Consider the following 283,605-nt stretch of genomic DNA (forward strand, 5'->3'; position numbering starts at 1 on the left):
AAGGTCAGAGGTGACGCCAGGCTCAGAACAGGAGACATAGAGCCCAGTAGGTGGGGTGGTGAGAGCTGGCAACAAAGTCTCCCCACAACGGCGACCACAACCCCCCCAGTCCCTTCTCTGCACTGTGGTCAGAAATGAGAGCTTTGGGGGCGCCTGGGTGGCTCAGCCAGTTGGGCATCTGACCTTGGCTCAGGTCATGATCTCACAGCTCACAAGTTTAAGTCCCGCGTCAGGCTCTGGGCTGACGGCTCAGAACCTGGAGCCTGCTTCAGATTCTTTGTCTCCCTCTCTCTCTGCCCTCCCCCACTCAATCTCTCTCTCTCTCTCAGAAAAAATAAACAAGAAAAGAGAAAAGAAACAAGAGCAGGCGATGTTTCCAGCCCCCACTGCTCCTCGGGCAGTCAGGTAAAGCCTTGCAACCGAGGCAGAAGGGCTCCGTGAGCAGGTTCCCCGTCCAGGTTGTTACAACGACAGCAGGGTCCCCGCAGAAGGCCGCTCGCTCGCCTGCTCTCGGCACCCACGATGGAGGCCTTCAGTGACTGTTGAGCCCAGGTACAGAGTGTCGAGCTCCCCGCACCCTCGGCCCTGCCGTCTGTCTCCTAGTTGAGGACCCCCAGACTCACTCTCTGCACCCCCAGGAAGAGCCTCCATTCTGCTGTCAGATCGGCTGCAGCAGGGCTGGTGTCTGGGACCTAGAGTTTCCACGATCCACCTTCCCGCCCTGGGCCAGTGGAAACGTTTGGAGCCTCTGACTTCGTCTCCGCAGGCTCAAGACAGAGAGGGGAGCAGAGATCACCCGAGCTGGCGTAGGCCAGCGACGGTGCCAGAAGCTTCTCATCAAATGAGACCATGAGGGTTTGGCCCGGGCACTGGGAGCTGGCCCTAACAGCCCAAGAAAGAGGTCGTCGACCGAGAAAGTCAAGTTCTCTGGGCGGTGGCTGTCTGGGCACAGTTAGCGAGGGGACTGTGCAAAACACAGCTCTGCAAAGGCGTCTCTGGGAAGTGACCTCCTGCCCCACGGCCACGCCTCCCACTGCTCGTCCGACGTGCCCTCTGGCCCCCGCCCGAGCCCCGCAGCCCAGACCCTGGGCACCTGGCAGCAGGGGAATGAGACCCCGCCCGGCACTGCCTGTGCCTCGCCTGCCGGTGGGGGCACACACCTTCCTGTGCTGGCCGTGTTGCCTGTGCTCACACGCCTGTGTTGATGGAGAGCTTTCCCTGCGTTCGGCCCGGTATCAGAAGGCAGAGCAGTGAAAACGACCGTGACTGTCCCCTCGGAGCTAATGTGGGAGAGCCTGTGACCGAGAGTGAGTCCCCATGGGACCAAGGGGCCGTGCGAATTGGGATCTACGTGCCCCCTCGTAGGCTGGTCTGGGCCAGCCTTTGACATCGCTCTCTCGGTAATGCATTTCAGGGCGAATTTCATTGCCACTCGGCTCCCTTAAGGGTGGTAGATAATGTTGCAACTTAGATGTGATCAATACACATTTCCTGAGCATCTATTCTGCCCACACGGTGGTGGGCATGTGACGGACACAAAGGGAGGTCACGTGGGAAGAACTTTCCATGGGAAGGTCTCCGGTCTGCGCTGTGGTGTTCACCTTGGCCTGCAGGTGAACCAATTTTGGTGACAACAGAGGCAGGAAAGTGAGAAAATAAAGTATCCTCAGTTTCCCACACAGGACAGTACCCTCCCCTCCTCATCCTCTCCCTCCTCCTTCTCCTTCTTTAGATGAAAATATTTCCAGAAAGAGAACATCCTTAACCCCTTAAAATAGAAATGACACGTGGCACCTGGGTGGCTCAGTCAGTTAAGCATCCGACTCTTGATTTCAGCTCCGGTCGTGATCTCACAGTCTGTGGGTTCGAGCCCCATGTCGGGCTCTGTGCTGACGGTGCAGAGCCTGCTTGAGATTCAATCTCTCCCTCGCTCTCTGCCCTTCCCCCGCTCATATATGCCCACATGCTCTCTCCCTCTTTCAAAATAAATGAACTTAAAAAAAAAAATAGAAACGACACATAATTGGACATCATGCCAGTCTGGACTCATGGACAGCAGCTGCCTGAGGCTCTGTGTTGAGAAGGCCTCTGCGGTTCAATCTGGCCTCCGATGCAAAGCCTGTCACTTACTTAATGATGTCTGTCATGGCTGCTGGAGGGAAAGAGAGTATTTACTATCCCTGCCTTAGAGCAGAGGAGCTTAAGAGAGCTTTTCCCCTGCTGTAACAAGAGGGGCTGGGCCAACATTTCAGATCTCGTGGAGGGGCCACTGCAGGAGGGACGTATGAAGCCGGGGCTGTCTCACCTCACCGTGGGGGCTCCTGGTCTGCCCTGGTCCGTGCACTGAGCAGCCGGCAGCAGGAAACATGCGTCTCGGATGGCACCTCGCGGGGCCTTCCCGCCCTGTCTCTGACCCTCTCCCGGAGCGTTTCAGTTCCAGCCCCCCTGAACTGTTCTTTTCCAGCTGTGTCGGGGTGTGATGACAAAATCTGTATACGTTAGGTTGTCCGATCTGATTTTCGTAAGCCGTGCAATGCGTTGATTTAACGTACACATTGTGAAAGGGTTGCACAATCAGCTGAACACAGCTGTCAGCCCACACGGTTTCCATTTTTTGTGTGTGGTGAGAACACGTAAGATCCACTCTCTTAGCACAGCTCAAATGCGCGACACGGCACTATTAGCTACGGTCGCCATGCTCCACGTTAGGTTCCAGAATTTCTTCACCTTATAGCTGAACATCCGTCCCCTTTGATCAATTCTGTCTGTTCCTCCCACCCCCCCCCCCTCCCCAGCCCGTGGTAACCACCGATCTTCAGGTTCACGGGTCCGGCTTTTGCAGATGCCACATAGCTGTGATAGCACATGGTGTTTGTCTTTCTGTGGCTTGTTTCGCTCAGCATGCTGCCTTCCAGGTTCACCCCTGGAGTTAGAAGTGGCAGGCGTTCCTTCTTCTTTTTTTTAAGTTTATTTATTTATTTTGAGAGAGAGAGAGGGAGAGAGAAACAGAGAGAGAGAGAGAGAGAGAGAGAGAACCCCAAGCAGGCTCCGTACTGTCAGTGCAGAGGCCGACGTGGGGCTCAATCCCACGCACCATGAGATCATGACCTGAGACGAAATCAAGAGTCTGACGCTTAACCGACTGAGCCACTCGGGTGCCCCAGGATTTCCTTCTTTTTAAGGCTGAATAATAATCCACTATGCGTGTGTGCATGTGTGTGTGTGTGTGTGTGTGTGTGTTGTATTTTTTCCATCCATTTATGTCGATGGACCCTTAGGTTCTCTCCACGTCTCGGCTGTTGTGAACAACGCTGCCGTGAAGAAGGGAGAGCAGAGATCTCTTCCAGATACTGATTTCATCTCCTTTGGATACATACCCAGAAGTGGGATGGCTGGATCTCGCGATAGTTCTATTTTTAATTTTTTGCAGAAGCTCTATACCATTTTTCCTAATGACTATCCCAATTTACATTTGCATGAGCAGAGGACAAGGCTCCCTTTTCTCCACACCCTCCCCATACTTGTTATCTCTTGCCTCTTTTATAATAGCCAACCTAACAGGTGTGAGGTGGTATCTCATTGTGGTTTTGATTTGCATTTGCCTGATGATTAGTGATACCGAGCACCATTTCATACACCTGTTGGCCATTTGGATGTCTTTGGAAAAATATCTACTCAGGTACTTTGCCCATTTAAAAAAATTGGCTATTAGTTTTTTTTGTCTTTTTTTTTTCTGCCCCACTGAACTCTTTGCAAAGCCTGGATATCTGTGCTCTTCCTAGACCACCTAGAATACTATGACCATCGTCTCTACAGGGAAACTCTTACATTAACTCCATCAAGACCTGACTCAAATGTCACTTCCTCTGAGGAGCCCTCCCTGATTCCTCTGCTAGAGTTGTCACTCCCTCCTCCTTTTACCCACTGCAGATGCAGCCTGTGCATGGCAGTCTCAACTCTCTCACATGTCACCCTTGCCCTTTGATGTGGCTCATTTGCTCATAAGACAGAGTTTCATGAGTGCTCTGGGCCCAACTCACAGTTGGTGTGCATAGATCATTGGTGGATATATGGATGGATGGATGGATGGATGGATGGAAGGAAGGATGGATGGATGGAAGGAAGAAAGGATGGAAGGATGGATGGATGGATGGATGGATGGATGGATGGATGGATGGATGGATAGATGGAAGGATGGGTGGATGGGAGGAAGGAAGGATGGAAGGATGGAAGGATGGATGGATGGATGGATAGATGGAAGGATGGGTGAATTCGGCCGCCCTCCGGACGGCAGGCCGGCCGGCGGCGGCCGGACGGCCGGGCGGCTGTGGCTGCATGGCTGATTGCTGCTGGCTTGGATGGCCTGGCCGGCGGCGGCCCGCCGGCCGGCTCATGGCCGCCTGGCTGGCTGGCTGGCTCCTGACTGGCTCGCCTCGCTGGCTGGCCTGGCTGCTGGCCGGCGGCGCCCGCCGGCCGCTGGCCGGCTGGCGTGTGCTCCTGGCTGCCGCTGGCTGGCTGGCTCGCCGCCGGCCGGACGCTTGGATGATGGATGGATGGCCGATGGGTGGATGGATGCAGGAGGAGGACGGCTGGATGGATGGGGGATGCTGCTGGATGGCAAGGGGGCAAGTGTGTGGGTGGGTGGCAGGGTGGAAGGATGGCGATGGGTGGATGGAAGGGTGGATGTGTGGGTGGGTGGGTGGATGGATGGAAGGATGGTGGATGGGTGTATAGATGAGTGGATGGGTGTATGGGTGGATGCCATATTGGTGCTGAGAGTCAGCTCAACATCCATGTGCCCGTGCTTTTCCTTGTACTACCTTAGTGAATCAACCCAATCTCTATGGCTTCATATAACAAAGGTTAATTTCCCTTCCACAAAGCCCACAGTGAGTTCCACCCCGCTCCTGAGTGGTTGTCTTTGTATCAACTATGTCTTTTATTTTCTGTGTCCTGTTGCTTTTCCCTGGAGGGACTGCCCCTCCCATGGTTAGCCAGTTCCTGGGGATCCTAAACCACTCACCCAAGAGCACACTTCTCAGATGCAGACCAGCCAACCCAGAGCCCACACCCCGACCCCCTCCTCCATGGGGCCCTCACACTCTGGGCCACTGTTCTCCAGTCCTAACCCCCAGGGACCAGACAGCTGGGACAGCCCCCATGCCCTGGAGCCCACTGGAATTACCCAGACTGGTGGGTCCTCAACCTACTTGCCCCGCCTCGCCCGCTCCTTCCCGCAGAAACCACAGTAAGGCTCTCGCCCAAGCACCGCCTCCCTCTGCCTCCTGACTGGCCCTGGGGCGTCCCCTGTGGCCCTCAGGGCATCCCGTGCCCCCTCCTCTGGGAACTGCCAGCAAAGACTATCTTTCCAACGGCGGTCGTCTCCTGGTGTCCTGGCCCTGCTGTGCCTCACAGTTTCTATCAAAATACTGTATTTGAAAACAGTCTTCTACTCAGTGCCTCGGTCGCCCAGGCTGCTTTCCTGGGTGGCTTTACCACCCGACACGTGGCCCCCACAGTTCCGTGGCAGGGAAGGGAGAGTGAAGGCATCCCGCACCAGCTCGTCAGTGCTCCTGCCCGGAATGGCACTTGTCACCTAAGCTCTGACCATTGGCCAGAGCTGGTCGCAAGGCACCACTTAGGCATGAGAGGGGTGTCTGGGAAATCTGGGGGCGGGGGTTCACTGCCTCCTTCTCTGGTTTTGACCTTTCCATCTGAATTAAGAAAGAATCACCAGTCTAGGGTCAACATATGTTTCATTTCATAACCATGACACAGTATGATTTCAGAGTACCCTTTGCCATAGATATGACCTAGTTTGTCACCAGAAAATATGGACGCTGAATGTTAACAAAGCAGAGACGCCAAGGAGACACGGCACAAGGACTGACTGGGCCATAAATGTGCTCCGGCATTAGGGCCGTGCGTGAGATTAATGGCCCGAGGCCCCAGAAGCTCCCCAGCTCTCACCTCCTGGGCCATTTGGGGACAACAGGTTTCAGCTGCCATGGGATGTGGCTGCAGAGGAAATCCGGTCTGTAACCGCCCACTCTGGTAAATACCCTCCTTGGCCGTGGTGCCTCAAGGGACCCGCTTTTGCGTTTCACGGGGCCTCGCGTTCGTGTTTAGCGACTGCAGGAGGCAGTTTGACCGCGATCAGCTCCCGACTGTTCCCGGTCAGGGAGGGGTCAGCGGAAGAGAGAAGCAGCAGGACAGACCTGAGGGAGCTGGTAATTCCAGCTCTTTCTCCCCAGATGTCGCCTATGGCTGCTCAAAGGTTGTGCTATTAACGAGGCATTCACCTGCAGCTCTGTGAGGTCAACACAAAGGCCGCTCACTGCCCGCCAGGCCCACCTCGGCGATGGTCATCACCCGACGACGCGCCCAACCCCTCAGGATGCCCCTCTTTGCGAGGCTGGGGGACCCTGCACGCTCTCTCTGCAGAGCAAGGCACGTGCCGACGTGCACACGCACGCACCGCGGTCCCACCTGCAGCCTCGGGGCACGTGTGGGTGCAGCTGGTGGGGCGCGGGTGGGGCTTTCTCCCCAGCCTGGCATGCGGCACCGGATTTCAGGACATTGACACATCTGTGGTCCGAGAGCTGACAGACACATGTGAGAGGTCGGAGTGTGACAGCAGGACGCGTGACCCCCGGCAAGGAATCAGAGTGACACCTCTGTGATGTGACAGCTGTCCCCACCTCCTGGCTGGCCGCCTCCTCAGCCCCTATGGCTATCTGTGGGGGGCGGTCCCGAGTGTCACCCCAGCCTCCGAGCGGACCTGTCCTCCTGTATAGCAGCACCCCTTGTTTCCTCCTCCCGCAGACCGTCCCTTGGGACCTTCCCGTCTGAAGGCTTGGTCAACGCCGTCCTCACACCAAGAAACTGGTGCTCTGGCCTGACTCAAAGAAGATGAGCTCCAGCCAGGCGGGGCCGGGACACCAAAGACCCGACTCAGGTTTTGGCAAAAGGGCTCTGCTTTCCACAGACGGGGGGGGGGGGGGGGGGGGGGCTGGAGCTTGGGGAGAAAGCAGCAGCATTGCCTGGTGGCTACTTAGCCTCCCCTGCCTCAGTCTTCCCACCTGTAAAGTGGGAGCAATGGTTCTTCATAGGGCCATCACGCCCGCAAAGCCTGGAGAACGGCACCTGGAGCGTGGGACTCACAACACACACGTGAGCTCCCGGTATTCATTCCAGCCTCCGAGTCCCCAGAGAAGGCTCTGGGGTCGCAGAGGGAATTTCCGCGAAATAACACCCCCCCCCAACTTGTTCCCCTGAGTTCTAAACAAATTGGGTGAGACCAATGAGAGATCAAAGATTCATTCCCCATGCACCTGTCGGGAATGCTTCTCCACCTCCCAGGGGTGTGTGGAGGGAGGCTGGGAGCCCCAGGATGGGGGGGGATGCTCATGCTTGAGGTCACTGTAAAGGCATTTTCAGTGCCCATCACGCCAGCCCGGGCCTGCGTGACTCCTGGAAACACCTGTGGTCTGAGATGTTTCTGCCCATTAGTGACCGTCACTCTGGGAGTCAGCTTTGTCCTCGGGTGAACCCCATCGGCAGCACCTGCCAGGTGGATCCTATGTGGAAACAATCTCAGATGCACGTGGGCGTCAGAGGGGCCAGTTCCTTTCCTGGGCAGCCCCTCCTCGTGGGGCTGCGATGGCCTCGTGTCTCTGCTACTCTCTTCTGTCAGCAGGTGACAGGGAGCACCACACTATCTGCAGCCTCCCAGACGACGACTCAGCAGCTGTGGCTCTAGTTGGATACGTCCTGTGCCTTCAAAGCCCGCAAACCAGTAGGATGACTTCACTCACCTTTAGCTGCCTCCAGTTTTGTTTTTCAGCAAGACAAAAGCGTCTGTATTATTAATGAAGTCAAGAAAAGAGAGGGAGAAGAAGCATACTTCCAGCTGAGTTCTAGCCTTACATAAATATAATCCACTCACAGAAAAGCAACAGACCAGGAGACAGGTTAACAGCTCTCAGGGAAAAGAGATGACTTTCCATAATATATAAAGAGCTCCCACAAATCAAAAAGAAAAGACAAATAACCCATTGGAAAAATGGGCAGCACACATCTTCTCGAGGTGTGTTGATTGCTGTGGGGGCCGCTCCTCCCTCCCCCTTTCTAGGGGATCCGGGGTTGCTCAGGGCCACCTCCACGTGCCCAGTGCCCTAGAGTCTGGATTCCTTGAGGCCCATCACGGTGGGTCATCCTCCTTGCCTGGGTTCCCCAGATAGGACGGGTGGTGACAGGTGGTGCTGTGGGTCCCATCTGCTGGGAGGGGTGGGGGGGGGGCTTCCAGGAAAGGGGATTCTCAGCCTTAGAAACAGACACTGAGGGGCACCTGGGTGGCTCAGTCGGTTAAGCATCCGACTCTTGGTTTTGGCTCAGGTCATGATCTCAAGATCTGTGGGTTCGAGTCCCACGTTTGGGCTTCGTGCTGATAGGGCAGAGCCTGCTTGGGATTCTCTCTCTCTCTTCCACTCTCTGCCCCTCCCCTGCTCAGGCACTCGTGTGCTCTCTCTCCCTCTCTCAAAAGAATAATAATAATAATAATAATAATAACAATAATAATAAGATAAAGGGGCGCCTGGGTGACTCAGTCGGTTAAGCGTCCGACTTCAGCTCAGATCATGATCTTACCGTTTGTGAGTTCGAGCCCTGCGTCAGGCTCTGTGCCGACAGCTCAGAGCCTGGAGCCTGCTTTTCGGATTCTGTGTCTCCCTCTCTCTCTGCCCCTTTCCTGCTCGTGCTCTCTCTGTCTCAAAAATAAGTAAACGTTAAAAAAAAATGTTTTTAGGTTAAAAATAAAAGAAGATCGGGGCGCCTGGGTGGCGCAGTCGGTTAAGCGTCCGACTTCAGCCAGGTCACGATCTCGCGGTCCGTGAGTTCGAGCCCCGCGTCGGGCTCTGGGCTGATGGCTCGGAGCCTGGAGCCTGCTTCTGAGTCTGTGTCTCCCTCTCTCTCTGCCCCTCCCCCGTTCATGCTCTGTCTCTGTCTGTCCCAAAAATAAATAAAAAACGTTTGAAAAAAAAATTTTTTTAAAAAAATAAAAGAAGATAAATTCCTTATTGTTGAAGCCAGTTGAGTCACATTTTTCTGTTCTTTGCTCCCCAACGCATCCTAAGAAACACAGATACGAATAGGCAGTTTTATAGATGAGATATGATCGGCCAATAAACATATGCAAGTATGTTCCGCCCAAGTAGTTAAATAGGAAAATGCAAGTTGCAGCAGCAGTGATATAATTTGTGCGTATTAGATTGGCAAGGAGTAGAAAGATTGATAACGGGTTAGTCCTGAAGAGGCTGTGACGTACGGACTCTGGCACACCACGGGAGGAAGCGTTCGTACAGCCTTTGGGGAGGGCAGGTTGATGGTGTCTCTAACAAGGTAGGCGCACCCTGCAACGTAACAATGCCAATCCCACCTGTTTTGTAGAAACGCTCGCACAAATATAGCGAGGAAGAAGTCACTGGAAAGATGTGGATTTGCAGCAACGGTAATAGCCCAAACGGGAAATAGTCTCGATTGCCTCCAAGAAGGACTTGCGTAAATAAACTGTGACACGGCGACGCTACAGAAAGCCACGTGGCTGCAAGAAGAAAGGGTGTCATAGCTAAGTGTGCAGACATGGAAAAAAACAAAACAAAACACAGGACAATGAGTAAAAGTTCAGTGAATAACAAGCCCCAGAATAATGCAAACGGCACAATCGCACTCACGTAAAACCCTGTGTCTGAATGCACACGCACTCGTGCGTGGAGACAGAGGCAAATCCGTAGACAAGAGACTATACAGGGACAGGGTATAGAGTATCAACAGTGTTTCCTCTGTAGAGAGAAAGTGGGGAGGTGGGAATAAAGAGGGAACTTGAACTTTTTATTCCATGTTCCGTTTGAAAAAAATTTGTTACAGTGTATTACTGTATTGTGGGATTTCTTAAACATGCAAGCCACTGGTGACGTTCAAAGTCAATATATAAAAGGCATGTTTTATGGGAAAAAGGGCTCATTGTACGAGGGGTGGTTCTGGCTCCTCGAGGCTGGTCCCGCTCCACAGCCGCGTGCTGTTCCAGCCAGTGAGGAAACTGAACCAGCTCCCAGGCCGCCAGGCGAGGTCAGTGCCCCCAATTTCTCAGCCCGGAACCCAGCGGAGCCTGCGCACGGAGACCTGGCTCGCAGGACCCCGCAGCCGGCCGCCCCCCGGGCCTCCACCGGCGCAAACGTCAGTCACACACACCTCCCCACCTCCCCGCTTGCTTCCTACCCGGGCCACCCACAGGGCTCCGCTTGGAGCCAGCTGTCCCCAGCGAGCCACGTGTCCGATCTCCTGCTCCTCGGCTGGAAACCTGTCTTCTTGCTGTTTTGTTTGTGCCCGGTGGTCCCTGACACCCTGGGGGCGGGGAGGGGCGCTGAGCTCAGGACTCACGGTGGGCTTCATTCACCCGCCAGGGGTCCCTAGCGAGGAGCTCCCCCTGTGCAAGTCGGGAGGTCCAGGAAGCTGGCCCCAGGAGAAATACTCACGCATTTTATTTTATGCATGTCTGCGTTTTTCCCATCACAGCCCCTTCCGCCGTGGGCCTGCGCAAGATCCACTAATCGTATACGCTTCGACGTCCTTGCGTGTAAAATGGGGATGAGAATACTCGGCTCAGCGTTGAGGTGGGGATCCAGTGAGCTGATGCGCAACGCGAGGGCCGAGGTCAAGCAGCCTGGGGCGAGGGATGGCGGCACAGAAGACGGGTGGTTCGGCCCGGCCCGGGCTTCCGCGAGAGCTTCTTGAGGGAGGTTCGAAGGCTGCTCTGGAGGGAAAGAAGCAGCTCGTGTTCCTAGACTCTGAGCCAGGAATTTGGACAAAGCGCGACAGGACTGGCCCACGTCTGCTTCGCCGGGCCTGGCCCCTCGGGAGACTCGAAGCCTGGGCACGGCTGGGGTGGGGGTCTTCTGGAGGCACTCTCGCTCACGTGTCTGGCGGTTCGTGCCGGCTGGTGGCCGGGACCTCAGCTGGGCTGTGAGCTGGAACGCAGGCCCGCGGCCTCTCCCTCTGGTCCCTCCGCCTGGGCCGGAGGGCTTCCTCGCGGCCTGGCGGCTCAGTTCCAAGAGTGAACATCCCAAGACGACCAAGTGGAAACTTTATCACCTTTTCGAGCCCAGCCTTGACGGTCACATAGCATCGCTTCTGCCATAGTCATAGCCGCCCAGATTCAAGGGGATGGACCCCCCACTGTAGATGAAACAACCGACACTGTAAGAAGATCATGTGAAACGAGAGATACTCTTCCTGCCTTTTGGTTTTGTTTTGGTTTCGGTTTTTGGTTTTTTGAGAATATAATCTGCCACAAGGGCCAGTAGCAAGTTGGAAGTATCTATTCCGGACAAAACGGCTGGGGCCACGTTCCCTCGGCCGCCTGGGACTGTGGTGCAGGTCGTGCACTGTACAAAGGCACCCAGCCAAGAGCGTAAGTGGGAGTTGAAATCCATCCTGCCCTCCATTCACTGAGCTCTAACGCTCGTCACAAATCTACATCTGCTCAGAGGAAGGGGAGACTTTTCCTTTGCACAGATCATTGGTCCACTTACCAAGGGGAGTGCCCACAGAGCTGTGCACACTCAGAAGAGCTCACTTTCCCCATATCCATACAATAACCACATGGACCGGCTGTGGTCCTGGTTGATCTGGTCATGGGGATGGTGAGCAGAACTAGAGGCTGGAACAGGAGGTGGGGCAAGGGGAGAAGAGGAGAGAGGACCGGATGGGAGGGAGGGAAAGGGAGAAAGTGGGGAGGAGAGGGCAGGGCAGAGCAGGGGAAGGGGGGCGGAGGGCAGAGGAGGCCCAAGGCTGGAGACTCAGGCTGAGCCCCAGGGGCCCTGCCCCTCTGTTGTCTCCACCGCCCCAAACATACTCACCCAGAAAGTTAATTTCCATCTCATTTCCGCCTCCTCTGGCCAGGATTCTAGCTTGTTCTGGTCTCAAATCTGATGCTCCCGATGTTGCCTCGGGGTCAGTATAAAACGCCCGGAGCGGAGCAAACGCCCAGCTCAGCAGAGAAGCACAGGTAGGACTGGGGCCAACAAGTCCAAGCTCCAGGTTTCAGCGGGGACACAGCTATCCTGGACAAGAGAAGGAAAGGGCCGGTTGGGACCAGGGTCCTTCAGAGGCCCTCAGTGCCCCCTTCTGAAACGAGAGGAGAGAAGTTCGCGTCCCTGTGCTTAGCATTTAATCATTTTCTCCCAATTTCCCTTTATGGAGATGGGGCAATTTTGAAGACTGCTCAGCGCTATAAAAATAAAGCCTTCTTTGCCTGTCTGGGCTTCCACAGAGCCCGCCGTAGGAAATGTGGAACACAAAAGCTATTTATACAGTGAAGGGAGCATTTCAGTGAGAAACTTACAACCGGTGTTTAGAATTAATTTAGTGCCTTGTCTGCTCCAAGGACATATGCTATGTGTCTGGAATGACGACACCCTCCAACACCATATGTGCGTGTTTGATGTGTCCGGGAAGGAGCTCGGAGCCTCCTGGCTCACAGACACCAGCGCGCCCCGCGTGTCGGCGACGATCACACCTCCCCGAGCGTGTGAATGCCGCCGATGCGTCTAGAACCCCAGAGCCTTTGGAAATAAGCGGGCATGCGGCACGAGTCTCGCATTTTGGCACCGGGCACGGAAGATAAGCGGTGTGTGCAACCCGGAGTCAGGCGGAGCGTGAGCCACCCCGTCTTTGCTGCCTCGACTTCGCACGATGTGGCGATTCCCAGCCCAGAGGGGACAGGTGGACGTCTCCCCCGGGCCTGATCCGAACATACCGCAGCCTGCAGAGGGGCCGCTGGAAGCAGACACGGGGAAGCGGGGATGGGGACACACCTGTTCCATATCTGGCAGTCCTCACCAGCTTCAACCTCTGAGGCGCCAAAGACTGGTGCATCTGGCGGCACATCTCAGAGCAGGGTCGGAGCGGAAAGAGAATCATCACAGCAGGTGCGGGAGCACGGGCCAGGCCCTCACACACTGTTCTGGAAGGAACTGGGGAAAGTGGCAGTTCTCACCAACCGAGTATGGACTCACTGTCCCCATGACATCCTGAGAAGCCCCACGACCCTTCTCTACATTCCCTGCTGGGGGGCCACATCCAAATTCTCTCGGCGAATACTTTCGGGGCATCCTTGTAGCAGTGAGTCGTGCAGAAGAGAACAGGAGAACCAAACACCTGCTTCACGGAGCTGGCATTCCAGTCGGGGTGAGGGGGGACCTGTCCGTCTGCTGTGGACGCCACAAGAGACCACGGCCGGGCGCTTCCATGACAGACGTCGATCTGTCACGGTCCCAGAGGCTGGAAGTCCAAGATCGAGGCGCCATCACCTTGTTGGCTTCTGGTGAGAACTCTTCCTGGCTTGTGGACGGCTGCCTTCCCTCTGTGCACCCACAGAGAGAGAAAGAGGGCTCCCTGGTGTCTCTTCCTCTTCTTGGAAGGCCAGCTGTCCTGTCGGACTGGGGCCCCACTCTCATGGTCTCATGGAACCCAACTGCCTCCTCAAAGGCCCCATTTAACACATGAATGGGGTGCGCGTCACAATTTAGTCCATAACAGGAAGATAGACACACAAAATGTTAATTAAGTCCATTACGTGAAATATTAGAAGGAAAGCGCTGTGCGGAAGAACAAAGCAGGGCTCAGAATGGGGAGTACAGGGGGGTGAGGGGGCTTGCCGATTTCATGAAGGTGCCTGGGAGAGCCCCGCTAAGAGGGGACACTTAAAAGGAACAAGCCGCTCAGCCTTTCGGAGACAGAGGAGCGGGAGGGCGCTCCGGGGTGGGGGACGCAGGTGCACAGGTAGAGGAGCGGGGAGGAGAGGCCAGCTGGCTGGAGGGGAGGGTGTGGAGGGTGAGCCGGGTTCCCAGGGGGCAGATGAGCTCGGACCAGCCGTGGGGGGACGGGGGTAGATGAGCCCTACAGGGGACGGCAAAGTTTGGCTTTGCGTTTTGGTGACGAGGAAAGCTGGGGGTACTCAGAGCAGACCGGCAATGCACCTTCACCCCCACTCTGCTGCTGGGGGGAGAATATTCTGGATCAGTGTCAAGGTTAAAATGAATATTTTTAAAAATTTTGAACTCGATGAGTTCTTGCTTTAGTGTCTGATTTTCAGTTCCACTGTGGACCCCGTAGACAAAGCACAAAGTCATAGTCAGGGGACCTGGCCGGAAGCCCCTCCCCGCCCCAGCTCTGGGATTGCAGACAAGCCCCCTGACTGTCCTGCCATCTGGGCGGGCGTAGCGTCACAGCCTCTAAAGTAACCGCTGCAAGGTCGCATGTCAAGTGCAGGCTGAGCTACAGGGCAGTTGTCAAACTCAGCAGGGAACAGTCGCACGGGGTGGATGAGTCGTGTGGTGTCCTCACCATGGACTGTCCCCCGCAGCACCCCAAACTGCCCACTCCCTGCAGCCAGCAGCTTGAAACTGTTGTTTCGTTTTCCTTCAACAGTCACCAAATTCACCTTCAAATGGCGGAAACTAAAAATCGGCTCGCGAACCAAGAATAACATTGCCAGCTACAGAGCACGAGAACTCTAGAAAAAGTTTTTTCAAACATCAGGTACTACCTGCAGGAAGTAAGGATTTCACGGGCACACAGGGGTGTAGGGAGGGGAGGACTCGCTCCTGGTCCTGACGCCGGTTTCCCCCACCCCTGCCCGGAGGTGAATGTTGCCAATGTTTGTGCCTCCTTCCGGAAGACACAGCCGTACCTGTATCTCCGCTGTTACGTGCTTTTCACACACGCGCGCGCGCACACACACACACACACACACACGCATATCTAATACCTTCAGCTTCAAAATGGTTAGTGAATCATGCTTGCTTTGGCGCACTGACTTTTTCTTTTCAGCAGTATGCACTGGGTACTGCTCTGTACGGGCACGTGAAGAATTCCTTACTCTTCTCCATAGAGGAAAAGGACCCCGACTTAGTCACGGAGACTCCTCCTGATGTGGGCTGTTCTCCACTGGGGGCTGATTCCTGCCATGTTGCAAAACACGCACCATACACCTGCTTCTGGGGGCCCGTGGGAACACATCTGTAGCACAGGTTTCTGGCAGAGGAAAAGCTGGGTTAGGAGGTAGGGGCGTTCGGCATTTGGATAAGTGTCAGCAAATGACCTTCCCAAGAGCCTGTGTGTGCGTGTATCGTGTCACAGGGCCGCCGTAGCCAACGACCAGAAGCTGGGGCTTAAAATAACAGAGATGTAACCTCTTCCAGCTCTGGAGGACAGAGGTCAGGGTCAAGGCGTTAGCAGGATGGGCTCCTTCCAGAGGCTGCAGGGGACAAGCTGTCCAGTGTCTCTCTCCCAGCATCTGCCGTTCCCGGGCTCCTGGCTTGCGGACACATCACTCCAATCTCTGGCTGTGTCTGCAGACGGCCTCGTCTCCCGTTGTCCACTGTCGCGTGTCCACTCTTGCCGTGTCTTTTGAGGACACCAGCCACTGGATGGGGGACCATGCTAACCCAACATGACCTCCTCATCGCCTGATTACATTTGCAAAGACCCTATTTCTAAAGAAGGTCATATTCGCAGGTACCGCGAGTTAAGACTTCGACTTTCCTTTTGGGGGAGTGCGATTCAACCCACAGCAGAGGTGTCCCCAAACGCTTTGGTCTTTGCCTCTCTGAGGGACCCCGGGTACCTCTTCCAGGACAGTCGAGCCTGGCCAATGGTGGAAATCCCACCAAACGCCCCCAGCTGCCTCGTCGGCCTGGTCCGATGGCATCACATTCGCCGGGGATGTGAGATCCATGGTCCCACGAGCTAAAAATCACGTCCAGCCAAAGTGAGGCTCAGAAGGCCCCTTCTTGTGTTCATCCTAGTGTTTTGGTCACGGTGTCCACAGAGGCCACGGTCTGGCATGGGCTCTCTTGGCATCACCCCCGTGTGTGTGATGGGGCCCGGGGACATATTTCCACTGCGCTCCGGGACAGCGTCACAGGAGGGAGTGCAGAATCCCACTCGCCTGTTCCACTCAGCAAACCTGTCGTTCCAGGCCTGGGGCACATCTCAGCCCACGAGGATGGGCAACCCTAGCCGTGGTCTGCCAGCGAGAGGAACCATCTGGAGGCACACCTATGACCTTCCCCTCCCCCGGGACGCAGCGGATGCTTCATTTTGTGTCAATGGCCCAAAGAGCGTCTCTGGTGACGAGGCCGTGTCACTTAGGCGCGTCCCCTTCACAGAGCAGCTGGGAACCCCCAGTGGCCCCTCCTGTCTGCCCATCCAGGACGATGATGGCTCTGACGTGGAAAGCAGACACGTGGGGCAAATGAGAGCCCCCGCGGGGTCCCCACGCAGCTGTGGGGAACCCCAAAGAAGAGGCTCCTTCTTCCAGGAAGTTTGCTTTGGGACACTTCCCATCTGCCCTCTCCGCCTCATCCCTTCCCCCCTTCCCCCCACCCCCCAACCTCCAACCGACCAACAGGGATCCTCAGTGTCCTGCCCCATGTAAGTGAAATTTAAACACTGCTTTCGTAGGGGCGCCCGGGTGGCTCAGCCAGTTAAGCATCCGACTTCGGCTCAGGGCATGATCTTGCGGTTTGTGAGTTCGAGCCCCACGTCGGGCTCTGTGCTGATAGCCTAGAGCCTGTTTTAGATTCTGTGTCTCCCTCTCTCTCTGTTCCTCCCCCGCTCATGCTCTGTCCCTCTCTCTCAAAAATAAATACACATTAAAAAAATTTTAATAAAAGGCCTGCCTTTGTATAAGCAGAGGGGGTGGGCACACACTGGTTTAAGTGTCGCGGACCGAAATGTCGTGCACCATTCCTGACTTATTGACTTACTTCTCCCAGTCTGTTTCCTACCGTAGGGCTGGAAGCCGCGTGAAAGTCTTTCAAATGTTTCTCAGGAAACAGGGGGTCATCCCCTGAATACATTGCCTACTTCCTGAGGCGGTCGGAGAAAAATCCCTCCGCAGAATTTACCGCTGGGTGTTCACGGCTAATCCCCAGCATCAGACACACTCAGGGCTCACAGTCCGTGCCTGATAAATGCACCAAGGTGAGGAATTGGATTTGCTACAAGTTTCCCATTAGGATACTTGTTTTTTGATTTTTTAAGTTTTTTTTTTTAAAACAAGGATGTTACCGGTGACAATGTTATCTCCTTTAATGTTCTAAGAGAAAAAAAGATCCGATATTGGAATTATTTTTTATTATTTTAGAGAGAGGGAGTGAGAGCAGGGGAGGGGGGCTGGGGGAGAGAGAGAATCTTAAGCGGGCTCCACACTGGGGGCAGAACCTGATGTGGGGCTCGATCCCACGACCCTGGGATCATGATCTGAGCTGAAATCAAGAGTCAGACGCTCAACCGACTGAGCCTCCCAGGCACACACCCCCCTCCATATTGGAATCATTTTTAATTAGTGTTATCTGATGGCTTCTTTCCATCAACACAACACTACTGGACACGGCCATATAGGGTGTGGGGACCTATCTGGGTTGCATTTGGAGGGACACACCGGGATTTAGGTAAGATTGTGTCCTACCCAGCAAGGGTCTGGGCAAAGAGTTTTCACTGTGACCTCCTGGCTTCTGGACTCGTGGATCGCCCGAGTCATTCTGGTGTTGGGAAAACACCTGAGGGTCAGAGGGACGATGCAGAAAGAACACAGAGAAAGAGACCGTGCTTTCCGGGAAGATGCCCACTGGGGGGAGGCTACTTGAGGTGGAGACTCTCGGAGTGCTATGTGAGTTCACTAACCCCGAGGAAGCTTTGCAAACGTCTTCTGGAAAAGTCTGAAGGTTCGGATGTGAAGTTAGATTCAATTGCCCCGCCTCCTAATTTCCACAGACACCAAGCCTCCCACTTTGTCCCCGCCTCTCTCCCGTTCGGCCACCACTGGCCCAGGCCCTCCCCTCCCTGCATATCCAGTCCATTTGCCTCGTGACCTGACAGCTGTTCCCATTAAAGAGGAGGAGAGTATTTCCCACATCCTGGCTGCGGGGTCACCCGTGGGACTTGCTTTGCGCAACAGTAGAAGGAAAGCGTGAGGCGTGCCAGTTCTCAGCCCGGGCTTCGAGCGTGCCTGCGTGTCTGCGTTTGTGACCTCCAGCCACGGTCATAAACAGAACATGCCTGGCTCGCCCACGGTCTCAGGGAGAAGAAGAGAGATGTGTGGATCGAGCCCCTGTGGCCAAGTCTAGACTAGGTCATCCGACCCTCAGCTGACCCCGAGGCCTGTGAGCATACGTAATTGCTGTTTTCAGGGCGCCGGGGGGCTCAATGGGTTGAGCGTCCAACCTCTGCTCGGCTGATGATCTCATGGCTCGTGGGCTCGAGCCCCACGTCGGGCTCTGTGCTGACAGCTCGGAGCCTGGAGCCTGCTTCCAATTCTGTGTCTCCCTCTCTCTCTCAATAATAAATAAACATTAAAAGAAAAATTTTTTTAACCATTAAAAAAATAATTGCTGTTTTAAGCCTCTGAGTTTTGGGGAGGTTTGTTATACAGCAACTTTACACTGATAGCTGACTGATACACTCCCTTCCCGTGACTTGCTCAGTCCTCCACACTGCACACGTTTTGGCTCATCCACACCGTGCACAACGGCCACACCAGCCTCTTCTCTGCCGGTGGTGCTCCAGCACTGAGCCCCTGAGACCCGTTCGCACCGCCGCTGGTTTTGAGCCCACCTATCTGCTTTGTGTTGACAGCTCCACTTCCCCCGAATCTTTCTCGGGTCCACAATACTTCTCGCACATGCGTGTGGCTTGTCCTGCCCTCTCCCCCTCTCCCCCTCTCCCTCCACTCCCCACCTCTCCTTGCCACGGAGCAGGTGCTCACCTTCCCCCTTGGAATCTCTGCTGCCTTCTTTGCAAGCAGGAATTCAGAAACAGTCTGCGAAGGCATTATTCATGCATGAGGCGTTGTCGCTGTTGACGGGGCGGGTAGGGCCCGCAGCGGGCCTCGGTGACCTCCCATGCCAAGATCTCCTGGCAGAGGAAGCCGGGCTTTTGTGGAATAGACACAACCTTGTCTGGCAGCGTGCAGGCCCTGCCAACAGCAAATTCCGTCGACGGCGACTGTTATTTGACAGCATTTGTTAACATATTAACGACAGGAAAAGACTTTTTGGCAGAAATACTGCATCCCTGGGCCTCCTCTCTGAAAGGAAGGGATGGGGCTGTGTGTGTGTGGGGGGGGGGCGGGGGTAAAAAGCAGACACAACAGAACCAATCCCTCCTGGAGAGGACCCCCAATGTCACCAACGTTGTTTCGGAGTGTGGGCTCTCAGAGGCAGATGCCCTCCTTGTCTGTCTGTCGAACCCCCAAGTCACACAGTGGATTGCAAGGAACAGGGAGACACCAACGTCCCTGTCAGGACCTTCCCAGCAGAGATGCTGCACTCAACTTAAGACTGCTCAAGAAGGGCTTAAGAAAGGCTGTCTACAAAGCGACGAGGAGTCTGCTGGGGGGCCACAGGGGCAGGAAGCGTCTCAGGGCCAGTGACAGTGCAGCTGCCCCCACATCCAGGCCCAAAGGGGCAGGAAGGAAGACAAGAACCAGGGCGGAGAGAGGCCCATGGAGAGCGCCATTTTGAGGTGACCTATGACTTCAGTCGAGGGACACAAGTGCCCCAGGCCACCACGGGAGGAGAGAGCCAGGGAAATCAACAACAGACCAGGCCCTGACCCCTTCTGTCTCTCTAAACTCCTTCTGGGGCTCCCCACTGGTTGAGCCCAATTCTGAAGCCAAAGACAGGTTGGTTCAGGGACGTGGCCCGTACAGACCAGCCTCGTGGGAAGAAGGGCGGAACGTGGGTCTGGATATTTGCGGCTCTGAGGCAACCCCAAGACAGCCATTCAGGGCTGAGCTTACGAAGTCTGACGCTAAGAAGGGATCTGGATTCAAGGGTAGCCGGGAGTTGTTTTGATCAGGTGTGGGTGGAAACACAGACATGAAAAGGGCCCGCATGAATGAAGTTTTTATACCCGCATGCACAGAACAGGAGGCTGTGTGTCACTCAGAGCCACGCCAGGGAGAACCAGGGTCAGTCAAGAGGCAGAGAGAGGGAGCGGTGAGGGGGTGGGGGGAGAAACGTGGGCCAGAGCCTTTATTGCGCTTCTGTGGGAGGAACGGATGAGGTCAGGTGGGCAGGCTTAGGACAGGCTACTTGGAATAACTTCAGTGAAGTTCAGACATAGGGGCTGTCCCTGGCTGTCTAGCCTCTGGCCCCGGCAGCTTAGGGCAGGGGGACAGTGGCCTGGAGCGTGAGAGCCCCATGGAGGTTGGGGGGGGGGGTGCCGTGTAGGCTCCAGGTGGGTTGGTCTGCATTTGAAGGACATGCTCACAGGCCAGTTTTGGTCATCTCTAGGAATTAGCGAGCCCTGGAGGGACAGTCCCTGTAAGGGTGGGCAAAACCCCAAGATCTCGAAGCATCAGAACACAGAAAATAAAAAACACGATTAATACCAATGGTGAGGTCAGGGAGGGAAAAGAGAAGTTAGAAAGGGGTGGACGTGCACAGCCGTGGCACTCGGCAGGTGACCCTCCTGTGTATGAAGACGCTTGCCAAACCGTGCTGGTCGGTCCCCTGCGCTCGGCACACGTGTGATACAGACACAGGGTCTTGGGCTCGGGGCAGGTGGACAGGAGCCCTGTGCACGCAGGCATCGTCCGCTCAAGGGAGGACAGGACACCCCTGTGGTTCCATCTCTAGTCGGTGCCGGCAGTGGGCACAGGCCACTCCGTTTCCAGAGACAGTTCTGGAAGCAGCTGGGAGCGCCCGTCGCCATTTCGTCCGCCAGAGCCGGCCAGGGAGCCGCCGTCTGCTGGCTTTTCGGGACACGATGCTTCCCGCTCAGTGAACACGACAAGGCCATTCAGGGACCCCGTGGAGCGGCCATGGGAGGTGGGGCAGGGAGCGTGAAGCCTGTCGCTGTGGGGGCCGCGTGGGCAGGGCAGCACCTCCCGGAGAAAGGTCCTCCCGAGATGGGAGCTCTCACCGCCGGCTTCTTGGCACAAAGAAAAACATTGCACTTTCAAAGAGGGGAGCCTCCGGAGAGGAAACACCACAAATCTTCAAACGAGGCGATTGATCTTCCCGCTCAAACCCCGTGGCCCCCTCAACGCAACGAGGGTTTCCTTTGGCAAACTCCGCACACGAACGTGGCTGGAAGTAGATCGGTTCCCCGCGCTGGAAATCAGAGAGCTGTACCCCGAAAGGAGAGTGGAAAAATGTCACGAAAGCGTGTGAAAAGCGGGCCGTGTTCTAGAGTGGGCTTTGGAGCACAACATCAGGTGCTTCCACTTGGTTTCAAGTTCATGGGCCCGCTGAGGCCTATCGGCAGTCCTTTCTGGGGAGCCCCCTCCCCACGGCACCTGGGGGCAGCCCTTTCACGCAGATGAGAGCCCCCCTGCTCCCGGCCACCCTGGGGGCCATGCGGGGACCCCGCTTGAGGGCAGTAAGACAGTGAACATCTCAGGCCCGTCCTGCCGTTCCCACAGCATCACAAGAAACGCTCAAAGCCCCGGACAGTTGCAAACATCTTTCTTCATTATGATTTTTTTTCCTTGAGCTTGCTAATTAAATCATTAAAATTTTATCTTCACTTAACCACGGATAAGAACCATTTGAAACATTTAATTACTCTGCTGCTAGAGGTATACAGGAACCAGGGATCTCTGCAAGGTGGGGGCTCTTGGGAAGGGGGGAGGGAAGACAGACGCAGGAAAAGAGAAACAGAGAGGGGATGGTTTACAGAGGAAGGAATGGTCAGCCCTCTCCCGCCTCTGATAAGAACCAGGAGGGCAGTCACAGCCACCTGTCGCGTGCCTCTCGGCCTTCCTCAGGAGCTTGGGCCGCAGCCACAGCCGGCTTCTTACCCCGCGGTGCAATCCCTGTGTGTGTGTGTGTGTGTGTGCGCGCAAGAGAGAGAGAGAGGACGAGCTGGAACATTCCAGGGCTCTTGGCTCCACAGTCTAAAGAGCATTTCAAATTTTACATACATTTCCATTTAGGGTTTCTGAGTTCCCTGCCCTTCGACTCCCAGCCAGCAAAATAAAATATCATGAAATAAAATTGGAGTGGTGCCACGCTAAGGTCAACCTAATATTCATCTGGTTTAGGAAAAGGGCCCTCCAGCCCCAGGGGACAGAAAATGCCAGCTCCAGGCCTGTCCCCCGGGCCCAGCAGGTTACCAAGCATTTTTAACGATCCGAGAAGATCCCAGGACAACTTCGGGGTTGGTATTATCCTCTCCTCAGCCATCATGACTCTACGACTGTCCTCGGTTCCTGAGGTCACCCTAACCGAGCACCACAGACTCAGTGACTTAGGACAGCATGTACCACCTCCCAGACTGGAGATCAAAAGCCGGAAACCTGGGTGGGGGCCCTGCCTCCGAAACCTCTGGGGGAGGCCTTCCTGGCCTCTTCCCGTCTCTGGCAGCCCCCGATGCTCTTTGGTTTGTGGCCACATCGATCCGACCTTCACACAGCGACCCCCCTGCCTCTTCACATCGCCTCCTCGCTGTGTGAGTCCAGATTGCCCTTCCAGGTCATGCTGGATTAGGGCGCAGCTAATGACCTCATCTTTGCCTGGTCCCCTCTGCAAACACCCTAGGTCCAGATGAAGTGACAGTCACAGGTACTGGGGGTAGGACTTCAACGCATCACAGCTGCCAAGCGTGGGAGCTGGATTTACAATCCGGATCTGACCTCAGCACCAGACTCCTAGTGCTGAGCTGCCCAAGGGGGTTTCTGGGACTCACATTCAGGGGCTTCTGCCCCCGTCCCCCCCGGAGAGTCCCCCACCGGCTGGGGCGGGCAGGCGGGACGTCAGGTGGCCCGAGCCACCCAGGCAGGAGCCTGGGGCCAGCCTCAGGCCCTTCTCTCTCACAGGCTGCTGCCTCGTCTGTCACTGTTGTTTTTGTGGGATTTCAGGGCTCACTGATGTGTGAATAAGTCTCTTTGTGCAAGCTTGCTGGGGGAGTTCTTTCTAGCAGGGCCCCCGCTCTCTCCACGTCCCCCGGCTGCCTGGCTCATCCCCGGCCCCGTGGACAGTAGAATCCTGACAGGGACAAAGTGTGGGGCCAGGTGACGGTCCCGTGACTGTGGCCTGGGGACGTTGGGATCAGAGGGGCCTCAGACCCTCCTTTGCGTCCTGAGCCGGGGAGCACCAGGCAAGTGCCCTGCTTTACTGAGGTTTTGTCCAGAGGGGTGGGGCCTGACACGCCTTCTTGGTTCCCCTATGGTCAGTCCCCACCTCCCGGGGCTTTCTCTGTCACCCCGACCTCTGTCCTGCTCGGGCTGGAGCTCTGGATGCCAGCCGGAGAGAAGAGGCCGGAGGAAGTCAGAGAGAGGAGGGGGCCTCTGAGAGCCAGGCACCGCCCTTGTGTCCTGCCCACTCGGGTCAAGCCGACGCTGTCTTCGGACGATTCCGCGTGCATTCCAGTCATGGATAACCCGGCCTTGCTGGGGTGCGCACGACCCCCAGGCAAGCTGGAGCATCGGCCTTGTCCTGCGGGAGGCGGTTAGAACAGGGAGGGATTTCCCACAAACACAGTAGTTATTAAACTCCTCTGAGGCAACACGCAGGAAAGACTCTGGAAAACATTTAGGGAAAGTTCTGGTACCAAACCTCCATTGTACCGACAAGTTACAGATTCCGTGGAAGAGAAAATGCACCGATGTCAGCATTCACGAGACGTAATGACACATGACTGCATACAAAGTGTCAGCGACAGCCCTGATCCTGCCCCTGTCTGTGATGAATCACGAGAGGGTACAACTCTTTGGTTTCCGCTAACTGCCTTGCAAGTTAACCCTTGGTTCTGCAGCAGGCCCTGGGCCGCAGGGGTGTGTGTGACTGCTTCCTGGGAAGCTCCCTGCACGTTAGAGAAGGAGGTTGCCTACTCTGGGGACAGATGGAGCCGTGGCCCGATGCTCAGGAGAATTCCAGAGAATTCTTCAGAAAGCCCGGCTGTGAGTGTGCAGGGAGGGGCGGGAAACGTCAGCCAGCAGGACAGCGTAGGGGAACAACCATCTCTCCGGCCTCAGGCTCCCATGCCTCCCCCCTTAACCCACAGCAAATAACTCACCCCAATCTCCTGGGAGCAAGGTGTGTGTGTGTGTGTGTGTGTGTGTGTGCACGCATGCGCCAGTGTGGGCAAGAGAGAGAGCGGTTCGGGCACTCAGGAAAGTTCTAGTTAGAGGCTTAGGCCGGGTGGAGGGAGGGCAAGTCACTTTTTACCTTGTTAGGAGGGAACATTCCACAGATGAGTAAACAGACAGGTCTTTGTGAGGTGCGTCTGGAACTTTCTATCGCTCCGGGCACTCCCTGGGGCTTTATTGATGCCCTAGGCAGTTCAGGTTGAGTGGGATCTGAGGAGAGCTCCTAATTGGTCCTGCCTCTTCCTGAGCCCGACCTCAGCATGTCCCATGGGTGGAGCCAGCGAGGTTTCTCCGCTGACCAGTAGCGGTGACAGGGCCGGAGAGGTCCGTCCCAGGCCCTGTGGGGCGAGATGCCCACTGCGTCTCTTCCCCCCCCCCCTCCCCTGCCCGGGACTCCCCCCAGCCATCGCACGCGGCATTCTGAGTCTCCGACTTGCCGCTTGAGGTGTGGTCCAAGCACCGGCATCAGCCGGAACTTGCTAGAAACCCACACCTGCTGAGTCAGTCACCGTCTCCAGGTCTTCAGGCGCTCTGGGTGCACATCACGGCTGGAGCACCCCTTCCCTGAGGGGCTCCCGTCGGGACTCCACTAATGAGCAGCCCTGAAGGAGGGGAGGGAGGGAGGGAGGAAGTCTCCAGATCTGCCTCGTCTGAAGAACAGCCCGGGGAGGGAAGACCCCATCGTGCCGGCCAACGCTCCTCGTGAATGTCTGTGTCGTCCCCAGACTCACACGCTGCGACCCTGAGGCCCAAGGTGACGGGGCCGGGAGGTGGTTGTGTGTGGGGTGGAGCCCTCCCGAGTGGGGTTAGTGCCCTTATGAAGATGAGACCCCACGCCCTCCCTCGTCCCCTCCACCATGCGAGGCGGGGCACGGCCCGAAGTGCCCGCTGGGAACCGGGCCGCAGGCCTCACCGGCCCCCAAATCTGCCGGCGCCTTGATCCTGGACCTCCAGCCGCCGGAATCGCGACAACTAAATGCCTCTGTTCACAGGGCGTCTTATTTCCGCGGCCCGGCCCGCCCCGCCCGCAGAAAGAGGTGCTTTCTGGGCTGGGCTTCTGCCAGGATGACGCAAACGGTGCGGCCCACGGCTGTGGGAGGAGACGCTGACCCCCCCACCGAGGAGCAACCAGAGCGCTGAGAACACGGAGGCAAGAAGGGCTCCCTGGAGCCCTCGCCCCCGTCCGGGACGGGCTTCAGCTGTCGCCCTCTGCTGGACCCCGCGAGGAGTGCAGCCGGGGGCGCGGCGTCCAGGTGCCTGGAGTCCGTCAGGCCCGGGGCGATTTCAATAGCGTCGCCTTCGGTTGTAACGGCCCGCGATTGCCCAGCATCGCTCTGTCCTGGGCACATTCTGGGGTCTTTACATACTAGCCCGCTTCACTCTCACAGCGCCCCGGAGACTTCTGTTACTCTTACCGCTGCAGTATCTACGTGTGTGACTTCGCCCTGCTCCCTTGCGGTAAAACGCAGCCCGTGTGGCGTGGCTTCACCACCTTCGTCACCTGTAAGTGCACAGTTCTGTGGCATTATGTCCATCCGCATGGCTGTGCCACCGTCACACCATCGATCCTCAGGACGTTGTCATCCTCCCAAACCAAAACTCTGCGTCCGTTGAGCACTGACTCCCCACCTGCCTCCCCAGTCCCTTTACTACTTTGGGTCTCTAGGAATTTGACTCCTCTAGGAGCTTCGTGCAGGGGGTGAAGGGTTGTGTTGGTTTATTAGCTACCGCAAGGGATGAGGCCGGCGAAGTCGTAACAGACACAGGTATTGCAATCTTTAATAATAATTTCGTAAAATCAAGGTGTGTAATGAGAAATGTGTCCCACAAACAATCTCGCATTTCTAGAAATGGACCTCAAACAAATTAAAAATAAAAAAAAGTTGGGGGGGGGGTGAGGTTGGCAATAGCAGCAGCCCCCGGCTGCTTCAGGAAAGTTCTAGAAGTCACTCCCTCTGGCGCCTGACCTGGGAGCCCCGTGTCCGTCCACTGTTTCCCCGGGTGTGTGGCCTGTTCACGGTGTCTGTCTAAGCCGACCTGCTCTCCCGTCTGCGGTGAGGTGTTGGCACAGCCCGCTAGGCACAGCGGGTCCGCGAGTCAAAGGCAGGGACTCGACTTCCGAGGCAGGACGCCAGGCTCGTCCATGGGGACGCCCACCAGAGCCCCGGATCTGGCAGTTCCCAAGACACAGTCAGGCTGGACCCGTCCCCGTCCCCATCGCCTGGGCGATCCCGGCTTCCTCTTGGCAAGGGAAGGAAGAATCCAGAAAGGCCCTCTCCTGGAGGAGGCCTCCCAACCCTCCATCATTATTTCCCAGCTTTTTCAACCAGGAATCTGACAGACTTCCCCAGGGTGAGTGTGATCACCTCTCCTCGGCCAGTTAGACATCAAATCATCTCCAGGAGCCAGTGTAGACCTGAACTGGGTTCTCAGGATCCAGCCACGTCTCTCGGTTGGCACCTTTTTTCCCCTTAACGTTTAATTATTTTTGAGAAAGAGAGAAAGGAGGAGGAGCAGAGAGAGAGGGAGACACAGAATCTGAAACAGACTCCGGGCTCCGAGCTGTCAGCACAGAGTCCGACGCGGGGCTCGAACCCACGAACCGCGAGATCATGACCTGAGCCGGAGTCGGACGCCCAACCCACTGAGCCACCGGGGCGCCCCTTCTATTCTTTCCCCCTTAATGGCATCGAGTGGGGCACCGCAGAACGGTGAGATGCAGAACACCCTTCCTTTCAAAACACGGAAGATTTCCGGCATGGAACTTGACTGAGTATCAATGGCACAGGTTTGTCGCATTTCCATTTAACACGTCCCCTTCCCCCGCCGAAATCAGTCTTAAGAATACTCCTCAAGCCTGAAGGCTGACTCTCAGGGCCTGGCTGAGCCTTTGTCCTGTTTAACTGTGCAGGGATGTTTCTGCTGTTCACCTGTTTATCTCCTCTGTCTGCTCCCTTCTTTCCAAAGGGGAGTCAGTTTAGAACAGGAGGCACGGCCTCTCTGCTTCAACGCCCGTTGCCCCACCCCCTTCTCTGGACAAAGAATGAGGCAGGGGTGGGGGGGCTGGCTTCCCCTTGAAGAACTGAGGGGGCACCCCCCCCCAATGAGTCCCACCCTTCGGGGCTCGGCTGCAGGTAGGTGCAGCGGATGGGGGTGGGCAGGGGAGGGGCGAGGAGCAGCACCATGTGCAGGGCTGAGGTGGGGGAAGGCTAGAGGGCGAAGGGCTCAGACAGCTCCCAGGCAGGGCTCCTGGGAGACTGGCTTTGAGGCCGACCCAGAAATTAGTTCAGAGTCGAAGCAGAGGAATGAATTTGTTAGCTGGACCGCAGCCCTGAACTCTCCCCAGGAAATTCACTGAGAAGGAGATTTAACCTGGGAGGGTTTCAAGGAAGCCATGAATCTCCCAGTTCTCCCCAGCCCCCACTGGTCTTTCACACCCGACATGTCGGTCTCCTACCGTGGCTTGGATAAATGAATGCGCAACATCCTTAGACTCGTGGGGGCTTTGCCGTTTTCACAGGGCCTCTGACCGCGTCTCCTGCGATCTTGTGGGCAACCCCAGGGTGAAAGGGTGAGGCGTAGTGGCAGGAGCTTTGGGGTGAGGGCCCCCGTGTATCAGCAGAGGAACAGGAGACAAATAAGGTCCAGCGACTTTCCCAAAGTCCTGCAGCCTGGGAGATGTGGCTGGGCCCAGAGCCTGGGTCTCTCACCTCATTATAGGTGGTCCTTGGATTCAGCCTGCTTAACGCCACCGGGTTGAGAAAGGCATGGATTTTTAAAATCTAAACTGAGTCAGTGACAGGCCCATCTAGTAACGACTGGTGGTTAGCGGCCGCCATATTGCTCAGTAACCACTGGTGGCTAGTGGCGGCCATATTGGGCCACACAGAAAGAACACCCCACCATCCCAAGAAGTTGAGTGGGTTCCAACTCGAGGCCAGTTCTATTTCATGCCCTCTTCTCCCCATTCCCTATGGGCCCTGGATTCTTTTGAGACAAATGCCAGGCATTCTATCATTTAACCTGTAAATACTTCAGTATGCATCTTTAAAAACATAAGCATTGGGGTGCCCGGGTGGCTCAGTCGGTTGAGTGTCCGACTTCGGCTCAGGTCGTGATCTCACGGCTCATGAGTTCGAGCTCCATGTCGGGCTCTGTGCTGCTGGCTCAGAGCCTGGAGCCTGCTTTGGATTCTGTGTCTCCCTCTCTCTCTGCCCCTAACCCACTCGCATTCTGTCTCTCTCAAAAATAACTAACATTAAAAAAAACATATAAGCATTATTACAGCTAAAAGTCACAGTAATTCTTTTTTTCTTTTTAATGTTTATTTTTGAGAGAGAGAGAGAGAGCGAGCAGGGGAGGGGCAGAGATAGGGAGACACAGAATCTGAAGCTTGGACCACAAACCATGAGATGGTGACCTGAGCCGAAGTCAGACACTTAACTGACTGAGCCACCCAGGCACCCAGTAATTCCTTAATATCATCAACTACCCAGCCAAGTATCAAAGTTCTCTGTCTCGTGGATATTTTTCTTTTAATGTGTTTAGATGTGAGTCTAAGGTCTGTGATGTGTTTGGTAGACCTCTCTTACGTATCCTGTAATCTACGCTCCTCCCTTCCCTTGCTATTATCTGGTTGAATAATTACTTCATCTCATTGATGAAGAAAGTGGGTCATCTGCATTACGGACTTTGCCTCTGTTTACATTTTGATGGCTGCATTTCCATGGTGTCATTTAACACGTTCCTTTGTCCTCTGCATTTTCTGTGAATTGCTGTTTGGGTCTAGAGTCTCGATGAGATTCAGGTTTTGGTGTTTGGGGAGAACGTCTCATTATGTACTGCTGTGTCCTTCCACTGGGAGCACAGAACGCTTGGCTCGTGTCGTGTGGGGATGGATGTTTATGGCCATTGCTTAGACCCAGTCATTCATTATAGGCTGCGAGATGGGCTCTGGGTGAAGTCTGCCTTCTTCTTCGTTAATTAGCTTGAATACTTTGCTATTCAGACCCTCCCTTCATCCACCATTTGGTCAAGTGGCCCGAGGTACAGTTGCCAGAGGAAAGGCAGGATAAATGTTTGATTTTTTTTCCCTCCCTTTATTGATCAGTTTTCAAAAGAATGATTTTGCACTATAGCATCCCCTAAAGGTGGTCAACGAGGGATGTTTCCTTTTTTTTTAAGTACTTTGAATTTGTGGATTTAAACATATTTGATGTGCTTTGCTCCGCTGTGCTATTATCCTCAAGGATGCTGAATTGTCAGAGGGGATCTGCCCAGCTTCCCCTATACCCTTGAACAGGCAGTTTCTGGCACAAGGCCTATCAGGCTGGCTGGGGAAAGACAGGGTCACCTCATCTTGTCACAGACTGCAGTCTCCCACCTGGACAATTCAAGATCTGCCCGTGTACAGATGCCTGATTCACAGACAGAGCAGCCACAAGCAGAGAATGTTCTAGAACCCAGCCAGGTGTTGGGAGAAGCAAGGCACCATTCCTGGTCAAGAGTGAGAAACCTAAGGGTGCTTGGGGGGCTCAGTCGATGAAGTATCTGACTCTTGATTTCTGCTCAGGTCATGATCTCTGGATCTCAGGGCTTAAGATTCCCTCTCTCTCTCTCTCCCTCTACTGCTCATTCTCTCTCTTTCTCTCTCAATCTCTCTCCCTAAAAAAAAAAAAAAAGGTGAGAAACCTGGACCCAATTTCCCATGATAAGGGCTGTGCCATGTTGGGCTATGGTTGATGCAGACACTGATTCAAAGCCTTAAAATACATACACCACGCACACACACACACACACACACACACACACATGTCACACCCAGACATGCACGCGAGCACAGTTCACGAGGGAAAGGCTTTCCAGGCTCCTATTCCCACCTGCTGAAAACACAGAGAGCCTCAGATGTGCTAGCTGGCTGACTAGTCTGCTTTGATAAAGGAATAGATTCCACTTTTTAAGTTACAGATACCTCGGTCTATACGGATGTTCCATCTTCGACCCCTCCCCGCTCTGAACTCAGGTAGTTGCTGGGCAGTAAAATTCCGGACTAACTAGTGACTATCCACTTTAAGTGGGATTTCTAATGCCATTTCCAAAGCCTGCAGATATCCACGGGCATTCTGTTTATTTCATTTGCTCCATACCTGCTTTGGACGGGATATTGAAGGTGAATTATTTATACCCCAAGAAACCAAAAGAAAGAGGGAGGAAAAAAGAAAGAGCAAGAAAGCCGTAATTTCCATGTGGCTGGCTTGCACGTTTCTGCCTTGCTCACTAAAAAATCTTTTACTCTTCCTTCATTTTTGAAAATGTCATTTGTGTGCTGCCACTGGAGGACAACGTTATTGACTTATTTAAAATATTTATGCTGAATTACGACATCAAGATAGACATATGCATTAGCAGAAGCCGTTCAAAACAATATGCCCACAAAGTTTATTTTTGAATAGAAAGTTGGGAAGCCTGTGTCTACAAACATCAAATGGCTCATTCTTTGCTAATTACTGACACCTGCAGCCAATCACTCCCTACAAAACTCAGCATTTCGGTTCATTTCTTCTCTCGTTAGTGTGGTAACAAACGCATCTCCCGCTTGATCTAGAAATCCAGAGGCTGCACAGTGACTTGGGGAGCTTCTGGTTTTCTTCCTAAAATTCGAGCAAAGAAACCAAGAGAAGGCAACCAGTTTGGGCTTCTGGGTGTGACCCAGGTCATCAGGGGTCCCTCTGCCTAAGGGGGGGGGGCGTCACTTGGAAACCAGTGAGTTCCGTCTCTTAAGATGGGACAGAGGAGACTTCGGGGGCTAGAGGTCGGACGATCTTGGGTTCGTGTTTCTGCCCTGCCATCCACAGGCTGTGTGACCTTGGGCAAATCCCTTAACCCCTCTGAGTCTCAGGACGGGGGTAATCAGGTGGCCCCATCTCACTCGGATGCCGTGGAGGCAAAGTACTTGGAACACGGCAGCTGCATCGTGTACATTATTCCCAAGGCTACTGCCCAGGACCAGCCCCGTTTTTCTTGACACCCCCCAAGTCCCCCACCGATGCCGCTCCCCATTTCCGTTCTCCATGCTTAGCTCCTGAAATTTCCACTGCCTGTTCCAGGCCTCACTGCTACAGCCTTCTGCCTTCAACCGGCCCACGACGTGGCTGTGCTCTCGTCTTCACCGGGCCTCTTCCCTTCCCAGGCCCGACCCGCCGTGTGGAGACCGAAGAGCCCCTGGGGTCTCGCACCCCCTGTGCCCCGGTAACGGTGGTGCCCTCCCTGTTGCGAGGCGCCTTGCCGAGCCCTTCACGTGCCTTGTAAACTCAGGAAGCCTTCACAACCCCCGAGAGACATACCAGTGTTTCCCCAGCTTATGGGTCAGGGAACCAAGACTTGAGAGAAAAGTAGTCCAGAAACCTACAAACAGACGGTGCATGGAAAAGGAAGTCAAAATTGCCTGTTGCGCTAGAGGAAGATTGCTCGAACTTACAACCCATTGAGGAAAAGCAAGTTGAACTGATCATGAGAACACATTTTTCATTGATTAACCAACGATTAAGGGGTACCGGCTTCCAGTGCGTGCAAGTATATTGGGAACCAGTGCTCCCAGACCTTATAAAAGAGTGTTCATCGCTGCAAGCTTTGAACGGGAATTAGCCCTACGCTCTCCGTTAAAGTTCAAAATGCATGCCCTTTGGGGCGCCTGGGGGGCTCAGTCGGATGAGCATCTGACTTCGGCCCAGGTCACGATCTCATGGCTCGTGGGTTCCAGCCCCGCGTCCGGCTCTGTGCTCACAGCTCGGCAGGACTGTAAAAGGAGGAAATAAACCTCCCCTGCCTCATTGCTGAGTGAAACACCAACCCAAGCTGCCCCCTCAAATGTGTCCCGGAGCAGCATTTGGGATCACGGGAGACTGTATTCCATTATTTTAAGCAGGAAAATATCACAACGCATTCCAGGCCGTTCAAAAACCCCAAGAAACTCCTGAAAATTACTAAAACTCTCGCCAACACCCATATAACAATCTGCCGAGTATCTTTGCATAACATCAGGCATTCGAAACGCTGACAACCCGATCACTTAACACAGCACACTCGCGCGCTCGACAGTTACGTTTTCCTTCTCTACGGCAATTAACGCAGCCGGAGATATCAGCAAATGGAGAAATAACATGAATTCAAATAAGACTTAGCAAAACGAAATAAACAAGGGAACGTTTTACTAACGGCGATTTACTGATTGAAGGGTGGTCTCAGTGAGAAGGGGGTTGGGGGCTGCGATGCCCTGCCACGAGCCCTGCCATGTGCCCAGCCCTGTGCCCCGCCCTGTGCTCCACACACCGCCCCCCCCCCCCGCCACCGCAGTGCCCCCGCTGTGAGCCCCACCAAGTTCAGCGGGCAGCCCATCACTCCAGCTGCTGGCAATGCTGAGGCCAGACAGCTTTCAGCTGCGAGCCCTCTGGGACCTGCTCCTTCTGTAGACACGTGTGCCCCAGGCCACGGCCCTTCCTGGGCCAGCTGATTCATGTGAGTCATCGTTTTCCTGGTCTAATGGGCACAGCCAGCCAGTCTGCTCACCCCCCAAGGATGAACAGCACAAGTCGGCTCAGGCCCGGCGAGTTTGAATCATTCCAGCGGCCCCAGGGCACAGGGGCCGCCCCCGGCGGGCCGGTACCCAGCTCTGGTGATGAGGGCAGGGGGGACGGCGGCCCAGAGCGTGACAGCCCCGTAGAGAAGGGAGTTGGAGCAGGGGCTCTGGGCTGCTTGGGGTGCCTCCGAATGGCTCACACGTGGTGAATGGTGTTACCGCTAGGAATCAGCGAGCCCTGGGAGGGGCAGGCCCTCGGGTCAGCAAGGACACAGACAATAAAGGGCACGGTCAACGCAGCTGGGAGGCACATGAGTAAGGGGACAGGACAGAGAACCGAGGTCACAGGAGCTGCGTAATTGCCGGCACAGGGGGGACAAGAGCGAGCGCTCTCGTTTCCCCATCCTGCCCCTCCACCCGCAGCCCCAGAGGGTGGCTCCCCCTCTCCCGGCTGCGGAGAAGACCGAGCGTGGGGCCTCGGGTCGGACGTGGACCCTGCGCTCCGTTCCTCCTCCCATCAGCCTTCACCAGCTCACACCTGCTGCCCTCCCCCCCTCCCAAATGCCAAGGTGGCCTCAGGTGCTGTCCAGGCCAGGTTTCCGAGATAGGCGGGCTCAGCTCCGGCTGCAGGACGTCCACGGAGGAGTGCCGTGGGGCTAACACCGTGGAGGCGAGGCAGAGGAAGCGGGAGCGAGCAGAGGGAGAAACCGAGCCGGGATGAGCATCACCCAGGCCGCCCGGTAGGGAACCCTGCAGCTAGCATGGCCCCTCAGAGGAGCCGGGCCCGGGAGCCTCGCGGCCCAGCTCCTCGCTGCAGGTGCCGGAGACGCGGGGGGCCTTGCAGGGGGGGTTGCTGGGGGTGTCTCGAGGGGTGGACAGACGTCTGACAGATGCACGGGGAGAACACGACTTAGGGAGGCACCGAGGCTGTGGGACCAGGCATGGTCGGGTCTGGAAGTTAGAGGACAAGCGGAGCCTTGGCCGCAGACCTGCTAAAGCAGCCTCCTAGGAAAGCCAAGGGGGCCGCCAGGGAGAGGGAAGCAGGGCGGGGGCTGTTTTCAGATGAATCTGCTTTGTGTCCAAGGGCGGACTGCGGGAGAATCGATGCTTGGCTCAGTTTTTGTAAACCGAATCGATGCACAGGTGTAGCTGGGAGCCTCTGCGGGGGGGGGGGTAAAGCGAGGCGGGCGGCTTGGAGGTGGCTGGGGCGCCCCACAAGGACGTGGTCGCTGAGACGCGTGTGTGTGTTGAGTAGACGGTGGGCAGAGGGAAAGCCAGCAAGGACGCGCCCCGGCGGGGGAGGCGGGTGTCGGGGTATTTAAGTGGAATGGAAACTCCAGGTTTGGGCTTGGGGACTAAATGCTTTCCTGTAAGAAAAAGGCATCGTGAATGGGGTCAAGGAGAACTTCGCTTGCAGGTGCCGTCCTGGGTGCTCACGATGTAGGCCAACCCACCCCGCTCCCCCTCCGGCGCTCTCCCTCTGCCTTCTTTCTTTTCTCCCCTCCCTCCTCCCTAAAATACACTTTTAGCATCATGGTTATTGGGCAGCCTACACACGGCATTGAGGAAAACCTGGCAATGATTCTCTGTGACATAAAACTCGTTCGAGAAAATATCTAGTTTTGCCTTAATTGTTCAGAATAATCCCCACCGGGACGAGATGGCGAATCCAGGAGAGGGCTGCCCGTGGGAGCTGCGGGAGCTGGGGAGGACCCTCTGGGTCCGTTTCGTCTACTGGCTCGAACCAGCTCTTACTTCTACCCTTAGCGGTATGAGAAGTTCAGCGCTTGCAGGGTGTGCGTGGGTGGGGGGGGTCTCCTTTCACCCTCCGTCCCTGTTCCCTGACTCCGCTCCGCAGCAGGTGTGAACTGGGACTCCCGTCTGGGAGCCCGAACCCCGGTGCCAGAACCCCCTGACCTCACACTGAGTTAGCCCGGATCCTTCCTCCTCCGTTAGCCACGACTTTCTTAGGAGATGATTACCAAGCGGAATGCGACCCCTTCCCTGAGAGATAATCCTCGGAATAAATTGTCCTGGCGTTTTCGCTCCTCATTTTTCTCCCGCGGGTGCGTGGCTCGTCATCTTAAAGATCTCAGTTTGACAGTTAAGTGCGTGACTATGAGCCGGTGTAATTTTCCCTATTGTAATTATAATTATTATAATATGTATGTTATTATATGTATATTATATATAATTATAATAATTCCCTGTTGTAAGTATAATTTCCTCTTCTGATTTCCGAGTGGTAGGATTGCCTCGCGCGTTGCTCCTAATGGACGTAAGGACTTCCACCGCACCCGATAGAAATGCTTCCTGTGCCAAGAGTGACGTGGGTGAAATGCACAGACTTGTAGAACCATCTTCTAGGAAGGAGGCAGATAGGGCCCATTAGCTGAGCGGAACGAGCGGTGCTTTGTAAGAGAAACACCCATGTGCTCACGTAGCGGCGGTTCCAAACAGAGGCCGTGTGGTCATGAAGGTTTGGGGCAGCTCATACCAGCTTGGTTATAACATAGTTCTTTAGGGCGGTGACATTATTATTACATTCCAAATGCTTGTTTCTCAGAAGGTCTGAGGGGGCACCAGAGAATTCTTTTGGCACGCACTTCCCTCTGCACCACCAATGCGTCTCCAAAGCTCCCAAGCGCGGAGGGAAATAAAAAGACGTGACAAGAACAGAGCTTGACCTCCCTGTGCCCAAACTGTCATTGTCTTCATCACGAGCCATCGGTATGTACTTTGCTCTGAGGCCATAAGGTGGTGTTAGTCACCTGTCTGCTTCACAGAGGTGGGCGGGGAGCCGGGGAGTCTCTCCGGGGACAGAGGCAACAGATGATGGCAGAAACCCTGGCCTCTCGGAGTCTGGTCCTTAACATTCCGGAAGCTTCCATCAAGTATGGTTTTGTCGCTCCGTGATTTTGAACCGGTGGGGTTTCAAGACTTGTTTTGTCAGGGGATATGTGTGGACTCGGAAGGAGGGCTGAGGTGGCTTTCTCAAACCTTGTTGCTTAGATTCCAGAATCACGTAGCTCCTACTCAGACAAGTTGGAGTTGGTGTTCAAGGAGGGACAAGAGGAGGCAGAGGAGAGGAAGGAAGGTGGGGGGAGAGAAGGGCATCAGGTAGGCAGGTGGAAAGAAAAAAGACCAAGTGAAAACAACTTTTTAGTTTGGAGACCCATTCCAACCCCAGGCCCTGGTCAGAAAGAACTGTTTGTTTCCAAGAATTTTTATTCCTATTATTTTAAATTTTTTATTTTTTTAAGTTTATTTATTTCTTTGAGAGAGAGAGAGAGTGAGCAGGGGCGAGGCAGAGAAAGAGAATCCCAAGTAGGCTCAGCACCGTCAGCACAGAGCCTGATGCGGGGCTCGATCCCATGAACCGTGAGATCATGACCTGAGGTGAAACCAGGACTCAGGTCCTTACTGACGGAGCCACCCAGGCACCCCAGGAATTTTTATTTTCCTTAACTTAGCGAACGGGTGGCAGGTAGCCCCAGTTCTGGACTGTGTAAATACGCTTTCCCGAGCGAGAAGAACAATGTTGGCTTGCTCCGCGGGTGACCGCTCGCCTGTGCCCACACCACAGCCCAGGACAGGAAGCCCCCTTGGGAGACAAAGGTCCATAAGGAGCAGGGTCACATCCAAACGGGTTGGGGTCCTGCGGCCACCAGAACAGAGGACCACAACCTGGCGGGGGGGGGGGGGGGGCGTAGAACAACAGGAATTTATTCCCTCATCGCTCTGGAGGCCAGATGGCTGAACCCGGGGAGTCGGCAGGGCCCCTCTTCCTCTGCGGCCTCCAGGGGAGGGTCCTTGCTGCCTCTCCCAGCTCCTGGCGGGCGCTGCCTGGCTTGTGGACGCACGACTCCCATCTCTGTCTCCCCACCCCTGGCACGTGACCTGCCTCCTCTGTTCACGTGGCCTTTTTATAAGGACACCCGTGGTTGGGTTTAGGGCCCACCCTAATCCAGTGTGACCTCATCTTAAATAAATACATCCGCCAACACCCTATTTCCAAATAAGGTCACCTCCTGGGGCCCCAAGTGGACATGAATTTGGGGGGCACTCGTCAACATGCTCGGCCGGGGGGTGGGGTGCAGGTGACGGAGTGGAGTGCTGGGTCCCCCAAGTCCTGCTCCGGGCTCGGCCCCGTCCCTGGGCTGCAGTTCCCGCGGCTGTTACCAAACAGCACCATACGGGCCCTTGTTGAATTTTTCTTCTTCAATTCCAAGGTGGCAGAGAACCCATTGAAGATGGACAAAAGGGGGGGCGCCGAGGAGAAGCCGCTGGGGCTCCCCTCTCACTGAGTGCTCACATTTGGGGGTGAGGTCCTAACGTGCAGTCTCCAAACCGGTCCCTTAGGCTCCTTGGGTAGGTGGGTCTCCCGCTTCTGTGTCTCCACCCCCATGCATTTAAAACTAAGCTAATAACTTGGAACTCCGTCCCAGGAATGTTGTAAAGAGCTGGTATTTTAAAAGAAAATGATTCTCAAGCATGTTGCAAATCGGAGGTACCACAGGAATACTAACTAGGAGGTGACCTATCAAGGTTTCTCCGATTCTAAATCTGGCAAGAGAGAGAAAGAGGGGGGTGGGGGCGGGGGTGGGGGAGAGAGCTATTTTTAATTCCTGGCCAAGAAGTGATTTTTCTAAATCCACGCTCATATTATGAGCTCAGCCTGTTCGAACAATGAATTCTGTTTCCGTAATTGTCCTGTCCACGATCATGCTGGTAGAGACAGAGTCCTGGTGACTTCTAATCTAAATCTGTCCGAGGGCTTGGGTGACAGAGTGGGGGTGGGGAAGCTGTGGGAGCCCCCAGAGCACCTTGGGGGAGGCGGTGGCGGCCCCTCCTGGGACCGAGCCATCTGCCGAATAATTAATATTTAACACTGGTTTTATGAATAAGTGACAAGGCCCTCAATCAGCACACATTATCTAAGGTCAGGAGCAGAAGAAATGCATTTATTCATTGATTTGCTTTTTACCCTCCCGTTCCGATTTGGGTCTCTGCGTATGTATGAATCAATATCGCCTACGACGTCCAGATTTTTTTTTTTTTCAACGTCTCTTGGATGCAACTGTAGAGACAGCCAGCTCGCTGCTTTCTGTGCTCACGGTTCCAGGAGAGAGCATTTCAGTAGGAAATTTACCTGTTTTGGGCAGAGTACGTCAGTCTCTTCCACCAGACCTGCCACGAAACGTTGCCCTGTTGGGGGAAGAAAAGGGGGCCCTAGGAATTCAGTACGCCCTTTCACGCTGGAACTCCTGGCCCGTGATTCCGTGCACCGTCCACTTTACTGGGGACTCCCAAGGTGCTTCCAGAAAGGCTGGATCCACTCAGTCGGATGGGTGGGGGAGGAGAACGGTAACTCATGAACGTTTTCTCTTCATTATTCTTTGGCTCTCTCAGTTGGGGGCATTACTGTGCAGAAAAGGGAACAGGAACCAGATTGAAGAAAACTGAAAATAGAGCTCTAGGGGGATCTCGCCCCTGGGACCGACCCCCCACCATGCCATCCGCCGAGTGACACAAGGGGCTAAGGAGTGGGGAAGATGGCAGCCCTCCCATTGGCCGTGGGGCTTCCCTTAACAACTGACTTCACTCTCCGAGCCTCCGTTGTTTCCTCACCTGTCAAAGGTGGACAACAATCTTTGTCCCTGTGCATCCTGCCAAGACAAAAGGAAGCAGTAGTTACGGAAGGCTTAGCACATCTCTTGGCATGCAATGTTCGGAAAAGGCTAGCTATGGTTATTAGTAATCAATAGTCCATTGAAAGGGTTGAGTCTGGACTCTGGCCATCTGGGTCTCTCTCCTGGATGGGCTGCGTGCTTGCTGGGTTCCTCAGTTTTCTCACCTGTGAAATAGGGATGCCCTTAATACCAATTGCGAAGAGTGAGGAGTGAGATCGCTCCTGTAATGGGCTTAGTGCATGGCACGTAGTACGTGCTCAGTAAATAATCACTCGTATTCCCGACAGAGCAAACTATCGACAGCACAGCGACCCTGTGATTTGGGCAGAATGTGTCCAAGAACCTTGGCTTGGAAGGTCGCTAACCTGTGAACCCGTCAGTGTGATGCAACTCATTTGAGGTCTTCCAGACCATGGGATCTCTGTTCTCCTGGTCGTTGACTTTATGGCATAGAGGCTGGTCTCTAGTTTCAAACAACTATAAAACCGACTAAAAGTCTATCTGCTTTTTGGGGCGCCTGAGTGGTTCAGTCGGTGAAGGGTCTGACTCTTGATCTCGGCTCAGCTCATGATCTCATGGTTCATGAGTTCGAGCCTCATGTCAGGCTCCACATGCCCCCCAAAAGCTGGGGCAAGTTTCATGCAAAGGGGAGTGAGGAAGCGGGAGACAGTGGAGGGGAGACAGCATGTGAGAGCTGCCTCCCCATGCGTGCAAGGGCCCAGGAGGAGAGCACCCTGGACTGTCGTCGTCGTAGAAATGCCAGCAGGAAGCGACATCAATTCTGAGACTTCCCCAGCCAGCATTCTGAGTGATAATAAATCACTCATGTCTGACACGGCTTATTTTTCAAGGCATTTTTGTAAGAAGCATCCAGCCATCTCATTTCAAACATAATTTAATGGGAAGGGGGGGGGGAGAAACGTGCAACGTGTATTATTAATTAAACAGGATTACAGGATCAACCTGATAGAAATAGAGGGAAACAGACATCATCCCAAATATGTCACCCCCAGCCCCCAGCCCTACGTGGGAGGGGCTTCCAGATGAGATTCCCTTTGTCATAAATCCAAATATCTATTCATGCCTGTCTGCATTTTGATGCTGGAATTAGATGCTCCGTGTGTACGGATGTTGGAATATTTATGGATAGTTAAAATTTCATGTTCCCCGGATTGATGTTTGTGCATAAGGACAAATGACTAGTGTCTCTTGCAGGTAGTTTGAACAGGTGTAGAGTAAAGATTATTTAACACCGACCGCTGCTCTCTGTCTTTGGATTCTGTAGGAAACGAGAAATCAAATCTCCGGGGACTATCCAGGCGGGAAATGAAAATAAATGATAAACATATAAATAAGTCAGTTCTCTCTCCTGTTGGTCGGGGGCGAGCTTTTTCTTTTACGATCTTGTTACTGTTACAAATTTATGAATTCTAAAAAAATTTGGAGGCAATTTGAAATATTTAAATGTGTTTTAAGGACTCCGCGTAGGAAATGGAGCTGTAACCTGACGACAACCAAAGCGTCTTCCGCAAGCCTGCACTCTGCTCTGGGGGGTGGGGGGGAGTGGGGCGCGTGCCGGGCAGTGAGACAGGGGTGGCCCACACCCACGACCTGGCTGTCCCCACCCAGAGCACTGTCCTTGACAGAGCAAAGATCCTCGACGAGTGTGTCTGTACAAATGTCCCCAAATCCCTAGACCGCTAACGCCGCCCCCATGTGTGTGAAAAAAACATTCCCAGCGTGGTGTCGTGCTCATAGCTCGTAACTGGACGCCTCCTTCCTCGGTCCTTCCAGAAGGTCAGCCTAGGGTGGGAGCTGTCCATCCCAGGAGGCTGCATGCAGCGAGAGTGTACTGTCTGTAGAGGATTTTCAAAGAGCTACAAAACCACCTAAAAGTCTATCTGCTTTTTGGGGCGCCTGAGTGGCTCAGTGGGTGAAGGGTCTGACTCTCGATCTCGGCTCAGCTCATGATCTCATGGTTCGTGAGTTCGAGCCCCACGTTGACAGCACGGAGCCTGCTTGGGATTTTCTCTCTCTCCTCTCTCTCTGCCCCTCCCCCGCCGTACACACCCGTGCTCTCTCAAAAATAATAAACATCAAAAAAAAAATGTTTTTAAGTCTGTCTTTTATTATCGCCCTGTGGTAGTTCTGCACTGTGCTGGCGGTAACACACACGCCCTCCCCAAATCTTTCATCGGCCTAAGTTGTAGACATTTCCTGCGGTGATGGCTGAGTGGCCTGGCTTCAGGTCGGCATGTCTGTGACTCGTCCTGGAGTAGACCTCATATCGTACGTGGAGGGTGATGCGGAGAAGTCCCACGTCCATGGTTGGCCCCGACACTCAGGAACACAGCACCAGGCGCTCGTTTATTTTATTTATTTTATTTTATTTTATTTTATTTTATTTTATTTTATTTTATTTTATTTTATTTTATTTATTTATTTTTTATTTATTTTGAGAGAGAGAGCAGGAAGGGGGCAGAGAGACAGAGAATCTCAAGCAGGCTCTGCACTGTCAGCACAGAGCCTGATGTGGGGCTTGAACCCGGAAACCCTGAGATGATGATCTGAGCCGAAATCAAGGGACACTTAGCCGACTGAGCTCCCCCGGGCGCCCCCGTGTGCGCTCATTTAAAGAGGAAGTTAGTGGGGCGCCTGGGTGGCGCAGTCGGTTAAGCATCCGACTTCAGCCAGGTCACGATCTCGCGGTCCGTGAGTTCGAGCCCCGCGTCGGGCTCTGGGCTGATGGCTCAGAGCCTGGAGCCTGTTTCCGATTCTGTGTCTCCCTCTCTCTCTGCCCCTCGCCCGTTCATGCTCTGTCTCTCTCTGTCCCAAAAATAAATAAACGTTGAAAAAAAAAAAAAATTTTAAAGAGGAAGTTAGCCAGGTTTTGCTGGCTCCAGGAACGAGTCAGATCTCCCACCCCCGTGGCCCTGCACGTTCCTGTGTTTCAATAACGCATTCATTTCATGGAGTTCAAATAATATCTTTAAAATAAAAGTTTATGCTTTTTTAAAATTTATTTTATTTTTTACTTAGCAGGAGCACGGGAGAGGGGCGGAGGGAGAGGGGGAGAGAGACCACCAAGCAGGCTGTATATCTTCGTGTGGAACCTGACTCAGGACCCTATCCCAGGACCCCGGGATCATGACCTGAGCCAAAATCAAGAGTGGGATGCTCAGCCCACTGAACCACCCAGGAGCCCCTAAAAGTTTGTCTTTAGTTGTTGCTGTTCACCTTAAAACTAAAGAATGATCCAAGAAAGTATTAATTATTGTGTGATTATCACAGGAAATAATTTTGTCTTGTAAAGGAAAGGGCATTGAAAATGATGGGCTTCTGGTGTCTGTTTTGTTTGGCCTGATCCTGCCTCCCAGCAGACTTGGACTACCACCAGCTGGGTGTGTGTGGTGACCCCCGTAAGCACTTACCCGGGTCAGATCCCCAAGGCCATGGTGGGGACCACAGTGGACATATCTCCACAGTGAGTTCCCCAGCTACTTACTTAACTGTAAATGTCAGAGGAGCCATGAAAGGGAATAAGGTAGGATGGGGCGCCTGGGTGGCTCGGTCGGTTAAGCGTCTGACTTCGGCTCAGGTCACGATCTCGTGGTCTGTGAGTTCGAGCCCCGCGTCGGGCTCTGGGCTGATGGCTCGGAGCCTGGAGCCTGTTTCACATTCTGTGTCTCCCTCTCTCTCTGACCCTCCCCCATTCATGCTCTGTCTCTCTCTGTCTCAAAAATAAATAAACATTTAAAAAAAATTTTTTTTAAAAGAAAGGGATTAAGGTAGGAAATGACCATATCAATCATCTGTTGCTGTGTAACAGATTACCACAGAGCTGTGTGCCTCAAAACAATAAGCCTTTAATTCTCTCTCTCTTTCTGTGGGTCAGGGGCTCATGCATGGCATGGCGGGGTGTCCCTGGCTGAGTCACGAGCTTGCAGACAAGCAGCTGGCTGGGGGCTCATCTGAGGGCCCGAGTGGGGCGGCGGGATCCACTTCCAAACTCACTCACTGGCTGTTGGCCGGAGGCCTCTGTAGACTCAAGCAGCAGCTTCCTGAGGGTGCCCTCACAACATGGCAGCCTGCTTCTCCCAGAGCAGGCAATCCAGGAGAGAGGAGAAGGAGGAAGCCCCAGTGCCTTTCACACCCTGGTCTCTTCTGCCGTGTTCATTAAAACAGGGGACAATTGCGCTCCATTTGGGAAGGAGGAACGTCAAAGAATTCGTGAACTTAATTTAAAACCCACACACCACCTCTGAGGTGTGCGTGGGAACTAAGTCGGGAATGAAACAGAACGGAACGTCTGGGTAGAGGACACAGTATGTGCCAAGGCCATGGGGTGGGAAGGACCGTGGGCTGGAGGAAAGAGGAAAGCGGCTCCAGGTGAGGGAGGGGAGACAGGTGGGGTAGGATCACGCTCTTGTAAAGATTTGGGGTGTTATCCCAGTAGTGCTTGAAGGGTACAGAGCGGGGGACTGACAGTCCAATCTGTGTTTTTTAGGGATCTCTAGGGTGACCATAATGCAGAATGAATCAGAGGGAGCAAGAACCGTTGGGGATGAATCCATTAGAAGGCAGTTACTGTAACCCCACTGGAGGGAGGGCAGCTCTGACTAGGAAGTGGGGCGAGGAGGTGAGGTGGGGGGGAGGCTAGAGTACTTACTGATTGACCTTGAGGGGATGAGGGAGGCAGAGGTCAGAGAGGTTTCCGGCGTGTGTGGCTGGCGGCTGGTGCCACCTACTCTGACGGGGAAACACTGGAGGACGAAGCACAGGCCGTAGGAGCAAATCAGGAGCCGAGTTTCAGGCTACTTAGTGTTCGAGCCCCGCCAGGTATGCCAATGGCGACATCAGGCAGAGAGCTGGATGTATGAGACGGGAGGTCATGTTTGGGGGACATCCGTCTGGCCGTGGGTCCAGCTGTGTCGGGAGAGAATGAAGGCAATTAATTTGAGAGAAGAGGAAACAAGATAAAAGATATCGTTCGAATCCCCTCTGTTTGGATAAATTCTTGCCTGCTTTTCTGGTTCGGTTAGACAAGAAAGTTACCTGTTTTGCTCAGGCTACTTAAGGTTGGATTGGGGTTCTGTCCTTTGTGTCTGGAATGTTCTGACACATACACAAGGCTACTTAAGAGTTTCCTATCCAACTTCTACTTGCAAGGAAGATGAGAAAGTATCTAATTGTACACGAACAGAGGTGAATAGGAACCTTCTGCTTCTCAGAAAAGAGGGATTTATTTTCACTTTACACAAATGCTAAGGTGCAGGGCCCCAGCCTGAGGCAGATAGTTCCTTCTCCTTCGTCTCCTTCTTCTTCCTCTTTTTTTTTTTTTTTTTTTTTGTTTTTAGTGCCAATTGTTAAGCAAGACTTCACTTGCTGTGTAAATGCTTTTATAACCTTTGACACAGTGCTTCAGATCTTTCCTCCTGGGTGAAACCTCCAGCAGAAGGGGCTGGGCAGAGAATCTCATTAGAAAACAGCCCATCCACCCACAGGTGATCAAAATGCAGAGTGTGCGTGTCCCTGCTGTCTGGCGTTCTAGAAAGAACACCGGGTGGGGGCCGAATATGGGCAGCCTCATGTGTCAGCGTCAGGTTACCTGCTCAGCACGTCAGTCTTGGGAGGCCATGACCCTGGGTTCCTTTCTTAGAAGAACAAACTTTGTCAAAGACCTGACGTGTTGGGATGGACAGGATGCTAGATGTCATTGAGTGGAAATTCGGAAACCAGAGATACTCCCGGAATAATGCGTCCTTATGGGACCTAACCTCTACACCTGCCCCTGGTCCAGAAATCTCTGTTTCTTCAGCCCCACCTCCATCATTGTACACCTTCTGCCATACTCGATTCATCTGAAGTGAGTCACTAAGTCCAGTCCACACCCAGGGAGGGAAATCAGGCCTCCCCTTTGACACTGGGAGCATCCCACAGTTTTTGGATATATTTTAAAACCAAATCTGTGGAAGCCAAAAAGCTGGGGTAAGAGGCACCAAGTTGGTGCACTGATCCATCGATGCAGGAAGAGGGAACCCCATGATTTACGTTTCATCGTGCAGTGAGCATTTGCCATCAGTCAGGGCCCTAGCAGGAAACAGATGGCACCCCCAGATGGTGAATCCTCTCAGTAGACACAGAGAAAGCAATTGACAAACCCAACACCTATTCACGAAGAAAAAACATCAACAAAATAGGAATGTAAGGGAATTCTCTCAACCTGTTGAAGCACAAGAAATCACCATTAATGTCACACTTCATGGGAAAAAATCAGAATGCTTTCTGCCAAGATCGGAGATGAGGTAGGGATGTCCATTGTCACCCTTTCTGTTCGGCACGGCACTGAAGAGTCTAGCTGGTGAAATAAGGCGAAAGAAGAAAACCATTAAAAGCACTCAGATTCGAAAGAAAGAGGTAAAACTTTTCATTCACAGATGGCATCATTCTGTATGTAGAAAATCCTAGAGAATCAACACACACACACACACACACACACACACATCCTTCTAAGAGCAAGTAAATTTAGCAAGGGTACAGGATAAAAGATCGATGTACGAAAATAAATTGTATTTTTCTAAGTCAGTAATGAACAATTTGGTAATGAAATTTTTTAAGGCTCATTTGCAATAGCATCAAAAAGAATACAATATTTTGAACAAATTTAACCAAAAAAAATGTGTGAAGTTTATACACTTAAAACTGTAAAACATTACTGAGAAAAATGAACAAGAATGTTAAAAAGTGGAGACTCGCTCCCCAGTCATGGAATAGAAGATTTACCATAGATGTAACATGTCAATCTCCTCAAATTGATCTGTAGATTCAACACAATACCAGTTAAAACCCCAGCAGAACTGACAAGCTGGTCCTAAAATGTATTGGGCACTTATGCGGCCCAATTTCAAAACTTACTATAAAGCTACATCACGGAGAGAGTGTGGTATTGGAAGAAGGATTGGCTTATTGACCAATGGAACAGAAGTGAGACTCCAGAAATAAACCCTTACAACTACGGTCAATTGATTTTCGACAAAGATGCCAGGACAATTCAATAGGGAAAAGGACAATGGGTTCAAGCCCTGCGTTGAGCTCTGTGCTGACAGCTCGGAGCCTGGAGCCTGCTTCCGATTCTGTGTCCCCCTCTCTTTGCCCCTCCCCCACTCATCTCTGTCTCTCTCTCTCTCAAAAATAAATGTTAAAAATAATAAAAATAAATAAATAAATAAATATGAATTCAAAATGGACCATAGACCTAAATGTAGGAATTACAATGATAAAACTTCTAGAGCTCATAGGAGAAAATCTTCAAGACTTCGTGTCAAAGAGTTCTTAGACCTGACACCAAAAGCATGAGCCAACTGATCAACGGGACATCATTAAAATTAAAAACTTTTGCACTTCAAAGGACACCAGTGGGAAAATGAAAGACACGCCCCTGTCTGGGAGAAAATATTTGCCAATCACATATCTGATGAAGAACTGTATCCAAAAAAATACAAAGAACTCTTGCAACTCAATAAGAAAGAGAGAATTTAGCCAAATTAAAAATGAGCCAAGACTTGAATGACATTTCACTAAAGACGACATACTAATCAGCCGATGAGAAGGCACTCAACATTATTAGTCACCAGGGAAACCCAAATTGAAACCATAATCAGATACCACTACCCTACACCTAATAAATGGCTATAATTTTTTTTTGAATCAGACAATCCCAAGTATAGACGAGGATGTAGAAAAATTGGAACTCTCATTCGCGAGACTGCGAAATGATACAGAAGCTTTGGAAAATAGTTTGACAGTTTCTTTAAAAGTTGAACATAAATTTAGCGTGTGATACAGCCATTCCAGTCCTCAGAACCCGCTCAAGAGAATTACATGGAGACTTAGACACGAATGTGCGTTACAGCTTTATTCATAAACAGCCCCAAATTGCACGCGGCCCAGATGTCCGTCAACTGGTGCAGAGATAAACCAAATGTGGCGTGTCTACCCAACAGACTGCCCTGCAGAATAAAAAGAAACAAAATACGGACATTGGCTGCAATAGGGCTGAACCTCAGAAACATCACATGAAGCCAAAGAAGCCAAACCTGGAAGACTGTGTGTTGTATGATTCCATTTCAGGACGTGTCCAGAAGAGGCAAATTCTGGATTTCGTCTGGAGCTACAGCAAACAGGCTGCAATAAACTTGGGAGCGCGGGGGAAGGAGGGATAGTGGAAATGTTTGGAAACAGGATTGTGATGGATTCATGATGCTATTAAATTACTAAGAATCACTGAGTTGTACACGTTTAGGGCATGCAAATTATACCTTAATAAAGCTGTAAAAAAAAAAAAAGGCAGAGAAGGGAGATCTGGTGATACAGTCCATAGAAATCAGTCTCCCAGCAGAGAGGAGGGCGGAAGGTCGGTCTGGGGGGGCAGAATGGGAGATCCGGTGGAGCCAGTCATTGCCTGTGCCTGCCTCTCTCTCCACCTCCTGTAACAGTACCCTGATCTCCTTGGGAGAACCACCCTCCGGCTTTCTAGGGCCCCGTGGTGTCCCACTACTGCCTGCAGGGAGGAGATGACCAGGGCCCGGCCAACCCCTGTCAACCCGAAGGGTCTGGGTGATTTCTGGGAAGTTCCAGCTGCAGACTGCAAAGCAGACGATGTAGGACGGACACGGTCAGACAACGCTTTCTCCACCATGAGGCAGAGCCTGCCTGGGAGCGACGTGGTCCCAGAGGAAAGCGGGTCTGAGAGGTGGAGAGAAAGAGAGAAAGACGTTATGTCTTGAGGCCCAGCTGCTCCTAGACATTTCAGCTGAGTCCACAGATTCCTCTCCGCAATTCCATCCGCGCGTGTTGGGGTTCTATCCGTCGGAACCCGGAGCCCCAACCACATTTTTTTCTACTTCTTCCGGGCCCCCTGCTCTGCACAGTCCCGCCCCCTCCAGCCTCCCTCACTTCCTCGGCCGCTTCCCTTCCCCTGTTCATCCCTACCTCCTACCGGTAGGCTTCTAAACGCAGTGGGGGCGACGGGGAACCACAGCCCCTGGCCGCCCCTGCGATGCCAGCTGCATGAACTTGTTGGGCAAGTGCCTTCCTTCTCTGAGCCTCTGTTAGCTCACCTACAAATCGGGGACAATGATGCTGACTTCCCTGTTAAGGAAGGACTACACGCCAAGTGCCCGCCACGTAGTAGGTTATCAATAAATGTGACTATTATTACTAATGACTACCATCTTGGCATCAGCCGGCCGGAGAGGCGGCGCTACGTGCTGGAATGGACCCAGCTCTGTACACATTCAACCCTTCCGTGTCACGTCACGGTGAAGGAGTCACCCTTGACGCCCGGGCACCCCACTCCACCCTGGGACGGCCGGTATCACTGGCCCCCGACCCGCCCAGACGTGGGAGAAGTTGGGGAGCAGACACCTAGAGTTGAGGGCGGTGAGGCTTGAGGTCGCCAGCAACAGTCAAGATCCCTCCTGACGGCGGTCCTCCTCAGGCTTCCCGAAGTCTCGTGCACGTGGGTCCGGTGAGAACTTGGCTCACATGTCGATTCTGAGTCGGGTGATCCCGGGGGCCCAGGAGCGGGGCCCGAGGTCGTTCCCCTGCCTGGCTCCCAGGTGCTGCTGCTGGCCCACGGACCGCACACACGGGAGCAAGCCTCCCGGAGCATGGGTTTTCAGTGGGGCTGGAATCACCCCGGAAAGCTACTGAGGCCGGGGCTCCACCCGAGAGCTTCTCATTTCATTGGTTTGGGGGGGTAGCATCTGCGTTTGTCAAAGGTCCCCAAGATACCCGGAGGGGCTGCCGGGACGGAGAACCACTGGCCCAAATGAACCTCGTTCTCTTTCCCCACACGTCCTCGGGCTCCAGAGATCTGCTTTAAGCATCCGAAGGCAAGATGGACACTTTTCACCCTTCTGTGAGGGCCCCTCCAGAAGGGAGGCAGTGACTCGTAACTTGAACCCTCGCACAGTGAAATACCCAGAGAGATGACCGAGGAATGTGGGGAAGGAAAGCTGTATAAACGCTTTAACCTAATTAAGATGCCTCAGTGATCCTGGGGTAGAGCAGCTGGGAGCTGGGAGCCTCGCTCAGGAGGCAGAGCAGTGACATTTTCACTTAGGGAAAGGGACAGCCTCTCCCCAAATCGGGACCTCCGTGACACTTTGAATATTCTCGGGGAGTCTTGAATGTTAATGTATGCGCTCTGGGAATGTTTCGTTCCCGGAGAAACGGTATCCCCGGTCCTCTCGGTTCGGCGCTGCTGAGGGTCCGACTCAGGCCCCCCGGCCCCACTTCCCGAGACACTAGAAATTCAGCCTCTGTCTTGAGAGCTGTGACAGGGTCTTGCCTGTCTCTAGTCCTTGCTGTAGGCAGAGCGGTGGCGGCCCCAGCAGCAGAAGCCGCTTCAGCGACACTCAGCCATCATCCTGGATGCTGTCGAGAACCCAGAGGACCTGGGGGTCGGGGGGGCGGGGGCCATGGAAACGGGGAGCTCAGAATCTCTTGAAGAAAAAAGCACAAGGGGGCGCCTGGGTGGCTCAGTCGGTTAAGCGGCCGACTTCGGCTCAGGTCACGATCTCGCGGTCCGTGAGTTCGAGCCCCGCGTCGGGCTCTGTGCTGACAGCTCAGAGCCTGGAGCCTGTTTCAGATTCTGTGTCTCCCTCTCTCTGACCCTCCCCCATTCATGCTCTGTCTCTCTCTGTCTCAAAAATAAATAAACGTTAAAAAAATTTAAAAAAAAAAAAAAAAAGAAAGAAAAAAGCACAAAATGCTCCTAGTTTGTACAAGGCAGGTGTGAGAGGGAGCATCGTTTTTATTGTTTATTTTTTTTTAAGTCTGTTTATTTATCTTCCCAGAGAGTGTGCAAGCAGGGGAGGGGCAGAGAGAGAATCCCAAGCAGGCTCCATGCTGTCAGCCCGATGCGGGGCTCCAACTCACAAACTGTGAGATCAGGCCCTGAGCCGAGATCTAGAGTCAGATGCTCGACCGACTGAGCCACCCAGGCGCCCGTTTTGTTTTGTCTGAGTAGGATTTTCCCCGCACTGAATTTCTTCCTACTGGGGTAAAATACACACGGCATAAATTCTACCATTTTTTGCCATTTTTAAGTGCGCGGTTCAGTGGCACTGGGTGCGTTCACACTGCTGGGCAGCCACCGTCCCCATCCGGGAGTTTTTCGTGTCCCCAAACTGAGACTCTGTCCCCACTGAACACCCGCTCCCCACTCCCCCCTCCCCCCCCCCCCCCCGCCACCCGCTTTCTGTCTCTGGGAACATGACGACGCCAGGGACCCCGCAGACGTGGGATCGTGCAGCCTCCGTCCTCCGGGGACTGGCTTCTTCCACCGAGCAAAGCGTGCGCGAGGTTCATCCATGTCGTCGCATGTGCCAGAACCTCCCTTCTTTGTAGGGTGGGAGCACTGGCTTTGGAGCCTGTCTGAATTCCACCCGGGCCTCAGGTTAAGGGTTCGCCTCCCCAGGTCTCCTCATCCTAACGCCTAGCGTTAGGAGAAGCTGTGCTCGCTTGTAGCGGAAGCCCGACGCCGGCGGCTCCGGCAGAGACGGCGCCTTTCCCCGCACCTCTGCGCGGTCCCAGGTGTCTCGCGGGAGGGGGTGGCCGGGGACTGGCCGGGGCCTCCCTGCCGCTGCGTCATTCTTAGGGGGCGCCTTCCACCGTCACGGCCAGGACCGGCTTCCGCCCCGCAGTTTCTGTCCGGGGCGGCGGCGGCGGGAGGAAGGAGGAGGCAGCCGGGGGAACAGGTGGCACCTGCGCCCAGAAGCCAGCTTCCCGCGGGGGTCCCCTCGCGCCTCATTGGCCAGCGCGTGTCACGTGATCCCCCTGGCGGCGGCAGCTGGAATCGCCTTCTGGACCCTGACTGGTGGAGTGTGGTCCCAGCATTCAGATCCGTCCCTGAACCCTGGGGGCAGGTTCGATGAGGGCTCCACGAAAGAACTTTGCTCTCTCTTCTGCGAGGGTATCTGGAAGGGACGCTGGCCTCTCGTGAGGACGTTTCTAGTCCCAGGACCGCCTGGCTGCCATGCTGTAACTCGTGAGGGTGAAGCCCAGAGGGCGTTGCAGACCAAACGAGACCCGGCCTCAGTTTGCGTCGCACTTTGCATTTTCCCTTCACACGCATCCTAACTGGCCCCAGTTTTATCAGCCCATTTTACAGATGGGATCCCTGAGGCTCAGCGAGGTCAGGGCGACATAACTATTACGTGGCTGAGCTGAGGTCTGCACCCCGGCGTCTAGGCATCAGCCCTTGTGCAACGTAATCTCTCCGTTGTCCCGAAATTGCGGGCTTGTTGGTGGGATTGTTCCGAGTCCCCCCCCCCCCGCCCCCAAATCACCCTGTTCTTCTCCCGGAGAGTGTCTCTTGTAGGGTCACTGACACCGGGCACCCCAGGTTCAGCTCCGCCCCCACATTCGTGCGGGCAGGGAGGGAGTCTTCAGTTTTGCTGCTGTATTTCCGCGGAAGTGACGTGCACGTGAAAGGGACGTGCACACGGGAGTGACGGCAGCACGCAGCTGGAAGACACCAGAGCGCCTTGGCCTTGGCCTTGGCCCGGAATCCTCTCGGCTCAGTGGGAAACGCTGGTCGGTAGGAGTGCTGACGGCCCGCTGTATGTCTTTGGTTAATAATAATAATTAGTCTCTAGCACATTCATTATTCCTTAACAAATGCAACTTCGTAAACACAGTCTTTCAAAGCGCACGATGTTTGCAGAACACAACGAAGGGCCTTGGTCTTTCCTGTTCCTAAGTGTGGACGTCATCACCCCCCAGTGTCCCTCAGTCCTTTTTGGCCCCGGGCTTGTGTGACTATTCGACACAATCTGGAAACGTCTCTCCATGCCAGGTCACTGAGACCCGGAGGTAAAGGAAGAGGGCTCCTATTCTGTACAAGAAAAACGTCCGTGGGCCTTTCCTCCCCCGAAAAGGGAAAAGGGAGAAGTTCATATGTAACGGAACAAAATGAGCTTCCAAAAGCTTGTTTAAATGTTGTTTAAAAGGTGTTCGGAGGCAATGTGCCAGCTGCTTCTAGAACGGTGTTCTGCCCGGGTTTCTGTCTGAGGCTGTTTGGTGAGAGGCCCCGTTGCTAGGGAGACAGCGAAGAGGTTCATTATATGTAAATCCAGGCAAATAGGAGCCGGTGAGAGGGAGTTCTCTCAGAAAGGGAAAAAATTCGGGAGAGATGGGAGAGCAAATTGGCTGAGAAACTTTATGATCGGAGAAAGGCAGTCCACGCCGGGCTTTGTGCTCGGGGGGGAGAGAGAGCGATGATCTCTCCCTCTCTGCCTCCGTGTCTCTCTCTCTCTCTGTCTCCCTCTCTGTCTCTCTCTCTCTCCCAGGGGGGGGTGTAGTAAATCCTAACCTAAGCTTTTCTTCTCATAAATCAGAGGTCCAGGCACAGTTGCCAGCTAGAACAAGTAAGAATATTTATACTAACAAAAAAAAAATGTGTTGTTTATCCAAAATCTGCCAACCCTCGGGGCGCTCTGGCCTGCCCCGTGCTCACGGCAACACCAGGATCCTACCTCCGATTCCAGGGTTAGCTCCCCAAATGTCTATGGTAGTGTGTGTGTGTGTGTGTGTGTGTGCGCGCGCGTGTGTGTGTGCGCGTGTGTGCTTGGAACGTGATAGAATGTGTAAATGAACAGTACATGCAATCAGCCTTGTAAATTGTGCACATGTCATGATTCTATTTCTTCTCTCCCTCGGTATAAATCACGTCTAAAAAAATCAAGATAGGCTTTAAGGAATAAAGATAAGCCTCAAGCACCAGCACCTAAAGAGATTTACCGGGGCTGCATCTCACTGCGGTGATTGTAAGACCACCAGCCTCCCTCACCCCTCCATCCACCCCGTCCTCCCTCCCCACCCCGCCCACGCACACACGGCCTTTTTCCCACCTGAAGCCCCTGGCTTGAAGCAGCAGCCTTTCCCTGCGCCTCACCTGACTTCCTGCTGACCACCCTCCTCCCCTGTGCCCACCCACCGGAGGCCACACTTGGGACACCGCCCAGGAGGAAGATAGAGACTGTCCCCGGCCCTGCAAGCCAGTGTCCCAGCCGAGGCTGCCACGGGGCACAGTGGAGTTGGGTTTACACAGAAGATAAGTCTTCACCCCGCTTTTCCATTCAACGTCCTCTCTCTGAGTCACTAAATAGTCTTCGCAAACACGACCGTTTAGTAGGACTTGGGCGTATCTTTACCCATCCCGTGTTGTTGAGCATTTAGATTATATCCAATTTTATAAGGGATTCGATCTTAACGTCTTAAGGGAAAAGAAAAATGGAGTCCCAGTAGCTCCAAATTGATGAGCTATGTGCCTAAGTTTCATGTATTATCTTGAGTCGGCGTGTTTGGTGATGAGCCATACAGTTTTCATCAATAGATACATTTTAATAGGCTTTTAATGGAAAGCGCATAGTTCTGGTCTGGAACTTTGTAAAAAACGTGGAAGGAGGGCGGGTCACAAACCATCCGAACAGGAACGATTGCCGATACACAAAGCGGGTGTGGGGGAGATGGTTTCCTAAATGCTAACGTTAGCAAACGTGAAGTTGTCAAGGGCCGACAGTAGAGAGAGGAGGTCCTGGATAAAGAGACAGTGGTGGCAGTTTATTCGGACTCTCCCACCCTGGGGTTTCTCCATCTAAGTCCCATTCACGCTACTAAGAAAGGTAAGAGAATCCCACGGCGGGAGCGGAGGGAGGGAGTTCTGTGGCTCAACTGAACCAGGGAGGGAGGTGGATCTGACTCAATAACAGCTCGAGACAAAAAAGTGCGGTCCTATCACAGTGTCAAGTCCGAAGGGCAAGGTGAGGCCAGAAACAGAAAAATAAGCCATAGGTGATCAATGAGCTCCGACGCCGGGGAGAATTCAAAACAAGATGGCGGGCAGGGTGAGGATTCGAGTGATGTCTGTGGTTCAGAACCCGTGGTCAGTGAACAGGGAGAGAGAATTCTGGAGTTCCTTCTAAACGGAGAGGGTGGAGTGCAGGATGCAGGGGTGAACGTGAAGGCTGAAAGGGTCTCGCAAGGCTGGCCACCTGTCACGTTGCACTTAGACCCTGGACTTCCCCTCCATCGACCTCCTTCCCTTGCCCAGTCCCTGTTTCATGTCACGCTCAGATTCTCCAGCTGTCGGCCACCGCCCTGCCCACATTCCTACCACCACCACCCCTAGCTCTCTCTGACGCAGAACCAGAGAATCATTTCCTTACATTTAGAAAGAAATACCCTCCGGAGAAAAATCTCCCCTCCCCTCCCCCTCCACCCGTTCTGAATAACAAATCTGGAACGTAAAAATTAAAGCCATCCAAATCAAGTCACCTGCGGACAAGCTATGACTTGGGAAAACTAAATGTTTGTGGATAGAAATCCATCTGGGGCAATTATTTCTAAATTTTGGCTGGCTACTTATGGCCTTACGGTTTCTATTCTCTCAAATTACGGGGAAAGATCAAACGTGGCAAGATAAAAATTTCTTTCGGAAGAGTCGTGAAAAATGCCTTTGCTCCGACACGAAGCTACACGGTTTTGTCTAATTTTCCTGGTGGGCACTTTGAAGAAAGATGGGGCAGAGATAAAGGGTGATGGCGATGATGGTTTATGTTGCCGACACGTAGTCTTAAAGATGATAATCAGCTCGCCTGGGAGAGCTCAGGGCAGCAGGTACGAGGGGGGAACGAACGTACGTGATCTATAAATAGGACACGTGTTTGAGAAGCAGCTCTCTTCTCTGGAGAGCCTCACCTCTGTTATTGCATTGATCCTCCCCATGCTGATGGTGTGGCTTTGAGCTTACTATTAATCTAATGACTGTGCTTTGGAATAATAATGCTTCTCTCCCGCCCTGTCTCTCCTCCTTGACGGACAACTTGGATTCATCAGAGAAAGGCCCAAGAGCCGCATCAGTCACTATTAAATAGAAATCAATAGATAACGTTGCATGGAGGAAGCCGCGGGTCTGTGATACAAGGGGACGAGTTACCTCCAGACTCCCAAGTCCGTCCCAGCTCCCAAGCACCAGAGTTCTGTGAAGCCATGCGGCTACACCCTGGGCCCTAGAAGCATATACATGTACTTGGAAATTTAGCGCTGCCGGTGGGGGAACCGGGGATCCAGTGTCGGCGGTGCCCCCCAGAGGTGAGCAAGTGAACAGCCCTGGTTCCAGTCTCCCCAGTCGGGCAGATGTCGGCAAGAATCACATCTCCGGGGTATTTAGCGCTGCGTCACAGGCAGTCCTGAACACCGCGGCTGAATCAGCTGGAGCGTGACCGTTGGATCGGTGGTCTTGTCTGAGGGCCTGAGGCCAGAAGGCCTTAGAAGCAGGCTTCCAAGGCCCCTGGGCAGTAATGAAATTCTAGCTGGGGGGACACTGCCCCATTTCCCCACTCCTCATTTGCTGGCCCGGCCCCGCCTTGTCCCCGTGAGAGCTGGGTAGGGGTCTTTCAGCGTGACCGATGAACGGGACAGACAAAACCCCATCTTGGCCCGTCTCTTTGGCAAACCCTCCCAGAACTAGATTAAGGTGTTGTTTTCTGGGGGAACAGGTGTCCCCAGCTCTGCCCCAGCTTGCTGACTGGTGCCTCATGGTAGCTTCTCCATTGCCATTCATAGTACTGGTAATAATACCAAATAGTCACTGACCGTGGGCTAACAGCAGGCCGGCGGGAATCCCACTGAACCTTCACGCAACCCTGTGAACTGGACCACCGTTGCCCCACTTGACGGATGAGGTGTTCGAGGCTCCGAAAGAGCGACACGCCCGGGGTTCAAACCCAGCCGTCCGGAGCCACACCGTGCCTTTAACCATGGGCTCGGTGCCGCCTCCTTCAGGTCTGAGATCCGGGGCTGCACCGCGCCCACTCTCCCCACCCCCACCCCACACACCTGCTAGATTTGCCCCGTGGCCGATGCCATCAGGGCTCCGCTCAGGTTCCCTCAAATCCCTTTGCCCTGATGCGCACACGAGCCCCTCTTGCCGCGCGTTTCAACCCCCACAGCTGCCCCCTGGGTGTCGTTGTGGGAGGCTGTCTTCTGCCTGCTGTACCCACTCCCCTGTCTGCGTGGGAGGCCAGCAGTGCCTGGAGGGGGGGGTTGTCCCCAGCCCACCCCCGGCAGCTCTGAACCAGTGACCGACGGGTCTGGGGACTTGGGCGCTCCAGCTCCCACCGATCGGGACACTCTAAGACATGACTTGTGGTGTCTCCAGAGCTCCCCCCCGTGACTGAGGCAGAATGACTTTATCGGTTCTTTACGGCCATGTGAACAAATTCACCTTAAGTTCTGCGATTTAAAATAATAACAAACATTTATTATCTCAGTCTCCGTGAGTCAGTAGCTGGCATGTGGCTGAGCTGGGTGCTCTCGTGAGGTTGCAATCGAGACGGTCCCCCGGGAGGCTCCCCCGGGGAGGAAGGCTCTGCTTCCAAGATGGTGCCCTCGTATGGCTGGCAAGGTGGCAATGGCCTTCACCCGAAGGCCTCAGGTCCTCCCGCGGGAGCCTCTGCACGGACGGCTCGGGTGCCCTCACACATGGCAGCTGGCCTCCCCCAGAGCCGGCGTGGCCAGAGTGCGAGGGAGAAACACAACGTCTCCTGTGACCGAGCCTCAGGAGCGTACCCTCGAGGGTCTCCTCCTCGAGACCCTGTTGTTGAACAGGTGCGCCCTATTCCAAGAGCTAGGCCATCACGGAAGGGGAGGTGCTCCAGGAGGGGCGGACCCTTGGGCTCCCTCTCGGTGGCCGCAGCGCCTCCCAGCGGGATCGTGTTGGCCTTTGCGCCCTCATCTGGCCTCCTTGCCTTGCCGCTCCCGCCTCCTTTGGAAACTTTCCCAGCGGTTTCTCCGGGGAATACTTTCTATCAGAGGGTCTTTACTTTCCCGTGACTCCTCCCCCGCGGATCAGCTTCTGGAGAGCCCAGCCCAGGACGCGCGGCGTCCGCAGCCCGCGGTGCTCCATTCTCGGAGGAGCCCGCTGGCTTTCTGCCGGCGTGGAAGCCTGGCTGTAGGCTCTGTGGGTCGTGTCCTCCTTGGCCGTGGCCTCGACCAGCTCGTAGGAGGCTCGATTCCGGTCCTGCTGAAGAGAGCCGCTCGCCAAGACCAACTCTACCCTTCGCCACGCACTGGGCGTACCTTACCTGTGTGACTTAACTCCGGAAGAATCCAGTAAGCGGCTAATGTTATCTCCTCCATCAGGAGAGAAAGTGAGGACTTGAAGAAATTGGGTAACTTTCACAAATTTGCGCTGGTAGCGACAGAGCAAGCCAGTGGTCGGTGCGCGTGGCCGCGGGTCGGAAGTCACATCCTCCTCCGTCACGTGGCCGCTCCGCCATGCCCCCCACCTGTTGCCGCCGTGTCCGCAGGTCTGGCCGTCCCAAAGACGGGGACGGGGCTGAGGTTGGCCACATCTCCTTGTGCTGCCGGCCACTCCCGCACCCTGGGGTCTGGGTCCGCTCCCCCGGCTGTCCCCCCACCCCCACACGTGCAGCCGAGAGCCCCAGCCTGTGGCTGGCCCCCCTGCCTGAACCAGCCCAGGGCTGCGGTCACCTGGCGAGGACACGTGGCTCTGAGTGACTGACCCCTACCATCTGCCGCATGCCACCCCCGCCCCATCACCTTTGAGGAGTCTGTGTCCCTCGGGTCACCAGGGGCCAGGCATGCCTGCGGTGCTGGCATTTTCTTTGACGACAAGGTCTGACGGGAGGCTGGCGCATTCATCGCAGGGGGCTGTTCCCAGGGAAAGTCGTCTCGGCGAGTAGCGGGGCCAAGATCTTAGCTCTTTCAAACAGAGCCAGTCCCCCAGCTGGGAGAGATTAGGGCTTAGGGACACCAGTCCCGGGACCGTGGCACCTTCCTGATTGTAAAACACAATGTCTCCCAAGGTAGCACCTGACCTATTAGCCACTTGTTCTCCATAAGTTTGCCTTTTAAAACCGGAACATCTGGGGCACCTGGGTGGCTCGGTCAGTTAAATGTCGGACTTGGGCTCAGGTCAGGATCTCACGGTTCGTGAGTTCGAGCCCCGCGTCGGGCTCTGTGCTGACAGCTCAGAGCCTGGAGCCTGCTTCGGATTCTGTGTCTCCCTCTCTCTGCCCCTCCCCTGCACGCACGCTCTCTCTCTCTCTCTCTCAAAATAAATGAACTCTAAAAACACAAGAACAAGAGTGTGTATTAAAGAAATGTATTTTCTGCCTTCAAACATGAAGTTCAGTGAATGGTCACAAACTAAGCACCCCAAGAAAAAGAACGTGTCAGCCCCCCAGAAATCTCATTTCCCTCCCGCCACCGGCTTTCCACCTGCCTGGTTTCTAATGCCATAAATTAGTCGAGTAGGGGTCATGTGGTGTCATTTTTTGACTGGACTGTGATTCACACTCAATTCAATGCAAAGACCTTGGGTGCTTAGTTCAACAAGTTTGGACAGTTGCACACACTTGGGTAACCACCACCCGAAAAAAGAAACAGGACGGCTGTGTCCAGTAGCGACATGATCAGAGCCACACCTGTAACTCCAAATTTTCTAGCAGCCACATGTGCTCCTTGTTTTTAAACTCAATTTAAAATCAAATAAAACAAAAAAATTCGGTCCCTCGGTTGCACTAAGTCACAACTCAAGACAGTATCGTTGGCTCGCAGCCAACGCGTTGACAATGAAGATTAGGATATTTCCGTCGGCCCAGAAAGTTCCCTCTTCCCCCTTTCCTGTCAATTTCCTACCTCCACACCCAGGCAACCCCTGTCTGGCTTCTGTCATCATAGATTATCCTTTGTCCTTGCGTTCCCGCAAATGGGATTATATAGGATATTCTCTTTTGCGTCCTGCTTATGTTGGTCAGTGTAATTGTTTTCAAGAATCATCCAGGAGCACTGCACATGGCTGAAATCCAGAACACTGACAACATCAAATGCTGACAAGGATGTGGAGCTTCAAACTATCCAGGGACCGTCCGTCATTCATCGCTGGGGGGAATGTGAAATAGTGCGTGCAGCCACGTTGAAAGACAATTTGGTGGTTATTTACAAAACTAGACATACACTTAACATACAAATCCTTGGTATTTACCCAAAGGAGCTGAAAACGTATGTCTTTACAAAACTTGCACACGGATGTGTATGGCAGCTTTATTCATCATCGTCAAAACTTGGAAACAACCAAGATGCCCTTCAATGGATGAATGGATAAACAAACAGTGGTCCTTCCAGACCATGGGATATTATTCAGCGCTATGAAGAAATGAGCTACCAAGCCATGAAAAAACACAGAGGAACCTTAAATGCAAATTATGGAGCGAAAGAAGCCAATCTGAGAAGGCTCTGTGCTGTAGGATTCTACCTCCACGACATTCTGGAAAAGACAAAGGCCACGAAGACAATAAAAAGATCAGGGATTGCTGAGGGTTGGGGAAGGAAGGAATGAATAGGGGGAGAACAGAGGATTTTTAGGATGTTTTTTTAAACGTTTATTTATTATTGAGACAGAGAGAGACAGAACGTGAGCAGGGAAGGGCAGAAAGAGAAGGAGACACAGAATCGGAAGCAAGCTCCAGGCTCCGAGCTGTCAGCACAGAGCCCGACGCGGGGCTCGAACTCACAAACTGCGAGATCACGACCTGAGCCAAATTCGGACACTTAACCGACTGAGTATTTTATACTTGATCCCAGTGTCATGAGTTGCAGCCCTGTGTCGGGCTCTGTTCTCACTGCTCAGAGCCTGGAGCCTGCTTCCGATTCTGTGTCTCCCTCTCTCTCTGCCCCTCCCCTGCTTGCACGCCTTCTGTGTCTCAAACCATAAGTAAACATTAAAAAAAATTTTTTTGAACATTAAGTCTTTAATAAAAATAATCATCCACGATGTTGCTTGTTTCAGGGATTTGTTCTTTTTTGTTGTTGAGTAGCATTCTTGTCGCATAAGTACCCCACTTGTCTTTTCATTCTGCTGATGCACATTTTGGCTGTTTTCTGCTCAGGACCCCTTCTTGTGCAAGTCGCTTTACAGACATGCGTTTTCATCTCTCTTGGGTAAACGCCAAAGTGCCGAGTCCTAGGGTAGGTACGCTGTTAAGTTTATAATATACAGTTCTGCAAAAGGATCGTACCGTTTCGCATTCCCGTCGCCCACACCGGGGAGTCTCATTTCCTCGGCTTTGCCAACATTCGGTGCTGTTAGGCTCTTGTGTTTGAGCCGTTCTGTGTACTGCGGCTGGGACCTGCATTTCCTTGATGGCAGGAGGCGTTGAGAACCTCTGATATATTTATTGACCATTCTTAGGTCTTGTTTGGCCAGGGGCCTGATCGAGTCTTTTGTTCATCTTTAAGATTCAGCTGTTGTCTCTTAGTGTTCATTCATAAGAGTTCTCTCCATGTTCTGGGTACAAATCTTTTTGCCAGATACACGTACTGGCAATATTTTTCCAGTCTGTGCCCTATCTTAATGATGTCTTTAGGGGCGCCTGGGTGGCTCTGTCGGTTGAGTGCCCAACTTCAGCTCAGGTCATGATCTCACGGTTCGTGGGTTCGAGCCCCACGTCGGGCTCTGTGCTGACAGCTCGGAGCCCGGAGCCTGCTTCGGATTCTGTGTCTCCCTCTCTCTGCCCCACCCCCACTCGTGCTCTGTCTCTGTCTCTCAAAAATGAATAAACGTTAAAAAAAAATTTCTTAAATGGTGTCTTTTGATGAGAACGTTCTTAACACCATCTTAGAAAGAGCAGAAACTTTTAATTTTGGTGACATCCAATTTTTCCGATTTTGAATTTCATGGTTAGTGCTTTTCGTGTCCTGACAAGAAAATCTTGGGCAAGGTGATAAGATTTTCACCGATGTTAACTATTAGAACAGAGGCTGGTACTGTAACTCTCAGGACAGAGCCAGCCAGCCATCTGTGTTTGTTTGGCTTATGAGCTAAGAATGCGTTTACATTTTTAAATGGCTGGGGGGAAAAATCAGAAGCAGGGTAATATGTTACATGTGAAAAATATACGAAATTCAGATTCCAGTGTCCATGCGTAAAGGTTTCTTGGAACACAGCCACATCTGTGATGTGGCTGCTCTCACATCACAACTCAAGTTGCTTCAGAGACTGGATGGTTGGCAATGCCTAAAATCTTTACTATCTGGCTCTTTCCAGAGAAAGTTTGCCAGGCTCTGTTCTAGAAGCTTCTGTAGCTCTGGGGTTTCTGTTTGGAGTGCGGTAGAGGCTAAGTGTCATTCAAACTGATTTCTTTAAATGATTATTTGAGGAGCGCCTGGGTGGCTTAGTGGGTTGGGCAGCCGTCTACAGCTCAGGTCATGATCTCGCGGTCTGTGGGTCTGAGCCCCGCATCGGGCTCTGCGCTGACAGCTCAGAGCCTGGAGCCTGCTTCCGATTCCGTGTCTCTCTGCCCCTTCCCTGATCTCTCTCAAATAATAAACCAACAAAGAAATAAGTGATTATTTGAATTGTGTGCCCGACTGGGAGACACAGGACCCTGCCCGTGTTTCTGGACTGTGGCAGAAAGCCTCCCTCCTCTCCGCTGGAAAGAGACAGTATATCTGGCTGAGAACTGGGGGAGAGGGTCTCACCCTGGCCTCCTCTGGGCCGAAGGAGCTGACTTAGAACTGGCATGTTTTTGGATTCTTGGGGATTTCCCCGGATTACACAGACCACGTCAAGTCTGGGTTTTATATTAACATCGCAGACCTCCACGCACAATTGCCCAGGGTTCCGCCCCCAGGCCAACATTCCTCCCCCAGGGAGGGGTCACGGCCGGGGCTCCTGTTACCGTCAGGGAGAACGGGTCCCAGGGCAGCGGGACACCGAGGCCGTGACTCCCACCTGGTGGCCCTCTATCGCCGGAGCCCCTCGCCGCCCCGTCACCACGCGGAGCGAAGCGAAGGCCTTGCAAAAACACCGGCTTCGTGCGCTTCTGTTCGCGGCTGGTCGGAGGTGCTCCGCTCAGGGAGTGGAGTTCAGGGTCATCCCTCCCCAAAACCAAGCAGAGGTAGCTGCCCATCTCTTCCAAGTCGCGTAGCTCTCAACTATTGAATCATCTCTTTCCTTTGACGAGCGGGGAGACGGAGGCCGGGAGACGCCTGTGACATTTCCGACACGCACTACCTCCCAGGCCCGCTGCAGACACACCCCTCCGTGCAGCTGACGTGTGCCCGCCTCCGCCGCCTGTGTTCAGGGGGCGTGTGGTTCGGGCTCTGCTGGCAGTCGCTGTCGTGTCCTAGCAAAGCCAATCCCCCAAACAGTCTATGTCCCCGCGCTTCCGGTGCGGAAAGTGAGGCACAGAAAGGCTCAGAAAACTGTGTAGGGTCACAAAGCGAGTGAGGCACCGAGCTGGAATCCCAACCCAGGCGAGTGAGGAGCAAAGACCACCCCGGGGTCTGTCCCATCCCACACAATAGTTGGTCCCTAGTCATGATCTGTCCTCCTGGAAACCTGGGAAACGGGTAACAGGTGCGCAGCGTGCATCAGAGTCCAGGCGCGGAGAAGGCCCGTGAGCGAGGGGCACACAGTGCCCATCAGCTTGACCTCGCATTCGAAGGAAAACTAAAGAGCAGATTTTTACTGGACGTTTTGAAATCAAAGCTACATTAAAGGTCACTGAGCCTAAAAGTGTGGCCAACGGCGTAGGCGACCGTTTGTGAGCAAAGCGCATCAGAGAGGGGTGCAGTGGGGCGAGACAGATACGCAAACCAGCAGCCATTTATCTAGATAAATCTAAATCTATCTAGATAAATCTAAATTTATCTCAATTTAGAACAAGTACGAGCATTCACGTGCAAGACGTGTGATCCGTGCACGAAGCGGAATAGACCCTACGAGCAAAAAAAAAAAAAAAAAAAAAGAAAGAAAAGAAAAAAAAATTACCTGGACTTCCCCCTGACTTAGAACACATCCTCCAAGGATTTTTCTGTAAGGCCAAGTAGAATTACAAGGTTGGTGTTTTCAGTGAAGTCACAAAATTATAGCAGTATAAAGGGCACTCGAAAGGCCAACGATCATTGCGGCAAATTAACATTTGTTAATACCAGAGGGAAGAAATGCAGGGGAGGAAGCTTCCCACACAGCTCTGTGGTGAGAAACGTTTCCTCCGCCTGACCCAAGTCCGACTACAAGGAGAAGTGAGGCTTCCCGCGACCCTGGGGACAGGGGGTGCCGGAGTGGGCGTCAGAGACCTTGCCCATGACACTGACAGGCTGGAAACGTCTCTGAGGCTCTGGAAATCGTCAGACCTTCGTTGACTGGACGTCATTCAGCGAACATTTAAGCGCCTCCAATATGCCACACTCGGGGCTTGATAGACATGATGGAGAAGGGACAGACGTGGCCCCCACCCACACAGAGCTTACCTCTGGTGGGGAGATGAGCTCGAGGGATAGAAGTGTCAGCGCAGATGAGGAGCGTGGAAGTAGTCAGGAACACATCCACTGCAGAGAGCAAAATCCTGGCTGCAGAGCCTCAGACCCAAACGGAGTCCTTTCTCCCACCTAACAGGAAGGTCCAGGGAGGTGGCTGTCGGTGTCGGTTCAGTCACTCCATGATGTCAAACCCACATGTTGGCAAATCTCTTGGAACTTTCCCTCAGGATCACAAGAGGACTGCTGTAGCTCCAGCCATCACGCTCTCCTTCCAGGCAGAAAAGGGAAGGCATGGGAGCACAAGTCGTGCTGCTTCCTCTTAACAGGAAGGGAAACGCTTTCTCAGAACCCTCGACTGTGTCACACGGCCACCCCCGCTGCAAGGCAGGCGAGAAGAGCCAGTGCTTAGGTGGGCACACAGCCACTCCGAACAAGACCAGAATTCTTTCAGCAAGGAAGAGGAAATGTGGGACGGGTGTTTGGTAGCCACTTGTTTATCGCTGTGTTAACAAACCTAAGGACACGGCACGACCGTGATTTTGCGCGCTCGGGGATTCGGTGGGGCAGAACTTTGCACAGGGCACGGCAGGGATGGCCCCTCTCCGCTCCCTCAACTGGGAAGGTGACTGGGGTGAATCGGATGGCCGAGGGTCTGAGTCATCTGGAGGCTTCTGTCATCACGTCTGGCTCCCGGACTAGAACGTCTTGCAGGCCGGGCTCTCCGTGCGGCTCGGGCTTCCTGACAGCATGGCACCTGGGCTCCCAGAGGAGCATCTGAGATGAGCGTCCGAAGAGTGGGCCACCTGCACGGCCCCAGGCGACAGAGCCCCGGCGTCACGCAGCCTCCTTTCCACCGCGTTCTGTTGGCCGTGAGCCAACAGTCGCTAAGGCCTGCCCGCATCCGGGGGGCGGGAAGGAGCTAGGCCCCCTGGTCTCGATGGGGGTGGCAGACGGGGGGCAAGATCACAGAGCCACCGGGGGAGGAGGGCTGTTGATGAGGTCGGCTGTGGAAAATAGAACACGGCAGTGTCGGCCACAGGCACCTGTCCAGGACGCGAGGCTCCAGAAAGCCTTGAGGGAGGAAGCTTCGTCTCCCCCGAAAAGCGCGGGAGAAAGAGAGGTCAGGTGGTGAAGGGGGGCGGTGTGGAGGGCAGCTGGGGGCAGAGCGTTCGAGGCGGGGGGGGGGGCACGTGTGCAGGGCAGCGGAGGGCAGAGGAGGAACGAAGGTGTCCACAGCCGGATGGGAGGGCCCAGCGGCAGGGGAGGAAAGCACCGGTGGCGGGGTGGACAGAAGCCAGACCACGCGGTACCCCGCGGGCCAGGGGAGGGGCTTGGGCTTTGTCCTCAGAGCAGTGGGAGGTCGCGTGGGGTTGTCCACAGGAAGCGAAGGGACACATGGGCACGTTAGGAAGTTCACGGGCTGCAGGGGGGGAAGCGGATGGGGCCACCCGAGGCCAGGTAGACGAGGAGGGGGCTGCGGCAGGACCCGTAATTCACTGGCGGTTGCAGGGGTGAGGGACGGGGAGGAGGGAATTCGGAGCCCCATGTTGAGCGCTCTGGGCCCCGCGAGGTGCTGGCCCGGGGCTGCTTCTTAATAAATGACACCTGTTGTGGAACTTTGTACCGTGTCTCAAATGCAAACTCAAGCAAGGCCTTCCAGTGCTTGACACGTTGCCCTCTGGCTGGAGAGGACTCAGTCCTGAGACTGGCCGCGGTTCCCCCGATGCCCTCCCTCCCACGCCCCCAGCTCCGCGCAGAACAGAACGAGACCTCTCACCCTCTCAAATCTGTGCCGCTGCCCACCTGCTCGCCTTCCCCTCCCGCGTGCCCCCCGGTCGCCTCCTCTCCAATTTTTCCGGGCTCAGGCGTGAAGTCACCTCCCCCAGACCTGGGGCACCCGCCTTGTCTCGTCACGCACACACTGGGATCTGTGGTCCCTCCCTTCTGCCCTGTGAGCTCTCGGTGGCTGGCTTCTGGCCTCTCGCTCACTGCCGCATGGCTGAGCTCTGGACGGTGGAGACTCCCATCGACACAGTCAGTCCTGGGAGCCGGGAAGGCACAGGAGACCAGAGGAGACATGCAGGGAGGAGGCCAGGGGGTGCAAGGCTCCCGACGCGTCTAAGCCACGCGGCCGCTTCTGCAGGAGGCCACCAGCCACACGTGGCTCCTCGTCAGCTTTCGCTTCCGAGAAGTCCAGAGCAGCCAGTCCCTCGGATACCACGAGACAGCGATCGGTTTCTGGCCGAAACTCTGACCGTGGCTTGATGTCACGGCAAGAACGCATAGACTTCCCGTGTCTGGTCACAGCTCAGGAGGTATCCAGAAAGGCGGAAGGTAAAAATCGGGATTGGGTGGGAAGGCAAGCTGGTGCAGCCACTCTGGAGAACAGCATGGAGGTTCCTCAAAAAAACTAAAAATAGAACTACCCTACGACCCAGCAATGGCACTACTAGGCATTTATCCAAGGGATACAGGCGTGCTGTTTCGAAGGGACACATGCACCCCGATGTTTATGGCAGCACTATCGACAATAGCCAAACTATGGAAAAAGCCCAAATGTCCATCGATGGATGAACAGATAAAGAAGATGTGGTCTATATATACAATGGAGTATTACTCGGCCATCAAAAAGAATGAAATCTTGCCATCTGCGACTACGTGGATGGAACTGGAGGGTATTCTGCTAAGTGAAATCAGTCAGAGAAAGACAGATATCCTATGACTTCACTCATATGAGGACTTTAAGAGACGAAACAGATAAGGGAAGGGAAACAAAAATAATATAAAAACAGGGAGGGGGACAAAACAGAAGAGACTCATAAATATGGAGAACAAACAGAGGGTTGCTGGAGGGGTTGTGGGAGGGGGGATGGGCAAATGGGGAAGGGGCACGAAGGAATCTACTCCTGAAATCATTGTTGGTCTATATGCTAATTTGGATGTAAATTTAAAAAAATAAAATTTTTTAAAAATCGGGATTGGGAAGTGAGCATGCATGGTTGGTGGCAACAGAACTGAACCTCTCTGTTTGATCGTCTACTACAGGGGCGCCTGGGTGGCGCAGTCGGTTAAGCGTCCGACTTCAGCCAGGTCACGATCTCGCAGTCTGTGAGTTCGAGCCCCGCGTCGGGCTCTGGGCTGATGGCTCAGAGCCTGGAGCCTGTTTCCGATTCTGTGTCTCCCTCTCTCTCTGCCCCTCCCCCGTTCATGCTCTGTCTCTCTCTGTCCCAAAAATAAATAAACATTGAAAAAAAAAATTAAAAAAAAACTACAAACACAAAGCCCTAAGAGAGGAAAAAGAGAGGCATGGCTTTCTCCAGCTGACTCTTCCAACAACAAGACGAGGACATCATATGGGAACTTGGTCTTTGCAGCCATGCTGGGCAGCCACGATTTTCCATTTTAAGCCTCAATTTCCTCTTTGGAAATGGGAGTAGCGTTGTTTTAGGATTCAATGAAGTATATGCCCAGTGCCTGGCATTACAGGGGTACCCAAATGTCACATCCCCTCTTAGGTGCACTTAGTCAGAACTTGGAACACATATGCACCGAATGTTGGAGCCCCTAAATATATAAAATAAATACTAATGAACCTGAAGGAACACATAGTCGACAATACAGTTAGGGAACATCAGTATTCCACGTTCAACGACGAATAGTTCATCCAGACAGAGGAAAATCAATAAGGAAACATCAGACTTCAATGACATGTGTGCCCGGATAAACCTAACAGACATGGATAGAACATTCCATCCCACCCAACAGAAAAACATCCTTCTCCAGGGCCCGTGGTGCATCCCCCTGGAGAGATCACATGTCAGGCCATAAAACAAGTCTTAATGCACCAAAAAAGACCACTGACATCACATCAAGCACCTTTTCCAACCACCATGGTACGAAACTAGCAATCAATTACAAGAAGAAAACCGGAAACGTCACCAATATGTGGAAATCAAAGGGCACGCTCCTGAACAGCCAATGAGTCAAAGACAAGCCAAAAGAGAAACGTAAAAACATCTTGCCACAAATGAAAATGGAAATACAACGTATCAAAATGGATGGGCTGTGGGGCCCCCGGGTGGCTCAGTCGGTTGAGCGTCTGACTTCGGCTCAGATCGTGATCTCATGGGTTCGTGAGTTCGGGCCCCGCGTCGGGCTCTGTCCTGACAGCTCGGAGCCTGGAGCCTGCTTCGGATTCTGTGTCTCCCTCTCTCTCTGCCCCTTCCCCACTCACACTCAGTCTCTCTCTCTCTCAAAAAAGAAATGAACATTAAAAAAAAAATGTATGGGATGCAGTAAAAGCAGTTCTAAGAGGGAAGTTCATAGTGATAAACACCTACATTCATAAAAATAATTTTTTGAACAGAGTCTGCTGCCCTTCCTGTGTTGTTCTCTGCTCCCAAATGGCTTAAGGCGGCTACAGGGAAAACTTCGTTTTTCCGTCGAAACCCCTGCTGTGGGACACTGGTGCGTCAATAAATGTGGCCCAAGGGCCATACCCCCTGCCCGCCCACCCCAGCACCACCCCGGGTCGGGGGTGGGGGGCAGAGGGGCTCAGGAGCAACTGCTAGGCGCGTGCTGACGTTCCGTGAACACCCACGACTATTTGGGTTCCCCTCGTATCGGGAGGGACAGAGAAAATCCGAGAGGCAGGATGATGTGCTCGGGGCGGAAGACGGGGCTTCGTGTCCTGAGTTTTCATGCGAGGCTGGCAACGCAGTTTCCCCTCATTAAACGGTGTTCCTTGTGGTGCACCATGCAAGCCGCATTAAACGTTAAGACCTAGTTAAATTTGTATTTCTTCAGGCTCAGTGGAAGCTCGGTAGATTATTTTTCCCCAATTAAACTAATAATAAACGTGATTTGGAAAAAAATAAAACAAGCTTGCAAAGGCCTGAGCATATCTGTTTGTCAGTTTCCCGTTACAAATAGAATTAGTCCAGACGTTTAAGTGGCTTCTGTGAGCCTTCCTCCTGTGGGCTCCCTCTGTGCATAGTCTCTGTGCAGAATGTTATTAGGTAAAATTTATCCTCTCTTAATTTATTAGATTATGTCTCTATACGGCTGTGCTTATTTTAACAAAGAGGTTTTTAAACAAATAGAAGTAAATGCAGATTTAATTTATTTCACCAGGCGAAGAATTCTCAAGAAAATCAATTTTCATTTGTACAGGTATTCTGGTGGCCCGGCACCCTCCTCGCTCCCCATTATTACAGTCCTGCTCCTTCTAGGCGGGCGTTTACGTGACAGATAGCTTCATTTCTCTGCCATGATTCTATTACTAACAGAAAATATATTTAAGGAGTATTAAAGGTCTAACTTAAGCTGACAAGAGGCAGCAAAGCTCGTGTTCAGGCTTTCGCCGACTCGGACGAGCGGGACCCTTTGGGAAAGGCGCCGCGTCGCCCGCTTCTCTGCGGCCCCTCGTGTTTTGTTAATTTACGGAAGACCTTTAACATCATCTAAATGCAAGCATGGGTCTCAGCCCAGCGTGAGAGGGTCTGACGATGGATTTTCTGTAAATTCTCTCCGCGGGTGTACTTCTCAGAGTCGGGGCGTGTGTGGGGGGCGCCCACGGCAAGGTTCTAAGCGCCCAGGTCGTAACGCTGCAGTTCGGGCCATTTTTCCTAGCCTCACGGCTCATTGACACACATAAATTAGATCATCCTTTCTGTGCTCTGCCTAAAACCCTTCTGACGGTCTTCCATCATCCTCTCCAACCTCATCCCTTTCCTCCCCGCTATGGGTGCTCGATCCGGCTTCATCCGGCACGCGAGAGCCAAACACACACACGTCCTCCCATCGCTGCAGTCAGGGTTCACCCTGGTCGCGCAAAATCAGCCATGATGCGAACATTTGCGCCGTGCGAGTTGGCAAACACTACAGATCGGGGCTTTGGGCTGTTTTGTTTGTTTGTTTGGGGTTTTGTCGCGTTTTCTTTAGAGCCACCTGAAAATTGTGATCCCTGCCCTACCTCCTCCCGGCCTCCCCAGGCTCACAGGGTTCCGGCCACACTAACCTTGAACACGTGGAGCTCTTTCCTTCAGGGCCTCTGCTTTGCCGGGTCCCCTCGCAGGGAGCAAGCTTGCCCATCGTGGCTGATGCTCTCACTTCCCTGCTTAGATCCCCTTGCGGCCCCCCATCCGTACACAGGCTTCCAAACTCTGACTGCCAGGATCGATTTACCCCAAGGATCTGCTCTGGCTGCCGTTCATTGCCAGCACAGAAGGCCTGAGCGCCAGGAACTAAGACCAGCCCCCACCATCCCCTTAACGAGGATGAGTGGGGGGTCGCGGATGAACTGCCCAAGTCCCCGACTCTGGATGGAGGGAAGGTCCGCATGCAACCCTCGTCTTATCGGCTCGCTTTTCCTGTCTCACTGCCCGGGACCACCTCCCAAATTAACTTGTGCTTGAATATCTGTCCCGTGCTCTGCTTCTAGGGGGATCCAAACTCAGATAGCCCCACTGTTCCCTTGGTTGTGGCTCCTTCTCCTCCTTCAGGCCTCGGCTTACCCGTCTCTTCCGAGAGGCCCACCTGGCCACCAGCCCGTGCAGTGTCTTCCCGCCCAACCCCAGTCCCTGAGAAATGCCAAGCCTGGTTTTGAACCCAGAGCTCTCTGGCTCTGAGACCGAGGGCTCCTACGGCACCACCAGCCGGGACGCTGTCACCAGGCGGGTTCTGGTCCTGTAGCTCTCCAGCGAGGGCTGGGAATCCGGAAGCGAGATCTTATTTTTCACGAGTTGCCACGAGAGATTTTCATGCACACTAAATAGTCCCAGAAGAGAGTTCTCGGAGGTGGCTTAATCGTGGAATGTGCTGTCTTTGCGGTAGGACTTGATCATGCAATTTACAACATACTCGTTCACTCAACAAATACTTGTCGAACTCGAGAGGACGCCTGAAAACAGGCACGGTCCCTACTCTCATAGACTTTCCATGTACGCTTGTCAGTTTTGTGATTGGACAATGAATTGATTCTGTTTTTTTTGTTGTTTTTTTTTTTACTGTTTATTTATTTTTGAGAGAGAGAAAGAGAGACAGAGTACAAGTTGGAGAGGGGCAGAGAGAGAGACACAGAATCCAAAGCAGGCTCCAGGCTCTGAGCTGTCAGCACAGAGCCCGACGCGGGGCTCAAACCCACGAACCTCGAGATCGTGACCTGAGCCAAAGTCGATGCTTAACCGACTGAGCCACCCAGGCGCCCCCTGATTCTGTTTTAAAACCAGAGATGTCTGTTGATTGAGTGGAGGACTGATAGCTTTCTGGGGCGGCCCGTGGAGGTGGCCGGGATCCGGTGCCCTCCTCAGCAGCGTGCCCCCCCCCCCCGGAGCTGATTGGGTGTGGCCTGCAATTCGGCGTCACGTGGACAGAGGGCTCCAGGCACCCCAACCAGCTCTGCCATTACCCTCTCACGGAAATTGGGACGGGGCACTCAGCCGGACGGTGCTTGAGGCTTTCCGAACGGGATCCTGGAGACTTCATCGACGCGCATCTCTGGCCACCGAAAGGACGCATATGTACGCGATTCATTTGGGGCAGGATTTGTGAGCCTTTACTGAGCGGGGGGTGCTGGGAGCGGTCCTGACGTGATCTGCGAAGACCGGCGACTCGTACTTGCCGTCCCGGGCAGTAAGGGATGTCTCGGTCCATGTGGGGCGGGCCCTGGAGCTAAGTACGCCTGGGTCTCCAGAGCACCCCGGCCACCCCCTCGTGCTGTGCCCGCGGTGCCCTACCCACTCGGCAGGCGCTCATTGTCGAAGCAGGAAACATTCATCGGGACGGTAACACTTCAGTCGTCAGCAAAAGCCAGGGAGAGAGGGAAAAAATGCCTAAGTGCTAAATGAATTGATCTTCGTAAAATGATCATTATGCTGTCTAATAACATTTCCCGATATAAAGTCCTCCTATTCATATCTATTAACACTGTAAAGATTAAATCATACCTTTGTGATTATTTTCATCTTTTTTTAACCTTATTCTGTTCCAAAGAGTTGGTTGTGGACTGGATTATTTTGGGGGTGGGTTTTTTTTTTCTCTTTTGCTTTGTGGGTTTTGTTTGTTTGTTTGTTTGTTTGTGTTTTTGGCCTTTATCTTCAGAATGCTCTAGTGGCATTCCGAATTCTTCCAACAGGGAGATACTGTACCTTTAATAACAGTTACGCGCATGGGGCGCCTGGGTGGCTCCGTCGGTTAACCGACCGACCTCGGCTCAGGTCATGATCTCACGGTTTGTGGGTTTGAGCCCCGCGTCGGGCTCTGCACTGGAGCCTGCTTCGGATTCTGTGCCTCCCTCTCTTTGTGCCTCCCCGCTGGCACTGTGTGTGTCTCTCTCTCTCAAAAATAAACATTAAAAAAAAATGTTGTTAAATAATGGTCACACACACACACAAGGATCTGTCCTGGGCGGTTGGGACTGAAAAGTCTACACAGGCACCCAGCTTGGAAAAGCATCCATTCTGCCGCTTTTCATTTGCAACACTGTTGCCTCTCTTACACACCACGTGGAGGTCACCGGAATGGGAGATCACCAGGTTTCATGTCCCGCCCGCCCCCTCGGGCCCTCTTCTGGCCGATTCTGAGCAGCAGGGTGGCTCCCGCTGGGCTCTGGGTTGACACAGGAGTCGGGGAGCAGCTAGGCGTGGGCTGCGGGCAGCGGGCAGCGCTCCCCAGGCGGCTTCCTGCAGGCGGCCTGACGCCCCGGGGCGAGCAAACCCACCAGCAGTGCAGGAAGTGAGGCTCGCGGCCACGTCGGGACTCACTTCTCAGCCTGGCGCAGGTGGCGAGCCCTGCCCTTTTGCCTTTCACAGCAACAGAGTTTTTTGAAGAAAGTATTACTTTATATACATACTTACCAATATTTTAAGTTCAGGCTTTTTGCTGAGCATCTGAGTGCGTCATCGGAGCTGAGTGATGATGAAGTACACACAGCTCACCCAGGCTGTCACCGGGCGTCCCAGGAAGCAGGCTCGGAGAGGGAGATGAGCCCTGCAGGGCCTCGGGCTGGGTGTGGTGTTAGACATGTCACCTGGGCAAGGGAGGGGTGGCCGGGTTAGGGAGGGCGTGTTATCCAGCTCACCTCCAGCCTTGAGGAAGGCCTCGGATGGCCCCGCCGGGGACCCCGGAGTTGGGACGACCCTCTGAGCCGTCCTGTGGTTGACCAGGCACCAGCCGCTGGCCCTCCTGGGATGGGGCGTGACTGGGGCCGGTGCCCTCTGGGCAGACACCCATCCAGGAAGGGGGCACATGCTGAGGGCATTCTGCCAGCAGCCTCCGGGCCTGTGGGGAGCAGGCCTTTATTTCTGCAGGACGAACTGGACAGCACATTGCACAGCCCATCACGCGTAGCCAGAGTGGTCGTTCTAAAAGGCAAATCTGACCACATTATCCCTTTGCGTCCTTTCGTGGTTCCCAGTGCTCTTGGGGTACACACAGATCCCCAGCTTGGGCCTTCCCCGCCTGCGCAGCCTCATCTGGCACTGTCCCCATCTCTGTCCTCTGACCACGTGCTTGTTCTATGTCCTCCTGCCACAGGGCCTTTGCAAATGCTGTCCCCCTCTGCCCCAATCACTCTTCCCCCTTTACAACCGCCTAACTGACCCCATCTCATCTTTCAGGGGTCGGTTCCTCAAAAAGCCACCCCCGTTCCCTGACCAAGTCAAATCCTCCTACTCCAGGCTGTGAGAAGGTTTGTGACTTCCCTCGAACACAATTTGCAATCCCACCTTCATCGCTGATCACCATTTGACTGTTGTCTAGCTTCCCAGTGGACTGTAAGTGCCATGATGTGGGGCCAAGCCAGGTTGTCCTTCGCCACTGTTTTCCCAGAGCCCCACACAGGCCTGGCACGTAGTAGGTACTCAATAAACACAGACTGAGAGAATAAAGCAAGTTATTTGTAACATCGATAATACATATTGTTGATATGTGATAGCGTTCATATCATAATAACATTAATGAACTGATGACTATACGTGCCCACTCATCAATCACTAACTCCCAGGCGACTGTGATGCCTTCCCACCGGCCATCTAAAACCGGCTGTGTCCCGTCCCTGAGAGCTCTGACGATTGGCCCTCCCACATGTTGATAAACAGCAGTGGGCCCCGAAAGATGCAAGGGAGCCATTTTTCCCAGCGAGGGCACAATTCACCGGTCGTGGGGATTTAGTAAATGGCCCCCTGGTGGACTGAAAAGGAAAGGGCTTTCCCGGGTTGGGCCTGACCGGCTTCCTCTGGTGGCCATTGTGACACAGGCGAGGAAGCCGGACCCCTGCCGTGTGCCTGCCAGCGTCCCGGAACGCCTCCTGCACATGCTCGTACCTAGGTTCGTATATCAGGAGCTAGAAGGGGGGAGGGCTGGCACTGGGGGGTGACACACAGGCCCCAGAATGTTGGCCTGAGCGACCCACCTGGAGCCCTCTCACGACGGCCACGGCAGCTGGCCCTGAGCCTCCGTTTCTCCTCCCTACCTTGGAATTCTTCCCATTTCGTCACCTCACATCAGTCCTGCTTCCTCCGGATCCCAAGCGTTCCCCAGCACTGCTGGCCCTGCGAGGGCTCCCGGGCGCCAGCGCTGAGCTCCCAGCGGCTCACCTTGTGCTAGCCTGCGGGCTCCCGAGTCTCCCCCGGGGACTGGCCTGCCTGGACAGAAACCGCCGGAGCAGGTGGAGATCAGAAGGCTGGGGAGGGGTCTCAGAGCGGCAGAGGCAGGTGGCTCTTTCGGGCTTACCGATTGCCGTCAGCTGGCTCGGCACCTCCCCAGGCCTCGGACTGGGGCGCAGTAGCACCCCTCTGTGCAGAGCCAGAGGGCCAGAGGCCCGGGAGGCACGACGCCGAGACCCTAGGATCAGGCCCCGAGGCTCGCTGCCTCTGCCAGAGGCTGCTGTCGGTGCAATTGTACTGACGCCTCCCACGGCACCCCCTTCGGGTTTCGTTCTTCGCACCGGGACGGGGACCTCGGCCTCCGAGGGAGTTGGTGCCGCTCCAGGGCCCGGGTGACGCCGAAGCCGCCCCGGACTGACCGCCTCGTTGCTGGTCCTGCCCCCGCCCATAGCTGCAGAAACGGAGAAATGCCTCCGGACCCCCTGCGTGTTCTCTTGGCGCCCAGGCCCTAGATGGCAGGTGAAGCCAGGAGCCACCTGACCAGGGGAAGAAACGCCCCTCGCCCCCGTGGCCTTCTGTTCCCAGCCCCGCGCTGGAAAGTAAATGTTATGCAGTAAATTCTTTCCCCACACCTCAGCAGTGCGTGACCAGAGCATTTTCCCCCAACCGATAGGATCATCCATCAATGCCAGGAGGTGGGATGCGGGTGTCCCGAGCTCCTGGCAAAGCTCCGCGGTTGGAAGCCACACCTGAGTCGGCACGACTCTGCCGGGGCCGGAGGACGGCGGCACCAGCCGGGACGGTTCCTCGGAGGACGGAAGGTGTGGGTCCCAGCAGCTCTTCCTCCAGATGAAAAGAGAAGCGTCTTTACTCCCTCGGGGGTGACGCGGAGTGGGGAGAGCAGACGTGGCCTGCCTGTCCTCTGGGCCTTCGAGGACTTGTACGCCATCACGTCAGCAGGAAGTGGGTCAGGTCGTGTTTCCAGAGAAGGAAAAGCAGCCGGCTCGGGCGCTCAGGCCACCAGATGGAACCTGCGTCTCCTGCTGCCCGGTTAGATGTCACCCCCACCCCCGCCTCCCCCAGGAGACAGAGCCCCACCGCCGTGCGGACGCCTCCTCTCCTCGGGGAGAGTTGGGGGGCGGGGGGACAGCCACGGCTAATGAGGAAGAGGGGACGCGAGCTTTGGAGACACCAAACGAAAAAATGACACTCTTGGGCTCAGCAGAATATGAGAGAGAGACCGCTTCTGAGTCTTCCCGGATGGTCGCTTTGTAGGCCTCCAGGCAGAGCTGTTGTTTTGGGCTCAACTCAGCAGAGAGGCCACCGAGGCTGACGGTTGTCCCCAGGGCCCAGCTCTCCCGACTGGCGCCTTGTTAACGCATCCAGAGCGACTCTCTGCCCACTGACCCGCGGCTGGCTTCCTGCCGGGGCCTTTGGTGGCTGTGACCCCGCGTTCTTCGGGAGAAGGTTCCAGGGTCAGAGCTAAATAAATAAATAAAACGAAATCTCCCGCTCTTCCTGGCCCGACGACACCCCATCTCCAGATATCAAGTCTCCCCTCTTCAAATATACGGTCGGCACCGCTGTCTGTGTTTTGTAAGGACAAAATAGTAAATATTATCTCTCTTCTCTGGCCATCAGCTGAGGACATGAGGGAAGGAGCATCGTAATTCTTCTCCTTATGAAGGTGAAAAGCATTACCCCGAGGATATTATTTAGTCCGGCCTTGACTCTCCAAGGGTTTTGGCTCAGCCGGGCTCTCAGCCATTTCAAAGCAGAGAGAGCCTTCGACGTGTCCGGGGGGGGGGGGACCCTGCACCGTCCCCCTGCCGATCTGCGGGTCAGAGAACGGCGCCCCCTAGGCTTGCGTCGGTGATTCTCTGAGGCTTTTCACATTTTCCACGATGAAAACTGGTTCCAATTACCATAGTCGGAACTGCTGGGGCCTGACCACAGAGTCTAAACAAAGCCAAAACCAAACCAAACCAAACCAAACCAAAACAAAACACAAAACAGAAGGTGCTTAAGGAAAATATCAGTAGGTTCATTGGGTTTCTGTTTTGGTTTCTTTTTCTTTTCAATTTTTTTTAATGTTTATTTATTTTTGAGAGAGAGAGTGGGGAGGGGCAGAGAGAGGGAGACACAGAATCCTAAGCAGGCTCCAGGCTCCAAGCTGTCAGCACAGAGCCTGACTCAAGGCTCAAACTCATGAACCGTGAGATCGTGACCTGAGCCGAAGTCCGACACTCAACCGACTGAGCCACCCAGATGCCCCTCCTTTTTTAAAAAATTTTGATTAGATGCCAACAGCTGATCTGACTAACTTCCTCTATTATTTCCAGAATGCTCTGGACACATTGGGGTTTTACACCTTACCTCCTACTTCTGTTTTCAGTGAGTTCATTCTAGGTGCATGTGTCAGGCTTACACTCAAACCTGCTTTCATCTGGAGAACCCTGGATTTAGGAGCAGGAACCTGGCTTCCCCAGGTGGGTCTGTAATGGTCTTTCCAACTCCCCCGTCTCGGCCCCCATTTGCCGGCCTCCCCCGGGGTCGCAAGGTCCTTCATGAATAGTGAAGCTCCATTTGCTGTCCTCACCCGGCACTTGGTGACATCAGGAACCCACCCATGTCACCCCTTGATGTGTCCTCCCAATACCGTCAGCCGAAAGTCAGCATCTCAGCCTTCCTCCTACTCGGATCTCTGAAGCGTGAAGAGACAGACTGTGGGTTTGACTTTCCGGCCCCTCCTCCAGAGCCCATCCCCAACCCCGACTGTCTGTCACCTCCAGGTGGCCTCCGCTCCATCCCTTGGGCCTGCCGTGGTCATCGTTCCCTGTAAGGTCCCCACTGCTGGCCTGCCCACCGCAAGACACCACACCCATCGACCTCTTGACACACGCGAGTTCCCCCGGACCGTCTCCTTGTCTACCTCGGAATTTTGAGCGAAACCCCTCCCCCCCAGCGCCTGAATCGCCCAAGCACCCCACACGCGCCCAAACAGGCCTGGCAACCCTTCCTCTCCTGCAATCAGTCCGCTATGCCCATCAGACCAGAGGCCTGATTCCTGGTCCCCTGCAGGACACCTTGGCCTGCCTGTGGCCAGCCTCCCAGTAATACCCAGACCCCTCCGGCCACGAGGCCCTCCTGCCTGGGGGCCTTTCACCCCCTAGTTCGCGGCGGTTGCCATCAACCTCTCCTTGGCCCGGGTGCAGCTCTCCACGGCCTGTTGTCCTACGGTGTCTTCTGATTCCCTCGGCTTGATGAGTGGTACCCCACGCGCTCTGTTCGTGTTTGCATAGAAAGTCGGTAATTAGCTGTAGAGCAAACTTGCCTGGGAAGACGCCCGAGAGAAATAAATTGCGTCGCGCCCCCTGGGCCGGCCCCCGTGTCCCGCCGCATCGCCGCCCTGAAATCTGCTGTTCCCGTCTTGATTACTGGGTCTTTTCCGCCTCAGAATTAGTTTTCAGGGTACCGAGCAGCCTCTACCAACAGCAGCCTTTTTCAGAAGGGTGTTATTTACCAGCGTTAATTTTGCTCCTATCGCTACGTTCTTGAAAATAAGTATGAATCTTGTTTATTTTCATTTGCGGCTTGCACCAGCAAGGAGCAATTGGAACTAAATTATACGTGTTCAAGGAATGTACTCACATATTTCTGGGCTGTTGAGAAACATCTTGCCGGACAAAGCAGGGTTCAAACAAAGCTACAAACCAAACCGTTGTTAGCTTTAGGACCCCCCCCCCCCTCCCAGAGCCCGGCCCTTGGGGCCACGACAGGCCTGGGAGGGGAGGGGGGTTTGTTTTAGTTGCAAAACCTGCTGGCACTTTTGCCGTCTGTCTCTCTCCCAACCCTGGCAGGCAGGCCGAGGATCGCATCAACTTAATGGTTCCCAGCCCATTAGAAATGCAAACCTTTTTATTCCCTTGTAAATAAATCTCCGTTTATTTCCGGGGCTGCCGGAAAGGAATGAGGCGGACAAGGAAGGACTTTCTCAACCCGTTATTCTCTGCTTCCTCCCAGGAGAAGCCCCTGGGGGGGGGGGGGGGGGCCCTTGGGGAGTTGAGAAGTCAACAACCCTGCCCTCACGTGATGTGCCATCTAGCAAACGAGGAGGTCCCCGGAGCCACACGTGGTGACCGGCGTGGGAAGCGCTCGGGGGGGGGGGGGGGGGGACACCAGAAGAGTCTGAGAAACAGTGGCAGGGACACCCCCTCTAGGCTGGGGACCGAGACAAGGGCTTTCTGAGCACCCGGCCTGCACTCCTGACTCTGGCAGAGATCGGAGTTTTTCTGTTGGACTCCGATCAGGGATTGCCACCGGCTTTGTCGTTTACCGCGTGTAGAAGGTGCAGCACAAGCCTTAAACACCGTGTCACTGCAAATTTGTAAATGTTTCTGTTCCTCTTTTTATTTTTTTTTTATTTGTCATATTTTTGAGGGGCAAGGGCAGAGGGAGAGGGAGAGGGGAGAGAGAGCCCACGACTGCGAGATCGTGACCCGGGCAGAAGAATGAAGAGTCACATACTCGCATGACTCAGCCACCCCAGAGCCCCTCTGTCCCTCTTGACCACCTGCCAATTTCCTCAGATTTGAAGTTCGGATTTTTACACTCAAAATAAAACATTTAGGAATCCCCGGGGTGGTTGCAGAAGAGACCCCGTTTCCCACCCCTCCCGAAATGCGTGCCCTTGACCTGCAACGTCCCCAATGGAGAGGCTTGTCTGTCTCCCAACCCCCGGAGCGAGAGTGCCCATGTGATTGCCTCTGGCCAATAGGCGATGCAGCAAAAAGAGGAGCTGAGAGTGCCCACGTGATTGCCTCCGGCCAATAGGATGCAGCAAAATGACCCCGGTGAGTGCGCAGGGCGGGAGCCTGGGTCCTGGGGAAACCTGGTCTCTCTCCATCTCCCTCTGCCAACTGCACCTCCCCTTCTCTCTCCCCCCTCTCTCTCCCTCCCCCTTCCCTCTCCCCCCTCCTTTCCCCCCTCCTCCCTCCTTTCCCCCTCTCCTCCTCTCTCCCCCTCCCCTCTCTCTCCGTCCTTCCTCCCTCCCCCACTTCTCTCTCCCCCCCTCCTCTCCCCCGTTCCCCAGCCCTCCGTCACCCTGACAACAAGCCCAGGCTCCCGAGAGCCATGAGAAACCACGTGGAGCACAGCGACATTGCTGTCGTCCCCAGCTGAGGACCCCCTGACGTCCAGTCCCTGCCACAGGTGAGCTCCACTACGACCGGCAGAGCACCCACCCACCTGAAGACCCCTGAACGGTAACAAATGGGCAGGTGCAGATGAGTTTGCTGAGCTACCGTAGCAAGACGCCCCCCCCAGACTTGGTGGCTTAGACATCAGACCTGTATTTTTCTCAGAGTTCTCCAGGCTGGAAATCCGAGATCGAAGTGTCAGCAGGGGTGGTTTCTTCGAGGTCTCTCTCCTTGGATTGTAAATGGCCATCTTGTCCCCGTATCCTTACTTTGTCTTTCCTCTGTGTGCGTCCTAATCCTTTTTCCTTAGGGCCCACCCGTGTGGCTCATTTTCACTTGGTTACTTTACAGACTGCTCTGCACATACAGGCCCAGGCTGAGGTCCTGGGGGGAGTTAGGACTTCACACATGGATTGGAGACGGGGGAAACAGTTCCGGCCACGGCAGGACACCCGTTTCAGACACACTGTGCAGCAATTAGAAACAGGTGTCCTTAGCGGGCGCAGGGCGCTGCATTGGCACTGGGTTACAAGCAAGCTGGAGACGGGCTTCGGGCCCGCCCGGGAGCCCACAGTCTGTGGGTTTCCTTCACATGCAACCCCGTTCCAGGGCCAGCCACACGCATGTGCATAACACACATCTCAGGCTGGAACCAGCCATCCCCGTCTGGCAGACTCCCGCTCTGACTTTGCCAACAGACTCCCAGAAACACAGGGGGAGAGAGAGAAAATTATACTCCCCCGTATCTCAACATTCACCTCACATAATAAGCAGTTACATTTTGCTGCCCCAGGCAACAGCTTGTTCTGTTTTAATTAACTTGCCTTTTATTGAATTCCATATCCGTCACCAAACATCAGCGCACCTTTCCGGGAGCGGTTAAAGTCGGCGATCACCCGAGCGGTACGGGGAACGGTGTGGCTCACATCGGGAGTTCATCTGTGCTTTGTTGCTTCTGCGGTGTGGCTGGGGGTGGGGGCCGCAGGGAGAAGGCGTGACGGGAGAGGAGAGCCGTGAGCATGCATGGGAGGCCACGACTCCGCCCTGTGGGGCACGGGGTTTGCATCTCGGTTCTGCTACGTAAAGGATGAGGCCCTCACGGAGAAGGGTCACCTTCTCCAGCATCTAGCAAGGCCTTGTGGGGAAAAGGCAGGACCGATGCTGGCAAAGTCGGGGCGGACACGTAAATTCTGTCCCTTGCCTGGAAAGCCTCCCGGTTCTCCTCCGCTGGAAGATGTCAGCCCCACCCCCACCCCAGTAAACATTTGCTTCCACAAATGCACAGGGACCCATATCCCTTGGCCCCCGCTGTTCCAGGGCCCTCTTGTGTCAGGCCGGGTTTCCCAGAAGCAGACCTAAGATGGGCGTCAGAGGGCCCACGGGCGGCTGGGGAGGGGGGGAGGAGGGACGGGAGGTGGGGAGGAGGGATGGGCAGGGAACAGGCAGAGCCCAGCACGACTGAGCTGATGGGAGGAGCAAATGCAGGGGGGCTTCTGTCCGACCCGGTGGGGCGTGCCAGAGAGTGAAGCAGGGCTCTGGGTTGTCTCAACCCGAGGAGAGGGGCGGGGCTTCCCGCGCCTGGCCTGGTCGGTCATAGGGTGGGAGCCGCTCTGGGGGCCAAGCACCCCTAGGCGCTCCAGCTCTCTGTGCCCCGGGCAGGCAGCTCTGGAAATGGAAGGGGACCCAAGAGGATGTGGGCAGAGCATGGAAGCGAAATTTGAGGCCCAGTGGCCAAAGCCCACCGTCGTGAGGTTCATTGCCTGCCACGAGGGTTACCTTTAGGTGTCAACCTGGCTGGACCACAGTATCCAGAGATGAGGTCAAGCACCAATCCAGATGTTGCCATGAAGGTGTTTTTTTTAGATGAGACTCCCGGTGAAATGAGTGGCCCTTGAGTAAATCAGGCGACCCTCCGTGAGGTGGGTGGGCCTCACCCAATCAGGTGAAGGCCCTGCAAGAAAATGAGACTAGGGTGCCCTGAGGAACAGGGAGTTGAGCCAGTCACCTGTCAGAGGACGTGAGCTGTAACATCTTCCCTGGGACTCAAGTCTGCTGGCCTGCCCTACAGAGGATGGACTTGCCAGCCTCCATCATTGTGTCAGCCACTTTGTGAATCTGGAGATGGATAGGAATAGACGGAATTTTATCTCTAGAGAGATGCAGAGATACGTATAGAGATAGATACGCAGAGAGGGATATGTTCCTTTTTGCGCCTGCCTCCGTGGTGATCGCTGTCTCCCTGCGTAAACCAAACCTCCATCCAGGTGGGGCTGGCGGGGGCGCCTCGCCCAAGGGCACAGCCGGGCTGGAACATCGAGATAGCTCACTGGCACGACTAGTGTCACACAGCTGGTGCCCGGTGCCTCTGAGCTCCATCCTGGCCCCTCGGGCCGCCTGCGCTTTCTCAGCGGCCGTGGCTAGGTTCTGAGGGGAGGCGTTCCTTACACGGAAACTGCAGGTGGCCCCCTACCCAGCCGTGAAAGCTACGTAGCGTCACTTCTGATGCACCTGTTCCAGCCGATCACAGGGCCAGCCCAGATAGTCTCTGTTGGGGGTCCATCGCCCTGATTTTCCCAGAAAGTCCCCAAGATCTGGGGGTGGGGGGGAGGGGTGCGGGGGGTGGACAGTGACAGCAGGAACGTCTCTTTCTTTAATGGAGGTAAAATTCACGTAATGTAAAGTTACGTATTTTATTTTGCTTTATTTTTAAGATTTTAGTTTTGAGTAATTTCCACACCCCACCTGGGGCTCTAGCTCACAACCCTGAGATCCTGAGTCACATGCTGTACTGACTGAGCCAGGCTAAAGTTAACCATTTTAAAGTGCACAATTCATGGGGCACCTGGGGCTCAGTCGGTTAAGCGTCCGACTTCAGCTCAGGTCATGGTCTCATGGTTCTTGGGTTCGAGCCCCACGTCGGGCTCTGTGCTGAAAGCTCGGAGCCTGGAGCCTGTTTCAGATTCTGTGTCTCCCTCTCTGTCTGCTCCTATCCCGCTCATGCTCTCTCTCAAAAATAAATAAAAAGAAGTTTTTTTAAGTGCACGATTCACAATGTTGTGCAATCACCACCTCTACCTGGTTCCAAGACACTCTCACCCCAAAAGGGAATCCCCTACCGTGAAGCTGGCACTGCCCACTCCCCCCTTGTCACAGCACCGGGCACCCACCGATCTGCGTTCTGACTCTGGGGATCTACCTATGCTGAATATTTCACGTAAAAGGAATTCTACAGCACGTGACCTTTTTGTGTCTGGCTTCTGTCATTTAGCATCTGTGTTCAGGATTTAGTTCCTTTTTATGGCTGAGTAGTGTTCTGCCGCGTGGACGTACCACAGTTTATTTTATCCCCTCATCCGCTGATGGACATCTCCGTTCTCCAATCCTGGCTGTTGTGGGCGGGGCTACTGTGCACAGATTCATGCATCAGTGTTTGAGTGCAGGAATTTATTTTCGAGACCATGCAGGCAGTTAGCAGCAGATCTTTGCAAGAATGTAGCTTCTCTGGCTCCCAATCTCACACATATTCCTAGACTGTGTTAGAATTACACGCAGCCAAGGGATACAAGGATGGGGGGGGGCGCGGCCTGCCAGGTCCTGGCTCTTTCCGAGGTGATTTTTAACAATGAATCAGAACCGGAAAATTGCTGCCGCGCCGCGCGTCAGTTCCTCCCCAGATGTTCAGACAAGTCTGATACCATACAAATCAAGCCACCTGGCGATGAGGATTCAAAGAACCAAAGAGGGTTTGATCTTATTCTTTCTTTTACAAGATGAGCGTGTGACGCGCGCGCGCGCACACACACACACACACACACACACACACACACACCCTCCATCCTGGTATAAGCTGAGCCCTGAAACAGCACCAAACGTTTTGCATACTTGGAATCGGTTCTCTAAAGATTTTTCCCAGCAAAGCGCGTCCAAGATAGTCTTTGGGGCCGGAGGATTTCTTTTATCTTCCCAAACCCAGGAGAGATCCACGGTAAATGACAGCTTCTGAGAAAATACGAGCATTGTGGCTCCAACGGAAAGAGCCCCGACATTTCCAGCTTTAAAACCTCTGCATTTCACGGGTCTCTGGAACTGTCTTTGTTACTGTGTTTTGAAAGAAACATTATCACCCCCAGGGGCCCCGGCAGGTTGCTGGCTTTGAGTTACGGCTTTGGATCTTGCTATATGTTGGTTGTTATGCAAAATTAATTATCTTGGTCATTTGAATGTTTTCCCCCAAACATGATATAATCTCATTACAGACTATCCATAGTAGAGTGAATCACGAGCAATCCATTTAGGAATTGAAGGTAATTTAGAGTTATATGATTTGCGAAAAAAAAAAAAAGAAGCCCCTTTCTCTGCTAAACGCTAATTTGGTCTGCCTCTGTAATGTGGGAGTGACATTCGTTTGGTTGGAGAATCGCTCTAAATGTGTAGGAGACTTGGGGCAGCCGAAGGGGCAGTTCAGAATTTTGGAGTGAGTTATCTGGCAAACAGGCGGTGCATAAGAACTCTAGGCCCCATCCCGCCATGATCCTAGAAGGCACCCCAGAGGGTGACATTTGTGTGGCGTGGGCGGGCCAGCCCACGCGCACACCTGCGAGAGAGCTGTGAGCAGAGAGAAGGCAAGGCCCATGGAGAAAGCAGGAGGGGAAAAGAGCCTGGACCCGACCGACAGGGACAGCAGGTTTCAGCCTAATGGTCTGTGACAGTGTGTTACCTTACAGTGTGTGACAAAGTAACAAATACTGGCAGCTTAGACAACAGGAAGCTGTTTTCTCACAGTCCCAGAGGCTGAAGTCTGAGATGCAGGTGTGGGCGGGGCGGCTGTCTTCCTAATGCCTCCCCTGGTGCCCGGATGGCCTTCTTCTCCTGTGTCCTCACCTGCTCGTCCCCCGTGCCTGTCTGTGTCCTGACCTCCTCCTCTTAGAAGCACCCCAGTCAGAGCGGACTGGGAGCCGCCCTTGTGACCTCGCTTTACCTTAGTCACCTGTCTACAGACCCCATCTCTGAACACAGTCACACGCAGGAGTGCTGGGGGCTAGGACTCCAGCACTTGAGTTTGCCGGGGACACGGTTCAGCCCAGAGAGGAGCGTGGAGCCAGGGTGCCCCCCAGTCAAGGTCCGTCTCGTCCCACCCACGCGTCTGAAGCCGCCTAACCTGGCCTCCTGCTCCCACCCTCCCCCTTTCCTGGTGCTTTCCGCACACGGTAGCTGGAGTGAGCCATGTCCTGAAAACACCTCTCAGGTCCTGACGTTGCCCCCAGGCCTTCGGGGGGCCTTCCGGTATGTCCTGAGGAGACGCACACACAGCAGCAGGGGGCCACGACGGGCCCCTGCCCCTCGCCGCCTCTGATCTGTGGTCATTCTACCTGAGACGCCCCTATCCTGGGTCTTTTCTTCCCTGATACGTCTCCTTCTGCCAGGACACGTTGTCTCGGCCTTGTCTCTGCCTCATCTCTAAGTCGGCTCACTCCTTTTCATCCTCGGGGTCTCCACTTAAACGTCACTTCCAAGAACATCTCCAGAAACGGTACGGTGACTTTCAGCCCCGCCAGCGAAAGTTGAAGCGTCGGCCGCAGAGTCATGATCTCAGCGTTGGTGTCGAGGAAGCAGCCGTGGGGAACTGGGGGGTTTTCAGCCTCGCCCGCCCTGATGAAGGCCCAGCGGGACGAGCTCACCATTCATTCCCACTTTCCACACCCCGCTACAAGTGACGGATTACGGCTGAGGGTTCGGCTCCCTCCGGCCTGGGGACCTCCCACCCAAACTCCTCTCCCGCGAGATAGATCAAATTATAAGCCACAGAGACTGAAGTTGAGAAGTGTTTTCAGTGGCAGTGAGAGTCCCCATCAGACTTCTCCCTGGTTTCCTTTTTTTTGGGGGGGGGGGATTATTGTTATCCAAAAGCCTGTTCAAGCCAATTGTTCCCTCCACCTTGGGATTATGGTTCTGGGTTAATAACCCTCAAAGAATTTAACAACCCTGTTCCGACTCCTGTAAATATGATTGCTAGAGAAATGTCGGCACATCACGTGTGTAAATCATTCCTTAAAGAGTGATTCTCATTCCCTATGACATAATAGTCTCGGATCCTGAGACTAGGAGGGGAGTGTGAGTAGTTTATCGGGGAGTTGATTCCAGGAAGGGAAGTGTAGTCAGCTGAATGACGCCGCGCCCCCCCCCCCCACCCCCGCAAAGATATCCGAGTCCTAATCCCTGTGACCGTTACCTTGTGTGGCAAAAAGGGTCTTTGCAGATGCGGTTAACTTATAGATCTCGAGGCAGGGAGATTGTTCTGGTCTGGGAGAGGCCTTCAGACACTCACAGGTGTCCTTATATGAGGGAGGCAGAGAGGGATTTGACCGCAGAAGAGGAGACCATGCGGAGACACAGACAGAAACTGGAGTGATGTGCCCACAATCCAAGGATGCCAGGGGTCACTGGCAACCGCCAGAAACCGGAAAAGGCAAAGAAAGATTCTCCCCTCGAGCCTCCGGAGGGAGCGCGGTCCCACTGACGCCTGATGTCAGCCCAGGATGCTGATTTCAGACTTCTGGCCTCCAGGACTGTGAGGGCATAGTGTCTTCTGTGTCCAGCCACGTGGCTTGCGGTCATTTGTTCCAGAAGCCACGGGGGACCGATCCAGGAAGAAAGCCAATACTGTGTGTGTCACCAAGCAGCTCGCCGACGTGGCCAACCGAGCAGGGCTCACTCCTGCTGGGGGCGGTAGGACGGTAGGAAGCTGGGGCTCACCCCTGGGGACACCCCAGGTGGAGGGTGGGGACCTGGCGACTTATTCACTGACTCTCGCCGATCATTGGTCGAAGGGGAGCCGGGGGGGGGGGGGGCTCCACTCTCTGTCCCACCTGCAAACCAAGCCGGGGCTAAAAGCCGAGGGGGTTCTCAGGAAGGGTTCTGGCTGCTGCGGTCGTGAGCCAGGGGTGGGCCAGCGTGCCCAGACGTGGATGCCAACGAGCGCCACACGAGCAGGAAACCGGCAGTGTCTGCCGCACATACGAAAATAAAGGAGAAGCCGAAGCCTATGTGCCCACGCCCGGGCACGGAGACGGAGCCCCCGCGAAGACGTTTTTCAGTGGGTAAATGCGGGAGCTGCGGGACGGAGCCGAACGCCTCCCATAGCTGCAGTGTCATCCACCAAAGCAGCCAAGAACGGAAAGAACAGAACGAGAAAGAACTGGCCGAGCATTCACACCGACCAAACACTGGAGTCCTCTTCGCCCTGACCGAGCCACAGTCCCCTGCGAGTGCTGTAACTAATCACCGCATGCTGGGGGGGGGTGGGGGGCTAAAACAACAGAACAGATTCTCTCACGGGTCCGGAGGGCCACGAGTCCGCGATCGAGGTGCTGGGGCATCTGTTCCTTCTGGAGGCGCTCTCTGCTCCCTCCTCCCCGTGCCTTCGCTCCTGACGGTTGCAGGAATTCTTGGCATCCTTGGCCTGTGGACGCATCGCTGCGATCTCTGCTTCCGACTTCACGGGACTTTCCCTGGGTGTGTCCGTCTGTGTGCTCTCCTCTTACAAGGACACCCATCATTTAGGGTCCACCCTCAGGCCAGGATGCTCTCCTCTCGAGCCCTCAGCTGACTCTATCTGCAAAGACCCTGCTTCCAAAGAACCACATTCTAAGGTGCCAGTGGACATGAATTGGGGAGTGGGGGAAAGACTATTTGACCCGCCCTACGTAGTAATTAGTATCTGCATTTTCGCGAATGAGGGAGCTGAGGTTGCCCAAGATGTCAGGGTTGGTGGGTGGGGGACCGGGGACCCCACCGTGGGATCATAGGACATCAAAGTGCCCACCCTGTCCCCAGACCCGCTGCAGAGGCTCTGGAACTATTTGAAGCCTCTGAGAGAAGGCTCCCAGCAAAAGTGGCTCACGCTGGGCCACGCTCCCCTCACGCTCCGTAAATATTTGGGTTGCATGACAGAAATGAGTATTCCCAGAGGACCTCGAATCCCAAGCTGCAGACGCGAATAGAGCATTTCTCTTTCGTGACTACCTGATGGGGACTTTTGCCCTGGAAACCCGGGGCGGGGGTCACAAGCTGGCCAAGATCAACGGTACACAGTCTGTGCTTGGGTCCTAGCGCTGTCCTCCTCGGCTTCGAAAAACCCTTCGCCACGATCCATTTCATATTTGTCGCCTTTTTGCCTGGTTCTCCAACCGTTTCAAGTACACCGGAGCATCTTTTATTAATGGCCTGTCCTCCTGAAATTTATTTTTGGAAACAAATGAGTAAACAAAAGAAACCGAACCCCAGCTTGATCCCGATAACTCTGAAGACGCCAAGCAAACCGGGTCTCCTTTGGAGATTCTTTGCCACTTACGAGGCTTTCGAGGGTCTCAGGAGTCGTTAATTTGTTGGCTGTTATGGAAGAATTTGGGCAGAGTCATGATGCACCCGATCTGTAGAAGGGAGGCTGGGATTCTTTGTGAATGTGGCCTCTGACCCTGACTGGACCATCTCCTCTTAAAAGGGAAGCCCGGGGGCGCCTGGGGGGGCTCAGTCCTTTAAGCGTCCGACTCTTGGTTTCCACTCAGGTCATGATCTCACGGTTTGTGAGTTTGAGCCCCATGTCAGGCTCTGCGCTGACAGCTCAGAGCCTGCTTGGGATTCTTCTCTCTCTCCTCTCTCTGCCCCTCCTCCACTTGTGTTCTCTCTTTCAAATAAATAAGCAGACATTTATATGTATATATAACACATATATATAATATATACATAAATATACATAATATTATACATGATTATATGTGTGTGTGTGTGTATATATATATATATACACACACATATATATGTATGTATTTTTTCTTTAAGGGAGACACAGGACTGTAGGCTCCAAGGCTCGCAGTTCACCGTGGCCCGGTTTTCAAGGCCCAGCCGACAATTTTTCACTCTTATGCTCATCTTTAGTCAAAAAACGAAACAAAAACAAGGACAGAATTCTGAGGGGAAAATCTAGGTCCCAGCGCAATGAATTAGTCAAACCTGAAAAGCGACTTCCTCCAAACAGAATGACACATTTTCATCTCCGTTCTATCATCTACAAGGAGGACACTCGTCACAGTCCAGTTCTGACACCGACTACGAGTTCGGTCAAATGTCGCAGCTAAGACCGTCCTCACTTTAGAGGCTCGCTGCGAGCCCAGAGGTCCCAGGCCACCCACACTTCTGACCATCTGGCTACAGATTTGCAGCCCCCGGCGGTTCCCTCAGGTTCAATAATTCACAGGAACAACTGTTAGACCAAGAAAACACTGTGCTGACTTCTACTGTTTTGTGGTAAAGGCTGCGAATTAGGACCAGCCGAAAGAAGAGACCCATAGTCAGGGACTGGGAAGATGTTTCTCGTTCCCCATGCACACGTCTGATTACCACCCCAAAGCAGGGGGAGTCTTGGGGTCCAGTTTTATTGGGGTTTCATGACCTGGGCGTGATCGATCGAATCCCTGGTCACGTGGTTGAACTCTGTCTCCAGCCCTTCCTCTCCCGAGACATTGGGCTGACGTCACCCGACTTGGAGCCCCAACCCTGTAAGCACACAGTGGGTCCCTTCTGGTGTGCCCCACCCCCCATCTTCGTCGTCTTGTTAGCATAAACCCAGGTGAGGGCTGAGCCCTGCGTGACAGATGCTCCTCTGTCATTTGGGAAATTGCAAGGATTCAGAAGCTCCCTCCCAGGACCCAGGGACACAGGTCAGCCGGACTCCATCAACATCGACACATATCTGTCCAATCGAAGGGGCCCAGATGCAGAAAGTGTTCTCTCTCCTCTCCCACTGAAAAGATTCTTTTGGCAATGTGTCTGGTTTCCACTTCCTAAAGACGAGGGACTCTTGCTGGACTCTGATCGACAGGACGGGCTGGGAAGGGGGGGGAGGGAGCCCACGAGCCAGGGCTTGGGGAGGAGTTTGAGGCAGGGGGTGAGTTTGGCCATTAGGGTCTCGGGAACAGCTGGGCACTAGGGACAGGAGGCGGGGGGCCTTGAGAAGCCACTTGGGCAGGCATTAAGTTATGTGTAATATAACATATATAAGTTATATATAAGTTTATGTAATAACTCCCTGTAATATGTGGAGAAACGTGACGCAACTTAGGACTGAAATTCATTTTAATTTTTGGCAGAGGATCTGTGCTTTGAAAACCTTCTCCCTCAGAGACCGAAGCTCGAGGCCCCTTCCCCTGGGAGGTCTCATGACTTCGTCCATATCTGGATCTTGCTTCTGAGAGTGAGTTTTCCCCACCTCACTCCCACCTCACGCTGCAAGCAGGAGCCAGTTCAAACGTGTGTGCTTCAGGCTCAAGGACAGGCAGCAAAGGCACGTGCTGGGCCTCACAGGATTCCAAGGGTGGATGTGCAAGGGCCCTGGGGCCTGAGGGCTGGTGGTTTGGTCATGAACGTAATCTGTGCTCTTTTCCGTACAACGGATTCCTCTCGGCGCTGGGCAGGGGGCGAGGAATAGGAGGTGAGATCCCAACAGAATAGTAGGAGTTCCTGGTTCCACCATGAGTCAGCGGCCAGCACCGGTAACCTCATCTGCAAAATGGGGACTGGCTTCCTCTGCGTGTTGGCAGAACTCCAAGGTTCCTCCCTTGGAATCGATTTTAGTGACACCCACTGGTTCCCTCTAGCTGTATGTGCATTTTTGTGCCCCCGGGGCCTTTTCCAGACACTCCAGGAGCTGGTGGATAAAGAACAGCTTCGCACTCCCCAGGGAGGTCACCCCATGCCATTCTGAGCTGTCCCCAGGGCCCCCCAGGGGCAGCGCTCCTCTGTCCCCAGTGCTCACCTGTTCTCCAAGCGCGCTGTGTTCTCGGCCTCCCCAGCCTTGTTTCCCCCTGCTCCTACCTTGTTTCCTGGGATCCCCTCCCAAGTACACCATGTGCGCAGAGTTCCCCGTCTCAGCCTTGGTTTCCGGGGAAGCCCAAACCAAGACCTGCAGTCATGGTGAGATTGAGCTACTCTGTGAAAGGGCTCAGCGCAGTGCGGGCACAGAGGCAGGTGCACGAAGCATCGGGTGCAGTCCTGACCCCCGGATGGGTGGGATTTGCACGGGAGGCTGGCGGTGGAGAGGGTTGGCACGGTCCAGGCGCAAGGGAGCTGGTGGAAGCCTGGTTCCAAGGCGGAGGAAAGAGCGCCCCCTGGGGGTGAGAGGAAGGGGACGCAGAGGCGGAAGGAGGGACGGCCCGTTACCCAGCCAAGAACAGAGATGGTTACCCTCATCGCCTCCTCGCTCCTAAGGAGGAGACGCTTAATTTCTCAGAGTCTGTGCCCACGGTCCCCCAGCCGTGTGCAGTTCCGTTTTCCTGGTCCCTGAGCCCACAGATCAGTCGCACACGTGGATTCCTGCACCGAGGCTGTGATACTTTTTTCCTCTTTATTGTTACTCCCCTTATTTATATCACTTTGGGCATAAGGCTTTATTGTAATCAGAGCGGCATTTTGTATCTATAAACCGCCTTTCATCTGATGCTTGTCTGACGCTTACCAGAGATACTGGAAACTTTAGAGAAGCCACACAAAACTGTCCTTGGTTCCAGCCTCCACTTGAAGGCAAGTGTGTGGCGAGGGCAGGAGAGGAAACAGATCAGATCACGTGTTTACTCACCATCCTCACTGGCTTCTGACGACAAACAAGCAGGGCAGGAATTCTTAGCCCATTTCGCAGATACAGGAGAGAGCTTCCTGGAAACAAATGTGCTGGTCTCTCAGTTCAAGGTCATGTGACCCAGACCACACATTCCCAAAAGGCTTCCCACGCGCACCGGTGATAGCTCCAAATGAGACACCTGACACGTTAGAAGGACGACAGATTTCCTCCTACGGCTGTAAACCCACCCATGCCACCTTCCTGGGTAATGAATCAACATCTTTTTAAAGCAAGCCCTCTACTCGACGTGGGAAAAGCATGCTTGCATCGCCCTGTGTGTCAAAAGAGTCCATTCCTTTCAGGAAAATGTTTTAAAACGCACAGTTTGGTGGCCATTTCTGGCACGTTGTCACACGTTAAGAATGGTGGGAACCTTGGGGCGCCTGGGTGGCGCAGTCGGTTAAGCGTCCGACTTCAGCCAGGTCACGATCTCGCGGTCCGTGAGTTCGAGCCCCGCGTCGGGCTCTGGGCTGATGGCTCAGAGCCTGGAGCCTGTTTCCGATTCTGTGTCTCCCTCTCTCTCTGCCCCTCCCCCATTCATGCTCTGTTTCTCTCTGTCCCAAAAATAAATAAACGTTGAAAAAAAAATTTTTTTAAAAAAAAGAATGGTGGGAACCTTAAAAGTGACGATCTGAAAATACTGTAGTATGTATTTGACCGCTGCTAAGAGAGTAAACCGTTAAAGTCGTCATCATGAGAAAAAAAAATTTAACTGTGTAATGGTGGAAGTTAACCAAACTTACCGTGGTGAGCATTTCACAATATGTCCAGGCCCCAAATCATTGTGTTGTGTACCTGAAGCAAATACACTGTTATGTATCAATCATATCTCAACAACACTGGAGTGGGGGCGGGGGAACAGTAAACGTCCCCATCATGAGATCCTAACCAAATGAAACAAAAAAGTAGCAACAATTCTTCACTCCAGATTCTACCAGAATGTAAGACTGTGCTTTGGATTTGGCCATGGGCTGTGGCTTGCTGACCCTTCCCATGGTAGATGATGTGCTATCGAAAAAAAAAAATGGAGGTGTCTGTGGCCACCCCAGATTCCCAAGAGACCCTCTCTCAGCCCTTGTCCTCATGCCGTTGATTCTATCTTGGGTTGGGGACCCCAGAAGCAGACCCTGAAACCAGATTGGAAGGCAAGTGGCTTACACGGGAGGAGGTCCCAGAACATCCCGGTGGGACAGTGACGGGGTAGGACGGGGAATGGACACAGTAAGCAAAAGGGTTCTGTTGACCCAGCTACCGCCGTGGGCAGTGGCAGCCGGTCCTGCTGGGGATCCCGCACAGGTGCACGGCAGAGTCACCTGCTACACAGGTAAGTGACAGTGACTTGGGGTAATCAGCCTCCAGCCGCACCTGCCGTACACTGGGGTAGCTGAGGGCTGCGCGTGAGCCATGGAGACTCCCGGGTGACCATGGCTGGTGATGATGGGGCCTTGGGGCCCAGAAGTGGCACATACCGGGGGACTCGAGTGGGGTGCTGGCAGCCCCCTCCTTCCGTGACAGCCTCTTTGGGAGCACGCACTTCCTTATTCAAAACAGCGCTCCTTTTTCTAGAAATAGCTAATCTCAGTTAGTGAGCTCACGTAAGGAAACCACTCTCTCTCCATTCCCCCTGCTCCGTGTAAAAGAATTAGTAAATGAAAGTTTAAATATATATTTTTGACAAACCCAAGAACGCAAGCCCCTAGACGGTAGGGATGAGATCAGCGGGTTGTTTTTCCCCCCTTTTATTCATAGCACCTCGTTCCTTCCGAAGGCTCAGTACCAATGCCACGTTAACAAAACCTTCCGCTCTGGGGCGGGTAGTGAAAGAAGGAGGCACCGAGGTGGTGCAGGGGGTCGAGGCTGTCCCAGGGCTCCTTTTAACGGGAGAGAAACATAACTGCAGCCACGAGCCCAGGGTCACAGGGTGAGCGACAGTACAGCCACGTCATTGTCACAGGCCCCGCTCCACCCAGGGGTGTGCGGACTCAACACTGCAGCCCCCATGGCACTGTCATCCTGCACCCTCGGACCACGGGCCCCCAACCCCAGTGTTGAGACAGAGTGGACGGTGCCACTCAGTGGGTCCCCAGACCATCCCAGTCAACTCCGCAGCAGGTGTGAAGGGTCTTCTGGGCACAGGTGGGGCGGGAGGCAGCAGTGGGCTGTGGCCCATCTCGTGGGTGGCCCGGCGTGTGTGCCCAAGACGGATTGGTTCACACCCAAAGGACGGTTCAGAGACTGCTGGAAAAACGGGGCACGCATCCTTGCACCGAGGGTGTGGGCCTTGGGTACCATCTGCTTTGGATGTGAGCAATAGAAAGCGCATCGTGGGGAATTTTACAATAAGACCAGCTAATTGCACCAGCAACGCTACATAATGCCAGTGATAAATTCCTCCTTAAAAAATACCTTTGATTTGTCTAAGTGCTAAACAATTGCAGTGGTTACTGTAGGGTTTTAATCACGTATAGTGAGCCCCAGATTAGCACATGTTTATTACTTGAACTTGGATAAGTACTGTATTCTACATAGGAATTCATGCAGTTCAACAGCCCACCCCCAACACACACCAGCTCAGCTACACAGCATGTTCCGTTCCCAAGGGCGTTGCCATGGAAACAAGACAAGGTTGCGCGTCTCAGCACTTCTGCTGGAGGGCCTGGCCAAGGCTATTAGGCAAGAAAAGAAAGAAAAGGTATATGGATTAGAAAAAAAAAAGTACGACTACCTCTCTGTGCAGATGACATGATCCTGTATATGGAAGATCCCAAGAAATCCACTGAAACACTATTAAAGCTAATCAACAGTTTCAGGAAGATTGAGAGATACAAGATAAATATACAAAAATCAATTGCATTTCTGTACACTAGCAATAAACAATCTGAAAACAAAACCAAGAAAACTGTTTACAATATTTAGAAAAAGTTAAGGAGTGCCTGGGTGGCTCAGTCGGTTAAGCATTCAACTTTGGCTCAGGTCACGATTCCACGGTTGGTGGGTTCGAGCCCCGCGTCAGGCTCTGTGCTGACAACTTAGAGCCTGGAGCCTGTTTCAGATTCTATGTCTGTCTGTCTGTCTGTCTCTCTCTCTCTCTCTCTCTCTCAAAAATAAGTAAACATTAAAAAAAAAAAGAAAGGAAAAGTTAAAACTATTTATTTACAATAGCATCAAAAGCATAAAATAACGAAGATAAATTTAACAGAAGTGAAGACTTATACACTGAAAACCATAAACATATCATTGAAAGAAGTTAAAGATGTAAATAAATGAGAAGACATCCCATGTTTGTCCTCCTCAAATTGATATACAGATTCACACAATTCCTATCAAAACCTTCTCTGCCTGTTTAGCAGAAATTGATGAGCTGGCCGTAAAAGTCATGCAGAAATTTAAAGACCCCAGAACAGCCAAGACAATCTTGCAAATGAATAACAAAGTTGAAGAACTCATACCTTCTGATTTCAAAGCTCACTACCAAGCTAATGTAATCAGTGTATTGTAGTACTACCTTAAGGATGGACATATACATGGAATAAAATTGAGACTCTGAAAATAAACCTTTATTTATAGACAATTGATTTTCAACAAAGAGGCCAAAACAATTCGTTGAGAGAACTGTCTTTTCAATTAGGGTGCTGGGACAAAGAGAGGTCTACCCACAAAAGAATGAATTTGGATCCCTACCTCACTCTATACACAAATATTACATCCAAGTGGATCCCACACCTAAATGTAAGGACTAAACTTATGACCCTCTTGGAAGAAAACGTGAGTATATATTTGTGACCTCGGATTAGTCACTGATTCCTTAGATATTTCACCAGTGCACAACGTGACAAAAGACAAAATCAAGTGGACTACATCAAAATTAAAACTTTTCCTACAAACGATACCATCAGGAAAGTGAAAAGAACCCACAGAACAAGGGAGAATATCTACAGACCACGAATCTGATAAGGGACTCGTATCCAGCATACATAAAGAACTCTTACAACTCAATAATAAAAAGTCAACCCCGTTTTTTTTAATGGTCAAAGAATGTGAATGGACAGCTCTATAAAGGAGATATGCAAATAGCAAATAAACACAAAGAAAGATGCTCAGTGTCATTCGTCATCAGGGAAACGCAGATCAAACCCACAATGAGATACCACTTCACACCCATTAGAATGGTTATGATAGAAGACACCGACAGTAGCGAGTGTTGGCAAAAAAGGAAAAATTGGCTCATACATTGTTGGTGGGAATGTAAATGTTGGACCTGCTTTGGAAAACAGTTTGGCAGGTCCCCAAGATGTTAGAGTTCAATGTGGCCCCGCAGTGCTACTCTTAGTTACCTACTCAAGTGAGAGGAAACAGATGTCAACACAAAAGCTTGTACGTAAATGTTTATAGCATTATTTGTAGTTGCTCCAAAGTGGAAACAACCTGTATGTCCATCAACTGATGAAAAGACCAACCAAATGTGTATTTAGAGAAAAGAGTATTATTTGGCAACACAAGGAATAAAATGCTGATTTATGCCATGACCCAGATGAACCCTGGAAGCCTTTGGCTAAATGAAAGAAGCCGGATACAAGGGTCCTCCTCCTGCCTGCTTCCTTTTGTATGAAATGTCCAGAAAAGGCAAATCCATAGAAATAGAGAGTAGATTCGTGGCCAGCCACAGGGTCGGGGGAGGGAGGGTAGGAAGGGGTGGTGGAGGAGGAGCTTGGAGGGAGGGGCAAGAATGACTGCCTGTGGGTACCGGGTTGGTTTGGGGGGGTGGTGATTAAATGTTCTCTAATTAGGTTAGGGTGTGATTACACAACTCTGTAGAGATAGATACCAAAACCCATTGAATTACACACTTTATTTTTTTTAATTGTCACTTTTACCATGAAGCCTTTTATTTTTTATTTTGTTAAAATATTTATTGTCAAGTTAGCTAACATACAGTGTATACAGTGTATTCTTGGCTTTGGGAGTAGATTCCTATGATTCATCGCTTACATACAACACCCAGTGCTCATCCCAACAGGTGCCCTCCTCAGTGCCCATCACCCATTTGCCCCTCTTCCCCATCCCCATCCACCATCAGTTTGTTCTCTGTATTTAAGAGTCTCTTATGGTTTGCCTCCCACCCTCTCCATTTGAAACTATTTTTCCCCTTCCCCTCCCCCATGGTCTTCTGTTAAGTTTCTCAAGATCCACAGATGCGTGAAAACATGTGATATCTGTCTTTCTCTGCCTGACTTATTTCCTTTAGCATAATACCCTCCAGTTCCATCTATGTTGCTACAAATGGCAAGATTTCATTCTCTTTCATTGCCAACTAGTATTCCGTTGTATATATAAACCACATCTTTATCCATTCATCAGTTGACTTGGGGCTCTTTCCATACTTTGGCTATTGTTGAAAGCACTGCCATAAACATTGGGGTGCATGTGCCCCCATGAATCAGCACTCCTGTATCCTTTGGATAAATTCCTAGTGGTGCTATTATTGGGTCATAGGGTAGATCTATTTTTAATTTTTTGAGGAACCTCTATACTGTCTTCCAGAGTGGCTGCACCAGTTTGCATTCCCACCAACAGTGTAGGAGGGTTCCCATTTCTCCACATCCTTGCCAGCATCTGTTGTTTCCTGAATTGTTTATTTTAGCGACTCTGACCGGAATGAGGTCATATCTCAGTGTGGTTTTGATTTGTATTTCCCTGATGATGAGTGACGCTGAGCATCGTTTCATGTGTCTGTTCCATCTGGATGTCTTCTTGGGAGAAGTGTCTATTCATGCCTTCTTCCCATTTCTTCACTGGATTATTTGTTTTTCGGGTGTTGAGTTTGGTAAGTTCTTTATAGATTTTGGATACTAACTCTTTATCTGATACGTCGTTTGCAAATATCTTCTCCCATTCTGTCGGTTGCCTTTTGGTTTTGCTGATTGTGTCCTTTGCTGTGCAGGAGCTTTTTATCTTGATGAGGTCCCAGTAGTTGATTTTTGCTTTTATTTCCCTTGCCTTTGGAGACGGGTTGAGTAAGAAGTTGCTGCGGCTGAGGTCAAAGAGGTTGTTGCCTGTGTTCTCCTCTAGGGTTTTGATGGTTTCCTGTCTCACATTCAGGTCCTTCATCCATCTAGAGTTTATTTTTGTGTATGGTGTAAGAAAGTGGTCTAGTTTCATTCTTCTGCATGTTGCTGTCCAGTTCTCCCAGCACCATTTGTTAAAGAGACTGTCTTTTTTCCGTTGGATATTCTTTCCTGCTTTGTCAAAGATTAGTTGGCCATACATTTGTGGGTCCAATTTTGGGTTCTCCATTCTCTTCCATTGGTCTGTGTGTCTGTTTTGTGCCAATACCATACTGTGTAGATGCTTACGGCTTTGTAGTAGAGGCTAAAGTCCGGGATTGTGATGCCTCCCGCTTTGGTTTTCTTTTTCAACATTACTTTGGCTATTTGGGGTCTTTTGTGGTTCCATACAAATTTTAGGATTGTTTCTTCTAGCTTTGAGAAGAATGCCGGTGCAATTTTGATTGAATTGCACACTTTAAATAGGTGAGCTTTATGGTACACAGATTATATCTCAATAAAGCTCTTTAAAATTTAAAAGTTCCGGGGCGCCTGGGTGGCGCAGTCGGTTAAGCGTCCGACTTCAGCCAGGTCACGATCTCGCGGTCCGTGAGTTCGAGCCCCGCGTCGGGCTCTGGGCTGATGGCTCAGAGCCTGGAGCCTGTTTCCAGTTCTGTGTCTCCCTCTCTCTCTCTGCCCCTCCCCCGTTCATGCTCTGTCTCTCTCTGTCCCAAAAATAAATAAACGTTGAAAAAAAAATTAAAAAAAAAAATAAATAAATAAAATTTAAAAGTTCCTACAGGTTCAGAACTGCTTAAGCTCTGTTGAGACCAGTTCTCGTCTCGTGGTTCTCCCGTGGCATTGTACACTTGTCTTTCGACACCGATTCCTAATGGATAACACTAGCACAGCGATTATAAAGAACAAAACAAAACTTGAGTTATTTCATTTCTACCATTACTGTGGCCACTAGGAGTTGTTTTTACGTTTAAAATTTAAAACAGGGAAACAAGGTGAATCACAAGCTGTAGTCTTTATTTCATTAAGTATGCATTTTAGTTCACATATGAGATATTTTCTTGAATTTGAATACTTTAAAAAAATTTTTTTCAATGTTTATTTTGGAGAGAAAGAGACAGAGCGTGAGTGGGGGAGGGGCAGAGAGAGAGGGAGACACAGAATCGGAAGCAGGCTCCAGGCTCTGAGCTGTCAGCACAGAGCGCCACGTGGGGCTCGAACCCACGAACCACGAGATGGTCACCTGAGCTGAAGTTGTATGCTTTGCTCACTGAGCCACGCAGGTGCCCCTGAACACTATCTTTAACATTGAAATTCCTTCTTTTTTACAACTGGTCATTATTTTAAAACCAAAACCAAACAAATAATGACCGCTGCCGATCATGACAGAATTGTTACCGAAACTAATTTTGAAGTGCAGAGGGTAGTGTTAAAACTGATCTACTCTGGGGCTGCCTCCATGGTTCGGTCAGTTGAGGGTCCGACTTCGGCTCAGGTCACGATCTCACGGGTTGTGAGTTCGAGCTCAGAGCCTGGAGCCTGCTTTGGATTCTGGGTCTCCCTCTCTCTCTACCCCTCCCCTGCTCATGCTGTGTCCTGCTCTGCCTCTTCAAAAAATAAAACGTTAAAAAAAAAAATTTTTTTTAATGATCTGCTCTGGTCGTCCCACAGGCCAGTGCTCATCCTGGAGGTGGGGTGTGTCTGGAAGGGTTGGAACGGCATGTACTAAACAAGCTGTACCCACAGTAATATATGCTGGCCTGATGCAACTTAACAGTTATTAATAGAATATTGATACATTTCACGTGTCGGCTGAGTACTTTTAACATTGCGTGGGCCATTTCCACACCATAATTTAATCTTCGCAACCCCTGACGCTGAAGTCAGTGCTGAAGAAAATAGCGTGTATACGGATATGTAGCTGGTGTAGTGTTTGGTTGTTTGGCGGTTTTTCTTTGGTTTGGCTTCATCCCTCCGGGCAGCTCCCACGTGGGTGTCTCAGACACCATGCCAAAGGAAACCCTCTACCTCCACGGCGTCTAATGTACTCATTCGGTGCGTTTATCTCTCGGGTGAGCATTTTGTTGTTCGTTCCCAGCGTTTGCTTCTGTGGGATCCCTCCTAGGATACTTTGTTCTAACTTACACCTGCTATCCTCCCTCCCTCCCTCCCTCCTTCCTTCCTTCCTTCCTTCCTCCCTCCCTCCCTCCCTCCTTCCTTCCCTCCCTCCCTCCCTCCCTCCCTCCCTCCCTCCTTCCCTCCCTCCCCCTCCTCCCTCCCTCCCTCCTTCCCTCCCTCCCTCCCTCCCTCCCTCCTTTCCTTCCCTCCCTCCCTCCCTCCTTCCCTCCCTCCCTCCTTCCTTCCCTCCCTCCCTCTCCCTCCTTCCTTCCTTCCTTCCCTCCCTCCTCCCTCCCTCTTTCCTTCTTTCCTTCCTTCCTTCCTTCTTTCCTTCCTCCCTCCCTCCATCCCTCCCTCCTTCCCTCCCTCGCTCCTTGCCGAGCTCCCTTCCTCCTATCTGCTATCCTCTGCTGCTTCCTATCCTCCTATCTGCTCTTCCTCGATCCGCCCTTGCAAAGTTTCTCTGTGTCCCCACACCCTGAACTCAGCCGTTTCGGTGCGAACATTTCAAACGGACACCAGCCTTTCGATTAAGAAAATCAAAGGTCAGAAGAAACACCAGTGTTCCACCCCGCATACGGCTAAGTTCAAAGTAGAGAGCGATGTGCTTAATTTTATAGAATGTAAAATATTCCCAGGCGTAAGCTTTAAAGGATTAAGTAAGCACACACGCCCAGAAAGGCATCTAACTCTTCTAACTAGTCGTCCGTAACGGTCACGCGCTGGCGTCGACACGGATAAAGCGACAGGTTCTCTTCGCATCCGTCATGGAGGGCTGTTACTTTTCACTGGCCGGAGTGAGCTCGCCAGTGCCGTGCTCAGCTGGACCTTGGGGAAATATACTGAAGTGTGTTTGCACCACACAGATACTGAGAGATGCCTCATAAAAACCCAGACTACTATAAACAGTTCGGGAACCACTGATGTGTAGATGACTACGTTTAAAGTGGCAGTTCTAGAAGCCACCACATTCGTAGTTTTAATGAGCCCTGACTTTGGTGCTCAAACATTGCGTGCTAAAAACAGACATAACTCAGCCATTGGCATTGCTTGGGCGTTTCCAGTCGCTTTTTCTAAAAGCAGAGGGAGGGGGAGAAAGCATTTGGCAGGCACGGTGATGGATGAGCAGGGCGGCATATTTTCCATTTTTAAACAGGGGGACCGCAAGCAAATATCGGGCCACTCTTACGGTCTGGGCGCAGAGCAGCGGACTCCGCTTGATGAAGCACCTTTCAAGCCTCAGGTAACCCCGAGCGTTTTAGAGCCTCATCAGTTACACGCTGGTAATACAGTCCCCGAAGACAAACAAAGCATCCATTATGCGCTCGCCGCAGTAGCTCACGCGCGTTTCTGGTCATTACTGCGATCATTCATTATTTATTCGGAGCCGCAAGCGCACACGCCACACTGTAAAATGGATGTAATGTGCCAATTACCCTAATGTTGATTAACCGAGAAAGAAGACGGTCAAGTTTCCGAGACCGTCATCTATCCCCTTGGAAAGGGGGAAATGGACAGCAGACGGCCGTGGGTGGCGGGTGGGGCGATTCTACGTTTTCCCGACATCTGCCTGCCGCACGAGACGGCCCCTCCATGGCCCATCACGAGGCCGCCCTCCTGGGCTTCGGCTGAAATCATGAGCCGCGCGTCTTTCTGCACATTTCCTGCAGAAATGCGTCCCCATCAATACCGTGGCAGAGTGAGTTTCAAGGTATCTTTCCCCCCATGAGATATATAGACGGCTATCATCATATTTCATAGCTCAAGCAATTGAAAACTGTTGAATGTATATTACTAGCCTACAGATGGGAACATTTTCCTCCTGGATTTAAGCCATGCTTTCTGCAGGAATTAAAGGGGAAACACACACACACACGCACACACACACAAGTCAAGGGTCATTTAAGGTGTTCAGCGTACAGGAACCTCTCAGCGGGTTGTTGTGTTGTTGTTTTTTTATCAGCGTGCGGTAATACAGATCCACTGACACCCTTCTGAGTCATCTCGGCATAGGGAGATGGGATGGAAACATTCTGAAACGGAGAGGAATGAGCGCGAAGGGGCCGAGACAGCAATAACAGCATAAAAGCACGAAGTACGTAAAACGTAATTAAAGGCTGGAAGGCTGTTTTGCTCCTGATGCTATTTTCGGGGGTACTAATATATACAATGGCAGCGAGGTGCGGCATCTGGGAGAAAAGCAATATATTAATTCTCAGATCAATAGTTTGTGAAATGCCTTTTTGCTGTCCCAAGCGTACGACCGTTTCAGTGATAAGGAGTGATTTTCCTGGAGTCGAAGCTGGCTGCCACCGGATGGGATTGCTCTCTGGAGGGGAGGCGGGTGGGGGGGGCAGCAGCCGAGGAGCGGTCATCAAAGAGCAAGAACCTCATCGTCCCCCGGGTCCCCGCCCGCGTGCTGTTCTGCTCTCGCGCAGCACGGAAATGTCTCAGAACCCGGCGCGGCGACTGGCTCGGTGCTACGGCTCTGGGTAACACCAGCCTCTATTCCTCCTCCTGCTGCCCTCCTGTCGGGGCTCCGGCAGCTCTTAACCTGCTGCCGATGGCTAGAATCGTTCCGGGGGCAGGAGAATTGAAGGTCGGAGTGTTGGTGAACTCTTTGAGACCTTTTGGGGAACAATAATGAAAACGGGGGGGGGTGTCGCAGGCAAAGCTGGTAAATTAGGGCAGTGGAATGAATTTAATGAAAAGCAGCCGCCGTGCAGCTACGGCCCGGCTCCCGCTGGTCAGTTTGGGGTGACCCCGTGGTGGGAAACTCCGCTGTGCACACCTTCCCCGGGCAGCCTGCCTCCTCCAGAGGAGCTCACTCTACGGGCTCCTGTGGTTCCAGCTGGGGTCCCTCCCTCCCCTTCAGCATTTACACACACACACACGCACACACACACACCACACACACACACACACACACACACACCTACCTACCTGCTCTTGGGCTCTCCTCGCTTTCCCTCTAAAAGCATCTCTTCCTGAAATAACCCCCGGATCCCACCTCTGCTCCAACGGGGAGAAAGCTGGGCCTGGGCACAGTGAGCACCAGTGCCTCCTTCCTTTCTCAGCTGCCCCACATCCGGGAAGACGGGGTCTCCTGGAGTTCTCTCAGTGGCTGGTCAGGGGGACAGACGGGGATCCTGATATGGACCAGACCTGGGTCTCAGGCTGCAGACGTGGGCCCCGAATTCCAGCAGAGGGAGCGGCGTCCAGGCGAGAAAGACACCTGCAGACCCTGGGAACCAGAGGGCAGAGTCTGGGGACCCCAAGTCTTCCTGGTGGCACTCCAGATCCCACAAGCAAGCCACTCTTCTCCCACACGGTCCAACGCCATCCAGGGGAGCACAGAGGGAGGGGCAGCCATAGGAGAGACGAAACGTTTTATTCCAGAACGTTCTACCTGAAGGCACTGTGAAATTAGTGCACCCACCTGCATTTTAAGGCAGGGAGAGCAAAAACTTTGACTTGTCCTACTTACACGGAGAAGGGGCCCAGAAGGAAGACAAGATCGCTTCCAAATAAAACGGGTTTTTCTCCAGACTCACACCCGGTAGCGTGAGTGACCCTGTGGCCCCAGTGCACGTGCACATGGTGACAGCTTGAATGCAGGGAGCTTCGGGGACTAAACTAACCAGCTCCCTCGTGGGGCTTTGTTATTCAGGGGTTCCCTCCCCGGCTTCTCATAGACATGATACGTTTTCTCATAAAAGAATTACGTGTATATGGAAACACGTTTTCCGGTGGAAAAGGACATCGAGGGAAGGGCAAAAATCACCCACACTGGCCCCGTCTGCTCTTTGCCTAGCTCAACCCCTCGGGAATGACATCTGGGGACAAATAAGGTTTTCAGGTGGATCTGGCATCAGACCTGGTCCTCCCGTAATCACACAGTTGCTAATTGTTCTGGTACGAGGCGTCTTTCCTGAGAGGTCAGGTGCGCGCTTTCTTCCCAGGCTTGCCGCCCCTTTACTGTTTTTTTTTTTTTTTTTTTTTTGCTCTTCTCATGGACTTCTTTCGCTCGTTCTCGGAACTCGTGTCCTCCTCTTAGATGGCCTTTTCATGTTGTAGTACATTCTCGAGTAATTTTTTTTTTCTCGCTGAGAAGTGCTTGGGAAGTAAATTTCCAAATCCCTGCATGTCTAAGAATGTTTTATTTTGTTCTCACACTTGATTGATTATTTGGTTGAATACAGAACTCCACGTTTAGAGTAAATCTCCCAGAGAACGCTGGAGCATTACTTCATTATCTCTTTGCTGGAAGATAATCCAGTGCTGCTGATGAGAAGCCAGAGTGCCACCTGATCCTTGGCCTTGGCTTGCATTTTTCTCTCTTTCTAGAAGATTGTAGAAGCTTCTCATCGCCCACCTTTTTTTTTTTTTTTTTTCTCTCTGCTATTTCATGAGGATGTAGGAAGGTCCGGAACTTTATTCATTCTCCATGGGGGTTCTCAGCGGGCCCTCTCACTGTGGACAGCTGTCACTCCTCAGCTCTGACAAGTATTACTGTCACCGTTTCGTGACTCGCTTCCTCGATAGTCTCCCTCCCTGCCTCAGTGCTTCTCAAGTGGCTGTTGGCCTCTTCGGAGTCGATCCCATGACATCTCAACTTGTAGCCCTCACTTTTCGTTTCTGTGTGGGTTTTATTTTATTTATTTGCCAGCCTAGGAGACCTCCCCGATGGACATCTCCCGGTCCCTCTATTGTGTTGTACCTACTAACTTCTTGTATTTTAGCAACTGTGATTCGTATTTCCATAAACTGTCCCTCTGTTCAGGCGGCCTGTTTTGTTGCAATCTGTTCTTACTTTGCAGGTGTAATTTCTGCTGGAATTTCTCTTGGGATACTCATTACAGGGGCTTTTTTTTGTTTTGTTTTGTTTTGTTTGTTTTTTAGGTAGAGGGTTGGAGAATGTCTTCTACTATAAATAGTTCAGGAGGCACCGCTTTATGGGGCCAGGTTGGGGGACATCGGCTGTCTCACTGCTGTGTGTCACATGAAGAGGGGTCTCCTTGCCACAGTCCCCACTTGAGAGCCCTTGCTCAGAGCAGAAATATTAGAAATATTTCTTTGGCCTTAAAATTATAAATTTTCTAGTAGCAACATCAAAAAACAGATGAGATTCATTTTAATAATATATTTTATTTAACTGAACATATTGAGAATACTGTTATTTCAACATGCAATCATTATCAAAATTAGGAATGAGGAATTTTTGTATTCTTTCTAAAAAATGTTTATTTTTTAAAGAGAGAGAGCACGTGCACATGAGCAGGAGAGGGGCAGAGACAGAGGGAGAGAGAGAATCCCAAGCAGGCTCCACACGTTCAGCGGGGAGCCTGACGCAGGGCTCGGTCTCAGGAACCGTGAGATCATGATGTGAGCCAAAATCGGGAGTCAGATGCCCAACCGACTGAGTCACCCAGGTGCCCCTTTTAAGTCTTCAAAATCTGGTGTGTCTTTTACACTTTCAGCGCCTGAATTCAGACACTACATTTTCCTTGAAAATACTTGACCTCTATGTAGATTTTCTAAAGTTCACAGTTGAAAAAGGAGATTAATATGCTCAAATTGCATATTAACGTAACACAGTTAAAAGTTTTCCGGTAGCAGATTCAAGTATCGGTTTTTAGATTTTAATTAAAGTTAACGAAAGTCGAGTGGAATTTTAAATTCCACTTCTTATCCACACCAGCCACACGTCAAGCGCTCAGTAGCCAAGTGTGACTAGTGGCTGCCATATTGGACCACACGGTTCTGTATCTTCATAGGGGTTTGGGTTCCACGGTGTATACATTTCTCAAAACGTATTTCGTGACATAGTTAAATCCATAAATTTTACCTGAAACCGCCTCCTGTTGATGATATGCACATATGTAAATTTTACCCAAAAAACACCTCTAGTTAATGATACGCATGACGAAGTATTTACAGGTGAAGTATGCTGATGTTTTCAACTTACTTCGCAACGCATAATAAGAAACAAGGATTGGGGCGCCTGGTGGCTCAGTCGGTAAGCATCCGACTTCGGCTCAGGTCATGATCTCGCGGTTCGTGAGTTCGAGCCCCGTGTCGGGCTCTGTGCCGACAGCTCAGAGCCTGGAGCCTGCTTCGGATTCTGTGTCTGTTTCTCTCTCTGCCCCTTCCCCACTCATACTCTGTCTCTCTCACAAAAATAAACAAACATTAAAAAATAAATAAATAAGGATTGATTTCTACACGGGTACATGATAAATCAAATACAGCAGAATGTTCATTGTAGAGTCAGGTGGGTGGGATATATGGGTGTTCACCATATAATTTTTCTAACTTTTCTGAATGCTTAAAGACTCTGTTAAGGTGTTGGGGAGAAAAAGAGACAGTTCTTCACCGACCTATACCTGCATGTAATCCACTGCTCAATCTCAGAAACACAGCGTGGACTGAAAGAAGCCAGCCCCACAAGAGAATCTACGTAAGGCTCCGTTTGCACAAAGTTTTTGGACGTTATAGGCACAGCTGGCCTCTGCTGTTCGAGGTCAGAATGTGGTGATCTGTGGTGGGGAGGTGCCTCAAAGGGGGCATAACTGGGAGTTCCGGGTACAGATGGAGTTCTCTTTCTGATTACATGTGTGGGTCACACGGGTGTGTTTGCTTTGTGACAACTCACCCCAGCTTTTTGCAGAACTTTGCGCTTGGAAGGATGACAACTGCATAATGGGTTTTGTCGTTTCAAGGCGTGCGTACCCTTCACACACTGCACGGGGGAAACCAGACTTCTCTAAGACCACACTGCCTGATTTCAAGGTTTCCCGGAGTGTGCCAGGGAGATCGCTGCTCCCAGGCGAGTCTTCGGGGAACAAGGACTTGGAGGCCCTGGGCCTCGGTGCTGTTTCTCTGGGGAACTTTCTGTGCGCGCGTGGATTGCGTTCTTGAGCCTGATCCGCGAGAAGGAAACCCCTGTTCCTTGGCCCCTGGCACGTGTGCACCACCAACACTACGCCCCTCAAGACTGCCGAGACTTCAGACCCCCCCGTGCTCCTGCCATGATTTACTTCTCTCTCGCTTAGTGGCTTAACGAACCAAACGCCTCTCCCTTTGGTGGCTCGAGGAACCCTTCTCCGAGAACTTAAAACATGAGGCAGGAGGGCACGTTCTTCAGCTATCACAGGGGGGAATCAAAGGAGGGCAGAGGGAGAGAGTGGTAAACTGAGGCAGAACAGGAGGTGTGGGGGCGGCGGGGTAAACCTGGCAAATCAGCAAGGAGACTAAGCCCCAGTATTCTCAGAATGCCTCCAGCGCACCCAGATTTTTAGCTCGTGATTCAGGACCGTCCTGCCCACTCACTCGGTGCTCCTGTGCTGGTCGTGAAAGAGCAAGGCCTCCAGGGCCTGTGGCGGGGAAATTACTAGAATTACAGAAACGTCGACCTCCACAAATTACAGTTTCTGGGTCGTGGAGCAGAACTTTGAGAGCACAAGTGGGGGTGGGTGTGCCGGGCCCAGGACAGCTGGGGCTGGGAGAGGGCACGGGCGGCTCTGTCACCACGAAGTGCCTGGGAGGGGAGCCAGAGGCCCTTGGAGGAGAGATGACCCCCAGGCAAGCCCAAGGAAGTTTCCAGAACAGAGGCTGAGGGCAGGGAGAAGCCTGGAAGGACCCAAGGACTCTGGATTCCTTGTTTCCCTCTCCGTTGTGGGAAAAGCCTCCCGCCAAACCACAAGGAAAGGTCTGGGAGTTCTTAAAAACGTGACAAGTTGCTTCTGAGGGCAGCTGCTCAAGCCCTCCACCCAGGGCGGGAGGAGGGGGCGTCCCGCCCAAGGTGACAACCGTGCCTCGCAGCCTCCCAGGGCTGGGGCGGTGGACTGGGGTGCGGCAGGCGCTGGGGCTCCCCACCCGGGAGGGGCCCCTCAGCCTCCCCTCCCCTCCCCGCCTGAGGACCCAAGCCCCGCCCCACCCCCTCTTCCTTATCTCTTTCTAACCTTTTGCATTTTTTAGTCTCGTTTCCTGTCGGGTTTTGCATTTCCCTCCCCCTGCCAGCCTATGACACACTTTCTCTCCTTTTTTCTTTCTTTCACCTCCTCTGGCCTCCAGACTCAGGCCTGGGCGGCGCACAGCCCCCTCCCGCCCTGCAACCCCTGGGCGGGCGGTGCCCCTCGGACGGACGGCCGGGCAGGGCCCGGGCCCAGGGGGACCTGCGGCCTGCGCGGAGGAAGCGGCCGGCGCGGCTGGCAGAGCATGAGCCCCCCAGGTAGGCACCAGCGGACGCGGGGGTGGGGGGCGCATTGTGGGGATGCCGCCGTGGGGGGACGCCGTCAGTGGGGGGGGGGGCGTCTGGAGGAGAGCACATGCGGGGGTGGGGACGGCGTGGGGTAGGGGGATGATGACGCAGCGGGGCCGCGGGGGTAGGTTGGGGGGCGCAGTCGTTGAGGGGGGTGCGGCTGGGGGAGAGCACATGCAGGGTGGGGGCGATGTGAGGGTCTGGGCTCACCCGTCCTCGCCCTCCTGGCCCCTGGGAGCTGGTCCCTCATCCCTCTCTCCCCCTCCCCTCTTTGTGGACCTCACTCTCCCGGCACCCCCCTTTCTGGGGGAGCCCTTCCCATCCAAGTCTGATTTCTTCCACTTTCCGCCTCCCTGTGTCCCCTCTGTGCTTCTCCGGGACAGTCTGTCTCCCTCCGGTGTCTCCGCCTGGCAGGGCCCCACACCCCTGTGGCACTGGCCTGGCAGAGCGCCCCTGGGTGCACCTGCCCCACACAGAGGAAGAGAACCTTTTGTAACACCTGAAAGGACAGGAAGTTTCCAGACCACAGCGAAGCCTGACTCAGAGGCTCCCGAGAAGGTGGGGCCCCAGGCGGCAGAGGGGAGGGACAGCCTCTCCCCGGGGAGTCTATGGAGGGGGGCAGGAGGGGCCCCCGGCTCCCGCACAGCCAGGAGGTCCCAGTGACCTCGGGCGCAGACCACCCCACAGGGTTAGGCTGGAAGCCCCCACCCCCACCCCAAGCTCTGCTGAGCCCTGGGGCACAGTGGGATGGGCCCCAGGGAGACCCTAAGGCTGTAGGAGCCTCAGACTCCCTGCCTGAGCTCCGGTTTGTGACATTGTGAGCTTCCAGGCACCAGCTCAGGAGAGTGTCAGCACAGGGCCCTTTGCTTAATCCTGGTCTTGGACCAAACTGACCTCTGTGCCCGGTCTGCCCTCAAAGCCCTTGATTTGTAGGTCAAAAAATTTCTCTTGACATTTACAACTTCTCTTGAAGGTATAAGGTCCTCAGCCTTCCAGAAAGGGAAAGACCCGTCGGTCCGTCGCTTGACAATTATTGAGTACCTACTCCGTGCGTCCTGTGCCCCGGAGATCCTGGGGCTGTGCATTAATGCGGGGGCTAGAATTGAAGCTAAAACTCCGCCTCTGTCCGTCCCCTGAATGTCCACCTCTCTCCACCCCGAGGAAGCTGTAAAACATGATGCTTCTGCCCAGGGTCAGAGGGGATCTCAGGCCACAGGGAGCCTGGCCCTCAGCCTGGCCCACACTCCAGCTGAAGGGTTTGGACCTGTGTGGTTTTATTCGCACCAGTATCCAAACGGAAGGCGGGTAGCCCCACCAGTCCACGCGGTCTGGAGTCAGCGCACGAATGATCCTTTATGCGATGTTTTTCTTAATCGTGGTAAAACACGTAGCATGGAAGGTACCTTCACCACCCGTTAGGTCCGCAGTTCGCTGGTATTAAGGACAGTCACACTGCCGTGCACCCACGTCTGGACCTTCTTCATCGTCCCGGTCTGAGACTCTGTCCCCACTAAACACGAACCACTGCCCCACCCTGCCCGTTCCTGGCACCCACCCCGCTCTCTGTGTCTGTGGGTCTGACTCCTGCAGGGACGTCATACGAGGGGAGCCACAGCGTTTGTCTTTTCGTGACTGGCTTCTTGCAACGAGCATCATGTCCTCGAGGCTCATCCGTGTTGTAGCGCGTGTCTGAATTTCCTTCCTTTTAAGGCTGAGTAGCAGTAGTCCACTGTGTGGATGGACCCGGTTTTGTTTATCCACTCGTGTATGTGATCTTCTAAAATGACTCGTGAACCTTATAGTTCTTCAAAGGACGATTTGAATCAGCCTGTGGGCATTGTCTAGGTGACGCTGCCCTGGGCACTGTGGGGACCCACAGAAGGGACGGGACACCCAGACGTCCTTGCCCTAAGTAGTCTGTGCTGTGCCGTCTGGATACATCGTGGCCAGAGTATACTGAGACTCTGAGATGTTACAGAATTGCGGGTGTGTGGCCGTGGGAGGCGAGGCTGGGACCTGGTGGCTCTCAGAGGCTGCGGGGATTGGTGGAAGGTTCTGGGCTGAGACGGTGCGGGCAGGGCCCCGTCCCGACGCCTTCCTCACTTTCCTTCGTAGTGTTTCTACGCCCTGGCGAGAGCGGGCTGGCTTCCCAGGACGGAAGGGCCGTGTGTCTGGGTAGATGGGGGGTGGGGGCCGGTGGACGGTGAAGGCAGCCGCTCTCTGCCCGTCGTGCGAGGAAGGCCACAGTGGAAGGAGGATCCGCGGAGCTCCGCGAGGCAGTCTTCAGGCCGCCTTCCGCTGGGTCTTGCCTTGGCTCTGCGCTCAGCCTCACAGCCAGTGCTCCCTGGTGACGGGGACCGGGGTCACAACTCCCACGTGGGCCGGGAGCCCCGGACGCCCAGCCCGACGCAAGCGTGGCCTGCTGGTCTTTTGCCACCACCTGATCCGCAAACATTTTTAGAAGGTCCGATCAAGGCACGAAGGCAGTCGGAGGTCTGCGTTCCTCCTGCCGGGTCCGGGGCCGGCCGGGCCGGTGGGAGGGCGCATCCTGCCGCGTGCCCAGACGCGCCTGCTCCTCCGCGCTCAGCCTCTGACCTTGGACGGCCTGTCATGGCAGCTCTGTGAGAGCCGTTTCTCCTCCGTGAAATCCGGATGTCAGTGCTGATGATTTTCAGGATTGTCGGTTACACCAAGCATAAAATGGAGAACACAAAATGTGACAGATGACAACCTTTGCTGGCATTCCTGGCATCGGGGGAGGTGAGGTGGCACGTTGAGGTCCAGGCTGGGGGCTGGAACCCCGGCTTTCCCACACAGCCCGGCTGGGTGGGCCCCGTCACCCGGTTTCCTTCCCCGCAAACCCCACCTTCCTGGCGGTTGTGTGGATGGTGCCGCGTTACCTGATCGGCCGAGAAAATATTCAGATTGATTTAAATACAGGATCAGAAAGAAAAGGAAAAGACAACTTTTGAGGAAGCCGCTTAGAAACACTTGTCTTCTAAGGACAGTTGAAAGCGGCCGATTCCCAGATGCCAGCCCCGAGCGGGGCCACGCTGCGCGGGAGAAACACGCCCCTGCGTGGTCCCCCGACCTGTCTGCGAGCCCCTCCTGTGTTGCGGGTCAGCGGTTCTAATGGGCTGTTTGGGTTGTGATCGGTTCAGGGCTCTGAGATGATGATGGCCCCTGTCACGTTTGTGTTAGGGTGTCCAGTGCCCATGGGTAACGGGACTGCCGAGGGGTATACTGTTCCCGCCTCCCAGGCTTGCGCCCTCCCGTCCTGCGCCAGCCCCGTGGTCAAGCTCACTCAGGCACGTCCGTCAAAGCGCCCCACGCAGCTCGGGGCAGGGGGGTCATTCCTCGGTGGGTGACTCTCCTTGCTAGTGGCTGAGCCGGAGGGAGTGGTGTGCAAACTCCATACCCTGAAGGAGAGCTCCCTCCTGCCCGTGGGGTTTCTGTTTCTAGGGTGTAGGCTTCCCGCCTGTCCCGCTCCCACTCAGGAATGGGCAGGCCTCAGACACACGTGTGGCCATGACAAGGCACCTCCCCTCCCCGCCCCCCGCTCCGTCCCACATAGACCCTGCTTTTCTGCAGTCACTGCCACCCCCTGGGGCTGGCACCGTCCATGAGGAGGCAGCGTCCTTTAGTGGCAGGATCTGTGGTCTCGGAGCAGACAGGGCGTCATCCATGCTGGCTCTCCAGCACGCTGGCTGTGTGACCTCATGGAAGTCATCACCTCTGTGAGCCTCAACTGCACGTGTGTAAAATGGGTATAAACACCCCCCCCCGGGGCGCCTGGGGGGCTCAGTCGGTTAAGCATCTGACTTCGGCTCAGGTCACGATCTCATGGTTCCCGTCGGGCTCTGTGCTGACAGCTCAGAGCCTGGAGCCTGCTTTGGACTCTGTGTGTCCCTTTCTCTCCGCTCCTTCCCTTCTCTCTCTCTCTCTCTCTCTCTCTCTCTCTCTCTCTCTCTCAAAAATATATAAACATTAAAAAAAATACCACCCCTACTTTAATGTAGACCAAAATGTTTCCAAAGGAAGTAATCTGACAGCTTCTGCTTTTAAAGCCCTGCTTCTGACTTGGTTATTTGTGAGGGGGGTGAGGGCAGGAGGCAGAACAGAAGTGAGGAGTTAAATACGAAGCAATATATAGGCACAGAGCTATCTCCTAATTTACAAAAAAATCAATGAGAGGCAGGAATCGGCAAGCTTTTTCTGTAAAGGTCCAGACAGTAAATATTTTAGGCTTTTCGAGCCACACGGTCACTGTGGAGACCACTCGGCTCTGTTCTTTGCAGTGTGAAAGCAGGTGTCCCCACAGGTGAGTGTGGCCAGAGTGGGCCCGTGGTGCAAAATGGGCAGCACGGGCTTGGCCCTTGACCATCATTTGCCAACCCCGGAATTGGGGACCTTGACCCGAGAGGAAAATTCTTGAAGACACGAGCAAACGGAATATGAACACAGCCGGCCCCAGGCCTCATCTCTAATGAAACGTGTGCAAAATAACACAGTAACGCAGCAGGGGCACGCCCGTTTCTACCGATTGCACTGGCCAAGATCAAAAGGTTGAGGGGCAGCAGACGCTCATGCACGGTGGCTTTGACAATATTTACCAGCAGATGAAGCGAATAAAGCCTCCGGTCTAGGAATCCCACTTCTAAGAAATTATCTCACAGACTTTTTCTGCACACCAATATTCATCGAAGCATTGCTTACCCAAGAAAAAGTTTGAGGCCTCACAAATGCGCCCCAAGAGTGAGGTCCATCCGTACGGTGGCATTCTGTGAGGCCATTAATTGGACCAGTGGGATCTCTAGCAGACATCTGGGAAGTTTCTGGAAAAAAAACAAACAAAAACCTAGCACACGTAAGAAGGTCTCTCTGGTAGGTACCTAGGCGGGAGAGGTATGTATTTCATATTTTGTATTTTGCGTCCCTCTCTTTTGGTTTTGTGGAGCTGTTTTGTTTTTACCAAGAGCACGTGCTGTCTTTACGATCAAGAAAACAACACTGAAGAGTAAGGCGACACAGAGTGTCCAGGGCCGTCCCCAGCCCGTGCTTTGAGCCCCATCCTAGTTTCTCTTGGTCCCAACCTCCTGCCTCTCGCCCCGCCTTCCGATTTCAGCTGTGTCCCAGTAAGAGAAATCACGGGGTGTCACTTCCCAAATCCAAAGTGCACAGCTCATGAGTTTTTCCATCTGCCCTCGTAGCCAAGCACCCACACAGACACAGGGGTCCTGTCCAGGGCTCCCCCAGGGCAGGGGGGCAGGGGGGCAGGGACGCAGGCCCCTTCTCTGTCGCCAACCCCCCACCCGCTTTGCCTGTCCCTGAATGTCACGTAATGGAATCACGTGGCAAGTGTGACCCTGCTGAGACCCGACCGTCAGCATCGTGGACCTTCGTCTCCCGCTCGCTGCTGAGTTGGGTGCCCCTGCGTGGACGTCCGTGATTTCTCGAGCCGCTGGTCCCACCGCTGGTACACATCTGTGTGTTTGCGCTCCGGGGCTGTTATGATAAAGCTGCTGTGAACACTTTTGTGGAAGTCTTGGTGGTGATGACCCATTTTTTTTTTTTAATCTGAAGGTGAACAGAAGCCCCGTGTCAGCATTGCTGAGCTTTCGTAAATCGTTATTTCAGGGGATGAACGTCGGAACGAAGTGAACTGTGTCTTACTAACATTAGTGCGTCCTTCCTTGTCTGAGTGAGGATTATGTGATTCATTGAAGTTTCCTAAGAAGAATGGCCTTTATTTAAAAAAATAAATAAATAAAAGGGATTTGAGTGTCGTTAGCGCAGCAGGAAACGCTCGGTTGAATAGTAATGACACCTCACACTTCTGGCCCAGGCTCCGGTCTCCAATTCTCAGATGCTTTTCCAAACCCGACTTGTCAACCTCCATCGCGCCTGGGGTGCCGTGGCCTGTGGTCATCCTTGTTCGCAAAGAGTGTGCAGAGATCCCCATTCCTGGGGACGTTCCGGGGTGGGGGTGTTCTCTGTCTCTGCAAATCCTGTCTCCCCCGGCCCTTAGGGGAGATTCTGGTTGCATTCGGGGACGTTTCAGGTGTCGGAAGAAAGCGGCCTAGGAAGGAAAGGGCGCTTTTCTCTCTAAATGTCCCAAGTTCGGGAGACCGCCCGCCTAGGGCAGAGCACAGGACCGTTCACGTGGAGTGGACCAGTCTCCTGTCCCCTTAATTGTCGTTGTACACGGTTTTTACCTAGTGCTATGTCTTTCTTAACTAATTAAAAGTTTTGTTTTGGTTTTAATTTATTTTTATTTCAGAGAGCACACAAGTGGGGAGCAGGGGCAGAGAGGGAGACACAGAATCGGAAGCAGGCTCCAGGCTTCGGGCTGTTGGCACAGAGCCTGACATGGGGCTCAAACTCATGACCCGTGACATTGTGACTTGAGCCAAAGTTGGATGCTTAACCGACTGAGCCCCTCAGGTGTCCCTAGATGGCCGCCTTCTTGTTGTGACCTGGCGTGTCCTTTCCCTCCATGTGCATTTGACCCTGTCCCTCTCTGTGTCCAGTTTCCTCCACTTACGAGGACACGGGTCATATTGGATGAGGGTCCCGCCCCTAACAGCTTCATCTGAACTTCACCACCTCTTTAAAGGCTTGATCACTAACTACAGGTACTGGGGTTAGAGCTCCAATGTATGAATTTGGGGGGACACAATTCAGCTCATCGCCTTCAGAGCAGGTCTCTTTGAAAACGTTGTCTACACTGTCCCCAACTCCTCCCCTGCGCTGTGTCTGGGACCTGCTTCAGCCAGGCTTTGGGCCCCAGCACTCTATTTAAATAGCTCTTTTTTTTTTATATGTTTATTTTTGACAGAGACAGAACATGAGCAGGGAAGGAGCAGAGAGAGAGGGAGACACAGAGTCCAAATCAGGCTCCAGGCTCCGAGCTGTCAGCACAGAGCCCGACGCGGGGCTCGAACTCATGGACTGTGAGAGCACGACCTGAGCTGAAGTCAGACGCCCAACCGGTTGAGCCACCCAGGCACCACTATTTAAACAGCTCTTATCGGGGCGCCTGGGTGGCTCAGTCGGTTAAGCGTCCGACTTCGGCTCAGGTCACAATCTCGCGGTCCGTGAGTTCGAGCCCGGCGTGGGGCTCTGTGCTGATATCTCGGAGCCCGGAGCCTGCTTCGGATTCTGTGTCTCCCTCTCTCTCTGCCCCTCCCCCATTCGTGCTCTGTCTTTCTCTGTCTCAAAAATAAACATTAAAAAAAATTTTTTTTTAATTATAGTATATGTGCTGCCTAAGCGAGCACAAAATTTTTAAAAATTAAATAAATGGCTCTTATCAAGGTCACCTGGGGCCCCAAGCGGCTAAGTCCAGGGGTCCATTCTCAGTCCTTCCAGGATCTGACCTGGTCGCACATGACAGTCCACCCCTCCTCACAACACGGGTTGGTTTGCTCTCTTGGTTTTTGTCCTTCTTCACTGACCACTTCTTCTGATATCTCTTTTCTGATTCCTCTGTAACCTCCCAAGGTGCCCAGGGCCTCTTCTTCCGGTGCTTTCCTTCCCAGGGGGTCTCATCCAGCCTCATGGCTTCCTTCCGAAGCGCTCTCCGGCTCAAGGCTGCCAAGTAGAGACTCGCTCAGACCCCCTTCTGGACTCTAGATGCTGACAGCCAAAGAGTCTTGACTTGTCTCCCTGGGCCTGGAGTAGGTCCAGAATCAAACTTCTGGTTTCCCCGACCCTGCCGGGTGTGGAGGCTTCAGCACCCCTGAGAGGCCTGGCTTCCCCTCTTGGAAACAGGAGTGTGTCCGCCTGCCCAGTGCAGAAATCCCAGCTGCGCCAGCTAGGTCACGGAGAACGCCGTTCCGGTGCCTTGTTGGTGCATCTTTTGGTGGGGACTTGCTCTCCCGGCGGGTGGGGCATCGTGTGGTGTGCTGGAGACACCGCGGGCCTCAGAAGGAGGCGACTTGGGGCCTGGGCCACGAACCCACTGGGCAGTCTTGGCCAATTCCCTTCTCCCCTGTGGGCTCAGTGTCGTCCTGCGTGAAGCAGTTAATCAGACGGGCCTTGGGCCGGTGTGGGTTCCATCTGGAGGGCCGGTTGGTACCAGGCCGCTCGTCATGGCTTGCGTAAGAAGGACGGAGCTGTGATTGACTGCCCGTGTCTGCTGCGGGTGTAAAACTGAAACTGAAGTCTGGGTGCCCCCGGGTGAGTCATCTGTGTCCCTTGTGTGTCATGACCAGGAACCGTCAGAGGCCTTAAAGCTCCTGATTGCTCGGTGACCTTGAGCAAACCACTTCACGGCCCCAAGGTTTTGTTTCTTCACGAGCAAGATGGAGATAAATAATCCCTCCTCCCTACCGCACGGACTTGCGCTGAGCGGATAGCGGGTGAACAATCGCTTTGAAAACAGCAAAACGTTACATGGACGTGAGCTTTTATTGTTGCTAATTGACCTCTCTCGCCCTGCATCCGTGTTGACCGGGCCTTCTCCCGGCCTTCTCATCGGGCCAGGCTCTCGTTGCGCCCCCGCTCTGGCAGGACAGTGCCGGCCGGGTTCCCTCGTGATGATGAGGAAGGGGGTGGCCATGAGAGTTGGGTGTGGGGCGTGATCTTCTGTGTCGATCTGCAAACCCCCGGGCAAGGCGGCTTCCTCCGGGGCCTTGCGGGTGCTCGGGGGTGCGCCTCTTGCGCTGGTCCCCCGGCCACTGGGTGATGCCTCGGCACAACAGGTGTGTAACAGAAACCTCCCCGGAGCAGACTTTTGTCTCCCTTCGGTGTTCAACGTTTATCGCTCATCTCTCTGGGCTTCGTTCTCCAGTTGGGCGGGTTGGGAGTGGCTGGTCTCTCGCTCCCGGGCATGGCTGTGGTGAATTTTCTGGAGTGGGCACTGCCCTGCGGGTTGTGGGGACCCAGTGGAAAGACCCGGATCTGTCTCTTGTCACCTGATGAAAACACCCTTGTCCCCAAACCTACATGTCTCCCTTCTTTCACCTTGAACGTTGTTAATGCCCTGTGTTTTCTGCAAAAATCCCAGAGTCCCTGTTTGCAGCCTCCTGGATGCATTACCTTCTCCCTCCGACCCCGGGGACCCATCCGTTCTCATATTATTTGGTTTAAGTGAAGCTTTGGGGCATTTCTTCTTGCCAGTGGTATGTTCTGAGTCAGATTCATTGGCCAGGCTGCTATTTATTAGTGGGTGTGTTTTATTGTAATGCGATTCATTTCCTTCTGGCTTCATTCTCCGGCCTTGTCATGAACAATGTTTGGTGTGGTGTGAAATGAGGAGCATGGAAAACTTTCTAAGACATAAAGGGTCCTTTTTTTTTTTTTTTTTTTTTTGGTTAGTGGCAGAAAAATAAAGGACTTGTGTTTCGTGTAGGCTTGGAAACAGTGAATCAGATTTTTGGTTTGTTGAAAACCTGAAAATCTCGGGCAGGACTTGAAAGTCTCTGGACAGAGGCGAGCGCCGCGTTTAGGGTTTGGGGGTGATGCCCCTTCCCGACACGCCGGTCTGCAGGAGGGTGGGGTGGCTACCACGGAGACCGATTTGAGACAGGCCAAAGGATTGCCTGAGTCAGAACCGCTGCCGGGGCAGAGCGGGTGCCCACACTTCCTCCTTGCCTTTCCTGTTCCGAGGGACATTTTCGTGATTCAACACCTGTTTGTTATTCACAGAAGAAACTGGGTAGTGAGTGTCAGCTCCACAACCCCCCTCCCACCCCACCAGCAGCCACGCGACCTTGGACGAGTCGCCGAACGTGTCTGCACCTCCTCTCATCTGTAAAATGGGGATTGGGGCGCCTGGGTGGCGCAGTCGGTTAAGCGTCCGACTTCAGCCAGGTCACGATCTCGTGGTCCGTGAGTTCGAGCCCCGCGTCGGGCTCTGGGCTGATGGCTCAGAGCCTGGAGCCTGTTTCCGATTCTGTGTCTCCCCTCTCTCTCTGCCCCTCCCCCGTTCATGCTCTGTTTCTCTCTGTCCCCCCCAAAAAATAAATAAACGTTGAAAAAAAATTTTTTAAAAAAATGGGGATAACGGCGTCCTTCCGACAGGAAATCAGATGAGATGCCGTCTAGGGAGCGCCCAGCACCCGCAGCAAGCAGGTCGCTCAGGGGACCCACAGTAAGGGACAAGTCCCGCTCATGAGGCAGGCGGGCGCTGCTCATCGGCAAGGGGGACCCAGAGCAGGGTCAGAGGAATCCTTGCCAGATCTCAAATTTAGCGACAACAGTTTATGCCTTTGCCCGATGCCCGTATGTCAAGCCCCATCATCCACCTGTTCATAGCCTCACCTGTGCCCAGCGGGCCCCATCCACGGGCACCCTGCTAGGGTGCTGGGGGACAAAAGGATGAAACAGCCGGAGTCCCGGCCCCTGCGAGCAGGTAGTGTGGTGAGGAGATGGACATGTGCACACGCAGTGAAGACGGAGCCCCCGGGTCTGGCTGAGGGAGTCGGGTAGGCTTCCCGGAGCCGCCTGAAACGACTTCTGGCAGAATAACAAAGTTTTGCCGGCACAGAGGTGGGGAGGGCCTTCTAAGCAGAGAACCAGCCTACGCAAAGCCACGGAGGTGCGGTTAGTGTCAGGTCACACACAAAAGACGGGGGGGCGTCGGGGCAGAGGGAGGAGAGGCCGCCAAGAGCCCTGGGTAAGGTGCCAAGGAGGCGGAGGCCGTCCTGTGGGTGAGGGCCGGCTGCTGGGCTCTTCTGAGCGGGAGCCGCGAGCTAGGGTCCCGGTGGGGTCTGAAAGGTCACGAGTGGCAGCGAGGGAGACCGATGGGAGACTCGAGGCAAGAGGCAGGGCCCCCCTCAAATGGGACACAGGCCGGGATTAGTTTTGTTATTTCAATAAGCGTCACACTCAGGTATGACAGTCAATACAGGAGATGTGTCCAGACCCCGATCGCACAGCACCGGGAGGTTAGACAAAGTGCACACGTCCCCGTCACCAGCACCAGATCAGGAAGCAAAACAGGACTGGTGAAAAAATAATAGTGTAATAATATAAGGGGCACCTGGGTGGCTCAGTCGGTTAAGTGTCCAACTTCGGCTCAGGTCATGATCTCGTGATTCGTGAGTTTGAGCCCCGCCTCGGGCTCTGTGCTGACAGCTCGGAGCCTGGAGCCTGCTTCCGATTCTGTGTCTCCCTCTCTCTCTGCCCCTTCCCTCCCCACCACGCTGTGTCTCTTGTCTCTCAATAATAAATAACGTTAAAAAAATTTTAAGAAACAAATAATATAATGACTTTCAGTATAATAACAAGTTTTAGTATAGGTATGTCCCAAATACTTGCGTGGACATCGAGGTACTGAAACAATATTGGTTGTTGATCCGAGTGCTGTGCGTCCTGTCTGGCCACCCGAGCTGTGTCCGCGGTTTGCCCGGAGCGATACCCGTTTGCCCGTAGCAGTCCGTTTTATGAACATTGCACGTTTTATCTGTATTACCAGTGACGGCTCTTTTGGGTTGTTTCCAACTTTGTGCCATTGTAATAAGGCTGCTGGGACCGTCCTTAACGTCTCTCTTTTGGAGAGACAAGCCTCTCTTTGGAGACACTCAAGAGTGGATCTGCTGAATCAGAGTATGCCAACAGTCAGCTCTAGGAGATCATTCTCCAAGAGTGTTGCTCCAGACTACACCCACCGTCAGTGACAGATGCGAGCCCCAGCTGCCCCACATCTTGGCCTACACGTGCTGTCTTCTGTCTTTTGTTTTAGCCATTCGCGTGGCTGTATGGCCAAAACAAAAAATTTTGTGGTTTTTCATTTGCATTTCACTTGTGACTATTAAGTTGAGTACCTTTTTGTGTGCTTATTGGCCATTTTGGATATTGTCCTTGGTGCCATGCGTCAAGTGTTTGGCCTGTCATTCTGTTAGGTTGTCGGTTTCTATTGAATTGTAGTTGTTCTTATATATGATAGGAGTCCTTTGTCAAATATATGTACGACTGATACCTTTCTTCAGTATATGGCTTGCTTTTTCAAAACCTTCTTGGTAGGGTCTGCTGATGAATAGGAGTTTTTAATTTTAACATAGTCAAATCATGTGGTCTGTAACCATACTTCTTACGGTTAAACATTTTTTAATTTTAACATAGTCAAATCATGTGGTCTGTAACCATACTTCTTACGGTTAAATCATTTTTTTAAATGTTTTATTTATTTTTGACAGAGTGAGAGAGGGACAGCATAAGTGGGGGAGGGGCAGAGAGAGAGGGAGACAGAATCCAAAGCAGGCTCCAGGCTCCGAGCTGTCAGCACAGAGCCCGACGCGGGGCTCGAACTCACAGACCGCGAGATCGTGACCCGAGCCGAAGTCGGACGCTCAACCGACTGAGCCACCCAGGCGCCCCGGGTGAATCATTTTTTGAACTCTATTCCAGAAAGATTTGTCTACCCCAAGATTTACGTTTTCTTCTAAAAGCTTTATCGTTCCATCTTTCACATTTAGATCTACAAAGCCCTCTAGAATGAATTTTTTTAGTTTCTTTATTTTCTTTTTTGTTAAGGTTTATTTACGTATTCGAGGAGGGGGAGGGGCAGAGAGAGGCAGAGAGAGAATCCCAAGCAGGCCTCCACGCTAATAGCACATGGCCTGAACTCAGAAACCGTGAGACTATCACCTGGGCCGGACTCAAGAGTCGGACACTCGACTGCCTGAGCCACCCAGGCACCCCTGAATTTTTTCCTTTAAAATAAACCGTATTGAAGGACACTCGAGATACGATGCAATGCACCCATTTTAACTCCACAGTCCATTGTGTTTTCACAGAGGTGGATCCCTGTGTCATCACAACCCTACTGGAGATAGAGAACGTTTCCATGACCCTTCAAGCTGCCCCACGTTCCCCTTGCTACTCAGGATGTGGTCCCTGGGCCTGTAGCCTCAGCCTCACCGGGAAGCTGGTTAGAAATGCAGACTCTCAGGGCCCTGCCCCAGACCTGCTGAATTAGAATCTGCAGTGTAACAATATTCGAAAGTACTTTATATGCACATTAAAGGTTTAGAGGCAATTTGAGTTCCTTTGGAGAAAGGTGACAAGCCAAAAATGCTGTTTCTATTGTTATAAATAGCATAGCTTGAAGCAAGGCAGAGGACATGATAGATTATCCAGTTTGGGGGGAAAATGAAAGCGAGGACTAAGTTGGGAAGAAATGTCGAAGTCATTACAGGAGCACCCTCTGGTCCCCGGACCAAAAACGTATCCTCCTGGGGTCCTGGCCCCACCGATGCCGGGACAGGGCTCACTGAGGGGGATGAGATTTGCCACAGGGGAGGCTCCTGGGGCACCTGCCTCCTGGTCTGCCCTGGACCCGAGTGGAGAAAACCATCCCAAGGACCAAGCTCAGAAGGGACTTAATTTTGGGGTGGTTACTGTCACCTTTCTTTCCTTAATTTTTATCTTTAAGAAATATATACATCGGTTCCAATGTCAAACATTTCATCGTGGCTTGTCATAAAAACCGTGGCCCCCAGCCCCCACCCTCCCCACTCCTTTGACATTTTAATCACTCAGGCTTCCCGGGGCCCTGTTTCCCGATGAGTAAACGTTCCCTCTCCTGCTGGGCTGGGAAGGGAGCCCTTTCCACATGTTCAGCGGTTCCTCCTGGTTTTAGCCCTGCCCTGCTGTCCACCTTCTGCTGTATGAGGTGCGTCTCTTCTCGGGGCTCTTTTTGATGGCTCTTCGACCATTAGGCACTGGGTTTCAGCTTTCTCTGAATCTCTAAAACATTTTTTATTATAAATTTAATTTCTTCTAAAAATTCAAGCGAATTGTATACCTACGCATATGCTGAAGAATACTAACATATCATATAATAAGGAGTGTTAACAAAAATACTTTACATTTCAGCACATGGACGCTATTTTTGTGAACGGTGTGAAATCCCTTTAAACTTCCTGCCATGGGCGGGTCTTTTCCCCCTGGGACTGCCGGGAGTTTCTCAGGAATCGAGTGGCCCCCTACCCTGGCTCTGCGTCTGCACTCACTGTCCTTACATCTATCTGCTTCAGCCCAAAAATACCAGGCTGTCCTCTTTCTGCCTTCGTTTTCTGCCTTCTCGGGTTCTCATTGGCCATTTCCTGATTCCATTTCATCTCCTGGCTTAGCCTACAAATTATACTTCTTTTTGAAAGAGTTTAGAAAATGCATTTAAAAAAATTTTTAATGTTTATCTATATTAGAGTTTTTACAGCCCTTGTAGCTGTAATCCACACTCGTACTCGGGCCTGCTGGTGTGGTGGAGGGGAGTGTTCTAGAATCTGTGGTGAGGTGTCAGTCTTTTAGTGGGCCTGCGTCTCGGTGCTGGGACACTCGCGAGTGATTCTTCCGCGATACCGATTCCCCCCTCCCCCCGGCTCCTTCCTCCGGCTGCCGCGTCTCAGTCTGCTTCCTTGGCACCTTACCCTGTGACGAGGGTTACGAAGGGGGCCCTGGGCCTGTTTCAAGGCAGCTCTTGTCATCTCCATCGTGTTTCTGGGATCCTCCCTCTGAGAACCCTCCCTTTGTGGGGTTCCTGGTGGAAAAGGCCAAAGGGCTGTGGTGTCCCCCTAACACCGTGGTCCCCCTGGTTTTTTATTCTTACTGGTACAGACTCGGCCTCCAGCAGTCTGCCACAATTACAGGTTATGGCTCCGGTGGTTTCTTTTTCCTCTTAAGTCGATCTCAGGCGCGGCCTCCTGCCGGATGTCCCTCTCTCTCTCGCATCCTCAAGGTGGCCATCTGTCCTGGGACCTTAGTTCTAGAAGTAGTTTCGTAGTTCTTGTGTCTCGTAGTTCTCAAGGAAATTGTCGATGTTCCATCTGTCCAGCTTTCTCTTACAAGAACGCGAGTGACACGTCCCTAGTTCTCCACGAGTTAGAGCTGAAACCACAGGTCAGTACTCGGCTGCCTTCGGTAGTGTAGCGTATTAGTCAGGGAAGTCCGTGCCGCATAACAAGTAGACCCCTCAACACCAGTGTCCTAGAGGACAGAAAGTGCATACTTTTTCTCACGTGAAGTCCAGGGTGGGCTTTCGGGTCAGCAGGGCAGCTGCCCTACATGCCGTTCAGGGACCCAGGCTCTTTGCACCAAACCCTGGGGCCATGGTATGGTTTTTCACCCAGTCAGCAGAAGGAGAGGGGCAGAAAAGTGCATGCATTGGAGGTTTATTTTGTGCCTGCCCTGGAAACAAGCACATTGCCTTTGTTCACAATTGAAAAGAACACAGTCACATGACCACGCCTAACTTTAAAGGAAGCCAGGAAATGTACTGAAGTTATGCACCCGCTCCTCCCCCCCAAAAAAGAGAATGAAATTCCAGGAACAGCTACCTATCTTTATCGCTTATTGCTTTACCTTATTTTATTTTATTTTAGTTTATTTTATTTTATTGATTTGATTTGATTTGATTTGATTTATTATTTTATTTTAAATAATAAAATAAATTATTTTATTTTAGAGAGAGCGCAAGAATAGGGGAGAGGGGCAAAAGAGGAGAGAGAGAGAATCTTAAGCAGGCTCCACACTCAGCACAGAGCGAGACACGGGACTCAGTCCCACGATCCCAGGATCATGACCTGAGCCGCAATCAACAGTCGGACGCTCAACCAACTGAGCCAGCCCGGCACTCCCATTACATTAGATCTTAATGCCTGGTAGGACCAAGCCGTTTGACCTCATTCTTTATCACGTGGGTCTTGATTCTTTTCGGTCCTTTGCTTCACCTTATGTACTTGAGATTCAGCTCCTATATATTCTGTAAAACACCCTGTTGGGATTTCAGTTGTAGCGAATCTGTAGGTCAATTTGGGGGGAACTGGCATCTTTCTGATATTGAGTGTTTCCGTCTATGAGTTTGGTTTATCTTTCCATTTCTTTAGGTCTTCTATAATGTCTTTCAATAAACTTTGAAAATCTTCTTTACAAAGGTCTTGCTTTAGTTTTTGTTTTAAGTATCTTTGGCTTTTTGCTGCAATTATAAAGTGTCTTTTAAAACCCAGCATTTGTGTTTTTACTAGTGTAGAGAAATGCAGGCTTTTTAATGTATTCAGCCTTGGATTCATAACTGTACTGAACTCTTTTTAAGTTCTGGTAATTAGTCTCTGGGTTTGTTTTGGTTTTTTTCTATGTAGATAATAATATCATTTGTGAGTGATAGTGTTTGTTTTCCTTCTGTTTTCATTGCTTAGATATTTTCTTTTTTTCCTTTTTTCATTCATTCATTCATTCATTCATTCATTCATTCACTCATTTATTTATTTTACCACACTGGCTAGACTCTAACAAAGCACTGATGAGTAGCGGTAATAGTGAGCATCTATGTTTTGGCTTCAATATTGAAGGAAAAGCTTTCAAATTTTCACTTTTTTTTTTCAGAGAGAAAATTTATTAGAGACAGCGCACAAGCAGGGGAAGGGCAGAAGGAGAGGGGGAGACACAGAATCCGAAGCAGGCTCAAGGCTTTGAGCTGTCAGCACAGAGCCCGACATGGGGCTTGAACTCATGAACCATGAGATCATGACCTGAGCCAAAGTCGGACGCTTAACAGACTGAGCCACCCAGGTGCCCCCAAAGTTTCACTTTTAATTATTATGTTTGCCGGAGGATTTTTGTGGATATGTTTAATTAGTTTAAGAGGATCTATTTCCTTTCGGTTCCTAGTTTGCAAATATATTTTATCATGAGTGTGCATCAGATTTTATCAAGTGCTGTTTCTACAGTCACTGAAGTATATACAATTCTCTGCCTTACTCTTTTTTTTTTTTTTTTTGAAGTTTATTTATTTTCAGAGAAAGAGAGCGGGCAGGGGAGGGGCAGAGAGAGACGGAGAGAGAGAAAAGCAGGCTGGACACTATCAGTGTGGAGCCTTGTGCGGGGCTTGAACTCATGAACCTGAACTGAATCGTGACTTGAACTAAAACCAAGAGTCGGACGCTTAACTCACTGAGCCACCCAGGCGCCCCTCTTTGCCTTATTCTTAATTAATCAAATCCCATTGTACTATTTTCTAAACTTCAGCCAACTTTGTATTTCTGGGATAAAGCCAACGTGGTCATGGTTTTATTTATTGTAGCTAGATTTTTCCTAGTTGGAGAATCTTTTTATTTATTTATTTTTAATGTTTATTCTTGAGAGAGAGAGAGAGAGAGAGAGACAAGAGAGCAGGGGAGGTGCAGAGAGAGAGGGAGACACAGAATCCAAAGCAGGCTCCAGGCTCCGAGCCATCAGCACAGAGCCTGACCCGGGGCTTGAACCCACGAACCGCGAGATCGTGACCTGAGCTGAAGTCGGATGCTCAACTGACTGAGCCACCCAGGTGCCTCCCAGTTGGAGAATCTTTTTGAGTTAAAACACTCATTTGGTGCTTTCTCTCTTCCCCAACTTTTAATATATCATATATATATTTATATATCATATATATATTTATATATCATATATATATTTTTATATATATATTTTTTTTTTCTTTTTTCCCCCTTCAGGATTGAGATATTTGTTGTGTTTCCCTCCCAATTCTATTCCTCACCCACTGGCTTCTGGTTCTCGAGTTATATATTCCATTTTTCATTCATTTAATGGATACTGTAGACATTTTAACATTCATATTTAATAAACTATAAGTTAATTAATATCTTTGCCTCCCTCCCCCTGCACAATACAAGGACTTTTTCATTCATTTCCAAATACTGAGTTTGCCAACTGTTTCATGCACGGCTGTCAGGTATTTTAATTCTCTTATTTTAAAGCCCACAAAATAGACATTATTAGTTTTGTTACCGTTTTCTGATGGTCATTATTCCTCTTTAAATCTAGACTTAGTATTTTTCTTCCTTCCAGAAATATATCCTTTATAAGTTCCCGTAATGGGGTTCTTTTGGCGATAAATTCCCTATTTTTGTCTGAAAATGCCTTGATTTTGCTGCTGTTCTGAGATAAAATTGCGCAATGCGTATGGTTCCGAGCTGCCGATGCGTTCTTTCAGCACATTGAACGGATCGTGCCCTGCCTGCAGCTTCTCTTGTCCACATCTTTCTCATCCCCGAGTAACCGTTGTTCCTTGGAAGGTAGTCTTTTCCCCCCTTGCTTCTCTCGTAGCCTCTTTGCTTTCTATTTACGATGTTCCTTCTGCAGCCGCACTGCAAATACGCGGGTGTGGATTGAGGCTTTCGTTCTCCGTCTTGGGATTCGTCGTACAGCCTGCATCTGAGGGAGTCACCTTTCATCAGTTGTGGAAAACGCTCGACGGTGCCCGCCCCGAGTCCTGTCTCCCCTCCTGGAGATCCCAACACATGTGGCACCGTCTGTAATGTCCCTCCACATGTCTGAACCTTCCCAGTGGTTCCTGTCTTTTTTGCCTTGCAATACCACCTTCTTGGTGAATTCTGCATGTCTGTTTTTCAGCTGACTAATCATCACCTCTGGTGTATCTGTTCTGTTCACCATCCTTTGAGGGCTTTAAAAAACCAAAGTATAAGGATGTTTTCTTTTTTTTTTTTTTTTTTTTATTTATTGAGAGAGAGAGCGTGTGCACGTGCCCGTGCACGCATGGGAAGAGCAGAGAGAGAGGGAGAGAGAGAATCCCAAGCGGGCTCCGCACTGTCGGCACAGAGCCCGACCCGGGGCTCCATCCCATGAACCATGAGATCCTGACCTGAGCCGAAATCAAGAGTCGGACGCTTAACCAGCTGAGCCACCCAGGCTCAGGATGTTTTCAAACACAGACAAAAGTAGAGATTCAGATCATGAACGCTTTCCGCCGTCCGAGTTCATCGGTATCTGCGCGTGGCCCCCTTTGTTACAGCCGCGCGTCCTCTCCCCTCGCCCGCGTGTGGCCGAGCGCGGCCCAGACTCTGCACCATTTCACCCGGAACCGTGGGGTTCCATGGAGTTGTTAACGTCAGTCATGATCGTTTGGTTCTTTCAGACATCTGCCTGGTTGAGTTGTTTCCCTTTTATATCTTGGTTACTTAAACGTATTAAACATGTGGTTCTTTAAGCATATTGGAGATGAGACATCTGTATTGTGCTTTGTTCAAATTCTAACATCTGGATTCCTTGCGGATCTGTCTCTACAGTTATTGTTCTGCTGTTGGTGACGGGGCTGTGTTGTGTTTCTTTGTTGTTATTCTTTAATTTTTTTAAGTTTATTGATTTGAGAGAGAGAGAACAAGCAGGGGAGGGGCAGAGAGAGAGGGAGAGAGAGAGAATCCCAAGCAGGTTCCATGTGGTCAGTGCACAGAGTCTGATGTGGGGCTCAAACCCCCAAACCGTGAGATCCTGACCTGAGCCAGGATCGAGTCAGAGGCTTAACCAACTGAGCCACCCGGGCACCCCTGTTTTATTATCTTTTTAAATTGTGAGCTGTTGTTCTCTGTTTTGGTTTCTTTGGGATTCTCTCCTCTCTCTCTCTCTCTCTGTCCCTCCCTCTCTCTCTGCAAACAAATAAATAAGCTTTAAAAAAAAAAAAATCCTCAAGCTACATGAAACGGGGGGGCTACAGATACACAGCAAGGACGGTCCCCTCCTCCACAGAGGCTAAGACAGGTGAATTGCCTTGCTGTCTCCATCGGGTTGTTGTTTTTTTTAAATCCATTGCATCTCCGGGAATCCAGCCCTTCAGGGGTCCCGGGCTGTAGGTGGAAGGCTGTGGTCTGACTCTCCACGGCAACCAGGCACCGGGTTGGCTCCCTGCCTTCTCTAGGCTCCCATTCTGGATTTGCTTTCGGCCCCTGTGGACTTGCCTTAGTGTGCTGCTGTGTCACTTACGGACTTTAATAAATGTCTTTTTAATGTTTATTTATTTTTGAGCCAGAGACAGAGCGTGAGCAGGGGAGGGGTAGAGAGAGGGAGACACAGAATCTGAAACAGACTCCAGGCTCCGAGCTGTCAGCACAGAGCCCGAGGTGGGGCTCGAACCCATGAACTGCGAGATCATGACCTGAGCCGAAGTCGGACGCTCAACCGACCGAGCCACCCAGGCGCCCCTTTAATAGATGTTTTCAAGGACTTTTTCTGACATTTCAGATCTGTTATGGGGGAAGTATCTTAGACTGTGTATGTAGTCTTCCCAGAAACGGTGCTGTCTGCTTTCCACCTTCTAAAATTTTGGTGATGTGTCTCACCTGCCCTGGTCCTTTCCATTACACACACGCGTGTGCGTGCGTTCCGTTCCTTTTCTTTCCAATCGGTGCCGCTCCAGGGGGGAACGGAGAGAAATGTGTAGGCATTTAAACTGCAAATCCGACTTGGGGCATTTTAAGTAATCTTTCTCTCTCTCTGTGCTGCCAGCTTCTCTCCTGGTGCGTCTTTCTTTTGCTTCTCTAAGTTCGGTCCTCAGACCAGCAACACCGTCATCCCTTGGGCTCTTGTTAGAAATTCAGGCTCCCAGGCCCCACCCCAGACCCTCCGGGCTGTTGCGACACCGGCCCCTGCTGATTGCGACACACCACAGACCTCGAGGCACCGGGACGACCCGCTCGGTACATCGTGGGGCTCCACACGGGCCCCTTCTCCTGGCCCTGGTTCCTTTCTCATCCCGGCTCCCTCTTCCTTCTCCCCTGGGGTCCCTGTTCAAGCCGGGAGCTCTGGTACGGCAGTCCTCAAACCTGCACATTAGCAGCGACTTCCGAAAGCCACGCTTCCTGGGCCACACCACAGCTAATTACATCCTTGTTTGGGGCAGGGCCCGGGGCATCGTGTTCCAGAAGCTCCCAGGGTGAGCGATAGATATGTATCTGGGAGACGCGAAGATAGTAAGAAACAGCCACGGCCCTGGGAAGTTCCCAGCCCGGAGTGGAGAAAACATCCTGAAGAATCGGAAACAGCCCAGGGGCAGAGGTAGATTCCTGGGCATTTAACGCAAATTGCGTGCCCCTGACTTCTGCCGCAGCAGCAGCTGGGTGGCCCCGGCCGCACACGGGCGACGCAGGCCTCAGCGGCCTGACGCTCCACACCCTTCTCCCTGCGTCCTTCGTTCTGCTTTTTCACGGAGCCGTGCCCAGCGCATCCGCAGGTCAGTCGGCGGAGGATGGGCCCTCTAAGAGCGGGTTCCTCCGGGAGCCGCTGTCCCGTCCGCCAGCCGGACGAGGCGCCTCCACGCGCCGAGCTGCCGCGACTTGGACTTAACGGTGCCGGGTGGTGGTTGGAGGTTCCCGCACGGGCCCCGCGGTGAGCCGCTGCCCGATCCCGCTGTCTGCGGTAGCAGATTCTCGCACGCTTAATGACCTCCCTGGACGGGCTCGGGGATCGGAGGCTGGACGCGCTGCCAGCCAGGCGAGGACAGGGCCGGCTTCGGAGCCTCTCCGGTGCTGAAGGCCCCTCCGGGGTGTTAGGGGCTGAATTACGCTCCCCCGCCAAAACTCTTGTGTTGAAATCCTCATCGGCGGGACCTTGGGATGGACTGTGTTTGGAGACGGGCCTTGAAAGAGGTAATTAAGGTCAAATGAGGTCGGTAGGGTGGGCCCTAGTCCAGTCTGACTGGTGTCCTTAAAAGAAGAGATCAGGGGGCGCCCGGGGGGTTCAGTCGGCTAAGCTTCTGACTTCGCCTCCGGTCATGATCTAATGGCTTGTGAGTTTGAGCCCTCCGTCAGGCTCTGTGCTGACAGATTCTTTCTCTCCCTCTCTCTCTGCGCCCCACTCCCCGCTTGTGCACACACACACTCTCTCTGTCTCTCAAAAATAAACATTAAAACAATTTTTTTTAACGTTAATTTATTTTTGAGACAGAGACAGAGCATGAACGGGGGAGGGGCAGAGCGAGAGGGAGACACAGAATCGGAAGCAGGCTCCAGGCTCCGAGCCATCATCAGCCCAGAGCCCGACGCGGGGCTGGAACTCACGGACCGCGCGATCGTGACCCGAGCCGAAGTCGGACGCCCAACCGACTGAGCCACCCAGGCGCCCCGGAACAATTTTTAATAAAATTTTAAAAAAAATCAGGACACAGACACGCACAGAGGGAGGATCCCATGAAGACACAGGGAGAAGACAGTCGTCTGCATACCAAGGAGCCGACCCCACCGACCCCTTGATCTTGGACATTGAGCCCCAGGACTGAGAGAAGATAAACTTCTGTTTCCTAGGCCGCCTGGTCTGCGGGACTTGGTCACCGCCGCCCTAAGGGACGGACACGGGGGTCCTGCTGACGTCCCTCTCGTCTGACGTGACCCGCAGGGACCCAGACGCTCCCCTCTGGGCGCCGGAGGCCATGGTGCAGTGAATACCGCGGCTGCCGGCTCAGGACGCGTTCCTAACAAGGGTGCAGCCCGTGGGGCCCCAGGGCTTTGAGCCCTCAGCAGGCACCCCCAGGGTCGTTCCCTGCTACCGCAGAGCACCTTGGCGGACCCCTGCTGAGCTCATTTTCTTGAATCAGCCTTTCTGACCCGAGGGGGGTGGGGGGGGGGTGTGCTTCTGAGAGTTCATTTTAAAGTCAGAGGAGGCTCGTTTCCCGGGTTGATGGGGTGCTAAATCTAGCTCCGTACCTTCCCCGCCTGGCACATCTCTTTTGTGGTCGTCGGAAGCAGACGAATGAGAGCTCTCGGGGTCCCGACCCCTCGAGAAGGACCGCATCACAAGGCCCCCCGCCCTCCAGCCCGTCTCCGCCTTTCACCGCAGACTCCCATCATCTGCTCGGAGGCCGAGGGGCACGGGTGACAGGGACCGCGTCCCGGGCCACAGTCCACCTGTGGTGCAAAACCCGAGCTAGTTTTGCAGAGGCCCGGCCTGCCCTCCCCGCCCCCCCCCCCAACTGCCTGCCTGGCCTCCCCCCTGCCCGGGCAGACCACCCACCCCGCACTCTCACTCAGGCCCCGGGAAGAGCCCACTTCCCTCCACGCCACTGCCTCCCTCCTCTGAATCGCCATGGCGTGTCGTGATTAAAAACGAAAACGTGGTGGGGATGTGAAAACGGTGGCAGCTGCCGTGGAAAACACTTAGGCGGTTCCTCAAAAGGTGACACGTAGAGTCGCCGTATGACCCAGCAATGCCACTCCTCGCCGTGCAGCCCAGGGAATCGAGAGCAGGTGTTCCAACAAATGCTTCTACGTGGACGCTCACGGTAACACCGGTCGCAAGAGCCAGCTGGTGGAAGTAGCCCACGTGTGTCCATTAACAGAGGAGGAGGCTCGTACGACAGACTGTCCCTCCGCCACGAAGAGGAACGAAGGGCGTGCTGACGCCTGCTGCAACGCGGACAACCTTGAAACCGCCGTGCCGCGTGAAAGAGGCCGGACACAAAAGACATCGTAAGGTTCCCCTGACGTGACATATCCAGAAAAAGCGATTCCGCGGGACGGAAAGCGGAGTAGCGGCTGCCTGAGGCTGGGGGGGGGGGGGGGGGACCCGGGTGCCGAGTGTGTTCAGAACTAGTAAAGGCCATGCTTGCACGGCGTCGTGAACGTGATAAAACGCCACGAGACGGTGCGCTTAAAATGGTTGAGTTTACGTTGTGTGAACTTCATCTCGATGAGAGGGAGGAAACCATGGGTTCTCAGTGCTACAGGGAACTTGACTCCAGCCCGGACGTGTAGGTGAGGCAGGGCTCCCGTTTGGGGTGCAGGGTGCCCCACACTCGAACGGCTCCTCGTGCGTGAGAGGCAGCCCGTGCCGAGGAGGAGGTGGTGACACAGTGTTAGTACCGGAAGGACGGCCTCCCTCCCTCCCCCGCCTCGTGATCTAGTCACGTGGAGCATTGTCACAGCTCAGTTTAGCTTCTCATTTTCCAGCCCCGGCAGTTGAGAGAAACCGCCCAGCTCGGTGGCTTAGTGTCTGGGCTTTGGAGCCAGTCGACTTGGGTTTGAATGTGGTTCCACCAACAGTTCTGTGATCGGGTCAAATCCCCAGCCTGTCTCTCTCTGTCTCTCTTTTGAAACGTTCATTTATTTTGAGAGAGAGGGTGCATACCAGCAGGGGAGAGGGGCAGGGGCGGGGGGGGAGCGGGGAGGAGAGACAGAGAACCCCAAGCAGGCTCCATGCAGCACAGAGCCCAACGTGGGGCTCGATCCCACAAACCGTGAGATGGTGACCTGAGCCGAAGTCAAGAGTCAGATGAGCCACCCAGGGGCCCCCGAGCCCCAACCTCTCTTGAGCAACAATGCCTCTTCTTTGAGGTGGGGATGGCATCTGTGTCTACTAGGTACGTTTAAGAGAGGTACCAGCTGGGTGCCGAGGGCCACAGCAGGCACGGCACGCGCCCTCAGCAAGGTTGGTCATCGTCTTCAGGAACTCACCCCTCTTCACCGTCCCTGTCTGCATTTCCATATTAATCACCAACTCAGTCTTCTCCCTGGATGGTTAGGGTGACCGCGTAACTCACGATCCACATCGGACGCTTTTTTGTTTTAATTAACGTACAAAACGACTCTGTGAACTCACAGCATAGTTGTGTGAATTTTGGTGCGTACGTAGAGCCAGGTGGCGACCACCAGAATCCAGGTACAGAACAGCTGTCACCCCAAGACAGCGCCCTCGAATCAGCACACCCTCCCCTCACCCCAGTCCTGGCAACAGCCGACGTGTTCTGACGCCGTACTTCTCCTTTTCGAGTATCTTCGAGTATCCTGCGAGTGGAACTTGGGAGACTAGCTTCGTCCGTCGAGCACAGCAGCGCCTCTGACATTCATCCATCCACGTTATTGTGGGTGTCTGTCAACAAGCGGCTCCTTTTATTGCTGAGTAGTGTTCCGTGGTGCGGGTGGTTCCTGTCGGTGGACCTCTGGGTTGTTTCCAGGTTTGGGTGACTGTGCACGACGAGGTCATGAACGTCCGTGCACACGCAGGCTTTGGTGGGAGCGTGAGTTTTCATTTCTCCGGGTGTGTACCTCAGCGGGTTGCCACGGTGTCGTGGTATGCCGTGGCAGCTGAGGTTGCGTTTCCCTCGTGGCGGACCGCGCTGAACATCTTTCCGTGGGTTTATTTAGCATCCGTGTATCCTTTTTGGCAAAGTGCCTGCTGACGTGTTTTGTCCGTTTTTCCTCTCATGGACTGTGCTTTCGGTGCCTTGTCTAAGAACGCTGACCCATGGCCACAGGTGTTTTCTGTTTCCTCCTAAAACTTTTATAGCTGTACGTTTTATACTTACATATATGATCAATTTTAATGTTTACCCAAGATGCAAGGTGCATGCGCATAGGGACGTCCACTTATTTCCTCACTGTTTATTGAAAAACATTGTCCTGGGGCACCGGGGTGGCTCGCTTGGTTAAGCATCTGACTCTTGATATCAACTCAGGTCGCGATCTCACCGTTTGTGGGTTCGAGCTCTGTGTTGGGCTCTACGCTGACAGTGCGGAGCCTGCTTGGGATTCTCTCTCTCTCTACCCCTCCCCCACTTGTTCTTTCTCTCTCTCTCTCAGAGTAAGCAAATAAAATTTTTAAAAAAAGAAAAGGCTGTCCTTTATTGAGTAGCTTTGAACGTTGGTCAAAAATCAAGCCGCCATATTTCTGTGGGTTTGTTTCTGGACTCTGAATGCTGTTCCTTTGATCTGTGTCTGTTCCTTCAGGCCATATTCTGTTGACTGCTCTAGCTTTATGGTAGTTTCAAATTCAGGTTTTCAAATGGTTTCGACCATTCTAGTTTCTTTGCCTTTCCATGTACGTTTTAGAGTCAGCTTGTCAGTATCTACAAACAATCCTGCCGTGATTTTTACTGGAATCGGATTAAATACGTAGATCAGTTTGGCAACAACTCATGTCTTTGCCACATCGGGGCTTTTAGTCCTCGGACGCCAGGTGCCTCTTCACTCACGTGGGTCTTCTTCGATTCCTTTCTCCGTGTTTGTTTGGTAGACGGATCCCGCACCTGTTTGGGGAGAAGCACGCCTGAGGTTTTTGTTTTTGTTTTTGTTTTTGGCGGGAACTACTTTACATCAAACCAGCAAAGAGTCAACAAAGGGAAAGGACACTGTTAATTACACCAGGACAACAGGCATAAACCAGGGTTGTGCTGGGCAAATGGGGAGACGTCCCATGGATAGGGCACCCTGGTCACGAATGTCTCTCTTCGAGTAGGGGGCTCAGGTGGGTCACAGAACCACAGCCGTTGTCCGGGCCTCCCACCACACAGGGGGACTGTTGCTCCTCACAGCCTGGACACCCCCCCCCCTCGCTCCCCGATGAAGTAGCTAAAGATTGCATTTGTCTTTGGGTTTGTTTTAGGTTTTATTTATTTGGATTTCTGAAAATTCATGCAAACGTTCTTTGACGTTTTTCAAATAACGTAGACAAAGCTATCGAGTCTCTGTTTAGGGGCATATCCTCAACCCTGGCAGGCTTCCCGGATGAAACCAGAGCTGTCAGCTTGGTGCGTCACCTTTCAGACCTCCTCCTAAGCAGGTGCCGGTAGCTACGGAAACACGAGCTTCACTTGGGTGGCATCGTACTACACAGAAAGTTCTGCAACTTTTTTTCTTCATTTAAAAATATGTCTCGGAGATCTTTCCGTGTTAGTATAAGTGCCACTTTGTTCTTATCAACACCGGCAAGGTCTCCCACGGTATGAAAGCACCGTGTTTCGTGTAATCGGTCCCCGCTTGATGGGCATTTGGGATTCTTTCCAACCTTTGCTCTTCTCGTCTGCGTGTGCAGAGCGGTAAATGTCTGTCTAGGTTAGGTGCCCGCCTGGAATTGCCGGGTGTAGGGTGCATACACCGTATGTGTTAATGGTGACCCCAGAATTGGCTGGACCAATGTATATTCTCAGCAAGACATCGTGAGAGTATTTTTTTCCCCTGCACGGTCGCCAAAACCTTATCTTATTGAGACTGAAAGCTTTTGCCACTCAGATTGCTGAAACGTGCTGAAGACGATAACAGTACCTAATGCTTCCAGACAGCTGACTGTGTTCTAGGTGCTTCTCCATAAGCTTACATATTTATGTAAGCTCGTTGAATCCCACAGCAACCTTGTGAGCTAGGGTCCTTTATTGTTCATGTTTTATAGCGGAGGAAACTCAGGTGCAGAACGAAATCTCTTTGTTTCAAGTGTGTTCTTGTTTATTACAGAGCCTAATTATTGCTTCAGGTTTATTGATCACATAAAGTTTGGTGACTTGCAGGCTCATTTTCCTTCCACCTCATTCCTTGCCTTTTTCTTATTGATGCTCTGTGCATTAATCTTTATTTCATATATTATGGATGTTTTCCTAGACCATAGCTTACACTTTTAACTTTGTTGCACTGTTTTCCATCATACAGAAGTTTTAAATTATGATGTACTCGGACACATCAATCTTTTCCCAGATGACATTAGCATATTATGCCTTGTTTAGGGAGGCCTTCCCGATCCCAAGGTCATAAGCATATTTTGTTTCTTCTAATACTTTCAGAGTTCATTATTTAATTTTTAAGTCATTAATCTATCCGCAAATTAATTTTGCAACAGGGTAAGGGAGGAATAGAATTTTCTCCAAATTGTTAGCAAATGACCCCAACAGTTACTGAATCACCCTAATCGTGCCCTAAATTTCTGCACAAAGTTGTTTGTTAGACTTTTGTTCATTGATCTAATTACCTGTATCTGTGCCTCTGCGGCCTAAGATTTTATAATATATTTTAATGTTTGGAGAGATACAAGTTGGTCTTGTATTTGGGTGTATAGGTTGAAAATGGTATTCTTTTGCAATTTTTTTTTCACTGTTATGTTTTCATCAGCCAATAGGCCATATGTTTATTTTTGCTTTTCGTTTGTTTGAAATCGCCTTTGTGGCTAATACATGGTGAACTTTTGTCGAATTCCCACGTGCGTTCAAAAAGAATTTGTTTTCACTCTGTGTTGGGGACAGAGTTCTGTAGATCCATTAGAGCAAACATGTTAATGATTTTTGATCCTCTGCAACCATCCGTACTGGTCATTTTTTAGGGGCTTTAGGAAGTCTCTTACTGTGACAATGTCTCTGCTAGTTTTTTCTTGTATTTCTCTGAGTTCGCTTTATGCCCTTCAAAGCTGTGTTGTGAGGCACGTAAACATTCATGGTGGTTGATGGTTCCTCTTGGTCACAAAAATCTTCTTGGTCCCTTTTAATGTTTTCCCCCTTGAATTCCATTTTCTTGTAAACCCTTTTATATCTGCTGTAATTTATGATACATCGGATTATTCTCAATACCTCATCTCATGATTCCCATTTCTCAAGACTTTTTTTTTTTTAGCCTCCTGCCTTTGTAGAATTGATCAGGTATTTTTTGTTCTGGTATCTTCCTGTAAGGGTCTGCTCATCATTGTTTCTATTGATCTCTCTCGTTATTCTATTCATTTTTGGAAGTAGGTTACTGAAGTCTCTAGCTATTATTGTAGAGCTGTTTCTCCCTCTAATTCTATCGACTTCTGCTTTACGTAATCTGGGGCCCTGTTACTAGGTGCATACATGTGTGTAACTGTTAGATCTAATTGACTGATTGGCCCCTTTATTAATATATAACGTCCTTCTTTGTCTCTGTAACAGTTTTTACTCAGCTTATTCTATCTGATATTGGGACAGCCCCCTCCCCCAGCTCTCTCTGGTTACTATTTGCCCGGAGTATCTTTTTTACAGCCTTATTAGAACCCCATGCTAATGACCTCATTTTAACGTAACCACCTCTTTAAAGACTGTGTCTTCAAACACACATACATTTTAAGGTACAGGGGGTTGGAACATTAACATATGAATTCTGCAGACACAATTCAGATCACAGCAGGCAGGTACCACTGTTTGTTGCCCTTGAAATTCTTTCCCCCTTGCTGATACACATTGCTCGGTAATTGTTTCATTGTAGGTCCGTGGATGGCGAACGGTTTGAGTCCTTGCGTGTGTGACATGTGTTTCTTTTCCCTTTTTTTACGCTTGAGTCATTATTAGCTGAACACAGAATTCTAGTGTTGAAGTCATTTTTTCTGGGATCTTTAAAGATATGCCCCATATGTCTGCCAGCTTTTAGGACTTTTCTGCGTGAGCCTGGTGTTCTGAACTTGATCACAAGGTAAATAGATGCTGTCTTTTCTTTTCCTTCATCTTCGTGGTAGTCCGTGTGCCCTGTTAGCTGGGGACTTGTGTCCCTTTTCAATTCTGGAGATGTTTTCCCCCTCGAACGTCCTAGACTTTGCCCTTCGTCTCCATTCTTTCCATTTTCTCCTTCACTTGTAAGAGAAACGTTGGATCTCCTGGTAGTAGCTTCCATTTCTCTTGACTTCTTTCATTCTGTGCAGCCCTTTTCTTCTGGATTCTGGGAGAATTTCAGTCCAGTCTTCCAGCTCACTGACTCGGTCATAAACTGTGACCATTCTGAAACTTCGAGCGACCTGCTGATTCTGGGGTTCGGTGATGTTTCGATTCTCTACCGGTCGAGCCAGTATCCCCTCGCATCTTTCTGAGGACGTTAAGTATGCATGTTCTGGTGACCCTTTCTGTGGCTCCGTGAACAGTTTCCCCGGGGGAGGTTTTGTTTGTCGCACTTGGTCGTTGCTCTTCTGTGGTGTCGGTGTCCTGCAAACATCCAGTGTTTCCAGGGAGGGGACTGTGTCTACATTGGGTATTATCTGTAACCTGTCTGTTATCTGCAGCCTTTCTGTGAGAGAAATGATCCCAGGCGTGTTGTGAGGAAAGGTGCTTCAGGAATTCTTTTCTTGGCTTGGAGGTCTCCTGTTGTCCTGGATCTTGCCTGCCCCCCCCCCCCCATCCCTCACCCCCGGTGCTGCCCTACCTCTCTGGCCACCAGGCTCCCACGTGCAGAAAGACCCTTCCGGGATTTGCCGCCTGGTCATGGGTGGCGGGGTAGGATTTGCTGAACTGTTGCTGTCCTGGCAGAGCTCTAACCTGTCACCCGTAGGGCCACTCCTGTGCCCCGTACTTCCAAGCATGGAATTGGCCACTTGGACTTGGGTTTTCTCTCTCAGTCTCCTAGTTATCAAGAGTCCTCGCAGTTTCTCATCCACGGGTTGGGGGCAGGAAGGAAGAGAGAAAACACATTGCGTACAGAATTTGCCGGGGCGCCTGGGTGGCTCGGTCGGTTGAGCGTCCGACTTCGGCTCAGGTCATGATCTCGTGGTTCGTGAGTTCTAGCCCCGCGTCGGGCTCTGTGCTGACACCTCAGAGCCTGGAGCCTGCTTCAGATTCTGTGTTTGTCTCTCTCTCTGCCCCTCCCCCACTCCTGCTCTGTCTCTCTCTGTCAAAAATAAACAAACATTAGAATTTGCCTTCTTCCTACGATCTTACATTATATTTTAAGTATCTACGTTACGTTATTGGGTCATTGTCAACATTTAGCGAATCGAAAGCCCACGGTGCACACACAGACGGTGCGTTTTTGGTTTTCGTTTTTTTGCACAGGCCTCTGCTGTGCCGAGTTTCCCCTGTCCTGTCCTTCTACACTTTTTAAAGGCGAAAGTCAGCACTTTACGTTTATTTCTGTTGAATTCCATCTTGTGGTTTGGGCCCTATATTCTTGTCTGTCAAGTCTTCCTGAATATTGATGAGTGCATTCATCATGTTAACTATCTCTCCCAACTTCATGTGACCCGCAGACCTGACAAGGTTCTCCTTCGCATCTTCCCTCACATCACCGCCAGCAAGCGTCGAGCACAGCAGCACCCAGAAACGAGCTCTTTGGTTTTGTACCAATGAGACCTTGCCCAAGGTTTATTTATTTATTCAACAAGCGTTTGTAAAGATGAGCTGTTGTCGGCGCTCTTTAGGTGAGGCTGTTCACCAGCTTGTCAGGAAAAACACTCAATCCGATTCCATCATTTGATCCCCAAGGTTATCGTAGGAAATTAGTCGGAAGCTAAAAACGGGGTGTACTGGGTGTAGTCCTAGCAGATTAGCCTGTATTGTCTTACTGTTTCCTGGTTGCTCTGATACACTGGTCTGTCTCCTGAGCTGGAGTCAGAGCTTCTTGGGGGAGGGCATTCATATCATTTCCTGGGGGGCCGTATAGTTATGCACACGCTCCTTCTGACGCGGAAGGCATCGTGTTCAACGCTACAAACACTAATTCACCACACCACATCTCTTCCACCGTTGAAGAGATGTTGTGATTTTGACTTTTTTTTTTTAATGTTTATTTATTTTTGAGAGAGAGAGCACAAGCGGGGGAAAAGCAGAGAGAGAGGGAGAGGGAAATCCCAAGCAGGCTCTGCACCATCAGAGCACAGCCCGATGCGGGGCTCGAACCCACAAACTGAGATCGTGACCGGAGCCAAAACCAAGAGTCAGACGCTTAAGTGACTGAGCCACCCAGGCGCCCCGCGATTTTCACTTTATAGATGAGGAAACGCCTTGTGTGCCTCACCCAGCTGGCCACGGTGGAGTTTATCCGACCGACTCCAAGCCCGACCCTCTGTGGTGCACCTGCTCCCTCATCAGGTGGGGCACCACCCTCTCCGCTGTTTGGAGGAGGCTCAGAAGACGCCAGCTTCTCAAATTCCACCTGACAGGAATCGAGGTAAAATAAACGAGGCGATCCCTAGCGGAGGTCACCCCCGCTAAAGGATGAGTTGAACTGGGTTGCCGGAGTGCCCGGGCCCTTCCCACACCTCATCGGTAGCCACCAGCCAAATGTAATGGAATGTGAAGTGATCCCATCCATCAAGCTTGTCCATCGTAACAGAAGGGGGGAGTTCTTATCTGAGAGCAGGAATCGGCCACCTGCCTTCTACCTGCGCTGTCCCGGGGAAGGCATAGCCTTCCCTGTGTTCAGAACAGACTAGGCCCTGTGTTCAGAACAGACCCATCCCTGGAGTGGATGTGAGTTCCTCATGCTTCTCTGTGTTGGTGAACGTCTAGCTGACATAGTGCTCCTCAAAGTGGGCGCCAGAGAACACCAGCCCTGGGATTTGCTCTATAAAGCAAGGGTTCCACGGTCAAACAGGTTGGGAAAGGCTGCCTGCACTCTTCCCTTGGGGAGATGTGCAAGCTAAGGCTCTGAGAAGTCCTGCAGTATCCCAGGCTTGCAACCAATTCGACCATACCACATACCCCACTCCTCACCTTTTTTTGTTTGTTTGTTTGTTTGTTTGTGCTAAACACACTTTGAGGGAAATTCTGACCCTAGAAACCTATCATTCTTTACTGTCATTCTGAACTCGTTCATTGGGCAGATACCTCGGTCTTTACTCTCTCTTATAACTCAGTTCACTGCCTTCAGATCTCTTATCACAGTGTTTTAGTATAGGTGTATTCGTATGCTTATTTATTTCGTGCTAATGTCACCCACTCGTCTGTAAGCTCCGTGAACACAGGGATCACACTCACAAGTGTGTACGGACAGAGTCAGCATGTCTCCATCGTTACTTTGGTCTCCCGGGCCAGAGTTCTGTGCGGTTCATTGGAAATACTAATTGAACTTCTGCGTATCAGGCCCCGGGCTCAGCTCCTGCTCCCTCCCTGCGGCGACCCCGTAGAGTTTCTGCAGCACCCTCCTCCCCATTTTACAGGCGAAGCAGTTGAGGCTTGTAGAGTTTGCATCACTTCCCCGGCTCACTCCACCAATGAGCGGCAGAGCCAGGCTCTTACAATAATAACAAAGACAAGTGAGCGTTCTGCCTTAGGAGTCAGAGGCCGGGATCCAGACGACCCGGGGTGAAGGGGAACACGGTTCCTCTCACTTGCCAAACTGAGCCCCGCATCCCAAGAGGGGGGTGACCAGGGTGACCCCATTTCAGTGCGGCCAGGTTCTTGGTCTCTTTCGAGGGATTTCTCCTGCCTCTCTGTGGCCAGACTTCCCTGCCCAGAGAGATCTGGCAAGTGCCAGGCACGTTAAGGCGTGCCGTTGCTGCAGACGGGTTGAGAATCGCGGGCGGGTGTGCTTCCCTGGAAAGGCGTGCTGGGGTTTCCCGCGGGCTGTGAGCTTCGGGGAGCTGCTGACCTCTCTGCCAGCCCGGCTTGGTGCTTTATAGCGAGGGCCTCTGCTTCTACAGAGGTAACTCACCAGAGTTTGGCCGTGGGTTACCGTGAACGCCCCACGATGCCGCCCTCGGTTGTATGCACGCCCGGCAATTGACCCAGGTGCTTCTCTTCTCGCGTCTCCTGCAGCCCGTCTGGAGCTGGCCCTGGGCCCCGTGGCCCCTCAGCTCCTTCGCCTGGGAGCTCCCGTGGGGACCCGACATCTCATCTCCATAGTAACCTGCAGGCGGCTCGGATGCCCTGGCCTGGGACGCGTCACAGTCCTTGGATGTGGTCTCTTCCCCCAGTGACCACAGGTGGGGAAGACGCGAGTCGGGGGATCGGGGAAGAGATGCTTCCAGCACTTTCTGGGCCCGTTGTAGGTGGAGACATCTGCTCCCACGCCCTTTTTGACTTTGGGTTCTTGCCAAAACACCTCACTGAGCCGACGCGACAGTAGGCTAAGGTTATGAGAGGCCCCCCGGGCGGAGATCCGTTGTCAATATTAGGCCAGGCTGTGATGACTAACTGGGCGGGAGAATAGACCACCCAGGGGGACTTGTGCAGTCCGCTGCAACGCGCACGGCCTCCAAGTGACGGTGGGGCCCGGGACCAGCCAGGGCTCCGCCGGCAGCCTGCCTGCTGAGCTCCGGGCGCCGCACTAGGGCAGCGGGGTGAGTGAAACGGACGTTGTCCTGCGAGCAGGAGGCATTCGGGGCGGCGACCACAGTCAGGGCTTGCGTCGCACATGCCATCTGGTACCTTAATGGAGGTCTTTAACTCACTCCAGGAGTTAGGAGGTGAGATGGGCAGAGGGCCCTTCTGTCCGCGTTCAGCATCCGGTGTCCAGGGTCACCGTCACCCCTGCCCCTGAGTTGTCCCCGGCCACCCCCCCTTGTCTCCCCAGAGTCTGTCCTCTCAGAGCAGCCTCCTAAATCTGTCTAAGACGCAGACCACGTCACGTCGTGCTCCTGACCCCGTGGTCCCAACACACTTGTGCCCCGTTCATCCCGACAGGCCCTCTCTGCAGTGCCCGGGACAGTGGCCACTCCCCAGCACGGCCATCGGGCACTGGAACGCGGCGTCCCACCGGGGGCGTGCCATACATGTAAAAACACTTCGGGTTTCCAGTTCTTAGAATGAAAAAAAACAAAGAACGCGGACTGTCCCATCCACGATTTTTATACGGATCACGTGCCAAAATGTTCACACTTCAGATACGTTAGGTGAAATACAATATGCTATTGGAATTATTTTCACCCGTTTCTTTCGGCTCTCTTTAACGTGGCTGCTGGAAAATTTATGATATCCACAGCCCTGGCCGATGTGCCCTTCCTCCTGGACGGCATGGTCCTGACCCCTGCAGGCCTCTTTCCTCTGTCTGCCTGTGTTTGCCGTTCTCTCGGCCCGGATCCCTGCCCCCTGCTGCTTCCTTCAGTTGGTTCCGACTCATCGCCTGGGCCTCGAATGAAGACTGACACAGGCCTTCCCCGAGTGCGTCGTCCAAGTGCCCTGACTCTGTGAGCAGCCCTGTTGCATCCACACCTGCTGGCCCCTTTCCTGGCATTGATCACACGGTGTGGTTGGTGTCATTTCTCGGCTCTCTTCTCCAACATTCTAAGTCTTTCACGTGCATTCACTTTCTAAAGCCTCCCCATGACCTCAGGTGGGGAAACTGAGGGATCCCAACCCTAGGGTCTGGCCTCGGGGCCTGCTGTTCGGACCCAGTTGGGGGCAGGGTCCCTGCTTGCCTTGAGTTAGATTTGGCACATGCTGGTGCCAGATAAGCATCTGTTGACAATCCAGATGTCTATCGGCAGATGAATGGACACCCAAAACGTGGTCTGTCCACACAGTGCACTACACTCAGCCACGAAAGGAACCCAGTACTGGGGCACGCTTCTGCGTGGGTGTACCTCCAAGACATTCAGCTGAATGACGGAAGCCAGACACAAAAGGCCACAGAGTGTAGGATTCCACGTACATGACGCGTCCAAAGTGGGACTCCTGGGGACAGAGCAGAGCAGTGGTTGGCAGGGGCTGCAGGATGGGGAGGGACAGCTGACGGGGACAGGGCTTCTGCCTAGGGGCGATGACTGCGTTCTGGAACTAGATGGTATGGTTACACAACCTTGTGGATGTACCAAAACGCCTCGAATCGTACCCTCGAAGTGGTAGGTTTTATGATATGCAGAGCGCAACGAGAATAAATAAATATGTATGGTGTTGGCTGAGCGAATCCGCACAGAGGCACACATGAACACCCCGGGCTCCCCGCTTTTCTCGAGGAGCCATCCCGAAATGCCAGGCACAGATGCGGAGCAAGGTTGTCCCCACGCCGCTCGTCCATCAGGAATCTCTCCTGCAGCCGCAGATCTTCCAGGCGCTTTGCCAGGCCTCGTGTTCGTGTTGCTGTTGCAAATAAGACAGACGGGGTCCCTTGCCTTGGGGGTCCTGCACCTGCTCACAAGGAAACAGGAGGGCGTGCCCCCGGGGCAGGCTGCTTCACCGGGAGCCCAGCGCGGCCCCCACCCTGGGATCCGTGGATGGAGTTCGAGAGCCCACGAACGCAGCTGGAAGAAATTACATCTTTATTTTCGTCAACTCGAATGAAAGGTCAGCATTTCCTTTAATTCTGAGTTCAGGAGACAAGCCACGGCGGTATCGGCGGCATTTTTAACGTTGTCACCAACAGAAATCGCAAATATTTTCGTGTCCCGTCACGGGTATTATAGGTACCTCGAAGTATTATTTGCATGTCCCTGTTTCGAAATCAAGGGAGCTGTTATACCCCAGTGCTAGATCCTACTGGATGCGTTAATAAGGAAGCACACATATTAGAAGATCATAATCTTTAAAATATTTGATATTTTCACATAACGGTTTCGCTTGGTAATCCTCTGTATGTTATGTCGTGCATATCAAAAAAACATCATCGTGGAGGTGGTCCCAGACACCAAACGGATTCGAGAAAGTGAACAAGCGCTGCCCCGTGGGGAAGGGTTCCTTGTGCTGGAAACATCCCCGGGGATCCTGCCCTGGAGGGCGTGGGCAGGCCTGAGAAGGCAGAACAGTGGCCGCTGAAGGCCCGGGTGACCGTTCACGGTCAAGGTGCCTGAGACCGTGGGTGTGATGCCCACGTTCTTGGAGCAGCCGCAGAATGGAGCTCGTGCTGTCCAGTCCTCAACCGGCCCGAGAGAACGGGAGTTGTCATGTGTGGAATGGCGGGCGAGCCAGAGAGTTCTGGAGTCCTGGGAAAAAGGACAAGTTGCAGAAGGAAATGACCCTTCTAACCAGCTTTGGCTCGTAGGCTTGGCCTTCTTCGTTGCTTGAAAAACACGAGGGGGTGAAGAGGGAGAGAGCTCCAAGTAGCTTCCTGCAGTACACGGGTTGGGTTGGCGGGCCATCTTGGCCCAGGCCGGTGCACGAGGGGAGCCCTCCGCGTCAGGAAGGTGGTGAAGCGGGTCCACGTCCCCGCTGGAGGAACCAGCAGAGGAAGGCACGTTACGAATGGCGCGTCAGCCGTGACTGTACGTCTCCTGGTTTTATTGGCCTGGGTCACAACCCCAGCGTTACTTAAATGTAGTTTGTTGGTGTTTTTCATGACGGCTTCCCCCTCTTTCCCCACGGCTGCTAATATTTCGTGTGGCAGCTCCCCACTCTCTCTCTTGTCACCCATTATCCATTATTGTCACCGCCCCGCCAGGATGTCCTTGGAGGGGACTCTTAATGGAGCTGTCCTGGTTAAAGAAATTCAATGTGATTGAACGGCAGTGAAGAATCAAAATCCAAATATCTGAAAGGGATGAATAATAACGAGGTATTAAAGCATATTGGTTATTTATTACTGGCAGAAGGCAGGAAAACATTAGCATGTAAAAAGCTGTAAATTAATCACGGCCGGTGATAGGAGACCTGAAAAAGTCACCTCTGTCTTTGTTAACTCTGTTTTGCTATTCTTGATGTGTTCCCGTGTCCCCCTTTCTGTCCTTCTGTGATAGATTTTCATCCCAGCTGGTTTGCTGAAGGCAGGAAGGGGAGAGATTAAACCAAAAAAAAAAAAAAAAACCTGGTTAATCTCACATCACCTGGTGTTTAAAGGGAGGTGGCAGGGTAATGAGCATGTTACCTGACCTGGGTTCAAATCCTGGCCATATCGCTCACTGCCAGTGACCTTGGACAAGTTACCTGCTGTCTCCAGATGCCGGGTCTCGGTCAAGTGCACGTGATCCCAAAATCTTCCTCACGCGGATGTCCCAAGGATTACGTGAGAGGCAGCCTTTTTACGGGTTTACTCCCGTGGGTGATGGCTGCTGCTGGTGACCGACAAAGGGACAAAAGGCCTTACCACTCAAGATGCGACCTGCGGGCCAGCACCCCATTAAACATGCAGATTCTCAGGCTGTGCCTCTGACCTCCTGCCTTGGGAATCTGCATTGTAGGCACAGGGACCAGCGTGGGCAGATGCAAGGACATGGGGAACCCAAGTTCTCGGGCAGGGCTGCTGTGTGGGCCCCAGCTTCTCCAGTGACAGCGTCACCGCACACAAAAGGACTGGAATCCTTCCCCTTTGGGTTTGTTGTTCAAGCTTCGGGACCATGGCTTATAAAGCGTCACTGGGAGCAACTGGAAAGGTCCCACGAAATGTTGAGCGATGGCGGTGTTGCTAGGAGGACTCTTCATGCGCCTGTCACCGGCAAAGTCCCCTCTGTTTAACAAATTTGGTTCACACGTCCTGTGAAGACAGAAAAGTGGCGTGCTCAATTACTGTGTTGGACTGAATTGTGTCCCCTCTGCCCACGTCCACGGCCCGAGCCCCCTTGTGACTGTATTTGGAGACGGTCCTGTAAGGAGCTAATTAAGGTTACACGAGATCACAAAAGTGGGGCTCTGACCCCATGGGCTGAATCTCCTCGTATAAGAGGAGGAGACACCAGGGATGCGGACACACAGCGGGGAGGCTGTGCGCGAACACACTGAGGTGGCGGCCGGCTGTCTGCAAGCCAGGAAGAGGGTCTCATGGGAAACCGTTCCTGCTGGTACCTTGACCTCGGACTTCGAGCCTCCAGAACTGCGAGATATTAATGTCTGTTGGACAGCCTCCCAGCTGGTGGGCTCAGTTACGGCAGCTGGAGCCCATGCAGTTACACCAAAAGAGAATGGGCGTTTCTGGTGAGGCTCCTTAAGACGTTCTTGCAGGGGCGCCTGGGTGGCTCCATCGGTGGAGCGTTCGACTTCGGCTCAGGTCACGATCTCACAGTTCGTGGGTTCGAGGCCCGCGTCGGGCTCTGTGCTAAAGGCTCGGAGCCTGGAGCCTGCTTCGGATTCTGTCTCCCTCTCTCTCTGCACCTCTCCCGCTCATGCTCTGCCTCTCTCTCTCTCTCTCTCTCTCTCCTTCAAAGAATAAATAAAAAGGCGTTAAAAAAAAAAAAAAAAAGACCTTCTTGCAGACCTCTGAGCTTCCGTCCGGCAAAGGCACCACACGTAGAACCCACTGCAGCCCAACCCTCTAACCGTGTTTTTCTCACATATAAACAGCACTGTGGTTTTGAGGCCCCCGTTTGCAGAACAGTTCTCCCCGCCCCCGACACACACATGCACTCAGATAGATCCCCGATGTTTGAAATCCCTGTTAGGAAAAGCGATGTCTGGTCTCCTAAAACAGGTGTTCGTGAAGGAGCTGAAACATTACGGAGCCGGCAGCCGGAACCTTGGTGTTGGAGGGTCTGTGCTCGTGTGTGAATGGGGCTCAGCCGCCCCGCGGGGTTACCCTGGGTGGGGAATTCATGATCAATCGTGACCAGGAATATCTGTATTCCAGGGGCACTGTGAGAAGGTGGCAGTCTGTTTCCGCTCTGAGAGCCGACTTTGATGGTACAAGGTGAAGGAGGCTTAAGGCCTGGGAGCATTTGGTGGTAGGACGGGTTCCTCTGGCCTGGAGAAAGGGGAGGGGGGCTGGTAGGGTGTGTCAGGGACGGGTTTACTGAGAGCCAGCTCCTAAACCTGCAGGGGGTGGCCCCAGCCCGGGCTCAATTGTCTACCCTGCTCAAATAGCCTTTGACTTGACCTCTGGCTCTCTCTGTGGATGCGACCTTCTCCGGGGGCACATGCCCCCCACCTTCCTGTGGAGTTAGCAAGTGTCAGGGCGTGTTCCCAGGTTCTCAGGGCCCCACAGATGTTAGTCGTGCCTCCCAGGGGGTCAGATACCAATCCAGGATGGCTGCCAGAAACTTCCTCCCAAGACCCTCAGGAAGTGCCCTCTGCGTCCGATGGGATGGTGGCCTGAATGAGCCCCCATGTTGCTCTTTTGAATTTTAATGCAGAAAAGTACGCATTTGCTGCACATCTGTGGCCTGGGCCTGCCCATCCCAGACCCCGATACGGGCTGTTCCCTGCCATTTCACCTGTGTTGAATGAAACTTGCCTCACTTGTCTCTTCTCTGCCCGGGACCGGGATCCCTGAGCCTTTCAAGGTCAGTTATAGCTTTCCACTGGGACCAACCCAGAAGAGAATTGCCGGGTACAGCCTCTCGTCCCAGGTGACGTGTGCATGTTAACCGGGGGGCTTCTGGAGACGGTTCAACACTTAGCGGGGTGCTGGTGTGGGGGAATGTGTTTTGCAAGTGGGATGGATATGAATTCTGGGGACCAGAGGGCATACCATAGTGGGTTCAGTTCTTCAGGGGCTCCCGGGTGGCTGAGTCGGTTGAGCGTCCGACTTCGGCTCAGGTCACGATCTCACAGTTTGTGAGTTGGAGCCCTGCGTCGGGCTCTGTGCTGACAGCGTGGAGCCCGCGTGGGATTCTCCCTCTCTCTGTGTCTCTCTCTCTCTCTCTCTCTCTCTCTGCCCCTCCCCCACTCATGCCCATTCTCTCTCCCTCAAAAATAAATAAACATTAAAAAAAGAAAACAAAAGGTAACCCATACCCCATCAAAATATAAACCCTTTCCAACCCCCAGCCAGCAAGTGCCCTCGTGTGCTTGCCCGTCAGTGCCTACCTTTCCCAGCAGACGTAGCCACTGCTCCCACTTCTGCTGTGTCGGATGGCCTTGCCTACGTGAGAACTTCACCTCGCAAGAATTCTACGGCGCGTAATTCTTCGCGTCTGGCTCCCTTAGCTCCGCACATTTTTGAGATTTGCCCATGCCATGCGTTTGATCCTCTGTATTCCTTTTTCTTAACTACAGATGGTTTATCCATCGTCCTGTTGACAGGCATTTGGACTGCTTCCAGTTTTCTGCTGTCACGAGCAAAGCCGCACTAAACATTCACGCGCCCGTCTTTGTGCAGACGTGTTCTCCGCCACTTGAGTAAATACCGAGAGTCCTAGGACCCTAGGTCTGTGCTGGGTCAGAGGACGAGGGCATGTTTAATTTTGCAAGAGCTGCTAGACCGCCTTCCAAAGTGGAAGCTCTTTGGCAGCCCAGCAGCTGGGTCTGAGTTCTCGTTTCCCACACCTTCCCCACATACGGCGTCCTCGCATCTGTATTTTGGCCGTTCTACTGGACGTGCGGTGTTCCCTCGTGCTCTTTGAACTTGCAGTCGCCTGCTGACTAGCCATCGTGAGCGCTTTCTCATGTGTTTAGCTGTATGTGTTCCTTTTTGAAATGGGTGCCCAGGCCTTCCGTCTACTCTTTGACCCGTTACTGTTTAGTTTTGGTTTGAGGGGTTCTTTTCTTCACATGTTCCGGGTACCAGTCCTTCATCTGGGGGCCTATATATGGCAACAGTTTCCTCCAAGTCCACGGATTCCCTGTTCATTTTCCCACTAGTGTTTTTAATGGGCGGGTTTTCAAGGTTTTGTTTTTGTTTTTCTTTCGATGAAGGTTATTGATTGTTTTTTTTTTTTCTTTCTTCAGTTTTGTGGTTAGTGCTTTCTGGATTTTGTCCAGGAAATCTGGGCCCACTTCAAGGCATTCTTACATTTTCTTCTACAAACATCACAGTTGGGGATTTTAGGGTTGTGTCGGTGGTCTGTCTTGAGTTAATGTTAGTGTCCGGGTAGGAGGATTATCTTTTTCCATGTGGATATCCAGCTGCCCCAGCAACAATCACTGAAAAGACTTTCCCACCACCTTTGAATTACTTTGCTGTCTTTGTCAAAAATTAACTGGCAGTGTAGCTGTAGATCTTTTTTGGATCCACTGTTCTCTTTCGTTGATTTTTTGCCTGTCTTTATACAACAAAACACACTGTCTTGTTGATTATAGTTTGACAGTAAGTCTTGAAATTATATCTATCTATATATATATATAACTTATAATATGACTACATATTATACGATAATGTAGTAGAGAACATAGCATAATAGATAAATACATATATTTTAATATATATTAATTTATATCACGTTCCTCCAATTTCATTCTTTTTTTTTCCCAAAATTGTTCCTGGCCTTCCTATATAAACATTAGAATTAGTTAGTTCATGCCATACCAAAAAGTTTTTTGGTATTTGATTGAAATGTATTGAAGTCATAGGTAAATTTCCACCTAACAGACACCTTAACATCTCAACCACATTGAAGAATCTTCCTATCTGGGACCATGATACATTACCTCTCCATTTGGTTTAGGGTTTATTTTATTTTACAGCAATGCCTTGTAGTTTTTCAGTGCGGACATTGTATCATTCATTGTATTTAAATCTGCAGTATTTTAGACTTTTTGATATTAGGGTTTTTTTTTTTATTATTGTATACTGACCTTGCATCCTGTGTCCTTGCTAAATTTGTGATTAATTATAAGTACTTATTATTGATATCGACTCTAATAGGTTTTTTATAGATTCCTTTGTATTTTGTCCGTACACAATCATGACGTGTGCAAATAATGGCAGGTTACCTCTTCCTTTTTAATCTTCATTTCCTTTATTTTTCTTGCCTTATTGCACCATCTAGAAACCCCCAGCATACTACTGAATAGAAGCGGTTTGTGGGAATATCCTTGCTTTGTTCCCAACGTTAGAGGGAAAGCATTTCACCTTTTGTCATGAAGTATGATGCTAGCTATTATCAGGTTGAAGGCCGTTCCTTCTATGCTAGTTTGTGGAGGGTTTTTAATATGAATGAGTGTTGAATTTTGCCAGATGATTTCTGCGTGTGTTGAGATAATCATATGGCTTTTTTCCGCTTTAGTCTCTTAATAGGATGAATTACTTTGGTTGATTTTCTTGAATGTTGAACCGACCTTACATTCCCAGCATCAACCCCACTTGGTCATGTTGTGTTATCCTTTGTATATATTTCTGAAATTTTGTGCAAAAATCACAGTCAGAATTTTTGCATCTATATTCATGAAGGATACTGTTTTGTTTTGTTTTGTTTAATTGTCTTTTCCTGTAACGTCTTCATTTGGTTTGGGACTGTCTTCATTATGGTCAGCATAATTTGGGGCACATAAAATGAGATGGGGAATAATATTACTTCTCTCTCTGTTTTATGAAAGAGTTTATGTAAAATTGGTGTTATTTCTGTCTAAAGTGTTTGGTAGAATTCAGTGAAGCCATAGGAATCTAGAGCTTTCTTTGTGGGAGACTTTCCAATAATGACTTCAAAATCTTAGATAGGCTAACTCAAACTGTCTCTTCTTACGTCACTTTTGGGAATTTGTGTGTTTTGCATAATTTTTGTCCTTATCATCTATGCGTAGAATGTGTGGGCATAAAGTTTTCCATAATATTCCCATAATATCCTCTCAGTGCCTGGTGGATCTCTAATTACATACTGTCTCTGATTCCTGATATTGATTATTTTGTTTTCTCTTTTTTTTTCCTCAGTCTAGCTAGAGCCTTATCAATTTTGTTAGTCTTTTCAAAGAATTTATTTTACTGCTTTTTCCATATTGCTGTTATATTTTCCATTTTAATTGTTTTCTACTCATTTTCATTGTCTCCTTCCCTCTACTTACTTCGACTTTTCTGGCTTAATGTCGAAATTTAGGTCATTAATTTTAAATCATTCTTCTTTTCTAATATAAGCCTTTAAATTTATAAATTTCCTCTAAGCCTTGCTGTAGCCATAGGCCACCAATTTTTGATACTGTGTGTTTATTTCTATTTAGTTCAAATATTTTCAAAATTCCCCTTTCACTTCTTTGAGCAGTGGGTTATTTAGGAGTGTGTCATTTAATTTCCAGATATCTGGGGATTTTTCGTTATCAACTTCTGATTTAATTCCTTTTTGCCAGAAAAGATATTTTACATAATTTTAAACCTATTAAAGTTTTTGAGACTTGTCTTATGGACCAGCCGAAGGTCTCAGTGCATGTTTTATGCATGCTTGAAAAGCATGTATATTCTGCAGGTGTCCTACAACTTGTCAGCTGTCATGTCTTATAAATGTCCTTTAGGTCAAGTGGGTTGATAGTGTTGTTCCAGTCTTCTGTATCCTTGATTTGTGTCTGCTTGTCCTAAAAATGGGTAACTGAGAGGAGTGTTGGAATCTCCAACTGCAATCGTAGATTTCTCTAATCCTCCCTCCAGTTTTGTCCATTTTTTGCCTCGTGTGTTTTGAACCTCTGCCACAAGATGTGTTCACGCTTAGGACCGTCATAGCTTCTGGATGAAGGGACTCCATCATCATTACAAAATGTCCCTGTTTGTCTCTGGTGGTATTCCTTCCCCTGAGGGCTACTTTTGCAATACCAGTATAGCCATTCCAGTTTTTATGAATAACGTTTCCAAGTTTTTACCTTTATCTGATTTGTGTCTTTATATTTAACGTGTGTCTCTTACACACAGCTTATAGTTGGCTTTTATTTTTCAATTCATCCGGATGATCTCTGCCTTTTAGCTGAATTGTTTAGTTCATTTACGTTTACCATCTGAGTGTTTCCGTTATGATGCATCCATTCTGTGTTTCATTTTTCTTCCTTTTCTGCCTTTCACTGGATTAACCAAAGAAGATTAATCAAGTCAGTCTTTTTTGGTATTCTATTTTATCTCCTCTGTTGACTTGTAGGCCTACTTCTTTTGTTTTATTCCTGTGAATGTGCAGTTGCTCTATGGTTTATAAAATGCATCTTTAGCTCACCACAACCTACCTCGTATTTCTGTCGCTTTGCATCTAGTGTAAAGTCATCCTTGTGACGTTACTGGCCTGTATTTTCTACATGTGTTATAAGGGGCACAATGGGTTGTTATTTTTGTTTTAAGTCTTTAAAGATACGGTGCTGGTTTCTTCTCCACATTGTTTCCCATGAGGAATGAACAGTAATTCTTAGCACTATTGCATGGTGTAGAATGTATCTTCCTTGTTTTTTTTAACATTCTTCTCTTTATATTCAATTTTTAGCAATTTGTTTGAGATAGGACTATGTACACTTTTGTGTTCATTTTGTTTCGAGTTCACTGGGGTTCTTGAACCGGTAGGTTGATATTTTTCATCAGATATGGAAACATTTTATTTTATTTTTACAGTTTATTTATTTTGAGAGAGAGAGAGAGAGAGAGAGAAGCCAATGCAAGCAGGGGAGGGGCAGAGAGAAAGGGAGAGAGACAGAATCCCAACAGGCCCTGCACTGTCAGCACGGAGCCTGATGTAGGGCCTGAACCCACAAACTAAGAGATCATGACCTGAGTGGAAACCAAGAGTCAGACGCTGAGTCTGCTGAGCCACCCAGGTGCCCTGAATATGGAAACATTTAAAAACATAGTTTCTATTCTACAGTTTCTCCTTCTCTTCTCCTTCTGGGATTCCAATTACATAATGTTAGATCACTTGCTATGATCCCACAGCAAGTTTTTTCATTCTCTCTTCGGCATTTTTAGCCTTTTCTTCCCCTCTGTGCCTCAGGTGTAGAGTTTCTGTTGCCCTGTTTTCAAGTTTGCTGTATATTCTGCAGGGTCCAAGTGGTTGTTAAACCCGCCTATCTGAATTTATAACTTTATATTCTAATTTTTAACATCTAGAATTTTCATTTATTTCTTGTTTCATAATCTGTTTTATCATTATGTCCATGTTTTCTTTAAATCTTTGACCTGTGAATAATAGCTGCTTTAATAAGGTCTTGATGTGCAGACTGTAATTTCTGGATCTGTTTCCATTGACTGTTTTTTTACCCCTTCTGGGTATGAGGCAAATTGGTCAGCTTACGCACATGTCTGCTAAAATTTTTTCTTGAATTCTGGTCCTCGTGGATACCAAGTTTCTGGGTTTGATTGTCTGTAATTTGTGATAAGCTATGGCCTGGCAAACAATTTATGTATGAATAGGCCTGATCCTTTTGAAATTTATTGTTAAGGTTGGTAAGGTGCCTCTGGCGTCGCCTTTATTCTGAAGTTAGAGTAGGCCTATTCCTAAGATACAGATTTTCTGGGTCTCTAACTCAGTGAAGTCTCTCCAGTGTGGCTAGTTTAAACTCCAGCATCTCAGCCCTATGTGTCATCTGCACCATCTCAGGTCACAGTCCCGTGGCAGCTGCTCTCTGCTCAGCTCTCGGGGTCCTGCCTGCGTGAGCGCAATTTAGTATCTGGCCACGCCCTGTGTAGTTCCCCTCGGCCTCCGTCCTCTCAGATCGCAGACCTCAACAGCCCTGAACTCTGATGTCTGCCTCCCCCCCCCCCCCCCCCCCGCTCTGGTGCAGCTGCCGGGCTCTGAGCTCCAACCTGCCGTCCAAACCTGCCGTCCACGCTGCGTAAGGTGCGTCCAGGCAAAAAGCCAGAGCGGTCGTGAGGTTTAGCTCCCGAGTTGATCTTCCATGAGGGTCATCCCTGAGCCACCTGTTCCAATGTCTACAAACAGTTGCAAACATCTCCTCACACCTTGTAACTGTTTAACATTTTTGCTGCCACGTGTAATGTGTTACTTTCCACATACCTGACGACCGAGCCGAATGCGCCGAAGCCAGATGAGAAGGGATTAATTACAGATGGGCAGCGATTTAGGATTTATTGGAAGGAGCAGTCATGGGGCACCCTGTCCACAAATAAGACTTCAAGTACGCCCCCCAGGTCTTGTTGTATGAAATATTAGAATTTTATAAGCAATAGCTGTGGGGCCGAATCCTTACTTTGCAAAAGAATCCTTCCTTCGCTTTGCGGGACTAGCTACAAGGAAACACCGTTCTTACAAGACTCATTGGAAGGTGGCTGGGGGAAGAAGAGGTAGGCAGCGGGTGGCCGAGCCCAGATCCCCAAGTTTAGACGTTGCTTCCAGTGATGCTGTTGGTCAGGAATGAAGTCAGTGTGCCCCCAACGTGTCGTATCCCATGCACGAGCGTCTAGGGCCGACAGCAAGGCCACGGCAAAGCGAGGGCCACGGAGGGGTAAAGTGCGAAGACGTGGTCCTCCTTGGCACCCAGCCGCCCATAAGAAACTTGAATGCTTTGAGCCGGAATGCAAAGTCAGAAGCTCCATCAGAGGCCAGGCAGGGCGTGAGCCAGGAGAGAGCAGCACAGTGTCAAACAAACATTCCAGAAGACTCCGTAGGGGAGTGAATAGGCACACGGCATCTCTGCAGACGGTGAGCGCTGGGTTAGAAGGGCACCGGCCGGTGCGTGTGTGTGTGTGTCACCCAGGGAGCTCATTAAAACGCAGGCTCTGAGTCAGAACGTCGAAGAAGAGGTCTGGAGAGCTGCAGGTCCGACCCAGCTCCAGGTGGTGCCGATGCCATGGGCGCCCAGGCGGCATTGATCTCTGAGGGATTTCAGCCCAGGAGCCCGGGCGGTTCCTCACGGGGGAGATCACCCGATGCTTGTGGTGGAGAGGAGACCACGGTGCTAAACGCGGTAAATGGGGACGAGGGCATTGGGTGGACACAGCATAGCGCGCCCGCGACATTTAATCCCTAAAGCCGGCTGCACCTGTTGGGGCTGACGGTTGCACCTGAGGGAGTTCAGGCTCCAGCATCCCAGAAATCTCGGCCGTGACCCTAGGGGAATTCCCCGCAGAGCCACAGGGCGCTGAAACATGCACTGTTCCTACTTATTCAAGAACTCAAATGCCAGCAGAATGGCAATACGCTTCAATTTAAAAAAAAAAAAAAAAAAGGCAAGAAAGAAAACAACCCTCAAAACTCTATTACCTTCTGCCATAAACTTTTTTCTGGAGTATGATATTGTGTGCCTTCACTGCAAACTAAGTCTGAAGTTGCATGCTGTAGATTCCGTCCGGAGGGAGCGTGGCTCACGTCTAACAGGTATTCGTGTTTGGGAAGTCCGTGCGTGGACACGTGCGTGGCCATGACCTCTGCACGTGGGAAGGACATATCCTCGCGTGGCGCGTGCACACCTGGATTTTAGACAAGGTGACGCACGACGCATTTTGGTTGATGTTCACGTGACTTCAGCACCGACCTGTGGACCGAGTTTTTTGTGTTTTAACTTCAGCTTCTTGGATGGTGCTTGAAATACTCCATTTCTTCTCAACAGCACCTCGGAGCGTAGTGAGTTCTGGACTTTGGATTTAACTAACGAACTCGTACAAGGATGGTGATAACGCAGGCTCCCATTCCCCAAGCGCCGGCTATATCCCAGGCACGTGCTCTAGAAATACATTTAATCATCACTAACATTCCACCCGCCGTGGGCATTATGCCTAGATAAACTGTTTCCAGATTATTTATAGATTCCCATTTTACAAAACATAAACCGAGGCCCCGGGGTGGTTGGAGGAGCGAGGAGTTGGGCTTCTAGTGTTCGGTCAAGTGCGCATACCCCCACGTTGTTCTGCCGCTGATGTCCCGTGATGCAGAGTAACGGGGCTCTTTCTAAGCACGGATGTTTCCAGCTTTTTCCAGGCCCTCCCTCCTGCTGTGGAGATGAGCCAGGCCAGAGAGCCCAGGACTTCCCACCAGCCCAGAGGGGACATCTGACCCACTTCCCGTTCTCTGAGCCAGCGGCCCCCTGTCCTTCCAGGTCAGAGGCTGTCGATGGCTCTCCAGGCCTCAGGGGACCTGGCCAAGGGCAGGGGGCGAGGCAAGAGTTAACAGGGCCGCAGGCTCTGTGTACTGTGGGCGTTCTCTTCTGCTCTGTGTCCTCAGGCCGGCTTCCATGGCGACTTCATTAGCAGCAAGCTGCTAATTAAATTTCATATTTATGGTCGGAAAATAAAATCATTGGACCTTTTTGAAATAGGATTTTATGAGTTTTTAGCTCTGGCGCTGACTCAGCAGTCAAGGGCCCGCGCTGTTTAGATGTACGGCTTCAAGGCGGAGATAAATAGAACAAATAACACGGGGGAAGAGGTTGAATCCTGCGTCCTTGGGCGGGCCCGAACACGTTTCGGGGCCTTGGCGGGGCAGACCCGGGCCTCTGGGTGTGGCTGGGTTGCCAGGGCCCCAGTCCAATGTGGGTGTGTTTTGGGTCCAGGGTCACCGAGCCCCCGCAAGGCTGTTTTTGTTGCAGAGTGGGATGGGCTGTGTGTGTGTGTGTGTGTGTGTGTGTGTGTGTGTGTGTGTGTGTGTTCTTGCCATACTAGAAAAATCGCTCTTTGTCTGCAGCTCAGACTCCAGCCTCACAGGGTGTGTGTGCAGGAAGCTCTCGGATCCTACTTCCTTTCACGTGTCACTTAGCGACTGGCCGTGAGAACTCAGCTCCTTCCACCCTGCGATGCCCGCACCCCTTGTGCTGTGCCCCTGGTGGGCCCAGTGGGCGTGTCCTCATCCAGGCCGGGAAAAACTCACGCCCACTGCGTTCCGGTGTGTCCGGCGGGGAGGCTCTGAGCATCCTGGGGGTGGAAGGACGTCAGGGGCATCGGGCTCTACCCTGCAGTCTGCTCGGACGCCCTTTCTCATAAAGGACGAGGCGGTTTCCCTCAGCTCGGTTCTGGTGGGTTTATCTCCTCCCGGAAGGATCCGTTTCTCCGGAGTGTTGGAAAGTCCAGTGTGCGGAAGTCAAGGAGACCGGGCTCGGTCCCCGAGCCTCCCTCCCCCCACCGCCCCGTGGGGTCCGGGCCCTGCCGTCCACACCCTCTTCTGCAGCGTGGGGGGTAAGGTGACCTATCCCCCGGGGCGCCTGAGAGAATGCACACCAAGGGCCCAGCCGAGTCCCCGCGTGGCAGGCGCTGGGCCTTCCGTCCGTGACTAGCTTCCCTCCCACGAGCACTTCATTCTGCCTCGGCACGTCCATTCACAAACTGTGAAACAACAGCGTGGGTGGCCCAAGCGGCACCAGAGACCCCTCGGGAACCCGTTGCCTTGTGCTGCGACCACCCGCGAGGGGGCTTCCTTTCCACTGATTTGCTCCGGAGTCGGAAGCCGTCCCTCAGTCGATGTGATGCCCGTGGCGGGGCAGGTGGAGGGCGGGCCTGGCCCGGCGAGGGACACACACGAGCCCGCCTTCTATCCCACGCGGAGCCGGGCCATTAACCCTTCCTGCCACTGCCCGAGTGCTGTGGGCTGCACTCTGCGACCCACCCCCCCACCGAATTCTGGTGTGAAAGCCCTAAGCCCCTGGGGTGGGGGGGCGGGTATCGGAGGCAGAGCCTTTGGGAGGAAATTAGGGTTGGATGAAGTCGTGAGGGCGGGGCCTCGTGATGGGATTAGGGGTCTCGTAGGAAGAGGACGAGGCAGGGCTCTCTCGTTGTGAGCACACACCAAGGACAGCCCACGTGAGGACACCACGGAAGGGCGGCCATCCGCGGACCCGGAGGAGATCTCTCACCGGACACGGGATCTGCTGGCACCTTGAGCTCGGACTTCCCAGGCTGCAGGACAGAGAGAAATGAACACCAGTTGTCTAAGCCGTCCGGCCGGAGGTGTTTTGCGGACGGAGACACGGTGTGACCTCAGGCAAGTCCCCCGATTTCTCTGAGCCTCGGCTTCCTGGCGGTCACGGCGGCGGCCATGCAGGACCGCTGGGGGGTTGAGGGTGTGCCAGCAAGGAAGGCTTCCCTGCCGTGGTGCTCACGTAGGGCACCGCTTCCAGAACCAAAGGACGAGGGAGGACAAGGATCTGGCTGTCCCTGAGGGGCTCTCCTGCAGACCGCCCCCCGCCCAGAGAGGAGACACGCGTCCCCTCCTTCCTCCTCTTTTCAGCTCAAGCCACCAGTTAGGCCGTCAGCACCTGGAACGTAGGAGCGTGACCGCGAGATGCCAGAACCCTTAATGTCCTCAGAAAGGAGGCTGTCGCTCCGAGCGGAGCACGGCGGGGCCAACCCCGGTGGCCGGCCACGTGCACACGCTGGGCTCCCGTCTTCCAAGCATCACTTCATCCTCACACCCCGTGAGGCGGCACTCCCGTCGTCCCCATGTGACTGGAGAGACTGAGGCCTCAGGGGATGCCCTGCGGTCCTGCCAGCCGCACCAGAGGCTGACCCGAGCCGGTCCGTGGCCCCCTGACCTTAGGCTTCTGCTTGGCTGTGGAGGACGGGAGCACAAAGGGAAGACGGGGGCCGGTGGTCAGTTCTGAGGGGCGGCCACCCCCGGCTCCTGAAGGCTGAGCCCTGCCGGCAGCCCCTTGCCCCTCCCCCTCCCCCCTCCCTCCAGCCCTTCGGTCTGGGCAAGAAGTCCCCAGGGTGCAGCCCCCAGGGACCTCGCGGCCCCCTCTTGCTCCCGTGAAGTCTGCTCATTCAGCTCTCCCCAGACCCAGCTTTTCGACCTCCGTCTCCCTGCCAGCCTCTCGCCGTATCAGGGTCCCGTCCCGCCCAGTCGCCACGTGGCCCTGTAGTAGCCTGGCTGCGGAGTCCTGCCCACCGCCCTGCTGGGTCCTGTCCGGAGGGGCCCAGGAGGAGAGCCCATGAGGGGTGGGCAGTCAGGGAGAGCTTCCCGTGGGAGGAGGCGCCGGTGACGGAGGGCTTGGAGGCCCGATAGGAGTTTGGCTAGGAGACGTGCTGCGGGCCGCTCGCTTCACGTAAGCTGCCATAACAAAATACCACAGGCCTCGCAAACTACCATGAACAGGTTCGCTCGAAAGAAAAGAGACATATTCTCACAATCCTAGGGGCCAGCGGTCTGAAATCAAGGTGGGAACAAGGCAGGGCCCCCTTCCTCCGGAGACTCCAGGAAAGGATCCTCCCGACTCTTGCGGGTCTCGTGGCCCCCAAGTTCCACGGCCCGTGGCCACCTCCCCCACCTCTGCTTCCATAGTCACGTGGCCGTCTTCCCTTGTGTCTCTGTATGTGTCACTGACTCAAGCCCCGCCCTAATCCAGGGAGACCTCCGCTTCGGTGCGTCTGCAGACCCCCCGTTTCCAGATACGGTCGCATTCTGAAGAGGGGGGGCCCTGTCCAGCCCAGCGCACCGCGGGGGGCATCAGCGGATGACAGCTTCAGAGAGAGGGAGAGGCAGGAGCCGGGGCCCTGTGAAGGGACCGTGTCACCCCTCCATGAGCAGAAGGCCGACGCGGGTGCAGAGGAGCGGGACTCGGAAAACAGGGCGACGGTCGCTTACGGAGCTGGGCGAGCACCAACCACGTGACCCAGCAGCCCTGAGCCTTGGCGCTTCTCCCAAAGAGGTGACGGCACCCGTCCACGCGAAGATTTGTCCAAGAATGTCCCAACAGGGGAACCTGGGAATCCACCCGCAATGCCCACCAACAGGTGAAGGGATAAACTGTGGGACGCGCATCAGCGGCGACGCTCTGTCACCGGGACCAGCCAGTGACGTGCACAGCCAGTGCCCCGAGGTACTGAGGCAGCAAGCCAGGCCCCAAGAGCGCGTGCTCTGCTCCTTCAGTTTTCTGTCACAGAAATCACAGTCCTGGTGGCCACTGGCGTGGGTGCACGGCACGGAAAGGGCCGTGAAGGAACCCCTGGGGTGCTGGCCACGCTCCGCTTCTCCGTGGGTCATAGGGTGTCTTCTTTCCCCAACTCCTTGAACGGTGTCCTTGAGATGCACGCGGCTCACTGATGCTACCGCAATAGTTTAGGAAAGGAGAGGGGACCGTAAGTTCTCTGGCCACCGGTACAGGCGGGGACACAGGAATCAGGCCGCAGTGGAGTCGGACCGTGGCGCCCAGGCAGAGACACTGGTGTCCAGCTGTGCAGGGACCGGGGTGGGGGTGGGGGACGTTGCAGCTTCTAGGAAGGGGCGGGGCTGACCTCCCAGGCGTGTGCCTACATCACCTGGATCCATCCGCCCACGGCTTCCGTTCCCCTATTTCCCGAGAGGACACGGCCCTCTGCTCCCCCAGGGGAATGGGGTGATCGGAGCTCACCGCGGGGTGAGAGGGCAGAGGAGACACGGGTGGTCAGGGAGGAGCCGGGTCAGTGCCCCACCGTGGATGCCAGCCTGTGTCGAGCAGAAAAGAGTAGCAGTGTGTTTGGCTCGGGGCAGCTGGGTGTGAGGCTTGTGGAACATCTTCCCTGGAACATTCTAGGCCCCATGCTTCCCGCCTGCGGCCTTCCCCCTCGGTGCAGTTCGTAGTCAGGGGACCGTGGTCTCCTGGGCGAGGTCGGGCACAGCAGGAAGAGAGAGCAGGACTGACGCCAGGCTCCTGCCCGATCCTCCCTCCCCTCCTGCACCCCCTCCCCCCTGCGCCCCAGAGGCAGACGCGACCCTGCCTGCCAGAGAGAGCACGGTCCCCTTGGCGAGTGTCTCAGCCTCCCCCCCCCCCCGCGTAGAAAGTCACCCACAGACTCTGCTCAGAACAAAAATAAAAAGGGAAGTATGGCAGCGCCCCCACCCCCCACCTCTGCCCCTAAAAATAGAGGCGGCCTCCCAGTGGGGTGTTGTGTGGGCTTCCGGGAGAGGCCGCGGTTCCGTGCAGCATCAGCATGTTCTGGGGGCCTGGCAGGCAGCGCGCTGGAGGAGAGGGGGTCTGAGGGGACCACGGAGGGACCCCAGGCAGACCCAGGACAGAGCTGGTTGCAAACATGTGAGTATATTCTCCAACCGGCAGGTCCTTTAGCTCCGAGACACGTGTGTGCTGAGCTAGCAAAGCCCCAGCGGGAGCCGTGTGGGCCGGCTGGGGGGGGGGGTGCCGTAAGCCCCGCGCCCCCCACCCTACCCCCTTGCTTCGTCCACACTGTGTGTCTAATGGCTCCACACATGCTCCCTTTCATTTCTTAATTTCTTAAACAACACGGTCGACTCTCAAACAGCCGGTGCTGGGGCGACTAGTTTATGCTGTCACTTTGATTGCACAGAGCGTGGAACTGAGCCCAGAGAAGGCCCCTCCGTAAATGCCTGATGATTGATTTGGACCAGAACGCTCGCATTTTTATGTGCTGGCTTCTCGAACTTTCTTCTGATGGAGGACAGTGCCCAGCATGGAGGAGGGGGCGTGAGAGCACAGAATGTGCTCTTGTTGGGGGCAGTGAGGTGCCCGAGGCCCCCCGCTGGAATTGTCTGCGGCGTCTGTCCCTGAAGGCCGGGCCCTTGCCTTTATGTGAGGCTCACAGCCCCGCAGCCCTCCCCGGGGTACCCTGCAGACGATCCTTCCTTCCGAGGTTTAAGATTCCGTGTGCAAAGAAAGGAGCCTGGTGCTAACTGTCCCACAGCTGACCCAAGGCCCGGCCCCTGCCCACAGGCATATGTGGAGAGACGGAGACACTGGAGCCCCGAGCCCAGCGGGAGACTTTGACCAGAACCCCAGGGAGAAAAGGCAGAGTGCAGTGTGAACGGCTTTTCAAGGAGCAGAAGGAACAGGGCCCGAGGGAAAGCGCCCCCCTCCTCCCCCCCCCCCCCCCCGCCCCCATCTCCTGGAGGTCTCAGAGCCACTTCCTCATTTCCTCCTGAAGCACTTCAGGAACCCGATAAGCCCTGCAGGGTCGAAACTGCAGGCCTCGGGCGGCTTGGGCTTATGAGAAGCTGTCCTCTGCTTCCAGGAGGTCACGCTGACATCACGGGTTCGAAGAAGTCCGCAAGGTCTCAGGGGCATCCTTTAAAACGAGAGACCACGTAAGGTCGCGGGTGTCTCCAGTCACACAGCGGAGAGCGTCCCTCGGTGGAGCGGGTCCCACGAAGGCCGGCCTGGCCTACGACACGGCTGGGTAGCGCCTGGCGGGCGGCCTTCGAGCCTGGCTTTGCAGAGCTCCCCACACGCAGGCACAGAGCCCACCCCCCACCCACTGCTGCCGACACTTGCTCCCAAGCCTCAAGTCCGCACTGATCTGCGGTATCTGGGTGCAGTTCGGACGGGGCACCTTACGTAATGATCGGTGATTCCAGCCATTTGACACGAGCCAAAGGAGAAAAAAAAAAAAAAAAAAAAAGTCTCCTGGCTGGCATCTGGTTTTATGAGCTTTTGCTTTCATGGCAAGAAGCGAGAGATGATCTCTGGGCGTAGAGATCCCCACATTCCCGGGCCTGCTGCTCTCGGAAAGCGTTTCCATTGCACCGTGTAGGGAGCACAGGACATCAGAAAACCAGGGGCTCGTGTGCACCGGGGCCTGGACACCCCCCCCCCCGCCCCCAACCCCAACAGGCTCATTTAAAGACACTCTTACGTAATAGATCAGTAAGAAGGAGAGACACAGGACGGGACTCTCTCTTCAGCAGCAAAATCGGAGTGTCCGGAGATGTTTGGTAACAGTCTCATCCCCGCCCCCCTTCTGGTGCTCAGATAACGTGGAAAATGTGAGTCTCGGTGTTTCCACGTTTCAAGCTGCCTGGCGGCTTTAAAACAGGTGAGCTGACCTACGGGAAATCACTCAAGTTCACGTGCTCCTTGCCACGGCCTCAGGAGCCCCCGCCCCCCCACCCCGGGGACTGACCCAGGGACACGAACACGGAAGCAGCCCTCCCAGACCAGACCCCGCTTTCCCTTTCCCGCCCCCGCCCACCCCCTCCCTGCTCGGCTGTGTCTTGCTTCATTTCTCTTCCCTTCCCTCGCCGTGCACCTGCGGGCACTAAGTAAAACTCTGAGTTCCTGTGCCTTTTTCTCAGCCCGTGTCCTCGCTTCAGACCTCACACCCCGCCTCCTTTTGCTGCGTCCGCCTCCCTTGTGCCTTTTCCTGGACGCGCAGCCCGCAGACGTCACTCCTGAATTCCACGCTGCCCCGAGCCCAGGGTTGACTGACCCCCCCCCCCACCCCGGGGTGGGGGTGAGGGGCGCATGCACCTGCCTCGCCCGTGGGGCCCCTCTCGTGTCTCCATCTGAGAGCCAGGCTGTGTCAGGGCTGGGGTTAGTGTTGGTTCGGGACCAGCCGCTCACGTGTTCCAGAAATTGGAGCTTTCTGTCTGTTTGATCAGATTTGGTTGAGGGAAGTGAAATTCACGTAATGTTCACCCCCCACCTTAAAGTGAACAATTCACTGGTGTTTAGCACGCTCACGGGGCTGTACAGCCCAGTTCCGAAGCACGTCCCTTGCCCCGAAAATAAAGCCCCGTATACCTCAGCGGCCGCCCCTCCGTGTCTGCCGGCCCCCAGCCCCTGGCCGCCACCCACCTGCTGTCTCTCTGTGGGCTGCCCTCCTCTGGGCATTTGAAGGTATCCTGCCGCTCGTGGCCTTTCGAGTCTGGTTTCTTCCGCTCCGTGTGACGTTTGCAAGGTCTGTCCATGTTGTAGCACGGATCAGTGCCCCGTTCCGTCTGGTGGCTGAATAGTATTCCGTCGCACGTATAAATGTCTTCATTTTAAGAGTCACTGGCTTCGAGGGCTCACGGCTGCCGGGACTGGGAAGGGGAGCGGGGCGCAGGGAGGTGGGAGGGGGGACCTTGCTGGGCTTCTCGATGCAGCACCCAGCAGAAGCAACCTGCGACGGGGGTCTCGGCCCACCGCCTTGGCCCGCCCCGCCGTCCGTGCAGCCCCGCGGAGGGCATGTTGGGGAAGCCAGCATCTCTGGCCAGCCTCCCCAGGCTGCCGCTGGCTCTGCTCCTGAGCACGTTATCACAATGAATTACAGCCAGCTCTCGATTCTCTCAAGTAATAGGGGACCCGAGTAACACAGAGCTCATTGAGGGGCGCCTGGGTGGCGCAGTCGGTTAAGCGTCCGACTTCAGCCAGGTCACGATCTCGCGGTCCGGGAGTTCGAGCCCCACGTCAGGCTCTGGGCTGATGGCTCGGAGCCTGGAGCCTGTTTCCGATTCTGTGTCTCCCTCTCTCTCTCTGCCCCTCCCCTGTTCATGCTCTGTCTCTCTCTGTCCCAAAAATAAATAAATGTTGAAAAAAAAATTAAAAAAAAAAAAAAAAGGAAGATGTAGGGGCGCCTGGGTGGCGTAGTCGGTTAAGCGTCCGACTTCAGCCAGGTCACGATCTCGCGGTCCGTGAGTTCGAGCCCCGCGTCGGGCTCTGGGCTGATGGCTCAGAGCCTGGAGCCTGTTTCCGATTCTGTGTCTCCCTCTCTCTCTCTGCCCCTCCCCTGTTCATGCTCTGTCTCTCTCTGTCCCAAAAATAAATAAAAAACGTTGAAATGTGGGGCTGCAGGGGCGGTGGGGAGGAGGGGTCCCATTCCGTGGGGAAGCTGTTTATTTTGCAGTTAATTAGGAGTAAAGAGACCCTTCCTGAGTCCTTTCCTCCTTCTCTGTCTCCCTCCCAGAAGCCTGTTTAATTGGACGTACAGACTTACTCTGGCCCTGACCTAGCGGATGCCCAGTGAACACATTTTAACTAACCATCCCCCCCCACCCGCCCCCGCCGGCCATCTCTTGGCAGAATGCTCCAGGACAGGAAATCTGACCGGTTTGAATTTCACTCCTGTGCCCGCCCAGCCTGGCGTGGAACGCGGGTTGTTACGCGTGGTATCGGGGGTGCCGGATGCGGGCACCGTGCTTTATCCTTCCCCAAAGGTCTGCGGTAAGTGGCGACATTACGAGACGCACAGAAGGAGGGGAATGGACTAACTCGGGCATCTGGAACCCCCACAAACTGGGTCATTGGTCCCAGAAGGATCGGGACGCGGTGCTTTGCCCCGGGGCCCTTCCTGAGCGAGCGGCGTGCCAAGTGTGGTCAGACGCGGCCCCTGTCGTGCTCCCGTCGCACTTGAAACTAACGCCCACTGACGCGTCCTGCAGCTTCCCCTCAGCGTCCCGACTGTCCCTTTTCTCCCGGGACCGTGAGCTCGGTCTAGCGTAATCCTAGGTGAGGTGACTGGAGCCCCCCAGCGTGACACGCTGAGTTTGCCGAGGGTCTCTTTCCAGCCTTGCTGTGCGACCGCGAGCGTCAGACTCTGCCCCCCTCCGCCCCTGCCGTCTGTGGTGGGTTGTGTTACTGAGTCACTCCGTCCCCTCCTCTGATGTCGAATGAGTGCCCACGGCACAAGAGGCACGGAAGCGTCGTACCCCGCTTCGTCCAGGAGCGCGTCCCCTGAAGGTCAGCTGGTGACCTTTCACAACGAGGGAGTGAAGCCCTCCGCGTAAGTCCGGAAGATGCTGGCTGGTGTGGGTTATCGGTTTTCAAAGAATTAGGATTCCAGACTGAACCGAATTCCCGTGCACCACCGGCTAGAACGGGCTGTCCTTGGTGATGCAGAAGGTCCTTCGGGCTGGAGTGGGGGGGAGGGCGGGGGCGGGGGGCACATTGCGAGAAGAGATGGCCGCCGTCACACTGATGCCACATTCGGGAACGCCAGCAAATGAAAGAGTCCTTCTTCCCGACAGAGTGCAGGACCAGCTGGCTTTTCTGCAGCTCACCCGGCTGGGGTGGTTTGTGACCAGATAGCTCCGTCCCCGCAGGTCACAGATTGGAGGGACGTAGACTGTAGACTTCTAATCTGTGACTGATGGAGAGGCCAAGACAGATGGGCGCTCGGGTCCAAACGGCAGGCGCAGCAGAACGAGCCGGGTGCAAACGAAGGGCGTGTGATCCCGTCAGCTGGCTGTCGTGGCGAAAACCCTCAGCACGCGGCGGACAGAAAGGTCTTCCCCGCTGAAGGGAGGAAGCTGAAACGAGGAAAAGACAACCGGCGCTTATGCCCCGGAAATCGGTCACTTCGTGAATGTTAAATGCCCATTTGTGCGAGAGACTGGCTGGGGCGCGGGGCGTCCGAGGAAGTAAGAGAGGGGCCCCTCCCGGAGGCCGTGAGCAGCACGGCGGGCTCGGCGAGAGAGATGCTAACGACGCCCGGTGGGCGAGTCGCAAACCAGAAGCCCAGACACAAGGCTCGAAGGCAGATCTTTGACGTTTTGCTCGAAGTTCTGCCCGTGCAGGTGGTTATACGGGGCGTCCAGGCAGACCCCTCGTTTCCATCTCGAGTTTCCCGTTGGCTTCTGAAGGGCTGGACTGAGTGATCAAGTGCCTGCTCTGTGCACGGTAGCAGCCCTAAGGTGTTAGAGGTGCTTGTGCAACTCTGCAGACCAAGAAATGGGGCTCAGAGAGGTTAAGCCACGTGCCTCAAGCCGCACAGCAGTAAGTGGCAGAGCATGAGCTCACATCCAGGACCCTCCCTTCGGCACCGTGTGCTTTCCACTGGGACGCACACTGTTGCCTCCTTATTCAGAGGTTTTTTGGCATGGCTCTCTTTTTAGAGTCGAACTTCCTTGATCCTGTGGCCATGGCCCCCATCTTCTTGGGGTGGGGATGCCACTTCTCACCAAGGAGCGCGGTGTACCTTAACCTCGCAAGGACCTTCCTTGCGTGCGGGTCCCTCCAGCGGGAACCCCGGCGGCGCAGCGCTGCAGGTCTACACCGAAGGAGTCTGTAGAGACCGCCTGTCTGTCTGTCCTGCTGCCTGCAAATCTGCCCAGGGAACCGATGTCGGAGAAAGTACTGCTCTGACCTCAAGCCTCAAATACCTCAGGGTAAAAATAGGAAGGTCTGAGGCCCGGATCACAGCTGAGGCTGCTGCTTCCTGCCCCAGGGTCTCGGCCAGACCTGAAGGCCTTTTGAGAAGAAGTCTCCACAAGCCCCGTGCAGCCCCCCCGGGGAAAGCCAGAGCCTCAGGCCCCCGAGTGGCCGCCCTCCCGAGCGGATTTCACTCCCTGATCTCACTCGCCGGTGCTCTGCGCGGACGCGGGTGGAAGCAGCGGAAAGCCGGGTCCAGAAACACGCCGCCCGCAACACCCCGTCTCCGTTCCCGTAGGAGGAACCCTGAAATCTGCCTCCTTCTGGACGCTAACCCGCTCGGGGATCGAGATCGTCGGCAGAGTTCTTTTCAAACGTGGAAACGTGTTTAGAGGTGTCACTGCCTTGACCGGTTCCCTTGACATTTCACAAACTAGACGGCCCCACGGCGACAGATGCATCTTAAGCTGTTTACCACGTCGATTCTGAGTGTGTTTTCGGTGCGCCTTAGAAACGCAGAGGAGAGAGACCAGTTCACCTGGCTGCTGGGGCCTCAAAGCAAGCTTGTGAGGCTGCCGACCAGCCTTCCTCCCCCTCTTCCTCCCCGGCCCGGCCTCCACCGCTTCGTCCCATGGACCATCGTCCCCACTTTGCTCTGGACACCCCTGAATTTGTCACCTGTGTCTTCTCACGAGGACAGTCTTCTCCCCGCTGAACCTCCTTGCTGTGAGCTCCTGCTTTTTCCTACTCCTGTCTTTCACAGCTAATGCCTGTTGACTCACACGAGACCCGAGTGAGTAGGGTTCCCTCTGTCCTGCTCGAGTCCGCCCTGAAGTGTCCTCATTCCCAGACCTCACAGACGTTCCCCCTAGAGAGACGTGCAGAGGCCGGTGGGCCCCCCGCGCCCTCCATTCCAACCTGGGCTCGTGCTCCTGGGGGTTCTGGGGCCAGCCAGAGGGACGAGGAGGAGGAGAAGGGGAAGATGCACGGTCCGGATGTGGCTCCCATAGAACCTTCCCGTCTAGTTCCTGGCTGCTCTCCGGGTGGGGCTCTTACTTCATGACGCTGGTGACCTTTCCTATGAAATGCAAGGGCCCAACCCTTTCGCTCGGTAGGTCCTCGCCCCACCCACTCACACGCCAGCCCCAGGAGCAGGATTCTGTGTAGGGCAGTGTCCTCTGTCCAGTTTCTTCCCTCCCAGACCGCCTCCCCAACTCCCCAGATCAAAGAGTAGCTCGTGCTTTCCTCCCACCTCTCCTGTGCTAGAATTACATCTCCCCACGACGCACGCACCAAAATGCATGCTCCGCGTCCTGCTTTGGGCCACCCGTGCGTAGCAGAAACCCCACGCGTCCGGGCCGCACTCTGGAAGGACGCTTCGTTCGTTCGCTCTCTGGGCAGCGCTCACCCTGTGCCGCGGTGTGCTGGAGACTCACGGGTGGGCACAACGCAAGCCCTCTCCAGGAACTCACAGCGGGCGTGCAAAGGAGTGACAGCAAAACCGGGTTAAAAGTACGGGAACGTTGGTCCATTCTGCAGCAGGGACCTGTGTCCCGCTGGGAGGGGTCTGGCAGGGTGGCCGCCTGGGCTGAGTGTGGCGCCTTCTGTCACCGGGTGCTTCTTGGGTAGCAGACTACTCAGTACAGGTCTGTGACAACGAAATGTTCTTATCATAATACCTTAGGTCATTAGAGTGTTTGTTTAGCAATCGTTTATTGAACAGCCGCTACGTGCTGGCACGACAGCAAACCCAGCCTTGACGTGAGGCGTTCAGAGGGACCGTGGACTCTCCAAGCTTCCCCAACCCAGATAATCCGATGAAGATTCTGCCAATGGAAAGAAGCCCACCGGGCCCCCGGGTGAAGCGAAGGGTCTGTCCTTGAAAGCACAGAAGACCGCTGAACCAGAATCAGCTGGAGGTCTTGGTGACATAACGGTCCCCGTGGCAAAGGCGATTTGCTGACCAGGCTTCCGAGGCAAGAGCGGGAGACAACGGTATTTCGTTGTCACCAAGGTCTCCCCCCGCCCCCCCGCCCCGGCCAGCCCCACAGCAAAGCCACACTTGGGTTTGGTCCCGCTGTGGCTCCCGGAGACCATCACAGCTGACAGTCGGCTGCGTGCACGGCTCTGGAATCCGAATGGAACAAAAGCTCATGGAGAGCCAATGGGATAAATTGACACACGTTTCAGAACAATTCGAATCTGTCATTCCTAATCGTGCATCTTTCAAATGCTTCTCTGCGGTCGTGGGAGGGAAATGAGAGCTGGAGGGAAAGCGGTGTCCTTCGGTAACGCGGGAGGTGGGCATCCTTGCAAAGATTGTGGCCTCCGTGCACGTCGGGACCGGCTGTAGAAGTTGGGACGGGAGACGGGCCTGGGGATGGGGGAGGGGGTGATGCTTGCCACGGTTTCGGTCTCTGCTTTCAGTAAGCGTGCCGTGCGCCCCACCGCCCCCCAGCCCCGACTTCGGATGCTTACACCCCCTTCCTAGAAGATACCAGGTCGAGACATTTTTATCGCACAGAAGAAACCATTGGCCCTTTGCCCGCATCACCTGAAAGTCGGTGGATGGGCGCAGCACCTTGAGGAGCTCCGGGTGTGAATACAGGGGTCCTGGTCCCCGAGGAGGTGGTCGGGGGAGGCTGGCGGCACCCGGGGTGCCAGCGAGGAGCTTGGCTGTCACGAGGGCGGGCTCCTGGGGAACAACGAGGGCTGACTGAGAGAAGAGGGAGATTCTAGTGGACGTGGCAGAGGCTGGAGACCGAAAAGTGAGGGGCCCGGCCCAGGATCCGAGGCAGGACCGCGCCGGGCAGGGGAGACGAATCGCCCAGCCTGTGTGCCGCGAGCCAGGAACATCATCTGTTAGCATTTCCTGGGCTGCTCCTTACCTCCTCGTGCGCCGCTGACCGTGCAGAGGGCCTCGTGCTCCCCCTCCCCGCGGCTCTCTGTACACGGGCTGTACGTGTCAGCCCTCACTGACCTCCTGCTTACTCTGGTTTTGCATCTAGAAAAAAAGAAACCGGAGCAAATAGAAAAGACAGTTGCTCAGAGAGTGGGGCTCAGAAGGCTGTGGCTGGGATCGATAAGACTTTCTTAGAAAGCTTGGATCTTACTTGTTTAAAACAAAATCGGAGTTCTGTGTAAAAGGGATACTAGTGATTTTATTCTTCTCATGAACCAAGAACTCAAAGGTTAGCTTGGGCCCAAAAATGCTTGTGGCGTCCTAGGAATCCATACATAGAATGTGGCCTGTTGTCCTCACGCTCACAAGATGGCTGCTGAGTCAGAGCATTGCATCCACGTTCCAGGTAGGAAGACAGGGACAAATAAAAGGCTCTTCTCCCCTGATTCCGCCACCCACCCCTCAAAGAGCCCTTCTAAATGCCTCCAGAAACTTCCACTTACATCTCCTTGGCCAGAATCGTGTCACATAGGCATCTCTACTTACCAGAGAGGCTGCAAGCACCGTTTTTTCAACGGTCACAGGAGTGCTCCCCACAAAACGGGGGCTCTGTCAATAGGTAGGAGAGAACGCATGTTAGGTCGGCCGCCACTGCAAATTTAAAACAATTTGTAGGAACGGGGACTTTGGAGGAGGGGGGGTGCGGATGAGCCCCACGGGAGGGCACGGCTCTGGTCCCTTTCCATAAAGCCTTGTGTCCAGGGCCACAGACACATAGGTGGCTGGACCAGGGTCTCTTCAGTCCTTCCGCACAGGCCGTAGATCAGCCTTTTAAATAATTTTTCCTTTTTTTTTTTTTTTTTTTTTTTTTTTTTTGCCAGAAGTCCTTTCGGTTAAATGGAGGTTTCTTTGGAATAATTAAACCTTCCGTCTCAAGCCTCTCACTCTGGCCATCCGGGCGAATCCATTAACCAGAGGTGCATTTATCCACCTGCCTGCTGACCCCCTTCTGGTTCCAGAGCTTTTGCCCCAGGGCAGCTCTTGGAGAGAGAGGAGGAGCCTGTGCCACAAAGACAGCTCTTTTCCGAAGGGCTGGGCACTCCCTGGGTTTGGTATAATAACAACCTCGTTGCTTATTTTCATTCGGGCTCTGATTTTTATTCATTCACCCGACAGATACACTTTGGAGCAGCCGTAGCTGCTCTTAAGAGTGAGAGCCCTGAGTCGCGTGGGAGACGAGGCAGACCCGTGGCAGGGAGCAGAACCTCCCTGAACCTCTTCTGTAAAATAGGCTAGGGGCATGTGCCTTCAAAATGAGGGCGTAAGGCAGTAAAGAAAGATACGGAGCCCAGGAAGCAAGGAACCTAATCGGTCAGCTTCGATGCTTAGTAGACGTTGGTTGCGATGCCTGCAGGTTTAACTAGGATCGGGTGACTTGGAGTCCGGGGGGCTGAGTTGGAAACTCGGCTCTGCCGCTCCGTGCCTGTGGGATCTCACCCCTTTACGTGACGCTCTGATCCTGCCCCCTCCTCGTAGAGTGGGGATGTGAAAACCTGCCTACGGAGCTCCTGGGAAGCGACATGACATCTGTCAAGCTCCCAGAGACCGTCGGCACTTCCGGTTTACGAAGAGGTGAGCTGTCTGGGAAAGAGATCGAGTGTCTTAAGTGTTCAGACAATGGAGGCAACTGTTGGATTCTTTTTTTTTTTTAATGTTTATTTTTGAGAGAGACAGAGACAGACCACGAGCAGGGGAGGGGCAGAGAGAGAGGGAGACACAGAACCCGAAGCAGGCTCCAGGCTCCGAGCTGTCAATACAGAGCCTGACGGGGGGCTCGAACCCACAAACTGTGAGATCATGACCTGAGCCGAAGTCAGATGCCCAACCGACTGAGCCACCCAGGTGCCCCGCAACCGTTTGATTCTTGATACTTGAATGTATTGCCCATATTTCCAATTATTGACATGTTATTTTTTATTTATTTATTTATTTATTTATTTTTGCCAAGATCATACACATCACGCAGAGTTGAAATGTAAGGTAGGCTTGTAATAAAAACATCACTCCCCAGCCTAGTCATCACCGTCTCCAGGTCCTAATCCCCAGAAGCAGCTACTCCTACGTCTTCTCCATTGTTGTGTTTTCTTCCGCTATGTGCCTCCCTATTTCTAAGCGATCGGTTTGCATTGCTGTTTACCCACATAGTCATTCGAAGGCATTATTTATTATATGAGACATACTCTTAGGTAGATGAGCATTTAGCCCTCTTTTCTGAGTACCGTACTCCATGCATGTCCCTTTCTTTCATTCTGTCAGTGCATTTAGATCACAGTTTTATGTGTTACGTTATTGTCATTTCGTAATACTGTTTATGTTGAGGCGTGTTGTATGCTGTGAGTGTTTCTTATCTTTTTGCTTTTCTCCTGGAGTTAATATTGCCTTTTTTTTCATTTGTTGAGGTTTTTTTTGTTTTTTTTTTTTTTATGTGCCTAGCCTTCATTATTTTTCCGTCTCACAGTCCTGTTATTTGCCTACCAAAATCATTTCCTAAATTATGAAATATATCATGACCATTCCATTTCTGCCCTGGTCACCTCCCTCTAGTGGCCTCTCTGTGATCCTGCCATAATCTTGGCCAGCTACCTCTTGCCCCGTCTCTCTCATCCTGGAATTTTCCTTGCTGCTTTGTCCAATTAGATTTTCTGTTTCCTGAGTTGCATGCATTCCTGTTTATTGTTTTATTCCCTCATTTTACCAGAGCATACCCACTAGGAACTTCTTGGGAAAGGGTGCATGGGAGATAAATGTTCAGAGTCTTTGCCTTTCTGAAAATAATATCGTTTTATTTTCACGCCTCATAGTCTGGGGACGGGGGTAGTAGAATTCTAGGCCAAAGAGTATTTTCCATCACAAATGTGAAGCCGTTGCCTCATCGACTCCCAGCTCCCAGTATCGCAATCGAAAATGCCAAACATGGGGCGCCTGGGTGGCGCAGTCGGTTGGGCGTCCGACTTCAGCCAGGTCACGATCTCGCGGTCCGTGAGTTCGAGCCCCGCGTCGGGCTCTGGGCTGATGGCTCAGAGCCTGGAGCCTGTTTCCGATTCTGTGTCTCCCTCTCTCTCTGCCCCTCCCCCGTTCATGCTCTGTCTCTCTCTGTCCCAAAAATAAATAAACGTTGAAAAAAAAAATTTAAAAAAAAAAAAGAAAATGCCAAACTTACTTCTTGTCCTTTGTACGTGACCTGATGTTTCTGAAAACTTTGAGGGTCTTATTTCCTTATGGCCTGAAATTTCACAACAATGTTCTGAGCAGGTTCTTTCTTCTCTGATTGTCCTGAGGACCCAAAGGGCCATTGAAATCTGAAGACTCCTGTGCTCACGTCTGGAGAATCCCCCAATATTACTCCTCTGATAACTTCACCCCTTTACATCATATCCCCACAGACGAGATAAGAAAGGAAACATAACCTCTGCACTCTCTTTGCAGGATTTCTGGTTACTGGCTGTTAAGCCTAAATTAACCTTTTCCCTGCCCTATCTTGTCTGTCTTCTCTGTATTGACTTTTTCGAAGATTTCCTCAACGTTATCTTTCAAACTTTCTATTGGTAAATGTCTGGCACTTTCATTGCTACGAACTCTTCCTTGTTCTTTGTTCCTTTTTCGTAGCATCCTACTATCGTTTTGTGGATTCAGTATCTTTTTTCATCTCAACGGATTTTGATTATCAGGATGTGGGTGGCTTTTTTTTTCTTAAGTTTTCTCTTATTCTGCGCATTGTCCGCTTCCCACAGGTTCTTTGTACCCACTCGTCTCTCGATCTCTTCCTTTCGCATGAAGACTTACCTCCAACACCAAGCGACCCTTGGCTTGGCTCTCTGTTTATTCTTACGTAGGAGGCGACACAGTGGTGTGGCTTGTCGATTAAACAGCTTCGCTGTAGGCAAATGGGCTCTGACTGTGTTTGAATAAGACGCTAATAACGCACCAATGAGTTGATTCCTTTTTTGAGACGCAGTATAGCTCTTCTTCACCCTGAGCCCATAGCTGCCATCTTAGAACTCGGTTTCCGTTCCGTCTGAAGTCTCCACGTGACAGTGGTATTTCAGGGAGCTTGTGTACTTATGCTTCCGGTTACAGTCCTTCTCCAAGTAAAGTTTTATTTTGTAAGAAGCAGTTGTAGGCGCCGTTTGGCAATAAGAGTCCGTCAGAGAAACTCGGGTCCAAGTCCTGACTCTGAACCCCTCCCACGTTTGGTTTTCTTGGCTATAAAATGGTGAGGATAGGAGCAATAATAAAGTGCCACCCAGCTCAGAGAGTTTTTGAGGTTTATCGGTTGCGCTCAGCAAGTGCCTGGCACACGGTTAGTCGTCTGTAAGCATCAGGGATGATGTTTCTGCCAGTGGAATGTTACACCGATACGGTAGTCTCTCAAGAGACGTATCCTATCAGTTTTCCCGACCTTACGACCCAAGTTCTTGAGGGTGTAATCAGAATTCTAACAGCAGAAATAGAAAGTTCAGCCTCAGTGCTGGTTGGCTCGTGTCTCACTTTTTCCAACCTGTGTTGACACGTTGGCTGCTTTTACAACCCCGGGCGAATCTGTTCTCCCTTTCTGGCCATTAGAAGCCTTCTTACAGCTAATTTTGTAAAAAGCCTCTTCTTCTGATTGTGAAAGAAATGCGTGTTCTCTTGCTCTTAAATGCCGATGCGGCGAAGTAGAATTTCCGTCCGCCTCTGCTCGTGGGCCTGCGGGCCGCCTGCTGCCCTCCGCCCGGGGCGCTGGACCCCGAAGGTCACCTGCCGCCCCCAGCCTTCGCCCGGTGGCGCGTCCGTCTCCCGGCCCAGCCGCGGAGTAGGGAGGCCACGAGCAGACGAAGGGGGTGGGGTCCTCCGGAGAAGCAAGTCACTGCCACCTCCCCGGGGCCCGGGGCCCGTGACAGCTCACTCCGATCCAAGCTGACACCTGACAAGAACAGCTTCTATCAGCCCCGGGAGATCTGGTGTCACCTGTGATTAATTCTCAAAGCCGAAACCAAGCATGTTCCTGATTAAACAGTGATGTCCCAGGGTCCCTGTCACCGCTGACTAAGAGCGGTCAGTGAAGGAGCAGCTGCCTGAAGCCCCGACCGCAGGGATCCCGGCAGCTGCGGGGCCGGGCGTCAGCACCCCCCCCCCCACCTCACCTTCTCAGGGGTCGTGCCTCCCCTTGCCCCCTGCCCGGCCTTCCTCCCCGGGGCTCCTGGAGTGACTGAGCCAGGCATGTGCGACGGCCTGGTCAGTCTCTGTAAGGAGCACCACCTTGGGGAAACCAGAGAGCATGCCGTGCTCCCACCCAGACCCACGGTGTACGGGGGCTGAAGACATAACTCACGGCGAAGGGAGCTCTCGGGGGCTCGGAATGTGGTTTGCTGCTCTTGACCTAATGAATTAGTGGCCGATTAGAGCATCTCCACTCTGCAAACACCTTCCTCCCTGGCCAAGACTAACCCTGAGGCCACTGCCCGCCCTTCTTCCCACCCCCAGATGTCTTGGGACGCGTGGCCACTGGCCTTCCAGGCTGGCCGTGGCCCAGAACAGAAACGCTTCCTGGCCGCGGTCCCCTGCGTCCCTGTCACCTGCAGAGACGTCACCGGGGATTTCCTCACCTTTTCTTCCAAAGCGGGGCATCTCTCTGATCCTTGAGTGGTTCTCTCTGTCCAACCTCCGCCCCTGTGCTAAGTCAGATTATCTTTCCTTGTATAGATTCCGGCCATCGCAGCTCTAGACCCAGAGGAAGACTGGCTCGGGGAAGGACGGGCGCCATCCCGGAGGAGTGGAAGTTGGACCTCCGTAACGGGACGGCGGCCACCGTCCACTGAGCACCGACCACATGCCAGGTACTTTGCTTGTGTTGCGTCCGGTGTATGAAATACAAAGCGAGGCTTAGCTGAGACTTGACAGGGATGTGGTGGGGGGAGGTTCTAGGCAGAGGGAGGTGCAGTGAGCCTGGTTTGGTGAAGAACCGGGGAAGGACTGGCCGGCCTGAGACGCGATTGGGAGAAGCCGCTGGGAGCCAGCGGGAGGCAAACTGTGCAGGGCCTGGGGGCCAAGATCGAGACTTTGAACTTCACTCTAACAGCAAGAGGGGGCCTCCTGGTAAGCGTTTCAGGTGAATGAGGGGAGGGGAGGCGAGACCAGCAGCTGCCACAGACTTTGTCCACGGGCAGGGCATCCCTCTGTCTTGTGAAAAAGTGAGCGGAGGGGCCCTTCCTGTAACACCCGGCCCGGGAACCTTGACCTTGCTTTTCCCGCTGTTTGTAAAAAGACTGATGCGATCTAGGGTTTGACTGAGGAGTGGGGGCAGGGCTGGCACCAGTGCTGGCCGTGACTGACGGGGGCAGGGGACCATCCGGCACGATGGGCTGTCGGGGCCTCGCGTCCGAGGGTGCGTTTCTGGGCAGGCTGTTTTCAAGGAAACTGCCCCGGCTGGACACCAGCTGCTGGATTCATTCCAGAAAACCAGGCTGAGTCAGGCTGAGTTATAGCGAGATGTGTGGGAAGGAAATACATCTGAAATTGTGTCCACGATGGTGTTTTCTTAGAGGATAACGACACTGTCCATGTGTTTTGCCCAAGAAGTACTGTGTGTGTGTGTGTGTGTGTGTGTGTGTGTGTGTGTGTGTGTGTGACAATGATGAAATGGACACGGGTCCCCAGCTAAGCCGCACCCCAGTCCCCAGCATCACCAGCGTCCCCGGGGCGTCCCTGGGCGTCCCAGCCGCTGTGCTGCCCTCGCCGGGGGAGCTGCCACTCTGGTTTTGACCAGCTCCTGCCTCCTCGGTGTGCTTTCGCTGGATCTCCTTGACCGCGTGGTCTGGTTGTGTATGGTTTAGAGACGTATGTGGACAGGGTTGCTTCGGGTGTGCTCTGTAACCTGCCGCTTTGCTCCGTGTCCCGACCCGAGGTTTGTCCACGTTGATGGGCGTGGCCTTTTCCTTCCGCTCCCACCGCTGTCACGTGTGGCAACAGCCCCTCTCCTGCCTGGGGACGTCGGTGTGCTTTCTGGGGTCTGAATGCACAACGCAGACCAGCCCTGCACAAGCCTGCTGACGTACCGGCTGGTTTCTCTAGGGGTCGATCCAAGGAGGGAAGCCTGGGTCGTGTGGCACGTGCATCCAACCTCCTACTAGGTCAGGTCTGCCTGTTTTCCAATCCCGAAATGTATTTCAGCCACTACGAGATGCCGTGGCGGGGGGGGGGGGGGGGGGGGGGGGGGGGGAGTCACCGCTCACCTTGGTCTCTGGCCCTCGGGTGGGAACGCGTGGGCAGAGTCACGATTCCTAATTGCGGGGGATACCATTCAGTCCAGACGACTTGTCTGCAGACCCGGGATGATCTCACCCCCCTCTGGGCTGCTAGGACAATAGAAGGAGGTGACAGGTACGGGGCCTGGCACACAGCAGCAGCCCAGCCTGGGGGGCGCTTCGGTCCCTCTGGCAGGGTCCCCCCGCCTCCTCCGCAGTCCTCCTTGCACCCCTGCAGCTGTCCGTGCAGGCGGCTGGCTCGCACGGCCACACTCGGTGCCTCATACGGGCAGGGACCGTGCGGGAAACGTCTTTTCATCCCCTGCCCCTGGGCTCGCACTGCACCGTGGCCGGCGCTCACCCCGCTCCGCTGGTGGGGAAAGGGGTTCGTGGTGTCGGGCGAGCAGGCCCCGTGGCTCAGGGCGCTCAGCAAGCGGGCAGCTCTCGCAAGTTTTACTTGAGTGTGTGTGTGAAGCCGCCGAGGCGCACGGGGTATCGGTGACGGGGCGGATTGACGCTAGGTCAAGGCTGTCATTTCCGCACATAGAAGGTGGGAGGGGCCCCTTCGTGTACGTTTGGGGGACGAAAGCTTTGCGCTAGCCATTTCCTGTTTCGTTTTTATCTTCCTTTTTCCCAGCAGAGCCCACGGACAGGCCTGCTGAGGTGTGGCCGCGTGCTCCCCACCCCCACCCCCCGTCCCGGGAGGAGGGGTTTCTGTCGCGCTGGGCCCGCTGGTCACGAGCTCTACAAGTGCCCGCACGGCCTCCTGTGCCCACGAAGGGCGGCCGGAAATGCTTCTCGGCCAGACCTGCTTGTCTCCCTGTCTGGAGCTGCCCTTTAACTAATTTCCAGGCACATGCCTTTGATTCTCTTAACAAGCGTAAGCCTCTGAGCACCGGGTTCTCAGTGCACTGTGCTTAGCTAGTCTCTGTATTAAGTGGATACCATTCACTCGTCAGGAGGCTTTGGGGTGCGTTAATAGTTAATCCAGTTTTCAATGACTTCGCATTCGATTGTATTGTGTGTGAGCCCAGTGGTGGGAGAGGTCTGGGGGTGGATTCAGTGCCCAGGAGGTGACATCGAGGACCCAGGTTCTCTGCGTCTTTTTCCTCTGCCGTGCTGGGGGTGTTAGCTTTGGTTCTCAGGTTGAGTCCTCAGGTCACAGGGTGGCTGCACAACCCCCAGCATCACACACACCTTCGCCTGCTAACATCCAAAAGCTGGATGACAGTGTTCCTTCCTTGCGTCCCTGTCGAAGATCCAGGAGAGGCACGGCAACTGCCCCTGGCACACGTTCCCCACCCCTCCCTGCCCCAGCTTGTGTGTGGCACAAGGCCCTTCACGTGCTTCTTAAACCACGGGTACAGACCAAACGAGGTCTGCTCCCTGCAGCTCAGAAGATGCCTGGCCTCCCTGAAGCACGAGGCAGCTGATTCCTGGAAAACCTGAGGATTCTCTAAGCAGGAGGGGTGGGGGGACACGGGTGGACAACATCAGTGGCTGCCACATGCTCGCTAAATGTGTCGAATCGCGTGCTTAGGATATTGAGTCTTTAAAAATAGGCTAGGTAAGTACGTTCTGCTTTGTGAATAGAGATGGTCGTATGACTGTGGGTCAGGGTGAGCAGCTGCGGTGGGCCCGGTCACGTGGCACCGAACCCCAAGGCCACCACGTGGCCCGGCTGGCCGTGCTCCGTATCGGCCAGAGGGCTCGTAGCAGTCGGGACTTAGGCCTGCAAGCCAGGGTTGTTGTCTGTGGAAAGCTCCCTGGACAGAGTGGGGACTGGGTCCTCGCTTTTTTTAATAAAGTTTGTTTATTTACTTTGAGAGAGAGAAAGAGCACAAGTGGGGGAGGGAGGGAGGGAGGGAGGGAGGGAGGGAGGGAGAGAGAGAGAGAGAGAGAGAGAGAGAGAGAGAGAGAATCCCAAGCAGCCTCCACACGGTCAGCACAGAGCCTCACGCGGGGCTCGAACTCATAAACCATGAGGTCACGACCTGAGCCGAAGCCGCACGCTTAACCGGCTGAGCCCCCCAGGCGCCCCTGGGTCCTCGCTTTTAATTAGCTTAAAGCGGTTGCTTGTGACGTCAGATAGGTACGGTCCCTTGCGTTCTTCGGGTTGTGTATACGGAACCCCCGCTTCCAGCAGCTCCGACCCACGGGGAGACTCTCGGGGGCCTACGGCAGGGACCGGGCAGCACACGCGGCCAAGGCCGAGGGGGCCGGAAGGAGAGAGACCGCTCCTGCCGCGTCTCCTGGGCCCGGGGGGCGTCTCCCCAAGGCCTCGCTCCGCGGGCCGGCCCCCTCTGCCCGCCTCACCTTCTGTGCCTCCGTGGCCTCCAGCTGCCCGCGCCTCGGCCCCACGGAGAGCCAGCTCTGCTCACGCCCGCGCCGCCTTCTGCCCTGATCCCCTCACTGTCTCCTTGCCCCGCATGACACCCCCAGCCCGCGGACCGGTCCTCGGTGAGGCAGGTCAGTCCACGGGCCAGAGGGCTTACTTGATGCAAACAAGCGGTCAGCGCCGTGGTCCTCTGAGACGTGAGTGGGGGGCAAACAGAGGACATTGATGTGTCTGCCGCGCCTCATGTGGCCGTCGTCTCTGTTCGCTTTTTTTTCACCCAGACCGTACAAGTAACGCACTGATACGTGCTCTGTTGTAAATACTAAGACGATATGATGTCCGAACCCTCCGTGAGCCCTAACCTCTGAACTTGCATCCCTCTTCCGGGATGCAGTCGGTATCATCGGGTTCTCTGGAACCTCTTCTCTCCCTTCCTCCCTCCCTTCCCGCTCTCTGCGTGCACGCGCGCACACCCGTAGGATCACAGTCTTGCTTGGTGGAGCCTTACCTACGTGGCTCTACACAAATCCGGGGTTCCCATGGCCCCTTGTCGGGTTCAGCACTTTGCTGAAATGACTCACACACCCTATAAGGACAGTATACTTCCCATTACAGTTTAAGGGGTGCAAAGAGCAGCACGAGAAGGCGAGAGAGGGTGGAGTCCAGAAGGGGCCCGAGTGTGGGAGCCTCTGCCCCACGGGGTTGAGGTGTGCCACGCCCCCAGATGGCACATTTATTCGCCGACTCAGAAGCTCCTTGAACCCCACCGTTGAAGGATTTTTCACAGGGTTTCATTAACATAGCCATGATTGATTAAATCATTCACTCCTGATGACTGAACTCATTTTCCAGCCTCTCTCCCCTCCCTGGAGGTAGGGATGTGGGGCTGAAAGTCACAGCCCTCTAAGCACATGGTTTTCCTGGCCTCCAGCCACCACTGGAAGGTATCTCGGGGCCCCTTAGCCAGGAGTCACCTCATTACCATCAGAGGACACTCATCACTCAGAGGGTTCCACAAGTCCTGGGAGCCTGCGACAGGAGCCAGGATGAAGACCAATTTTTTTTTTAATAGTAATATTATTATACCACATGTATGCATTCTGAAACCTACCTTGTTTTTTGTTTTTTTTTTTTAAGTTTTATTTCTTTATTTTGAGAGGGGTTGGGGGAGGGACAGAAAGAGGAAGAGAGAGAGAATCCCACGCAGGCTCCACACCATCAGCAAAGAGCCCAATGTGGGGCTCGAACCCACGAACCACGAGATCATGACCTGAGCCAAAACCAAGAGTCGGACGCTTAACTGACTGAGCCGCCCAGGTGCCCCTGAAACTTGCTTTTTTAAAACCCAGTATGTCTTAGAATGTTTTTATGTCACCACATCCCTTTAAGATGTTATTCCATTGGGGGGCGCCTGGGTGGCTCAGTTGGGTAAGCATCCGATTTTGGCTCAGGTCATGTCTCAGTTCACGGGTTTGAGCCCCGCGTCGGGTCCGTGCTGACAGCTCAGAGCCTGGAGCCTGCTTCGGATTCTGTGTCTCCCTCTCTCTGTGCCCCTCCCCCACTCATGCTCTGTCTCCCTCTCTCTCTGCCCCTCCCCCACTCACTCTCTCTCTCTCTCTCTCTCTCTCTCTCTCTCTCTCCCCCCCAAAAATAAACAAACATTAAAAAAATTTTTTTTTAAAGATGTTACTGAATAGTAGTACAAAAGGATTGTGGAGTACCTACCGGTAAGTGTCTCAGATGCTTCCATTGTTTCCTCCTACAAACAGTGCCAAGCGTCCACGTAAAACATTGGGGAAAATTAAACATTTATCAGAAGAGAAATGGGTAAATAAATTATAGCAGATTTTTGCAATGGAATAATACATAAAACAGTCAAACTGAACAATTAACTGAATAGTCGCAGGCTTTCATGCCCTACTTTTAATAACGGATGGAACCACTGGCTAGAAGACCAACAAGGAAACAGAGGACTCGAACAACCATGTGCACAGACTAGACGTAACTGACATCCATAGTGCACTCCACCCAACGGCGGCAGGACACCTGCTTCTTTTTTTTTTTTTTTTTTTTTAACATTTTTTATTTATTTTTGGGACACAGAGAAACAAAGCATGAACGGGGGAGGGGCAGAGAGAGAGGGAGACACAGAATTGGAAACAGGCTCCAGGCTCTGAGCCGTCAGCCCAGAGCCCGACGCGGGGCTCGAACTCACGGACCGCGAGATCGTGACCTGGCTGAAGTCGGACGCTTAACCAACTGCGCCACCCAGGCGCCCCTACCTGCTTCTTTTTTTAAAAATTTTTTTTTTCAACGTTTATTTATTTTTGGGACAGAGAGAGACAGAGCATGAACGGGGGAGGGGCAGAGAGAGAGGGAGACACAGAATCGGAAGCAGGCTCCAGGCTCTGAGCCATCAGCCCAGAGCCTGACGCGGGGCTCGAACTCACGGACCGCGAGATCGTGACCTGGCTGAAGTCGGACGCTTAACCGACTGCGCCACCCAGGCGCCCCATGGACACCTGCTTCTTAAGCACGCACCTGGAACACGGTCCAAGGTAGATCACACACTGGTCCACACGACAAGTGTCAACGAGCTTAAAAGGATTGAAATGATACAGAGTACGTTTTCCAGCCACAACAGCATTAAATTGGAAATAAATAACAAAGAGATTTGGGGAATTCACAAACACGGGGGGACGTAAACATCACATTCCTAAATAACTAATGGGTCAAAGATGGAATCAGAAAAGAAGTTAGACATCTTACTTCGAGGTGAATGAAAATAAAAACGCACCGTCCCGAAGCGTAAGGGATGCAGCTGAAGTGGTGCTTGAAGGGAAATTCGTAGCCCCAGTGTTTTTATTTAAAAAGATGTCAGTAGCCTAGCTTTTCACCTTATGAAACTAGAAGAAGAGCAAACTAAACCCAAAGTAAGCAGGAGGAAGGAAATAATAAAGATTAGTACAGAAACAAGTGACTTAGAGGAGGGCAATAGAGAGAAGGCAGTGAAACCAAAAGTTGGTTCTTCTTGTTTTTTATTATTTTTTTTTTATTTGAGAATATTTGACACACAATGTTACACTAGTTTCAGGTAAAAAGGTGTTCTTTGAAATAACAAAATTGACAAACTTTAGCTAGACCGACCAAGGGAAAAAGAAAGAGGTCTCCCCCTTCTCTCCCCCTCCCCCTCCCCTTTTCCCTCCCCCTCCCCTTGTATCCTTCCTCTCCCCCCCCTCTGCTTCTCACTCCCTCCCCCCCTCTCTCTCTCTCTCTCTCTCTCTCTCTCTCTCTCTCTCTCTCTCTTTCTCTTTCTCTTTCTCTCTCTCTCATAAGAATGACAGGCCAGGAACTGAGAAGAGAGAAGCCCTGGTTTCAAAATAAGATGGCAGGGACAGTGAGAAGTTAAAATACTTTGTTCCCCCTAATTAAGGCAAAACATCCCTCATTAGAGTTTCAAGGGCACGTAGCTCCAGGAGAACATGATTCTGATTAGCAGAATCAGAGATAAAAGAGAGAACATTACTACCAACCTTACATAAATAAAAACTCTATAAAGGAGTAATATGGGCAACTGTTTCCAATAAATTAGACAACAGATGAAATGGACAAATACCTACAAAGACACGAACTACTGAAACTGACTCAAGGAACACAGGAAATCTGAGCAGACCTGTAACAAGTAAAGAATTAGTAATCAAAAACCTGCCTGCAAAGAAGAGCCTGGGGTCCTCCCTGGTGAATTCTACCAAACAAAGGAGAAAACTCTTCACACACACTCTTCCAAAGAATAGAAAAACAGGGAACATTTCCCAACTATTCTATGAGGCCAGTATTACCCCAATATCAAAACCATCACAAGTTAAAAAAAAAAAAAAATACTGATTAATATCTCTTAGGAACAAAGATGCAAAAATCCTCAAAAATATGCTACCAAATTGAATCCAACAGCATATAAAAATAATTACACACCATGACTAAGTGGGCTTTATATCAAGAATGCAAGGTTTTTCTAGTGCCTGAAAATCAATTAATGTAATACACCGTATTAACAGAATCAAAACCAAAAGCCACATGGCAATCCTAATGGATGCAGAAAAAGCACTAACATCAAATGCCCTTTCATGACGAAAGCACTCAACAAACCAGGAATGTAAGGGATATCTCCCAACCTGATAAAGGGTATCTAAACTCCCCCCACACTTATACCCCCCCAACCAAACAGCATTATACTTAATGACAAAAGAATTGATGCTTTTCCCCTAAGATTAAGAACAAGACAAGTTTATCTATTCTTGCCACTCCTATTTAGCATTGTGCTGGAGGTGCTAGCCAGGGCAATTAGACAAGAAAAAGAATTAAAAGGCATCCAGATTGAAAAGAAGGAAGTAAAACTATCTCCAACTGTAGATGACATTATCTCGTATAGAGAAAAATCATAGGGATTCCACTAGCAAACTATTAGCACTAAGAAATCATTTTGGTCACATTGCAGGATAAGAGATCAATAGAGAAAAATCAATTGTGTGTTTATACGCTAGCAGTGAACATCCCACAAATGAAATGAAGAAAATAGTTCACGTCTACGGTGTCATCAAAAAGAATAAAATACTTCGGAACACATTTAGCAAAAGAAGTTCAAGACTTGTACCCTGAAAACTACAAAACATTGCTGGAAGAAATGAAAGATCTAAATAAATGAAAAGACACCACGTCTTCATAGATCATAAGACAATACAGCTAGATAATAATACTCTCCAAGTGTATCTACATATTCAGTGGGTTCAGTAGCAAAAACCCCAGTACTTTTTCTCGCAGATTGATCCTTAAATTCATGTGGAATTGCAAGGGGGTGTGACTAACCAAAACCATGTTAAAAAGAAGGAACGAGGTCAGAGGACTCGTACTTCTCAAAACTCACTACACATCTACGGTAACAAAGACAGTGTGATGCTAGCATAAATAGACATATAGGCCGATGCAACAGATGTGAGAGCCCAGAAATAAACACAAGTTGATTTTTGACAAAGGTGCCAAGGCCATTCCATGGGGAAAGAATAATCTTTTCAATAAATTATGTTGGGACAACTAAGTATCCACCTGAAAAGAACACAGTTGAGGGGTGCCTAGGCAGCTCAGTCGGTTAAGTGTCCAAGTTCAGCTCCGGTCATGATCTCACGGTTCATGAGTTTGAGCCCTGCGTCAGGCTCCATGCTGACAGCTCAGAGCCTGTTTGGGATTCTCTGAGTCCCTCTCTCTCTGCCCCTCCCTGACTCACGCTTTCTCTCTCTCTCTCTCAAAATAAATGAATAAACTTAAAAAAAAAGAAACATTTGAACCTTTACCTCACACCATAGACAAATATTAATTCAAAATGCATCATGGGCATAAATGTAAGGGCTAAAAGGATAAAACTCTTAGAAAAAAATAGAAACAATTCTTCATAGCCTTGAGTTAGGCAATGGTCTTTTAGATATACACCAAATAAACTGGACTGCATCAAAACTAAAATCTTTTGGGGGCGCCTGAGTGGTTCAGTCGGTTAAGCGTCTGACTTCAGCTCAGGTCATGATCTCATGGCTTGTGAGTTCGAGCCCCGTGTCGGGCTCTGTGCTGACAGCTCAGAGCCTGGAGCCTCTTCAGATTCTGTGTCTTTCTCTCTCTGCCCCTCCCCTGCTCACACTTTGTCTCCCTCTGTCTCTCAAAAATAAATAAAAACATTTAAAAATTAAAAAAAAAAAAACTAAAAGCTTTTGTGCTGCAAATAAACCCTTTAAGAAAGTGAAAATATAACCAACAGAATGGGAGGAAATGCTTACAAATCACGTATCTGAGGAGGGACTTAATGCAGATCACATAAAGAATTCCTACCACTTAATAATAAGGACAAACAACCCAATTTAAAAATGGACAAAGGGTTTGAACACAGATGGTCAATATGCACATGAAAGGATGCTCAACGTCATTAGTCATTAGAGAAATGCCAATGAAAACCACCCTGACCTACCACTTCCCACCCACGCAGATGGCCAGAGTGAAAAGACAGACAACCACAAGTGTTGGCAAGGATGTGGGTAACAGAGCCCTCGGACATTGCTAGCAGGAATGTAAATTGGTGCAGGCACTCTGCCAGTTCCTCAGAACGTAAACCGTGGGCTTTCCGTGTGGCTCAGCTTTCCCCCCATCTCCGTATCTGCCCACGGCATATAAAAACATAGGTCTACACAAAAACCCATACATGTCTCTTCATAACAACCTAATTCATAATAGCCAATAAATAGAAGCCACCCAAACGTTCACCAGTGGATGGATAAACGATGTGATGTGGCCATACAGTGAAAAATTAATCATCAGTAGGAAGAAATGAAGTGTTGAAATATGCTACAGCACAGATGAGCCGTCGAAATGTTCTACTCGAGGCGCCTGGGAGGGTCAGTCGGTTAAGCGTCCGACTTCAGCTCAGTTCGTGGTCTCACGGTTGGTCTCACGGTTGGGTTCGAGTCCCGCGTGGGGCTCCATGCTGACAGCTCAGAGCCTGGAGCTGCTTCAGATTCTGTGTCTCCCTCTCCCTCTGCCCCTCCCCTGCTGACACTACGTCTCTCTCTCGCTCTGTCTCGCTCTCTCTCAAAAATAAACATGAAATTTTTTTTTAATTTTTTAAAAAACGTTCTGCTCAGTGAAAGGAGCCAGTCACAGAAGACCATCTGTCGTGTGATTCCACTCCTATGAAACATCCAGAATAGATAAATCTGTAGAGACAGAAAGTAGATTAGTGGGTGCCCCCCACTGGGGGGCAGGTGCTGGAGGGAGAAGGGGAGGAGACAGCTAATGGGGTGATGGCGTTTCTTTTGGGGTTGATGATGAAAATGTTCTAAAATTAATTGTAATGGTTGCACAACTCTGTGAATATACTAAAAACTACTGGATTGTACCCATTGGATTTTAAAAGGTGAATCGTATGGCACATGAATTATATCTCAATAAAACTGTTTCTTTAAAAAAAAATGAATTAGACCTGTATGTATCAAGGTAGATAAATCTCAAAAGATGTAGAGAGAAAAAAGCAAGTTCAAGAAGGAAACAAGGAAGCATACAATATGATGTCTTTTACGTGAAATTGTAAAACAAAAAACAATACTATATATTGTTTGGGGGAAGATAAATTCTTAGTAAGATATAAAAACTTGGACGGAAAGGATATACTCCAACTGCAAACCTTCCGCCCTCTCTCCATAAATAATTTTTTAAAAATTTTATGGCTTATTTGTCCATTGTTTATGTGTAGCATGTAAGAAAAATATATCTGCGTTCGTGTCCTTTCCATTCCGAAATAAGAGGTAAAATGCCATATGTACTTGGGTCTACTTTTTTTTTAACTCAACAACATGTTCTAGAGCTCACGCTGAAAGAGTTCATGGAGCTATTCCAGGGAGGCTCCTTTATTAACCTTGTCGGGGCTTACGTCCAAAAAGGAGGAGGGCCAGAGACGGACGACTGTATGGAGACACTGAGGGATGAGGAGGACGCCTTGTGGGAGAATGTGGAGTGCAACCGGCACATGTTGAGTCGCTACATCAACCCAGCCAAGCTCACCCCCTACCTGCGCCAGTGCAAGGTCATCGATGAGCAGGATGAGGATGAAGTGCTCAGTGCACCCATGCTGCCGTCCAAGATCAACCGGGCAGGTGACCTTAGGAACCCCCCGGGGGAGAGGGGGAGACCTCTTGTGACAGCTTCAGGAAATGCGCTCTAGTGGGCTGTACCAAAGCCCAATGTCTCCAGGTCAGGGATTTTTAAACAGGCGTCAACAGACTTCTGCCCACCCCGTCCCCCCAACCAAACTCTATGCAGAATTGAGAGGGTCCGTGAACTTGGATGGGGGGGAGGGTTGCATCTTTATATTACTAGCCTAAAGTGAGATTTAGCGTCTCCATCAATTATGAATGTAGGTAGGCAGTAAATCACGGTAGTGATTAGCAGTGCCTGTGACGCTGTATGGCAACAATAAGAATTACAGACATCTTCATACCTCACTGCAGCTGTTACAGCTCTTCCAAAACACCATTTACACTCATCTCGCCCTCAAAGTTATAGTGGTTCTCACACCAGCCAAGAGATGGTGTTAATGCATTGGCAAAGGAGCACTTTTATTACTGAATCGCAAATTTAATATTTGATAACGGCGTCTTATTAGAATCGATTCCCTTTATCATCCAGTTCCTTTTTATCTGTTTAAAAATACCATCCTGAGACTTTTCCAGACTGTCCAGGGGTCCGTGACACTTTATCACATTCTTCAAAGGTATGGGTAAGGTTTGTAAAGTTGTTTTGGTTTCATACACACACACACACACACACACACACACACACACACACGTGTGCATAAACACCTGTATGCACAAGGCCACAATGTAACATACATTTCTTTCTGTGGCTCACAGTTGAAAAGGTTTGAAAATCACTTCCCCACAGTATGCCTGGTGATAAGTAGCTCAAACGTTGTGACTCTCTTTTGCATACATGACAGACGTCACTAATCACAGCTTGCTTTCCTACTGGGCTCCCGTGTCACTTCAGAATCCCTCTCAACACATGCTCCAGGCAGCTTCACCAAACAATCAGTTAACACGAGATGAAACTTATTTATCACGTCTATCCTGGGGGAAAGGTAGGGAGTTTGGGGACCTCCCAGGAAGAACTATCTGAAAATAAAACGTTTGAGGAAGGGCCAAGAAATGTTAAGTGACGAGTGGAATCAGGAGAGAAACGGAAACGCTGAGCAAATTACGTTAAGGTTAGAGATGTTTCCGGACTAGGAGATAATCCCCCAAATTGTGGAGCTGTGCCTGCTTCCTGGGACTTCCCAGCTCTCCGCCCACAGATCCGTCTTCCTGCTCTGAATCTCAGAAAACCATACATTTTCTATAATTGCTGTTGTACTTCCAACCTCCTTCAATCACAGAAGACCTGGGGCCCGTATGGTTAATTTTAGCCCCGGTCAACTGGCAAGCTCTTTGAAACCGTGGGTTTCCCGTAACTGCAATTCCATTTATCCTCGTTCCACCAATTTCTTAGAGAAAGGAAAACTAACAGCCACTGAATCCCTGTTGAGGGCCTGGCACTTTGATGGTATCTGGACTCCCAGATACAGCCCGAGAGTGACAGGATGTGGCGAGGCTGTCTTCTTAGAGTTCACTGAGGGATGTGAGCCCAGGATAAGACTGGCTACGGAGACCTGCGCCCAGTCAGAACCGTACTTGTCTTCTCACCGGGCCCACTTCCGTCCCCCTAGGCCGACTGTTGGATATTCTACACACAAAGGGCCAGAGGGGCTATGTGGTCTTCTTGGAGAGCCTGGAATTCTACTACCCAGAACTGTACAAACTGGTGACTGGAAAGGAGCCCACCCGGAGATTCTCTACCATTGTGGGTAAGAGGCTTTGCCATCAGGAGTATTTGAACTCTGGCGGAAGTGCGTGCGTGTACGTGTGTGTGTGTGTGTGTGTGTGTGTGTGTGTGTGTGTGTGTCCAGTGGTAGGACACTTCTAAAGCTATGAATCTATGACGTTATGACAGTGTCCCTGTGGCACTTGTGGGCTGTCAACCACTCATTTCTGCCTGATGATCAAGGACAGACGACAGGGAAACCACAGCAGGAGCCAAGAGAAGTGGGTGTTCACGGAACATCCCCCGGGGAATGCTGGTGGGGTGGAACAGAAGTTCGCACTACCCCCTGGATCCGGTCCTTGCCTTGCCCGCTGTCTTGCCAGTATCCCTGGGCCAGAGCCCTTGGTAATCGCGTTAGCTTCCCTCCCTAAACGTTCTCGGAACAGCCTTCCGCCCATCTCCCCCACTACCCCAGTCCACACTCCTCCAGCCCCATCCACTCTCTGCATCCATCCCCACTCTGCTCCCTGCTTTCTCCACTCCTCGTGTTGCCCTCCCCTCAGGAAACCTTTCGCGGTCTTCCACGGCATCCAACTAAAGGCCCAGGCCTTCGTTGGGGCCCACCAAGCCCACGCGCTCCCGCCCCGGCTGACACTCCCAGCCTCGCTCTGCCTCTCCCTCTCTCCGGACTCCAGCCACTTCGGTCTGCCTTCGGTTTCCTAAACGTGCCAAGTGCCCCCGTCCTCCCCGTAGGGCTTTGGCAGTGTTTTTCCACCTTTCTAGAACGTGTTTAACTCCCTCGGCCTTTCAGCTCCACCATCGGGAGCCTTCCGAGCCCTCTGCCCACCAGGCTGGATCTGGCCCCCTGCTGCCCGCGTTCATAGCCCCCGCGTCTCTTCTTTGCGACAGCCTCTCCGTCTGGGGTTCTGTCAGTGCGGGATCGTCTGCCGGGTCGGTGTCCGTCTGCTTCCCGCCGGAAGCCCGGCCGAGGCCGTCTGGCTCGCCCCGAGAGCCCGGGGCCTGGGGGGCAGTGGGAGCTCGCTGACGCGTCGGCGCGTGCGGGAGCCAACGGGACCCCCTCCGCTCCCCCCACCTCTCCGCAGTGGAGGAGGGCCACGAGGGCCTCACGCACTTCCTGATGAACGAGGTCATCAAGCTGCAGCAGCAGATGAAGGCCAAGGACCTGCAGCGGTGCGAGCTGCTGGCCAAGTCGCGCCAGCTGGAGGACGAGAAGAAGCAGCTGACGCTGACGCGGGTGGAGCTGCTGACCTTCCAGGAGCGGTACTACAAGATGAAGGAGGAGCGCGACAGCTACAACGACGAGCTGGTCAAGGTGAAGGACGACAACTACAACCTGGCCATGCGCTACGCCCAGCTCAGCGAGGAGAAGAACATGGCGGTCATGAGGAGCCGAGACCTCCAGCTCGAGGTGAGCGGCAGGCGCGGGGGGCCCGCGGGCTCGAGGCCGCCGCGCGGGCGGGTGCGGGCAGGCGCACACGGGCCGCCGGCGCCGCTCGGTCCGCTGGGCGAGGGGGACGTGAGGGCACGGTGTTCTCCGCGGGCAGGGTGCCCGCACCCGCCGTGCGCCTGCGCAGGCCTACCCAGCGCGGCTTGGCGCCGGTGCAGGGCCCGCAGCCACCCCGCGCATGTGCAGACATGCGCACACGGACCCGCTGGGGCTCCCTGCCACGTGCTGGGGCCCAGAGCCACCGTGCGCATGTGCAGACCTGTGCTCGCAGTCCTGTGCGAAGCCGGGTGAGGTGGAGAGGTGGAGAACCCAGGGGCCTAGTCTGTGAGTGAGTGGCTCCCGGGAAAACCAGGGAGGAGACGGACGGAGCCCTCGTCTTTTAGACCAAGACTCTGCTCAGCTGTATCCGCAGAGCTCAGCGCGGCACCGTGGGGTGGTCAATACGCTTATCGGTGAACAATCCACCAGCCAAATGATTGATGTCATTAACGAGTTTACCTCCAAAATGGAGAAGGGGAAGGAGCATTTGCTTAACTCATTCATCCCTTTAATTTACTGAGTGCCGCCGTGCACCAGGCTCTTTTCCAGGGATGCATAACTCAAGACCAAGGCCCGGCTGCCACGGAGCTCACATGCTAATCAGAAAACAAATACATAAAGAGCTGGTAGTAATAAGTGCTATTAAGAAGAAGGAAGAAAAGAGTGAGGATAGGGGGTGGGGCTCACTCTTTTAACAAGGATGGTCAGGAAGGGTCTCTGAGAAGGGAACGCATGAGTAGAGGTCTGAGGACAGAGAGGGAGCCAGCCACGTGAGGCCCTGGGGAAGAGCAAAGAACAAATAAAAGGCCCCAAGTAGGGGGCGTGCTCGCTGGAGAACCAGGGAGAGTGCCGATAGGGGCCGGAGCCACGTGAGCAAGGGGCACAGAGAGATGGCCAAGGTCCGGCTCGTGAGGGCATGGTAAGACCTTTGGAACTTACTCTATTCGTGATGGGAAGCCACTGAGGGATTGAGAGCTGGAGAGTGACAACTGATTTATATCTAGAAGGATTACTCTGGCTGCTGGGTGGAAAATAGACTCGGAATATTTATGAAGCACCTGCCATGTGTAAGGCACAGTGCTAAGCACTGGGGGGACACGGGGATAAATAACCCGACTTCTGCTCGGGTCACTTACAATTTAGTTGAAGCAGACAGATCAGTCAACAATGCACTAGGATTCAGGTGAATTAAGTCAGTGACGTAGCAGGCAGTAGACCATTTCTGTCAAAAGCCATGAGCCTTGACGTCCTGTACATTTGAGTTTGAATGTGACTCCTGGCCTCTGGCTTTGTCCCTGAGTTGGCTTTTGGCCTCGGTTTCCTCATTTGTCAACGGCAGTAATGAAAACGACCCCTGTGCCCCAGGATTGCTGAAACCCAGCACTGTAAGTCTTTGGCAAAGCGGCTGGCCCAGGAAGCACCCCGCCGTGCTAGCCCTCCATGCCCACTTGGATGGGACTGGGGATCTGGACCCAGCACCGGGCCCTGGGGCTGACCTTCCAAGATGCCGAGGAGGATTTTTTTTTTTTTTTTTTTTTTTTGCATGACCAGGAGGAGAGGTGACTGTGCTGTCATAGCTAGGGCTCGGAGACCTGAACCTGTGGCAGCGACTTACGAGTTTCCCTTCTATGACTTTGTCCTGCGTTGTATTTCCTTGGAGATGCGGTAATAGTGAGACACGTGCCTAGAAGGTGAAAGAACATGTGGCCGGCAGAGTCCCTAGGTCATTCCCGAGCCCCAGACCGCTTCCTTGCGTGCCTCTCTCTTCCTTGCTTCCCTTCCACGGGGGTGCCACAGTAGTTTCTCGCTAAAGCCACCACCCCCTGCCTGCGAGGCATCTTGCGATCCTTCTCCCCTATCGCCAAGCCTATATTGAGAAAGGGTGCTCACCCCTTTGGTCCCCCACTTCCCTGCAGCCCTTGAAAGCAGTCTTGATTCGGATGTTTTATGTGGTCGATCAGTTTAGGGAGGCAGACACGCTTAGTGACAAAGGTCTGAGAAGTCTTCTCCTGGTCCCGCTCCCTGACACTCCCCTCTCGAGGGGTAAAGCTCAGCATGTCGCCACTTGCCCCATTTCCAGACGTAGTCACGATCTTGTCTACGAAGCCACTCTTTCAGCCCTGCGGGTCGGTTCTTTAGGTCAGAGATGCTGCGAATCCAGAGAGCCTCACGCTGTTCTTTTCGCATCAGTGCGAAGCTTGTCCAGATAGAATTTTGTGGGAAATCCGCGGGGACAAACCTGTACCGGCTGCTCTGGGGTCAAGTCAGGGCGGCAGAGCCCAGAACCCTGAGCTCTTGGCCACCTCGCTCCCTGTAGATAACCTGGGTTCTTGAGGGGAGACCCCGAGTCTGAGAATCAGACTCAGGGCCACCGATAAAGGCACTGGAGCGGATTCCATACCTGGGGGGAGACACCTTCCCCCATTCTGCGGTCTGGTCCACCCCATAAAAGTTACCCCGGGGAAGTTGCTAAGGGACATACGGTGCTTTTCGGAGCTCTCTTAAATTAGCAGGTCAGGAGGTCTCATCGACAAGGAAGTGGTGCTATGTTTTGCCGGGAAAGGTTTCTTTGAGCCCTTCCCCGTCGCTGCCTGGAAGAAGGGGGGCGGGGCGGGCATCACTCAGGTTGTGCGGAAAGTCCACCGGGGTCTGGGGGAGTGCTGCCTCTCCCTCATTCTCCCCGGGGCACCTTGGGCGTTTCAGATCGACCAGCTCAAGCACCGGTTGAATAAGATGGAGGAGGAGTGCAAGCTGGAGAGGAACCAGTCGCTGAAACTGAAGAACGACATTGAGAATCGGCCCAAGAGGGAGCAGGTCCTGGAACTGGAGCGGGAGAACGAGATGCTGAAGACCAAAATCCAAGAGCTGCAGTCCATCATCCAGGTGAGGGCCGGGGCAGGGCTGCGTCCGGAAGGGGCCGAGCCCGGTCTGGGCGTCAGCCCCTCTTGCCGACCTCAGGGCCCCTCGGCCATTCGCGTCATCCCTGGGTGCCTCAGTTTCCCCCTCCGTACGGCAAGGAGGCCACACCGCCCGCTTCTCGGGAGCGTGACGTTACGTGAGGTGATACTTGGGACAGGGTGTCCGTAATTCGTGTCCGTTCCCACGGAGGCCGCCGCCCGGGCTCTGTGACAAACCCAGCTGCCCTCAAAGATCCCGAGAAATTCAACTCTCAGCTCCCTGGGATTCGTTAAAACATCAGGGGTCTCCGCGCGTTTCCCACCACAGAACGGTTTACAGGGGTGAAAGAGGAGGCAGGGGAGGGGTAGCAGCCGCGAACACATCTGCAAGGAGAGGAAGAAAGGCTCTCTCGCCGCTCCCCCCTCAGTTACTCCCCCGGGATCGGCTGCCTGGTGTTGGAGGTGAGGATTTGGAGCAGAGAATGAATCTGGGTTAATCGAAGCAGATTAATTGATGTTTCGGGGGAAGCATCGGGACAGGGGATCAGCCCTGTCTTTGCTTCACGTTTCACCTGTGAAACGTCTGGACGGACGGCACTGCTCCTCTCGGCTCTGATAAGAGCGAGGACGGAACAATAGGCATCGGGATGTTCCGGAGCAGGAGTGGGGTTCATGCTTCTTTCCAGGTGATAAAATTCTTAAATAGTAAGCTGCTTAAGGATCCCAAGAGACAGCGACTCTTTCCCTGCTTCCCTGGCACAGAGTCTCCTGCCCTCACGGTGCCCGTGGCGGGCTCTGCTGTGCCCCGCCTTCCCGGTCCCCCGGGCCCCCCGCCGCACCCCACCCAGCATGGTTAACCACCCCCCCAGGCCGGGAAGCGCAGCCTGCCCGACTCGGACAAGGCCATCCTGGACATCTTGGAGCACGACCGCAAGGAGGCTCTGGAGGACCGGCAGGAGCTCGTCAACAAGATCTACAACCTGCAGGAGGAGGTCCGCCAGGCAGAGGAGCTGCGGGACAAGGTGGGAGCCCCAGGGTGGAGGGGCACCCCCCCGCCCCCGGCCAGTGCCCTCGGCCGGCCTTCTCACCAGGGAGCCCCTGTGCGCTCCTGCGTGCTTGTGAGACCTCCCCGGCCCTCCGGCTCTCCTCTGGGGACCAGGTCTGACCCCAGGACAGATTCCCCACGCGTGCCGGCCTTGGCCGCTTGCAATTATCTGTGAATCGTGGCAAGCGTCCCCCTGGCCTCTGCCTTCCGTGGCCTGCAGTCGTGGCGGGGAGGGCGCACGGCGTCTGCCCTGTCCCTCCCGCCCCGGCCCGGCAGTCCCTGGCGCACGGTGGGTGTGAGGCACGTCTCGGTCACTTGGCCGGGTCCCGTGGCCCCCGCCACCCAGACGGGCGTCAGAAGGACGTGCGATGCGGGGCGGGACGGGCCGGCTCCGGCTGGCGGGCCGGCCGGGAGGCGCCAGCGGGAGACGGCTGCCACGGAGCGGCCGAGCGCTGGGTGCGAGCGCCGGCCTCTCCCCGTGGTGTGCAGTACCTGGAGGAAAAGGAGGACCTGGAGCTGAAGTGCTCGACGCTGAGCAAGGACTGCGAGATGTACAAGCACCGCATGAGCACCGTCATGCTGCAGCTGGAGGAGGTGGAGCGCGAGCGGGACCAGGTGCGGGCAGGGCCGGAGCCGGGCAAGAGCCGGTGTCTGGGTCAGACGGCCGCGTTCGGGCCCTGGCCCATCAGATGTGTGGCTCCGGGGAAGCCCCGCCCCTCCGTGCCCCCACCTGGGGGCGCTGAGGGCACCACCACCCCGTCCCTCAGGGCCGCCCCGGGCTCCTCGAAGCCGCGGGACGCATAGCGGCCATCACCTGCACTGGTTTTTTTTTTTTCTTTTTTAAGAAGCGTTTATTTATTTTTGAGGGAGAGTGGGAAGTAGGGGAGGGGCAGACAGGGGGGCAGAGGATCCGAAGCGGGCTCTGCACGGACTGCAGAAAGCCCGACGCGGGGCTTGAACCCGCAAACCACCAGATCATGCCCTGAGCCGGGAGTCAGACGCTCAACCGCCTGAGCCACCCAGGCGCCCCCATCCTGTTGAGGAAAGTAGCGATTTAAACGCCCAAGAGTTGGGGTCGAGAAAAGAGCAGGAGCCGACGCGGCCGACCCCTGGGCCGGGAAATGGGTGTCCCGCTTCTGATGTGGGTGGTGCAGGCGGGGTAAAGAACCACAGCGGCCTTGTCCTCCCCACCCCCTGCCCCCTCCCCGCCCGCCCCCCGCAGGCCTTCCATTCCCGGGACGAAGCGCAGACCCAGTACTCGCAGTGCTTGATCGAGAAGGACAAGTACAGGAAGCAAATCCGAGAGCTGGAGGAGAGGAATGACGAGATGAGAATCGAGATGGTCCGGCGGGAGGCCTGCATCGTCAACCTGGAGAGCAAGCTTCGGCGCCTGTCCAAGGACAGCGGCAGCCTCGACCAGGTGGGGCTGCACCGGGCTGGGCGTGTCCCCCGCACCTGCCACCAGGGCCTCCCACACCGCCGGTGGCCGAGCAGGGTCACCGCCCCCCCCGCAGCGGCCCTTCCCTGCCGCACCCAGGATACCCCACGGCCTTAACCCTCCTGCACGTGCACACCACAGAGTACAAATTACGAATTTTGAACTTGGAAAGTGCAGGGTAAAACCCCGTCCGGGCTACTTGCTCCCCGACTTTAGACAAGTCACTTCACCCAGTAGCCTCAGCTCCTCCTCGTTTGACCATAGTGACCATTAGGCTCCCGGCAGAGCCACTGACACGTGGACGGTCGCTGGGTTTCAGATGCCCTGTGCCCCCCTGAAGTCCCTAGTGCCTGTGAGGATGCTGTCCCTTCCAGGTGGCACAAAGCTCCGAGCACCAGTCCCCACAGGGTCCCGGGAATGAATGAGCACTGCCATCAGAGCAGAGGACCTCGTCCTTGTCATAGCAGCGGGGGTCACGCGCGGTCACACACAGGTGCTGTGCTAAGTGCCATCTGCCTGCGAGCCCCCGTAGCCCACAGACCTGTCCTGCCAGGAAGGTGTGATCACTGTCCTCATTGACCGAGGAAGGAACCCAGACCCCAGCAGCTGAGGGCACCACCGGTCGGTGGCCCTGGGGAAACGGGGGTGAGACCCTCCGAGGACTCAAGTCTAGCACCGGAGGCAGATCCGGGAACATGACACTTCAACACAAAGTTATAAATCACGTGTTGGGTTTGGGCCGTGGGGTCCCCGGGGGAGGAGGCCTCCGCTCCGCCAGGGTTTCGGGTAAGACCCCCTTCGGACAAGCTGGGGGTGGCCTCGGGCCCCCCCGCTCGCAGCGCTGCCCCGGCTCCCCCTGCCCAAGGTCTGCCCCTTGTGGTCTGGGCCCAGGCGTGGCTCTCTCAGTCGGGCCTCCGCCGGCCCCCGTGATGGAGACAGGAATGTCTGTTACCCTGTCGATCCTCTGGGCAGTTGTAGTTTTTCTCCGTGAAGCCCATAACCCGGCGCCCGACATCGGGCAGGGCCCGGGAGCGTCTGCTCAGTGGACAGGCGAAAGCTGTGGGGGCGTCTGGCTGGGTGAGGAAGGACGGGGCCTCGTTCCAAGCCCCGGACGGCCTGAGCGAGGCCCGCGGTGCCACACACAGCATGCTAGTGACAGGTCGTGATGGGAGGGGGAGGCGGGGACGGGCAGCAGGAGCTAGCCGAGTCGTGCGCTCAGGCCCAGTTATTCGGGGACCTGGATGGATTTTGTGCGGAGAAGGCAAGGAGCTGTGGGTCTGGAGGCAGCAGCACGAAGGTGGTGCGGATCTGGGGGGCACCTGGGAGAGAGTCGCTGCCCCCGCGGCTCGGCCCGAGGCACGGGGACGGGGCCTGCGCTGCTTCTGGGCTCGTCCCATCGGTCGGCGGCGGGTTCTGTGTTCGCAGCTCAGGCCCGGGCCCGCACCTGGACGTACGGAGGCCACACAGGCCCCAGGGGCAGAGACCCGCTAGGGAAATGTCCCCGTGGGGAGACGGGGACAGGAGGCTGGTGAGGAGGAGTGGGTGGGGCTAGAACCCCGAGCCTGGGCACCGAGGGGTCGTGGGGGCCACAGGGAGAAGAGCAGGCCGTCCTGAGTTTGAAGCTGGGGGCCTCACTGGCTTCCCCCGGCCCCAGAGTCTGCCCAGGAACCTGCCAGTGGCCATCATCTCTCAGGACTTCGGGGACGCCAGCCCCAGGACCAACGGTCAGGAAGCCGATGACTCGTCAACCTCGGAGGAGTCACCAGAAGACAGCAGATACTTCCTGCCCTGTCACCCCCCCAAGCGCAGGATGAATCTAAAGGGCATCCAGGTGCCGGCGCGTGGAAGGGCACGGGGGCACGGCATGGGGGGGGGGGGCATGGAGTGGTGGGGGCATGGGGGGGGCCCGCGGGATGGGGACATGGGGTGGGGGGCTACAGGGTGGGAGCACGGGGTGGGGCTTGGACATTGAGTGCTGGGGGCCAAGGGGTGGGGGACTGTGGGGTGGGGGGCTGAGGGCTGTGGCGTGAGGGCCCTGAGTTGGGGGTTGGGGGCCGTGGGGTGGGGGTGGGAGCTACGGGGTGGGGGTCACACAGACTGGTGGGGTGGGGGCTGAGGGGCGGGGGCCTTGGGCTGGGGGCCATGGGGTGGGGGCCGTGTGGTGGGGGGTGGGGGTCCCATAGGTCGGTGGGGACGCAGGTCTGGTAGACCCAGACCCGATGGGACTCCACGTGTTCTAGCCCTGTGGGTGGGAATCCTGTTTTTACGAGCCCTCCCGTCTCCCACGAGCCCTCCCGTCTCCCACGAGCCCTCCTTTCTCCCACGAGCCCTCCTGTCTCCCACGAGTGTAGCAGAAGTCAGAGAGGGAGAGGGAACAAAGTAAGTGTTACATGGAGATTGCCACAGCGGCGAAGCCGTCTGCTCCGCTCAGCGCTCCTTGCGGGATGCGTGGGGACCAGATAGTGTCATGTGGGAGGGGCTCAGCAGCACAGGCCAGGCCCCCTGGAAGGCGCCAGCTCCACGGGCCCGGCGGGGGCAAAAGCCTCGCCCTTTCCTGAAATTCCCCTGTGTCGTGTACCCGGTTGTGCGGGGCCTCCCCCGCCGCCACCGTCAGCCCTGGCACCAGCCGCGTCCCCGGGGGGCAGGCGTCACATGCCTTCCTCCATTCATCCTGGCCCCTCCGTCCGCTGACCCGTGTCCCGGACCTTGTTTGATTTGTGCCCTCTGTCCTCCTCTGTCCCCTCCGTGTCGCAGCTGCAGAGAGCTAAATCCCCCATCAGCCTGAAGCGAGCCTCAGATTTCCAAGGTTGGTGCACACCCGGACCCCTCTCCTGTCCGTCCGTCCCTCTGCCTCTCCCGGTCCGTCTTCCCCATTGTGGCCATCAGTCGTGTGCAGTCAGCCTGGACGGGCCTGGGGACCCCGGGGAGAGGGGGTCCGGTAGTATCTCACGTCCATCGTCACGGGAGAGGGCGGGCGCTGAGACACAGAAAGGTCACGTCTGTCACACACACACACGCACACGCACTGAGGTCAGCCCGGAGCCCCTGATCCCTCAGCTGGAATTCGTAGTAGCTCTGCTCACAGCTTCAGGCTCCCTGCCGGGCATTGTGGGTCCATCTGTGAGCCTGGGCTCTGAGGCAGGGCCACCCGTGAGGAGGGGGAGAGGGGCTCCGGACACTCAAGAAAGGGGGGACAGAGGAGGGCTGGAGAAAGAGCGTCAGGAAGAGAGACAACCTCTGGAAGGACGCCCAGGACAGAGTGGGGAGCGGGGGCAGGGTTGAGCCCGGCGTGCTGCCCTTCTAGAGCTCAGAGCAGGGGGTGCCGGGAACAAGGCTGCAGAAGGTGACAGGGCGGGAGCAACAAGCCCTCCGGGATCTGCGGGGGGGCAGGGGAGGCCCATCCACTCCTGTCATCGCCAGCCCAAGTATCTCTAGAACCTCCTTTATCAGAAGGGAGGCGTAAAGGGCCTGGGGCTTGTGGAGGAACAGAGAAGTGTGTGCCCCAAGAAAAGGGAAAGGAGGCGGCAGGGTGACGGAGCTTCTGGACTCTTCCCAAGCCTTTGCCCCTGCTTAGCGTGAGGTGTGGGTTCGTCCCAAGGTGCTCCCGCACGGAGGCGCGCGCACGTGTCTGTGCGTGCACGTGGGGTGACCGACAGGCTGTGCAGCAGAGCGTCAGGGAGCCCCCGGGAGCCCCCGAAGGCGCAGGAGGGGCGGCAGGGGCTTCCCGCGGAGGGCACGTACTCGGTCCCCATGGGCCCCAGTCTCCGGTCGGCCTGTCTGGTAGGGATGGTGGGATCTGCTTCGAGGACAAGGTCCTGGGGCGGGGACATTCGCGCTCTACAAGAGACACGTGGTCCAGCCCGAGTCCTCAGAGACAGAGGACGCGGTCCAGCCTGGAGCGAGGCCACCCTGGGCCCGGCTGGGGCTGGACACACTGGTCGGCAAGACCAGATTCCCTTCCAGGAGCCTGCAGCTGGGGGGACCACAGGAGGGAGGAGGCGGCCGCACACCATCCCTCAGAGGACAGGCCGCCCAGCCGGGACAGCCCCCGGGTGCTCGGTGCCCGTGGGGATCTCAGCCCCTCTTCCCTGCCCCTTTGCCTCCTGCTTCCGCGAGGACAGGGCGAGGCCATGAGGAAGAAGGCACTGACGCGAGCCCCAGCTCCTCCAGATCCCTGCCCATCACCACCTCGTTCTCCAAGATGGTAAGCGGGGTCCCCAGCACACCCCCTTCCGGCTCAGAACCCGGGCCCCCCCTTCGTCTGCCCCAGCAAGCCTGGCCCCCCCCCTTCCTCTCTGCACCCTCCTAAAGCCAGCAAGTGGAGTCATTCTGGGGCTGCAGCCCCAGCCCTCCTTCTGTTTATTTAAGGATGCTTCCACAGCCTCAGGATGTATTTACACCTTCTTGCCGCCTGCTTTCCCAGTTTAACACTTGGCGGGAGGAAGGGATGGGCCTCTGAGGAGCCCTAGGATTGCACAGGCAGAGGCAGAAAATTCTCCTGCAGGTCCTGGGCCCCTGGCACCTCGGGCAGCCCGGCGGCTGGGACCGCAGGCTCCCCCTCACCCCACCCCCGCCCCCGCCTGCCTGGCAGGGTCCCCCGCCTGCCTGGCAGGGTCCCCCCGCCCTGCATCCGGTGTCACTCCCCGCAGGCAGGCAGCAGAAGGCGTGGGATTAGAAATTCTAGCCCTGGAGGGGAAGCCCCGGGAAGCTTGTCAGCTCAGCTTCCAGAATCGGGCCCTGGGGGATGCAGGGGTTTGATAACGAATGGCTCCTGTCTCGCTGCAACTCTGGGGGGCCAAATCCGAGGCTCTTAGCGGAGGCAGCCCTTGCCAGGAGCCAGCAGGCCTGTTTCAAAGGGTCACCCTCCAGCGGCCATGCCGCCCGGGGACATCTGTTGCTGCCACCGGCGAGACCCCCCCAGAGGGTCTGCCTCTCCAGAGTCGGAGCCCAAGGCCGGTGCAGCCTGGGGGGCCGTGGAGCTCAGCCTGTTCCTCCCACCCAGCCACGGCGGACTCCCGCCTGTGCCCTCCCTGCCCCCTCCCGAGGCGAGCAGATGTGCGAGCAGCTGTGCACCGAGCTTGGGCTGCGGCCGCCCCGGGGCTGGGCACGAGCCTTCTCTGGCCAAGGTCACTGCTGAGAACCAGCCTCGCCGGCCCGCCTGCCCACATCGGGGGCGGGGACGCAGTCGTTAGGTTTAGTCCCCACGTATGTGATATTGTCGCGCGGAGACAGGGGCGTGTAAGCGCCCGGCTCCCCAGAGCGCACCCGCGTGTTTTGCAGCAGCCCCACCGGAGCCGCTCCAGCATCATGTCAATCACCGCTGAGCCCCCCGGAAACGACTCTATTGTCAGGCGCTATAAGGAAGACGCACCTCACCGGAGGTGGGTGCTGGGAGGGAGGAGGGGAGACGTGCCCCCCACCCCCCGTCTCTCACTCAGCGGCCCCTGACCCAACCTGGGAAGGCAGACAGGATGCCACCCACTTTACAGATGAGAAGGCTGAGGCTCCGAGGAGGCCTGTGGCTTTCCCAGGGTCACCTGTGCCGTGGCCCCACAGCGAGGGGGGTGGGGGGGTACTCTTTCTGCCCAAGAGCGGTAGACCCCACAAACAGCCTCCCCTTGCCCACCTCCCCTCCCCTTTCCCCACCGCTCCTGTCCCCAGCTGAGAAGACCACCCTGGAGGCCTGCCTGGGCACTCAGATGCTCCCAGGCAGTGGGCTCCGAGTCAGAGATCGCTGGGCGGGGGGGGGGGGGGGGGGCGCGGTTCCAGAAGGGCTGACAGCACAGAGCGGCCTGCGGGCTGGGATCCACATCCGCGGCCCTGCCAGCGGCCTGGTCTGGGCTTCGTTACCCTGTGGCGGGGACCACACGCGGGGGAGCTCGGACCTCCCGGAGCGCCCTCGCTCCTGTCCTAGCCCATCGTGTCAAAGGGCACGGTCGGCTCTCGAGGCCCATTGCACGAGGCCTATCGTGCGAGCAGATGTTCAGCCTTCTGTGTGAGGAACGAGAGCGTGACTGGGAAGCAGCAGGTGGGGCTGTTGGAGACTGTTCACCTGCCCTTCACGGGCCTCCTCATTCACGGGTTCACCTGCTGTGGCCTCCGCTGGCTGCCTGGGACACCCTGGCCTCCAGCAGAGCGTCCAGCCCTCCGCGCACCTGCTGACCTTCTCCTCCTGCCCACGCTGCCCTCTCAAAACCAGAACCTTCCAGAACATTCCAGAACCTTCCCCCTCCCTCGACCACTGGAGAGCTCCCACACACACGCACCCCCCCCCCCGCCGTCCCTCCCTTGTGTCTTGCAGCACCGTGGAAGACGACAACGAGAGTGGCGGGTTCGACGCCTTGGACTTTGATGGTAGGTACCTGACAGACCTTAGAGGCACAGAGGCGTGGCGGCCACCTGCCGTCTGGCCGGAGCAGGGCCACGTTGCCACGCCCCCGACCCTCCAGCTCCGGCTGGGGCCCTGCACCTCATCGGTCCTCAGAAACGCACGTGACGTGGCTTCCAAGAGGGCGGCGCGTCCTGTCTGTGCCCAGGGGGCCAGGCCTCCATCCCTGGGGAGCTTCCTGGCCGGGGTTGGGGGGTGGGGCGGCCTGCCGCGCCTGAACTTGCTCCGGAGGCAGCGGGGCCGCACAGCTGCTGAGCCCAGAGTCCGTCAGCTGTGGGTGCTTCAAGAGAGTCGAACCGGCAATGCCCATTTGCAGAAAGGCTACTGTCCCCCTCGTCTTGTAGATGAAGGAACGGAGCCGTGGAGAGCTCGAGGAACGCGGAAGGGGGGTGGGCGGGAGGCAGGGAGACGGCCTCAGAAATCCGCGTGAAGCTGCCGACCCACCCCAGCGAGACGAGGGGCGGCAGTGGGGAGGGGGCGGGACGTGAGGTGGGGCAGCAGTTGGAGTCATTTGTCCTCCCCTGACACCAGAGGCGGGGGGCAGCTGAGCCGCGGGGAGACTGAGGGTCCGTGGCCACCCTGAAACGGCCCCCCGGCAGAGGCGGTGTGGCGGAAGGGTTGTTCCTTCGGCCTAGACCACGCAGAGAGCCGGGAAGGAGGGTTGGGTCCCCCGGGAGCACGGCCCCTTACAGCCAGGGCGTCTGGTTCAGCTGAGCCCACGCTGAGCCCCTGTGCTTCACCACGCCTGGTGCACGGGACGCAGAGACTCCCGCCCCTGGGTCCCTGCCCTGGCCGACACCCGGGCGGAACAGCTGCAAGCCAGGGGACCGTGCGGGCAGAAGACAGGAGCAGGAGAGGAGCCTCCCGGGGACGGCAGTCCCCCCGCTCCTCCTGAGTCTGGCCCAGACTCCTCCGGGGGTGGCCTGCCAGCCCCCTCTCGTGCCCCGGGTCCCCCCACCCCGCCTCCACCCGTCAGCAGCTCAGGCCGCCAGCAGATAACAGTGAAGGATTAGCCCCTCTCCCTGACTGGAGACCATCAGGAGCCATCAAGTGTTAAAGGGAGGTTAGCACCTAACAGAGGCTGGGTGATGAGAAGAAGTGAAGGAGTTTGGGAAGGGGGGAGCTGGAATTCTGGGCAGCCGTCCAAGGCATTCTGCAGCGTCAGGACAAATTCTCTTTGCAGAGAGGCCTTTGTTATCAGCCCGGAGCCGGCTTTGCGCCTCCCCCCCTCCCCCTCCCGGTGCCGCGGCCCAGTGGGGCTGGGCGTTTCCCCCCCCCCCCACCCCGCCCCAGTTCTCCAGCCCCAGCCCCGCTGAGTTGGGAAGAGGGGTTTCCGCACTGGGTCCAGACTCTGCCTTTCGGGCCCCACCCCCGGCCCACAGGCCTCCAAGGGGTAGATGGGACGGTAAGACCCGGGGTGGCCCCGACATGAGAATACGGAGACCAGTTCACAAGCCGGAGGCAGGGGGATTGCTCTGTGGAAGAACGTTCCATGCAGCGCCTTGTGCAGGCGTCCTGGCCCAGCTGGAGAATTTCTGGGAGGGAGGCCGGGAGGAGCGTCCTCACGTGCGCTGGCTCCTTTGCAGACGACAGTCACGAGCACTGCTCCTACGGCCCCTCGTCCGTCCACTCCTCTTCCTCCTCCCACCAGTCCGAGGGCCTGGACGCCTACGACCTAGAGCAAGTCAACCTCATGTTTAGGAAGTTCTCTCTAGAAAGGTACCGGGAAGGTCATGGGGGAGGGGGAGCGGGAGTTGGCGGTAGGGGTGGCGGGTAAAGGCCACTCACCCGCTAGAGTCCCCAGAAAGGGCCCATCCACTTCACCTGTGTTCTAGAACCAGAGTCCAGGAACCCTAGTGTCCTAGAGCCAGAAACCACTCCCCCCGAGCCCCCCCCCCATCGGGCCCAGCGACGAAGGGGCTTGCCCGGGGCCACACGGCGTGGGAGAGGCCCGGGAGCAACACTCTGAGCCCCCCAGGTCCCCACCCCACCTGAGACACAGGCAGCCCGCTGGGCTGGTGTTCCAGAAGGAGAAGAGCGGGCCACTGCCCTCGTCAGCCCGGCCCCTCCCTGCAGGTGGCCCGTGCGCCCGCGACCTCAGGTGGCTCAGTAAGCTCTACGTGGCCGCTGCAGCCGGTCGGTCGGGGGTCAGCTCCGCTCCCCGCGTGCCCTGCCAGCAGGAGCTGGCTGCACTCCCTCACCTCAGCTCCCTGCCACCTGCCACGGGAGCCTGCCCTCCGGCTGGGCCAAGTACACGTGTCCCGACCGCCGCGCCCTCACCAGTTTCTTTCCCCGTCGCAGACCCTTCCGGCCGTCTGTCACGTCGGTGGGGCACGTGCGGGGCTCCGGGCCCTCCACGCAGCACGCCATGCTGAACGGCGACAGCCTCGCCTCACAGCTCACCCTGCTCGGGGGCAACGCCCGGGGGAGCTTCATCCACGCGGTCAAGCCGGGCTCCCCGGCCGAGAAGGCGGGCCTCCACGAGGGCCACCAGCTGCTGGGGGTGAGGGACCAGGGGGCAGTGGCCGCACAGCCGGGGTGCCCGTGACCTTCCCCGCTTCTGCTGCACGGGTGCTGACCGAGGGCACCCCCACGCCCGAGCTGGGCGGGGGGATCCGGAGGGCGGCAGGGACGGGGCCCCTCCCGTCGGAAGGCCCTCACTCGTGTTTCTGGAGCCCGTGCGCACACGCTTGCACACGCACACGCCCGCACGCGGGGAGGCACACGAGCTTAAGCGGGGTGCTGCCTTTGCTCCGAGCGACGCCGGGCCGGTCGCTTTTTGGGGAGGGGTGCTTCGCCCTCCCTGTGGGGCAGCCTCCCCCCTGCAGCTCTGCCCGCCCACGGAGCCGAGGAGAACAGCGTGTCTTTGACGTCTAGCTGGAAGGCTACATCAAAGGGGAGAGGCAGAGCGTCCCCTTGGAAACGTGCACGAAGGAGGAGGTGCACTGGACCGTCCAGAGGTGCAGTGGCCCCGTCACACTGCACTACAAAGTCAACCAGGAAGGTAAGGCCGCGGGACTCACCCGCGCTCGGCCACGCCGGCGGGACGCCAGACGCGGTGGGTCCCGGAGGGGCGCCCTCCACTTGCTCGCTCGCCTTTTCGGTGGGAGGAGCCCGCCGTCCCGGCCCCATCAGGGGCAGCAGGCAGGGAAGGGCGACGCATGTGAGCGCCGGTGAGCACACACCTGTCCCGCCACACCTGGCTGCGGGTGGCGAGCCGGGCCACTCGCACGCACACTGCCGGGCTGGGCGGGAGAGGCGGGGCGGGGGGGGGGGGGGGGGCAGGGGGGGCGGCCCTCCCTGCCGGGCCTGGCTCACCCCTCTCCCTGCTCACGTCCCGGCCCCCGACACGGGCAGGGACTCCGGGCCGGCCGCTCTGGCACCAGCAGGTCCACGGAGCCACAGCTTGGACCACGCCTTCGGCCCCGTGGTCGTGGCTCCGGGACGCCTCCAGAAGGCCTCCCCCGCTTCTGGCCCCAGCGGCGCTTTCGTTGAGGCTCCCCTTTCGCGGCCTCGACTCCTGGGCAGTGGGCGCCAGGCTTTTCTGTTTCCCAAAGTCTGAGTCGCCTGCTCCACCTCCGGGTTTCTCCCCGCGTCATGATCTCCGCGGCTGGATCTTATTTTCAAGCACTGGGGCTCATGAATGTTTCAACAGAGCGTAAATAGCCACTTTCTAGCCGCTCCCCGCTGCCGCCTGCTAGCCCGCTCTCCTTCCCGGCATGCCCAGTCCGCCGGGCGGCGGAAGGTAATGATGCTCTGTCCCCACACGTGGGGCCCGGCCTCCCCCTCCCTCCCTCTTCTCCCCTCCTCCTCCTCCCCCTCTTGCTTTTCCTGCTCCCCCTCCTCCCTTCTTCCTCCCCCTCCTCCCCTTCCTCCCTTTCCTCCTCCCCCCCCTTCTCCCTCTCCTCCCCCTCCTCCCCTCCTCCCCTTCCTCCTCCCCTCCTCCCTTTCCTCCTCCCCCCCCTTCTCCCTCTCCTCCCCTCCTCCCCTCCTCCCCTTCCTCCTCCCCTCCTCCCCTTCCTCCTCCCCCTTCCTCCCCTTCCTCCTCCCCTCCTCCCCTTCCTCCTCCCCCTTCCTCCTCCCCCTCCTCCCTCCCCCTCCTCCTCCCCCTTCCTCCTCCCCCTCCTCCTCCCCCTTCCTCCTCCCCCTCCTCCCTCCCCTTCCTCCTCCCCCTCCTCCCTCCCCTTCCTCCTCCCCTCCTCCCTCCCCTTCCTCCTCCCCTCCTCCCTCCCCTTCCTCCTCCCCCTTCCTCCCTTCCTCCTCCCCTCCTCCCCCTCCTCCTCCCCCTTCCTCCTCCCCCTCCTCCCTCCCCCTCCTCCTCCCCCTCCTCCTCCCCCTCCTCCTCCCCCTTCCTCCTCCCCCTCCTCCTCCCCCTTCCTCCTCCCCCTCCTCCTCCCCCTTCCTCCTCCCCCTCCTCCCTCCCCTTCCTCCTCCCCTCCTCCCTCCCCTTCCTCCTCCCCTCCTCCCTCCCCTTCCTCCTCCCCTCCTCCCTCCCCTTCCTCCTCCCCTCCTCCCTCCCCTTCCTCCTCCCCTCCTCCCTCCCCTTCCTCCTCCCCTCCTCCCTCCCCTTCCTCCTCCCCTCCTCCCTCCCCTTCCTCCTCCCCTCCTCCCTCCCCTTCCTCCTCCCCCTCCTCCCTCCTCTTCCTCCTCCTCCTCTTCTTCTTCCCTCTCCTCCTCCCCCTCGTCCTCCTCCTCGTCCTCCTCACAGGAACAGGCTCCTCCCCTCTTCCCAGCCTGGTTTCTTAGCCCAGCAGAAAGTCTCCAGGCAGCACGCTGGCCAGCAGTGCCCCCCAGAGGTGTAGTCCTGTGGTCCGAATTCAGTGCAGGGAAGGTCCCGCCTCTCAGGGTCCCATTTGTAGGGCCTTTCTTCGAGGGGGCAGAGAGCTCAGCCAGCGATGGGCCTTAACACCCCCCAGGGGCGTGGGAAGGACCCGACCAGGGATCCCCCGTTTCTCCCTGAACGTTGATCAGACAGCCCCGTTGGTTCAGGCCTCCCTGGTGCGTGTGGCGTGGACGTCCCAGGCCTGACTGTTAGGGCAGTTTTAGCTTCCACTGTGTCGTGCGGCTCGGTGCGTGTGGGGCTGATTGGCGGTTTAAGTTCGGGATTTATGTTACAGGCGTTCGGTCTGCTGCATTTATTGTGTTTGTAGCGTATGCCCTGCGTCCTCCAACGGGATTTGTAAAAACTTACACTGAAGGACCCTGACGTCGAATAAGGTTAAAACGACAAGGTGCCATGGCCCAGCCGTGTGCTAACACCTCTGGGCAGTGTCCACGAAAGTTAAATGTGTGGATGACCAAGGACCCAGTAGTCCCAGCTCTGGGAGTAGAGCCAGGGGAGACGAGGGCACGGGCCACCAGAGGTCCGTGGGAGAGCGTTCGCGGCAGAGCAAGCCCTCAGAGCCGAAACCTTCAAACGGCACAGATGCGCCCGCCAGAGAAGGGACACCGGGCGGAGGCGCCACGTGGCAGCGTCACGACGAGGGTCACAGACACGAGGCTGAGCTGCGGAAGCCAGACGCGGAAGTCAGGGCCTGTGCCTCCGTTTCTGTGAGCCAGGCACAGCTCGGCCCCGGTGACGGCAGGCGGGATGGCGGTCCCCGGAGACCGGTGTTGACCAGGGGGCCGTGAGAGCTCATCAGGCACAGCGCTTAAGAAGGATGAGGTTTGCTGCGTGCAGTCCTTCCAGAGTCAAAGCAAAAAACCACCACGGTGGTGGGGCAGGTGTAGCAGTTGTAGGGGAGACCCTGGACTCGTTCACGCTGGTGGAGACCCCAGATTCGTTCTCTCTAGAAGAACCCCCCCACCACCACCACCCGATTGCTTCGTTGTAGCGAGACTCTAGATCTGTTCGCTGTAGTGGAGATTGCAGATCCGCTCGTTGTAGCAGAAACCTCCATTAGTTCACTCTGTAGGAGACTCCGGATTCGTTCGCGGTAGCGGAGAACCCGGATTCGCTCACGGTAGCGGAGACCCCAGATTCGTTCTCTCTAGAAGAACCCCCCCACCACCACCACCCGATTGCTTCGTTGTAGCGAGACTCTAGATCTGTTCGCTGTAGTGGAGATTGCAGATCCGCTCGTTGTAGCAGAAACCTCCATTAGTTCACTCTGTAGGAGACTCCGGATTCGTTCGCGGTAGCGGAGAACCCGGATTCGCTCACGGTAGCGGAGACCCCGGATACGTTCGCTCTAGTAGACACCCCCCCCCCCACCCGATTGTTTCGTTGTAGCGGAGACCCTAGATCTGTTCGCTGTAGTGGAGATTGCACATCCGTTCGTTGTAGCAGAAACCTCCGATTAGTTCACTCTATAGGAGACCCCGGATCCGTGCGCGGTAGTGGAGACCCCGGATTCGTTAGCTGTAGCGGAGAACCCGGATTCGTTCTCTGTAGCGGAGACCCCGGATTCGCTCGCGGTAGCGGAGACCCCGGGTTGTTTGCACCCTAGCACAAAACCTAGCTCTGAGCCAAGACAAAGAGAGAAAGCCACGAAGGACACCTCGCTCATCGCGGGGAGTCCCCGCAGCTCTGAGGGGGACGCCCCATAGGGGCGTGTCCTCTGTGGGCGGCGACGGGTTGATTTGCGCCCCGAGGCGCTTGGCGGCGGGAGGCCCCCGCGACCACCAGCCGGCCGCATCCCCTCCGCCTTGTGTGCCCCCACAGGGTACCGGAAGCTGCTGAAGGACATGGAGGAGGGCCTGGTCACGTCCGGGGACTCGTTCTACGTCCGGCTGAACCTGAACATCTCCAGCCAGCTGGACGCCTGCACCATGTCGCTCAAGTGTGACGACATCGTGCACGTCCGGGACACCATGTACCAGGACAGGCACGAGTGGCTGTGCGCGAGGGTCGACCCTTTCACGGACCATGACCTCGACGTGGGCACCATACCCAGCTACAGCCGGTGAGTCCCGGGCCGGCGCCAGGGCGGGGGGAGGGGCTACTGCCCAGCAGAGGGGCCCCCAGGGGGACTCCGCCTGTTTCCTCCTCCTCCTGGAAGCCTCCCCTGCCTCCCCAGGGGTGTTGCTCCCTTAAACCCTGTTGCTTCCCTAATGCCCGGGGCACCTCTCCCAGTCATCTGTAGGAAACTGGGCTCTCGGTTTTACGCCCCTTTGCTTCTCACTGCCTGTCCGCGGGCCACCTCCCTGACGTCCTTCCGTAATCACGTAGCAGTGGGGCGGCAGCCTTCCTCTGGCTAGGCGCGCAGGCTCCCGGGACGCGCGTTCCGCTCAGGCCGGCCCCGTGAGGTCAGCATCGGCAGCCCGGGTCTACAGATGAGGAAACCGAGGCTCAGGGGGGTGACTTTGCCACAGCCAGCACTGGCTGCAGGATTCGAGACCGGCGGCCGGGTTTCGTGTCCTCCCTGGGGGAGCACCCCCCGCCCCAGACCCTGCTGGGAGGCACAGGGGCACGAGGGCAGGCTGGCGCCGGCTTCCCCAGGCCCTGCCCTGAGGGTCTGCCCTCCCCTCCCGTCTCCCCAGAGCCCAGCAGCTCCTCCTGGTCAAGCTGCAGCGCCTGATGCACAGGGGCAGCCGAGAGGAGGCGGACCCCACGCACCACACCCTGAGGGCGCTCCGGGTAGGTCACCCCACAGCCGTGCCGGCCTCGCACCAGCCCCCAGGCTCGTTTCAGGACGGCTCACGAACGGGAGCCGCTGACGTCATCAGGGACTTGGTTCCTCGGGAATGGGACGGTCCCCCCAGAGGAGGCCCCGCCCTCAGGGACCCCCCCAAGCTGGGTGGCAGGACAGCGTGTCCCCTGTGTCTCTGGCCTCTGCCGGAACGAGTCTCGGGGCTCCTCTTACCCTCCAAGCTCGTTCCCCGTCTGGAATGCTTCGATTCCACGTCTGGCACAGAGGGGGCTCGAGGACGTGTCTCTGGTTCTCGGCAGCCTTCCTGGGCTCACGCGTCCTGCCGAGCCCAGCGCATCTGACCGATTGATACCTGATTTCAGAACACCCTGCAGCCTGAAGAGCTGGTTTCCACCAGCGACCCCCGGGTCAGTCCCCGCCTCTCTCGGGCAAGTTTCCTTTTCGGCCAACTCCTCCAGGTAAAGTTGTCCAGAGCGCCGACTGACTTTGCGGTCACGTTTTGCCGGGGCTCCCCCCTGCCGCTGCTGGGAAGAGAAGACTCTTTCAGAATATCAGTGCTTGGTGTTTGTGCACCACCTGCAACTTTTCACGGCACCTCCCACCTCCCGTCCCGTTTGATCCTCACGGTGACAGGTCGGGAGACAGTCTGTACACCCGTTGGAAGCAGTCCCGCTTTCGTAAAAGACTTGAAGACCTATGGCTAAAAGAATCTAAACAAGTTAGCTATTAGAAAAAAATCAGAAACGGTGTATCAGGAGAAGAAAACAAACGTCGCAAGTGTCCAGGTCAGTGTAGTCCCTCAGACTGAGCGTTAAACGTATCTCTGAGCACCCTGGCAGCCGAGGAGAAAAGAGAAAGCGTACAGATTCTTTAAATCTTATCTGACCACAGACACGTCGTAGCTCTTTGGGACCAGAAAAAATTTATCGCTTGTACTTAATTCTATAATGAGTTTTTTTTATTTTGCATGAACCGTTATATAAGGAACACTGATTAGCCTAGTAGGTGCTGCCTTCGGAAGAAATTTCACATAAATGCAGTAAGCATTCTGTGCAGAGCTAAGTGAGTCACGTTAAGGTGCGGTCCCTCGAGGACGTTTCTGTGTTGGTACTTTGCTAAACGGGCCCCCGTGGAGTTGGTGTGCCACACTCCACTGAGCCATCCTGCTGTTGGGACATAGGAAACCCAGAGGAGTGGTTCACGGCATGGCCCAGAAACCAGGTAGACGCAGACAGGTGCCAGAAAGATACGGAGGTGGAAGGGAACCCTAGCGAATCTGAGCTCCTCCTGAAGGCAGGGCCACGCGGGAACACACGTTATTGCCTTCGTGTCGCGCGAGACTTGGCAACCTTGAGCGTCTCCGGGTGGCTCACCCAAGGACCAGTTGACCACAGAGCCAGGCCGAGACCTCGGCTCCCTGGATTTTTCTCCCTACAGAAGGAGGGTGTGGAGAGACTCAGAGTAGCCCAGGGAATGTGGTGGGAACTCGGATTCTGTGTCCACCACTGGGGCATCCCTTTCCACCCTCCAGGGCCCAACTCTGAGTTGTGCGGGGAGGATTGGGGGATACCAAGGGAGGGGTTGTAGAGAGCCGTGTCGTGGGAGGTCGAGCCATCCTGCACAGGCCCCCCAGGCGGGCGGTCCGTGGGCCATCCTGCCAGCGGGGCTCCTTGCCAGGGACCTCCCCCCCGCGGCTCCCCAAAAGGCACTGGGGATTGCCAGAGGGCCTCTCGCACCCCAGCCCTCGGCAGGCTTCGTGCCTGGTTAGGGAGGAGGGAGTGGGCATCTGTTTGCTCACCTACAATGACGTCCCCTCTCAGCCTGCTGGACATCTCCCATTTTTACAGGGGGAGGTGACTGACCCTGGCCCCCAGGAGCAGAGCTGGGGTCCAAGCAGAGGTCTGCCCGTGCCCGGGTTGAGGCAGCTTGGTCTGGTTAGAAGCAAAGGCCCCACCCTCTGTCCTCCAGTTCGTCAGCAGGTCCGAGAACAAGTACAAAAGGATGAACAGCAACGAGCGGGTCCGCATCGTCTCGGGGAGCCCGCTGGGGAGCCTGGCCCGGTCATCGCTGGACGCCAGCAGGCCCTCGACCGAGAAGCAGGAAGGTATGGCGCTGACCGCCTCGCCCCTCCCACCTCCTGCTGGCCTGGCGGCTGCGGGAGTCCCAACAGGGCCCTTGGGTCCCCACAAGGGGGACTGGGACACCTGCTCCCTCCAAAGAGGGGGTTCCCCCATGGGGGGAGCCTCCAGGGGACCTGCCTGGCCTTGGCGGGAGGAGCGCACGGCCTCCCAGAGCGGCGTCCCGCCAGGCTCACCCCTGATGCGTGCTCGCTGCAGTCGGTCTGAGCCCAGATGCCCGTGTTAATTGGAGCTGTTTGCTGGGAAGCGTTCGCCTATTGATTTCTTTCCCCGCTGCCTATTTCTTGCCATTTATCAAGCCGGCCAGGGGTCACCGGCCGCACAGCGCCCTGCGGAAGGGTGTGCCGGTGGCCGGCCAGGCCTCCTGCTGTCCTCGGGGGCCGGGCTGGCCCAGGCGCTGATGGTCAGAGGGCCTGGGCTCCCCTCCAGACCGGCCCTTCGGAAGGCCGGGGCAGGGCACCAAGTGAAACACAAGACGCTGGTTTCTGGGGAGGCGGTTGCTCGAGCTGCCCGGGGCTGGCTCCGCTCTGCTCCCCACACACCAGCCAGAGAGGCTTGAAAAGGTGGAAAGGAGGCCGTGTCTCCCCCTGCCTCCGACGCTGCTGGCGTCCCAGAGCTCCTGACGTAAGCCCCAAGCCCCTCTCAGCCGGCCCTGCCCACCCCTGCCCCGAACGCCCTTCTGCCGCTGTCCTCCCCTGCCTCCTCGTGTCTCAGCGCCGGCCCCAGTCCCCGACTGTCCTCAGTGAAGCCGTCCATGCCCGTCCGGCTGCCGCCCCCTCCCGGAGAGCTCCTGCCACTGCCCGCAGTGATGAACAGTGTGGCTCATCACGGGCTTACCTGCCGCCTGCCACCCCCCCTCCCCCAGTGCAAGCACCGGGCGGCAGGGCCGTCGCCTCAGCTCCTGGAACAGGGCCCAGCCCGTGGGTCACGTAGACCTTCCTGCCGGCCAGCGGGCTCCGTGGGGCCGGGAAGCCTCCCGGGACGGTGGGCGGGCAGGACGTCCCAGCCGGCCCTTTCCTGTCCCCTCCCAGAGCCGGACCCCGAGAGCGAGCTCGGCAAGAACCTCAGCCTGATCCCCTACAGCCTGGTGCGCGCCTTCTACTGCGAGCGCCGCCGGCCCGTCCTCTTCACGCCCACCGTGCTGGCCAAGGCGCTGGTCCAGAAGCTGCTCAACTCCGGAGGCGCCATGGAGCTCACCATGTGCAAGCCGGGTGAGTGTGGGCCGGGACCGTCCTCGTGTGCCCCTCCTGCGTCCCGCCAGGCGCGGCAGGAGAGCCTGCGGACCTGCTGTGCCCGGCAGGGCGGGTCTCGGGCCCGGGGGCCACGCCGGCCCTCTCGGAGCGCCCTGTGGCCCCAGAGCAGGGGAAGCAGGCCTTCACTTCGCCGTTCACGCTGAGGGTTCAGGGCGGAGGTCACAGAGCGTGTCAGGAGGCGTGACTTGGGGTCCCCGCTCTGAGCCCTGAGGTTAACAGGCGAGCCACCCATCGCTGGGGCTTCCGTGTCCTGGGTGTGGCTGGGGGACCACGGTCAGACGCCCTGCACACGGCGCTGAGCCCCAGTCCTGGCTGCGAGCTGGAATCGTCCTCAGCACCGTGCGTGTTTAAACCGTGGACGTCCGGGGCCACCCCGCACCAGCCAGCCGTCAGGTGCCCGGCGGGGTTTAGTTACGCCGAGATACACGTAACAAGGAATGTGCCACGCGGACCGTGTTAAGTGTCCGGTTCAGGGGTAGTAGGTACGTTTATCTCCAGAACTTTCTCTTCTTCCCGAGCCGAAGCTCCGCCCCCACCCCAGGGCCCACCACTCTCTGTCTCTCTCTGTGAGTCTGTCTCCTCCCGGGAGTATCTGTCCTTTTGCCCCCGGCTCGCGTCACTCAGCATCACGTCCTCGAGGTCCACGCGTGTGGTAGCAGGTGCCAGCCCAGTTACGGCCCACGCTATCCCACGGTGTGGATGTGCCACATCGTGTTTCTCCGTCACCCATCCGTGGACACGTGGGTCGCCCCCGCCTCTCAGCTGCTGTGAATCCTGTTTGTGAACGTGGGCGAGTGAGCATCTCTTCAGGCCCCCGCCTCCGGCTCTTGGGGGGCTGGACCCGGAAGCGGGGTGGCTGGCTCCCGTGGCGATTCCACGTTTTTTGTTCCGTTCCGTTTGAACTTGAAGCTGCCACCCTCGTGTGGCCAGCAGCTGTCACCTCACGTTCCCACGAGCACATGCCAGGGTCCCAGCCTCTCCCCCACCTCACCAAAGCTTGCTTTCTTTACTGTCAGCCTAGGGGAGGTGAGGGAGGGGCGTCGAGACCAGAAGTCCGTCCTCCGAGGATCAGTATACACATAACAACACGCCCCCGTTTTAAGCGTGCAGTGTTTCAAATGCCTGCACCCCGTGACCCCAGCCACAGCCAGGAGATGGAACGTTGCGTCCCCTCAACAGGCTCCCTCGGGCCCCCCTCCACCCCCTGCCCCAGGCACTGTTCATCTCCTTCCTGGCACACGTTGGTTTTCATTTTCTAGACTTTTCTGTAAATGGAACCATGCCATGTGGAACCATTTGCATCTGGCTCCCTTCACCCCACGTCGTGTTCTGGAACTCGTCGTGGTGTTGTTCCCGCTGCCGAGCCGCGGTCCTGTGGGCAGAGCGGCCTTACCCGTCGGGAGTCCGTGGTGCAGAGCCCCTCCCCCACCCGGAGGTTCTCACATGGGCCCCGGGGCTGGGAACACGTGGTACCGAGCGCTCAGAACAGCCCCGGGTGGGGGCGCGGACTTTGTAAGCATCAGTCAGCGCCGGTGTCGGGGTGGGACGCACCTGAGCAGGAGCAGGACGCCCCTCATTCCTGGGGGGGCAGCTCTGCACGCAGTCTTTCGCTGGATGTTGGCAGCGATGCCCCCCCAGGTCTCCCGGGACGCCTGGCCCTGTGCGAAGTGGGAGACGGCACCCCCAGTGTCCGGCCTCCCGTGGTGCAGACCCTCTACAGCCCTGGCCAGAAGGGCCTCCGCGCACAGTGTGGCTGGTGGGAGAGGTGGTGTTCTTGGAGGCGAGTGGTCTCCAGCTGAGGTTGTGCCCCACCCCCCCACCGCGGCTACTGACCTGGGACAGGTCACCCACCTCTCTGTCCCTCACCTGCAAAACCAGCATAATGGCAGCCACTTGTGGTGGAAGCAAGGGGCTCGCAGATGGGCAGAGGCCAAGCCCAGCACGGGCCCCGGGTTCTCAGCCCCCCATGTGGAGCAGGCAGGACACGGACGTGGGTCCCTCGCCTCTCCGAGCGCCAGCTCCTGCAGCCACCGCGGTACCTACCTCCTTTCTCAGTACGGTCTGAGGTTTGGCAGAGCCTCGTTTGCAAATCCCACTCAGCCGCTCTGAACTCGGCAGGCATGCCCCGTGTTGCCCTTGGTGCTTTCACAGCCAGGGCGCTGCAGGTGCTGTAGGGCGGGGGTTCTAGGCTGCCTCCGTCCCCCAAAATCACCCACAGACCTGTAGCACCTCCCCTGCTGGCTCTTCCCTGGATCCCTTCCAACTCCCTTGCGGTACATCCTGGAGTGTACATGCTAAACCTGGCCTAGTGTGGGCTCCCCGGCCAGCCTGGGCTTACACGGGGAATTCTAGGCCTGGGCTGACCCCACTCTCCTTTCATAAATGGAGAACCTGAGGTCAAGAGATTGAAGATATGTTCAGGGTCACCCAGCAAGTGAATGAGGTCTCTAGTACATACCTCCTCCTCCAGGGAGCCTGCCTGCTCTCCTCTTCCCTCCATTCCTCCTCACTGCTGCCACAATAAGTACCCATCACTGCACCTGCTAAATTGTTGCATAATTTCTGTATCCCACATTCTTCTTACTACATAGGTCACACATTCTCAAGTACGACAACAGCTATGTTTTTGTCATATTTTTATTCTAAAGCCTGACCCTTAGTAGGTTTTCAGTAAGTACTAAATTTCAGTAAAAATTAACTTAATGGATGGGTGGACGGATGGAGGGATGGGGGTAGAGGAATGGATGAATGAACAGATGGGTAGGTGGAGGGATGGACATGGTAGATGAATAGATGGTTGGGTGGATAGAGAGGTGCATGGATGGATAAGTAGATGGTTGGTTGAATGGGTGGATGGATGGTTGGGTGGATAGGTAGATGGATGGATAAGTAGATGGATGGGTGAATGGATAGATGGGTAGATGAATGGGAGGGGGGATGGATGGATGGATGGATGGATGGATGGATGGATGCGTGGGTGGATGGATGGATGCGTGGGTGAATGGGTGGATGGATGGATGGATGGATGGATGGATGGATGGATGGATGGTTAGGTGCATGGGTGAATGGGTGTGTGGATGGGTGGATGGATGGTTGGTTATATGACTGGATGGATGGATGGTTGGGTGCGTGGGTGAATGGATGTGTGGGTGGGTGGATGGATGGATGGGTGGGTAGATGGATGGATGGGTAGGTAGATGGCTGGCTGGCTGGCTGGCTAGATGACTGGATGGATGGGTGGGTGGGTGGATGGATGGTGGATGGTTATAAGACTAGATGGATGGATGGTTGGGTGCATGGGTGAATGGGTGGGTGGGTGGATGGATGGATGGTTGGTTGGATGGGTGGGTGGGTGCATAGGTAGATGGATGGATAAGTAGATGGATGGGTGAAGGGGTAGATGAATGGGAGGGGGGATGGATGAATGGAGGGATGAGTGGTTGGTTGGATGGGTAGATGGATGGATGGGTGAGTTGTTGGATGGCTGGTTGGATGGGTGGCACATGAATGATGGATGAATGGATGGATGGATGGTTGGGTGGATGGATGGGTGGATTGTTGGATATATGACTGGATGGATAGATGGTTGGGTGCGTGGGTGGATGGATGGCTGGCTGGCTAGATGACTGGATGGATGGGTGGGTGGGTGGATGGATGGATGGATGGATGGATGGATGGATGGATGGATGGTTATATGACTGGATGGATGGATGGGTGGATGCATGGGTGAATGGATGGGTGGGTGGGTGGGTGGGTGGATGGATGGATGGATGGATGGATGGTTATATGACTGGATGGATGGATGGGTGGATGCAGGGGTGAATGGATGGGTGGGTGGATGGATGGATGGATGGGTGGGTAGATGGCTGGCTGGCTAGATGACTAGATGGATGGGTGGGTGGATGGTCGATGGTTATAAGACTAGATGGATGGATGGTTGGGTGCATGGGTGAATGGGTGGGTGGATGGATGGATGGGTGGGTGGATGAATGGATGGTTGGGTGGATGGGTGGGTGGGTGGATAGGTAGATGGATGGATAAGTAGATGGATGGGTGAATGGATAGATGGGTAGATGAATGGGGGGGGATGGATGGATGGATGGATGGATGGATGGATGCGTGGGTGGGTGGATGGATGGATGGATGGATGGTTGGTTATATGACTGGATGGATGGATGGTTAGGTGCATGGGTGAATGGGTGGGTGGATGGGTGGATGGATGGTTGGTTATATGACTGGATGGATGGATGGCTGGGTGCGTGGGTGAATGGATGTGTGGGTGGGTGGATGGATGGATGGGTGGGTAGATGGCTGGCTGGCTGGCTGGCTAGATGACTGGATGGATGGGTGGGTGGATGGATGGATGGTAGATGGTTATAAGAGTAGATGGATGGAGGGTTGGGTGAATGGGTGGATGGGTGGGTGGGTGGGTGGATGGATGGATGGATGGTTATATGACTGGATGGATGGATGGGTGGATGCATGGGTGAATGGATGGGTGGGTGGGTGGATGGATGGATGGATGGATGGATGGTTATATGACGATGGATGGATGGATGGGTGGATGCATGGGTGAATGGATGGGGGGGGTGGGTGGGTGGATGGATGGGTGGGTAGATGGATGGCTGGCTGGCTAGATGACTGGATGGATGGGTGGGTGGATGGGTGGATGGTCGATGGTTATAAGACTAGATGGATGGATGGTTGGGTGCATGGGTGAATGGGTGAGTGGATGGATGGATGGGTGGGTGGGTGGATAGGTGGATGGATGGTTGGTTATATGACTGGATGGATGGATGGTTGGGTGCGTGGGTGAATGGATGTGTGGGTGGGTGGATGGATGGATGGTTGGGTGGATGGGTGGGTGGGTGGGTGGATAGGTGGATGGATAAGTAGATGGATGGGTGAATGGGTAGATGGGCAGATGAATGGGAGGGGGGATGGCTGGCTGGCTGGATGAGTGGTTGGTTGGATGGGTAGATGGATGGATGGGTGAGTTGTTGGATGGCTGGTTGGATGGGTGGCAAATGGATGATGGATGGATGGGTGGATGGATGGATGGATGGTTGGTTATATGACTGGATGGATAGATGGTTGAGTGCGTGGGTGAATGGATGAATGGGTGGGGGGATGGATGATGGATGGTGGATGGTTGGTTGGATGGGTGGGTGGGTGGATAGGTAGATGGATGGATAAGTAGATGGATGGGTGAATGGATAGATGGGTAGATGCATGGGAGGGGAGATGGATGGATGGATGGATTGATGGATGGAGGGATGAGTTGTTGGATGGCTGGTTGGATGGGTGGCACACGGATGATGGTTGGATGGATGGATGGCTGGGTGCGTGGGTGAATGGATGAATGGGTGGGTGGATGAATGGATGGATGGATGGATGGTTATCAGACTAGATGGATAGATGGTTGGGCGCGAGGGTGAATGGATGGGTGGGTGGGTAGATGGCTAGCTGGCTGTCTGGGTAGATGACTGGATGGATGGGTGGGTGGATGAGTAGAGCCGGAGATCCTTCATGATAGGCAGTTCGCTAGTCTCGTACCTCAGTGCACGAGTTACTTTGTCCGATGAAACTTAATGCTGAGAATTCATGAAGCAGCTCTTCTGGGTGCTGCTGTGGAAAGTGTAAGGAACCATGACCTTGACCCTGCCCTCGAGAAGCCTCATAGTCTGGTAGAGGAGCCACAGTTGATTTAAGTGGCCAGAAGGGGATCAACATGCAGTTCTGTCCAGTCCAGAAAGGGGAGGTTTGTGCTGCCCTCAGGACTGGCCTTCTGTCCACAGATGTTGTCACCAGAGACGAGTTCCTCAGGAAGCAGAAGACGGAGACCATCATCTACTCGCGAGAGAAGAACCCCAACACTTTCGAATGCATCGTTCCCGCCAACATTGAAGCTGTGGCCGCCAAGGTGAGGTGGGGTGAAGGCACCGGTTATCTTTGTGAGGGCGCCTCGGCCGTGCAGAGGGGAGGGGTGCAGAGTCCCCCTCCCCTCCCCGTGGGCAAACCCCCTTCTCTTCCTTTTCTCGCCTGCCCGGTGTTACCTCGCCACACACCCTCGTCCTCCAGGCTCCGACGTGCACGCTTATGTTTTAGAACCACTCCGTGCCTCCGACGGCTCCCTGGCACTGGTGTTCTGGTTTGCATTGTCTCGGGCTATGCGTGCGCCTGGCCGTGACAACAAGGGCCGGAGCTAGAGGGAGCGTGTGTCAGGACAAGAGACAGGGAGAGCGAGCGGGCGACAGGAGTCATGTTCACCCCAGGAGGGAAAATGGAGTAGCAGAAGGGTTATTGGTGGCAACGCAGGAGAGGTGTCTGCACACGATTTAGAGTCTTCTGGAGCCGGGCGATGTGATCCTTATCAGCCCCAGGCATCGATTTCTTTCTCATTCTGGGACCTTTGGAGAGCAAAGCCATCAGTTGAGTGCCACCCCAGCATCTGGGGGTCACCTCTGCAGTGGGCGGCGACCCTGGGCGAGGAGCCAGGAGCAGGTGCCCACCAGAGCCCCGCATCTGCCCCCCCCCCAACACGTCCCCACGTGGTCACTCAGGCAGAAGAACGTATGGACAGAGCTCTCAGCCAGCCTGGAATCGCTCATTTGGTGTTTAAGTCTGGACCACAGCATTTAGGGGATGGTGACGTTGGAGTAGAGAGCACAGGAGCGGGCAGGGTGGCCGCTGGAAAGGTGAAACCACGCCGCGTGGATGGTGGCCGTGCTGGTGGGGAGCGAGGGCAGTGACCGGAAGGAGCCCGGGGGCGGGTCGTGAAGACGCGCTGAGCGGCACGCTTAGGGACACGTGCGCTGTTTTCTAGATCCACGTTCTAGTTCAACGCAAAGGGCTCGGGCATCTGGGGGTTTGTTTGCTTCTGACGTGACACTCTCAGCAAAACAGAGATTTGTCCTCCAGAAGCGAGGAGCCCATGGGTGCCAGGGAACCCTGCCCGAGAACCCTCGGCAGTACTCCCGAGGTCGTCCAGCCCCTGCTCGCCTTTCCGGTGTTTTCTGCCCTTGCTTCGTACCGAGAATGCCTCCGTGAGCCGAGGGGAGTAGCAGGTGCTCTTGAAGCTGACTTTGATTTTTGCACTGAAAGTCGTTCACCCCCCACCCCCACCCCCGATGCACCTCGGGCCGGGCCCTGCTGGCACATGGCACCTGCAGCCCGGTGTCCAGGCAGGCGGGGGCTTGTCCCGCAGAGGTCGGGCTTCACCTCGGGTCGTTCCCTGGGGCAGCGGGGGACGTGGGGACACTCGGGGCTCTCGCCCCTGCCCCTGCCCCAGCCGCCCGGCTGCCCGGAGGGGCTGGGGAGCTGCTGACCGCTGGCCCCCGTACCGCAGGACAAGCACTGCCTGCTGGAGGCCGGGATCAGCTGCACCAGAGACCTGATCAAGTCCAGGATCTACCCCATCGTGCTCTTCATCCGGGTGTCAGAGAAGAACATCAAGAGGTTCAGGTAGGGCCCCGAGACCCCCGCTGCTCGCACCGCCACACCTCCGGGGTCCCCCCAAGAACAGCCGGCTGCTTGGCGTCCCCGCTCACCCCTTCAGCGGGTCCTCGTCCAGTGCCAGACGTGGCCCCCTACCTCCAGCAGCGGAGACCATACCACACAGGCAACACGTCCCCGGGGACCCGGGGGGACAAGTGCCGAGGTGGGTGGTGGACCCACCTCGCAGGACCCAGGTGGCTGGGGAAGCGAAGCTGATGTTGGACCAGCCGCAGTGCGGTGACGGTGGGCCGGGCAGGTGCAGAGGAGAGGCCCCAGACCTCAGGCGGGGACAGCGGCAGGCGGCGGTGGGGACCTTGCAGCCACGGGGGCCCCAGCCATGCCGAGCGATACGATCTAACACGGGGCGTAAAGGGCTCCCTCCGCCTGCTGTGTGGACACAGGGGTCAGGACAGCCGGGGCAAGTGCTGGGACCCGGATCCTGTCTCGCGGGTGGTGCGGAAAGGTCCGATTCTGAATCCACGTTCCAGGTCAAGCCTGTGCGTTTTGCTGGAGGGTTGACTGTGGGGTTTGGGGCCTGGCTGTCACGTGGCATTGTCCCTGACCTCTGCCCCGCGAGGCCCCGGCTGAGGCGAAGAGAGGTTGGGCCACTCCCCTGTAGCTCCAAATCTTTACCGAGCACCTGTTCAGGGCCCGGCACCGGGGATCCCACGAGTGAGCAAACGAGACAGAGGCCCCCACCTCACCATTGCGCACGCATTCTGACCGCTGCCGTCCACAGCCCAGAAGTGAACGCGTGTTGGGGGAGGCGGTGGGGGGGGGGGGGGGGCTGGCGCCCTGGGGTACTGCTGGCGGGAGCATGAAATGCTACAGCGGCCGAGGAAGACGGGGGTATGGAGGTTCCTCCTCGAATGACCCGCCCAAAAGGATCGAAAACAGTCTCAAAAAGATAGGCGCTCACCTGTGTTCACGGCAGCGCTGTTCACAAGAGCCAGGAGGTAGAAGCAACCCGGCGTCCACGGGTGGACGATGGATAAACACGATGTCGTTCATCCACACGCTGGAATATGATTCAGCCTTAAAAAGGAATAACAGTCTAGGGGCACCGGTCGTTAAGCGTCCGACTTCAGCCCAGGTCATGATCTCGCAGTTCGTGAGTTCGAGCCCCACATTGGGTTTTGTACTGACAGCTCAGAGCCTGGAACCTGCTTCAGATTCTGTGTCTCCCTCTCTCTCTCTGCCCCTCCCCCACTCAGGCTCTGTCTTCCTCTCTGCCCCTCCGCCACCCGGGTTCTCGTTCTCTCTCTCTCTTTCTCAAAAATAAACAGAAAAAAAAAAAAAAAAAAGAAACATTCTGGCACCTGCTCCAGCACGGATGAACCTTGGAGACATGACGCTCGGTGCCAGCAGCCAGACGCACAAAGGGTTAGGGTGAGGTCCCTGGAGGAGTCTGGTTCACAGAGACAGAAAGTAGTCAGTGGTGCGGGGGGCTGGGGGAGGGGTGGGGGGGGGAGAGGGAATCAGTGTGCTAATGGGGATGAGTTTCGGTTTTGCGGGATGAAAAAGTTCCGGAGGCCGATGGCACAACAGCGTGAATAAACATGACACCAAGTGAACTGCGCACTTAAAAACGACGGGGTTTACCACCTCCCTTGGCACGTCAACCAGCCCTGAAAATGGAGGTCTTCTTTTTAAAGTTTATTTATTTTTGAGAGAAAGAGAGAGCCGGGGAGGGGCAGAGAGAGAATCCCAAGCAGGCTCGCACCGTCAGCGCGGAGCCGCGTGCAGGGCTCGTGCCCGCGAACCGCGAGATCGTGACCTGAGCCAAAGTCGGATGCTCGACCGACTGAGCCGCCCGGGCGCCTTTGGAAGAAATTTGTTTGTTTGTTTGTTTGTTTGTTTTTTAAGTAAACGCAAAGGAAAGAAAAACTACAGATATTTTTTTAAGCCCCGCCTCTCGGGCCGGGCCGTGTGCCGGAAGGCGCCGCGCGCGCGGGGACCCGGCGTGGCAGGTGGCGGCCCCCACAGCGGCTCGTGTCCCCCCCCCCCCGCCCCGCCCACAGGAAGATGCTGTCCCGGCCCGAGACGGAGGACGAGTTCCTGCGGCTGTGCCGGCTCAAGGAGAAGGAGGTGGAGGCCTTGCCCTGCCTGTACGCCACGGTGGAGGCCGACATGTGGGGCAGCGTGGAGGAGCTGCTCCGCGTCCTCAAGGACAAGATCAGCGAAGAGCAGCGCAAGACCGTCTGGGTGGACGAGGACCAGCTGTGAGGCGGGGCCCGGACCCCGGAGGGGCTTGCGGACCCCGGCGGGCGGTGCCGTGGGCGCGAGGGGGCCCCGTCCACCCGGTCACGCGGGCCCCGGGAAGCTGAGGGGACGGACCCGGACCCGGACCCGTCAGCTGGGAACGGGCCGCCCCGGCCGCACGCGTCGTCGCGACGCCAGGCCGGAGGCCAGCGGCCCCTCGGGAGCCGAACAGCCGATGAATGTAACGCACGAACAGGTGTGCCAGCCGCGCGCGGGGCGGCGACCCTGAACGCGGGGGCGCGCCCGCCGGCCCTCGGGACACAGGACGTACACGTTCCCAGGCAGGATGGCCGCGGCGGAAGGGGAAGCCCGCCGCGCGGCGACTTCTCTCTTTTCTCGCATTAAAACGTCTCCGTTTCCTCGTCCTCCACCTTTCCGAGAGCTGTTAGTACGTAGTGATTTGCAGAGGGGCGGAGCCCTTGCTGAGCGCGCAGACCACTTCCGGAAGAGCTTGGGGCGGGGCCGCCGTCGTCCGCGGCGCCCCCGGGCCAGACCTGACTTGGGCCTGGGCCTCGGGCGTGGTTACTAATAACCCCTTTGACGAAGACACGTCCCGATCTGGGTGATAAGTTGTAGAGTCACTCTAGGAAGGGCCCTCCCTGGAAGGTCACCCTGCCCCCCCCCAGACCCCAGCCCTGAGGCCAGGGCCCCCCCCTCGGCTCTCTGATCGTGTGCACGTGGCGTCCCTACGCGCAGCCCCACGTCGCCCTGCGGTTGGGCGCGTGGAGTAAGTGTCTCTGTTGGGTTTGTTTCCGCTGCCCAGGCGCCGGAGTGCGTGCGCGCGTGCGCGTCTGCCGGAAGCTCGTGCCTCCCTCCGCGGCGGAGAGCAAAGGCCCCGTGGGTTCTAGAGCCACTCTTCTCCCTGACCCCCTGGACGCAGACTTTCCCAGTATGGACCCGACAGGGTGTGGCCAAGCCAGGCCTCGTCCGGCCCGGCTCCGTGCTGAGTATTCGGCAGGTGGCAGGCTGGGGTTCACTCCCAGCTCTGTGTGTTCATGGGAACTGGGAGCAACCGCCGCTTGACAAACCAGGACCCGCATTCCCTCCCTTACTGACAGAATCCTGTTTTTATTCTGGGAAACTACGTGCAGCTCAAAGACCATATTCCCCAGCTTCCCTTGCAGCTAGGGTAATCAAGAAAATGTAAGGCGACAAGGTGTTGGGGGAAGGACAGAGCAGACCGGCAGCCCTTTCCCTAGTTTCCTGCCTGGAATACAGCTGTGATGGCTGGAGCTCCTGCAGTCACCTTGGACCTTGAGGCGACCTTGAGAACAGAAACCCTACACAGAGGATGGTGGAACAGAAAGAGAAAAGGAGTCAGCGTGGCTGATGGCACTTTGGAGCCCGGGACGACTGCTTGGGTTTTGTTTACACGGGACAGACATAAATTTATGTTACGTGGTGGTCATTTCCGTCCTTGGTTACTTGCAGCGTAAAGCAATTCCTAACAACTACAGGAGCAACCCTTGCTCTTAGATACCATGGGTGTGAGTTGATATGCTAGGTTTTTGCCACATGTTCAAGGTTCAAATTATGAATAAAAGAGCTTCTGGTAAATACCTCACCCTAGAAAACAGTGCTGTACGTCCTGCATTTTTTTGTTTGTTTGTTTGTTTTGTTTTTAGCATTTTGACTCTTTGAAGTCAAATGAGCACCACAAAGCCTGGGGAGGTGCTACCGGGGATGGGAGGTTCCCGGGGGTGGGGGGAGCCTGGTCTCCTCGTCCCTCCGTGATGATGATTTGGCCCTACGCCACTGAGACCGGACGTTGCCAGGCAGAGCGACGCCTCTGAAAACAGTTACCGACGCCGCTTCTTCCGCAACAGCCCCCAGAATCAAGCTGGATGTGCTAGATCCGGAGAAACCCTGCTTTCCGGAGACCCGGCTGTGGTTGTTTAGGGCCAGAGAAGCCGCCCGCCTCGCGAGGAGCTGGAAGGTCCGCTTTCGTCTGGTTAGAGTTTTACGCTCAACAGTAAATTTTCCCCAAGCCGAGGCAATCGTGTTTCCACCCCGACACCGCGCTTCCTCGTAAAGTACTTAGAGCCAAGGGGACACGCGTGACTGGAAAGGGGACCCGGAGTAAAAGGTCTGCTGATTTATTTATATTTATTTATTTAACCTCAGATTCTCAGGCTTGTGCGGAAAGAACCCGACCCGTGGCTTGCGTGTAATTTGAGGGGTGGGGGGAGACAAGGAGGGGTGAAGAGAGGCCACTCGTGGGGAGAGATACCTGGAAAAAGAAATGGCGATGGGTTCTTTTTGGCCCCCGGGGAGTTTTCGGGAGGCTCCAGAAGGCAGGGCTGTAGGGCCGTGTGTGTGTGTGAATAAGACGGGGCCGCCGAAGAGAAGGTCAGGAATGAGTTTGTGCGTTCTGGGTCAGTCCCTGCGTGAAACCGTGAGGTCGGCAGGAGGCTGGGGTTTGGCACCGCGCGGAATCCCTCCACGCGAGGATTTCAAAGGAGACCCCTGACATCATCTGCTCTGGCTCCGGGCCCCGATTTTTCAGCTGCCCACAGCGCCGCATCGGCAGCCCGGAGGCTGCCTGGGAAGGAGAGTGGGGCCCGCGTGGGGCCGGCAGGTGGGGAGACTTCCAGAGCTGTCCGCGAAGCCCGGCTGCAGCCCGAGTTACCACTCCAGGGTCCGCAGGCTGTGTTTTTCCTTTGGAGCCAGCCCGGGGCTCAGGGAGGCCCCCGAGGTGCACAGCGGGGCTTTGCCGCGTGCCTGTCGAGCCCGGGGCCCCAGGCTCCAGAAGGGAGCCTGTGCCAGGCTGATAACACCGGTGATGGATGCTTGGTCTCCCTCCAAGGACACCAGTCCCACGGCTTGGAGCCCTGGAAATCGTGCCGTATGTGCAGGTCTACGGTTTTCTGGGGAGAGAGTCCGGGCTTTCTCAGGCTCCCGAGGGACCCTACGGGTTCCCCAAAAGATGAATGGCCGATGCTTTCAGGTTAGGCAACCCTCAACAACCATTTTCTGAGCTCCTCCCCCTCTGTCCAAGCGCTTTCTAGATGTTCTCTTACTTAGCGATCCCGAAACTTTTCTCCATTTCATACGGGAGAAAATGGGCTCAGAGAGGCCGAGTAACTTCACCAGGGTCACACAGCGGGTACGCTGGAAGTCAACCCAGGCCCGGCTGATCTGCCGACTGCCGGCTGTCCGCTGGACCTCCCGATTCGGAGGTGGGGCCCTGGTGGCTGGCAGCGTGCCAGGGACTGGGGGCAGTGGCTGGTGTGGGGCCGGGTCGCGGGATGCTCAGTCCTGCCAAGCTCAACCGGGATGTTGAGGCTGCTTGGTTGGGAAACGTGGCTCCGAGCACCTGCTCCAGCCCCTGTGTGACCCAGAGTGCTCTGCGGGGGTTGCAACAACCTGCGGAAAGTCTCTGAGGACCGAGGCCAGAGAAGTCTCCAGGGGCAGGTGCAGGAGGCCTGGGGGTGGGGGGTTCCAAATGAGGCTGAACCTTGGTTTTCTGTTTTACTTCCAAGCCCCAGGAAACCAAACTAAAAGCAACAGGGATTGTCACACCCCGCCCCCCCCACCCCCCCCACCCCCGCTTGCTGTCCTGGCGCCCATCCCCCACCCACCCAGGCCAGCCTGCTGCCCTCGGGCCACATGTTCCTTCTGCCGTCCCCAGGCCACATGTCCTTCTGGGGACATGGGGAAAAGAGACCCCAAGAACAATTGAGACCTTGTGGGCGTCACTCGGTTGAAAGAAGCTGCACGTGTAAATCACCTGCCCGGCCCCGCCCCACCGCCACCTGGAGGCCGGCTGTAAGGACCCGGGCTCCGCGGTGAGATGTGACGGTCCCCCTTGGTTTTTAATCTGGAATTGTGCACCCACGTCCGAGAGGCGAAACGTTCACAGCCTTCGGAAGTGCGTCATAGAAGGCTGTCCGTGCAAATCCTCACCTCTGCCCTGTCCCCATCCCCGTCCTCCTCACCTCTGCCCCGTCCCACCCCCGTCCTCCTCACAGGAAACCACTTTTTTAGACTCCCGTGTGCCCTTCCAGAGTCTTCGTGCACAGACAAGCCATGTATATTCTCATCCCCACCGTGTTGCACGACAGAGAGCACAACCCACCGTGCCCTGCACTTTATAGCCGGGCCTCTCTCTCTGTCGCTTCTCACAGCTGTCCCGTGTTCCCGTCTGGCCACCCCATCGTGTCCTCCACAAGCATCTAGGCCGTGGTCCCGCGTCATTTACCCGGCCTCCCTGCAGGACGCCCTCCCCTTAACGGGGGCCCGCCCGGCTCCATTGCGCGGCCCACAGGCCCTCCCGGGCGGCACCCGCTCGCGGCCGGGCCTTTCGTGGCTGGTGACCCGAGCAGGCCTGGCCCTCTGGGCCGGGACTCTTCCCGGGGGCCTGTCTGGGTCAGACAGGCCTGTTGGTGTTTGGCTGTCCACTCTGGCCTCGGTTCAGCTTGAAGTCCTGAGACCCCACACCCAGAGCTGCTCTAGCCACAAGGTGGGAGGTGTGGGGGGGGGGGCCCTCTCCACCTCCTCCCGACCTCGAGGGGATACCAGTCCGCACAGGCCTGAAGCCTAACTCGTCCCCTCACCCCCCAGACCGGTCCCTCCCCACCCACCCCTGACTCAGTCACTCAGCCAGAAAGCTGGGCGGCACCAGCACCCTCTCACCTGTGTCTCTGTATATCTCTACGTCTCTCTGTCTCTGTCTCTCTCACACACACACGCATGCACACTGCCTCACTCATCCTGTTGATTAAATTCGTAACTCCCTACTGAATCCATTCACCCCTACCCACCCCACAGCCGCCACACCGGTCCACCGCGCCTTGCCTCCTGCCGATGGCCAGGACTCCCCCCACCCACCCCCGTATCGCTCCCGACCACATCAACCCCTCTTTCCTTTCCTCTGGCTTCTGGGGCTTCACACAGTCTGTTCCTTTTCTGTGATATGCTGTTCCCTTCACTCTGCTTAAGTCCTCCTCGTGCATCAGGCGGCAGCTGAACTGCCAGCTCTAGGGGAGGATGGCCTCCCCTGACCTGGGCTGAGGTGCACACCTTTGTCACAGCCCTTGCCAGCCCATGTCGGAGTGACTCCCTTCATCATCTCCGGCGTTTGCCTGTGAGATTCGCAACGGTAGAGAACGTGTCTGTCTTACTTACCCCTCCCCCCAGTAACTGGGCACCGGCGGCTGGAACGGACACACTTAAACCACAAGTCACCACACTGCCCCTGGAGTTGCCCAGGGTCCAGCAAGGATGGAAACGAGTGAGGCGGACAATAGGGACCTTGGCGAGCTGGCAGGCATGTGGCCCGTCTCAAAGAGGTGGTTGGGACTCAGCCCCAACTGCTTAGTGCCCTGTAGGAAGAAATCACCAGACCTTCTCGCTGTTTGAGAGAACAGCTGGCTTTCCTCTCCGGGGTGGTCGCCTCATCACTGCAAGATGGCTGCCACAGCTCCAGACATCACATCCTCACATCTGGTGCCCAGAACAAGAAGGAAGCAGCTCTCCTTTATTGTGAAGGGACATCTCTCCCAGAACCCCCCAGTAATCATTCCCTGATGCCTCGTTTGCCCTAGTACTGGATATCCTCTACCCACGCTGGGGCTACATACATTGTTGCTCAAACGCAGAAAAGAGGACCGGTCTTCGTGAGAGGGACAACAGCAGTTGTCACAGGGGAGCTTGTTTAGATGGTATGGCTTCTTTGAGAAGGTGACGTTTGAGGAGGGGCCTGAAGGGAATGGCAAAAAGCCATGAAAAAATTATGGGGCAAGAGCATTCAAGCGGTGAGCACAGCGGGTGCAAAGGTCCTGGGGCAGACACAGAAGCCTGTCCAAGCTAACTCTAGTGCAAAGGAAGGAGGGGCTGTCGTGTGGCCGGATACCCTGTCCCCTCCACCACTGAAGTCCTGACTGCCTCCTCAGCTTCCTTCCCTCCCTCTCCCCCTGAGGACAGCTCTGTCACTCCCAGTTGGAGCTTTGGTGGCAGCAGGAGGACAAGAGAGGCACCTGGGCAAGAACTAGGGTAGGGGCTCGGGGGAGACTCCACGGGGGGAGCAGGCCGCCGCAGTGCGGGAAGTCGACGGGAGAAGAGAGACAGGTCTTACGGGGTTAGCACGAGCAACGTGTTGGCTCCAGAACGTTTAAGGAACTCAAGCCTCGGGATCCCTCTTTTGGTGGCTGGACTGTGTTTCTTGGCCTCGGCCACTTTTGAGAGGCTGCCCTCGGGTCACATCGCCAGGGGAGCTGAAAATATCTGCGGCCACGAAGCTCTAGCGCAGCCGGGCCCCGTGGGGCGGGGGGCAGCCCGTGCTCACGTGGATTGGAGGCTCCCGTGACCCGGAGGAGACCCTCGCCCCGGCTGAGGAGTGCCGCTGCCGTGTGCGGGGCGGTCGGCCCGTCGTGTCCAGCCTGCCCCCCCCCCCCGATCTGTCCCGGGGGCGAACGCCACCCCCATTTAATAGATGGGGAGACTGAGGTTCAGTTGCGGGGAAGGGACAGAGCTGGGATTTGAGGCGGGGACCTCGGAGCGCTGCCCACAGCTCCCTGGGGCGTCCCTGGGGTCCAGCTCGGCCTGGAGCCCCTGGGTCTGCAGAGGGAGAGGGACCCCCCCGCCCAGCGCCTGCAGAGGCGGCCCGTGGGAGAGGCCACGGGGGTCTCGCCTCTCCCTGTCCCCTCCTCCCCTCCCTGCCTGCACTGCCCGCGGGAGCGCCCGCCTGGGTCCTTGGGTCCCTGGGTCCCCGGTCCCGCCCTCCCCTGTGGGCCACACGAGCTGCACGGCCAGCCCGCGAGCGGCAGGAAGCGTGGGCTCGCAGGAAGGGGGTGGGTGAGGAGGGGGTGTGGACCGGAGGAGAAGCGTTTGGCTTGCCGGTCTGTTTGGATGCTAAAATTAGCCGCTTGTGAGCGTCGGGGCCGCGGGCTCACGCTCTCAGCCCTGGCTGCTTCGAAACCCCAGGTGCTCGTCTAAAAATTGTATCGAAAGTTTCCGAGCCGGTTGGGCTGACTGGAAAGAATGTCTGCTACAGGAATTTCCTTTTTTCCTATCACATGTCGTGTTCGCTCTGACCTTGTTTTGACCGATACCGTGAGTCTCGCCCCCCCGCGCTGGTCTGACTGGACTCGAATGTGGGCACGAGGCCGTGGGCCGCGCGTGCGTGTCAGAGAGAAACAGACACACACGAGGCTGGAGGACCGTTAGTTCCTCCAGAACGGACTGGTCCTGACCTCCGGGTCCCTGGTCCGAGGCCCAGCCCGGGGCGGAACCCGGGCGGCTTGGTGACAGCGTCCCTGCACAGGTGAGGGGTCCTCGGGCGCCCGTGGGCCGAGAGGCGCAGGATCCCAGGGACGGATGGGGACATCTGAGTTCTAAGGCAACTTTCCGCGACTCCCCGAAGGTCATCCCCTGTGAAGTGAGGCCACATACCCCAAGCCATGTGCCGCATGGGGTGGCCGTGAGGACGAGCGAGCTTGTGCCAGGGAAGGGGACCCCCCGAATTGGCTGGTCTCGTGAGGCCAGGGGCCCTTGGCTTCTCAGGTTCAAAACCAAACAGGGGTGCCGTTTCCCCCGCAGATGGACTCCTCATCTCCCTCCATCTGTGCACCCCCATCGGTCATCACGATAGAAGCCTAACACGGCCTCAGTTCCTGCACTAACCCGCTGTGCCCCTCAAATCCTCTCCCCCCGCCCGGGGAACCCACTGGCCGGACCACCCCCCCCCCCAACTGGTCGTCCGGCCCCCATCCCACCGGCTCCACTTGAATGGTCTCTCCAGTCACCTGCGGCAGCCGCGGTGAGATGCCCAACGCCGTGTTCCCGTTGGTGAACAAGTCCACACCCTCGGGCTCACAGCCCCCCTTGGTAATGGGCAGGAACCCTAACCCCGATGAGGAGTTTGAGGAAATGAGGCTGTCGCTTTTGGCCGTCAACACTCACAGACGCCCCTGATTCTGTTCGCAGACCCAAGCCAAGAAGCCCAGGGCAGACAGGGATCTGTCTGGAGCACAAACTGCGTGTTGTTCAGCCTTCTGTTCCCAAACCTATGGAGCATGCCCGAAGTGTCACCTGTGGGGGGGGGTGGGGGGGGCAGGGAGCCGGGCCCCACCCCTGCGGCACAGGAAGGGCAGACAAGGAGGTCTGGTGTTGGGAGTACTGAGCACAGAACCAGGGTCTGCCGTGTGCTTGCTCTGGGCTTGGGGGGCGGGTGCTGGCGAGGGCTGAGGCTCCCAAGTCACCAACCCAGAGCCTCCTTACAAGTAGCCCTGAGGGTGCATCTGACCTTGAGCGTGGCTGGGGGCCTGCTGTCAGTGACCCCTACGCAGTCAGGAATGCAGACCTTCAACCGAAGCTTCCGCCCGGGAGGCCTGGCCCGGAACTCACCCGGGAGGCCCTGACGCCTTAAAATAAACACCTACCCCGCCACTCTCAGCCACCCTCTGCACCAGGGGAGAGGGAGGAAAGTCACGTTGCAGCAAGGGGGGCAGCTCGGGCAAGGCCTGGTTCTCCGCGCCCCAAGGCCAGGGGCCCCGGGCCGCTCGGCCCCTCCCAGGGCTGGATAGGAACCCCAGGCCCGTGGCAAAGAGCTGCAAATCCAACAGGGCCCCAGGCCCGGCAGGCAGGGGGGTGGCCGGCCACTCAGCGACGTCGGCAAGAGCGAGTTCCTGCTGCGCTCCGGGTCACGGCTGGCCAGCCCAGGCTCGGGGATGTGGCCGTGGGAAATGGGATTTCTCGCCCCCACGCCCCCATTCAGCTCTTAGCGGTGCAGAGGGGAGGGAGACGGGGTTGCAGGGACGGAGGGGTCCCCGCTGCCCAAAGCCTGGCCGGCTGGGCGGGGCGTGCGTGTCGGGAAAATCTCAGCGCAGCCTATTGATCTGGGAGGGAAAGCATTCAACGTCTCTGTTAACCTGGCTGCCCTGCCTTCGTACTTCATTATTGTTAGCAGCCCCCAAGATTTACGGCCATCGTCCACTCGAATTACCATCACTGCTGTTTTTTCAAGGGGCTTTCTGCGCTCTTTCTCTCCTCCTTTCCTTTTCTTTTTGACACACAGCATGTGTGTGTGCGTGTGCGCATGCACTCCAGGGGCGGGAGAAGCTCCGCTACCTGTGCGTGTGTGTGGGGGGGGGGGGGGGGGGGGGGTGTACTTGGGAGGGTGCGTGTGTGCTCGGGGGTGAGCGTGCACACACGTGTCTACTCACACTGGAGCGTGGACGGTCAGGTCCGTGGTGGGGCCCTCGGTCGCACGCCCGTGCGTGGAGGCCCCGCAGACTTTCCTCCATCACCACCAGCCCCGTTGGTGGCCTTGTCCCCTCCAGGCTGCGGCTGCCGTCTGCCCTCCGGCGCACCCTCCCTCCTCATAGTCTCCCGGATAGGCTGCCGCCAGCTCGGCAAACCCAGCCCACCCCGCCGCCCCCCCTCCCCGTACATCGCCACCCTCGGGCCCTCTGACCCACGTCTCAGCCAGAGAGACGGGGGTGCGTGACTGAGACCCGTCCCCCCCCCCCCCGACCCAGAGTTCCGCAAGCGTTGGTGACATAAATCTCCCGGGATCGAGTCTGCCCGGGTTCTGTGGAGACGCGGCCTCCCCCGTCACCTCCAGGGCCGCAGACTCTGCCCGCAGCGGCCCGCCTGCGAGGAGCTATTGATTTCTCTTCCGTAGAAAACACGGGGCCGAAAGGGCAGGCTCTTTGTGCCCTCTGCCTTCTCCCACGGAGCCCGGGCCGCCCGAGGCCTGGCGCTGCCCGGAAGCCCCCCAGGCCCCCCAAAATCACGTCAATAAACCCAGCACCCTCGCGCTGGCCCCGGGCGGCCCCGGGCGGAGGAGAAACTTCCCTCCGCGGTTACTGGAGCCCCGGCAACAGGGTGTGACCCTGCCTGTGTCACTCACGACCGCGTGAACTCGCGCCAGGGTTTCCAGCTGTAGAGCAGGCGTGGGTCCGTGTGGCGTTGGGAGACAGGGCCACGCTACGGTTGGGGGTGACCCACGCGCCCAGTCACGTCATAAGTTCGTGTCATGGGAAGAGGGAGAGTCGGTGGCACGTGTGGCCCCTTCCCGGGTGGGAGAGAAGGAAAAGGAATGGGGCAGCTACTGGGGGGAGAGAGAGGGACCTCAGCGACACCTGTCGTGGTCTCTTTCTGGCATAAAATCCAAAAGAGCACCCGCGTGGGAAGTAATAGAATTCAGGGCAGCGGGAGGACGGGGACAGGGCGGTTCTACTCCGCTATTCTCCAGTCTGCTCTGTTTGAACTGTTTCATGAGAAGCTGAAGCAGGAATATCCGAATCCCCAGAGGACTGCAGGCGAGTGGGTGCAAAGCGCCGGGCCCAGAGTTGGTGCTCACGCCCCGTCCGCCCCACCCGCGGCCCGGCACCCACCAGGCCCGACCTGGGGCCGCACTGTCCCCCTCAGCTGTCCTCTGTCCCTCCCTGACCCTGGGAGTCCCTCCCAGCTCATCCTCGGGGGTGGGTTTGCTTTCGCTTGCCGTGTGCGTGGTTTGGCAACAGACCGTCACCCAAAAGAGCAGCGTCACGGGCTCACGCCCTGGGAGCTTTTCCCAGCATGCAATACGTGAGTGACGTTCGGAACCACGCACACTTTTAAAACACACTGTAATATATAATGAGAGGTATGTGATATGCGTAAGTAACGTGTGTATAACATATCAAATAATACATACAGGCACACATACATATAATATACATTGTAACATGAGGATATAAGGTACGTTGGAGACATTTGCTTTTGTGTTGTCTGGTTTGGGTGAGCAATGCTGGCTTCCCATAAACTTTTCTTCTATAATCCGTTTGTTTACGTTAAGAAAAGTGACTTCACTTACGGAAAGATGAAGCCGGGGACAGGGGTACGTCCGTGCCAATCAAGGCCCTTTGTGCCAGGCAGGGGGCCTAAGTGGGGCTGAGGTCCCACATGAGAGACAGAGAGAGAGAGAGAGAGAGAGAGAGAGAGAGAGCGAGCATGTGATCAGGGAAGGGGCAGAGGAAGAGGAAGAGACAATCCCCAGCAGGCCCTGTGCTGTCGGCCCAGAGCCCGACGCAGGGCTGGAACTCACAAACTGTGAGGTCGTGACCTGAGCCGAAAACTAGAGCTTAACCAACTGAGGCGCCCAAGTGCCCCTGAAGGGATGAATGCTGTGGCCTCAAAAAGGGGCGGTACCACCCTTGGCCTCCTTTCTGTCTGAGCACACAGGAACAAGCCACATGTGTCCGTCCCCTCGTGCCACCTCGCCTAGGCCCCTGCCAGGGTGACCCACCGTGGCCCCGAGTCTCCTGCTCACTTGCTGTGTGACCCCAGGCATGTGCCTGTCCCTCTCTGGGCCTGATTCTCCCTTTGTAGAATCAAAGCTGGGAGCTGACTCCCAATGAGCCCAGCACAGTCAGTGTGGGGTCCCCTCTCCCCCTGACTCGTCTGCCATGCACACACCCTGCACCTAAACCGCTGGCTTTTCTTGCCAGATTCAGCCAGCGGGGGAACATTCCGCCCACAGCTGTCGGCTGTTTACTTCGCTCACCGGCCGCAGCCTGATCGGCAGCTCCCAGCTTACAGACGGAGGCAGCACGGCCTTCCAGGCCCCTCGCCGGCTCCCTGGTGTGTGCAGGCTGGACGCAGGACTGGCCCGGAGGTCCTCCAGGTGCCCTGGTGGGTGGCGGGCAGGCCGTGAGGGGCAGGGGCCAGACCCCCAGGAGCCAGGCCACACCCCCGCCTTCCTAACGGGATGATTGCATCTGAGGCGGTCTGTCCAGCCCGACGGGAAGCCCCTAGCAGCGCCCTCGTGAACATCCAGGTGCCCTGACGGGGCCCCCGAGCGGGAGAGGCAGAAAAGACATCTGCTGTTGCCCCCGGCCCCCCCAGGCAGCTCAGGTCAGGCTCACCCCTCCGGCCCCTCAGCTTGGCCCTGCACCCAGTCCTTCGGGCCCCCACCCCAACCCCGGGGCAGGCACAACCCCTGCTCCTGGGACACCTGCACGTCCCAGGCGCTCCGTGAAACCCCCTCCTCCCTGGGCCCGGAGGAGACCCTCATTCTCCCCTGGCCGCGGGGGTGGGTCGCGCCGCCCGTGAGATCTGAGCCACGTCTGCGGAACCCCCTGGGGGATCGGCTGCTCCCGCATACACCTCACCCCCTGGGGGGAGGGGGCAGACGCAGAAACACCACCTCTCGAAGCCCCACGACAGTCGGGAGGCCGGGGCCCCCTTCGCCCCCCCGCTCGGGAGGAGCAGACAGGCGCAGAGAGGGGCCGCGGCTTTCCGAGGCCGGGAACCGTGGGCTGCGCTCCAGCGCCAGGCCGGTGTCCCCCCGAAACGTTGCCTCTGTGATGTGGCCCCCCCTCTAGCGCACGTGGAGACGGGGGCGCGCTGGCGGGAGGTGAGGACCAAACAGGGGTCCACGCGGAGAGCCCGGGTGTAGCAGGCCTGCAGAATCGCCCTTAAGTTGGCGCCAAGCGGCAGCGGGGAGGGGTGAGCGGGGGCACTCCCCAAGAGCCCCCCGATATCACCAACCTCCCTCCCGACGTCTCCTGCACACCTGGCCGGGGCCCCAGCCCCCACACAGGGACGGGATGGGGACCCTCCCTCCCCCGAGCCTGTCCGAGGTTTACACACCTGAGCCAGGCAGGTACGCCCGGATGGGGGATGAGGCTCCGGCAGGTGACGCGGCGTCCTCGAAGCCCCCCTGACCGGCGGAACCTTGAAACTTTGGGGAGCACGTGCTACTCGGGGGTGCCTGTGGGATTGGGCCGCGGCACGGCCAGCCCCCGCGCCCCTCAGAAGCAGCCCCCACCCCGGGGCCGGGCCCACCTCTGCCCGGGCACACCCTCCCCCCCCGCCCCCCGTGCCCCATCGTGGGCTGGGATATAAATTAAAATTCAATTTCATTAAGCCGGCGAGCAATCAATCCCTGGCTCGGGCTAACAATGCCGGGCAGGGGGCCTCCGCTTCCTCCACGGCTGTAATTCACTCGGCCTCCCCCGCTTTTGTTCGCAAACTGCTGGAGTAGCACTTCCCGCCCGAATTTATGGCGCTGGCAGCGTCTGGGGCCTGAGTTACAGCTGCAGGTTTGATCGGGGACTGCATCATTCTGCATCTAATCCTCACGCCCTGACAGGCAGGGAAGGGTCTGCTCTCCCCGAGTGAGCATTGCTCTCCTGTCAGCCGGGCCCCACCGGAGCCCGGGATCCTGTGCCCCGGGCCCCAGCCCCAGGCAGAGAGACCCGCGGTCAGAGAGCCCGGCCCAGGGTGGCGCCAGTGCCCTGCCGAACGCTCACCCGTTTAATCCTGTAAAGGCGGGAGGGCTGGAATCCCATTCCACAGATCAGCAAACTGAGGCACCGAGTTAAGAGCCCCGCTTGGGAGTTCCAGGCCTCAGCCCCGGGCCGGCCGACGGCAGAGCTCGCTGCTTCACCTCTGCACCATTGGAATCCTGCCCCAAGCGCACACCGAATGAGTCCGCGGGTGCCCACCGCGGCATTGCGTGGAACCGCCCAAAGTCCGCGAGAAAAACAAATTCTGTAGTCCACAGAGCAAACAAATCATGGGCCCGTGGAATCCTGGGCTCGTGAAAAGGAGCGAGGCCGCTCTGTGTGTCCCGACATCAAAGATGTCCAAGGGGTTCTGGCCTGTGCGAGAAGGGTAAAACGTACACGCGTGGGACGTGCATAAAGCCCACGTACACGTACTTGTGTATACACGCGCACACAGAAAACGGAGACAGAGACCCCACGAGTCAGCGGGGCTCGCCTCTGGGCCGCACAACCGGAGGGAGGAGGGGAGCGGCCGCATCCCGCCTCGTGTAGATCTGAATGTCGCAATGAGCACATAATACTTCCGTGATGATAAAAACCATAAAGATTTTTCCAAGACCCGTATGCTCCCCCGCAGAGCATCTGGCCGCACCTAGAAGTTTCCACGCACCCCCATCTGGACATCAGATGTTCGCACCAGTGCATGGGAGGAGGGTTCAGCCATCCGTGCGCCCCACGTCCACCTTGCTGGGACGCTGGGCACCCCCAGAGGACGTGAGGAGTGCCCAGAGCTGGACGCGGAAGGCAGGGAGGAGAGAGGGTGAGGCCCAGAAAAGCAGGGGACTTACCCCAGTGCAGCCCTGAGGCGGTGTCCCCTGACCTCTTTCAAAGACACTGCGGGTCTGAGTCGGCATTTCTGCCCTGGTAACGCCTACCGTGTCAGGAAGCTCCCCGGATCACGGGGCAACGTTTGCCCCACTGTGGGGGCCGTGAAGAGTGGCCCTCTCCCCATTTCCCATTTTTCTCTTTAGAGAACCGGTATTTATTAAAGCTTCTTTTCCATCCCCAGGGGCTACAGTTTCCGGACACACTCCCTGCCCTCCGTGGACTCACGGGCTCAGAAAACAAGCAGAACCGTCGTCGTGCGCGAAGAGTCCGCCAGGGGAAGAGGTCCAGCCCGAGAGCCTGCAGGCCAGGCGTGCACAGAGGTGGGGCCGGTGCGATGCCCAGCCCCTCTCTTCACCATCACCCCCACCCCGAGCGCGGGCCACCCCCGCCTCCCACTGGACACAGCAAGGGTCTCGCCGCATCCGTTCAGCCTCCCTCTGCCTGTTCGCCCAAGGCTTGGGGGTATTTGTTACTGCACTGTAACTGTAGCTCCCACTGACTATCACATACGTCAAGCCAGGCTCCCCTCTGGAATTCCCCGACCACCCATCTCTCCCCTCCCACCACCGAGGGACGAGCTCTCCCCAGGACACCCTCCGCACACCGTGTCCGCACCGCCGGGGCACTGGTCTGCACCCCACAGCTACACGGCTCTACGGATTCTAGATCTTCCTGGAGGGGGCCCAGCACAGAGCAGGGGTTCAGGACAAGACCGAGGAGCTGACGACTGATGGGAAATGAGCTGGGCTTTAACCGGCACACATTCACGTTGGGGCCACTGCACAGACCGTGGCCCAGAAGCAGAAACAGCCCACAGGAGGGGGTGCGGGAAGACAGTGGAGAGGGCTGGCTGGCGGGGCAGCGACAGGGTAGCGTGGGGGGTTCAGAGCAAACGCCCTCCATGAGCATCACCAAGCTCTCGCGGAGCATGACCCCCAGCACCTGCCCCTCCACCAGAGGAATCCGAGACCTGGTCCTCAGCCTGTGAGTTCAAGACCCCACGAATCACACGGGCAGGGCCAGCAGGTGCAGGCCGGGCTCGGCCCCTGGGGCGGCCAGCAGTCCCGCCCTCTCCCCCCCGGGCACTCCCCAGGTGACACTCCCAGGGCCCTGCGCGTCCTTCTGTGGGACGGGTGGACCAGAGCCTCTCTCCGGGAGCAACGACTCCTGGTGGGGCCCCGCTGTTCTCTGCTGCTCACTCGGCTTCTCTGTGAGTCGAAATGTATTTTTTTTCCTGTTCCTAATTAACTCCCTGCCACCCTGCTTGCAGTAAAGCCTGATTTATTTCCGCCTTTCTGCATGCAGGGGACGGGCTAGTTAATCTCTGCTGCGTGGGCTCCGGCACACCGTCTCAATGACATGCACATCCCTCGTCCTGTTAGCATCCTGCCAGCTCTCTTCCGTCTCCCCGCTGTCCGCGAGCCTGGCCGTCCCGGGGCCGCTGCAGCTATAAGTCACAGTCCCTCTTCTCTAATAGCGCCTCCGCCCTTTGACCCCACCCGTCAGCATGGCTCGGACTCTGCCGAGCGGCAGTCAGCTGCTCGCTCCCGTTGGCAAACCCGGCAAGCCAGTACTTGGACCGAGGCGTTCCCCGGCCCGGCCCCCCCCATCCCGTGGCGGTGCTCTCCGTGCTCCCCCGAGCCCAGAGGCCACCTTTGGGCAGTCCCCATGCGTGCCTCCCTGGGCCTCCTCGACCAGGTAGCATGCTCCGGCCACCTGCAGGGCAGACCGAGGTGCCGGGAGTCAGCAGGCCCAACCAGGGAGGGCAGGGCGGTGTGGGGTGCCGGTCAACAGAAGGGCAAGAAAGCCCAGACGAGTAACGTTCCCTGGCTCTGGGGCGTACATACCCCTCCGTGGCCAACGTCAAGCTGGCAACGTGCGGCTGCCGAATGCAGACTTAGGGAAAGGCGCGCACACGGGGTTCTTCCACACCGGCCCGTCCGGCTCCCGTACACCCTGGATGGGGGGCACTGGATTCCCACGCCAGCCCCTCACCCTCGGGGAGGGGGGGCGGTCCCAAGGCGCGCTCCACACCGGCGCGAGCAGGAGGGAGGGGACGCCGGGGCTCGGTGCCGAAGCGGGAGCGGGAGCCCGACGGGCCGAAGAGGAGGGAACAGAGGCACCGTGTCGGCCGAGCGAGGACCACGGCCTGAAGCGTGGGCAACTTCCACGGCGGCTTGTTGGTTTGGCCGTTCCCGAAACCGAATGCAGGCGGGACCGTCCGGACCAGAGCCGTACGACGGCCCCCCAGGCCGCACCTGTCGTACAAACGCCCTCCTCTGACGCAAACGGACGGGTGGGTTTCTTTTCCAGAACAACGAGCCTATGAATTCTATTTTATGCCAACCACTCAGGCGTTTTTCAACAAATCGTCACTTGGGTCCCCGATGCATGTTTTTCCCGATGGTGCCGACTGAGGTCTTCACAGCCTAAAGGGCTGGCGTGCTTTCTGGCCCCGTCCAGCCACGGTCACGGTGCAGGACCCAGAGCAAGCCTCTGGGCACAAGTCCACACACCTGTAAAATGCAGTGACGGCCCTAGACCAGTGGCGTTCCCCAACCAGATGCCGCTAGACCAGTGGCTTTGCAGAGCTTGCAAAAGGCCGACTCCTGCACACCACCTCCAGGAGTCCCGTCCTGTGGGTCTGGGCAGGGCCTGGGATTCGGCATTTCTCATGAGCTCTCAGCCGATGCTGCTACTGCTGGTCCCGACTCCGGCCCCACCGCCCATCCCCAACCCTGTGCTGAAGAGATACTTCCTAAACCTCGCCTGGGGGCATCAGGCCGGCTAGATCAGGCAGGAGTGGCCGGAAAGCCAGAGGGAGCTCAGCAGCCTTCCCAAACCGGATGCTGGGCCTGGGCCAGGCCAGCGGGGAGGTTTGGTCTGAGCTGGACTGACCACTGGAATCAAAGGGGATCGGTAGGGTCGAAACCCTAAATGTGGCCCTCAGGCCCTGCAACACCGGCCCTTGCCACCGTCCCAGCTTTGCCTCAAATATGGTTCCCGCCCTCCATGTGCTCCCATGACGTTGCCCTTGGCCCAGTCCCGCGGACACGTTCTGGTCCCCTGCTCTCTGACACCCCTTTGCCCTGGTTAACATCTCCGCTCTCGGTCACGCCCAGAGAGGCCTCCTTTCCTGCCCTACCCAGGACTCCTTGAGATCCCCCACTGGCCTGGCTGAGATTGTCAGGAGCTGCCCTGCATGCAGTCGGAGCTCTCCCTACCCACGCTCCTTCTTTTCCCTCCTCCTTTCCAGGCGTCAGACCTGCATCATGGTCTTAAGCCGAGTGTCTTCTCATGTGCGGGTCTGCCCTCCAAATACTATTTTTGGCAAAGTGCCCATTCAAATCTTTTGTGCATTTTTTATTTGGTTGTTTGCTGTTTCTTTGCTCTTGAGTCTTGAGAGCTCTTTATATATGCTGCATACGAGTCCTTTGTCAGATACTTTTTTACCGCAGCCTCATTTTTAACACCAGGGCCCAACTCCAAAGGTGGGTTTCTGTGCACCTCAAAGTCAGTCATGTATCTGTAAAACAAATCCGTAGCAGCACCCACTCAGTGCTGTGGTCAGAGGTCTGAGGCCAGGGGCCAGGCCATCCTGGGAAGCTGGGGGAAGTGAGAGCTGACCAGCCAGGAGGGGTGAGCCAGAGGAGAAGTGTGTTGAGAGGAGAAGTAGAGAACATTCTAGACCTGGGCTGTCCAACAGCGTAGCCACTGGCCACACGTGGCTATTGAGCATTTGACATCTGGCTCTTGAGACCAAGGAGTTAAATTTTTTATTTTATTTTTTTAATTATTTATTTATTTTTTAATTTTTTTAATGTTTATTTTTGAGAGAAAGACAGAATGTGAGTGGGGGAGGGGCAAAGAGAGAAGGAGACACAGACTCCGAAGCAGGCTCCAGGCCCTGAGCGGTCAGCACAACCTGACACGGGGCTCAAACCCATGAACTGTGAGATCATGACCTGAGCTGAAGTCAGACGCTTAACCTACTGAGCCACCCAGGCGCCCCTTATATTTTATTTTAATTTGAAAACTGACACTGAATTCAACTATCGGGCAACTTTTATTTATTTTTTTCTTTGGTTTATTTATCTTGAGAGAGACAGTGACAGCTCGAGTGGGAAAGGGGCAGAGAGAGAGGGAGACAGAGAATCCCAAGCAGACTTCATGCCATCAGTACAGAGCCCGGTGTGGGGCTCCATCTCATGAGCCATGAGATCATGACCTGAGCTGAAATCGAGAATCCAACACTTAACCGACTGAGCCACCCAGGCGCCCCGACTGGGCAACTTTTAGGTACGTTTGGTACAACCGGGGTATGCGAATCCACTCTTCCAACCCTAGGTAGGTTTTGTGAAATCTAAATACAGCTCAAGTATTTCTCCTTAAAATGTAGCATCAGGCTTGAGACGTGTGATGCGCGTAAAACACACAACGGACTTTGGAGCCTTACCCTACGTCATCAATAACTTGTATGTTGATCACACACTGTTATTTTGCACATATTAAATGAAATACATCCTTAAAATTTATTCTGGCTGCTCTTTTTTCCGTTTTTAATGAGGTTACGAGAACATTTCAGGTTAGCCGCGTGGCCCGTGTTCGTGGCCTGCGTGCTCTTTGTAAGGTCAGCGGCTCAGCTCTAAGGACGGGGACAGAAGCCCAGGACGCTCAGCATCCGCTCGCTGCCTGGCACACGCCCGCCACGGGGTTCGGCGGGCAGCCTCTGCCGGGCGGACCACGCTCACCACGTGCAGATCTTAGAAGCGAGGCCACACCCCTGCCACGTGGAACGGGAGTGTTTGTTCCAGAGACCACGTGGGAGTCCTGGGGGCCTTACCCCCAGCCGAAACAGGAGCACGCGTGCGCACATGCTCCCTTCCAACCCCTCGCCCCTCCCCGGTGGGTGGGCGGCCTCACCCTCAGGGGGTGGAGCTTAGAAGGCTGACTCTAGACCCTCATGTTAGGGGCAAAATGCGGTTCCAAACGCTTTGGGAAGAAGGGAGATCTGGAGAACGGATTCTCCCCGCTCCCGAGCTCCGTGAAGCCCCTTCCAGCTGGGGAAGGAGAGAGGAGAGACGGAGGAGAACCAAGGGGGCTGGGTGGCCCTGGGCTCCAGGAGCGGCCCCGCAGCCTGCCTCTCAGGGGACACCTGGGGACACACAGAATCCAGGGGAACGTGGTAAGTGGAGGGCACGTCTGCTAACAGGGGAGCGGCTGACAGAGGGGCAGGGAGGACAAAGGTCCTGAAAGTTGGGAGGGACGGTGAGCGGGCTACCGAGGAGGACACTCTCTGAGGCCTGGACAGCTCGAGATAACTGGGGCAGGGGGGATGAGACTGACCGTGTCCCTCCAGGGGACTGTGACATCAGGCACAGCCGATGACCAGTACCCCCCCTCCGATGCCAGAAGTCTGTACAACCCCCTAGAACATAACCGCCACGCTAGGCCAGAAGAGGGGCAAAGGGACACTCTGAGCTCTGAGGTTAAATAACGAAGTTTATCTGGAATTAGCCAAGATGACATTTTCTGCCCTGAGTCAGAGTAGAGGCTCAAAATAGCAATCGGGTTGAGTTCCAGAAAACCCCTGTTCTGGTTTCGTTTCACCTGAGTCCATGGAGTCAGAAATGCATCGCCCCCCTCCTCAAGCCCCCCCCCCACCTGAGTAGTGTGACCACTTCCTTCCCAGCGTGGCCCCGGAAGTTTCTAGAACGCAGCTGTGTGGCTGAAGGCAGGCGTGGACTGCCCCCGAGGCCTGAAAGCACCCACCTTGAATTGAGACCCTGGCAAAGGGAACAGGAGGAAACACTTGGATCTGTGCCAGGAGGCTGGCTTTGCTGCCCTGGGCCAGCTGAGCGCCCAGATAGGAGCTGGCAGCCTGGGAGGGGACGCGGTGTGCGGCTGATGAATGGCCTTGCTGCCCGGAGCCGACAAAACCGAGGCCGGCGGGCAGGGGCAGTGGGCAGCGGTAGGGCTGCTGGCTGGATGGGAGCGGCGGTCACCGGCATCCCAGGTCTGGGCCCGGCGACCCCCTTTCTCACCTACAGCTGCCCAGAGCTGGGGGGGGGGGGGGGGCATGAGCCCTGGGCCCGCGACGCTCGTCACCCCTGTCTGGTTCTGGAGAAGGGAATCCAGGCGCTAATGAGAACAAATGGCTGCCTGGAGAACTCATTTGCGGCTCCCAGATGAGATCTCCCCTTCACCCACCCCTCCGCGCCCTCCGTTCAGCGGAACCTTCTCTGGGTTTCCTTGTGTGGCGTGAGCGCCACCTGGTGGTTGCAGGTGGGAGTTTCTAGTCGTGTTCCCAGGATTCCAGGGGCCCTGGAAACGGGGCGGCCGCAGCTCCCAGTCAGGTGGAGCTCAGGCATTTAGTCCCCCAAACATGTATTGAGTGCCCACTGCATGCCAGCTATTAGGGATGTAGAGATGAACAAAATGGTCACGTGCCTGGCTTCACGGAGCCTACACCCTAACGGGGGAGGCACAGAACAAGCGTGGAAGTGATGAGATAATCTCATAAGGAGTCTGCCGCTGTGAGAATTCTCAGAGTTCAGGAACAGAGCCCAAAATGTTTCTCAGGGCCTTCGGGGGACCTCACCTCGGCCTCATGTCTCAGCCCTCACCTTGACACAGGCCCCGGGGCCCCGACCTCACGGAGCTCTTGCAAGCCCTTAACTGCTGTACCTCCAGGCCTCAGAGCCTTTGTACACGCCGTTCCCTCCGGCTCAGGTGTCCTTTCCACCCGGGAGGATCAGCCCCCACCCCACCACCACCATAGTATTTGCGCACCTCGTGCGGCCCCTTCCACAAGGTCAGAGAGTAGAGAGACCATGAACGCCGGACACGGAGTCGGGAAGAGATTGTCTCCAGCCCTGACTCTGCCACGGCAGGGTTTCGTGGCCATGGGCGTGGCTCCTCACCTTTCTTAGCCTCAGTTTCCTCGTCAGTGAAAAATGGGACTTAAAATAGCATGTACCTCCTAGTTGTGACAATGTAATGCTTTAATGGCAGTAAAGCGCTCAGCGCAGCTCCCGGCACAGAGGGAACGCGGTATGTTCGTCTGAGCCGCAGTTGCTGCGACATTAGCGTGCCCAGACCAGAGACCAGCTGCATGTTGTCTGGCTTCCCCGGCAAAGCTCTGAGTGTCTCTGTCGTGTCCTACGAAGAGAAGCTTTTCCCGCTGCCCCGGAATTGTGGTCTGGGGCTCCAAGCTAGAAGCTGCCCCCGGCCAGCAGCGAAAGGGGAAGATGTCTTCTCAGGGCAGAAGAAGCAGCCAAAGGCACCCCCACCGTCTCCCCATCCCTCCACCGCCAGCCAGATAAGCAGGAGACAGTGAGGAGGTGGGGGTGGGGGGGGCGGAAGAAATCAGGACTTGGGGCGGCAGCAGTCGGGGGGGGGGCGTCAGGGTCAAGCTGAGAAAGACAGCTGGATTGGTTCCCTCCTCCTGCCTCCCCGCCTCTCCCTCCACGGCTTGAGCTAAGCAGAGAGGGAGGAAGAGGAAGGAGGGAGAGGCAGCTGGTTCCCCCTCCCCGCCTCCCCCCTGGGGCTCTCAGGGCCGGGCTGAGGGGACGAGATGGGCGTGAAATTGGACTTGAGGTGGAAGCTTTAGATTCACCCAAACCGGCCTTTTTGTGGCCCCAAAGTGCCGGCGAAAGGACAGAATCTGTCCGAGCCCTAGCAACGGGCAGGAAGCGGAGAACGGAAAGAGCAGGGCTGAGGGAGTGAATCACTAGTGGGGAAAACCAAGCCATTTCCTGTGCATTCCCGACATGGGCCAGAGCGACCATAAACAGCTACGTGTCTCCCCAGGGCCCGGAGCAGGCTGGCGCCCAAGCCTGCGCCACAAGGGGACGGCGTGTCCTCTCCGCCTGGGGTTCCTACTCCAGAGCGCTCCCCGTGAGGGTCCTGGCCCTGGATGCCCCCCACTCCTACGCTCCCATCCCTACTCCCGCAGCCCCTGTGCCCATGCTCGCGGCAGATCTTGAAATTCCTAGCACCTTTTGAACAAGGGACCCCCTCGTTTTCATTTTGTACTGGGCCCTGCAAATTATGTAGTCAGTCCTAGGACGGCTCCGGGCTTCCCAAAGTCACAGCTAGCGAATGGAACCCACTGCTCCCCATACACACCTTCTGGGTGTCTCTGAGCCCAGGCAGCTGCCCTGACCTTCTCCTAACCCAGGAAGCAGGCTCTGAGCCCCCCTCCCATTATGCCTCTGTGCTCTGAGAGCCTTGGCCTGTGCAGATGTGCAGACGACCCAGCGAGCAGGAGAGGGCCACCACGGGACCCTGCCCTTGCCTGTCTGCGGAAGGTGGGGGGAGGATCAGGAAGGCGGTCCCAGAGGGCACAGCAATCTGCGGTAAGTTAGGCAGAATTTCCAGACGGCTGCAGTGGGACTTCTCGAGAAGGCCAAGTGCAAAGGAGGGAGATACCCCGCAACGGGAATGAAGTAAATTTCCATGCGCCGGACTAAATTCCTTCCATCCGTTCAGGCACCTAACCTTCGCAACCCTTCAGGCTTGATTATCTTTCATCTCTATTGTATAGATTAGTAAACTGAGGCACAGAGAGATACGTAACTGGTCCAAGAGTCAGCACAGCTGGCAAGGAGCAGAACGCGGTGCACCCACGATGCACTTTGCACCCTAAGTGTTTTCCGTATTGTATCTCTCACCTTTGCAGTAACTCTACAGCGGCTATTAGTACTAGCCGAAGGTTTGGGCGTCTTCAGTCCTTGGCAAGACTGTACTTCCCGGTCCCTTTGTTAGGGCTGACACAGCTAGCTTTGCGTCAGTTTGGGGCTTTCCCAGAGAACTCCAGCCAACAGGAGATCATATGCACACAATGTTATATATGGTGCATGTATTATATGTAATAATCGTGTATATATTGTACTAATAGATCAAGAGGCTTACATTTATATACATCAAGAGATTTATTTTTTGAAGCTTATTTATTTACTTTGAGAGAGAGAGCAAGTTGGGGAAGGGGCAGAGAGAGGGGGAGAGAGAGAATTCCAGGCAGGCTCCACACTGTCAGCACAGAACCCGACGCGGGGCTTGAACTCGCGAACTGTGAGATCATGACCTGAGATCACGTCCGTCGTGGGGCTGGTAAATCGGAAGTTTGTGGAGCAGGCCGGCAGGCTGGAGACCCAGGCAGGATTCCCTGCTACACTTGGGAGTCCGAATTCCTTCTTCTCTGAGAAACCTCAGTTTTTGTTCTTAATGCCTTTCAACTGTTTGGTTGAGGCCCACCCACATGAACGAGGGTAACCTTTACTTAAAGTCGACTGATGGTACATGTTAACCACATGGACAGAACACCTTCACAGCACCACCTGGATCCGTGTGTGATCAAATCGCTGAGTACAGATGGCCTCACCAAACTGACACCTCAAACTAACCATTCCAAATCCTGGCCAATAAGCTTGTGTGCAGCCGACATGTTACTTCCAGGCTGTGCATTTCATCGTCGGTGCAAAACCCTCCAGCGTCCACTCTTTTCTTCTGCTTGGTGACCAGCAGGCTTCACGCTGGTGGCCGCCAGCTCAGCCTGGGTCCTGGAAGGAGTCGACATAAAGGAGATCTTCCCCACAGCCTTTAGTGGACTTGAGACGAGAGTCAGAAATAAATCGATCCTGGGTTTAGGAGAATTTCGTGAGGCTAAACCAAGCGTAAGGAATGTGGGTCCTTCTGCTGCATCGTGCATTTGGGCAGCTCCTGTGAAGTTCCTCGCCGTTTCTTGGGCATCCCCCAGGGGCACCCCCAGATGCTAGCCTGATCTTCAGAGGCGATGTGCAAGTCTCCGTGTATGATGCTACCAAAGAGGAAATAACACGTACCAGCCTGTGATATTGAACTTGGGTGAGCACCTGAGGCAGACAGTCACTCCTCTGTCCGCACTGCTTACCTGATTCTCAAAATTGCTGACTCTTGGCTCCCGTAAATGTCCTCTGTCTGACGCTTGAGGTCAAGTAAGTCGAACCTGGGTTCAAGGAGGGAAGGGCCTCACCACTTGAGGCCTGGGTTCCACAGCTAACTCTTCGCCAAAAACACGCTGACTCTGGGGGCGCCTGGGTGGCTCAGTCAGTTAAGCATCTGACTTCACTTCAGGACATGATCTCATGGTTCATGAGTTCGAACCCTGTGTCAGGCCCTGTGTCTCCCTCTCTCTCTCTCTCTGCGCCTCAACCGCTTGCACTCTGTCTCCCTTTCTCTCTCAAAAATAAATAAAAACATTAAAAAATAATAGTATTTTTAAAAAATGCTGACTCTGGGTGAAATAATCAGTCAGCGAGACAACTCTCTCTTCCAAACTGTGGCAGGCAGCATCCTGAAAAATCCTCTTGTCTACTTCCAAGAGAAGTGACTAAGCCTATCCTAAAGAAAGGGTTTTCTGTGATGTCCTCAAGGCCCCTAGAGACTGTGAATGCCATTCATCCATCCAGCCATCTATCCATCCATCCATTCATCTGCCAATCCATCCACCCATCCATCCATTCATACACCCATCCATCCACCCATCCATCCACCCATCCATCCACCCATCCATCGACCCATCCATCCATCCATCCATGCATTCATCTACCCATCCATCCACTCATGTATCCATTCATACACCCATCCATCCATCTATCCATTCATCCACCCATCCATCCATTCATCCATCCATCCATCCATCCATCCATCCACTCATCCATCCATCTGTTCATCCACCCATCCATCCATTCATCCACCCATCCATCCGTCCACCCATCCATCCATTCATCTACCCATCCATCCACTCATGTATCCATTCATCCACCCATCCATCCATCTATCTATTCATCCACCCATCCATCCATTCATCCATCCATCCATCCATCCATCCATCCATCCATCCATCCGTTCATCCACCCATCCATCCATTCATCTACCCATCCATCCACTCATGTATCCATTCATACGCCCATCCATCCATCTATCCATTCATACATCATCTATCCGTTCATACATCATCTATCCATTCATACACCCATCCATCCGTTCACCCATCCACCCATCCATCCATTCTTACACCCATCCATCCATCCACCACATTCCACCCACCCATCCTTCCTCCCTTGCTTCCGTCCTTCCTTCTTTCCTTCCTTCCACCCATCTACCCAACAAGCAGTGATTGAATTCCTACTATGTGCAGGTGCAGGGCTCCAGCCCTGTGTAGATAGACCCTGACTCATAGATGCAGTTGGAGAGACATTCAACATATAATGATACAAGTAATTTAAATGTGATAAACGCTGTAAGTGGAAGCATGGGGTGCTAGCAGAGCAGATCATGGGAACCGAGCCTAGTTTGGTGGGGTGTGCAGGGCAAGTTTGGGTTCAGGGAAGGCTTCCCAAGAAAGTGCAGTTTGAGCTTTGTCTGGAAGGGTGAGCACCTGAGAGAGAATTGAGGGTGGGACGGTTTGGGGGGCTGAGGAAGTAACTGGAGGCAAGGCCCTGAGGCGGGAGCAATCTTTCCCCAAAATAGGAGCCAGAGTTGCTAAACTCTCCAGAGTGGTTGGGTTTGTGGGGGGCAGGAGGAGGAAGGAATGAGGGCCCTATTCCTAGTCCCATGAAGGGGGAGACACTTGATGCCGGAAAGGGAGGATAGGGAAGCAGAAAGACAGGGATGAAATTCCAGCTTTGCCACTTCCTCAGTATGTGATTTGGGGTAAGAGAGTGTCAGTGTCATTGCATAGACCATGAATGGAATAATAGTAATAATAATTAACCTTTAGAGATCTTACTTCTTGAAGGCCTTTCTTCTTAGGGCTTTAATATCTCACCTAATCTGCGGTAATTTCAACTTCGTTGCAGAACTGTAGTGCCATGATGGTTCCCACTTTACCGGTGAGGAAAAGAGGGGCACAGTGAGAGTAGGAAGTCTGCCCAAGGCCACACAGCCAGTAGAGGATAGAGCCAGGATCGGATCGCAGACAGGTGGGCCCCAGAGCCACGCTCCAAATGAGGCCGTATCGCCGCATGACAGTCGTAGAGGTAGGCATGCGTGAGGTGAGGAAGCAGTAACACACAACCCCACGGCCTTGCTTACTTGGTGCCGTAAGCAACAAGTTAAACGAGCTAGACTGTTTACTTAGAACGACTATGTTTAATTTCTAAAACTTTGGACTTTTCGGAAGACAGCTTCACGGTAATAATACCAAATTGAACTTGACACATCTAAAAAAAGTAATATCAAGTTTAACATGGTCAGAGAATGAGGCCCGCAAGACACCAGGCCTTCAAAATGTGTTGAAACTTGCCTTCTATTTTGTGGTCAATTTCGAAAATGTTCCTTGCATTTGAACAGCATTTGTATTCTGTAATTATTGGGCTCACCATTCAACCCATCTGTAGTAGGTCAAACCCGTTCATTGTCGCTTAAGTTATTGATTGGTGCGCAGCAAGTCACTCCAAATCTTAGCGGCTTAGCACATGCCCTGTGGTCGTGACTCTGCAACCTGGACTCAGCCCAGCAGCTCTGCTGGTCCTTCCCGTGGCCCGGGGCGGCCCCGGGTTGCCTTGAGCATGTGGCTCGGCTGGGACACTCGGGCAGCTTTTTGCAAATAGCGCTGGTGTCTTCACCTTTTCCCCCAGTCTCTCAGCACAGCAGCCGGCTCCTCAAGGCAGCACAGGGCTCTGAGCACATAAAAACAGAGGCTCTCAGGCTTCCTTAGGGCTCAAACCTGAAACTGGCACAATATCACCTCTGCCACACTCTATTTATCAAAGCACGATCCACGTCCAATCCGGATTCATGTAAAGAGAAGTGATTCTTTTGGGGGCTACTGATGGAACAGGCTCCCACAACCATGTTTTTCGATTTCTTGATCTGTTCATTACTAGCAGAGGTGTGTTTAACCCCCAGCCCCACCCCTCCCTTTGGAGGGGTTCCTCCCTTTCTCCTTGAGGTTGTGTCCCTTCTTTTCCTTTAAAGGTTTGAGGCTGTTATTGGGTGCATACAAGTTTAGAATTGTTACACCTTACCAGCGAATTAAACCTTTTATTGTATGAAATGACTCTTCATCACTAGCAATGCTTTTACGCTTAAAATCCACTCTGTTTCCCATTAACATCGATTTGCCCGGGGCGCCTGAGTGGCTCAGTCGTTTAGGCGACCCACTTCGGCTCAGGTCATGATCTCGCAGTTTGTGAGTTCAGGCCCCGCATCGGGCTCTGTGCTGACAGCTCGGAGCCTGGAGCCTGCTTCGGATTCTGTGTCTTCCCCTCTCTCTCCCTCTCCCCTGCTCACGCTCCGTGTCTCTCAATAATAAATAAATTTTTTAAAAAAATTAACATAGATTTGCCAGACTTCTTTCGTGGGGTATTTGCCTGGTAAATCTTTCTTCACTCTTTCATCTTTTCTGGGTCATCAGGCATGTCCTTTAGGCTAAAAACAAGCTGGGCTTTGTTTTTATTTTATCCAGTCTGATAGTCTTTGTCTTTGAACTATTCTAGCCTGTTTACATTTATTTTGATGAGTCGTATATTCGGATGTATTGACACCTTATCCTGGCCCGTTTGTCCTGCTTCCGTTCCTGTGTTTCTCCTTCCTTCGTTCCTCACATTCTTTCGTCTTGGTTGATTTTTGCTTCCTCATTCCATGTTTCCCCTCTGCGAGTGTGGAATTTGTACACCCCACTTCTCTTTCTTTTTGTGTTTACACTAAAAATTTTAGCGTGAATATTTAACTTGACAAAGTTTAACATTAATCAAAGTGTTTATTCTCCTCTCCAGCTTTGAAAGATCTTAGAACTTTGTGATCATCCCCTCCCTGTATATGTGCCTTTGGTATCCGGTATTTTAGTCCTATTTTTTTCCCTTAACTCCACAAGTTAAAATTATTATTGTTATTTAATATAGTCAATGATAAGAGTGACCTGTATCTTCAGAAACTGTCCACTCTTTCTTTTTGTATGGCAGACCTCCCTTTTGAGATTCTTTTTCCTTCTTTTTTGTGCATCTAGTTTTTTTTTTTTTTTTTTTTTTTTTTTTAGACAAAGACAGAGACAGAGCACGAGCAGGAGAGGGACAGAGAGAGAGGGAGATACGGAATCCGAAGCAGGCTCCAGGCTCTGAGCTGTCAGCACGGAGCCCGACATGGGGCTCGAACTCACAAATTTCGAGATCATGACCTGAGCTGAAGTCAGCCGTTTAACCGACTGAGCCACCCAGGCGCCCCTCTGTTTTTTTTTTAATGAATGTCTATTTACTTGGAGAGCGAGCATGAGTGGGGGAGGGGCAGAGAGAGAGAGAGAGAGAGAGAGAGAGAGTCCCAAGGAGGCTCTGCGCAGAGCCCAATGTGGGGCTCAATCCCACAAACTGTGAGATCATGACCTGACCTGAAATCAAGAGTTGGGTGTTTAACCAACTGAGCCACCCAGGCCCCCCTCAAATTTCCTTTTCCCATGAGGACACCAGTCATGCGGTCGCAGCCCAGCCTAATGACCTTGTAACTTAATTACCTTTTAAAAATCTTATGCCCCAATAGAGTCACATTCTGAGGTCCTGGGGGTTAAGAGTACAACATATGAATTTTGGAGGAGGAGGCACAATTCAGCCCATAATTAAGGTAATCATCTGTTTTTCTTTGTTTGAAATGCCCCCACATCCTCCATTTTCTTGAGCTGTATTTTTACTGGGTTTACCATTTTAACTTAATGGTTATATCTCCTCGATGCTTTTAAGATATTAATTCCAATCTAGCTTCCTCTTTTGTCCTTCAGGTATCAGCTCTCAGTTTCTGTGGTTGCTTTGCAGATGACACAAGCTAGTGTAGGCAAAGTGCTCAGAATAGTGTCAGTGTGGTACGTGTCCTATAAACAGTAGCTATTACAGTTTTTCCTCTGGCTGCCTTTAAGATCCTCTCTTTGTCTGTGATGTCCTGCAGGGTCACTATGGTGTCTCTCAGTCTAGATTTCATTTCTCAAGCTAAGTATTTCGTGTCGTTTGTCAGCTTAAAATTCTAAGCCGTGATTACTTGAGATACTGCTCCTTCTTCTTTCTCTCTAGCCCCCTGTGACACTCTGGCTAAATATGTGTGTTCAGTAGGTATTTCCAGCCTCTTGTCTTCTGTATTTTTGTGTTGGATTGAAGGCGATGTTTTCAGATCTGTATTCGGTTTACTCTCTTGATCCGTGTCTCACTGTGCTACGTAACACATCTATCATGTTTCTGTTTCAATTATAGTTTTCATTTTTTGTTGTGTTATTTGGTTCTTGTTCACACCTCCCCGTTTTCTATATTCTCTTATTCCTTACTAATACTTTCAATAGCCTCTCTTCTTTCTTCAGAGATATTAAGAATATTTACGCTATGATCTGCATTTGACGAGGCCAATATCCCACATTTTTTAGTGTGATTCTGCTATCTGTGGTTTGGGCTGACTTTCACTCATGATGCCTTATCTTCTTGCGTGTTCATGGGTGGTTGAAAAAACTGTACGCTCACTTCCCTCGGAACTTAACCTGTTGATAAATGATTGACGTCCATACTGTTGACTTACCAGCTCTTTCGCTGAATGTATAGTCCTTTTTGGTGCAAGGTTTATGCAGGTGTCCTGTATCAGACCCTCTACCTTTAATAATCTTTCAGCTTCAACTCCTGCGGCCGGGAAAATCGAACGCCTCCTCCACAACATCCAACACAGCAGATGTTGTTAGGGAAGCTGGTGGCTTCACCGCTAATCAGCTTAACTCTGAATTTTTGTTTCCACTTTGATTTTGGCCCCTGAGGTTTCATACTCAGCTCAGTGACTCAAAAAAGAAAAAAAAAAAAGTTTTGAGGGCACCTGGGTGGCTCAGTCGGTTAAGCATCCACCTCTTGGTTTCAGCTCAGGTTATGATCTCACAGTCACGAGATCGAGTCCCATGTTGGGCTCCACGCTAAACATGCAGCCTGCTTGGGATTCTCTCCCTCCCCCTCTGTCCCTCCCTCCCCGTCTTCTCTCTCTGAAAATAAAGAAATAGACATTTAAAAAACGGTTTTGACTAGTTAATAAGGCATTTTTAACTGTTGCTGCGGAAAAAGAAATCTCTTCGATTACTTCTGTCTTCCATATGTTTTCCCTGTCCTTCCAGAATCTTAGCACTCCCAGCTAAGTCTCCCATTCTTCCTCTCGTGATTTTCATCTCTTTGTACTTTTCCTCTGACTTTTGAGATACTTCTTTCGTTTTGTCTTCCAGTTCCCTTGTCTTGTTTTCAAAAGTTCTCGATGGTTACCATAATCATTTGTTGATATTGTGCAATGCCGTTTTATACCATGAACAGTTCTCCTAAGATGGGATGATGATGGTGATGATGGTGATGATGGTGGTGGCGGTGATGGTGGTGATGATGTAAAGTTTTCATCTATTTACCATTAATTGAGATGTTCTGTTTCTTCTCTCTGGCACCTGGATCCTTTGCAGCCTCTTCAGACTTTCTTCTTCCTACTCAGAGCTCTTTGGCCTTCAGGGAAAGCTCTTTGGGTCTCTTTTGTAGTGATGAAAGATGAGGTAACAGGCAAACCGCTGCCCCTGTGATGAGCACAGAGAGGAAGCTGCCACGTTTCAGCAGTTTTAGTTGTTGGCAAGCCCCCATTCTCAGACACGGGCAATCTCCCCGCCCCCTTGCCCATGCATTTATCCCGCATTCTCCCCAGGCTAGAGAAGCCCGCACAGGGGACTGCATTCTTGGGACCCAAGAGGACTTTATTCCTTTTGGGAACCACAGAGTTCTGGACCTTATCCCAGGCCTTGGAGCTGCTGAGCCCCTCACTCCCACCGGGCTGGAGAATGAGTCCTGTGGCTATTCTCTTTTCTAGAGATTCCAGAAGAGCTCACCACTCCACATATGCGTTCCAGGCCCTGCCATTGGACCCTCCCTCCTGGCTGCCCCTGAGCTCAGGAGGTGGAATTGAACATAAGTTAGGAGGGGCATTCAGGCCACCTCTCCCACCCCTCTACCAATTTTTAAACACGTGGTGGCCATCTGTTCACAAATTTGGGCCTTGCTTATTCTCTTTGGGAGCTATATGTTATTTCATCTCTAAGGCTGTACCTATATTTAAGGTTTTGCATTTTAATATCGTACAGTACCTTGTCCTTATGGATTATTCATCATCACGCCAGTATTATTATTCTAAATTTGTAGTACTTGATTCCCAAAGCTCCATGATAATAACGATAATGTTAGAAATTACCGAATGCCCACTGTGTATTAGGGCCTTATGTGTGTTAACTTGTTTAACATTTATCAGAGCCCTATTTTTTCCTGATATTACAGATAAGGAAAGTAAGTCTCAGAGAGGTTAAGTGAGTTGATCAAGGTCACACAGCTAGTAGGTGGTAGAGTCCAGCTTTCATCCATTTCATACTGTGCATGGGGAATATACTGGGCCAGGTTTCCAACCCGGCTTCTGTAAATTACTGTGCTTCCCCTGACACGCGACATTAACTCCCTGGGATCCAGGGGTCACAATCGTCTCTGCCTTGCCTCCCTCCCAGCAGTGTTCACAGGACAAATGAGAAGGCCGTGTATGTGGAAGCACTTCAAAACCAATAACATGTCATGCATATGTAGGGGATAATTAAGAGATTATTCTTAAGCACACAGATCAGCTTGTTTACTTCAAGCACGTGAACCCTATGACAAATCTAAAGGATATGTCCAGAAACCTTGTCGAAACCCCAAACTGGACACTATGTAATAATTGCATCAACACAGACATAAAGTTATTTATTTTTAAAAATTTTTAATGTTTATTTCTTTTTGAGAGAGAAAGACAGACAGGGTGTGCGCAGGGGAGGGACAGAGAGAGAGGGAGACACAGAATCTGAAGCAGGCACCACACTCTCAGTGCAGAGCCGGACGCGGGGCTCAAACTCACGAACCACAAGATTATGACCTGAGTCAAAGTTGGACACTTAACCGACTGAGCCACCCAGGTGCCCCAGACATAAAGTTATTTAGAAAGATATAAATTTGTTTGTAAATGTTGTCTGGAGCACTTGCTCAAAGTGTTTTGTGAATCACCTTTTCACAGTCTCTCTTAACTGAATGAAGAGCTCACTCTGGTCCGCTGCTGAATTCTACATTTTCCTGTTTAATTGTTCAAAATTCCTATTTTCTTTTTCAGACACATTGCTTTCTGAGGCCTCCGACTTTCTACTTCTGTTACAACACTAGTGTGCGTCTTTCTGTGGAAGGGCATTTTTACAAAGAAACAAGACTTTCTCCATCATTTGTGAAGGATGACAGAGTACTAGACGGTGTGTTGACTCATAAGTGATACAAATTCACGCCTCAATAAATGACATGCCGCATATCCATCAGCACTCAAGGTCCCTGGGGAGTTTAGATCCTTCATGACCTTGGTTCTGTGGCAGAAACTAGGGATTCCCCTAGCGTTCCCTGTGCTCGGGGACTTGAGCAGCCTGGCTCCCTAACTTACGTGCAAGTTTCTTGACACAAAGAATGTATCTTTTCCGTCTCCAACTTCCTCTCCAAACCTCCCCAGTGCCCGGCGTTCTCATAGGTGTGCTAACGTTATCGGTACAACCAGATGACATAACGTTCGCAAATCGCTTATTCTATCACTCACCGCTCTCTAATCAGAGATGGTGACACAGTGAAAGAGAGCCCAGCTCTGGGTGGCCCTTGTGTGGAACCTTGTCAGTCGTTTGCAAGCTGGTTTTTATTTTATACACCTGATGAGAAGGGCAGTTTGGACAGGATGATCTTTAAGACTTGCTAAATTAATTTAAAAAGGAGGCCATTAGACTGAAGTGGCTTTAATGCGGTGGTGGTGGCTTAGGAAAGCAAGCCAAAATCGAAGGCTCAAGGTTACAAAATCTTAACGGTCAACACAACCAGTCACAAACAGCCAACCTGCCTTCAAGCTACAACCAATCAATTTCCTTTCTTTCCTCCAGGCACTTTCTCTATAAGTCTTTTCCCTGGCTCCACTGTGGGGAGCGTTAACCGCTTCTGGTTTGGCTCGTCCTGATTTGAATAAATGTTTGCTAAAATACTGCAAATTCTTAAAAATTGTAATATGCCCCAGTTCATCTTTTAACGGGCAATGGTTCCCCAATCTGGCCGGCCACCTGGAGATTAAGAGATACCTGAACTCCTTCCAGGGATCCTGACCACACTTCAACCTGGGACAGGTAAGAATCTCTAATAAGATCAGCTAACTCTTAGCAAGAACTTACTGGGGTCTTGGCAGCATGGTAAGTGTTTCTCAAGTCAATGTTCTCTATTCGTATCTTCATAACCGTGAGGTGGTTGCTATCGTCGCCCCATTTTGCAGAGACTGAAGCTAAAAACGGGGTATGTGGCTGGGGGGGGGGGGGAGCTGCCTGTGCAAGTAGTAAGGGATTGAGGAAAGATTCGAACTCAGACCCAGCAACTGCAGACCCCACTCCCAATTACTGTGCTACGTAAGACTTTTTCGGGGGGCTTCTAGTTTGGATGATTAGCTAACTTTTACGGAAGACAGACGCCCAGAGGCCATGCCACTCTCAAAGGGTGCATTTGTTTAAAACTGTGTGTGCGCCCCTCCCCCCCCCGCGTGTTTCTGGAAGGAAAATGGTTTAGGAACAGCTTTCTCTGCAAACATAAGACGAGCAGCTGCACCTCTTATATCTGCATTTTCGGGCAACGTTAAGTCCACTTAACGAGACGCCTGGTCTCACAGGTTGACCCAATCTGGGAACTCAGGGAGAATCTTTCTGTACACCTGGCACTTCTGGTCCCGCCCCGTTTCGTCGATCTCCCAATCCCAAGCCTGTTCCCCGTGATTGACGTGACCCCAGAGCAATTATAATTGGTCATGGCGGACGGCCGCCCCTCCTCCCCTGCGGCCCCGCCTCCCTTTCATTCTGAAAGAAAGAGCCTCATCCCAGATGCCCAATGAGAAGCGCCCCCACCCCAAAGGTCCCGCCTCTTTCGGCGCCGACCCCGCCCCGAGGGCCAGAGGGACGGCCGCCTCCCGGCGCCACACGGCCCAATCGGAGGGCGCGTTCGTCCGGATGGACGGCGGCCGGCCCAATCGCCGGGCCCCGGCCGCGCCGCCCCGCCCCTCCGCCGGGGCCGAGCGGCGGGCGAGAGCGGGCCTCGGGGCGGCGGCGGCGGCGGCGGCGGACGGACGCGGCCTGAGGGAGCGGCCGGCTGCCGCGCGGGGCTCGCCTCGCCCGCGGCGGGGTCCATGGCCTGAGCGGCCATGTCCGGCGTGGTGCGGACCCTCAGCCGCTGCCTGCTGCCGGCCGAGGCCGGCGGGGCCCGCGAGCGCAGGGCGGGCGGCAGCGGGGCCCGCGACGCGGAGCGCGAGGCGCGGCGGCGCAGCCGGGACATCGACGCGGGGCTGGCCCGCGAGCGGCGCGCCGTGCGGCGCCTCGTCAAGATCCTGCTGCTGGGCGCGGGCGAGAGCGGCAAGTCCACCTTCCTCAAGCAGATGCGCATCATCCACGGCCGCGAGTTCGACCAGAAGGCGCTGCTCGAGTTCCGCGACACCATCTTCGACAACATCCTCAAGGTGCGCGCGCCTCGGCGTCCCCGCCCGCGCACCTGCGCCCAGGTGCGCGCAGGTGCGGCCAGGTGCGGGCCGCTTGACCCCGGCTTTGGGGGGGAGGGTGTCCGGCCGGGGATGCTCACCCCTTCGGCGCCGCAGCGCGATAATGGCCTGCGCCTCTGCCCGTCCGGGGGGGGGGGTGGGGGCCGGGGGCCGAGACGCGGAAAAGCTGGCCAACTTCGGGGGATGGGGACGGTGGGCGGGCCCCTCCTGGACGCCGCGCCGGGGACGCGCCCTTACAGGACGGCTTCTGCGCGCTTCCCACAGCCGGCCTCCCGGGGTCAGGGAGCCGTCCTCGCCCTGCCCTCCCCGCAAGTGCCCGAGAGCGGTGTAGACCGGAGAGGAGGCCGGCCGCACGGCTCCGCTTGGGAACTGAGAACTTGCCGCCTGCACGACGTGCAGGGAGTAGAGCGAAGTGCGCGTACCCACGCCCCCTCCCCCAGCCTCAGCGCTCGGGTCACCCACACGCCTGCCCTGGGGCTGGAAGTCAACCCCAGACCGCGGAGAACTTCGTTAGGAAGGGGCTTAGCGTTTGTCGCTGAAAGAGAAGGCCTCGCTTTAGAAACCACCGCGGTCCGCTTACCGAAGCCACGAATCGGTAACTGCTTGCTTGACACCCTCGGATAACCCAGCCTGTGCTCACAGCCCCCCGCGTTGCCCCGTCGCCGTTGTGTGTGTTCGCGTGACGGTACAAGTGAATTCCTTGCTCTGCACCCTTTAGTGGATATCCTGCGTGGTGTGCACAATCGACTGGCTCTCCTATTCCCTGCTCGTCTTATTCTTGGCGGCTTTGGGGAAAACAAAACAAAACAAAAAAGCTGTGGAGTTGACCAAGTCTGGATTCTGGTCTCTCTCTGCTGGGAGTCTGTGCTGAAGGGCTCCCCGGAAAGGAAATCTGGAGAAAACGGACCGGGAGCAGCCCAACGTAGATTCTCTCCTGCCCTTAGAGTCATTTGGGCGGTTTATGATTTTTTTATGTGCTTGTTTTTACTGTATCACTACCCCCTCTCACTGCCCTCTCACCTACTCCTTCCCAGGCTCATTGTGGGGAAAGCAGGTATGTCTCAAGCAGAGGAGAGTTTGTCATACCAGACGGCTGTCTGGAGACGAGAGTTTACGGTGCCCCCAGGGACTTTAAATGTAGCAGAGGGCTGTAGAAACCCATCCGGTGCCTCTCACTTCACCCACCAGGAAGAAGTTCCAGGCCCCGGGGGTAAGTGAGTCCACCCCCTGGAAGCTGAAACCCTGCGTCCAAACCTCCAGGCTCGGCCTGGTATCCCCGCTTTCTGTATTTGTTATGAAAATCTCTCATTTTAGTAGAAAAAGCTCTTTTAGGATCTTGAGGGGAACGACGGGAAGAGAATCATTTGAATGACAAAACACTCCTTCCTTTTCACCTCTTTCAAAAGCCTCTGTGGGTCTGCTCTGGGCAGTCTTCACCAACGTTAAAGGCCAGGAGCCCAGTGTGATTCCCGGGGATACACTGTGTGTTTAACATTCCCCTCGTCTTCTGGGGTAAAGTGCATTTCATTGTCTTCCTCTATCTCAGAGCCAGATTGCGTTTCGGCTGCTTTTCCGAACCTCCACGCCAGGCAGGTGTAGAAAGAAGCACAAGGATTTGACTGACGTTCTCGCACTTTTAACTCGGGAGGTAGAGAAAATGCTGAGCAACGTAGAGTCTTAAGTGACTGTGTTGAGTGCGTTTTAGGAAACTCATTCCTAACCTTCTCCCAGTGCACGCAAACGTTAACCTCCACTGACTTCCTTCTCAACAGAAATATTAGGTTTGTTAGCCGGTCTCCTCTTTTCCTTCCCAGCTTTTAACTCACCGCAACTCCATTTTAAACTCACTTTGTGACTAGTTCAGTGGCTAGTTAGGAATTCTTTTTTCAGTTTAAAACCACAATTTCTTCCCCCCGCCCCCCACCCCACGCCATGTTTTGACTGATCACTTTGGGAGGAGACCTTTCAAATTAATTGCTCTGCAGCGGCTGCAGTCGTGGGCATTTGAATGGTACGATTTAGAATACTTTTTGTGTCTACGCATAGATTCAGCGTTCACAGGCTGTTGTTGAAGTACTGTGTGCCGTGCGCGTTGCCACATCCTTCATAAGTGACATTTAGTTTTTCTCAGGTTTCGGGAGGTATTGTCCCATTTAGCCGTGAGAACACTGAGGATAGGGAGTTCAAAGTCTGTTCAAGGTCAGCTACCTACGTAGCAGGTGGCAGAGCTGGGAACAAATTTTTATTTTTTTAACTGTAATTTTGGGGATAATTGTGGAGTCCCATCCTGTTGTGAGAAATAATATGGAGGGCCCACGTACCCTCTATCCTGTTACCTTCTGTGATAACATCTTGCAAAATGTGATGCAGCGTCACGACCAGGATACCGACGCCACGCAAGTCAAGATACAGAATATTCCCGTCACCGTCAAGGATCCCTTAGGTCGCCTTTCCTGGCCGCTCCCTCCCGCCCCTCCCTGACCCTGGCAAGAACTGATCATTTCTGCAATTCTACAGGTTTTATTCATTCGAGAATATTGTACCAACGGAGCCACGCAGAACATGACCTCTGGAGAATCACCCAAGTTGTGTGTGTTGGAAATAGTTTGCGCCTTCCGTTTGCCGGGTAGGATCCGCGGTGTGGATTTACCACAGGCCACCACGTAACCGTTCACCTGTCGAAGGCCTCTGGGTTCCAGTTCTCTGCCTGTTGTGAGGAAATGTGCTCTGCACATTCACGTACACGTTCGTACACACATCTTCACGTGTCTGGGATAAGTGCCCAGGAGCCCATTGCTCGGTCGTGTGGCAATGGTGTGGTTAACGTGATAAGAAACGGCAAACTTTTTGGAGTGCCTGTACCCTCTCACATTCCCACCGGCGGTGTCTGAGTGACCCGGGTTCTCCGTATCCTCGCCGGCGTCTGATGGCCTTTTGCTGTGTCAGCCATCCTGATAGGTGGGCAAGACCTGTCTCCTCGCTGTCTTAATTTTCCTTTCCCTAATAGCTCATGGTGCAGAACATCTTTTCATGTGTTTATCTGCCGCCCCTATATCCTCTTTGGTGTGGTGCCTCTTGGTGTTTTTTTTTTTTGTTTTTTTTTTTACCTATTTTCTATTTCTAGAGGTTGCTTGTTTTTATGGTTTGTTATTTATTGTGGTTTATTGCTAGTGAATGCTTGGAGAGTTTTTTTATACATTCTAGATACTGGTCGTTTGCCACGTTTTATGGTTTGCAACTGTTTCCTCCCCGTCTGTAGCTTTGCTTTTCATCCTCTTAACAAGGGCTTTCACAGAGCAGAACTTTTTCTGATGAAGCAAGCTTATCAGTTTTTCCCTTTATAGGTAACACTTTGGGTATCAAAGCTATGAACTCTTTGCCTAGCTCCAGATCCCAATCCATTTTTTTCCCGTGAAAGTTTGGTAGTTTTACATTCTACATTTGAGTCCTTATCCATTTTGAGTTCATTATCCCATGAAAACGTGCGAGTTTTGGATGGAAGTTTTTTGTTTTTTGTTGTTTTTTTGCTTTGAATGCTTAATTGTTCCAACACCATCTGGTGAAAAGACTGTCCTTCCTTTGAATTGCTTTTGCAATTTCGTCAGAAACCAGTTGGGCATATTTGTGTGGACCTGGTTCTGAGTTCTCTATTCCGTTCCACTGATCTGTGTGTCTCTCCTTCTGCCGTTATCACGTTCTGTTGATTACTATACCTTTGCGGAAGACCTTAGCATCAGATAGAGTGGTTTCTCCCACTTCATTTCCCTTTTTGAAGATTGTTTTAGGTATTCTAGGGCCTGTGGCTTTCTAGATGTGTCTTAGAATACGCTTGTCTGTGTCTATAAAAAAAAAAAATCTTGCTGGGATTTTGATAGCAATTGCATGAAACCGATAGATCCTTTGGGGGAGAATTGACCTCTCGACTATGTTGAGTCTTCCAGTCCATGAACATGGTATGTCTTTCTTTCAGCCTTTGATTTCTTTATTAGCATTTTGCGATTATTAGCATACAGATCTGGTATGTGTTTTAAGTGTGTATTAAGTATCTTGTTTTCCTTAGAGCAACTGGAAATGATATAGTGCTTTTATTGTCAGTTTCCATCCACATGCTCCTTGTTCTTATACAGCAACGCAGTTGATATTTGTGTCTTGATTTTGTGTCCTGTAAGCTTAGCGAATACACTCAATAGTTCTAAGGGCTTTCCTATAGATTCCTTGGGATTTTCTCTATGGACCATCCTGTTATCTGCAAATGAACAGCTTTATTTCTTCTTTCCCAATAGCTATGCTTTCTTTCTTTTTCTTGGCCTTACTGCAGTGGCTAGAACTCCCAGTGTTTTGTTGAATGAGAATGGTGAGAGGCCTGTCTTGTGTTTTTTTTCTGGTGTTGGTGATTTCTGTCTTTTATTTTTGTCAGTCTTCTTAGAGGCTTATCACTTTTAATGATTTTTTTTTTTTTGGTGAAGAACCAGCTTTTTATTTCATTAACTTTTCTTTATGGCTTTCCTGTTTTCAATATCCTGTATTTCTGTCCTTATTTCCTTCTACTTCCTTCGGGTTTATTTCCTCTTTTTTTTTTTTTTTTTTTTTCTGTGTTTTTTGAGGTAGAGATTTGGATATTTATTTGAGACCTTTCCTCGTTTCTAGTATGTGCCATAAATTTCCCACTCAGCACTGCTTTAGCTGTGTTCACATATTTTGATATGTTGTATTTGAACTTTTGTTCATGTCCATGTGTCTGTTTCTTTTTCAGATACTTTCTTTGACCCACAGATTATTTAGAAGTGTATTGTAGAATCCAAGAGTTTAGAGTTTTCCTGTTATCTTTATTGATTTCTATGAGTTTATTACAGTCAGAGAACATACTTGGTATGATTTCAATTCTTTGAAATATTTAAGGTTTGTTTTATGACCCAGTATATGGTCTATCATGGTATATATTCTGTGGGCCTTTGTTGGTGAATGTTCATGGACACTTGAAAAAAAATGCATATCTCTTGTTGGGTGGAGTTTTCTACTTATGTCCATTAGGTACTGTTGTTGATGGGGGTGTCATGTTCTGTATCCTTGCTGATTGTTCACTATTTCTGTCGGTTCCTGAAAGGGAGGTGTGAAAGTCTCCCAAATACAATTGTGGATATTTCTCCTTTAGCTCTCAGTTTTTGCTTCATGCATTTTGAGACTGTTGTGTGGTGTATAAACATTTAGGATTATTAGGACTTCCTGGTGGATTGATCCTTTTGTCATTATGTAATCTCCCTCTTTGTCTCTAGTAATTTCCTCTGCCCTACCTTATCAGATATTTTAATATAGCGACTCTTTTTTTTTTTTAATGAATGCTTTCCTGCTGTATTTTTTTCCATCCCTTTGACCTACCCACGTTGTTGTTTCGAAGTGAGTATCTTATAGACAGAATATTGTTATGTCCTATTTTCTTCACTCTGTCCATCTTTGTTAATTTGTGTATTTCGGCCATTTACATTTAAGGTAAAGTGATTAATCTGTTAAGGCATAAGCCTCCCATTTTGTTAATTTTGTGTTTGTTTCTTGTTTTTTATTTTCCTGTGGGTTGAACATGTTTTAGGATTCCATCTTGATCATTTGGTGATTACGTATCAAATAAAGCTTTGTTTACTTTCTTGTTGGTTGCTTGGGCTTACCGTGTACGTGCGTAGCTTAGGGTGCTGGCATCCGTGTTTTACAACCGTCAGTGAAGTGTGGGACCTTTAGTCTAGATCCCTTTACCCTCCTCACTTTTTAAATATAAAGGTTTTAAGTCTTGTTATACTTGGAGCACCACATCACAGGGCTTTCTGTCAGTCATCAAATAAGATTTAAGAAACTTGTGAAAAGTGGGATGGTTTGTTAGATTCACCCCTATTTTTACCTACTCTGATGGTCTTTTCTTCCTGCAGTTGTGAGCTTTGTGTTTGGAAAACTTCCTTTAGCCATTCTTAAGGGTGGGCTAGTGGACAACAAATTCAGGTCTCCTGCATCCGAGAATGTCTCTGTTCCCCCTTCGTCCTTGAGATCTCTGTGCCAGCTATGGAATTCACAGTTGACACATTCTTTTAGTACTTGAAAAAGGTGCCTTATTCTTCTGGCCTCCCCTGTTGAAGATGAGAAATCTGCTGTCCCTCGAATTGCTCCAAGTAAAGGTGTCCTATCTCTCCGGTTGCTTTTAAGATTGCTCATTTGTCTCAGTTTCCAGAGTTGAACTGTGATTTGTCTTGACATAGGTTCTTTTGACTTATTATATTTAGGGTTTGCTCGGCTTCCTGAATCTCTGCATTTGTGTCTTTCGCCAAACTTGGGAGGTTTCCAGCCATTATTTCTAAAAATACTTTTTCGGCCCCACTCTTTGTCCCTTCCTTCTGAGACTCTGGTGATAGGAGTGTCACTTGGCTCTTAACTGCTGACCTCCGGGTCCCTGAGCCTCTGTTGCCTTGTTGAGTGGGATGTGACATCAGCTACTCCTGGCCTGGCTGATACCAGGGAGTATTAGGAGCAGCGGGGTGGTGACCCGCCCAGCCTCCCCCCTCCTTTTCCTGCCCGCCTGTGCCTGGGTCGGGGTAGAGGCTCAGCGCCCCACTGACGCCGCCCTGGTCGGGGAGTTGAGCACGTCCTGCATCTCTGGGCAGGGGACAGGAGAGGAGATCTTGCTTGGCCGCTTGGAAGCTGCTCCCTGGTTGTGCAGGGCCCCGAAGGGAAGCGGGAGATGAGCCTGCTAAAACCCAGGGGGTGACAGATGCGGATTTTCTGTTGTGAGACCACCCTTTTCCCAGGCCTTCTGCTGGGAGGAACAGCTTTTCTGGGAGCTGTTTCCATCTGTGCCATTTGGCTGCTCGAGCTTGGAGGCTGTGCAGCACCCTGTCCCAGACAGGTAGGCGGCAAGGACACCTGGCGAGCTCCCTGCCAAGTGGCTCCTCGGGCCCGAAGTCCCGGGCCGCCTGCCGCCTTGTCTCCGCCGGCTTTCCTGCGCACGCTCGCTGTGTTCCGTCCTGAGTGTCTTTGGTTGTAAGGAGGGGACCCGGGAGGAATGGGGCTACTGCATCTGTGGAACCAGAAGTTTCTGTCATCCTGGTCTTTTGATTCCAGGTCCAGGCCTCCTCCTCCATGATCACGGTTGTGCCTGCATGTGAGCCTCTCATTTCCTTAACTTCATCCCCTCACACTACCCTCTGCAGTGTATCATTTGAATCTGTTAGTTGCTTTGGTTTCCTGTAGATATTCCCGGTAAGACTTCGTATTCATTCTTTTTATCTTTGCAATCTTAAACATGGTAGTGTCTCACTTCCTGGGCGGGCTGTCCCTAAAGTTTGTGTATGTGCCGCCTCAGAACTTCGTTAGTAACCCCTCTGGTGACGGCAGGTGCCTGGGCCTTTGTGGAGAAGGCTTCAGACCAGCTTGGCCTTCTCTCCCAGTGGCTCTAGCCCCCCTCATCTGTGCTTTCAGGAGCTCCTTGTGACGACTGAATCCCACATCGAGTTAGAAGTTAATACAACATGGGGCACCCAGGTGGCGCAGTTAAATATCTGACTCTTGATTTCTGCTCAGGTCATGGTCTCATGGTTTGCTAGTTCGAGCCCTGTGTCGTCGGGCCCTGTGCTGTCAGTGCAGAGCCTGCTTGGGGTTCTCTCTACCCCTCCCTGCCCCCCTCAAAATAAGTTAATAAACTTTAAAAAAAAAAAAGTGAATACAACGTAAGCCATTTGACATACGTTAGCCTTTGTTTTGTGAACTAGAAATCCCAATACTCACACAATTGCGTGAGTAGCATCTAACCACCCAGAGGTGGGCCTTCCTAGAGTGTCGTTGTGTGGCTGATTTAGAAACCTCGTGAAGAATGAGATTGTTAGAACTGGTGGTCACTGAAACAAACATTCCACACACACTTTTTGACCATACACCCACGTTGGTGTGCTCGGTGCCGGTGGGGAAAGGGTCAGTTATGATGAATCCGGCCTAGTCTCTACCCTTCAGGTGCTCCGACCAGCTGGGGAGACAGGTGCAGCCTTTAACATCGAGTCTGAATGTACGCCATGTTGAATGCCAGTGTAAAAGTCGGCAGGTGGCTCAGTGAGAGTAGGAAAGGTGGATTCTGGCTGAGGCGTCTGGAAAAGCCTCTGGTGGAAGAGTGATTTGAGCTGGTCTCTGAGGGCGCCCTGGAGTTTGAGCAGGTGGAGAGGGACATACAGATGAGCCGATCTCCATGCGGCACATGTCTGCCAGTTAGGACAGAGAATTCTCGTGGTTTGGAGTGTTAAGAAGGAGAGTAGGAGCTGGACGGAACTTTCTAGCGCAGGGAGCTGGTCATACGTAACGCAGTGGCTTGCCAGAGACCTTGGTCACGATGTTCTTTATGTGAAAGCCCCAGACCTTGTCTCTAGAAAATTCATATGCGCACATGTAGTCCCTTCAAGGGGTCCCTCACCGTCCTGAGCCTCGAAGGGGGCCTCTGGATGCCCTGTGGGCTGCAGGGTAAGACATTTTGTGGTAGAATGTCGAAGATTACGTTAAGTTTTTGTAAATTAAAATCTTTTTTAGGATCGTTGGCTGCGGCACTATCTTTTGCAAAGGCCAGTAGGACGTTGAGGGAGCCTCTGCTGCTCTTCTGTATTTTTAGGCACCTGGAAACTCCTGGCCTGCGGGGTCTTTGTTTCTTGGGTTCAGAATCCGTTTGTGCTTGACCCCACTGTGGGTTTCCGTGAGAACAGGAGCGAAAACGCACTTCCAGGTCCGGGAGAACAGTCCGGGTTCTACTGCCTCGTTGGCTGATTGCATTTACACAAATTTACTTTTACACTGGACACGCATGGTTACTGCTTTGATAAGGGCAAAAAAACCAAAGACATCTTTTTCCATCCAGAGACCCCTCTGGCCCTTATTGGGGATTCATAGCATGTGGACGATTGGTCCTACCCTCCCCTTTCAGGTTGACAGGTTGGTCATTTTAACCAAACCGATTTCAGGGGAGCAGTTTTGACCCGAGGTCATCTGTCACGTGAGATTTGTAATACAGCCGTGCTCGATGCGAGATCGTGTTTTGTTGACCGTAGGTGATTCTTCTCTGCTATTACGTAGTTGAGAGCGAGGACCTGGACCCTATCGGTAGTAACTGGAGCTGAAGGTCTACACTTGAGGCTTATCTAGAGATGTGATCATAGGGCGAGCTGCGAGCACGGGACGCTGACGTGTGGCGGAGCTGGCGCTAGACCCGCGTCAGCCCTCGAAGGGTCGCGCCCGCCCTCTCTTCAAGACGGGCTGCGGGATTTTGGGTTCTAACTATTCTCGTTTGCTTGCATTTCACCAAAAGCAGCAGTCTCCGTGCCTTCCGTCCGGTGGCCCTTAGGGTGAGCGGAACGCGGACCATGTGACGAGTTGTCTTGAGTGCTTCTTTTGTACGTTCGGACGTTCGTCTGACATCAGGGTGCGTGTTCACGTGGGTCCCAGACACTGGTTCACGGCAGGAGAACAGCCTCTGTGTCGTGTGAGTGTGTCGGCCGGCCGGAACTCTGTCCCGACGCGGTGGCCCGTGTCCGTTGGGAACTTGTGCTCTGGGAGGTGCTTCGTCCGTAGGACAGAACAGGAACAGTTGTCGACTCTTGGGCGTCTCTGCGAGGGGATGGAAAGGAGCTGGAGAGTGTGGCAAGAATGCGTCCCCACCTCTGCTGTCATAAGCAGAGGCCGTGCAGACAGCACCGCTCTCTGAACTCGGGCCCGTCTGCCCGTCCGGCCTGAAGCCCACGGCACCAGCTTTGCCCGACGGCCGTGTTACGTGAAGAGTCAGCAGTGAAGACTGATGCTCACGAACACTGACTGGTGTTAGCCAGTGAACCCAGGCCTCAGGGACTCCAGTGACTACTTCAGCTGAGTGGAGCAGAAACTAAGCCACGGGAACAGAACACTCAGACTCGGAATCTGTGCCCTGTGCAGTATTGATATTGTCCTTGCCTTGCCGGAATGTTCTGCGGATGGTACGTGGCGTGGGTGCCCCACGGCCCTCGTGTGCACATCTGGGGCAGAGGGAGGCTCCCCTCTGTACCCGGGGAAGGCCAGGATAGATGTCAGGGCCGCAGCAAGATGTGCTCCCGAGGTTCACAGCCGTCCCTTTGCTGTGCTGTGTGCACGGTGGTGAGTCCTTTTATGGTGCTTATCTGCCTGCTTGACTCTTGTGGGGACCGGAAAGACCGGGGAGGACCGGGCAGGAGAGGAGCCGTCACGGGAAGGGCGGGGGCCCCGGCCTCGCCGCAGGGGCCATCAAGACTGTCTGCGGGATGTGCGATGAGACTCACCTGGACTCGTGTTACACGGGAATCCCCTGGGGCACGAGTGCTCCCGCCGCGGAGACGCCAGCAGTTCAGCGGTCCAGAGGAGCACGCCCCACGGTCGCTGGCGGAGCACCGTGGCACGCGGGGTACATTCGTTCTCCTCTCTGCGGACACGTCACACGGCGTCCCGGCAAAGGACTGGACACTTACGGGGAAGGGAAGGGAGTGATTTCTCAGTCTCCCCTTACTGCTCGTCTCCCTTGCAGGTGAAAGGGAGGGGCTGCTTCCGAGTTTGCTTTGGGAATTTCTGTCACACGCGACGGTTCATCTGTGTTTCCCACTGGTGCCAGCTCTTCCCTGCGGTCGTTGGCACCCGTGGGACGGCCCAAGGCTGCATCTTTGGGGCCACCCGAGTGTTTTTCCGAGGATTCTGACGCCTGGATCCGAGGCCTGTCGGTGCGAAAGTCTAAGTGGGGAGTGACGTGGGAGAGGAGGAGACGGCCCCCGCGAGGCTGGCCGTCACGACTGGGACGTGGGAGATGGGCTGTTGACCGTCTTGTCGGTACATGCTGGATTCGGTTCCGAAGCGGTCGGGTTGTGTCTTTAAACAGACCGGCACCCCTGGAACCTCCTAGTTAAAGCAGGTGTCTCATTAAAAGCGATCCTCTCGGGAAGCCGAGTCAGCAAACACTTATCAAGTGTGTGTTGATGCGCGAGATGCCGCGAGGAAGCGGCTGCAGAGAAGGAAGAAAACCTTTGCATTGGGCGCTTTGGTGTTTGTGCGGAAGGCAGGTGTTCCGGTCCCAGTAACCCTGCGAGGCTAGGTTCGGGGCTTTACTCTGTTGGGGAGGGACTTCAGCTCCAGTACTTTCTTAACTTCCCTTCCCTCCCCACCCCACCCCCGTGCAGGGGGGAGGACGAGCGAGCCACTGGCCAGGTGACTTTCGAGCCGCTGGCCAGGTGACTTTCGAGAAGGAAGCAGGCGCCGGGCTCTGGCCCCCCGGCCTCCCTCCTCTCCTCTGGAGCCCCTGCCCGCAGGGCGTGGCCATTCCGGTTTCGTCCTGCCTGTGTCTGTCTGTCCAGCCACGTCCGCGAGCACACCTGGCTGGCTGCAAGTCTAAAACCAGCTCTCCCATCTGGCGTCTATTAGGACGAAAGCCGGTGTCTTCACCTCCGTCTATCGAGCTGATTCCCGTTGTGATTTCAATGTGATCACGTTGATTGCAGACTCTGAAGCAGAGGGAGAAAAGTGGAGGCTCGCTGAGGGTGAATTTGCCTGGGGCCACCTGCAAGGCTAGGAGTCCCTTGGTGACGTCTCAGCCCCGTCGGGGACTTTTTCTGTGACGAGCGGAAATAGCAAGCTGATCGCTCTTTTAGGAATAAATGTAGTTGTCCCTGAAGGAAGCCATCAAGAATGCTAACTGCTCACCAGTTTGTGGGAACATCAGGGGTCCAACAGAAAGCCGGAGTCCCTAAGTTCCTCCTTTCCCCACAGTGTCCCCAGCTCCTCACGTCCCCACGATGTCCCTCATCGGGGCTGCTCCTCACGTCCCCCAGTGTCCCTGCCCCTCAGGTCCCCGCGGTGTCCCTCACATCTCTGGACATGCTTCTTCCACACTGAGTTGTTACAGGTGACCCAGAAACACCTGGGCCCATTTGACGTCCTGTTGTGTGAAGCCCCCTGTGATAGCTTTCGACTTCCTTATTAATCCCACAGATTACATACGTACTGCAGAAATAACCCCAGACTCGAGGCTCCCCTCCCTCTGGGCAGAGCTGCCATTGGCCCCACACGCTAGTCCCTCTAGCCCCCGATCCCTGAACTTGGAGGTGGGTGTTGTGTGGCCCGAGGCTGAGAGCACACGGAACCCGAAGCCGGGAAGCCCCTTTCTGCGGTGAGCCAGGCCGAGGGGTTAAGAGCACGGGAGCAGTGAGGCTGAAAGAAGCTGGCTTTGAAGGAACGGGAAGAGAGCTGTGTTGGAATGCCGGGTGGCAGGTGGAGGAGGGAACCTGAGCAGGTCCGGCAGGGCCTCCTTGAGCAAGACAACTCTGGTGGCGCTGGGAGGCGAGTGCGGAGCTCGGGGCAGAGGACTGACCCGTCTGGGGCAGTGCATTGGGATGCGAGGTTCACACAGCCTGCTCATTACCTGATGGGATGCGTGTGTGTGTGTGTGTGTTTACATATTTGTGTGTATATGTTGAAAAGTCATCGGACACACGAGTATGAAAATGTTCAGAAGTAATCAAGGAACAAAAAGAGGCATTCTTACACATGGAGTTGAACTGCATGAAATTCTGATTTTTGACCCACAAAAACGGCAGTTTTGTATTATGGTTCTAATATTTCAAACACACTGTGGCCAAAGGCAGAGAGATGATTCTCGGGCTGTGTAGCGTGTCTCTTGGCCTCGGCCCCACCTCCGAACAGTAACATTGAGGAGCAGGTGGGTCGGCACGAGCCTGAACGTCCCCACTAGTCTCCCCGACTTCGGCCCTGGGACAAGTTAGGGAAAGCACTCAGAAGCAGAGGGACCTTGGCCAAGGCAGAATCCGTGCTGAGCCAGTGCTCCCCAGACGGAGAAGTGAGCTCGAAGGGGGTACGTTTGGTAGGATTTCAGAAGCAAGCCCGCTGCGACCCAGACAGGGTTTCGGCTTCCTTCGCCCCCGTCCCCTTAGACCCGGGTCAGCCACTGTCAGCCTTCGGCTCTGGTCTGGGAGGACCAGCGGGGTAGAAATGCCGTCAGGGAAGCTGACCCAGAGTGCTTCTGCGAAGATCGGGTGGGTAGAGAGCCGCTCGTGGGAGAGGTGGAGACCCGGCCTGGCCGCTCTCCCCGCCGTATCCAAAGGGGCCGGGGGAGCCCACACAGGGCAGAAGAAAAGCCGAGTCTGGAAGAGAAGGTGCGCCGTGAAGGCGTATATTCTGTAAAACCAGACCCAAGGGTCTGCTGAAACCGTAGCGTGAGAAAAACAGGATGACCTGAGTCGGCGAGACACTGAAATGTCACTCGCTGTTCGAGGTCCCCTGAGTAAGTCCAGCCCAGGAAGGGCCTGGGCGGAGACACCATCGGGACGTAGGGACGGGCCCAGTCCCACTCGCCCCTGAGTGCCCCCGTCGGGGAAGAGAGTCGGGGAGACAGCGGAGCGTCGTGTGGGGACACACACCTGACGGCCGCGGCCGAGGAGGCCCGACTGACACCTCCCCTGTGCCCGCAGCGGGGACAGAGTCCATGTTGTCTCCCACTCAGACCGTGAGCTGTTCCTGGCTGGACCGCGAGCAGGCTGTGTGGCCTTGCCCAGCTCCGTGTTCCCCTTGAGCCCTTCAGGCTCCGTGGCAGGGAACGGGCCGTCCAGGCGTGGGTCCGTCCACCGCAAACGGATCTGTCCGAGCAGAGGGAAGCCCGTTTCTCTGGGCACCTGCTAAGCTGAGGTCCTCAGGACAGGAGCAGCTGCTCTGTTTTCCTTCCTGGTGTCTCACCCGGTGCCCGCACATGGCAGGAGCGGGGGGACCCGGGGCCAGGTTCTCCCAGCTGCCCGCTTGGGACCACGTACCGGCGACGACCACGTCTGCCTGCGCGTGGCTCGGCAGTATCCAGGCCTCCTTTCGTGTACTGCGCTCGTGTGTCCTTGTGGCAGCGCCCCAGTAAGTGGCGAAAGGCAGGGTGGGGGCTCCGCTTGGGTGGAGGAGACTGACGTCCAGCCCTTGGGACGCACGACGTTGCCCGGTGTGAGTGGGCCGTGTTGATGTCCTCGGGCTCCGCTTTTTAAAAACTGGGAGTGGCACTTAATTGGTGACAGCCTTCCCAGCGGTGGCTCACACTCCCTGTTTGGCAACCTCAGGGGTGGCATCGGCGGGGTTAACCATCGTCCCCGGTGAGCACAAGCATGACCGGAGCTCCCGGAGGACACGGCACACGACCCGGGCACACACGGCCTCCTCGGGAGTGATGCGCTGTGAGCCCTTGTGGAAGGAAAGGAAAGTTTTCCTAGGAAAACTGGCGGACTAGCAAAATGCCGAGTGTTGACTCCTGCGAAGCAGGAATTTGTGAATTTATTTTTTAAAATAGGTTTTCTACCAGGGCCCCTGGTGGCTCAGTCGGTTAAGCCACTGACTCTTGGTTTCAGCTCAGGTCACGATCTCATGGTCTGTGAGATGGAGCCCCACGTCAGGCTGCACGCTGATGGTGTAGAGCCTTCTTGGGACTCTCTCCCTCCCTCTCTCTCTGCCCCTCCCCTGCTCGCTCACTCTCATTCTCTCTCTCTCAAAAATAAATTTAAAAAAATTTTTAAAAATAGGTTTTCTACAGAAAACATTACTTTAGAGAGTGCTTTGGCAATAGTAATTTTATAGTATGAGTCCTGAGGAATATATTAAATATTATTGACATAGTGTAATTAAAGAACATAATTTATATGATTAAGCAATCTAGTTTTGATTAAACCCTTGCCTCTCTATGTCAGCTCTCGACAGTTACAAGGACGTTTTCATTTTTAATTACAGGTGTTTTGACTTAATGTGTGGTTTGAATTTCCCTTTAGAATTTTTGTAATCTTGAATATTTTCAGAATGTGTAAATATTTACCAAGGAGACCACAGCATCTTCAGCATTTTTTTTTAATTGGAAACTTGTCTTGTTCCTTATTTCTTGGTAACTTTAAGAAAAGAGCCACCATGTGGCCTGAGCTTTCCTTCCTATATCTGGTACAAAGTAAAATTCTTCTGACGGTGTAAATGCCTTTTTCTAGTCTTCCGTTAGTTTTTAAAGTTAATAATATTCTTTTTTTTTAATGTGTATTTATTTTTAAAGGTTTACTTTTGAGAGAGAGCGAGAGCAGGGGAGGGGCAGAGAGAGAGGGAGACACAGAATCTGAAGCAGGCTGTCATCATGGAGCCTGAGGCGGGGCTCGAACCCACAAACCACCAGGTCATGACCTGAGCCGAAGTTGGACACTTTACTGACTGGGCCACCCAGGTGCCCCAGACTCAATAATACTCTTAAAAAGTATTGGGTATAAGTTTTAAATGTAAGTGTTTTTGAAGTAGATTAAAAGACAGGTCTTGAGCCTTCTAAAAGAGACCGCGGCCACTTTTTTTTTTTTTTTTTTTTGAGTAATTGGCGATATACACGAGTACTTGTTTTCTTTTGTATTGTTTCCATAATTAGTACTCAGGTGATTGTTTCCTCGGTTATGACTTTTTTCCCCAAATAGTTTTGGCGCTGATCCATCATCTGACTTATTTTATATAAACAACGTGATCCGAGAGCAAACCATTGAGTACTCGATAACAGAATGGCAGACGTGACAGGTGAGAGAGGCTGCACGTGTGTTGTCTTGAGGAGGGACTGTCCCTTGCACAGAGACCTTCCTTGAGACTGGAAAAGTCAAGGATGCCAGGTGCCAATCTAATTCAGTGATGTTGTGGAGAGTCTCGTCAGGTAAAAGAAAAAAGAAATTAGGTGTATCTGCTAGAAAGGAAGGGACGAAATTAACATCATAAGTGGCAGGTATCATCCAAAGTGTCGTTGGAATGAAGCACGGCTCCAGAAATGGCTGGCTACAAAATAAATGATTGTGTTTGAACATGTGTGTGTATGCACTTTCCTGTCCTAGGAAAACATCCCATTCGTAACCGCACCGTGGGACAACGTACCAGGAATAAGCAAGAACTGAGTGAAGCCTATATGATGAAATCTGTAAAACTTGAGTGCAGAACATAAAAAGACTGCGAAAAATTGATCATTTTTTGTGAGTAGGAATCGCTGATAGTGTAGTAATGCCAGTTTATGAATGGAACACAATACCAGTCAAACAGACCCCAGTTTATTTTTCTTGGAACTTGACGGAACGATACTGAGATCTGCATGATGAATAAATGTGTGGTCTTACCTAATACAGTTCTGGGGGAAAGGCAGTGTGTTTGGGGCACTTTTCCTGCGCAATATTCTACCAAAGTGTGGTGACGTCGCCATCATTACAGCAGGGTCACACCGGCTCAGGAACGGGCAGTGGCTTGGTGAGGCAGACACGGATCCCAGGCCGACCCTCGTGTACCTGGGCCGTCGGGATACCATGAAGGGGGGCTTTCAGAACAGTGGGGAGCGAGGGATGGTTGAACACAGGGTGCTGTGAAGATGACTAATCGTTGAGAACGATAGAGTTAGATTCCTTTCTGATACAGGAATGATTTCCATGTGAGTATAGACAAAAATACTAAAAGTGGATCAGAATTCTAGAAAAAAATGTAGATGAGTACTTCTGTGATCCCAGGCTGAGGAAACTCTTTCAGGTTATGACATCAAGGACAAATGGTCGAGAGGGCAGGGATGGACCTTTTAAACTCTCTAACAGCGTTTCAATTCTGCTTGGCGAAAAAGAGCACGAAGTTGAACGAACTGGTAAGTAGTATTTCCGGGGTATGATAGAAGTGATGTCCTTAGTCCTCTGACACTCTCCCATCTCCCAGTAGTTTCCGTGTTTACACGTTCGGTCCTGACTGTACCCTTGTGGCTCCTGGAGTCTTTTACACCACGGCCCCCTCGCCGTCTCCACCTGTGTCTCCTAGGAGCATCTGGAACATGACGCACGGAACCAAACCCCTGACCCCTCGTCCACTGTCCTCCCCGCTTCGTAAGTGGTCCCATCATCTGCCAACGCGTGCAGTCTGGAAACCTAATCTTTGATTCCTGTTTTTCCCACGTCCGATCCACCCAGCGTGTCGCGAGTCCTGCTGACTGTCCGTATCCTGAGGCCTCGCCTCCCCGTGCCATTGACCGCCTGGCGCGAGCCGCCCTGTCCTCTGCCTGGTTCTGCAGTGGCTCCACGGGTGGCCTCTGATGGAGTGTGTTTGCTGGCTCTTCTGTGTTTGGGTGCTTTAAATCAGGACGACAGCGTTTGAATTTCTGTGGGACATCAAAAGTTGATCAAAGTTGCTTCAATGTGACCTTTTTGTTTTTCCTCTGCTTTTTTCATAATTGAGGTCAAATTCACTTAACATAAAATCAACCATTTTAAGGTGAACAGTTCGGTGGCATTTCGTACACTCACGGTGTTGTGAAACCGTCCTCTCTGTCTAGTTCCAGAACGTTTCCACCCCCCAAAGGGAAACCCGGACTCCTTAAGCGGTCTCTCCTCTAATCTGTCCTCTGTCTCTGTGAATCTACCTGGGTATTTCCTATAAATGGGTAACTTTTACGTCTAGCTTTTTTCACTTAACACTTTTTTTTTTTTTTTTAAGTTAATGAGCTTTGTTTTTTAAGAACAGTTTTAGGTTTCCAGAACGGAGTGGAAGGTACAGACTTCCCATACGCCCCCTCCCTCCCCCCCTCAGAGTCTCCCTGCCGTCAGCATCTTGCATCGCTGGGGTATTTGGTTATTACCGGTGAGCCTGTATCGATACATTATTATTAACTGAAGTCCATACTTTACACTGGGGCTCACTCTTTTAAATTTTTTTTTTTAACGTTTATTTATTTTTGAGAGAGACAGAGACAGAATGAGAGTGGGTTCGGGACAGAGAGAGAGGGAGACACAGAATCCGAAGCAGGCTCCAGGCTCCGAGCTGTCGGCACAGAGCCCGACGCGGGGCCCCAACTCACGAGCTGTGAGATCATGACCTGAGCCGAAGTCAGACGCTCAACCGACTGAGCCCCCCAGGCTCCCCAGAGTCGGGCTCACTCTTGGTGCTGTACAGTTTTATGGGTTTTGACAAATGTATCCACCATTACAGAATCACACAGAATAGTCTGACCACCCTAAAAATCCCCTGAGTCCTAACTATCCGTCCCTCACTCCTTTCCTCCCAACCCCTGGTTACCACTGGTCCTTCTTCTTCCTCTTCCTCCTCCAGAAAGAGAGGCAGATAAAGAAAGCAGGAGCAGGGGAGGGGCAGAGGGAGAGGGAGAGAGAGTGTCCCTAGCCGGCTCCACATTGTCAGTACAGAGCCCGACATGGGGCTTGATCCCACGAACCGTGAGATCATGACCTGAGCCAAAATCAAGAGTTGGACACTTCACTGACGGAGCCTCCCAGGCGCCCCCACTGATCTTTCACTGTCTCCATAGTTTGCCTTTTCCGGAAAATCACGTGCTTGGAATCCTATATCACGAAGCCTTTTTAGGTTGGCTTCTGTCACTTAGCAACATACATTTAATGTTCCCCCACGTCTTGTCATGGCTTGAGAGCTCCTTTCTCTTTAGTGCCGCATAATATTCCAGTGTCTGGGTGGACCACGGTATGTTTATCCTTTTACCTGTTGGAGGATGTCCTTGTTGCTTCCAGGTTTTGGTGCTTATGAATAGAGCTGCTGGAAACACTTGACTGCATGCAGGTTTTTGTGTAGATAAAAGCTTTCAACTCATTTGCACGAATGCCGAGGGGTGCAGTTGCCCGTAGGAGTTTAATTTTATAAAAAACCTAAGAGCTCTTTGTGTGTTTTGAATACCAGACCGTCACCGGATGTGTGTTGCGCGTTACAGTGATTTTTCTCCCGGTCTCTGACTCCTTGTCGTCCTGTCGAGCGTGACGTTGTGGGTCCATCCACACCGTAGCGCGGCCCGGCCCGGCACTCGTGTGGGCGGACGCGTTCGGCTCGTGCGTTGACCAGCCGGTGGCCGTTTGGGTCCTTCCCCGCTTTTGGCTCCCGTGATGCTGCTGCCGTGGACGTTCACGTGCGTACACGGGTTTCGTGTGAATGACTTTTGACCTGAGGTAGACCGCTAGGCGCGGAGTCGCGGGAGCACAGGTGCCGAGCCCTCGCAGGGACCGCCGGACCGTCTTCCCCAGCGGCTGCACCGTTCTCCGTTCCCACCGGCGGGCACGAAGGCTGCAGGGTGTCCACGTCCTGCCGACACTCGCCGTTGTCCGCCTCCTGCGTTACAGCCGTCCCGGTCGTCACTGGCGTCTCTCGGCGGCCTTGAGGGTCTTCTCGCGTGTTGACTTGTTTCGCTCTGCTTTCAAGGCTCTTGTTGTAGCTTCTCGACTTTGACCTGTGTTTATTCAACCCCACGTGCGTGCCCTCCAGACTTTCACAGCCGTCGCCATATACGTATTTGAGAACCGATGGCCATTTTTGCCATTCGGGCGCCAAAGAGTCGGAAACGGGAGGAGATGCTACAGGGTCGCTATTATTTGTAAAGAGAACGTTGGGAATGTAAACTCGGGACGAGAATCCTTCGCAGGCCTGCTCCTCCCCGCCGCCTCGATGGCGGTGTGCCCGCATCGCCACCGCGGCCGTTCTGCCCGTCCTCGTTGACCTGTTCTTTCCGCGTCCTACACGTGAGCGTCGCGAGCTTCCGCAAACGTCGGTATCGGCTGTGATTCCGCTTGAGAAGTCTCCTTTTAGACCCAGGAACTCGCACCGGGACTGACGGCCCGGGTGGGCTCCCGGCCCTCCGGTGCCTTCTTTACGCCACGCTTCCCTTCCCCCGTGGCGGCTCGGCTTTCCCGTGTCAAATGAGAACGCACCCGTTGGGGGCAAGGGAAAAGCCCCCTCCGGACCGCGGTGGGAGTTCAGGTGAGCCGGCCTCTCTCGGCCCCTCCGCCCTCCGGCTCGGCTCTCTGCCCCGCAGGGCCGACCTGTGCGGGTTTTGTGCCCTGGCGGCTGGCGGGCCAGGAGCCGTCCTCGCGCGGACCGCCCGGTGGTCCGTGACATCTCGAGCTGAGATGGTGGTTTACGGTGACGTGGCCGCGGAGGACGGGTGGGGAGGGAAGGACACGAGATCAGGGCGTCGGTTCCCCCCACGTGCATTTCCAGCGCCCCCTCACCTTCATCGTTAACCCCTCGTCTGAGCGTGCTGTTGGCTTCCTGTCGGTAAGCGGGTTGTTTTAGGGTGAACGCCCGCGTAACCTCTCTTCTGAGTGCGGTTCCACGAGTAAACGCTCACGAGGGCTCACGCGCCACCCAGGGCCAGGGCGTCCCGTGTTGTGACCTGAGAGAGGAGGCTCCCCCAGGGCTGTGCCCTGGCCGCTTCCGCCTCCCCTGGTCCGGGGCCCCGCGTGAGCCTGGAACCACCGTCGTCTTGGAAGCACACAGACTCTGACTCCGCAGGCCCGGAGGGAGAGCGCCTGGGACTCAGCGTTTCTAGGTCCCGGCTGCTGCTGGCCCTTGGCACGCTTGGATGGCGCGGATGTGCTCCGCAGTGTGACTTACGATGCGAACAACCCTGGACCTCCTGTCCGCCAGCCGTAGGGGTACTCCGTTAAATGATGGCGTGTGGCGGACACCGTGTGGCCGCTGAGAAGTCACTTACCTCATGTTTACTGAACGCCTCTTATGTGTTGGGTGCTTGGGATGCATCGGTGTGTGTGTGGGGGGGGGGGGAGCCCCGTTCTCTAAAGCCTATACGCTAGTGTGGGAAATAGGCGACCAATGTAATAAATGTTCACTCCTCTAGAATGTTAGAAGGTGTGAGGTGCCATGGGAAAAAGCGAGCAGAGGGAGGGGGAGGCGGGTGGAGGAGAGGGCCCAGAGAGCGTGCTGTCAGAGGTGACACTGGTGGGGCAGGGGACACGGGGAGGGCGCTTCCCACAGAGAAAGTACCGGGGGACTGGAGCCTGGAAACTGGTGGGGGGGAGGGGGCTTGGAACCAGGAAGAGCCCCGCCCCTCCAGAAAGGGGAAGGGGGTCCGAGGAGGGGTGCCGATGCACTGGGGCCTTACAGGCCATCGGAGGGAACCTGGCTTTATGTCTGAGTGACGCGGGCTGCGTGTGTGGGTTTCCCCAGACGAGGGACGCGATCGGCGTTGGACGTTCAAGGGTTACCGGCTGTCGCCTCTGTCGGAGGTCAGGGCATCAGGAGCAGAGATGGTGAGGAGTGACCAGGTCTGGCAGTGTTTCCAAGGTACTGCTGATACTGAAAATGATGTGTTCGAGATGTGGGAACGTGGTTGTGATGTGTTGAACCGAAGAAGGGGGTGAGCTGTTCTTCTTCAAGGTCCAGATCGTGAGTGTCAAAAATAAATTGTGGGGGCGGGGGGACATGATTACGTTTACAAAAACGTCACAAATCGTTCTCTTTAAAGGGGACTTACTATTTTTTGCCTACTTACGTAAGCACATACATTACTTTCGTTGAAACTTCAGGGGCGCCTGGATGGCTCAGTCGGTTGAGTGTCGGACTCTTGATTTTGGCTCAGGTTCAGCTCAGATCATGATCCAGGGGTGTGGGATCGAGCCCGTGTGAGGATCCACTCTGGGCTTGGAGCCTGCTTGGAATTCTCTGTCTCCTCCTACCCCTGTCCCCTGCTTGTGTGCTCTCTCTCTCTCTCAAAGACAAAAAGAAAAACTTGAAGTGTCTTTCTTTACGTACTTTTATTGCAAGCCCAAGCCCTTAAGATCATTCATTTGCCTTGCACTTTATAGATATTAACCTATATCTTGTACTCTCTTGTGTCTACGGCATGCTTTTTAAATTCTTTATTGTTTTAGTTCCTTCTGTGTCCAACTGGAATCAAGACCATTGGAAGTTCACGTTGTCATTCTGATCTTGTCTCTACTCCCCCTGGTCACGGGTGCTTCCTAAGTGCTTACTGGATGAATTGTTCTAGGTCTTCTGAGGAAGCCCTGGGCCCCTTCCAGAAGGGTTTGGTTTCTCTACACCTGCGAAGGTTTGTGGTCCATGTGATGGAATGACAGAGAATGTCCCATTCTCCGTCCTGCCACCCGCCCCAGGCCCCCATCCTGTGCCGTCTGCATCGGAGCTCCTGGAAATCGTAGGCCCGGGACGCAGTTGGCCCCTAACCGCTATCGATACCGGGGTTAGCTAAGTAGCCTGTTCTATAAATAGTCTTGTCTCTGCACAGTCACAGAAACACAGGCCCCCACCGTTTTATGGTGGGTGTGGTGTACGCAGTGGGGAGCAGGGCCTGTCCGTGCTCTGGGATGGTTCTGGACTGTATAGACCAGGCGGTATGGAAAGCCCGCCACGGATGCCTCAGACCTGACTTTTTATTGTGGCAGACAATGTGTGAATAGTCACTAAGAACTAAAGCGGCTTTTCCAGGCCACGGTAGTGGTTGGTAACCGTAGTGCTCCTGAAAACCTTGGTGTTGCTAATCTCTTAAACCACATCGAATTCCAGTAAGCGCGAGGTCAGGGACTGGGCGCGAGGGGCTCTGGTGATAAGTCCAGTGCTTTTAGGAGTGGTTTCGGCAGACCGTCTTGGGGTGGGAGGGTCAGGGACGTTAATTTTGTCCAGCTCCTTTGCACGGCACTGTGTTTACGTTGAGTAGGGCTCGAGAGAGGGACGTTTGGGAGGTAGGGGGTGCCAGGTCTAAGATCCCCGTTATTCAGAATTCCCGCTTCTGCTTATGGGACACTACCGATGCTGGTTCACACGAGCAGATGGCCTTGGAATTCTGACGATAGCGTCCCAGTGACATCTGGGAGGGGAGACAAAAACCCTCAGAAGAGAACCTCTCAAAGGAAAAGTAGCATCCAGCAGCAGCTTCAGAATTTGCACATTTAAGCGAAAAGTTCTAAAAACACAAAATAGGAGAGCGGAGTAGATAACGTTGTAACATTTTTTAAGCTACGTTTACGAAGAAATGTTGGTGTCGGCCTGAATCTTAGCAGCTCACACGCATACCTTACATTTGCACACAGCTCTGGCGCGTGCATCCAGGAGTGCCGGTCGTGGGTGCGTGCGTGCGTGGGCACCTGGTCTCACGCGCCTCGGACCCCTGAGGCCCGGCCTGGTTCGTGCCCGTGGTGGGCATTCGGAGTGTTTGTTGGATATACGAATAAGTACTTCTAGAGGAAAGAAGTCTGAAAGAACTGGAAAGGCAAATTTTAATTTTGATGATCTCATAAGATACTTTTCACGATGTGAGTGACATGACGGTGGGGGTGCTGTGGAACTGGAGGTGGCAGCTAGCCCTCTGCTGGCCGACGGGCCGAGGGAAGAAGAATCGCTTACCTGGTCTTGCGTGGAGCACTCCTTCCAAGGCAGAGTGGGCGTGTTGACAGAGGGCTGGGGGGACCAGAGGAGCCACTGTCACCGCCCCGGGGAGTGTTCAGGGGTGAGCTGCTTTGCCTTGGGCCACCCAGTGAGTCGGCGGGGACTTGCAAGCCTGGTTTCCTTCTGTAGAGGCATTCATGCCGTTGGGGAGTTTCGGGAGTAGCCATTAAAGGCAGTTCTCTGCCCGCCGCCCCGTGTGACTGAAAACACGCGGCGCTAGTTTCTTTCTGCCGTCAGGGCACGTCTGACATCCGTTTTCTCACAGTTGTGTTTGCTGCCGAAAGAGCCGCTGGTGGCTTGGCTCGTTCGCGGGATCTGTCCGGAGTGGGGGCAGCCTCTGGGCACCTGACCACAGCCAACCGCTGGCTTCCCACTGTCGAAAGGTGGCGTCTCCACCCCGAAATAAAGCCGGAGCGTTTCCCCCGCTCTCACTTCTCCGGCCGTGTGTGTGCAGAACATCCGTGACCCGGGAGTCCTCGTCAGCGTGAGCGGAACCCCAACGAGCAGATCAGTGATGCGCATCTGCCACTCTTGTCGAGCGTGCGTGGCTCCCCGGGAGCTTCGTCTGGTTCGTTGCAGCGTGGCTGCGGCTTCCTCTTCGTGAGGTTCCGGGCAGAAGCCACGGTGGGCGGTCATCCAGGGAGCACCGCTGATTGGCGGGAGCAGGCCTGGAGGTCCCACAGCTGGCAGAGACTGCCAGAGGAAGCCAGCCCCGCGGGTGTCTGGGGGCGGGAGCGTGCTCCGGGCGAGGGCACGGTGACCGCGACGCCCACGGGCTGGGTGTGGCCAGGGACTGGAGAGCCCCGGGGAAGGTCAGCGTGCGTGGAGCGCAGGCAGCAAGGGAGAGTGAGCCGGGGAGGACGGTGCCTCGTCTTGTGGGCCGCAGTAAGGGTGTCCCCTTTAAAACGCAGCGTAGTGTGGGCCGCCGCGGGGTGGCGGGGGGCTCGGACGGTTACAGCGGCCGGCTCTTGATTTTGGCTCAGGTCGTGATCTCAGGGCTCAGGACATGGAGCCCCGTGTGGGGCCCTGTGCCGACAGCGCGGAGCCTGCTTGGGGTCCTCTCTCTCGGCCCCTCCCCTGCACTCGCTGGCTCTCAAATAAATAAACTTTAAAAAATGTAAATAGAACAGTAAACCCAGGTGTCGTGGGAAGCCCCTGGAAAGTTTTCAGTAGAGAAGTGAAATGGTGCGGCTTCATTTTACAAGGACCTCCCGGTGCACCGGGTGGGGAATGGAGACGGGGCTGGGGAGGCGGGAGCGTGGGCCAGAGCAGGAGCAGGGGGTCACTTGGAGCACCTCAGGAGGCCCTGCACGCTCCGTTGGGGGTTCACTTAGGTCTGGAGCAAGGGACGTGGGTATCTTGTCCCCTTGCCAGCCTCAGTTTTTCCACCTGTGAGATAGGAATAGTAATTGGAGCTGTCTCCTGGTTGCCCTAAGCATCGAGTGTGTGAATGCCTGCTGGACTGGTCCCTGGACGTAGTAAGGGTTCAGTTGACGCTGGCTTCATTCTTAGTGTTACTGCTGCTGCTTCCTTTCTCCCCAGACGCAGCCACTAGCATGCCTTTGATTGTATTCGGTCTGTGTTTTGATACTTCTAGTAACTATGTGTATATCCATACTGTGTGTGTATATAAATATATATTTCGTGTGTTTTCAAGAATTTGTACATGTGGCATTTTGAATATATGATTTTAAAAATTGGTTTGCTCAGCAGTAGGTTTGCATCTGTCCATGTTGGCGCGTACGGGTCTAGTTTGTTACTGTAACCGTCACACTGATTAGCGAGATTTGTAGTCCCTTCCCTCCTAACTTGTCGTGAGCTGGTTTTCCGTCCCCCTGCGGCCGACGGTGCTGCACTCTGCGTCCTCACCCACGTCCTCTATACACCGTGAGCACGGTGTCTCCAGAGCATGAACTTAGACATGGACTCGTATGTGCACTTTGCAGCCTGACCGAGTGTTGGTCAAATACCGCTTCTCGTGGAAAGTCTTCCTAGCAAAGCTATCAGATGAGCGGGAAAACTGTATTCTTTGTTTCAGGTGAGCGAAACGCTCGCCAGGTATGGTTTGAGTAGACGCGGTGTTGGGGCTTGGTTGAGTACAGCCGTAGGGGCCACAGGAGACGCAACCAGGATTTGTTCTAATCAGGAATGGCAGGACACGCTGGCGCAGAGATGGCGCTCGTGAGGGAAGAGGCTCGCGTGGACAGGTCTTCAGAGAAGGGGCATGGCCCGTCGTGTGGGGCCACCCAGGGAGGCGCCAGAGTCAGTCGGGAGGCAGGCGGACCGAAGGAAAGGCGTGTGGCTAGGAGCCTTGGTGGTGGGAAGGAGTGGGCAGGGCAAAGGGGGCGGCAAGGAGTCAGGTGGGCTCCTGGCTGTGGGCGTGGTCCCTGCTTGTCTAGGGCTGGCCCTGGGTGATTGGGGCAGTGGGGTCCTGCCTCCCGGGATCTGTGTTGGTTGTTTCGCCTAGAAAGGGAGTTAGCTGTCCCTGGGAGGGGCAGTCTCCAGGATTACAGGGCCCCTAGGATGTCAGATCATCATAAATAGAATAGGAAACATTAATAGAAGGAGAAATCATTCAAAGATAGTTATGACCTAGATTAGGAGTGCCCAGAACATGAAATCGTTCTTTCTTTCCCTGCAAGCCTGTTTCCTCTCCTCGTTGGGGTCCGCAGCGGTCAGGCTGGTGGTCCCTTGAGGTGGCTCCGGAAGTGCCCGGCTCAGGCTCCACCCCCAGAGATTCCGGTGCTTGGGTCTAGAGTGCAGTAGTCAGGAGGGTTGAAAGTCCCCCAGCTGTGGGGCGCCGGGGTGGCTCAGTGGGCTGAGTGTCTGACTCTTGATTTTGGGTCCTGTCATGATCCCAGGGCTGTGGGATCGAGCCCCACAGCGTGCTCAGCATGGAGCCTGCTTAAGGTTTTCTCTCTCTGCCTCTGCCTGTCCCCCACCCCGCTCATGCATCTTTCCAAAACAAAACAAAACAAAACAAAAACTCCCCCAGGTCACTTTCACAGCAGCCAGGACTGAGAAGTACTGGTCTGCAGAGAGAGGACCCTGGTCAGCTGTTCCTGAGGGTTCTCAGCATCAGAGAAGCTCGCCTTGGGGGCAGGAAGCAAAAGTCATAGGAGTCGGCAAAGCTCTGTGAAGGCCAGACGGTAAGTATTTTAGGTTTTGTGGGCCAGGAGTCCATATAAAAGGTACTACGTAGATACCCGTGTAATAAAAAAGAAACTGAATTTCTGCAATGTTTTTTAATACTTATTTTTGAGAGAGAGAGGCAGAATGTGAGCGGGGGAGGGCAGAGAGAGAGGGCGACACGGAATCCGAAGCAGGCTCCAGGCTCCGAGCTGTCAGCACAGAGCCCCACGTGGGGCTCGAACCCACAAACCGCGAGATCATGACCTGAGCCGAAGTCGGACGCTCAACCAGTTGAGCCACCCAGGCGCCCCTCTACTAATTTTTCATAGATAAAATTCAAAATATAACAATGAGAATTATATTGAGTACAGTTTTTTGTAACACACGCGTCCTCTCGAGGAGAATAGAATTCTTTGGGAGGAATACCATTGCGTTTAATTGGGGTTCAAAGTTAGTGTTCCTGTCATCAAATTCAATGCAAATACCGGTCTCTAAAAACTATTCTTAGCTCACAGGCCAGACAAGGTCAGAATACAGGATGGGTTTGGCCTGCAAGCCTCAGGCTTCCAGCCTCTGCCTCACCTGACAGGAGTGGGTTGATGTGGTTCTAAAGTGGGACTGGGGGTCCCTGCCGCTCCCCATTTCTGCTCTGCAGGCAGGACAGCGGTCCCTCTGTTCCGGGTGGTGCTCGGACTAGGGTGGCGTGGGGAATAACGTTCCTCGTATTCTTGGATCCTGTGATAGTGCGGTTCACACCCACCCTTGGTGCCTCGAGGTTTGTGTTTTCCTCAGACCCAGGCTGAGCTCCAGGCTGCTTATGGAAGGTCGGCTCTGAAGAATGCAGAGTCTCAGGGCTCCTCGGGGTACAGGGGGTGCCTAAGCTCTCAGCTTGCTGGCAAAGGCAAGGACACCGTTCCCTGAGCCTCTCCCCCCCCCCCCCCACCTGTTGCCACGGGACGAGGGCCTCCCCGTTCTGTTGTCATCTCGACCGTACGTGGAAAAGTCTCAACGCACCTCCGTGCACGTGGATAAACTGATAACGCCAAGCTCCCAGCTGGGCCAGCTCTAAATCCACGTTGGCCAGCTTCTAAGATCGTTTGGTGACATGACACTAACATTCTGCTTCTTCGAGTCCTGCGTCACGGCTTGTAGTGTGTTCAAGGTTTGCACTGTTTTCAAACCATAGTCCAGGAAAACTCCACATGCCCCGCGCCGAGCTCTCCCACTCCCCCCGCCCCCCCCCCAACCTGCCATGCTCCAGCCCTTCCACGAAGCTCAGGGCCTTGCTTCCCTCCCACTAGGCAAGCTTTTACCGCGTGGCCGGCTCCTTCCTGTCCTCGAGGTCAGCTTGGCACCTTAGCGGCCTTCTCTGATGCCCCTGTTGACCGCGGCCCCCTCCACCCTCCACCCCATAGGTCCGTCGTTGCCTGTAGGGCACAGTCCCGGGTCTGGGCTGCGGCGACATCTTCTGTGTCTGTCCACCTGCGATTTGTGTCCCCCTTCCCTCACACAGAAGCTTCCGGAGGCCAGGGGCCCGTGTGTCTCATCTCTGCGGTAGTCTGGGTACCTGCCATGGGCTGGCA

General features: G+C 54.4%; 2 protein-coding genes across 8 annotated transcripts in view; both read left to right on the plus strand.

The window, feature by feature from the left end:
• Positions 1 to 78,460: 78,460 nt before the first annotated feature.
• On the plus strand, positions 78,461 to 222,552 carry CARD11 (caspase recruitment domain family member 11). 7 transcript variants are annotated; one of them, XM_032591676.1, is made up of 27 exons: positions 159,158 to 159,262; positions 159,917 to 161,015; positions 173,694 to 173,827; positions 185,045 to 185,257; positions 186,865 to 187,002; positions 188,063 to 188,388; positions 191,170 to 191,349; positions 192,233 to 192,385; positions 192,898 to 193,023; positions 193,631 to 193,828; positions 195,501 to 195,677; positions 196,601 to 196,652; positions 197,968 to 198,050; positions 199,127 to 199,227; positions 200,148 to 200,200; positions 201,821 to 201,953; positions 202,536 to 202,737; positions 203,112 to 203,238; positions 206,899 to 207,139; positions 207,717 to 207,813; positions 208,189 to 208,284; positions 209,795 to 209,930; positions 210,996 to 211,175; positions 217,016 to 217,140; positions 218,566 to 218,681; positions 220,736 to 220,936; positions 221,740 to 222,552. In XM_032591676.1, exons 3-27 carry the CDS (start codon positions 173,821 to 173,823, stop codon positions 221,822 to 221,824), a joined length of 3,546 nt encoding a protein of 1,181 aa, XP_032447567.1. In that variant the 5' UTR covers positions 159,158 to 159,262; positions 159,917 to 161,015; positions 173,694 to 173,820; the 3' UTR covers positions 221,825 to 222,552. The 7 variants fall into 7 exon arrangements, with proteins under 7 accessions (XP_032447569.1, XP_030155986.1, XP_030155987.1 ...); XM_032591677.1 differs by having other exon boundaries at positions 159,163 to 159,262; positions 159,534 to 161,015; XM_032591678.1 differs by lacking the exons at positions 159,158 to 159,262; positions 159,917 to 161,015 and adding an exon at positions 78,461 to 78,603.
• A 32,746-nt stretch (positions 222,553 to 255,298) lies between these two features.
• The window catches only part of GNA12 (G protein subunit alpha 12), a 108,049-nt gene continuing 79,742 nt past the window's right edge, over positions 255,299 to 283,605 (plus strand). The window contains exon 1 of the mRNA XM_030300559.1: positions 255,299 to 255,625. Coding sequence (XP_030156419.1) covers positions 255,314 to 255,625 — 312 coding nt within the window. The 5' untranslated portion in view covers positions 255,299 to 255,313. The remainder of the gene's footprint in view (positions 255,626 to 283,605) is intronic.

The sequence above is a fragment of the Lynx canadensis genome, chromosome E3, assembly GCF_007474595.2.
Source record: "Lynx canadensis isolate LIC74 chromosome E3, mLynCan4.pri.v2, whole genome shotgun sequence".
Lineage (NCBI taxonomy): Eukaryota > Metazoa > Chordata > Mammalia > Carnivora > Felidae > Lynx > Lynx canadensis.

Coding starts and splice junctions, on each gene's coding strand:
- CARD11 (XM_032591678.1), top strand. Junction 207,140..207,716: donor ACCATACCCAGCTACAGCCG/GTGAGTCCCGGG, acceptor CCGTCTCCCCAG/AGCCCAGCAGCTCCTCCTGG. Junction 207,814..208,188: donor ACACCCTGAGGGCGCTCCGG/GTAGGTCACCCC, acceptor ACCTGATTTCAG/AACACCCTGCAGCCTGAAGA.